Source organism: Corvus moneduloides, chromosome 20 (assembly GCF_009650955.1).
Source record: "Corvus moneduloides isolate bCorMon1 chromosome 20, bCorMon1.pri, whole genome shotgun sequence".
NCBI classification, from domain to species: domain Eukaryota; kingdom Metazoa; phylum Chordata; class Aves; order Passeriformes; family Corvidae; genus Corvus; species Corvus moneduloides.
This window is the reverse complement of record NC_045495.1, coordinates 10308986-10521122: the sequence shown is the minus strand read 5'-3', so window position 1 is coordinate 10521122 and position 212137 is coordinate 10308986. Positions and strand designations below refer to the sequence as shown.

Below are 212137 nucleotides of genomic sequence, written 5' to 3'. Positions count from 1 at the left end.
GCAGCCTGGGACAGTGGGAGGTGTCCCTGCCCATGGAGGGGGTGGGTTGAGGTGAGATTTAAGTTCCCCCCAATCCAAACCGTTCTGTAATTCTATGATTTGCTACCCGCAGATTTTTCCGTGTGACCCTTTTGCTTCTCATTCCTTATCAATTTCCTCTTTCCTCCCAGCCCACTTGGAGGCTTTGTTCAGTTTTAATGGCTCTCCCCCGGCCCGGGAATCTCTGGCAAGCAGGAATGAGCTGTGCTGGGGCTGGGCAGTGGCGATGGCTGCTGCGAAGTGCTTGAGGAGAGATGAGAAGCATCGCTCACGCTCGGGGGACTCAGGGCCTCCTTCCAGCTGCTTGGGCTTAGAGCAGGTTACAGTTCTGGGAAATGGGGCCCTTTCCCAGTGTCAGACACACGGTGCCTTGGCGTTCCCTGAGCACAGGAGATGTAAAGCTGCTCCCTGAGCACGGCACCACTCCTCTCACCACGTCACGGCCCTCAGCCCCCCGGGAGCCCTCCTCAGGATGGGCCTGCCTGCCCTGCATTCACAGCTCCACAGCGTTCCCAGGCACAGGATTTACCCTGATACACTGAAAGCCTCTCTTCTCTGTGTGGAAATAAGGATTTTATCTCCTGGCAGTTCTCAAGCTGCCAGTGACCTGTGGCCGTCTGGGGTAGCTTCAGGTGTCCCTGTCGTCTCCCTGATGGATGTACTCAGCTAATACCCAGTGGAGAGCAGGGTGGGAAGGGGTCACAGCCGGGTTTTTGGGTCACCAGGCTGCCAGCAGGCTCTGCAAGCCCCGGCAGGGTGCAGGAGTCCTGACCCTCCATGTAGGGGACACAGTGACCCTTGGGGACACCCTGGCACCTTGCTCCAGGCTGCTCAGGCATCATGACCTGGCTTCAAACCCCTCTGGCTCTGTGCAGCACGGTGGTTTGGCAGTGCCAGCAGCACTGGTGGGTGAGTGCCCTGTGCTGCAGCACCCCCTGCCCAAGCGTCCCCAGCACCCCCAGCTCCTCTGGGCTCCTGCACACCCAACAGGCCCCTGGACATCCCCAGCTCAGGACTTGTCCCAAGAGAAGTCCTTTCTCCTCCACATCCTGGGGTCTGTGGGGTGGCATCGACCCGGGGTGCTGCACATCCATCCCCTCGGGCCCTGGGCTGTGTCTGCTCGTGGCTGGGTCTGAGTCACTGCCGTGTTTTGTCTGTCTGAGGTAGCTCTGCTGGATCCAATTAGGGCCGTGCCTGTGCCTCACCTGCTTGGGAAAGCAACAATTGGTGTGGGCTGCTTCACCTCGGGGCTTTGCTGACGAGGGTTCTGCATGGGGGCCAGGCAAGGCAGCTTTGACCACCCTGGGACTAGGATGCTCTGGGAACACCGGCCAAGGTGGCTTCCACCACCCTGGGAGCTGTGGGAATACTGGCCATGGCACTGCCAGGGGACACTCCCAGCACTGGGGGCCAGTGCGCTCTGGGCAATGGCCACCTTGGGTGCTGGCAAGGGCACAATCCTGACCTTAACCCTCCTCTAACCCCAATTCCTGCCCCTGCCCCAGCAGCACTTCCCTCTCCTATAAAACTTCAGCCTCTCCTCTGGGCCCCCATCCCAGCCCATGCAACTGGACCAGCTTCTCCTGCTGCCCCAAACAGCAGCAGGACGCATGACGGGGGCATGAGGGGCAGCAGTGCTCGATGCTCATCCCTGTGTGTGCCTGAGGACAGTGCCACCCCTGCCATGGCTCTCCCTCAGGACAGGGCAGCTCCTGTCCCCACACACGTGACAGGCATGGGTGCCATGGGGTGCTGGCAGTGCCAGCACCTGAGCCTGCCTGGGGTGTCCATGGAACACCTCTCAGCTCGAGGAAGTCATCTGCTGCTTGATGCCAACCCCCCTTTGTTATGTGCTAAGATGCAAAATATTTTAATCCACGTTTCTCTTTCGCATTTCTTTTCTTTCCCATGCTGGATTCCTAGAAGACAGGGAATTTATGGTGTGAGTCTGCTCCAGCCGCAGAGAAAACCCAGCCAAGGTCAACACCACGAGACAGGCAGCTCCTGCCAAGGGGGGAAAGAGCGATTGCTTAGTGCTTGGCGGAGGAGGAAATCAAACCAAAACCCTTCCAAAAAAATCGAGATATAAAACACCCCCCACCCCAAAACCCTTTGGTGGAAAAAGACCAAAAGCCGTAAGGACGGTGCCTGCATTTCCCCTGCCCGGCCCCAGCCTGGCCCCGCTTTGCCTCGCCCCAGCCCTGTCCCCTGGCACTGTGCAGGGAGGCCAGCAAGCAGGGCTGCAGCCGGTGGCACAGGGACATCCTTGTGGTGGCACGGGGACATCCCTGGCCATGCCCGGCTCCAGCCCTCGCCTGGAACTCCGACACCTGGGCCAGCTCTTGACACCACGCTCCAGGAGAGGTGTGTTCAGGGCCACTCCTGGGTGGCTGCTGGGTTCAGCATCCCTGCCCAGCATCCTCCCCCACATCCGCTGGTGCCAGCTGCTGCTCCGCGCCTGCGGGGACTGGAGATTTCAGCCGCTCGCGGCACGTGCGCTCCCAGCCCGGCCGTGGCAGCCGAGGGGAATTCCGGCCCTTCCATCCGGTTAGTGATGGGTGCCTTGGGGTGCTCTCCAGCAGACGCCCTCTGTGCCCTCCCTGGCGTGTGTGTGGCATTCCAAGTACCCACGCCAGGCCCAGCTGGAGTGACCCACGCGTGTGTCAGTGAGGCTGCACCGTAGGATGGGTGCCAGGGCCCTGCCCTGCTGCCCCTGCTGCCTCTGCTCATGGCAGGGCAAGGAGAACAGGGAAAGGGGCATTGTCCGTGGCATGGACAACGGACAGTGCTCTGGGGATCGGGATGGTGCTCACAGAGCCTTGGCAAGGGCAGCCGGGCTGGTCCTTTCAAAGACATAAAACAGCTCCAGAGGGGAAGGAACAGACTGTTCTCCTCCGTGGCAGACAGGATATCAAATGGGCTTAAATTCTAGCGAGGGAAAGTCAGGTTAAACACAGAGAAAAGCAGTTGGAGCAAAGCAGCTGGAGCAGCTCTGCCAGTGTGGAAGTACCTGGGGCAGAGCACCCAGGAGCCTCCTGGACCCTGTGCCATTCCTCTTGGATCCTGTGGGCATCCCTGGGCAAAGGTGTGGGCACCAGCTCTGCCCCAGTCCCAGCCTGGTCCATCTGCTTCTTCGCCCTGATCTCCTTTGCCCTGCCCACATTTTTTTTCCATCAGCCCTTCCCCACCCCCTGGGAGCTGGGGCAGGGTTTCTGTCCTGGCCAGGGAGCTGCAGGAGGTGCTTTTGTCTGGAGGTGACGGGGTGTGGGATGAACTGGGATGGGGCAGTGGAGAGGTCCCACAGCCAGACCAGCACTGGCTGATCCCACACTCCAAGGGTCACTGTGCTGGCATCACGCACCATTTCCAGCTCCCCTGCCTGCCTCCCTTTACCCCCTGCTCCTGTCAAAGCCTGGATTTCCATCCCAGTGCCAGGTATGTCCTGCGCAGAGGCCCAAAGCCACTCTCCAGCTCACAGGGGCTTGTTGGGAAGGCTCAGCCTTGCCAAGGCCAGGCCAACCCCAGCTCAGCCCCGTGTGGTGTCTGGGACATTTCTGTGGCTGCCACATTTGCTCGCTCAGGACCCTCGTCACCAGCCAGGGACTCGGCCAGAGGGTGTCCGCAGCTTGTTGGCCCCTGTGTGGCCGCAGCCCTTGGTGCCTGTCCAGGACAGAGGGGCTGCAGAGCCCTGATGGGCAGCATGACCTGCTCTCCTTCCTCATCGGAGCTGCCTTGTGCTGTTCTCCAGGGCTTGTCTGGGGACATGCCTGGGGTGACCCGCTGGGCAGGATTTCCACAGCCTGCTCTGAAACACCAGCTCCATCATTTGATAGGAGGTGTTTTGGGGAAGTCAGAGGATGCTGTCCTTTCTGACTGCTGGGAAGGACAGAGGGAAGGGACTGGAGCTGCTGGAGAGAGTCCAGAGGAGGCTCCAGGACGATCAGAGGGATGGCGCAGCTCTGCTGGGAGGAAAGGCTGGGAGAGCTGGGATTGTTCAGCCTGGAAAAGAGAAGGATTCAGGGTGATCTGATTGTGGCCTTCCAGTTCCTGAAGGGAACGTACAGAAAAGATGGAGAGAGACTCTTTACAAGGGCCTGGAGTGATAAGACAAGGGGGAGTGAGTTCAAATTGACAGAGAGTAGGTTTAGATTGGATATTAGGAAAAAAATCCTCCCTGTGAGGGCTGTGAGGCCCTGGCACAGGGTGCCCAGAGCAGCTGTGGCTGCCCCTGGATCCCTGGCGGTGCCCAAGGCCAGATTGGATGGGGCTTGGAGCAGCCTGGGATAGGGGAAGGTGTCCCTGCCCATGGCAGGGGTGGAATGGGATGAGTTTTAAGTTCCCTTCCAACCTAAACCATTCCATGATTGTCCAGCTCAGCTGGGCCATCACCATCACCCTTCTGCCTGCCCAAACCAGGGCACACACGGGAAGAGCCCCGGCTGTCCCAGAGTCCTCATGTACGAGCTGCACAGCAGGGCTGAGGGGGTCCTCTGGCCGTGGGGCTGCTGGGGGCACGGGAGGCACTGCAGGGAACCCTCTGCCATGGGACAGAACACCAGGAGCTGAGTGAACAGCTGAGTGAAGCCTCTGCCAGCTTTCCTGTCCGGCTCTGCTGCTCGTACATGTGCCTTGCACCCAGCTGGGGACAACCTGTGCCCAGGGGCTGGTGCCAGCTTGTCCCTTGCACCTTATCCAGGGGAAAAGGCGTTTCCTGTGGGTATCCTGCCCATCAGCTGCAATGACTCACGCTGCTGGTTTCCTCTCCCAGCCCCTTTTGCACCTCCTGGCCTCTCCCTCCCACTTCCACCCTTCCTTGGCAGGGCAGGGTGTGAAATACCCAGCTTATCGCAGCCCTGCTCCCCAGGGATGGCAGTGCTCGTCCTGGGCAGGCGCCTGCCTGCCCCCCACCCCCACCCCACAGCGATGGGGGACAGGCAGGCCATGAGGCTCATCTGGCCACAGCCCTCCTGCTGCTCCCAGAGCTCCCTGAGCACCTTGGACGTGCTGGGCAGCCTAAGCACCTGGAACACCTTGAGCACCCTGGGCATCCTGGGCACCCTGAGCCCGGGAACCTGCTTTCAAAAGCTGGCCTTTTGGGAAATCCTCAAACCTAGAGTCTTCTTGGCCATCTCCTTAGGGAAGGCCATGTCCCTGTAGATGCCCCACAGCCGTGGGCTGGGGTGAAAACTGGGGTGAAAGCTGGTATTTTGGGCACAAAAGGGGCAGGTTTGGTGGCAAACACACACCACCCATCTGGCCAAGTGTGCTCACTTGTCCTGGGAGTTGCTTGTCCTGGGAGTTGTCTCACGGTGACTCCTCATTCCATGGCCATTCCCTGCCTCAAGGAGGGGAAGGCAGAAAATTCCAGCAGCGAGATTAGTGTGGTTTTGACACAACTCATTTAGGGAAAAAGAAGGAGGTTGTGGTTAAAGGTTTGGTGGCTGACACTTGGCTTCTGTCCGTGCCTCTGCCACACTTCAGTCCCAGGGAGTCACACGGAGCCCTCGGGAATGCCATGGAGCAAACTGCTCCCCAGAGCCTCGGGATGGTGACGCCAGCACCGTCCCTGCTGCTCGGCCTCTTGGGGTGGCAGTCCCTGGGTCTGTCCTGGGCCGAGCAAGGGCCTACTCCCTGTGTTTACTCCTTGGACTTCAGGAGCTGACTGATGTCTCCCTGCTCGAGGCCCCCTGTGCTCGGCTCCATTTAAGGGGCTTAGGAAGAATTGAACATTGCTGGAATTCTTCTCTTGCTAACTTTAAACATTCATTACTTTAAATGCTAATCCCCTGGGATTATCCCATTGGAGAGAGCGATGTAAAGCAACGGGGGAGAGAACAGAGTGTCTTCTTGCCCACTGCACACCACTCGATGGCTCTTTTGGGGAGGGAGGTGTGAAAATGCCAGTGTGAGCTTCTCCAAACCTGGCGTGATTTTTACACCTCGGTGTGGACTCTCAAACAAGCCAAGTCTGAAGCGTCTTGTTCCAGCTGGTTTTGAGTCGCACATGTCCAAAGTGTCTCCGTGGAGCACAAGGGGGAAATGTGTATTTTTCCATGTGTGTGACTCAGAAATTACTGAACCCAGTCGGTTCCAATTTCTTGAAAAATCCGCTTTTGGCTTGAACCCAAGAGTGGAAACTTTCAACCAAAGAAGAGTTGATTTGAGCTCTAAATAACATGAAAAAAGGCTTAGAAGGGAAACTGGATTTCAACCGTCATTATGGCAATCACTTCTCATGGCCCTCTGACAGCAACAGCAGAGCAAGTAGTGAAAGTAATTCCCAAGGAAAATTCACTTGGATTCCTTGGGCAGATCGGGATTGGGCTGCAGATGCTTTGTACAGGCTGTTCACGAGCAGGAGAGGGACCAGCCCTTGGAACGGCCAAGGAACAGGAGAGCTCAGCTCCAAAGGGATGGAGGTCAGCCCCAGGCCTTGGTACAGGGCAAGGCTTTGGGACAGAGGCACAGCCCTGCCCACGGAGACGTCCCTCGCTCCCCTCCAACTTGTGCCTTCCTTGCAAAAGGCCCTGTTCACTCAGGGAAGATTTATTTATTCCCTGAGAAGTGCCTGCATAATTTGAAGCCACAATTAATTAAAGACTGCTGCAGTCTGCTTGCAAACAGGAAGCGAGGCAGAGAAAAAGACACAATCTCTCAAAAACAGACATGTTGCGAATTAGCTCTAATCAGCCTAACAATGATGGATGCACTCCCCCAGTGGCTTTCATCTGTGAGCTGATTATGCTGATGGTTGTGAAGGCCCTATGCTGGATTAGGATGAGATGGACAAGCCGATAGCCCGGGTTTCTCCTGCCTTTCGAGGATGCTGGATCTCGGCACGGCGACGCTGTCCAACTTGGCCGTGGTCACACCAATAAATCAATGGCCGGGCTATAACCGGCGATGTGGCTCCCTGGCTCTGAAGAGAGGCCAGCAGATTTCCCTGAAAGGAGCAGACTGTTTATATTTGGGGAAAAAAGTTCCTTTAATTGGAACGAAAGCCAGGGCCGTGTGTTGCAGGACATTGTAGTATGGCACGGGGCTGCAGGCAGGGAGGGATCGCTGCCTCAGAGCAGAGCCAGCTCCAAGGAGAGACCAGGTGGCTTTGGGCTTTGTCCAGGCCAGTTGTGAACATCTCCAAAGAGGATTTTCACCCTTGCTGTGCAAATCTTTCTTTTTCTTCACCTCATGCTGGATTTTCCCTCATCACAACTTGTGCCAGCTGCCCCTGGATCCTTCTCACACCCCCGAGAAGAGTCTGGCTCTGTCTTTGTAACTCATTAGGCAGCTGAAAACAGCAATTAGAGAGTCCCTTACTGGTGAATCCCTCGTTGTCCCCTCAGGCACCATGTGCTCCAGTCCCTTCCCATCCTGGCGAGGACAGGGCTCACCCCAGCACGTCACTTTGTATGGCCATCCCGACCCAAAGTCCCGTCAAGAGTGGATCTGGGCATGGGACAAATTCGTGAGGGTAAAAATGGCTGTGACTGGAGTCACCCCCAGGTTCCTGCTCACAGCGTGGTCATCCAAGGACCCAGCTCAAGGGGACGAGGAGCTGGCAGTGCTGGGGTTAAGGGGAGGACAGGGCTCATCAGGAAACATGACTGAGGCCAAACCATGAAGAGAGGTGTGAGCTGTGGCAGAAGCCCGTGGAGCTCCCCACAGGACACCTGGTAATTTGAGAGGACACAAGGGATGAGCGAGGGGCATGGGATGACCCCGGGGATGGGGAGTGCCGTGCAGGAAGCCAATCCATCAGTGGGAATATTCCAGAGTCCTGCTCGGATGGAAGGGCTTTGAGCGTCGATGTGTTGAGGTTTGACTGACTTTGGCTGCAGGCTCTGCTTTGGGAGGAGAAGGGTCTCCAGGACTAGAGACACTGGGTGGGGAGAAACAGGCACCTCCGGAGCACTGTGGCTGCTTCCAGACTGGGATCTGCGGCTTGGAAAAAGGAGCCTGTGGACAGAAGGTGCTGGTGATGCTCAAGTCCGCTTGGAGGGTGCTGAAGACACCATGGAGGAAAAGTGGTGGGTGGGATGGGGTCTGTCCCCATCCCCTGGGGAGCTGGGACAGAGAGACCTGTGGAGGGATGTCCTGACTGAGCTGGGCTCAAGGGGCCGTGGAGCAGGAGCCCAGCACAGCTCCAGGGGGCTTTTCCCATCGGTTGTGCCCAAGTCCTTTTTAGGCCCCGGAGCGAGCAGTCTGCACATGTCCCTTGATCAGAACTGCTCATAAATCTTGCTGTCACAGAGGGAGCCTTTCACTTCCAGATATAGATTGGAGAGCAAATGCTACTGGCTATTCTGGGACGTGGCAGCTGATAGATGGCTCCAGAATTTACTATTTTAGACTTGGACTTTGCCATCGGGGGAACACGATGGAGAAGCCAGTTGTGGAATGTGCACGTTGGCCATGTAGGATTCATCTAAAACAGACTGAAGAATAACCCCTGCCAGATCAGCAGTGCAGGTGGAGGATTCCTCTCACCCGTATTGGGAGATTTTTAGGGATTCATGTGAACTGAGCTGAAGAGCCCAGAGGCTGAAGGTGCTGGAGGATGACAGGATTTTCAAGGCAAAGGTACAAAACTTTGTGGTACTTCTCACAGCAGTGGTTTGTCCATTAAAATCACAGTGAGAACGAGCAGAGCTTAAAGAGATCAGGCAAATCTTCAGGGAAAAGTGGGTCTGAGGGGCTGGAAGTGCCCTGTGGAAACAAGAACTTCCAGGAGTTGAGCTGAGCTGGACCTTGGGAAGGTGCAAATGGTGACAGACTCTGTGGCTGGGTCAGTAAAAGGAAGGGGTCGGTGTGAGGGGAGCAGAGTGGAGGTTAAAGGTGATCTCGGGATGGGCCCACCCTGAATACATCACATTTCTTGTGACACCAACTCAGTCATCACAGGGTAGCTCATGGCGATGTCCCAGGAAACCAAAGCCAGCGGTAGTCTCAGCCCACCCACCCCAATCCCACAGGAACTGGTTCCAGCTCAGCATGGCTCCCATGGGAATAAGTCAGTGTGGGCTGGGGAGGGCCAGCAGGGGTGGGGCTCCCCAGCCACCACCAGCACTGGGACAGGTCTCTTTGGAGCCCCAGGAGTCTCCTGTCCCTGACTCAGGGGACTGGAGGAGCTCTTTGCAGAGCTGGGGGATCCCACTCATGGGGCTCTGCTGGGGGACGCTGCTGGAAGAGGCACGGAAGGATTCGGGCTGGTGGAGAACACCTCTGGTGCCTCAGGACCAGGAGAAGGTAAGGGCTGGAACAAACTTTCCGGGCATGAGATGTGGGAATAGGCAGGACCATAATGTGGAGTGTGCTTGGCCTGTGGTACTGATGCTGCTGGGAGGCAGTGAGGCCTGGCCCATGACATCGTGTGGATATCGAGTCCATAGATTTTATTAGTGTGGATTTTCCCTCTGGGGCTCATGAAGGATGTGGAAACACTGACCTTGGAAAGGCCATGCTGAAGGAGCCAGCTGAGTAATGAATTTTAGCTGTTAAGGCAATAAATGGGAACACTTGGACATCCTCGGGAAACCCAGGCCCCACCAGAGCATTTTGTAGATGTTGGGAGGAGGAGATCTGTTCTCAGTGGGCAGAAGGGAGATGAATCCTTGCTCTGGTTGTAAATGAGGTGCAACCTTCTCCTCTCTTCTTGGACCAGCTGAGCTCTGTCCCTTGCCCTCAGTTCTGGCCCTTCCAGCATCCCAGAAGGGATTTCCAGCTCACCGACACTTTCACTGCTGTCCCACCACGGACTCGGCCCCGCAGCCTCCACCTCTCGTGACGCCCAGCTCGCCCCAGGGCCCAGGCCTGGTCCCGTGTGGCCCCCGTGCACACGCACATCGCCTCCAAGGAATGTGCTTTCTTGGGTGGAAACTGTGTCATCGGAGAAATATTTCATATTTTTGTTCGATCGCATTCCCCAAATGAAAAATGAATCGCAAAGTCTCATAAATAAGGGGCTGAGTTTCTCATTTACATATTTCTGCGGTTCTTGGAGCAGGGGTGCCCGTGGCCCTGCCAACCATGTCCTAAGCCTTCCCCTTGTGCACCTTGGCTCCTGCTGGCAGCTGCCTGCGCTCCCTGGAACGGCAGAGCTCGGACCAGCTCCGCGTCTCTGAGGTCACTCTGCATCCTGCCAACATCCCGTGCAGCTGCTGGCACGAGAGTGGCAGGCAAAGCTTGGAGCCTCAGAGAAATCCCATCCCCAGGCAGGTTTTTGGGATGCAAAGAGGGGTTTGTATAGAGCAGGAGGGGGAAAACCCCATGGCATGGTCCGAGCTTGGCTCTGGTGACAGGGCTGGGGTGATGGTACCTGGTGAGTGGGGAAGGGGTGGCTGGAGGGGACGAGGGATGGAGCAACTGGGGGAGCAGAGGGCAGGGACTGCAGGGGAGGAGGAGATCACAGGAGGGGAACAGGCAAGCCTGGCCTGGGGCAGGCAGGTGGATGAGCACAGGCTGGTGTGGCCCTGCCTTGTCACTGCTGACACGGAGTTCTCCCATGCTCCACCCTCAGGCACAGCCCAGTGCTCTGCCCTCGCTCGCCACGGCCCAGCTGCACCACAGCTCCATCTCCCCTCCTCTGCTCGGCCCTCTCCCCTTGCTCCGTGGCCACTTGGCAATTTGCCTTGTCCATCCTCTCACTGTCCCTGTGGGGACCCTGCAGCCCCGTGGTCGAATGTAGCCCCATGTCCAAACGCCTCCTCCGAGCTCCAGCACCTGGCACGGGCAGGCTGGAGAGGAGCAGAACCTCTGGGCATCCCCTGCGGATTCCCCCAAAGTGTTTGTAGCAAGGTGTGTTGGGGCTTCTATCTGGGGCAGGTTTTTTCCTCACAGTTCCTCCAAAGAGGCCTCCAAGGGGCTCCAGTGGGTGCAGGGCAGCAGGGACCCCTTCTGGGTGCACCAGGAGACCACCCCAGGGTGTGCTCCTGGACCAGGAGAGGCATCTCCCCTTTGGGATGCTGCTGACCTCCAGCTGCACACACCAGCAGCCTGACCTTCTCCTGGTGCACTCCTGGGTCTGGATATGGGGCTTGGCAGCTGGAGATGCACCACAGGCACCAGCTGTGGCCACAGCTGTCCATGCCCAAACTCCAGGCCAAGGCTGGGGGTTCAGGTGGGCACTGCAGGGGAAGTCCAGTTGGTGTCACCCAAGGGTTAATGGCAATAAATCGTGCTGCTAAAGGGATCTTCTGGTTTCAATTTGACTTTGCATTTGCATGTGGATTACACTCCAGGATGTTCATACTCCCTTAATAACCTCCCCACGCAGGCACCGCAGAGATGAGCGGTGCCAGAGCCCGGCGAGGAAGGGCAGCATTTAACACTTGTCTCCCTGAAAGGTTACCCCGCCTTCCCAGGCCCCAGGAGCAAGGAGAGCTGGACACCTGGCAGTGAAGCCACAGTGGTGTCCAAGGAGGAGACAAGAGCTCAGCAGAGCCCCTGTGCTCGGGAGAGATGTGTCCCTGAGCTCTCCATCAAGCTCTTCCAAGGGTGCATCAAGAGCAAGGGACATGGGGTGGCCCGGGTCCCCCTGTCCTCCTGCAGAACTCCATCCATGATAGGATGCCCCAAGCCCTGGCAATGCCATGTGTGAGACATGGATTATGCACCCAAACCCACTCGGAGAGGAGCAAGTGGACCCTGCTAAATCCAGGGAAGCCCAACACCAGCATGGCTTGTGCCCTCCACTTGGCCCAGGCACACGCAGAGCCCGTGGCCTTGCCTTGGCTTTCACCTGCTCCTCTCTCTTGTGGGGATTCAGTCATGCAGAAAAATGGCTTTGGAGCGGGAGCCTGTCCTACAAAGTTGTCTAAACATAGCCCAGGGAAAGAGGAACGCGGGGGCAAGGCCTGGGTGCAGCAAAAATAGCCCAGAGCCCGCTGCTCACAGCTCAGCATCCTTCAGGACAGCCAGGTCCCAGGCATCCGGGCAGGCACAGCAAGCCAGGGCTGTTCCGGAGCCAGGGACCGTGCCAGGTGCCAGGCTGGCAGGGATAGAGTGTACAGCTCTCCCCAAGGCTCCTCATGCTGGAGCTTGGGACACCAGTGGCCCCAGAGATCCTGAAATCCATGTCTGAAGGGGCTGTAAGAACGCCAGGAATGTGCTGGGACTCTGCTTGTTCCTGATTCCCTGCCCATCTTCCCTCCAGGGACCGGGGCTGTCCCTGACCCCGTTCCTGGAGGAGAGCAGGGCTGAGGTGCCCCTGCCCAGAGCCCTCCCCAGCAGACTGGGGAACGGACTGGAGACATTCTTCCAGATGCTGGTGGCAATCCTGGTGCTGCAGGAAAGGGAAGTCACGGTGCCAGGGGTGTGCAGGAGAGAGAACTGCTGGGAGCCCACACAAGACAATGAGGATTGGCTCCACCAGGGAATGGTGTCCTGGCCTTCCCAAAGTGTCCCAGGGTACAGCCCCTCCCCTCGATCCATCTTACAATGGGCCCTGGCCTGTTCCAAGCCACGGACACAGTCCAAAGGACACGATCTGTGGGTGACTGGCTCCAGGTGTCCCGGCTCGAGCAGGGGGCTGCAGATGATCTGCAGAGCCCTGGCCAACCTCAGCCAGTCTGTGATTCAGTGACTTTCCCTCTCCTCAGCCACTGACCATGCTCTTCTCAGAGCCATCTCCCTTTTCCAATCCCAGGTTCTTGGAGCATTGACCAGCAGGATGTTCCTATCTCCCCACCCTTCTGGGCTTGGTCAGAGGTCACAGAGGCCACGTGGCCAGTGGTGGACCCCGCCCAAGGTCTGCTCAGCTGGGCTGGCACACACCTTTCCTCGGGGAGCATCTGGAAGGATTTTCCCCTCAGTTTAGATCCCTGTGCAGATGGTCAGCAGGTCCCCACTCCCAGTGACCTCCTCAGGCCACATGGTCCACAACACTGGTGACTCTCCACAAGCCCTCTGGAAACAGCCCCGTGCGTTTGCAGGATGCTGCAGGCTCTGGTTCTGCAGCTCCACAGCTCTCTGCTCACCTGATTTGCTCCGTGGCTCCGTGCCCAGGGCTGCACTCCATCTCAATATTCAAATGTGGAGTTGATGGCAGCCTGGATGTGCCTCGTGCCAGAAGGGACCTGATCAGATTAGGTGGTCCTCAGCAGAGCAGACAGGGTCCTCACCTCCCCGTCTGAGACTCTTTAAAGAAAGCAGAAAGGAGGAAAGGGAGTTTTTAACATGAAACATCTGGTGAGTTGTTCTGCCCTGCACACCAGGAGGGAAACATGTCCTGCAGGCAGAGGCGAGGGAAGAGGAGCTCTCTGGATATTTACAGTGACGGCGCGAGCGCAGCTGGCCCAGCTGCCCCTGTGTGCTCACTGTGTCCCTGTGTCCCCCAGGAGGTGCCCAAAGCCATTCTCGTGTCCTGCACCCTGCGTGCCCCAGGGAGGGGACAGGTGCTGCACTGTCCACGGCCACCTGGAAAAGCCTGAAGCCATCTGAAGACCAAACCAGGGACAGACCTGCTGGCCACTACCACGAGCTGACGCCAGGCGAGGTCTCAAGTTTCCTTTGGGAGGCGGAAACTCGGCCCCCGGAGCGAGAGGGAGCCAGGAGAGTTAAGCAGGGACAGGCTGTAGGAGACTGCTAGAGAACAAAGCGTGCCTGAGAGAGAGCTGTGAAATACTTGGGAGTCTCTCAAGGAAACTGGCAGCGGAGCAAGGTCAGATGGACTCAAACATCGTTCCCACCTGGGCTGAGAGCGGGCCAGGGAGCGCGGCAGGCGGGGCCGTGCCGGGATCGGAGCCTGCAGTGACCCAGACTAATGCTCCCTTTTATCACCCGGCTTTAAACACGCTTTTACGATGTGCGAGAAGGGGGCAGATGGTTCTCTAATTAACTCGAGAGTGCTGAGTTGTGAAGTGCTGTGAGGAAAAGCAGCTCCAGCAGAGATGGCAGGGCGAGTGAGCAGAGCGGCCGGTGCCTCTGCCAGGCAGCCCCGGTGCTGCCCAGGGGCAGATGCCTCCTCCCACGGGCACTGCCCGCTCCCAGCACCCCGACTCCTGAGGGGCTTGGCCGGCCGTTCCCGGGGAACGTATTTACCCTCACGAATGCCACCTGAAAACCTCTGTGATGCTGATCCAGCGGATGCTCTCATGCAGCACCCCCAGGGGAGCTCATTGTGGCTGCTTCTTCCTCAGTCTCATCTCGCTCTTTGTTTGTGTGCTTGGCTGCTCTTCGCATCCCCCTGCATTAGGACACGACAGCGGTGGGGTGTCCCTGCTGTGGGTGTCTCATCCATCTGCACCTGTGGGGACCTTCCTGAAGCCCCCACACAACTCCTCGCTCTTTCACCTGGTCAGGCTGGAGCTCCCCAGATCCAACACCGGAGCACCTCTGGGACTGGGAAACACCTTCCCTAAGCAATTCCAATGGACCTAAAGGCCTGATGCTTATCAGTTTTACCTAAACCCAGTATCTCTGTGATTTCTATCCCTGAAACCAAAACCAAATTCCTAATAATTTGGGTTCAAAGTGAAAAAAAGCCAGTTTCAGCCTCAGCCCTGAAATACAATCCAGCTCCACGCTAGAACAAAAAAAAAAAAAAAAAAAAAAAAAAAAAAAAAAAAAAAATCCCTCAAATTTTCCTTTGAAAGGGTGAAATATTTCATCAATGCTCTTTTTGTCCGCAGCCTCTTCAGCGAGCAGCTCACCTGGCCCGAGGCAACATTCTGCAGTCAGAGATTCATTAACTAAATTGAAACGTTATCCATGTGCTAGTTACAAATGACGTCTTAACTGGCCGAGTTGAGCCAAAGCATCGCCGTGGGCAACGGGATCTGGGTGGCGGCGCAGAGGTGAACCTGAAAGCTTTCAAACCCTCCATCCCTGCCCATCCCTGAGGCGAGCAGTTCTGGCACACGGCTGATGCCAGGGCAAGGACGTCACCGGCAGCAGCAGCTTCAAGCACCGGCAGGCAGGAGCACGAGGCAGCAGGAATCGCCTCTGTCCAGCCCCGGCTCCTGGGAATAAAAGAGAGGAGGACAGGGAAGCCTCTGTTACCTCAGCGGGAATAAGGGACGTGAGGGACGGAGGTGACATCGCTCGAGGCAACAGGTGACGCTTGGAAGCTGGGAGGAAAATTTAGTGATGGTTGCGCAAGAGGGACGATTTGGAGGGAGCGGGTTGTTCGTGACTGGCAGTGCGGCAGTTCTGACGTTAGGGAAAAGCCCCAAATCCCAGGGGCTGCTGACGGACGCTGGCAAAGAACGGAACCAGAGACACCCCAAAACCTGGCGGAAGAGACGAGCGGCCCATCCGGCAGGCGGACCCACGGCAGCAACTCCCAAATTCCCACTGCCCTTCCATGAGGCTTCTCCCTGGCACTGCCCAGCCCCCACCCCAGCCCCGTCATCCCTTCCCCGCGCTGCCTGCGCTGCCGGCTCGGCTGCTGTCCTCAGCTGACTCCGCTTGGCCGGCGTGCCGGGAGGAAGCAGCGTGCGCTGGGGCAGGGCCAGCGCCGCGCTTGTGCCGGAGCCGCTGCCAGAGCGCTCCGCGAGCGGCTGAGCCCCGCGGCCGAGCCCCGCGGCTGCTCCCAGCCCAGACGCGCTGGGAACCGGCATGCCGAGACCTGCCAGCGCCGGGCAGCGGCTCCCAGGGCTGCTCAGGAGCGCAGCCAAGCCCCAGCAGACGGACACAGTCACGGCTTCCCCGGGGAAGCTGAGACCTGGAGTGGGGCTTGGTGGAGAAAGAATTCAGTGAAACAGCCCCCAAAAGGCTGCCCATCACCCCAAACCAAAGGGTGCTCTCCCCCAGCAGTGTTTCTCTCCTCAGACTCCAGGAGGATGTAGCAACAAGAGGCTCTGGATCATCCCTTACACACCCGTGGGAGAGAGATAGGGGCAGCTCCTCGGGGTCCCTGCCGGCTGTGCCAGGCATCTGTGGGGCTGGAGATGTGGGGGGTGCAGGCTCGTGGTGACCTGGCTCCCTCCTCCCACCCCGTCCCCCAGAGGGTAGCACAGGTTGGGATGTTTCCAGCACAGGCACTGCTGGAGAGCGGGACCGGGCTGGCCAGCGGCCCTACAGCGATGCGGAGAGGCAGCCAGGGCTGGGCAGAGCCTGTCTGAGGGAGGATCTGGTTCTGCTGCTGCTGCTCGGGGAGGAAGATTGAAGAACTCGACTCGAGAAGAACGGCCCAGAGGTGGCAGGAGTGCACGGGCAGAGTCCTGCAGGGATGCAGCTCTGGAGGAGCACCAGGAGGTGTGAGGGAATCCTGGCTGGTGCTGGGATGAAAGCAGGAACCTCCCTGCTTCCTCTGCTCTGTCACAGCTGCCATTCCTGATGTCAGCCCACGCAGGGGCTTTTGGGCCACCGTCACCTCTGCTTGGTGTCACCAGCCCTTGCTCAGCCCCTGACCTCTCTGGCACAAGCTCTTCTCGTTTCCCTCTGTTCCCAGCTCTGAGAGCCGGTCCCTTCCATCCCACGGGGTGTTTGGCCTCTCCTCCCCACTCTCCCATCTTGGAGCAGATCCATATCCTTTTCTTGGTAGCTGCTCTGTAACACTGGACCACCCATCCCTTTCTGGTCCCTCCTTTTCCATCTTTCCCTCAATTTTGACACCTGGTCGCCCCCTCCTTGGCCCCTAAATCTCTCCTGCAGGCTCCAAGTCTTGTTCCAGCTCTCCTTGCCTTGGTCCAGCCACCTTCTCACCCCCTCTCTTGTCTCCTCTGCCCTCTGCTCCTGTCCCCACGCCTGCCTTGCTGTGAGACCCCCCAGCCTGGCAGTCCCCCAGAGCCCTGACCTCCCGCACCACCTCCCCGGGTTCCTCTCCTGTTATTCCACTGAAGCCATTAAATCTCAGTCACATTTTGGGCTGCCAGGACAGAGCCAGGCCAGCTGCCGACAGTGACCCTCCCCAGCAGCAGGTGCTTTCCCAAGGGGAAAATAATGGGAAAACTGCAGGTCCCTGGGCAGCCCCGGGAGGGTGGCAGAGGAACCTGGCACCAGCCTGCACGCACGTACCCAGCTGCAGCCCTGGGCAAAGCACTTTTTTAGCTTTTTGCAGGATTTCTGCCATTTCCCAGCACAGAGACCACCACATTCCAGATCTCAGGATTGCAGGGCTTTTAATCACACACGTGGTGCCTCTTGGGGAGTCAGGCAAGGAGGGTGGAGGTGGCTGCTGAGCCAGATCCCCACCTTGCCGAGCGCTTTGGAACAGGGAACTCATCTCAAGGTCACCCCATGGCTGAGCTGGTCCCTTCCAGCCTCCAGGGCACCTCAGAGCAGGACAGGCCAGTGTCCTCCAACCTGTGTGGGGAGTCACAGTTCCCTGCAAGGGTCTTGTGGGGAAAGAACATCCGCTGTGGATCCACAGCCTTGTTGCCATCAGCAAATGTATCACTCGCCTCTCAGGTTCTCTAATCCCCATCTCCCAGAGTCCTGTGCCTGGGGGAGGCTCATATTTCACTTTGCTGAAAGGCAAGCTCTAAGCCCTTCTGGATGCACAGAGAAGCCGGAGGCAGAAACCTCATGGCTTAAAAAGCAGAACACAAAAAACCCGTACCCAGCATGTGCTTTTTTTTTTTTTTTTTTTTTTAATAATTCTTAATTTGAAGCTCTGCTCTTGATTCTTGGTCTCTGAGTCATGGTCCGAATTATCAGGGCTCTGGGAGCCATCGACTGGCATTTGCAGGGTGCACTGGGAGGGGAGGGAGCCCAGCCCTGCCTGCTCTATGTTTCCCCTCAGCACCACGAGTATCTGGCTGTGAGATAATAGAGCTCCACCGCCTTTTCCTCAGGGCCCCTCTGTGCTGCAGACACAAACTGGAGCACAGGCAGTGTCTAAAGTTCATGTTCTGGCTGAGTGTAACCAGTTACATCTCTGTGCTCGGTTGCCCACGATTTGCTTCAGTTTTCCCCTTCTGGGTTGAGATTTTCCAGCCCCGCTCTCTGCACAAAGGAGGTTTGAGAGCCCCTTTGAACACACTTTGGCCACTGCAGAGCACACAGGCAGTGGAAAGCAGTATCTCCATGATAAACGTATCCTGCTTTTTTTCCTTTCTTTCAAAAATACAAACCAATCTTCCAATTTTTAAGCGGATCTGCTGCCGAAACTGCTGGGGGTCAGAGCTGACATCTGGCAGGGAATCGCTGCTGACCGTTCCAGTAAACACTGAGTCTCCCTTGCTGAAAGCTGCAGCCACTCAGGCACAGCATGTTTTGCAGTGATGGTACCTTTTAATCAACACTTGGAAAGCTCCAGACAGTGGGAGAAGGATGAAAACAATCACTCGAAATCTCTGAGGGCAGGTCAGAGCTGGGGATGGAGGCAGGCAGAGGTTTCACACCCAGGCTGGGAGCGGCGGCCTGGAGTTACCTATGGGCAGCAGATGTTCAGCTGTCCTTGAGAAGGACAATGTGAATGAGATGGATGGAGCCAGGACCACTAAATCCCTCCTTGGCCAGCATCGGATCAGAGCCGTTCAACGATACATCACTGCAGGCTTCCCAGAACTGCAGAAATACCAGCGAGAATTCGATATAAATCATGGGAGGATTTAGGCTGGAAGGGATGCCTGGAGGTCCCCAGCCCAGCGCTGGAGCAAGTGAGCACTCCAAAGCTGGGTCAGGCTGCTCGGGGCCACGTCCAGGCATGTTCTGAACACGTCCAAGGATGGAGATCCCACCAGTGCTGTCCTACGGCTGCACCACTTCCAACACAATCCCAACCTCACGGGTCACATCCACAGGACTTCCCAGCACAGGGAGAGCTGGTTATCCATGAGGGCAGGGCAGAGGGTCAGAGAGGCAAAGCCTGCAGAGACGGCACCGTCACAAACATTGGAACAGGGCTCGCAGCCGAGTGTGAGCTGCAGTGAGGGCTCATGGACACAGGAGAGATCTAGGGGACCAAAGGGTGGGAGAAGCAGGCACCGAAACTGGTGGAAAGACGGAAAGGGAGAGCACTGTGGAGGGACAGAAGAGATATGGATCTGGTCCTGGTTGTTCCTGCCCGGCAGAAAACAGAAACCTGGGATAGGGGTCTCTAGCAGGGGCTGGGGAAGGTGTCTCCCCTTCTCCTCGTGACGAGACTCCAATGACAAACATTCCCAGGAGATCTCAGGTCGCTCTGAGGTGCTGGAAGGGCAATGCTGTTTCTCTCGGTCATGTCAAGGAAGAGCATCCCCCACTGCCCTCAGCTGCTGCTCCAGCTCTGCTCCCTCCAGCAGCATCCTTGTGTTGGCAAAGCCTCTTCCCATAACCACTGTGGGGGGAGACTGCCAGGGAAAGAGGAGCTCGTGGAAAGTTAAGGGTGGGCGAGGTACAGGTGGGGTCCCAAGAGCCTTCAAACCCAACAGACAATGGGACCTGGCAGAGAGGGGCTGCCTGAGCCCCTGGTCCCCAAACAGCCCCTGCAGAGCTTACAGTGCTCCTCTTGCCTTGACAAACACCCCAGCATCAAGTGTACAACGGGGAAAACTGGGACAGCTGAGATAATCTAATCCTGGAAGTGTCCAAAGCTGGGCTGGACAGAGCTTGGAGCAACCTGGGATAGTGGGGGCAGGGGGATTGGAACCAGGTGATATTTAAGGTCCCTTCCAATGCAGGCCATTCCATGATCCTATGATTCTATCCCAGGATCCTGCCCATGACACTGGAACATGCCCATGGTGGCTGTGTGGATTCTATCCCAGGATCCTCACACCGAGGACAGGATGGCTCCAGGGCTGCCCCAGGCATGTGCCACACAGGTGTCCTGTGGGGCTGTGGCATGGGCTGTACGTGTGGCCGAATGTTCCCCCCAGGGAAGGTGCTGGGGCATGCAACGGGATCCCATTCCCAGAGCACCCAGAGATCCCTGGTGTTTTAACATCAGCAGAGCCATGGGGACAATGGTGAAAACACCTCTGAGTGGGGCACTTGGCAAAATAAAAAGGTTTCGCTTGCTGAAAATAAGGCTGAGCAGAGACTTGCCCTGATTTCCAGGTACCACAGAGCCCTGTCCGTGCCTCACAATCCCCCTGCCCTGTGTCCTGGGAGGGATGTCTGACAGAGGTGTCCTTTTCACAGTGTCTCTAGTTTGGAGCTTCCTTTATGCAGCTTATCCAGGGGTGGCCAACAGTTAACAGCGGTGAACCGAGGCAGGAAAACCTAAGGATGCTCAGCACTGGAAGAGGCAGCTCCCTGTCCCTTCACCACCGTCCTGGCACGCACCCCAAACACGGAGCATTTGCTCAGCAGAGACACAGGAGGAATGAAAGCTTCAGGCCCTCACGGTCCCGGTGAGTTTGGCTGTTCCAAGGCTGCGTACCAGCCTCAGCTTCCCTGGGACGGTGACGAGGCCGCTCCGCGGGTGTGACCTGCCCCTCGCACATACCTTTCCTTTGAGCGCATCCGGCGCAGGCCCCGCAAAGCCCCGGCACACCCCGGCAGTGCCGTTTCCTATGACAACGCCGTCAACAGCGCTCGGAGCAGGGTTGGGGTCCGGGGGCCGGGCAGGTGCGGAGCTCCTCGTAGCTATGGCAAAGGGGTGTTTACTTCTGTGTTTTGCACGTCGGTGTTACCCCCGGGACAGCTCCCCGCGCGTGTCACAGCAGCGTAAGGCTCTTTGGCATCTCCCCCAGCAACTATGTCAGCGTTTGGGGGAGCCGTGTGTGACCTGCACCTGCCACCGACCGGCTGCAGGAAACTTCCATCCTTCCCGGAGCTGCCACGGCTCCCAGGAAAGCCCCCACGCTGGTACAGGACGTGGCCGCAGGTGCTCTTGCTGCAGCCCTCGCCGTGGGTTTCTCACCCCGATCTCGCAACCCCCCCTGTTCCGCGCGGGCCCCGCTGTGGGAAGCATCTCCTGCCTCGCCCCTTTCCCGTCAGACCGTGCCCGTCTCTGTGCCTTCCCCGCCGCTTCTCCTGACACTTTGCAAGCTTGGGGCAGCGCTCCCAGCCCATCCCCGCGGGCGGCTCGAGGAGCGCTCCGGCCAAATCACAAAGGGTTTGGATACCGTTCCCCGGCGCGAGTGCCAGGGGCGGGGAGGTCTTGCCTCACATCTATTCTTTCTAGGTACAAAACACGCATTCAAAAGTCAGAGCCGTTCCACTGGCAAGGGCTGGGAGCTGCTCGGAGCCGGCCAGCTGCCCCAGTTCTGATTCCCAGCGCTGTCCCAGCCCTGCTCTCTGCATGTTGTGCAGACACTCGCACCGAGGATGCATCACCCGGCCAGCCCCGCCCGGGGGCTGCATCCCGCGGGCCACATCACAGCCCCGAGGCTGCTGGAACCGCTGCAAAGCTGCCGGTCCCGCATCCATCTGCTCCCGCGTCGCTCCTCTGGAGCAGGGAGCTCGCGTTTAACGACCGCGTGTGTTTTCGCTCAAGCATTACATCACCTGGCAACGCCAGCGGGACGGACGGACGGACGGACGGGGCCAGCCCGGCTGCGCTGTCCCTGCCGATACTCGTCCCCTCTCTCGTGCCCCGTGTCCCCAGCCCGCAGCCCTTTGCCCTGTGCAGGTGAACAGAAAATCCGCCTCCATGCAGAGCCCACCGAGGGGCTCATGCGCAGCCCCCCTCCCCATCTCCCTGCCGTGTCCCAGCGCCGGGTGTGGAGGGCAAAGGGCTCCGTAATTTCCACCTCCCGGAATTCCTGCGGCCGTAGCAATCAGCGCTTTCCCTAAAATAAAGCGGGAGCTGAGATAAGCCAGCCAGGCGGGCTCCGGAGGGCCGGCCCCGAGCGTGGATTGAGCTCACACTTCTTTAAGCGGGCAGCCAGGTCGGGCCTTGCACCTCGCGCAGCCGGGCAGGAACTGGGTGGGTTTGCTGATAATTTGCTGCCAGTTTCCGCAGCGGTGGAAGGAGCTTGGGGAGTGGGGGGATGCTGACAGGGAGCCCTGCGGGCCGGGGATGCAGACAGGGCATTTCCGTGCTCGTGCTCCCGCTCCCAGCAGATTGGGGCTCACGAGGAGTCGGGTGCTGGGGCAAGCAGCGTCTCGAACCCTCGGCACGGGGGAAAGGGGCAGTGTTGCACCTGCAGTGGAGAGGGTGGTTTTGCATTCCTTGCCCTTCATCCACACAGCAGATTCTCATTCACATCCACACACATTCTCCCCTTCCACTCTGCTCCCACCTGAAATGTCTGTCCAGCTCTGGGGTCCCCAGCATAAGAAGGACGTGGAGCTGCTGGAGCAAGTCCAGAGGAGTCCACAGAGATCCTCTGAGGGCTGGAGCCCCTCTGCACTGGAGCCAAGCTGGGGGAGCTGGGGGTGCTCACCTGGAGAGGAGAAGGCTCCAGGGAGAGCTCAGAGCCCCTTGCAGGGCCTGAAGGGGCTCCAGGAGAGCTGGAGAGGGACTGGGCTCAAGGGCTGGAGGGACAGGACACAGGGAATGGCTTCCCATTGCCAGAGGGCAGGGCTGGATGGGAGATTGGGAAGGAATTGTTCCCTGGGAGGGTGGGCAGGCCCTGGCACAGCGTGCCCAGAGCAGCTGGGGCTGCCCCTGGATCCCTGGCAGTGCCCAAGGCCAGGCTGGACATTGGGGCTGGGAGCAGCCTGGGACAGTGGGAGGTGTCCCTGCCATGGCAGGGGGGGTGGAATAAGATGGTCTTGAAGGTCCCTTCCGACTCAAACTGTTCCATGATCCTGTGATTCATCCCCCCATTTAACCCAGCTGCCCCCCAAGACCTGTCCAGAGACACCCCCCGAAAAGGGGGATGAGGAGTTCAGTGGGGACACGCAGGGCCCGGGTTTGGGCTCGGAGCTGATGGAACCCCTGAAGGGGCTGGGGCTGGAAATGGCTCAGCTCAGCTGCCAGACCCCCACCCGATCTGGGCTCTGGGGGTCGCGGGGGCCGCGTGTCCATCACCAGCCCCGGCCAGGCCGGGCGCTGCGTGTCCCCAGGACACCCCTGGCCGGGAGGGACCCCCGGGGCCGGCAGCACATTTTCCTGCAAAATGCGCGGTTTTCCCGTCCTGCCGGCGGCTGCACACCCCGCGCCCGCCACCTCCCGGCCGACACCGGCACCGGCACCGGGACCCGGCACTGGCACCGGGCACGGTACCGGGCACCGGGCCGGTTCCTTCCCTCGCGCCCCGCGGCTGGAGCGGCACCCCTGAATTCCCGCCTGCGCCCCTGGACACCCCCATCCCCTCACCCCGCCGGTCCCCACCTTCCCCCCAATCCCCTTTCGGGCCGATGCCACCTGGGATGCGAAAGCCCCCCTGTGTCTCCCGCGATGCGAGACCACTCAGGTGCCAGCCGCGATGCGACACACATCCGTCACCCTAAATTCCCGTGGCCCCCAGGCCGGTGGGCGCAGCCCCCCTGTCCTCCCCCACCGCCTGCCTTGGCAGCTCCCCCCTCTTCCAGCTTTTTTGGCAGAGACGCGCCGGCTTGGAGAGAGCAGCGAGGAATCAAAAAAAAAAAAAAAAAAAAAAAGGAAAAAAAAAAGGGGGAAAGGAAAAAACCCTCCCCGAGCAGCCAGCCCAATCGGCGGGAGAGGCTCGTGTGTGTTTGGCCTTTCCTCATGACGTAGTGTCCTGTGCCTCTCTCCCCCCTCTCCCTCTCCTTTTCCCCTCCCTCCTCACCCCCCTCCCCTTCCCCTCGCATCCTTGGAAGCAACAATTAAGCAGCTCTGGGATAAAACACACAGCCCGCGGGAGCACGGGGGCATTGCTTCAAGAGATGGCAAGGCAGGCAGCTGCACCCCTCCTCCCCGGAGTCCTCCTCCTCCTCTCCATCCTCCCGGCTACTCAGCAAGGAGGTAAGGAACGAAAGGCTCCTTCCCGTGCCCGCGGCCGGCGCCTCGCTCCGGTCCTGCGGGGACCCTCCGCGGGCACCGGGGCTGCGACACCCCCCACCCTCCGGGCAGTCCCTCGCCTGCCCCGGCTGCGCAGCCCCGAGCAGGGACAGCCACCCACGCTGCCCTGCCTTGGGGACATCCCCGAGGGCGGCTGGGCAGCCCCCGGGTGCCACCTCCGCCCAGGGCTCTTTGCTCCCCACACCGACGCGTGGCTTTGTGCCATGGCCGGGTGGGACGGGATGTCACCGAGGGTGGTGACGCGGGGCAGTCGGTAACGGCACCGCTGCACCAAGCACTTGTCGGAGGGAGGCTGCCAGGGGTTGTGTCCTGGTGACAGGCTTGGGGACAGCAGAGACTTGGGAATGAGAGACTTGGAGGCACGAAAGGCTCAGGAACACGCAGGCAGGACACCAGGCGTGGCCACCAAACTCCCATGGGACTTAAAAGTGCGAGGGGCCGGGGGAGGTGGCAGCTGTCACCCCGCGGTGCGGTGGCAGCGGGAGCCCAGGGCGCCGGGTGGGTGGGAGCGTCCCGCAGCCGCCGTGTGCGAGCTGCTGCTCAGTGTGTGGCCGTGACAGCCCCGGGGCTGCTGCAGCTGCAGAGCGGCTCGACCCACCCGAACCGCAGGCTGGGGGTGCCGGGGGCCCTCACACCCCCCTCACTGTGCTTGTGCCACCAGCGTCGGGTCCCTGTCCCGGCGCGGTCCCACGGCTGTGTGACAACCCAGCCCACGCACACGCAGGTGCGGCACACGCGGCCGGGGCGGGGAGGTGACAGCCAGCGCAGGGTGCGTGTCCCAGCGGTGTGACACAGCCCGGCCAGCGCAGGGTCTGTGTCCCAGCCGTGTGACACAGCCCGGCCAGCGCAGGGTGCGTGTCCCAGCCGTGTGACACAGCCCGGCCAGCGCAGGGTGCGTGTCCCAGCCGTGTGGCACAGCCCGGCCAGCGCAGCCGGTGCCTGCCCGGTGCCCAGCCGCTGCCTCGGGTCAGACCGGGAGCTCCCACAGAGGCGGGGAGAGCAGCTGAACACAGATTCCGAGCCCACTGCAGTGGCCAGACTGGGCAGAGGGCTGTGAGGAGGCGACAGCACCACAAGGGAGGGGACAGTCACCTCCGGAGAGCTGAGTGGTTGTGCCACGGAGAGCGTGTGATGGGCAGAGCCACCATCGGCCACGGGGTCAGTGCCGGGGCTGTCGTGAGGGGCTTGTTGGACACGGAGGATTGAGGACCAGAGGAGGAGAGGGTGCAGGATTCTGTGGGCAGCGCCGGGGCTGGGTGGGCACCAGGGCAGCCCCAGGCTGGACCACCTGTCACCAAGGGCAGAGCCCTCAGCAGCTCCATCTGCCCGTGCCCTGCAGCTCCCGGGACCCCGAGCGCGGGCTGGCTGCGCAGGCAGCGGGACCTCAGAGCCGGGAGCTGCCTGAGAGCCGAGCTGCTGTCGGTGCCTGATCCTGCTCGGGGTGCTGGATGGGATGTGCCCCACTCCAGGCCCCGGCTCAGTCCCCAGGGGTGTTTGCTGCTTTGGGAGCCAGCTCACCGAGGAGGTGACCTGACCCTGGGGATGGTCCCGGTGCTGGGGCTCTCCCAGGGAGCACTGGGCAGTGTCTCAGCCCTGCCCTGGCACACCAGCCCTTGGGGACAGAGCTGGCACAGAGGCACGGTGGCATGGTGAGGGGGATCCCAGGGTGCTGGGGAGGCACCTGGAGAGGGGCAGGCCAGTGAACTCCAGCACTGACTGCCAGTGCAGCTCCAAATCAGCCTGGTGGGAGAAGGAACCCTGAGACATCCCAGGGTTGAAGGGTTCGTACCCAGACTGTCACCTCAGAGCAGTGCCAAGGGACTGAGCTGGCAGCACTCAGGAAACCCCGGCAGCAGGTCAGGATCAGCCCCTGGGGATCTGCCCCTGGGGAGCAGAGCCGTGCTGGCACTGTGGGGCCCTGCACAGCCGGACACAGGTCACTGCAGGGGGAAGGGGCCGTGATTCCCCAAAGGTGCCAGGTGCAGCCTGTCCCAGCATCGGGAGCAGGGCATCCATCCCTCAGTGCTTCCATCCATCCCTCAGTGCCTCCTGCGTGGAGCACAGGGGATCCCCTGGCAGTGACACCCCCAGGAGGGACAAGAGGGACCCCAGGGAGGTCCCAGCCCTGCAGGCTCTGGGCCCAGGGGGAGCAGCTTGGTGGGTGCAGAGCGGCAGGCACTGGGTGTGCTGGCACCCAGCCTGGGGCTGTGGGGACCCTCCGAGGACAACCAGAATGCCCAGGGTGAGGCTGGGATGGCATCTCCCCTTCCCAGCTGGACCCCGGCCTGCTGGGGCTGCTCCCTCCCCTCACTACTGGCAGGGTGCAGCTCGGCCGCCAGCACTCGGAGATGAAAGCTGGAGCTTCAGGGGGGCTGGAGAGGAGCCAGGCCCCGGCAGCAGCCCCCCCTCCCCCCGAGCTGCTACCAGCGAGCCCGGCCCGGGATGCAGCATGGCTTCAAAGTCGCTTGGAGACTGAATGTTTCCATAACTTTCTCCCAAGAAAAAGAAAACAGCGGAATGAGGGAAGAGGGGAGTGGTGGCGGTTTTGCGCTGAGGCTCCTCCGGGAGCGGGTGCCTGTGGGCGCAGGGAGGGGTGAGGTACGAGGGTGTCCTGTGGTGGATTCTCCAGCATGGTCTCAAAACCTATGGAACAGAGAAATGCTCTGCATTTCTGGCTCGTGGAGGGAGCTGCAAGCAGCGATGCAGATAGAAACAGTGAGGCCGATCCAAACGGGATCGGAAGCAGTGCTGGCAGCAGAACAGCACGGATATCCACACCTGTGGATGGAGCTGGGGGGGGAAAACATCCCATTCCCGTAAACAAGGAGGCTCCACACCAGATCCTGAGCACCTCCACGGCTCACACCCTGACACAGCTGGGGCTGCATGAGTGGGTGCGAATTCTCCTGCCCCTGGACTGAGAAGCCATCCCCGGGGTGGGATGCAGGCTCACAGCCAGCCCAGTGCAGGAGACAGGCTGGGAGCCCAGGAAAATCCCCTTCCCAGGGTCCTGGCAGGCTCAGAGCGGAGGCAGCACAGAGCTCCTTCCGTGCTGGGAAGCCGCTGACTCAGTCTCCCCTTCCCTGATGTGCTAAGGGAATGGGTGGAGAGGACAAATGGGAGCACGTGGACCCCAAACTGGGCTGGGGGCTGCTGCCCCTGAGGCTGGGCAAGGACAGAGATGGCCGGAGAGCGATGGCCAGAGCCCAGTGTGGTCACGGTGTCACCAGTGCGTGGGTTGTCACCAACAGCTGTGCTCGGTGGTGCTGCCAGGGGGAGGGACTGGAGACGCTGGGGGGATTTGGAGAGACCCCCCCCCCCCAGCAGTGCCTGCACCAGGGAACAGCCCCGAGCTGGGCTCTGGGGGAGCAGCTTGTGAAGGAGCTCCCAGGGCAGTGCAGATCCGGCCATGCCTGGCAGCAGAGCTGGTCAGGGAGAGCTCCTGAGGGAAAGGTTTGTGCCCCCAAGGCCGCTTGGCACCACCATCCAGTCACCCATCCCACTGCCTCCGGGCCGTCCCATCTCCTGCCAGGCCTTGCTGACTGCCCCACACCTCCTGATCTGGGCAGATGGACCAGCACATCCTCTGCAATCCTCCCAAAAAGTGTCCAGGCACAGGGCCCTCTCTGGGATGGTGCCTGGGGGATGCCTGGGGACGGGGCAGTGACAGTGTCACCACAGTGGGACCCTCCTGCCAGGACCCCCAGTGCCCCAGGAGGGTGATGATGATGAGGATGATGAAGGGCTGAGTTCAGCAGCTGTGGCTGTGGGCAGGTGACACCCGGACATTCCCAGGGTCCCCACAATGCAGGGGTGCTGTGAGAAATCCTTGTCCCAGCATCCTCAGGAGCCTCCATCAGGCAGCGCTGGTGACAGAGGGTAGGGGAGGTCAGCCTGTCCCCCACTGTCACCCCAGCACCAGGGACCTTGCCTGGTTTTGAGGGGCTGAGGCTGTGGAGCACGATGGGGGCTGAGTGTCCCGTCCTGGGTGGGGACAGTCCCTGGCCATGCCCGGCACTGGCTCCCAGCGGCAGCGGGGCCGGGAGGGAGAGCTGGCGGTGTGCGGACGCTCGGAGCTTGTTCGGAAACAAGGAGGGAGTTGTGTTCACCCAGGCTGGGGGGGCGGGGTGGGCGGGGAGTGTGCCGGGAAAAGGAGCCGTTCTGTCACCCCCGGCCGGGAAAAGGAGCTGCTCCGGAACCCCCGGGCCGGGCCGGGCCGGGCCGGGCCGGAGGCTGAGCACGCGTCCCCTCCTGGCCAAGGGACACCGCGGGACGGGATGCTGGGGGGCAGTGCCTGGGCCCCGCTCTCTGGGGCTGTGTGAGGGTCCTGGCACGGGTCCTCCCCATCCCCCCATCCCCGGGGATGTCCTGTCCTGCCACCGACTGTCCCAACATCTGCTGTGCCCGCGCAGCCCGACAGCCCTGCCGCACACGGTTGTGCCCTGGCACCCCAGTGCACCCCGCGGGGAGCCCGGGCATCTCTGCAGGTGCCCAGGGTGCAAGGGACACGTGAGCAGGGCCCAGGGGACACCCTCATCCCTGCCACTGGTGGGGCACAGCAGGGCTTTGGGGCACGGCAAGAGGGAATCCCCGGAGTTTGCCCCCCCCGTGATGGAGATGTGCGGCACAATGTGTCCTCGCCGTGGTGTGCCAGCCCTGCCACCTGCCAGCCGTGCCACCTGCCTGTCCCCCCGGGAGCTGGCACCCCCCTGCCCAGCCCCTGGGCACTGCCCGGCCCGTGGTGGTGCTGCCACGGCTGTGCCACTGCATGCACCCACCTCCCGGTGTGCTGGGGTGGCCACTGCAGGTGCTCAGGTCCCAGCCATGCCCCCACAGGGTCCGCCCGTGCCCGTCCCCCCCGAAGTCCCTCCCCGGTGGCGGTACAGGCAGCAGGGCTGGCTGCAGGTCCCACAGGGACTGTGGCCACGGCAGCCCCCCACGCCCTCCTGGCAGCTCCCCTGTCCGGCTCTGTCCTGCAAACCCCACCACAGTCCCTCTCCCGGTGCCAGGAGTGGAGTTTCCCTCTGCACTGCGGTCCCCTTGTGTCCCCAACCCACCTGCAAGCCCCCAGCGCACCCATGGCCCTGGTGGAGCTGGGGGCCAGCCGGGGGTGGCAGCCTGGTGGCCTGCAGCAGACACCCCCCTGCCAGCCACAAACCACCAGTCCAAACCAGCCACCAGTCCAAACCAGCCACAAAACCTTGCTGTGGCCTGTAAGCATGAGCTGAGATACCCTGGGAAGTGCTGGGACCGCAGTGTCACACGGACAGGCAGAGGGACCAGGGAGCTTCCATGGGTCTCAGCAGTGTCCCCCCAGTCTGTCACCCCAGTCCCACCGGCCTGAGCTGGCTCTTCACTGGCACCTCAGCGGGCAGGAGACATCCACAGATCCTTGGGGCAGCCCCAGAGGGGGCTCAGGCTTGGCTGGGACCAGCAGGGGCTGTGGGGATGGACTGGGACAGCCCCATGAGCGTGGCCGTGCCCGGACCCAGCCGCAGAGCCACGTGAAGCTGGAGGCGATGGAGGCAGCCCTGGCTGGGCTGTGGGACAGGAGCAGAGCTGGACAGCAGCCGGCCCCACGTCCCTCCTTCCCACGGAGGGCCAGGTCCTGCTGACACCTCCACCGAGGTGCCACCCCTAGGTCCGAGCTGGGGCACCTCCAAGCCCTGTCACCACTGTCACCCCCGGGAAACAGGGCTGCAAGGAAAGGCAGGGGCCTGCCCTCGAGCTCCGCATCCCAACCCATGCGCAGGGAGCAGCAGGGGAACCAGGAGGGGCCCCCCACCCCCTGCCTCGGACCACTGGGGGGATTTTAACAAGGGTCTCTCTCTTGCAGGGGTCCCTGGTGCTATCCCGGGAGGGGGAGTCCCAGGAGGAGGCTTTTTCCCAGGTAAGGGGGCCCAGGCACCACTGGGAGGGGGCATCACCCTGTTTGCAAGGACGGGCAGGTGCCTGGGGGGGTCCCTGAATGCCTTCGAGACACCATGGAAGGCTGGGGACCTGCCAGCCGGGATCAGGTGACATGGGGACACCCTGCCTGGCTGCTCAGCATGGACTCAGCATCAGCCCCGTGGCGTGGGGACAGGACTGGGTGGCAGTGCCAGGCTTACCCTGGGGGCCCCCAGCCCAGGGCTGGCACCTACACCCTGCCCAGCCCTGGCCACAGGAGGTGCTCAGAGGTCACAGCCTGTCCCCAGAGCTTCAGCCAAAACCCTGGGGACACCCAGGAGGGATGGCCGGTCCCCTTACACCGTGTGACTGTCTCCACCTCCCCAGGGAGCCCCGGGAGCCTGGGTGGGTGCTGGGTGCTCCCAGGGCGGTGCTCAGACTGTGCCGTTGCTCGCAGGTGCTGGACTTGGAGGTTTGGGAGCAGGTGAGTGCTGGGACCCCTGCCAGGCTGGGCTGGGCTGGGGAGAGGGGCAGGACGCCCAGCAGAGCTGCCTTGTGCTGGGCAGGGGCTCTGCCACGAGGCTGGCCCCGTCCCACACGTGTCCCCGTGCCCGGGGATGCTCGGAGGGAGGATGGCCCTGACCCCTCTCCGCTCGCTCTCCCCTAGGACTCGGGGCTGCAGGAAAACCTCCCAAACCAGGTAAGAAGCCTTTCCCTGGCTCTCACCAGCTCCAGGCACGCCAGCAGCCGGGATATTTCCCAACCACTGCTGCCCTCATGTTGCTCCCGCGCTGGGGGGACCCCGCTGGCCAAGGCACAGCCCGCCCTGCCCTGCCACACTAATCCTGGCACGGCCTCCAGGAGCCTCCCTGCCCACCCCGCTTCGGCGCTGCCCTCTGCCCCAGCCCCCAAACCAGCCTCTGGGGGTGCTTGCTGCCTGCAAACCGCGCCAGAGCTCCGGCAGGAGATGCGAAGCCGGGAGCCAGCGTCCCGGTGGGCAGCCGGCAGCGCCCGCGCCTGCCTGCCAGAGGGGCCAAGCAGCTTCTGCAGAGGCTCCTGCAGCTCACGCTGGGCTTTGCCCCGCCTAGGAACGCTGGGGACAGGGGACATCACCAGGAGAAAGGGGAGATGCTGGCAGGGGGATGTGCAGCAGGAGAAGGCAGAGCTGGAGGGCACCGAGCCTGGGGCAGCAGGGACCGAATGTGCAACATCTGGGCCAAGGGAGATCATGGAATTGTAGAATGGCCTGAGTTGGAAGGGACATTAAAGCTCGTCCAGTGCCACCCCTGCCATGACAGGGACACTTTCCACTGTCCCTGGGCGTTCCAAGCCCCGTCCAGCCTGGCCTTGGGCACTGCCAGGAATCCAGAGGCAGCCACAGCTGCTCTGGGCACCCTGTGCCAGGGCCTCACCACCCTCTGAGCAGAGAATTTCCTCCTAGCATTGAGCCTAAATCTCTCCTCTTTCGGTTCAAACCACTCCCCTTGTCCTGGCACTCTCTGGCCGGTGCCTGTTGATCCCCATGCAAAGATGCTGCTTCAGGCAGACCCTGGGGTCCCCTCTGTGCCCTCCCTGGGGTCCCCACTGTGCCCAGGGCAGGGGCACCCCACGCCCCCGGCCCCCGAGCAGGCCAGGCTGCGCAGTGGGAGCTGCAGCCCGAGGCGGGGGCCGGCAGCCTCCGTTTGCTCAGATTTCAGCTCGTGGAAAGAAAAACAAGGCCCTTTATTTCGGCGTAATTAAAACCAAACGCGGGGCGGCCGCGAGGGCCCAGCCAGAGCGGTGTCCGCGCCCGGAGCCAGCGGCACTGGAATTTGCGCCTGGAGGGAGCGAGGGCTGATGAGCCCCAGATGTTGGAAGGCAGTGCTGGCCGGAGACCCAGGGACTCATTCCTCAGCCATAAACATTTTGGTTCCGTCCCCCTGTGGCCCGGCAGGGCGGGGGGCGGCTGAGGCAGAAGGGACAGGATGGAGGACCCGAGTGCTGGCGAGGACATTTGTCACCCGTCCCTGTGCCCGTCCCGGGGCTGTTCTCCCGTCCCCACGGTGCCACAGGCACTCCTCTCTGCTCCTCCGGGCCTGGCCGCCCCCCACCTCACCCCGCTTCTCTTTCTAGGGGTCGGAGGACTTGGGGGACTCGGCCCCCTTGGCCTGCAGCCAGGTGAGCACTGACCACTGTCCACCCCCATTCCAGGCCATCCCCGGGGCGATATCCCCAGAGACCCACCTTGGGGACAGCACGTCCCTTGTCCCCATCTCCACAGCTCTCCAGAGCGTGCTGGGTGGGTCCCGTCTGGGCTGGGTGCCCTTCCCAGACCCGAGGGACTGCGGCCGCCCAGCAGGCAGCCCTGAGGTCCCCGACACGATGGCCTCAACCACAGTGGGGTGACCCCGCAGGAGAGGAGGCACCTGGGGTCCCCGCAGGGCCGGCAGCAGAGGGACAGTGCCTGCAGGTGGTCAGCCAGGGGCTCCAGGGCTGTCAGGTGTTGTGTGTGCCGGGTGGGGTGTGGATGGGAGCAGGGATTTGGGGGGATGCAGGACAGGGCAGTGCCTGCTAACGCCGCCTCGCCCAGCCTAACGCCAGCCCTGGCACCGCCACGCAGCCCCGCAGCTCACCAGCCCCTGTGCCCACCCGGAGGGCAGGACACCCTCTTGGCAGCTGTGTTTCAGGAATGCTGATGCTGGTTGTTGTCCCCACAGGTGCTGCGGGTCTGTTCCCCGGAGCTGCCTTCCCCGGGGGGGTGTTCCCGGGAGCCGCCTCGGCCGCGGCGCTCAAGGCTGCTGCCAAAGCTGGTGAGTGCTGGGGGGGCCCGGGCAGCCCCCAGGGACCCCTGGTGTCCCCTGGGGGTCTGGGGCAGGACAGGTTTCCCCCGGAGCCGGGGGCTGCAGGCAGGAGCCGATGCTCTCACTGGGCTGCCCAGTGACTCGGAGGGACCCGGGCACGGGGGAATTGGCCAGACCTGAGCCCCCAGGAGCAGAGACCGCAGAGCTGCCTGGTCCCTGTGCCCAGTATGGGAACCCACCCCTGGGACTGCCTCAGGGTGTCCCCTCCGCCCCCAAGGGCCATCCTGAGCTTGTCCCGTTCCGGCCTGCCCTAGCCCAGCGGCGGCGCCTCCCCTGGTACACCCCTCTTCCCAATGCCCCCAGGTGCTGGCATTGGAGGCGTGGGTGGAATTGGTCCTGGTGGCCTCGGGGTCTCCACAGGTAGGAAACACCCCTCGCTCCCGGCATAGCCGAGCCTGGGGCAGAGCTGTCCCCGGGGTGGGCAGGAGCCGGGCCCGGGCTCAGGGGTCTCTGCTGCCCGCAGGTGCCGTGGTACCGGGCGCGGTGCAGCCCGGCCTTGGCGCGGCAGGGAAACCCCCTAAGATACCAGGTAGGTGACGGCCCCGGAGCCGGGGCCGGGGCGGGGAGCGACTCCACCCGGCTCCTCATCCCTGAATTTCTTTTGCCTGCAGGTGCTGGGATTCCCGGAGCTTTCCCGGGCGGCGTGCTCCCCGGCGCAGGTGAGCTGGGGGTCCCCACCCCACCATCAGCACCCCAACCTCCAAGGGTATCCCCACCCTGCCAGCAGCACCCCAACTCCGAGGGGATCCCATCCAGTGCCGGCAACACCTCAACCTCCAAAGGGGTCCCCAACCCCGCCAGCAGCAGCCCAGCCTCCCAAGCGGTCCCCGCTCAGTGCCAGCACTCCCTGTGGGCCGAGCACCCTGCCCTGCCTCCCGCTGCTCCCCGCAGCTTCCAAACCCCTTGGCTGAGGTCACAGTGACATTTCCACCGTGCCAAAGGCATGGGGGGACCCCGGCACCTCTGTCCCATGCCAAGCTTGGCGGGAGCAGGCGGCACCAGCACTCGGAGAGGAGCTGGCACAGCCACCAGGGCTGGCGGCGTGGGAAGGAGGGGGAGGAGGTGGCAGGAGAGAGGAATTCCTCAGTGCAAAGTAATTTGGGGGAGGAAAACTTGTGAAAACAAGATGTTTCGACACTGTCCGAAGTGTGTTGCTGGTCAGGAATGTCTTTTCCATGTCTGAAAACGCTCGAGTTATAATGAAAGACATTTGTAAGAGGGGGAAAAAGAACCCCAAACCAAAAGGAAACTCGAAACCCAAAAATCCAACCCAAACGACTGCAAGGCCAAAGCACTGTCTGCTTCCCCTGGAGGGCTGGAGAGCCCCTGCTGGCCCCAGGCCACCGAGCATCACCAGGGCAGAGAGCACTGCCCAGGCCTGGCTGGGGCTTTGCTGTCACTGCTGGGACCCCTCTGGAGTGCCATGTTCCCTGCAGGCTCCCAGTCTGTTCCACAGGTGGCTCCAGGCTGGGAGCAAACCCCTCCCGGCAGCTGGAGGCGCAGCCAGGCTGGCACAGGGCGGTCCCAGCCAGCCCCCGAGGATGAGGGTGCCCTGGGTGACAAGAGAGGGGTGGCAGGGGTTTGGGATCTGGGTACCAGTAACGTCACGAGGCCCCAGCTCATCCCTCTGGTCTCTGCTCCAGGTGTTCGCTTCCCCGGCGTGGGAGTGCTGCCCGGAGTCCCCACTGGAGCTGGAGTCAAGCCAAAAGGCCCAGGTAGGTCCCCTCAACCCCCTTGGAACGCTGGGGTGGGTTCAGGGCTGGCTCCAGCTCGGCCCCCAGCCCATCCTTCAGGATCACAGCCCTACAGGGCACTTGGCAGTGAAGCCAACTTGCAGCTGAATCAACCTGTTAATTCAGTTCACCTGAATTAACTCAGGTTAATTTGGGCCTCCAGGAGCAGCCCAGGGCTCACACAGGTGTCTCTGTGTTTCTTTTTAGGAGCTGGAGCCTTTGGAGGAATCCCTGGTGAGTGTCCCGTCTCTCTTGCCTGTCCTTCTCTTCCTTCCCAAGCCTGTTCCTCACAGCTATGGTCTCCCCACACCAGAAGATGCCTCAGGGCTTCTCAAGCCCCCCACTCTCCTCTCCCGGGGTGCCCTGGGGCACTCCCCTCCCTCCAGGACTGGTGGCAGCCGTGGCGCGGGCTCCAGGTGAGAGTCTGCTGTTGGTTTGCAGGACTGGGAGGTTTTGGAGGTCAGCAGCCTGGTGTCCCTCTGGGGTATCCCATCAAAGCTCCTAAGCTCCCAGGTAAGCTCCACGGTGGCTTCACTGCGGGGGAAGGATCCCAGCAGTGCCAGGACAAGGACCCGCCGTTCCCCAGGGCTGAGGCACGGTGCCCACAGGTCCCCCGGACCTGGCAGTGCCCGTGCTGGCCCTGGGACAGCAGGACAGAGCCAGGGGCTCTGCTGTGCCCTGCCTGTGGCAGCCCCGAGGGCAGCTGCCACAGTGATGCCCGTGGTCTTGCCCCAGCTCATGTGGCCAGTGCTGTGCCTCTCCAGCTGTTGTAAGGTAGGAAGGGTCACGTTCTGGGGATGTGCTCTGGGCCAGACCACCCTGGGATGGCCCCGCCAGCTCCTGCTGGCACAAGGCACAGCCCTCGCAGGGACAGTCTGGTTTCTGTGGCTCCTAGGGTTGTGCTGGGCATTCACTGGGGCCAGGTGTCCTGGCTCAAGGAGCTGTAGCCGAGGCCACCTAGGGGCTCCAGGCAGGTCTCCCTCCCCACTGCCCACGTGGACAAGGCTCAGCCCCTGCCCAGGGCAGCCTGGGGGAGCTCAGACCCCCTTTCCCAGCCCAGGCTGCTCTGGACACCTTCCCCTCCCAGCCCTGTGCCAGGTGCCAGCTCTGCCTGTCGCCGGGTAGCCATGCCCATGGAGGGACAGTGGCAGGCTCTGTGCCCTCCAGGGGCTGTGCTGCCACCTTACTGCTCCCCAGCGCATCCCAAGGAGGAGGGCAGCCACATCCGGGCAGGCCCCCATGCCTGAGGTGCTGAGGAGTGCACTGGAGACCCACGGGCATTTCCCCTGCACCCAAACAGGCGCTGGAGGCAGGAGAGCCTTGGCGAGGGGAGCCCACCCCGAGCAGCACATCCCAGCCCGGCTCCAGCTGCAGCAGCTCTGCTGGCTTCCCCCCAGCTGGGCCCGTGGCCACAAACACCGGCAGGGATCCCTGGCCGCTCCTGTTTCCTCCACTGGAGCAGAGTTACGATCCTTAAGGAGACTCGGCCCCGCCACCGGCTGATCCCGTCTGGGTCCTGGCCCCAAGACAGGGACCAGGACAGGGGGGTGTCCCCAGCTGGGGTTCACCTGGCACCCAGACCTTCCTGGGGTGCTGGGGGATGCCAGTTTGTCACCTCTGAGGGCTTGGGGCTGGCAGTGCAGGGACAGGCCGTGCTGGCTGGGGAGGCTCTTGTCTCAATGCTGCAGGTGGATCTGGGGCCCCACACGTGGGGTGTCCCCTGCACTGTCCCCACTGCAGTAGGTCCAGGTTGAGAGGGGATGAGGGGACAGTGGCACAAATAACATTTTCAGTGGAAAGTCATCTCTTTAGATGATTTGGTGCTGTGCTCTCCCTGCTCAGGAGGTGGCCCTGGGGTCACCCACCGTGCTGGAGGCTCAGTCTGAAGCTGTGGCTGAGGTCAGGGTCCTGTTGATGCTGTAGGGATGGGGACCACTCCCCAGTGTCCAGCTGTGCTCGGGTGACATCCATCTGTGCAGAGCCCTCCCAGTGTGTGCATCGGTCCAAGCTCCCTGGCAGTGCTGGTGACATCCCCATGGGCACAGCCCCATGGGCACAGCCCCAGGGCAGGGACTGCCTTTCCACCCAGCTGGGGCTACTGGGGACCTGGACTTGGACCCAGTAAAACCCTGGGAGAACCAAGGCTTGGACTCCTGGCCCTTGGAGTCACCTCCATGTGTGCTACCCCTTTGCCAGCTTTGGAGTGAGCAGAGTGCTGATAAGGTGCCCCAGGTTGAGCAAGGGTGGCCCTTGGGGTGCGGGACACCTGGCACAGGTCACTGTGAGCCTCTCCCTGCCAGCACTGCCATGCTGGTGTGGGACACCACAGGATAGCCCGGCAGGATGGAGGGAAATCTGGTCCCCACATGCTGGCTGCTGGGAGGGGACGGTGTCCAGTGCTCGAGGAGATGCTGCTGCCATGAGTAATTCCATCCTGGCTGCAGGCAGCCACATCCCTGCCCACGCTGGAGACACCCCCACCCTGCGTGCAGCTCGAGGTGTCCCCAGCAGGAATGTGGCAGCCCGTGGCCTCGGGCTGCTGCCAGCAGTGATGGGAGCTGTGAGCTGCTGGCTGCCGAGCCCACGGTCCCCCCTGGGTCAGGGGCATCCCTGCGCCATTCTGAGTGCTGGGATCCGGCTCTTTCGCAGGGAGACATTTCCCTGGCCGAGCTGTTCCAGCTCATAATCCCTCCCCATCCCTTCGCACCAACCTCCTAACGAGGTCACGTTTCAGCCGAGGCTCCCAAGCCCTGATTCCAATTAAAACCTTTGCTTTGGAGCTGGCCGGGGCGCAGCCAGCTGGGTACAGCTCTCGCCGCGGGGCTCCCGCGGGACCACTCGCTGGAGCGGGGTCATGGGAGGCTCCTGCAGAACCAGCTTCAGGCGCCACAGCCCTCGGCCAGGGCTCAGAGCAGGCGGCTCTTTCAGTCCCTGCTTCCAAGGTGAGGGAGAACAGCATCTCCTGGCCCAGCTCCACTGCAGGGGTTTGTATCCCGGAGGATTCACCGTCACCATGGACGGAGCCCCCGGGGCTGGTGCCACGCAGCCCCAGCAGAGCGGGCCCACGCCGTGAGGCAGAGGGGACAGGGCCAGCAGCAGCCGGGTGCTAACCCCCCCTCTCTCCTCTCCTCTTGTCCCCAGGTGGCTATGGACTGCCCTACACCAATGGTAAGCTGCCCCGTGGTGAGTCCTTGTGTCCTCCTCACTCCTGTGGCTCCCCTGGCTGCCACCACGGCCGTGTGGCCACCGACCCTCCGGTGGTGTGAGGGACATCCTGCTCCCAGGGCGAGGTGGTCCCTTGGGGACCTCGTGCCTTGCCCATGGTGGCCGTGGACCAGCCTGGGAGCAACTCAACTCTCCCGGCATCCCTGGGAGCTGTTAATCCATAGGACACGTCCTGAGCCACTCCAGCTCCAGACAGGGATGTTTGAACTGGGATCTCAAGTGGGGAGGAGCTGGCTTTGGCATCCCCCGCAGCCTCTGGCGCCAGGGGGAGGAGATCCAAGGGAGCTGCTCCGTCTGTCTCGCTGTCCTTCCCCTGGCCGGTGCCTGACCCGGCTCTGCCGCTGTGTTGTGATTGCAGGCCTCAGGCCCGGCGGGATAGGAGCCGGCATCCTGGCAGGAAAGGCAGGATACCCCACCGGGACAGGTTCGTTCCGACCCCGCAGCCCCGGGGTGGGGCCTGGCACGGGCACGGCAGGGGACCGCGCACTGTCACCTCGCTGGCCCCTGGATGCGGGCTGGGCGCTGCCCGGCTGTCCGGGCACCGAAGGGACAGCCTGCAGGGGAGCGGCACCTCCCACAGGAGAGGGGGACAGATGCTGGCACGGGTGCCCGGTCCCCAGGGTCCCTGTGGGTGGGGGGGCTGAGGTGGGAAGGTCTCGGGACCTCGGTGGCCCAGTGCCCGTGTCCCTCCGCAGGGGTCGGAGCACAGGCGGCGGCAGCGAAGGCAGCAGCGAAACTCGGTGAGTCGCCCTTTATGGCACAAACACCGCCCATCTCCCCGGCAGGAGGGAGATCCCTCCCCTCCCTCCCTCCCTCCCTCCCTCCCTCCCTCCCTCCCTCCCTCCCTCCCTCCCTCCCTCCCTCCTTCCGTCCCTCCAGCCCCGGGAATGCCGGCTGTGTCCCCGTGGCCCCGCACCCTGGGCTGACCTGCTCTCCCCTGCGGCAGGAGCCGGTGTCGTGCCCGGCGTCGGCGGCATCCCGGGAGTCGCACCCGGTGTCGGCGTCGGCGGTGTCCCCGGAGTTGGAGGTGAGGCGATGAGAGGGCGATGCCCTGGGGCTCAGGGAGGCTCTCCTGCCCTTATTCCACGTCCCTGACTCTCTCCCGCTATCCCGGCAGTTGGAGTACCGGCAGCGGCGGCAGCAGCGGCGAAGGCAGCGGCAAAAGCAGGAGCTTTTGGTGAGTTCCTGCTGTCTCGGACAGAGCTCGGGACGGGGAGGAGCCGTGCATCGATGCCAGGGGCTGTGCCAGGGCCCTAGCAGCCCCTATCCCATCCTCTGGGGTGCTCTCCCAGCCCCTGTCCCGGCTCCAGCAGCTTTTCCAGCAGCGATGGAGGGCTGACGGGCCCCTCGGGATGCAGCAGCCTGGCATGGGGCACAGCATGCCCATCGCACCTGGTTTCTCCGTCAGATGTGGGGTTGCTGTGCCAGGTGCCAGCGGCGTGCCTGGGACGTGGCATCTGTGCTGAGCTGTCCTTCCCCAACGCAGGGATGCTCCGGGGGATGCACATCTCGCTGCTCCCCTCCTTGGCTGTTCTGTGGGAGAAGAGTGAGCAGGAAACCGCTCATTGGAGCAGTCAGGGGAAACGTGCCAGCCCTGGGGCAGCTGGGATGTACAGCCACAGCCTCGGGGACCTCGGGAGTCCCCAGGATCCAGGGCGGCCAAACCCCTGATGAGTGTAGGGAGATGGGAAGCAAAATCACGGGTGCATCCCGCGTTGACTGCGGAGCTGCTTTAAGACGTGGGAGGAGCCCACCACAAAGGCGGTGCCCAAGAGCCTCCTGTGGCCCTGGGACAGACCTTGTCCCCCCCGGTGGCAGAGTGGGCTGTTTGTAGGGGGTCTGATTGCTCTGCTTCCCTCCAGGTCCAGGGGCAGTGCCCGGAGTCGGAGGCGTCCCTGGCTTGGTACCCGGTGTTGGAGGCGTCCCCGGGGTGGTGCCCGGCGTCGCAGGTGTCCCCGGGGTGGCAGGTGACTGTTCCAGGAGCCCTGTCCCCATGGCCCGGCTCTGCGGGGCCGTGGTGGCTGAGGGTCCCTGTCTCCCTTGTCCCCAGGGGTGCCGTCGGCGGCAGCAGCAGCAAAGGCAGCTAAGTACGGTACGTGCTGCGCGGGGCCCCAGCCCCGGGACCCCCCGCCCGCCCTGCCCACGCTGACACACGGGGGTGCCCAGGCACGGGGTGTCCCCTGGGATCGGGGAACGGGGAATGCTCAGCCCAGCTCCCGGCTGCTCCCACCTGGGCCTGGCTCCATCCCCAGGGCAGGACCTTCTCCCTCTGCAGGCTTCCTCCAGGCTGCTCTGTGGAAGTGAACAACGAGCCCCAGCTCATGGCTTTGGATTTAACTGAATTCTTGGATTTTGTGCAAAATCCATTTTTCAGCAGCTGATCTGGTGCCTGAGGGCTCGGTGCTGCTGCCATTAGGGCAGAGATTCCTGGCAGTGGGGCCCCTACCCAGGGTCACCACCATCCAAACACTTGGTGGGGTTCAGAAACAAATCCAGCTGGGCCTAGCAATTCCTGCCCTGCCCTGCTGGGGTCTCTCGGGGATGAGGCCGTGGATGCTCCGCTCTCCAGGGCACAATGACGAGACAGAGCCACGGCAGCTGCCACCTTTGAGCTCTTGCTGCTGTCAGCTCTGACTTGTCCCCTCTTGTTCCCGGCAGGCGCCGGCGTTCCCGGTGTCGGTGTGGGCGGCGTTCCCGGCCTGGTGCCCGGTGTTGGAGGCGTCCCTGGCTTGGTACCCGGTGTTGGAGGCGTCCCCGGGGTGGTGCCCGGCGTCGCAGGTGTCCCCGGGGTGGCAGGTGACTGTTCCAGGAGCCCTGTCCCCATGGCCCGGCTCTGCGGGGCCGTGGTGGCTGAGGGTCCCTGTCTCCCTTGTCCCCAGGGGTGCCGTCGGCGGCAGCAGCAGCAAAGGCAGCTAAGTACGGTACGTGCTGCGCGGGGCCCCAGCCCCGGGACCCCCGCCCGCCCTGCCCACGCTGACACACGGGGGTGCCCAGGCACGGGGTGTCCCCTGGGATCGGGGAACGGGGAATGCTCAGCCCAGCTCCCGGCTGCTCCCACCTGGGCCTGGCTCCATCCCCAGGGCAGGACCTTCTCCCTCTGCAGGCTTCCTCCAGGCTGCTCTGTGGAAGTGAACAATGAGCCCCAGCTCATGGCTTTAGATTTAACTGAATTCTTGGATTTTGTGCAAAATCCATTTTCCAGCAGCTGATCTGGTGCCCGAGGGCTCGGTGCTGCTGCCATTAGGGCAGAGGTTCCTGGCAGTGGGGCCCCTGCCCAGGGCACTGCCCTCCAAGATATGTTGGGGATGGTGGGATGGTGGGATCCATCAGGTATAACCACCCCCAAGGAGCTCCAGTGGAGATGAGGGCCATGGCCAAGCAGCAGGGCAGTCTGGAGCTTGGGCACAGGGAGGAGGCAGAACTGGCCCTGAGGTTCCACACAGCATTAGGACTCCAGGTTCTTCTCCAATAGGCAGAGCCGGGAGTTCCCTGGCCAGGTCCCACGACTGTTTCCTTCCTTGATGCTGTGGAGGTCTGGGAATCTCCACAAGGAGCATCTCTATGAGGAGTCCCATGGTCAAAGGCAGCTCTCCTTTGAGGGTTAAAGCACTGATGCCCCTCTCTTCTGTACTTGGTACAAAGCATCCCTCCACAGGCCCATGGCAGGATGGCATCCAGGGATTCAGGAAGGACCCGGCAGTGGGTGCTCTGTGCTGTGGTGCCCCAGCTGAGCAGGGTCCCATGAGGCCAAAGCCCTGTGGCCCTGAGCCCTTGCAGGAGTGACCTGATGCTCGTCCCTGTAGCACTAAGGGGTGCCAGCAGGTCCAGGCTGTCACTGCCCTGGGCAGCTCTCCAGTCTGAGCAGTGCCCGGGCTCCCAGCCCTCCCAGCACCTACTGGGGAGACCCAGCCACTTCTGCTCCGTGGCCTGTCTGGCTGCAAGGCTTGATGTCCCTGTGACAAGGAGCATCTTGGGTCCCTGTGAGGATGAGGGTCCTTGTGGTGCCTGTGCTGGTGACTTCCTGGCAACCTCTGGCAGAGTCACGGGGCCCATCCCTGCCCTGCCCCGCTGGGGTCTCTCGGGGATGAGGCCGTGGATGCTCCGCTCTCCAGGGCACAATGACGAGACAGAGCCACGGCAGCTGCCACCTTTGAGCTCTTGCTGCTGTCAGCTCTGACTTGTCCCCTCTTGTTCCCGGCAGGCGCCGGCGTTCCCGGTGTCGGTGTGGGCGGCGTTCCCGGCCTGGTGCCCGGAGTCGGAGGCGTCCCTGGCTTGGTACCCGGTGTTGGAGGCGTCCCCGGGGTGGTGCCCGGTGTCGCAGGTGTCCCCGGGGTGGCAGGTGACTGTTCCAGGAGCCCTGTCCCCATGGCCCGGCTCTGCGGGGCCGTGGTGGCTGAGGGTCCCTGTCTCCCTTGTCCCCAGGGGTGCCGTCGGCGGCAGCAGCAGCAAAGGCAGCTAAGTACGGTACGTGCTGCGCAGGGCCCCAGCCCCGGGACCCCCGCCCGCCCTGCCCACGCTGACACACGGGGGTGCCCAGGCACGGGGTGTCCCCTGGGATCGGGGAACGGGGAATGCTCAGCCCAGCTCCCGGCTGCTCCCACCTGGGCCTGGCTCCATCCCCAGGGCAGGACCTTCTCCCTCTGCAGGCTTCCTCCAGGCTGCTCTGTGGAAGTGAACAACGAGCCCCAGCTCATGGCTTTGGATTTAACTGAATTCTTGGATTTTGTGCAAAATCCATTTTCCAGCAGCTGATCTGTTGCAGGATCTGGTGCCCGAGGGCTCGGTGCTGCTGCCATTAGGGCAGAGATTCCTGGCAGTGGGGCCCCTGCCCAGGGTACTGCCCTCTGAGATATGTTGGGGATGGTGGGATCCATCAGGTATAACCACCCCCAAGGAGCTCCAGTGGAGATGAGGGCCATGGCCAAGCAGCAGGGCAGTCTGGAGCTTGGGCACAGGGAGGAGGCAGAACTGGCCCTGACAGTCCATGAGGGACTCAGTTCCAGGTGCTGCTTCAATAGGCAGAGCCAGCAGCTGGCACCTGGCCAGGTCTCACGACCTTCTCCTCCATCACCACAGCTGAGCCCTGGGAGTCCCATGGTCAAAGGCAGCTCTCCTTTGAGGGTTAAAGCACTGATGCCCCTCTCTTCTGTACTTGGTACAAAGCATCCCTCCACAGGCCCATGGCAGGATGGCATCCAGGGATTCAGGAAGGACCCGGCAGTGGGTGCTCTGTGCTGTGGTGCCCCAGCTGAGCAGGGTCCCATGAGGCCAAAGCCCTGTGGCCCTGAGCCCTTGCAGGAGTGACCTGATGCTCGTCCCTGTAGCACTAAGGGGTGCCAGCAGGTCCAGGCTGTCACTGCCCTGGGCAGCTCTCCAGTCTGAGCAGTGCCCGGGCTCCCAGCCCTCCCAGCACCTACTGGGGAGACCCAGCCACTTCTGCTCCGTGGCCTGTCTGGCTGCAAGGCTTGATGTCCCTGTGACAAGGAGTGTTGAGCTTCTGACGGGGCACCCTTCCTTCTTGGACCAGGGTGAAAGAGCAGAGGAGGCTGCTGTTCTCCTGAGTTCTTTATTTCATAGTCTCACAGCTTTCTTGAAGGTAGAGTTCCAAGGGGGTTACATGATAAAGGCAAGCAGCAACAGCAAACAGTAGGCAGAAAACAGCTGCTTCTTCTTCTATATGCTCTGTATGCTCCATATATTTTTTCTTACAGAAGTGTGGATTATATTTGCTAACTGACCAATAAGATTAACACATGATTCTGGTTTTTCTTTCCTTAACCTATTCCGGTCTAATTCTAACAATCGTAAGCCTTACACAAGTGTTACATAGGTGTTACACAGATTTGCATGTACAGTTTCTATCAGCTCTTACTGTTTATGTGAACACTCCATCTAAAAAATGTGAACAGTATAATTCTATCTATATTTTGTCTGAAGTAAAGAATTCTGTGAAAAGGTTACACTGCTGCAGCAAGAACTGTGTTTAAGGTCTCTACTACAGCTTTTCAATGTTTAAGGCACTTAGCATATATTTCTACTAAAAGTTAAAAAAATCTGTATTTCTATTTCACTTTGGTGTGGCTTCATGTATCTCAGCTTGTCCAAAGGTTTTAATTCAACTCTTGTGCTTTGGCTTCCCTCTGGGCCTGAGTCCAGAGGAGCTTTCACTCCAATAAAGGAGCATCTTGGGCCCCTGTGAGGATGAGGGTCCTTGTGGTGCCTGTGCTGGTGACTTCCTGGCAACCTCTGGCAGAGTCACGGGGCCCATCCCTGCCCTGCCCCGCTGGGGTCTCTCGGGGATGAGGCCGTGGATGCTCCGCTCTCCAGGGCACAATGACGAGACAGAGCCACGGCAGCTGCCACCTTTGAGCTCTTGCTGCTGTCAGCTCTGACTTGTCCCCTCTTGTTCCCGGCAGGCGCCGGCGTTCCCGGTGTCGGTGTGGGCGGCGTTCCCGGCCTGGTGCCCGGAGTCGGAGGCGTCCCTGGCTTGGTACCCGGTGTTGGAGGCGTCCCCGGGGTGGTGCCCGGCGTCGCAGGTGTCCCCGGGGTGGCAGGTGACTGTTCCAGGAGCCCTGTCCCCATGGCCCGGCTCTGCGGGGCTGTGGTGGCTGAGGGTCCCTGTCTCCCTTGTCCCCAGGGGTGCCGTCGGCAGCAGCAGCAGCAAAGGCAGCTAAGTACGGTACGTGCTGCGCGGGGCCCGGGGTCACTGCCCTCCAATAGCTGGCACGATCCTGAAATGCATCCCACTAGCAAGACACGAAAGTGATCCCTCTCCTGCCCTGCTGGGGTCTCTCCTGGATGAGGCCATGGATGGTCCATACTCTGGGCCACGATGATGAGAGCAGAGCCAGGAGAGGCCCAGCCTTTGAGCTGTTGCTGCAGTGAGATCTGACTTCTCCTGTCTCATTCCCTGCAGGAGCTGGTGTCCCAGGCGTCCCTGGTGTCCCAGGCGTCCCTGGTGTCCCAGGCGTCCCTGGTGTCCCAGGCGTCCCTGGTGCTGTGCCCGGTGTTGGAGGTGAGCAAACAGGCTGTCACCAGGCAGCGGGGGGACACTGACCTCAGCAGTGCCCTGACCGTGTCCCTTGTGTCCCCACAGTGGGTGGCCCGGCAGCAGCGGCCGCAGCCAAGGCTGCAGCGAAAGCAGCGGCGATCGGTGAGTCTCCACTGTCTCCACTGTCAGCACCGGCTGTGCCAGGGAGGGAGGAGGGGTCTTGGCACACGGGAGAGGTGGGGACACCCTGGTGCTGTGGAGTCTGCCCCCTCGGACACATCCCTGAACCCCTCTGCAGGAGCAGGACGCGTGCCCGGCGTTGGCGTGCCCGGCGTTGGCGTGCCCGGTGTTCCTGGAGTGGGTGTGCCCGGCGTTGGCGTGCCTGGTGTTCCTGGAGTGGGTGTGCCCGGTCTGGTGCCTGGCGTTGGCGTTCCAGGTGAGATGGTTCCCAAGGGACGCTCGGGTGTCCCCAGCGGTGCTGGCCGAACGCATTCCTGACCCTGTCACTCCCTGTCCCCAGGAGGTCCGGCAGCCGCTGCCAAAGCAGCCGCCAAAGCAGCCAAGTTCGGTAAGCTGGGATCCCTCCCAGGTTATCCTGCGTGTCCTGTCCCCTCATCCCCACCCTGGGCTGCTCTCCTGTCGGGGCTGAGGCCCAGCAGTGCCTGGGGTCCCTGGGGGTTGGGGTGAGGGATGAGCCCCCCCAAAGGGCTGAATGTGGGATGAGGTTCTGGCTGTGTCAGGGCTGCTCTCCAAAGAGCTGAGCCCCATGGAGGGTCCGAGTTCACCATCCAAACACCTTCTTGAACATCGGTCCATCCACACCCCCTTCTGCCCACCCAGCCACACCACCAGCCACCTCAGTGTCCATCTGTCCCCTTCTCTGTCCATCCATCTGTACCTCCTCCATTCATCCAATCACTCCACATCCATCCACATATCCATCCCTCCATCTATCCATCCACATATCCATCCATCCATTCAACCATTTATGCATCTCGTCATCTGTCCATTCTTCCATCCCACCATCCATTCAACCACTCCCCATTCACACACATGCCCGTGTGTCCATCTCACCATCCCACCATCCATGTGTCCATCTCAGCAGCCGTCCATTCATCCATCTCACCATCCATTCATCCATCCTACCATCATTTCAACCACTCCTCATCCAGCCACACATTCATCTCATAATCCACCCACCTACCCCCATCCTGCCACGGCTTCTCATCCAACCCCTTCTACCCTGTTTCTTCCCGAGCTGAAGCCCCAGTCCTCCTCTTTGTCCTTGCAGGAGCGGGTGGCTTGGTTCCTGGAGTAGGTGGCTTGGTTCCTGGAGTAGGTGGCTTGGTTCCTGGAGTAGGTGGCTTGGTTCCTGGTGTTGGAGGTGTCCCAGGTGAGGAGCAGGAAGGTAGGGGTGGGGGTAGCTTGCCTGGTGTGGGGGCAGTTCTGGGGCAGGACAGGCTTGAGGAGAACCTCAGCGGTGTCCCCTGGGGCGATGCAGACAAGGCCTGGGGGATGGGCTCTGCCCAGGTTTGCTGTGAGGCCTCTGCAGGGTCACTGACCGCCCCCGCCCCCCTTTCTCTCTCTGCCCAGGTGTTGGAGGTCCAGCAGCAGCAGCCAAAGCAGCAGCCAAGGCAGCCAAATTTGGTGAGTTGGTCTGGGGAGCCCCTCAGTCACACCCAGGGGGCATCACCCCACCAGCCCTGGTGTGGCACAGACCGGTCCAGGGCATGCTGGGGATGGGCACTCCAGGCCTGGCACATCATCCCACATGAGCAGGGGATCAGCCCATGATGCCTCACCCCTCTCTCTGCAGGTGCCGGGGTTGGAGGGGTGCCAGGTGTGGTGCCCGGCATCGGCGGAGTGCCCGGTGTTGGTGGCGTGCCCGGCTTGGTGCCAGGAGTGGGAGTTCCTGGAACTGGCATCCTCCCCGGGGCAGGTACGTGCTTTGTCCCACCCTGCTTGGGGACCTGCTTGGGGACAGTGGTGGCTGGGAATGTTAAAAGCCACCGAGGCACGTGCAGGGGTGGCAGGGAGGGATGCGGGTGGGACAGAGGGCGGTGGCGTGTGAGAGTGGTGCGGGGGTGACCGTCCTAACCGTGGTGTCCTCACTCGCTTTGCAGGCATCCCCCAAGTAGGGGTGCAGCCTGGTGCTAAGCCTCCCAAATTCGGTACGTGCCCCTGCCCCAGGGCCACCTCGGACTGTCCCTGGGCACCCTCCTCCTGTGGCCATCGGGGTGCTGACCTCTCTTCATATCCCCTGCGTGCCCACTGTGCCCTGATGGCCCAGGCGTGGGAAGTGGTGTGCTGTCACCCATGGGTGCAAAGTGCCACCTGTACCCCCTGCCCTGGATTCGCTGGGGACAGTTTTCTCCTGCATGTGTTGTGCAGGGGCTGAAGCCCCTCTGGGTGCTGGGAGGTGGGTGCTGGGGACTCCCAGCGTGGGTGCCAGGGCCACCCCAGCAGGCTGAGCACTGGCTGGGGGTGCTCCAAGCTGGGGGTGCCAGGCTGTGGGGGGACAGGTGTTAATGGTGTCTCTCTGGCAGGTGTTCCCGGGGTTGGAGTCCCAGGGGTTGGTGGCCTCCCAGGTAAGTGCTGGCAGCAGCTGAGCCCAGGCAGTGGGGATGTGAAGGCAGAGGGATGCTTTCCCAGAGGGATGGAGCTGCAGGGATGACTCTCAGAGGGATGCTGGAGAGAGCGGGGCTGCCAAGGAAGGCTGGGCATGCTGGGGACTGGGTGAGGAGCAGGTCAGACACTGCCCCACTGCCGTCCCTGCTGGTGCTCACCCACGCTCCTCCTTGTAGGTGGCCTCGGAGTCGGTGGCCTCGGAGTTGGTGGGCTCGGTGAGTGATGCTGGTCCCACAGTGGGGCTCCCCAGGGCTGGGCTGCAGGGAGCAGCAGCAGAGTGCTGGCAGAGCACTGAAAAGGAAAGGGAGTCTGTGGGTCACTTCTGTGCCCTCCTGGTCTCACAGTACAATCCCACCCCAGGCTGGCACCGTGCCTTGTGCCCCATCCTGTTTGCCACCTGCCCTGTTCCCAGGGTGTGATCCCAAGGGAATGTGGTTGCTGAGCAGGGACTGAAGGCCATAGCGCCAGCCTTGCCCGTGCCATGGCAACAGGGGATGACGCTGTACCATGTCCCCAACGTGTGGTGGTGCAGGTCCCTCCTGGGACCCTCTGGGTCCCTTCTCAAGGGTCTGGCTGTGGCCCTGGGGCAGCAAGTCCGGGCAGGGGCTGCACCAGTGCCCCTCTCTGACAAAGGACTCTTGTATCCAGGAGCTGCTGGGAAACCTCCCAAGCCAGGTAAGGGACAGCCAGAGGGGCTGGAGGAGTGACTCCAGCCCCCGTCCCCATCCACATTCCCGTGGCTGTGCTCACGCTCCCCACCCTCACTGGGGCTCTCCCACCTGCCGGTTTTGGTGCAGGGGGGCTGCAGCCAGGTGAGTGCTGCAGTTTGGGGCTAGCGTGGGAGTGTGTCCCCTGCCCTGCCACACTCGTCCCCGCTTGCTGTCCCCACACTGCTGCCATTCCCTGCTGGGCACGCGGCTGCCTGGGAGAGCACTGAGAAGCCAGAGGGGTGCCAGGGTGGGGATGGCGGCTTTTGCATCAGCTCCTGTCCCTGGAGTACGCGAGGGATCCGAGCCAGACTGTCCCCAGTCCACGTTAGGGTGGCACTGCTGTCACCGGCTGTCACTGGCTGTCGCTTTTTCCCCAGGGGTTGGAGTTCCCGGCTTCGGCGTGTCACCGATATTTCCAGGTACCACCCCCACCTCGGCACACACCGGGGGCCTGTGTCGGTGCCTGGCCGGCGGCTCACGGGGACACGGCCACGGGCCGGGGAGGGACCCCGGGGGCTGGGGGCGCGGGGCAGGGAAATGGGGGTGCCCCGTGGGTGCTGAGGGCTTCGCTCTCCTTTCAGGTGGGGTCGGCGGCCTGGGATTTGGTGGTGAGTATCCATCCCGCCCGCGGGGCGTTTTGTGGCGGGGGGGTGCGGATCCCCACGGGGGTCCCGCTCACGCCGCTCTGCCTTCCCCCCTTAGGGAAGCCCCCCAAGCCCTACGGAGGTGCGCTGGGTGCGCTGGGCTTTAGAGGTGAGCACGGTCCCCCCGCTCCCAGGGGCCGGTCCTGCGCCCGGCCCTTCTCCCGGTCCTGCGCCCGGCCCTTCTCCCGGCCCTGGGCGGGGTGCGGGCGCAGGGAGGGCTCACCCCGCATCTCCCCGCATCCCCCCGCAGGCGCGGGCTGCGCGGCAGGGAAGTACTGCGGGAGGAAGCGGAAGTAACGCTCGCCACCGATGACCTCATGAACTTTGGTGCTACTGCATGGTCCAGAATGTAAATCCGAAGCAAAGCTGAGACACCCCCTCCCCAAGCCCCGGACTCCCCCCCCCCCCCCCCATCCGTCCCGGGGCCGTGCCCGGCCCCTCGGTCCCAGCAGGGAGCGCGGAATAAACTGCGGGGAGCAGCCGTCCCCCTTGGTGCTATCGCTCTCTGCGGGATTTGGGGGGGCCTGGGCTGTCGCGCCCCTCCCCAGCCCCAGAGCTGACCCCCGGGGGGGGGCAGGATGAGGGGCACCCCACATTGGAGGGAGGGAGGGAGGGAAGGGGATCCCGGCGGCGGGGGCTGTGCGGGGAGGGATGGCCCCGTCAGCCTGGCCCCCACCCCGGGCCCCGCGTTTCCCCCGGTTTGGGGGGGGCCGCGGGCAGGAGGGGTTCGGTCCCTTCACGTTGCTCACTTTGCTATTACTGGGTGGGACGCCCTACACAGAGGGACTCGCTTCTGACAGACTAATAAAGGACAAGTTTTTAAAGGATTCTGGCTCCGTCCCGTGTCCCTTGTCCCTGTCCCCCTCCCCGTGGCGGTGGCAATGATGCCGGGGTTCACTCCCACCGCGGCTCTGTGCAAGCCCGGAAAGCTGCTGGGTCCTTGGCCCAGGGATGTCACTTGTCCCACTGCATCGTCACAGTCCAGAGACACACGGGAGGGGTGGGGGGACAGCCTGGGGCCCCAGGGGTTGCCCATGCCTGTTCCTGCAGTGACAACCCAGCGTCCCAGGGAGAGGTCTGTGCACTGGCCTGAGGTCTCGGGGGGCCATCTCTGCCCTGTCCTGGTGTGACAGCGTGGGGAGCCAGGAAAAGGTCTGTGCTCTGACTCACAGCGGGGGCCTGGGGTGCAGGAAAATGTCCATGCCTTGTGCCCCGGCAACAGCCTGAGGACCAGCGGGGCTGTGCCTGTCCTTGGTGACAGCCCAGGGCCTGACAGACACATCCATGTGCTGTCCCATGGTAACGGTATGGGGAATGAAGGGGACGTCCATACCCTATCCCACAGTTACAAGCCAGGGACACAGGATGCAGTCCATGCCCCTTGCCATGGTGGTGGCCAGGGGCTGCAGGGAGATGTCCATGCTCTATTCCATGATGACAACGTGGGGAATGAGAGGGACAACCGTGTGTCTCACAGTGACATCCCAGGGCAGATGGGGATACCTGTGTCCTGACCACAGTGACGGCCTGGGCCACGTGGGGGACACCCGTGCCCTGCCCATGGGGCTGGCCTGGCGTAGCTGGGGACACCACGCTGTGTGGGGACACCCGTGATGGTCAGAGGAGGGTGGGGACGGCTCCATCGCCCCGTGAGCTCCGCGTCCCGCCGTGAGCTCCGCGTCCCGCCGTGAGCTCCGCGTTCCCCCGTGAGCTCCGCGTCCCGCCGTGAGCTCCGCGTCCCGCCGTGAGCTCCGCGTCCCGCCGTGAGCTCCGCGTTCCCCCGTGAGCTCCGCGTCCCGCCGTGAGCTCCGCGTTCCCCCGTGAGCTCCGCGTTCCCCCCGTGAGCTCCGCATCCCCCGCGAGCTCCGCGTTCCCCCCGTGAGCTCCGCGTCCCGCCGGGCCCGAGCGTGCAGCCGCGAGCCCCGCCCCCGCCCCGCCCCGCCCACGCCCATTGCATTGGCCACGCCCACCGCGGCCACGCCCATCAATGCCCACGCCCCTCCTCGCCCCGCCCCGCCCCGCCCCCCCGGCCGCGCAGGCGCGGTGCAGGCGCCGCGGTCCCGCCCGGAGCCGCAGCGGCAGCGGCAGGGCCGGGGGGGCCGGAGCGGGGCTGCGCCCGCGCGGGGACCGCCACCGCCTCCGCCTCAGGGCCCGGCCCGGCCCGGCCCGGCGCGGCGCCGGCCAGCGCGCCTGCATGAGGTTGATGCTGCTGTGCTGCACCTGGAGGGACGAGCCTATGGGAGAGGACGAAGGTGCGTGACCCCCCGAGCCCCCCCCCCCGCCTGACTCAGCGCTTCCGCCGCCGCTCGGGCCCCGAGACCCCCCCAGCCCGGCTCGTGCGGCCCCCCGCACCCTGCCCGCATCCTCCCCGCAGCCCCCAGCCAGCCTCGTCCTCCCCAGCGTCCCCGCGCCCCTGCATCCTCCTCGGCACCCCCATCCCGCACCCTTGCGTCCCCAACATGCCCCCTGCGCTCCCCACCCAGCCCGCATCACCCCTGCGTCCCCAAATGTCCCCCTGTGCCCGTAGTTCATTCTTCATCTCCCCCCTGCACCCCCTCACCCAGCCCGCATCCCCCCCTGCATCCCTCTCTGGTCTGGTTCCCCCTTGCACCACGACATCCCCTGCCGCCCCATCCAGCCTGCACCTTCCCCAGAGCCCCCCTGCATCACCCTGCACCCCTACATCCCCCTCTGGAACCCCTCTCCCACACCTTATATCCCCCGTGCCCCCCACATGTCCCCTGCACTCCCCAGCCACCCTGCATCCCTACTGCACCCTCAGATCACCCCCTGCACCTCTTGCTCATCTAGCCCACGTCACCCACTGCATCCTCCACTGCACCCCTAAATGTCCCCCTGCACCCCTTACCCAGCCCACCTCACCCCCTGCATCCCACCCTACATCGCTCTTCTGGCCTGCAGCCCCCTGCACCCCCACCCAGCCTGTGTCCTCCATACACCCCCAAATGCCCCCGTGCAGCCCCTGTTCACCCTGCATCCCCTCTGCACCCCCAAGCCTTCCCTGTACCCCCTGTTCAGCCTCCATCCCCCTATCTTTCCTTGTACTGCCACCCAGCCTGCATTCCCCCCTGCACCCCCAAATCTCCCCCTGTCCTCCTCGTCAAGCACTCTCCCCCTGTGCACCCTGCCTGCATCCCTGCCTGCACCCTCCCAGCACCCCACATCTCCCTCTGCACCGCCACACTCCCCCATCTCCCCTGCACACCCCACGTGCCCCTCCTGCACCCCCCGTCCCCTCCAGCCTGCATCCCTCCTGCACCCTCACATCCCTGCTGTGCCTTCCTTCCCCTCTGCACTCCCTGGAGCCCTGATTGCCCCCCACACACCCTGAGGACTCGCACCCCCAGGACCTCTGGAGACCTCCTCCACCCCTCTGTGTCCCTCCATGCACTGTGCAGCCCCCAACCCCCACTCTGCACCCCTCGCCCCCCTCCCTGCACCTCCACTCCACATCCCCCTGCAGCCCCTGTGCTCCCCTGCACCCCTTTCCAGCCTGCAGTCCCCCATCCTGCCCCCCTGTGTGCTCCTGCATCCCCCAGCACCCATCCTGCACCCCTCTCTGTCCCCCCCATTCATCACCCAACACCCATTCTGCATCCCTGTGTGTCCTGCTGCATCCCCCAGCACCCACCCTGGCCCCCTCTGTGTCCCTCAGGATCCCCCAGCACTCATCCTGCTGTCGCCCCATGCACCCAGCACCCCCAGCACCCATCCCACACCCCGCCATCCTCCCGGGATCCCTTGGTGCACCCATCCTGCCCCTCTCCACCCTCCCGACACTCTGTGCCCCCATCCTGCCCCCTGTGCCTCCCCTGCACCCACGGTGTGCCCCCATCCCACCCCTGCCCTGTCGCCAGCCCTGGGGACGTGGGTGCCACGACCTTGACCCGTTCCGGGATCAATGGGTGGGGGATGGAATTCGCCACCGCGGGCAGAGGGATTTCATGCCGGGTGCTGCTGTGGGTGGCCAGGCCGGCCGGGGGGGTGACAGCACTGTCCCCTCGTGTTCCCCTGGCCGCAGGGACCGACCTGCCGGTGTGTGCGAGCTGCGGGCAGGGCATCTACGATGGGCAGTACCTGCAGGCGCTGAAGGCTGACTGGCACGCCGACTGCTTCAGGTGGGACCCACCGGGGGACAGCGGGGACGCTGGGGTGGGTGGCACTGCGACCATCGGGATGGCGCTGGGGATACGGAGATGGCATCAGGGACATGGGGATGGATGGTGTCATGGCACCGGCATGGATGGCCTTGGGGACAGCGGGATGGCGTCGGGGACAGCGGGATGCTCTGCAGGGACAGGGGCAGTGCTCCCTCCCGCTCCGGCCGTGGCACGGACACGCGTGAGGCTGTCACGGTGTCACTCGCCGGAGCGTGGCTGTGGCTCCTGGCACCCGTGGGGGCCCCGGCTGAGGCCAGGCCTGCTGCCTGTCCCTCGCTGTCCCCTCCTGCCGGGTGACAGGGTGCGCGTGGTTGATGTCACCCGCCCCCCTCCCTCCCTGTTTCCTCTTTCACTCGAGCCCTCCCAGCAGCTCCAGCCGCTGGAGCCCCGAGAAGGAGCAGGAGAAAGGGCCCGGGCCGGGGAGCTGGGGCTGCCCGGGACCTGACGGGGTTCCCTGTGGGGCTGGGGGTGCCCAGGGTGTCCCCGGGGTGTGTCCCTGTCCGGTGGAGGAGGATGCTGGCGGCGGTGCTGAGGAAGAGCCGTGTCCTGAGCGCTGGAGCCAAGTGAGTGGGAGTGGGATTGAAGTGGGAGCGGGTCAGGATGGGCTCTGCACCCCAGGGACCCCCGGGGGGCTCAGCCTGTGCCCCCCATGCTCGGCTCCCCCTCCCTGGGCCATCAGCCCCAGTGAAGCTACCCCGGGGCCGCAGCTGGATCCGGTCCCCCCTCACGGGTGAGCGGCTTCCGGCAGCGCTGGGCTTGCTGAAAGCCTTCCTCCCCCTGCCCCTGCTCTTCCTCCTCCTCATCTTCCTCCTCTCCTCCCTCTCCCCTTCTTCTCCTCCTTCTCCCTCTCCCCTTCCCCTTGTCCTCCTTTTCCCCCTCCTTCTCCCCCTCCTGCTCTTCCTCCTCCTCCCTCCCCCCCTCCTCCTCCCGCCCCCGCCCCCAGCCCAGGGGAGGTTCGTGCTGCGCCATCGGGTGGGGGAGTCCTCGCGCGGTGACGTCATGGGGTGGGGAAACTCCACGCCGTGACGTCACCGCTGGTTGGTATTCCACCTGCGCGGCCGGGTGGGGGGGGGACTGCGACAGTCCCCGGGCACCCCCCGGCATCCCCCGCGGCGTGTCCTGCAGCAGCCCCGCACCCTACAGCAGCCCCGCACTGCAAATCCCCTGCAGGAAATCCCCTACAGCAGCCCCCGCACCCTACAGCAGCCCCCGCACCCTACAGCAGCCCCGCACTGCAAATCCCCTACAGCAAATCCCCTACAGCAGCCCCCGCACCCTACAGCAGCCCCGCACTGCAAATCCCCTACAGCAAATCCCCTACAGCAGGCCCCGCACCCTACAGCACCCCCCGTACCCTACAGCAGCCCCGCACTGCAAATCCCCTACAGCAAATCCCCTACAGCACCCCCCGTACCCTACAGCTCCCCCCATACCCTACAGCAGCCCCACACTGCAAATCCCCTACAGCAAATCCCCTACAGCACCCCCCACACCCTACAGCAGCCCCGCACTGCAAATCCCCTACAGCAAATCCCCTACAGCAGGCCCCGCACCCTACAGCAGCCCCCACACCCTACAGCAGCCCCGCACTGCAAATCCCCTGCAGGAAATCCCCTACAGCACCCCCCACACCCTACAGCAGCCCCCACACCCTACAGCAGCCCTGCACTGCAAATCCCCTACAGCACCCCCTGCACCCTACAGCACCCCCCACACCCTACAGCAGCCCCGCACTGCAAATCCCCTGCAGGAAATCCCCTACAGCACCCCCCGCACCCTACAGCAGCCCCCACACCCTACAGCAGCCCTGCACTGCAAATCCCCTACAGCAAATCCCCTACAGCACCCCCCGCACCCTACAGCAGCCCCCACACCCTACAGCAGCCCTGCACTGCAAATCCCCTACAGCACCCCCTGCACCCTACAGCAGCCCCCACACCCTACAGCAGCCCTGCACTGCAAATCCCCTTCAGCAAATCCCCTACAGCACCCCCCGCACCCTACAGCATCCCTTGCGTCCTACAGCAGCCCCACACTGCCAATCCCCTACAGGAAATCCCCTACAGCACCCCCTACACCCCCTCAACACCTTCCTCAAGAGGAACTCCCCCCTTGCAGCCCCTGCACCCCTCCTGCAGCGTCCCCTGCCCCCATTCAGCACTCTCCTATAGAAAATCCTCTATAGCCCCCCTTCTGCACCCCCAGCCACTCCCACAGCCCCACACAAACCCTCTCTGGTCCCCCCTGTCCCCTCCCCCACAGCCCGATGTGCTCCCCTGTAGCCCAAACCTGAGAGCCCCCTCTGCACCACCTGCTCTTGTCACCCCCTGCACCCCCCCGGCCCCGAGCAGCTCCCCCTCCCCCTGTGCCCCTTGCGGATCGTCCCAAGGCTGGCACATCCCTCTGGCTGGCTGTGCCAGGGTAGGGGGGCTGTGACCAAGGGGGCATGTCCATCTGTCCCTGACCAGGCTGGCACGTCTGTCACCAGGGTGGGACATTTCTGTGTGTGTGTGTGCCAGGCTGGCATGTCCCTGAGCAGGCTGGCACATCCCTGTGTGTGTCCCGAACCAGAGTGGGACATCCCTCTGTCCCTGATTAGGGTCACAGGTTCCTCTGTGTGCCCGTGACCAGGCTGTCACATCTGTGAGCAGGGTGACAGATCTGCGACCAGGGTGGGACGTCCCTCTGTATGTCTGTGATCAGACTGGCATGTCACCCTAGTCATGGATAGAGGGACATGCCCTTCTGTGTATCTGTCACCAGGCTGGGATGTCCCTCTGTCCGTGACCAGGCTGCCACGCTTGTGACCAGTCTGTCTCATCCCTCTGTAAGTCTGTGCCAGGCTGGCACGTCTGTCACCAGGGTGGCATGTCTGTCACCAGTCTGGTACACCCCTCTGTGTGTCTGTCCAGGCTGGCACATCCATGCAGGGCTGGCACTTCCCTCCTCATGCCTCTCCCTGCCCCACATCCCCTGCCCTGTCCACCCCGGTGTCCCCACGTGTCCCTGCAGCCCCAGCCTGCACTGTCACCCCCGGAGTCACCTGCTGTCACCCTGGGGATGGTGACACATTGATGCAGTGGCCCTGCAGCTGTGTAGGAGGTGGGGGAAGCGGCTTGCCCAGAGAGCTGTGGAGTGGGCGAGCGCTGGCTGTGCCCCAGGGTGACAGTGGGGACGAGGTGACAAGGGGGTCCCTGTCGCTGCCGCAGGTGCTGTGAATGCGGGGCCTCCCTGTCCCACCAGTACTACGAGAAGGATGGGCGCCTGTACTGCAAGAAGGATTACTGGGCACGCTTCGGGGAGCTGTGCCACGGCTGCTCTGAGCAGATCACCAAGGGGCTGGTCATGGTGAGCACCACGGGGTCTATGGGGTCTGTGGGTTGGTCATGGTGAGCACCACGGGGTCAATAAGGTCTGTGGGGAATTTTCATGGGGTCTGTGGGGTGGTCATGGTGAGCACCACGGGGTCTGTGGAGTCTATGGGCTGGTCATGGTGAGCACCACGGGGTCCCCAGGGGTGGGATGTGGAGCCTTGTCCCATGGCTGAGCTCTGGGGAAGCGGGGGAGGTGGGGAGGGGGTGCAGACCCGCAGCACTGCTGGGTGTGGCAGGGGCATCCTCTACGTTTTAGGGGGACCCTGGAGGGCCACGTTGGGGTTGGGGGATGCAGAGGAGAGGCTTAGGGTGGTGGGAGATGTTCCTGCAGCCACCCCCAGCCTGGTGGCACTTTTGTCTCCACCATCCTGTGGCTCAGCCTGCCCTTCCCACAGCACTGGTGCACCCGTGGGTGCTCCCAGCCCCCTCTGAGCCCCAGCCCCACCCTCGGTGCGGGGACGCGGGCTCCCGGGGCTGATGGCATTGCCCACAGGTGGCCGGGGAGCAGAAGTACCACCCCGAGTGCTTCAGCTGCCTCAACTGCCGCGCCTTCATCGGGGACGGGGACACCTACGCGCTGGTGGAGCGCTCCAAGCTCTACTGGTACGGCTGGGCTGGCCTGGGGGGCTGGGGGGACACGGCCCCCGGCACCCCCGCCCACCCTCCCGCTCCGCTCCCCGCAGCGGCCACTGCTACTACCAGATGGTGGTGACCCCGGTGATCGAGCAGATCCTGCCAGACTCCCCGGCCTCCCGCATCCCTCACACCGTCACCCTCGTGTCCATCCCCGCCTGCTCCGACGGCAAGCGCGGCTTCTCCGTCTCCATCGACCAGGGCTGCGGCACCGAGCACCCCCGCACCGTGCGCGTCCGAGAGTGCGTCCCTGAGCCCTCTGCCCCCGTCCCCTCCCCAGGGCTGGGGCATCCCGCACCCCTTCTGCCCCTGGGATCCATCCCAGGGACACCTTTTGGGGGTGGGAGGAGGAGAGATGGGCCTGGGGGTGTCCCCATTGTCCAGGTCTGGCCTGTAGGGTCTGTGGTGGCATGTCCCCAGATGCAGGGGGGTTTGTGGGGGCTGTGCTGGTGTGTTCCTGGCCATGCTGGCATTGCCCCGTGTGGCAGGGTGGGCTGAGGGTACCATGCATGTCCCCGTGTGGTTGGGGTGGCTCGTGGAGACATTGCCAGCATGTCCCTGTCCAGCAGGAGGGACCCATGAGCAACGTGCCTGTTGTCCCCATCTAGCAGGATGACTCTGGGGACCATGACTGCATGTCCCCATCCTAGAGGGCGACTCATGGGAGCCATGACAACGTGCCCCCATCAAGCAAGGGTGACCCGTGGGCAGTGTGCCTCCGTGTCCCCGTCCAACGAGGGCAGCTTGTCTGCATGTCCCCTGCCAGCAGTGGGTGTCTTGCCCACACATCCCCACCTTGCAGGGGGTAGCTTGTGGGAACAGTGACTGCATGTTCCCAGAGGTGACTCGCAGAGAACATGCCACCTCCTTGGGACAGTGACAGGGGGGTGACTCCGTGGGCACACTCACTGTGATGGTGACAGCCGGGTGACCCCATGGGCAGTGTCCCAGCACACCCCCCTGATGGTGACAGTGTCGGGGGTCTGACCCCCTGTCCCCACAGGGTGGACCCGGACTGCATCAGCCCTGACATGAAGAACTCCATCCACGTGGGCGACCGCATCCTGGAGATCAACGGGACCCCCATCGGCCACGTGCCCCTGGACGAGGTACACTCCACTCCCCCTGCCACACCCCCAGCCAGCCCCGCTGCCGCCCCGTCCCCAAACCCGCCCCACCACCACTTCCCTCCGCAGATCGACCTGCTGATCCAGGAGACGAGCCGCCTGCTGCAGCTGACCATCGAGCACGACCCCCACGAGCCCCTGGGCCGGGAGCCAGGGCTGGCGGGCAGCCCCCCGCCCGCCCCGTGCAGCCCCCTGCGCTCGCCGGCGCCCGCGCCCTGCGAGGACCCCGCTGCCATGCGCCAGCGCGCCGTCACGTAAGGCCGCCCCGGCCCCTGCCCCAGCCGGGTCCCCCCCGCCCTGGCACTGACCACTGCCTGTCCATCCCCCAGGAGGAGCTGCAGCACGGACAAGTCCCCGGGCTCGGGCTCCGTGGGCTCTCCCGCATCCCAGCGCAAGGACATCGGGCGCTCCGAGTCCCTGCGCGTCGTGTCCCGCGCCCACCGCATCTTCCGCCCCTCCGACCTCATCCACGGAGAGGTGCTGGGCAAGGGCTGCTTCGGCCAGGCCATCAAGGTGGGGCAAGGGGCACGAGCGGGGGGGGTCTCGGCTCCCTGGGATGCAGCGGGGGTGGCTGAGTCCCTGCGCTCCCGGCCAGGTGACGCATCGGGAGACGGGCGAGGTGATGGTCATGAAGGAGCTGATCCGCTTCGACGAGGAGACGCAGAGGACCTTCCTCAAAGAGGTGAGCGTCCCCTGTCCTTAATCCTCCAGGCTGGGGGGATGTGAGGGGGGGATCTGTCTGGTCCTGGCCCCCGCCTGGGCACAACCCCTGGAGAGGGGTGACTGGGCCCCGTGGGTGCAGCCCTGCCCGCTGAGTCTACAAGCAGCAGCTCTGTCAGGGGCTGTGGGAGCCTCGGGGTGTCACGGACACGGGGCTGGGGGTCTCCTGCAGGTGAAGGTGATGCGCTGCCTGGAGCACCCCAACGTGCTCAAGTTCATCGGGGTGCTCTACAAGGAGAAGAGGCTCAACTTCATCACAGAGTACATCAAAGGGGGCACCTTGAGGAGCCTCATCAAGAGCATGGTGAGCACTGGGGGGCAGGTCGGTCCCCCACCACCCCTCAGCCCCGGTGGGGCTGGGGACCCCTCTTCCTTTTCCATTCCCTGACAAATTCCCCCTTCTCCTGCCCCCCAGGACAGCCACTACCCCTGGAGCCAGCGGGTCAGCTTCGCCAAGGACATCGCCGCCGGCATGGTGGGTGCCACCGTGGGGTGGGTGGGTGGGTGGGATGGGTGCTGCTGGGTGGGGGGGCCACGGTGTGGGGGTGCCCCTGCTCTCAGCCCACCCTTCCCACAGGCCTACCTCCACTCCATGAACATCATCCACCGCGACCTCAACTCTCACAACTGCCTCGTGCGGGAGGTGAGTCCCACCCTGGTGCTGTCCTCCCCCGGCCTGGCTGGGGCTCTCAGTCCCCTCCCCCAGGCCTCACCCCTGCCTGTCCCCCCAGAACAAGAGCGTGGTGGTGGCTGACTTTGGGCTGGCGCGGCTGATGGTGGACGAGAAGAACCAGCCCGAACATCTCAAGAACCTGAAGAAACCGGATCGCAAGAAGCGCTACACGGTGGTGGGGAACCCCTACTGGATGGCCCCCGAAATGATCAACGGTGAGGGGAATGTGGCCATCCAGGGCTCTGTCCCCAGGCAGGGGACGCTTGGTGGGGCAGGGCCCTGACCCTGTCTGTCCCTGCAGGGAGGAGCTACGATGAGAAGGTGGACATCTTCTCCTTTGGCATCGTTCTGTGTGAGGCAAGTGCCCCTGGGGCTGGGCTCTGCCATGGATGCTGGGGTCCTCATGGTGTTTGGGGTCACTCCCCCAAGGTTGGGGTGTCCCCCTTGGCGTTGGGGCGTTTAGAGTCTCCACTTTAAGATTGGAGCCGCTTCCCTTGGGCTTGGGGTCCCCCTAGGGCTTGGAGTCCCCACTGTATTTGGGTTCTCCTCCAGGATAAGGTTCTCCCCCTTGGGATTGGGGTCTCCCTTTTGGAGTTGGGGTCCTCACTGTGCTTGAGTTGCCCCTCTTGGGCTTGGAATCCTGCCTTGGGGTTGGGGCCTCTCCCCTTTGGTTAAGGGTCGCCCTGTTGGGGCCTCTCCCTTGGGGTTGGGGTTTCTTCATTGTGTCTGGGCTCCCTCTTGGGCCTTAGACATCTCCCCCTTGGGGCTTAGGGGTCCCTGTTTGGGGTTGGGGTCCCCCCTTGGTGCTGAGCCCGCCCGTCCCTGCCGCTGCCTGCAGATCATCGGCCGGGTGAGCGCTGACCCCGATTACCTGCCCCGCACCACCGACTTCGGCCTCAACGTCCGGGGCTTCCTGGAGCGCTACTGCCCCCCCGCCTGCCCCCCCAGCTTCTTCCCCATCGCCGTCTGCTGCTGTGACCTGGACCCCGAGAAGAGGTGGGTGATGGATACCCCAGGGGATGCCTGGGGCCGGGGCCGGGCTGGGGGCAGAGCCGGCGGAGCTGCCACGTGTGCCCTTGTCCGCAGGCCGTCCTTCGCCAAGCTGGAGCAGTGGCTGGAGGCGCTGCGCATGCACCTGGAGATCCACCTGCCACTGAGCTCCCAGCTGGAGCAGCTGGACCGGGCCTTCGGGGAGACGCACCGGCGGGAGGGGGGGCTGCCCGCACCCCCCCGGTAGAGCCCTCGCCCGCACCCTCTGCAGCCACGGGAGAAGGAGCCACGCCCGCCGCCAGCCGCTCCTGGGGCTGCCCCACCCCGGGGCTGGACCCCCGGGCGCGCCCCCGCCCCGCCGCCCGCCCTGCCCCGCCCCGGGGAGCCGGTTCTCCCCGGGGCCGCATGGCCCTGGGCACCCCGTGGCCCTGGGCACCCCCACGCCGTAGCTCTGACCGCCAGGACCAGCCCGGCCGGCCGCACCGCGGGGACCGTCCCGTGTCCCCGTGTCCCCCACCCCGGCTCACCTCCCGTTTGCACACCGGGGCTGCCCCCGCCGAGCCCCGCGGGCTCCCCGGCCAGAGCCGCGGCCTCGCGGCGGTGCCTTGGCTTTCCGTGAACTTGCACTGCGACACCGGAGGGACCCCGCGGCCCCCGGGGCGCCCTCGTAGCAACGCCCTCGGCCGGCCCCTGACGCTGCTCCCGCCGGCACCCCGGGCTCGGGGGGCTGCCGGCACCCCCGGCCGAGCGAGGGGGCCGCGCGGACTCCCCCGTGGCGCGGGGACGGGCACGTAGCGGTCCCTGCCGCCCCCGCGCCTCTGCTGCCCGTGCTGAGCCCTGACTGCGCAGCCCTGGGGATGGAGGGATGTGGGGCCGCGGCTCATCTCGGTCCCCCTGCCCTGGGGGGCCCGGGGGGTTGCGCCACGCGGTGCTTTTCATGCTCTTTATTCAGGTTCATTTTTCTGTAAGATATTTAAAGAGAAGAGTTTGTATTATTTTTTCATACAACGTAGCGTCTGCCATTTGTCACTGCCTCGGTTCTGCTTTCCCGAAGGGATCAAACTGTGAAGCCTCTCCGCGCACTTTTGCCCGGGAAGTCCAAGGCGACCTCTGCGGAGGCAGGAAGGGAGCTCAAACTGTGATGTACCCCGAGCCGTGAGTCAATAAATCCTTCCCCGCTCGCTGCCCGGCCTGTTGGCAATCGCTCGCCTCCCCCGGGGGGGCTGGGAGCTCCTGGGGAAACTGAGGCAGGAGGGGACGGTCCCTCTGCCCAGGGTGGGGCTGTGGCACCGGCCGTGGTGGCATCCACCAACTCGCTCACCCGCAGTGCTGTCGTCCCCCTTTGTGCTGTCCCCACCCCTCTGTGGGTACCCCCAGCCCTGGGACTGGAGCCATCCCTGCCTGTGTCAGCAGGGCCCCCAAGCCCTGCGGCCCCTCGCTGGCCTGGTGGCCATGCCCGCTGTCACCCCAGCCCTGTGACCGTCGGTGCCGTGGAGCTGCTTTGCCTTCGGTGTAAAACCAGCCCCAGGGACAGTGAGGTGGCTCATGCTGGGGTAGCCCATAGCCCTCCCCTGCTGTCCCTCTGTCCTTGTCACCTTCCTGAACCAAACTGAGGTCCCCAAGGTGGGGAATCTCCGTCCTTGGGGGATGCTGAGCTTTGTGAGCTGGAGAAGACCTGGAACCCGAGGAGCTGAGGGGGGAGGGATGGGGAAGGGGTCCCCAAGGATGGCCCCAGTGATGCTGCAGCTGGGGAAGGAGCCTGAAGGGGTCCCAGGATCCATCAGGAAACCTCATGGCTTATTGCTCCGGGGGGGCCAGGGGGACGTAGTGACAGTGGCTCTGTCCCCCTCCCGGGGTGGCTCCTGAGTGCCTGCTCCCCAGTACCCCGGTGAGGGACAGGGGCCAACACCCTGCCTGGTGCCACGGGCTGTCACCACCCTTGGTGACACCGCACTGCCCTTGGTGCTGACTGTTTGCTCTGGGAGCAGGACACTGTCACTCTCTGGGAACGTTGGGGTGAGGGACCCACTGTGGCCATCACACCTGGGAAACACCACAGTCCCCAGTCCCCTGCTGCCACAGGAGAGCAGGTCTCCGGGAGACCCCCAGCCCTGCAGCAGGAACTCCTGAACCCCCAAACCCCTGGGACCTGCCCAGCCCCTCACCCAGCCGGGTGCAGCTGTGGGTGTGCTGTGCCCGGTGGTGTCAGGGACACCACACCCACTGCGACACTTGCTGGTGGCCCCTGGGGCAAGAGCCAGCAGCTGGCCACAACAAGTGGCCACTCAGTCACCCCTGTGACCAGCAACTCACCCCAGACCAAGCTGGGACCCCCCCTCACCAGGCAGGGAGGTGGCTCTTGCACAGCTGCACTGGCCTCTTGCTGTCACTGTCACCCCAAAGCCCCCCCGGAGGTGTGCAGTGCCCTGTGCCCAAATCCAGCCCCAGTCCAGCCTGACCCAGTGCCCGTGGGAGGGGCTCATCCCAGCACCAGCACCTGGCTGTCCCCTCCAGCCATTCCCTCCCAGGAGGGACAGGGCCACCCAGACCATGTCACAGGCCACCAAGAGCTGCCACCGCATCCACTGTCCCCTCCCAGGTCCTGCTCTGTGCCCACCCTGGGATGTCCTTGGTAGGGTCCTGCCCACGCCTGACCCCAGTTTGGAATGGTGGCACGTGGGGAGCCAGGGGTCCACACCAAGGGGGTGGCCGAAGGCACCGGTGGCTCTGGCAAGGATACCCTGAGAGCTCCGGCTCCAGCCATGACCCATCGGCCACGGGTTTGTCACCTTCCTCGGGGGAAAGTTTGGGGCTCCAGTGCAGGCGGAGAAGGGCAGGTTCTCCCAGAGTCTGGGCAAGGGGGGCACTGCTGCTGCAGGGACCCTCCTGGGGGACATCTTGTGACAGGGGTGACAGGCAGAGGGTCCTTGTGAGGCTTAAGATGTGCAAGGAGAGGAGGTGCTGGGGGCCAGTCTGGACACCCAGCTCCATAGGGAGGTGTGGAGATGGAAAAGGATTCCTGGGATCCCACCAAGGCACCTGACTCTGTAGGGAGGTGTGGGGCTGGAGGAGGTCACTGGGATCCCACGAGGGTGCCCAGCTCCGCAGGGATGTGTGGAGCTGCAGAGGGGTCATTGGGTCCAGCTGGGGTGTCCAGCTCCATGGGGACATGGGGTCTGGGCCCCATCCCTGGCCACAGCAAGACTCAGCCCCACATGAGGATTTCCCAGAGCAGCCAGTGGCTCTGGGATCCTCTGGAGCCCTTTCCACCTCAGCCCATCCTGGCTTTGAGCCAGAGGCTGGACTGGAGACATCCTGGGACCATTCCTGTCCTCCAGCCCTCTGATCCCCCTCCTGCATCTGGCACATGGCTCTGCGGGGTGTCTGTCGTGGTTGGCCCTGTCCCCAGCGCCACCTTTGTCCCCTGGGTACAGGATCCATCCCTCTGGCTCAGGACCAGGGGCTTTGTGTGGGTCTGGAGCAGCCTGAGCCCTGCCTCGGTGATTTGGTGTCACTGTCCCACCTCTGTGTCCCCCTCTGCGGCCTGGGCTGCGATAGGAGCCACCTCCTTGGGTCACACGTGTCACCAGGACCTGGTGGCTCCAGGGGAATGTCCAGATGCCCAAAACCCCGGTGGAGCTCCAAGGCCAATGGTGAAGGGTCGGTACCTGACTGCCTCAATTTCCCCTTCACTGGAGCGGGGTGTGGGACGTGAGGATGGGAAGAAGGGCTGTCACTGCAGCTCCTGTCCCCCCTCAGGTGTCCTCTGGTCCCTGACAGGTGAGACTGGCCAAATCCAGGCAAGAAAATCCCCTGGGACACACGTTCCCACCTCATTTGCCAGCAGTTTTTGTAAGGTCTGCATAAGCAACACTGGGAATGCAGCTCTGCCATCCTGCCCCTCTCTGCCAGCTGGGGGCACATGGGGCCCATCCCCAACCCCACTGCTGCTCTTGTGGGGACACAGCACCTGGGAGGGGACAGCTGGGGAGCCCTGGAAACCTCAGCTGCTTCTGCTGGGAAAAGTGGCTTCTCCTCAGTCCCGCTGCCATCCTCCCCCAGCTCCAGCACAGCCCCTTCCCACTGGGGCTCCGGAGTGGGAGGTGAGTGATGGGTGCTCCTGGTTTCCCAATGCCACCAGGTCCCCAGGCAGGACCAGGGATGGGCAGCATCGACTGGTGAATCCTTTGTGAGGGATTTGGGGGCTGGTGACACGTGATGAGTTGTGGGAAGGTTCAGTCCAAGGAGGGCAGGGGGCCTTGTGTGGGCAAGGCTTGGGGTGGGACCACCTGGGCTCGTGGGTTTGGATGGCTGTGCCACCGTCCCCACTGCTGTTGTCACCATCCCATAGAGCTCATCCCATGCCCAAACCCCTCTGAGGGGCTGGCACTGCCCGGACTCGGGGAATGTGGACCCTCAGAACCCCCAGGCTCTGAGCAGGGGCTCCCTGCAGAGACAACCCAAGGACAGGGACACTGGGATGTGGGCGTGGGGAGCTGTGGGACCCTGACAAGTGGGTTTAGGGGACCCTGGTGTGTGGGTTTGGGGAGCTGGAAGACCCTGGCATGTGGGTTTTGGGGACCCTGGTGTGTGGGTTTGGGGAGCTGGAAGACCCTGGCATGTGGGTTTTGGGTTTGGGGGCAACTGGCTGCTCTTTAAGACCCAAGCACAGGGAGCAACCCAGGCACAGGCAGCCCTTGTAGGCCCAGACCAAGGGGAAGAGGCCCAAGGGCAGGAGTTACACCCCAGGTTTTTGGGGTCCACCCTGAACACAGACCCCCAACCCACCTCATCCTTGTGCTGGAGCAGCTCTTGGGGAGCACTGTAGGGTACCTGATGTGGCTCATCTTTTCCACTGTGTGCAAAATGAGTTTGTTCCCGGCTTGGAGTCTGTTTGGCTGCTTTGGAGAGTGGAGAGCAGGGCTTCTGCCTGTCTGGTGGCTTTGGGGATGGACCCCTGGGGCTCTGTCCCCTGGGCTGTGTCACTGGGAGCAGCAGCGAGGTGCTCCTGTCCATGCACATGGCATTCCTCGGCCCAGCCACCGCGCTGGGAAGGCCCCAAAACGCGACCCGTTGCAAGAGAAAGAGCTAAAAATAGAGGTTCTCACGGATGCAGGGAAGCATCCGAACATGTGGCCTCCGGACCCGCCAGCAGCTGAGCACGGGGCTGACCCCAGCCCCATCCCATGCCTGGCTGACACCCTGTGGTTTCCATGACCCCAAATCTTCCCCTCGGACCCTCCTGTGAACCTCCCAGCGCCCCGGCCCCGTCTCGGTGCGGGTGATGCAGCGGGGGAGCCGGCAGCCCCGGCGCAGGCAGCGAGGAGGTTAAACTCCCCACGCCCGCCGGATGCAGCATCCTGGGCTGGGCTCTTTCCATCTTGTTTTGGTTTGGAGGAATAAAAGCTTTGGCAGCAGCAAAGCCGCTTCCCAAAATAACTCAGCCTCCCATGGTAATTATAGAGCTCTGGGCCCCGGTAGCGAGCGGAGACTTCCCAGCCGGGCCGGGACCTGGGATCGCTGCTGCCGCCGGGCCGAGGGACCCCGGCGTGCCTCGGGGACCTTGGGGACCTCTCCAGCAGTGCCAGCCTCCCTGGGCGTCACCATCGCTCCCCTTTGCGTCATCGCCCAGCCAGGAACGTGCAGCCCCCTGTGCCCTCCCGCTCCGCCCCTGATCCCTTCAGCTTTTAATGCTCTGTGTAAAGCCCGGGTTGCAGCTCCCCGGCCTCGATGGGCATTGGGCTACCGGAGCGAGGCCGTGGCAAGCGGGTGGCCGCTCCCGGCTGTGCCCGCTGGCCAGGCCGAGAACACCCAGCTCGGCCCAGCAGTGCCCGGCTGAGAACGCCCGGCTCATCCCGGCAGCGCCCGCTCGCCCCCGCGGGGCTCAGCGGTACTCCTTGAAGGGCAGGGAGAGCCCGGGCTGAGCTCCTGGAGCCCCCGAGCCCCTAATCCCCGGTAATCTCGGAGGAAAGCGCTGCCTGTGGGGATTAGGGATGTAAACAGTCACCCTCACCTGCCTGCCCCTACCTGACCCTGCCTGGACCCCCCAGCCGGCCGAGGTGGAGTGCTGGGAGAGCGGGATCCCTGCCTGGAGCCCCCAAATATACAGGGTCGAGGTGGCCACCGGTGCTCTCTGAGGCTGCGTCGAGCCTGTGATATTTATTTATGGGAATAAAGGGAATGTGGAGCCATCTGGACACAGCCTGGCTCTGTCATGTCCGAGGGGAAGAGACTCCAGGCGGTGACAAGGCTGGGGACAAGGCTGAGATGGTCCCTGTGGAGTCACACAGCTTCGGTCAGAGCCTGACCGGGGCTGGATCCGTCTTCTCCTCCTGGGGAATTGCCACTGGCTTTTCTTATGGGCAGGGAAACTGAGGCAGGGAGGGGAAGCCTGTGAGAGGGATGCTCTGGGAATGCATGTGGCCTTGCCACCCCCGTGGCTTGGAGTGAGTTTGAGGTGGGACAAGGACAGTCCTGAGGGACAGCTGGACTGGGAGACTGAAATTTGGGGAGGGCTGAGCTCTGCCAGCTGCTCGCCACGGGCAACGGCCACCGCGGCCAAGGCTCCCCCGGCCCCTTTCATGGCCGGAACACGAGCGCCCCAGGCAACCCCGCGCGGTGCCAGTGTCCTCCCTGCCCTCGGGGACACGGAGACACGGCCGCGTGCCACTGCCACTCACACGGGCTTGGGGCCGGGGGCACCCCGGGAAGCGGCTGCCATCCCTGATGCAGGATGGGAGTGGGAATGGGGGCAGGACACAGCCAGCCGGGTGTCTGGGTCCCTTTGCCAGCCCACCGGCCAGGGGCAGGGTGGCTCGGCATCGGCTTCGGGAGGGGCAGGCGAGCTGGGATTTTGCAGAGGGAGAACTGGGAGACTGGGATCCGGTGACCCGTGCCCAGCGCAGTCCCTGGTACCCAGCGCAGTCCCTGGTGCCCAGCGGGTGATGCGGGATGTGTGGTGCTGGGGCGTTTTCCCAGTACCTAACAGCCCCGAGCTGGTGCCCAGTGCTCCCAGCCGCCAGTGGCTGTGTGGAGCCCAGTGCCTCCTGCGCAGTACCTGGTACTGGTGGCACTGCCAGGAGGTCACTCCCCGGCACGGGGGCTGTTCCCTCTCACCTGCACCAGCAACTGGTGCTGGGGCCTTGTCCCCACTGCCTGCACCGGGCCCTGCCAATGCCCAGTAGCCAGTACTGGTGCCCTGCACGGGCCGCCTGTGCCCTGTCCCTGGTACCGGTGCCCTGTCCCTGGTGCAGTGTCTTGTTCCTGGCGCTGGTGCCCCAGCGCTGATGCTGGAGCCCTCTGCCCGGTGCTGCTGCCCTGTGCCACCACCCCGTGCCCACCGTGCAGTTCCCGGTGCCCGGTGAGTGCTGCCAGAGCTGGTGCCTGCTGCTTGGTGCCTGGCCCCGGTGCCAGCTGCCAAGGGGAGTGCCCGGGGCCGACGCCAGGTATTGATGCCAGAGCCGACTGCCAAGGTTGGGTGCTGATGCCCAGCGCCCGGTACCGGTACCCAGTGCGTGGTGCCAGTGCCGGGTGTGCGGTGCCTGGTCCCGGTGCCCGATGTCGGTGTCGGTGCCCGGTGTACATTGCTCGGCCCCGGTGCCGGTGCCGTGTGCCTGTGCCCGGTGCCCCTGTGCAGTGCGCGCTGCCGGGCGCTGTTGCCGCTGCCGGTGCCGCTGCCGGTGCCGGTGCCCGGTGCCGCTGTCGGTGATGCCGAGCGGCCGCCCCGCCCGCCCCCCCGCCCGCCCCGCCCCGGGGCCGCCCCCGCCCCCGCCGCTGCTATTTCTGCTAATCCGCGGCGGGGCCCGGCCGTGCCCATCGGCAGCCGCCGCTCCCGGACGGCGCCCGGCGCCGCAGCCATGGTAAGGCCGGCGGGACGTGGGACCGGCCTGGGCCGGGCTGCCCCGCACCGCCCCGCACGGTGGCACGGGCCCGCTCCCGCAGCCCGGGCCCGCTCCCGCAGCCCGCTGCCCTCCGTGAAGGTGACGGTGCGCGGGGGCGGAGCGGACCGGGGCCGCCGGTGCCGCAGCGGAGCGCGGGGGGGACACGGGCGGCGGGGCAGCACCTGCCCGGCCCCCGGGGGAGGCGGGGGGACCACGGGCCCCTTACTGGGGCATCCGGGAGGGCAGCGCTCGGGAGCGTCACCTGCGTGTCCCCCCGTCCTGCGCTCCCCCCACGGGTGTCCGTGCGTGGGCAGCGGGAGCGTGGCTCCTGCTCTGGCGTGGCTCCGTGCTGAGCATCGGTCCCCAGCTTTTGGCAGGTCCCCGTGCTGCGGCGCTGGCGGCACTGCCAGCCTGGCCGGGCCCTCGGCCGGGACCGTCACACGCACGGAGCCGGCTCTGTACTCACCGGCAAGGTCCGGAGCCGCCGCTGGCGTTGCCGGCCCGCGGGAGCTTGTTCTGCATCTCCCGTCCTGCCTCAGCCCTCCGCGGTGGTGGCAGGTCCCCAGGAGCCGCTCGGCCGGGCCACGTCTCCGCGGGGACCTCAGGCTGTGTCCAGGGTGAGGATGAGGACGGAGGTTTGTGGCCGTGGCTCGCGTGGCACCGGCTTGTGGCCGCTGGGACAAGTGGCCTCGGTGGGGAGCACTGCGGCCGCGCTGCCCCGGCAGCCGCCGTGGGAACCAGCCCGGCACATTCCTCCGGAGCTGGAGCAGCGAAAGCAGAGAGGAGGGCGGCTGGCGGAGCGTGTCGCAACGGAGCGCCTTCCCGACAGGCTCCAGACTGTGGCTTTTGGATGCACTCATCCAGCCCTGGAAACATCGGGGGGAGGACGGCAGTCACCGCTGGGGACCAGGAGCAGCCGGGCTCCCGCGTCCGTGAACACGGGATGAGCTGGGGCTGGAGGTGCTCCAGAAGGATCTGCAGAGGCAGAGCCGGTGTCCCTGCCACCGGTGCCACATCCGCCAGTCCCCAAAGCAGTTCCCGGCTGGCCCGGAGGGGCAGGATGAGCAGGGGTCTCCCCCGATCTCTGCTCTCGGCTCTGAGTGGGTCAGACCTTGCCCAGCCCCACGTGCTGACATGCCACCTGCTTTCCAGCCTGGAACAGGCCCTGCTGTCATGTCCCGGCTTACGAGGAGCCACCGCTCGTGGTCCCATCCTGGGTTCCCCACTCAGATGCTTCCAGGTCCTTCAGGCTGGAGGATTCCCTGCAGGAAAGGGACTGGAGCTGCTGCACCAAGGGATGGGGTTCTCATCCCCCCTGCTCACCTGCCTGGTGCTGACCCCCTGCCCAGAGCAGCGACCCACACCACCGCCTGCCCCCCACTCACAGGGTGCCCAGCGCCCTGCTCCTCTCGGAGCTGCTGGGAGACTCAGTTTCCCAGCTGGAATGCCACTCGTGGGTGGGGTGGCAGAGCTGGGGGTACGAAACCCTGATTCTCCTGTGGGAGCATCCCGTGCATCCAGAGGCGGGGTGGAGCGGGCACAGCCCGGGTCCTGTCACCCCGGGAAAGTGCTGGGCTAGTCCTGGCAGCGCTGGGCTTCGCTGGGGGCCACCAAGTGCTTGTCCTGCGTGGGGTTCGTGCCTTTGGGACAGCGCTTGTGCCTGGGATGCTCGGCCATAGCGACACAGTGGCTGTGCCGCGGGTGGCATTCTGGGTGTCACCTTTAGAGAGCTTGGGACCGCCCCCGTCAGCCTGGCGGTGGGGCAGCACCTCGCCGGGGTGTTCCCTTCCTTTCCCTGCAGAAGCAGGCTGGGAAAGCACCTCCCAAGGGAATGTGGTGCCCGGTGGAACGATGCTCGGGGGCAGCCGGTGGCTCTCCTAGCTCAGGCTGTGCCCGCTGCCCCCGTGTCCCCCCGTGCGACATCCCGCGGGCTGTCACCGCGCGGGGACGGTGCGATGCAGAGTGACAGGCGGGGACGAGGCGGCGCGTGTGGCCCCTGGCTGGGGCTGCGGGGCCGCTGACAGCCCGGGTGTGAGGCCGGCTTGCACTCAGCCGCGTGTGTAATCTGCTTACGGGGCCACCGGCACAGCCCCGGGCTCTCGCTGCCGTAAATCCCCGCTCCTGCCGGGAGCGCCGGCCGGGACGCTTGGAAAGCGGCCGAGCGACCCTGGATCGCGCCTGAGCTGCTCTGATGCAGCTCGACATGCATCAAGGTGAATCACCGTCCCTGGTGACCCCGAAGTGACAGCTGGGGAACCCTGACTGCCACCCACGGCTCCTCCTGGGGCACTGTTAACCCTTCGCCTCCCAGGGATGAGCCGGGAAAGCCGAGGCAGGAACGCTGGAGCTTCTGCCTGGGATCCCTGTGGTAGGCAGCATCCCTGCTTCTCCCAGTCCAGGCCTGGGTCCTTCCCAGGCAGGCCCAGCTCGAGCAGGAGCTTGGAGCCATGTGGGGAAGCTTTAATTGTCAGGTGCAAAAGTGTGCAGTTTTCAAAGAGTTTTTATGGAAAACTGGGTTTCTGACCTCAAGGATGCTGTTGGAGACCTGCTGGGGGGTGCTCCAGGTGGGCAGTGGGAGAGGACGTGGTGTGCACTGGGATGGAGGGGCATTTTGTCCTGGAATGGAGGGAGATTTTTGTCCCGGGATGGAGCGGGTTTTTGTCCCAGGACAGAGGTGTTTCCAAGGGCTGCGTGTCCTCCTGGGCTGCAGCCAATCTGTGTGTTCAGCCCAGGGGTGCTGCTGGTGCTGATGGTGGTGGTCCTGCAGCCCCTCAGGACCTCCTTTGGCTGGTCCTTGAACTCTCCGCAGCCGGGCAGGAGCTGGGCTTGGCTGTGCCCCGGGGGTCCCTCTCCCATCCCCTGCCCCTCGCCGGGGCCGTGCCTGGCTCCTGGGTGCCGCGGGGCGCGGAGCCTGCCCAGGGTGGAGTTATGCTAATGCTGCTCCCCAGCCCTCGACGCAGCCGGTGCCACTCGGCATCTTCTCCTGGCCACGGGCGACACCGGCTGGGCCATGGCCACCTGCCCCGAGCTGCAGCCTGGGCAAGAGGTACGGGGGCAGCACCCGTCCCCGGCGGGGCGAGAGAGGGGGCAGGGCGGGTGGGGGACACGGACCAGCCCGGTGCTGCGGGAAGGTGCCACAGCCGGTGCTCTGTCCCTGGGACAGCCCTGCCGGGGGCCGCACTTGCTGAAGGACCCCCAAGAACGCGGCGCAAACCTCGGTGCCGCGGCACTGCCGAGGTCATCGGCTTCTCTGGGGGACGAGGGCGAGCCCCAGAGGGCTGGAGCCCCGAGGGATGGAGCGAGCGGCAGCAGGGCTGGAAGCGCTCGCCGCTGGTGGTGGCATCATCTCCCATCCCCGAGTGTCCCCAGCCGGGCTGTGCTGTGCTGGGGGCTGCCGCTGAGCCCCCCCAGGTCACGGGCGGTGAGGAAGAGGATGCTGCGGTCACACAGACCCACCGAGCACTCGGGACCCACTGCGGGACAGGGGAGCGCGGGGGTCCCGCAGCCCCCGCCATGGGGCCACCTGCTGCCCCCCAGCCTGGCACCGCAGTCCCCGTGCGGTGGCCGTGGGGGCAGCGGGGCAGCGGGAGCGGGGGGCAGCGGGAGCGGGGCCAGGCGTGCGAGCGCTCAGCCCCGGCAGCGCCGTGACCTTGTTTCCAGCCCGCTAATTCCGCGCCATCTCGCCTTGCCGCCGGCACCGCTGCCCGCCCCGCCAGCGAGCGGGGACACGGCGTGGGGGAGGACACGTGTCCCCACGGAGGGCTCTCGCCTCGAGGCCCCGGTCTGGGGGGGCACTGACCCCCGGCTGGGAGCCTGCAGGGTCACGGGCTCCCCCGGCCCCTGCGTGCCTCTCGTTTGGGGTCTCACTGCCCGTGGGGCTGGGGTCGCCTGGCAGTTGCCGTGGGATCTTGGGGACATTGGTGCCTGCTGGCAGCAGGGCTTGGCCCCACGGGAGCCGCTGCCGGACGTGCCCTTGGGAACGCGTCTCCTCCCTCCAGCGCTTGTAAACAGGATGTGGAGCCATCCCAATCCCGGCGTCCCCGGCCCTCGTCCCAGCCCCGCCACCCCACGGGGCAGCAGCTCGGGGGCAGCTGTGCCTGTCTCCCCCAGTCCCCGCTCCGGGACGGGCAGAGCCAGGCGAAGGAGATGTCGGGGTCCTGGTCAGTCCCTGGGCCGGGTCCCCCGCCCTGGCGGCCTCCTGGCACTGCAGGGACGGGGGTCCCTTGTGCCATCGCCCGTGCTGGCCCCCTGTGAACGGGCAGCAGGCGGGGGGCACGGGCACCAGGGGACCCCTGCCCACCATCTGCCTCCCCCTGGCTGCGGCCCAGCTCAGGTCACCCTCCCCACTGCTCTTCACCTCTTCTTGGTGTCTCTGCCTCCTCTCGGCCCCCTCCCTGTCCTCCTGGCAGGCCATGGGGCGCGGGGGGGTCCTGGCTGCCCCAGAAGACCCCGAGGAGCGGCGGGGTGCCCAGGGGGAAGGCGCCCACCCCTGCCCCCCGGAGTGCCAGGAGCTGGCTGCCGTCCCCACGCCACAAGCCGTAAGCGCCCGGGGTGCACGGCTGTGCCCACTGCCATCCCCACGGCTGTCCCCGTGGCTGTCCCCAGGGTGGTGGCTGGTCCCCTGGGGTGGCCGTGCCCCCTCTCTCCTCCCATCCCTGCCACCTTGAGGCTGCATGTGTCTGGCTGCTGCGGCTTGGGGGCTTGTGAGGCTGAGGTGGGTGGTGCCATCTCGGGCTGGCACTGCCACCACCAGTGTCACCTCCTCCCTTGGTCCCCAGATAAAGCGTTTCCTGAAGGAGGACTCGGACGAAGCTGAGCTGACCCAGTTCCTGCGGGATTGCCCACCAGCTGACAGCTCCAGGAAGGTGGAGGCCCCAGAGATCCGGCGGGAGCCCGGCCACCCCCTGGGCAGCGTGGGCAGGGTCCCCCCTGACGAAGCCAGCGACGAGAGGGACGCCAGGCTCTTCTCCCGCTCTCGGCCCTCGGATTTCCAGCAGCACATCGCCGCGCCCCCGCCCCCCAGCCCCAACCGCCCGCGGAGCCCCTGGGGGCAGCTGGACCCCTACGACTCCTCCGAGGTGCAGGACGTGTCCGTGGGGAGGGGGACGCACGTGCGGCGAGGGGCTGCGGGATGGAGGATGTTCCCATCCCGTGAGCACAAAGGTTTTGGGCAGGCATGGCCTCACCCCCGGGAACTCCAACCCTGGGAATCCCTCTGTGGGTGGGGGGAAGGAGAGGCTTTCCAGGGTAGGAGGTGGGCTGGCGGTGTCCCGTGTCCCACGTCCTCTGTGCCCTCTGCAGGATGACAAGGAGTACGTGGGCTTTGCCACGCTGCCCAACCAGGTGCACCGCAAGTCTGTGAAGAAGGGCTTCGACTTCACCCTCATGGTGGCAGGTACCAGGGGGGCTGAGCCCGGCCCGGGGGTGCTGACCCCACTCTGGATCCCGAACACCCTGGACAGGGGTGGCGGACACTGGCTGCCCCCTTCATCTTTGTCCTGCTTTCCCAGGAGAATCCGGGCTGGGCAAGTCCACCCTGGTCAACAGCCTCTTCCTGACAGACATGTACCGGGACCGCAAGCTGCTCAACGCTGAAGGTCAGCGGGGACAGTCACAGCCCAGAGGGGTGTCCTGGGTGAGCTGGGCAGTGGCAGAGCCCAGGGGTGCTCCTGGGGCTGCAGCCCCTCTCCCGGCCCAGCCAGGCTCCTCTGAAGCCACGTGTGGTGCGTTGCCAGCTGCCCACTCGCACAGGGGGCTGCTCCGAGGCAGTGGGGTCCCCCCTGCACAGGATGGGGACCCCCCACGGGGACTTTATTCCCACTGGGAAAACAAGCCCTGGCTCTTTGGGCATCAGCTGGGGCCGCAGCATTTCTGGGAGGCTGGGGACAGTCAGGGCCTGGGGCACAGTGCCAGTTCAGCTGCAGCCAGTTTTTGAATTAAAATGGCCCAAACTTGCCCAAATCCCCAGGAGTTTGAGGGGTTTGTTTGATTTGTTTCCGTTGCTTGGAGTGAAAGCCAAAACACACAATGGAGCAGGAGCATCCCTGGGGATGCAGGGACACGGAGGGTCCTGGGGTGAAGGGGCATTGCAGTGTGGAGCTGTGGGGTCACATGTGGGGGTACCGGGAGCCTGAAATGCTCGTGCAGCAAGGTCAAAGCCCCGTGCTGCCCGAGCTGGGGTCCTGGGGTGGCAGTGGCACAGCCACCGAGGGATGGGTGCACATCCATGGGGACGTGGGGACCACGGCGGGGAGCATCCTCTCCTGGGCTGGAGCACGGTGCCTGTCAGGGCTGATCCAGCCGGGTGACCCCAGCCCCCAGGGTGAGGATGACACCCAGGGGTTGCAGCATGTCCCCACATCACCTCCACCCTCTCTGGTGTCCCCCCGGTGACGCGTGTGCCCCCCACAGAGCGCATCACGCAGACAGTGGAGATCACCAAGCACGTGGTGGACATTGAGGAGAAGGGGGTCAAGCTGCGCCTGACCATCGTGGACACGCCGGGCTTCGGGGACGCCGTCAACAACACCGAGTGGTGAGTGCCGCGGGGTGGGGACTGTCCCCAGGGTGGACACCCCGGGGTGGGTGTGATGGTGAGTGCCATGGGGTGGGGGTCTCCCCGGGGTGGGTGGGATGGTGAGTGCCATGGGGTGGGGGTCTCCCCGGGGTGGGTGTGATGGTGAGTGCCATGGGGTGGGGGTCTCCCCGGGGTGGGTGGGATGGTGAGTGCCATGGGGTGGGGGTCTCCCCGGGGTGGGTGGGATGGTGAGTGCCATGGGGTGGGGGTCTCCCTGGGGTGGGTGGGATGCCCACGGCTCACCGGGCTTAGGTGCTGAGCCACGGGAGGTGTTGAGCTGGGGGTCCACAGGCAGCGGGGGGTCCCACAGAGGACTCGGTGTCACCTTGCTGTCCCTGCAGCTGGAAGCCGGTGGCCGACTACATCGACCAGCAGTTCGAGCAGTATTTCCGTGACGAAAGTGGCCTCAACCGGAAAAACATCCAGGACAACCGAGTGCACTGCTGCATCTACTTCATCTCGCCCTTTGGCCACGGGTACGGGCAGCCCTGCCCGCGCTGCCGGGGGGTTGGCAGGGGCTCGGCGGGATGGGGCTCACCAAGCTCCCCCTGCAGGCTCCGGCCCCTGGATGTGGAGTTCATGAGAGCCCTGCACCAGCGCGTGAACATCGTGCCTGTGCTGGCCAAGGCTGACACCCTGACGCCCGCTGAGGTGGAGCGCATGAAGAACAAGGTGAGGGCAGCTGGGCCGGCTTGGAGTTGTCCCAGCTGGTCCCTGGGCACGGGCGTGCCCTGGGCTTTCCATCCATCTCCTGCCTGGAGTTTGGCCTGGAGCACTTTCCAGGCTTGCAGCCCTGTGGAGGACCATGTTGCCCCCATGGCCACTAAGGACACGTCTGCCCAGGGCTCGGCTGGGGCTTGGAAGGATTGGGGGGTGTCCATGACATCTGGTTTGGGGGGAACAGGCTTTGGGGGGGACATTGGCCCTGTGTGGTGCCTCCCACGCCCCTCCCAAGGCTGGGGCCCTGCCCTCAGGGGGCTTTTTGCCTCCAGATCCGGGAGGAGATTGACCACTACGGCATCCGCATCTACCAATTCCCTGAGTGTGACTCAGACGAGGATGAGGAGTTCAAGCTGCAGGACCAGGCACTGAAGGTGGGTCTGGCTCCTCCAGCCCCATCACGGGAGGGGCAGAGCCCCATGGCCGGGAGGACCGGTCACCCTGGGGTACCTGCAGGACTCTTCGGGGCCATGCAAGCTCTCCAGTGTGGAGTAGCTGTCACATACCTCACTACCCAGACACATCACCAAGATCCCACGGGTGCCACCTGCAGCTTGGTGGGGTGGGGCTCGGGTGGAGAAACCCCTGCCACGACCTCTGCTGTCCCACGGGGGCTCTCCACAGCCGGGGCTTTGGGGTATCCTGGCAAATGGGTGCTGGACACAGCCGAGGAGGGCATGTGGAGAGATGTGGGCCCTGCTGACCCTCCATGCCCTTGCAGGAGAGCATCCCCTTCGCCGTCATCGGCAGCAACACGGTGGTGGAGGCCAAGGGCCGGCGCGTCCGCGGGCGCCTCTACCCCTGGGGCATCGTGGAAGGTAACGCTGGGCAGTCCCCGCTGGCTCCCAGCCCTGGGGACACGCGGGGCGCCCCGTCCCACCCCGGCCTTGGGGACACACGGGGCGCTGGCCGTGGCCCCCTGACCCCCTGACCCCGCAGTGGAGAACCCGGCCCACTGCGATTTCGTGAAGCTGCGGACGATGCTGGTGAGGACGCACATGCAAGACCTCAAGGACGTGACGCGGGAGACGCACTACGAGAACTACCGCACGCAGTGCATCCAGAGCATGACCCGCATGGTGGTCAAGGAGCGCAACCGCAAGTACGGGCCGGGGCCGGGGCCGGGGCCGGGGCCGGGCTGGGGTGGGGGCTTCTCCCTCTGGGGTGACCCCACTCGCTGCAGTGGCGGTGTCGGCGGGTCGGGACTGTGTGTGGGTCCGTGCGGGGCAGCCCTGGTGCCGTGGAGGGGGGCCCCAGTGTGGTGGGGGGCCCTTCCTGTGCCCTTGGGCTGAGAATGCCGGGGGGGTGCCCCGGCAGTGAGGGGACCCTGCATCCCCCGAGGCTGGGTCTGTCTTAGCGGGGATGCTCCAGTGGTGAGGGGCACTCTGTGACCCCAGGGTGGCTGGGGGGATGCTCTGGTAGTGAGGGAGACCCTGCATCTCCCCAGAGCTGGGGCTGGTTTGAGGGGCGTGTTCCAGCACTGAGGGGGACCCCATGTGCCCGCAGGGCTGGGGCTGGGGGCCAGGGATATGCTCTGGCAGTAAGGGGGACCCTGTGTCCCCTCAGGGTTGGGTGTGTCTCAGGGGATGCTCCAACGGCCAAACAAAAGCCGGTGCTGGGGCTCTGCTCCCGGATCAGCCGAATTCCCGGCACCCCACACCCCCTTTTGCCACCCCGAGGTGCTGAGGGAACCCCCCCAAGCAGGGTCCCTGGTGGCACCCTCCAGCCGGGGGGTTGGAGCAGTGTGGGAGCGAGTGGAGGCTCTGCGGGTCCCGGGGGGCTGCAGCCGTGCTGTGGGGGGCTGGCAGTGGCTGTAGGCACCTCTATAGGCACCTCTATAGGCACCTGTAAGCGTCTCTCCCTGTGTGCCCCGGGGCAGGAGCCATCCCTCCGTGCTGAGGCTGTGCTGCGGGGACTGCTCCGCCGACTGAGCCGGGACCGCCCGGGGCCGCGCTGGGCGCCGCCCCCTCCCCGCCGCCCCCTCCCCGCCGCCCCCGGCCCCTCTATAAAGTGCTTGTTGGTACCCAACGCTGTCTTGGTCCTTCTGTGCCCGCGCAAGGGCCAGGCAGCTGCCCTCGGGGCGAGCCGGCCCTGCGGCCACCCACTCTGGGCCTGTGGCCACCCACTCGTGTCCCACACCAGCTGTCCCTGGGGTGCCAAAGGACGCTGCGTGCTGGCGGTGTCACCCCGGCTGCCCCAGGGCTGGGGGATGTGTCACTGTTCGGTGGCACGGAGCCCCCCAGGGCTGCCCAAGGGGCGTGTGCTGCCCTCCCGGGGGTGCGGTTTTGGGGTGCCGACAGCCTTTGCTGCTCACCCCACTGCTGGTGCCCCGCTCCAGCCTCGTGTGGCTGCCCGGGCTGGCAGCAGCTCCCCGTGCTCCCCACGGCGAGAACCGAGACAACGGCAGCGCCTTCCCAAGAGGCTCCCAAGGCGGCCAAACCCCGTCCCTGGCCCCGGCCCAGCCCCAGCCCAGCCCCGGCGCAGCGGGATCCCGCGGGGCAGGGCTGGCCCGTCCTGCCCGTGCCGCAGCCGTGTCCATCAGCCCCTTGCCCGGAGGGCCGCGCTGGCCGCGGCACGTGGCAGCACGCGTGACCCTGCCAGCCGCTGTTGGTGTCCCGGCCTTGCTGTCACCCGCTGGGGTGGCACGTGGCATCCACAGGGATGGGTGGCAGAGCTGGTCCCTCCCCGAGCCGTGGGTATGGGAGAAGCCATCGATTGGGCTGGCCCTGGTCCTGCGCGGTGGCGTGGCCTTGGGGGGATGCTCGCGGCTCTTTCCAGCCGGAATGGGCTGCTGGAATGGGCTTGAACGGGAGCTGAGGCTCAGGAATAGGGTATGGAGCATACCTGGGGCTGGCAGGGCAGTGGGGTGCCTGGAGAGCCCATCCTGAGGCCAGGAGAGAGGGGAGATGCCGAGGTTTTGGTGTTTTAAAGCAGCAGGGAAAATACCGGCCCAGGAGAGCCCGACCCCAGCGGGATTGTCCCTCCCCAGAATGGGAGGGTGCGGAGGAAGTCCCTGGGTCCCCCCTCGGTTGGGGGTGCTGAGGTTTGGGGGGTGCCTGGAGCTTGTCTGGAAAAGGCCGCTCCGGTGGTGGCCACGGGGCCCAGGGGCTGTGCAGGGGGTGCTGCTGGGCACCTGCGGGGGTGGGGCCATCCCTGGGGCAGTGTCCCGGGGGCTGGGGCAGCACCCTCACCTCCTCTCTCTGCCACAGCAAGCTGACCCGGGAGAGCGGGACAGACTTCCCCATCCCCGTGATCCCCCCGGTGCCGGATGTGGAGACGGAGAAGCTCATCCGGGAGAAGGATGAGGAGGTGAGTGTGGGGCTGGCTGAGCCCCCCAATGGCCCTTCCCCGCTCCCTCCACCCCGCCCATGGCACAGCCGTCGGGAGCCGTTCCTCCTGCAGCATCCCGGCGGCTGCTGCTCCACCGAGCAGGGGCTGGAGGTGCATCCAAGGGCTCCCCCCAGCACCTCCCCAGCTCCCGGTGATCCCAGTTTGTCTGGGATGCTCAGCCCGAGCCCCACTTGCGCGGGCGCTGCGTGGCTGGGGCTTGGCAGCACCCACGATCCCGGCTCTGCTCCCTTCCAGCTGCGGCGGATGCAGGAGATGCTGCAGAAGATCCAGAAGCAGATGAAGGACTCGCACTAGCCCGTCCCTCCTCCACCTCCTCCTCTTCCTCCTCCTCCTCCTCCTCCTGGCCCCGATCAGAAATGTTTACATCACGCTCCACCCGCCCGGCCCCGCTGCCAGACTCGGTACCGACACCCACCCACCACCTTAAGCTGCTGCGGCATCGCCTTATGCAACCGCCCAGGGCCCGCGGGGACACCGGGGGACACGAGGGGACAGCGGGGGACAGGGCACCCAGCCCGGGGTCCCCTGCCCCGTCCCCCCCACTCGCTGGGGACAGCTTGGTCCCCCAAGCTTTGGCTTCCCCTGTTTCCCCACAGCTCTGGGGAGGGCCCCGGCCAGCCTGGTCCCCACAGTGTGTCCCTTGTCCCCGTGTCACCTCGGGCTCCCTGCTTACAGCCTTTATGCTCAGCTTGGCCCTGGCCTAAGGGAAGAGGAAAGGCCCCAGCTGCCCCTCTGGGGGGGACAGGGCTGTTCCCCCTGGCCTTGGCTGGCACGGAGGGACGGCAGCTCCCGGGGACCACAGGGGACAGAGGGGATGGAGGGGCAGCCACTGTCCAGCCCTGTGTCCTCACCCTGTCCCCACCGAGTGGCAGCAGGGCTGTGGCACAGGGAGCACTGGGGAATCAGCGTCCCCAGGGAAAATCCCTTGGACCCCAAATCAGAGGCTGGGCACCCCCAGCCCCCCGTGATGTTGGCCCTGTAAAGCAATAACGAGTGTCCAGTGCCCATGGCACCTCTCACCCCATGGCAACAGCACCGACCCTGGCTGGAATTTTGGCCCCTGCTGTCACTTGCTTGTCTGTGGTGTCCCTGTGTGCCCAGGATGTCCCTGTCCCTGCTGCTTCCTGGCACAGCAGCCCTGTGTATTCTCCAAGGCTATCCCCATCTGTGTTGCTTCCCAGCGAAGCACTGCTGCGTGTCCCCGTGTTCCCCGCGATGTCCCCATGTTCCCCACCATGTCCCTCTTGGTGTTGCTGCCCTACAGAGCACTGCAGCTTGTCCCCCCGGACTGTCCCCATCTGTGTTGCTTTCCCACAGAGCTGTGTTGCATCCCTGTGTCCCCAAGGATGTCCCCAGCCATGTCACCCTGCTGCAGGGCTCTGTGTAATGTCCCTGTGTCCCCAAGGGTGTCCCCAGCCATGCCACCCTGCTGCAGGGCTCTGTGTAATGTCCCTGTGTCCCCAAGGGTGTCCCCAGCCATGCCACCCTGCTGCAGGGCTCTGTGTAATGTCCCTGTGTCCCCAAGGATGTCCCCAGCCATGCCACCCTGCTGCAGGGCTCTGTGTAATGTCCCTGTGTCCCCAAGGATGTCCCCAGCCATGCCACCCTGCTGCAGGGCTCTGTGTAATGTCCCTGTGTCCCCAAGGATGTCCCCAGCCATGCCACCCTGCTGCAGGGCTCTGTGTAATGTCCCTGTGTCCCCAAGGATGTCCCCAGCCATGCCACCCTGCTGCAGGGCTCTGTGTAATGTCCCTGTGTCCCCAAGGATGTCCCCAGCTGTGTTGCTTGCCGGCAAAGCCCCGCTGTGCGTCCCTGGGGTGAGCCCTGGCCACCGCTCGCAGCATCCCCGGGGAGATGGATCCAAACCCCTCCTGGGCACCACAGGGGTGGTGAGGATGCAGGCAGGACCGGGAGCAGTGGGATCACTGGGAGCAGTGGGATCACTGGGAGCAGTGGGATCGCTGGGAGCTCGCTGCCGTGGGGATGTGTCCTGTCCCCATCAGGGCACCCGAGCCGGGGTCCCCCGGGTGGGGCGTGGCTGGCAGGGGCTGTGCCCGGCCGCGGCTCGGGGGTGGGGGCTGCAGGGTGCCAGGGCAGCACCCGGGTGTGTCCCCCGTGTCCCCGTGCCAGCCGTGGGTCCCGTGGCCCCCGTGGGCAGGGCCCCCCCGGGCAGGGCCCCGCAGGGAATATTTAGCGCTTTCCTTTTTTTAATCTCGCTATTTTCTTACAGAAGCTCCTCCCCTGGCATGACGGTCCTAGAGGCGTTTATTAACGGATCAGAGAGTATAGGTTTATAATTCTTATAGAGTAGTGGAAATATTTTTATCCCTCCACAACCGTTCTCAATAAATACGGCTGACCCGGCTTGTCTGCAACCCTGCGTGGCTTCCACCAAATGGGGGCACCTGGGCATCCCCCATCCCTGGGTATTCCCCCATCCCTGGGCATCCCATGGTCCTGGGCATCCCCCATCCCTGGGCATCCCCATCCCTGGGCATCCCCCACCCCATGGCATCCCCCATCCCTGGGCATCCCCATCCCTGGGCATCCCCCACCCCATGGCATCCCCCATCCCTGGGCATCCCCATCCCTGGGCATCCCCCACCCCATGGCATCCCCCATCCCTGGGCATCCCATGGCCCTGGGCATCCCATGGCCCTGGGCATCCCCCACCCCTGGGCATCCCCCATCCCTGGGCATCCCATGGCCCTGGGCATCCCCCACTCCTGGGCATCCCCCATCCCTGGGCACCCTCGTTCTGAGGCTGGTGGTGGCCCTCCCTGTGGCCTCTTGATCCCAGTTCCTGTTCCCCTGGAAAAGGCTTGAAATGGATACTGGGGGGTTTGTGCTGCACGCATGGGGACACCCAGCTCGGGGTGTGGTGGGAGAGCCATGGGGACACCCCAGCTCTGGGGTGAGGGGGCACAAGGAGCGGGTGTACCCCTCTCACGTGCCTTGGGGTCGTGGGTGCTGCTGGTGTGGGACTGGGAGGGGAGTTGGGAGGACAGAGCCTGAGCCAGGGGATGGAATTGCCCTCCACAGGCTGCCCCCGGGCACCCCTGTGCCCCCCCTCAGTGGGGGAGCCCTGCCAGGAGACACCACCCGTCCCTGTGCCCCGTCACCCCAGTTTGGCTCCCCCAGGAGCTGCCGGGGTGGAGGAGCAGGAGGGGTGGGCAGAGCAGCACTGGGATGGATGGGAGGCATCTCCAGCTGCCTCCCAGCGGGCATCATCCACCTGCACCCCGTGGGCATCATCCACCTGCACCCCGTGGGCATCATCCACCTGCATCCCATTATCCCTCCCTGCATCCCGCTGTCCTGCACCCCAATATCCCATCCCTGCCCTGCCTCGGACCCCCTGTCCTCCCCACAGAGCCCTGGGGCTGATCCAGCCCGGCTGAGTGCAGGACCAGGGACCTGGGGCAGGGCCATCCCCAGGGCCAGCACTGACAGGAGAGGGAGGGAGGGAGGGAGGGAGGGAGGGAGGGAGGGATGGATGGATGGATGGATGGATGATGGATGGATGGATGGATGATGGATGGACGGATGGATGGATGATGGATGGATGGATGGATGGGTGGAAGGATGGGTGGATGGGTGGGTGAATGGGTGGATGGATGGACGGATGGGTGGATGGGTGGGTGGATGGGTGGATGGGTGGGTGAATGGGTGGATGGAGGGGTGGATGGGTGGATGGGTGGAGGGATGGATGGAGGGAGGGATGGGTGGATGGATGGACGGATGGGTGGATGGATGGACGGATGGGTGGAGGGATGGATGGATGGAGGGAGGGATGGATGGATGGAGGGAGGGATGGATGGATGGGTGGATGGATGGAGAGCACCCTGTGGAGGAGGACTGGGGGATTCTGGTGGGTGACAAATGGAACATGACCTGGCCATGGGCCAAGTGTCTCCTGGGCTCATCCCAGCAGGGTGGGCAGCAGGGGAGGGAGGGGATGTTCCCCCTCTGCTCCGCTCTCCTGAGACCCCTCTGGAGCTGCCTCCAGCTCATCCCAGCAGAGACATGGAGCTGGTAGAGCAGGTCCAGAGGAGGCCACCAGCAGGGTCTGAGGTGGTCCACGGCCTCTTCTGTGGAGAAAAGCTGCCTTGTGGGAGCTGCCAACTCCAGGCACTGCTCCCCTGCAGCCCCTTCTCCCCTTGCTGAGGATCAGAGCAGGCACCCCAGCTCCTCGGGGTCTGTCCATCCTTTACCAGCACTCCCTCAGCCCCACCTTGCATGGCCCAGGGTTCTGAGCCCCCCCTGTGGCTGTGATGCCAATTCCTGCTCTTCACCAGGCCCATCCCCCATGAACCCTCTCATCATTCACATGGGAATGGGAAATGTTTGTGCTTCCTTGGCTGGAAGCAGCTCTCACTCCAAAGGCTGGGATACACAAACCTCCCACCTCCCAGTGTTGCAGCTCCAAGAAGGATCCCCTGGCTGCCTCCCCTTCCCCAGAGCAGCCAGCAGAGCTCTGCTTTTGGCCCCACACTGGCTGATCTACCCGGTTCCCCTTTTCCCAGAGGATAAAACCCAGCACTGATGCTCCAGTGACAGCCCCAGCTGTGCCCACCCTTCCCTGCACTCCATTCCATGTGATTCTCATCACACCTTTAAAAATAAAAAGCTCCAAACCCACTCCAACCCAGCCTTCCCAAGGCAGAGATTGATATTTCCACATGGCAAATGCTTCCATGCAATTCCCCGATGTCCTATTTTTGGTTCCTCACCAGTGCTGGCGCTGGTTGCAGCAATCCGTGCTGGAGCTCCAGCCGAGCTCAGAGGAGGCGAATAAAGGTTTCTTAGGGCAGAAAAGGAAATCTCATCTCCTTCCCTGGGCTGTGCCACCCACAGCTGAAGCCTAATGAGACCTCAGGTGGCATCGGTCCTGTTGTTTCCCTTTCCCCTTCCTTTCCATTTCCCTTTTCCCTTTTCCCTTTTCCCTTTCCCTTTCCCTTCCCTTCCCTTCCCTTCCCTTCCCTTCCCTTCCCTTCCCTTCCCTTCCCTTCCCTTCCCTTCCCTTCCCTTCCCTTCCCTATTTGTCCATTTGTTCCTTATATAATTAATGGTATTTTTCCCTATGGGAGAGCCCCTGCAGCCCCACCTTTTCCCATCTTTTCAAATCCAGAAACCAAGGCACTGCCTCTGGTTCTTTCCCCCTCTCTCTTGTACCTCTTCTCCACTTGTCACATCCGTTCCCGTCACCATCTCTCTCAGATCCAGGGGAGCCAGGAGCAGTCATTCCGATTGCACCCATTCCCATCTCTCCCGGGTCCGGGGGAGCCAGGAGCAGTCACTCTGATTGCACCCATTCCCGTCTCTCCTGGATCCAGCGGAGCCAGGAGCAGTCATTCCGATTGCACCCGGTGCCGCCTGCGTGCCCAGGTGCTGCTGGCTGGGGCTGGCAGCCCTTCCCCTCTCCTGGCAGCTGTGACGAGGGTTTGGGCTGCGGTGTCTGAACACATCCAGTGGATGCTCCTGATGGAGCAGGTAGTCCTTGGATCCCCTGCTCGCAGCAGGAGGAGCTCAGGGAAGTGCAACCCTGTTGCTGCTGCTCTGCGTGTCCCGTAAAGGCAGCTAAAACATCCCTGAACTACCTTCAAGCCAGAAAATGGGCCACAGGCTGGAGCCTCCATCCCACTCTGGCTCTTCCACACCTTTTGTGGCTTCCCTGTTCCCCACAGCCAGTGTGGAAAGACCAGACCAAGAGCTCGACACATTTCTCAGGCTGGGAGAGCTGGGAGTGTTCACCTGGAGAGGAGAAGGCTCCAGGGAGAGCTCAGAGCCCCTTGCAGGGCCTGAAGGGGCTCCAGGAGAGCTGGAGAGGGACTGGGGACAAGGGCTGGAGGGACAGGACCCAGGGAATGGCTTCCCAGTGCCAGAGGGCAGGGCTGGATGGGATATTGGGAAGGAATTGCTCCCTGTGAGGGGGGTGAGGCTGTGGTGGGCACATGAGAACACAGCAGGAGCAGATGGAGATGCAGTTACAGCCTGGTCTTTACTTGCAGAAGAGCCCACCTGTGGCTGTGGATTCTGGGAAGCTCCATGAGATGCCTTCACTGACACGTGATGTTATTTCTGGAGCTTCCCTGAAAAACCTCAAGCTGTGCTGTGCCTTGTGAAGATGATGCCCATTCCATGATGCCCACCAGGAACAGTGCCGGGAGGCTTGGGAGCAGCAGCCGTTCCTCCCTCGGTGATGATGTCACTGATGATGCCAGCGCGAAGCGCAGGGAGCGAGCAGAGCGGGCAGGGAAGGGCCGCTCCGATGCGGACATCCCCTGTGGCAGGGCACGAGGCGCTCCTGCCCTGGGTGTCTGTCCAGGAACACGGGCGCGGCCCCTCGGTGCCGGCGGTTCCTGGAGAAACAGCACCATCTATTTGCAGCACGAGAGGAGAGAGGACAAGGTGGCCTCCAGGGCTGGGGGGCTGTGCCCCTCAGCAGCGCTGGGGATCCCCCCCTGGAGCAGCAGGCTCACACCGCAACACTCGGGACCTCCAGAGCCTCCTGCAGCCCACAGGTGACACCTGGGGCTGGCTCCAAGATCAGGGCAGGAGTCGCAGGAGCAGGGAGGGGGCTCAGCTCAGGTCTGGGTCTCTCCCTCCGAAGTGGGCTCTGCCTTTGCACTCCCATGCACGGACACGAGGACACCCACCCTGGGGTCCCCACAGGACTCGGCCCTTCCCCACATTTCCCCATCGCTGGCTCGGACAGGCTCCAGCCCCTGGGGCATCAGAGGTCCCGGGAAGGTGTTGGCCCCACAGCACCAAGGGGGAGAAAGCCAGCCTGGCCCCAGCTTTGCTGCAACTGGGAGCTGTCTCCAACCCAGCCCATCCCACCTCCAAACCCAGCTCAGAACCCCTCAGGATGGACCCCAACGTGTTCTGAGTGACAGAAGTGACCTAGGACCACCCATTCCAGCCTTGCCACAGAACTGGGAGGAATGAAGAAGATCTGCTTTATTAAACCTGCTGAGAAAAGGGTTCAAGGGGGGGCCTGGGGCCCTCAAAGTTCACGTGGAGAAGCCACTATTTCTTCTTGCGACGTCTGGTGTTCATTCTGATCAGCTGCAGCCCCTGCTTCTTGATGTCCTCATGGCTGGGGATGTAGTCATGGTCTTCATCCTCAAAATCCAAGGTGTCTGGAGGGGAGAGTGGACAGGAGGGACTGGGGAGGGGCTGGGGGCCACCTCTGCTGTGCCCACATCCCTGGGAGAGCTGGCACAGTTTGTGGGGCTTGTGGGATCCTCGAGAGTCCTCCTGGGCTTTTCCACCCCAGCATCCCAGGGCGACCTGCAGGACCTGGTGGTGCCATCACTGTGGCCCATCTCCAGTGCTGCTGGGGCTTCCTGTAAAGGTCTGGAGCTACAGTGTGGTGGGCACAGCTCCTGCTTTGCTAAAGAAAGCTGGTGAGCTGCCAACAGCTCTTTGCCTCCTCTAGGAGCGTCCACAGGCAGAGCCAAGCACTGATTATTCTTCACAACCAGGTGATTTTGAAGATGAGGGTCTCCCCTCTTGCCCCACAACATCTCTCCTTGTTCCTGCAGTGGCTTGGTGCCCACCACCCCACCACCTGCCTTCGTTCTCCCACATTCCTGCCTAAAGCCACCTCCCATGCTCAAAGCCTTGGAAACAGCCAAGGTCAGCCTCAAGACCCGGAGGCAGTTTGTGGGTTGGTGTATGCTGGGCCAGTAGGAGACAGACAAAGACTCCCAAAACTCCCAGGGGGCAGGGGCTGGAGCAGTCACTGTGGGACATGTCCCCACCATGCTCTCCTACCATCTTCCATGGTGTCTTCATCCTCAAAGGAAATCTTCAAGTTCTGTGTTTCACCTGCAGTTCTTTTCTCCAGGAGGTTCCTGACCTTGGCAAAAGTCTGTGAAAGGTGCCCTGGGTTAAGTGCTGGAGGGCAGGTGGGTGTTACAACCTTGGGTACCCCTTGGGTGCCCAGGGCCCTCTGGGGCTGAGCTGCTCCATGGCCCTTCCCTGCGGCCCTGCTGAGGACGGATGGCTTGGGTGGCCATCTGTGAGGACCCTGTGTGTGCCCCCAAGGGCACAGAGGGCCGGAGCCCCTGTACCTCGCTGCGTTCGTCAGTGCTGTCCTTGGACCGGGCTGCCACCCTCTCCTTCAGGAACTGCATCTTCTGCTCACAGTGCTGCAGCTTCTCCTCCAGCCCCACCACCGCAACAGACTCATCCTGGGGGAGAAAGAGCCACCGTGGTGGGGACAGCGAGCCCCTGGTGGTGGCTGTGCCGGGTGTCCCCACGCTGTCCCGCCTGCCTGGCCCTGTTCCTGTGGTACCTGGTCAGGGATGAAGATGCCCTGCAGGCGGAGGAACAGGTTGTCAATGATGTTCTCAAACTCGATCAGGCGCTTCTGGTTCCTCAACATCTGGGCTCGCATCTGCTCCAGCCGGGCCTCTTCCTGCTGCAGGTTCTCGCTGAGCTCCTCCTCCCGCAGCCTGGAGCCAGTGGCACTCACATCACACAGCTGCAGAGGGGCGCAGGGACACCCCAAAGCTGCTCCAAAGGCTGTTCAGGTTCCCCCCACCCCCAGCTGCAGCCCAGCTCCATGCTGCTGGCAGTACTTCCCGTGCCAGGCAAGGAGAAGGGGAGCTCTGGGACCCCAGGGGAAGCTTTGGGTTCTCTGCCAGCACCAGAGCCGGGAGCTCGAGACCCTCCCAGTGCGTGAGGGGAGGGTGGCTGCAGTGGGACAGAGGTCAGGGTGCCTCCTGGGACATGTCCCCCCAAGGGTGGTGGCCTGGTTGGCACAACTGTGCGAGGCCAGCAGCACCTGATGGTGCTGATGGGCTGGTTGAACTTCAGTTTAGCCTGCTTCAGCTCCAGCTCCTGCAGCGTCTTCTTCAGCACCTTCTTCCTCTCCCTGCACTCATCGATGTGCTGCTGCAGGCTCTCCAGGGACTTCTTCTGGGCCTGGATGCTGCTGGGGATGTCCTGGCCAGGGGAGACACAAGGACTGAGCCCGGGGTGCTCCTGCTGAGAGCAGGGCCTTGGGGAGGCCACAGCACCACGGAGCTCTGCAGCGTCCGGTCATGCAGAGGGGCAGCTCCGTGCCTGCCTGCAAAGAGGGGCTTTGAGGGGCTCCAGGGAGAGGAGAGCAGACAACCCCACAGTGAAACGGGGGGAGCAGAGGGGCCGCAGCTCCCCAGCGCCCCAGGTTCCACCAGGGCTGGTTTTGCCATTACCCAGAGGCAGGAGCACTGCAGGGCACTCTTCGCCTTCTCCATCTTGTCAGTCACAAAGGCCTCGCGCTCCCTCTTAGCCACGGCGGCCTCCGCCTCAGCACCTGGGGTGGCAGGGAAGGAGCGGGGCAGGATGCCCATGGCCGCGCCCACGTCCCCCCGCCCTGCCCCCTGCCAGGCACTCACCCACCGCCGTTTCTGAGGAGCTCAGCTCGTGCTCTGCGGAGAGCATGGACACGGCTTGCTGCAAGGACACTCACTGTCCCCCCGGGGCTCAGCGCTGCAGGCTGCCCCCTGCCCCGGCCTGCCTGTCCCACACCCCCATCCCTGCCTGCCCCACAGTCCATCCCTGCCTGTCCCACAGCCCCTGCCCTGCCTACCCCACACCCCCATCCCTGCCTGCCCCACATCCCCTGCCCTGCCTGCCCCACAGCCCATCCCTGCCTGCCCCACACCCCCATCCCTGCCTGCCCCACATCCCCTGCCCTGCCTGCCCCACATCCCCTGCCCTGCCTGCCCCACACCCCCATCCCTGCCTGCCCCACAGTCCATCCCTGCCTGCCCCACATCCCCTGCCCTGCCTGTCCCACAGCCCATCCCTGCCTGCCCCACAGCCCCTGCCCTGCCTACCCCACACCCCCATCCCTGCCTGCCCCACATCCCCTGCCCTGCCTGCCCCACAGCCCATCCCTGCCTGCCCCACATCCCCTGCCCTGCCTGCCCCACACCCCCATCTCTGCCTGCCCCACACCCCCATCTCTGCCTGCCCCGTATCCCCTGCCCTGCCTGCCCCACACCCCCATCTCTGCCTGCCCCACACCCCCATCTCTGCCTGCCCCACACCTCCATCCCTGCCTGCCCCACATCCCCATCCCTGCCTACCCCACACCCCCAGCTCACCCGCCTCTGCTGCCTCTCGCTCTCCTCCTGTTGCCGGAGGCTCTCGATTTGCATCCTCTGCTCAGCCAGGGACTGGTCCCTGAGATGCTTCTCCACACGGACCTGGGGTCCTGCCTCGGCCATGAGTTTCTGGAGCATAACAGAGAAGGGAGAAGTTGCTGCCAGAGCCAGCTGGAGCTTTTTACAGATTGGTTATTAGGTTTAAGTATTGGTTTAGATTGAGATATGGAAGGAATTGTTCCCTGGGAGGGTGGGCAGGCCCTGGCACATGGTGCCCAGAGCAGCTGGGGCTGCCCCTGGATCCCTGGCAGTGTCCAAGGCCAGGCTGGACATTGGGGCTTGGAGCAGCCTGGGACAGTGGGAGGTGTCCCTGCCCATGGCAGGGGGGTGGGATGGGATGGGCTTTGAGGTCCCTGCTAACCCAAACCATTCCATGAATCTATGATTTGAGCTATGGGATGGCCAGTGTTGGAAATGCCCCCACTCCATGCAAACAGGCTGTGAAGGAAGCTTGGCAAGGCCAGCTGGGTGTGGGACACGCTGCCTTTGCCATGGCTGGTGCTTCAGACGGGCTGTCGCCAGCCTCAGCGGACAAGAGGGAGACCTGGGAGGACCTACGGAGGCCTCTGGGTGCTCAGCTCTGTCTTTTGCTCCTTGCTGAAGGCTCTCAGGCCCAGGTACGTGGTGCTGTCTGTGGGTGCTGGAGGGTGGGAAGGGCCCCAGTTATCTCACCCTGAGGACATCGTTGGCTTTGAGGTTGCTCCGGGCCGTGAGCTCATCGTGGTACATCACAGTCATCCCACACAGGAGGTCCAGGTACTGAGGCAGGTACACCAGCTCCTGCACACAGGAGCCACCACAGGTCACCCTCCGAGCCCCGGGGTCCCCATGCTGTGACAGGGCATGGAGGGGACCAGCAGGGTGTCCCCCGGGACACAGCCCCTCGGGCACCTCGTGCCTTTGCAGGGGGAGCAGGCGAGACAATGGCACAGTGAGGAGGAGCTCACCCTCCTCAGGTTTTCCTGCAGCTTCAGGTACAGGTTGGTCACGATCTGTCCACTGTGAATTTTCATGACCATCTTCTCGATGTCATTGCCCAGCTGGCGAATGGTCTGGGGCAGACACAGGGGGAGAGACATGAAGTGACTCCGTGTGCCATGCCCAGTGCCCAGCTGGGGGTGCAGGGGCTGGATTAAAGCCCCCCGTGGGTGTTGGCACACCAGGAAGGGCTCCTGGGTACCTGCAGCTGTGGCTCTTGCCACTTGGGATCCGTCTCGGCATCCTGCAGCTCCTGCAGGTGCCTCTGGCGCTCGTCCCTGGCTTGGCTCCACTGCTTCAGCTGGTGCAGCAGCATGTCACACACCTTCACCTGGTCATGGATTTTGGCCTCGATCTTCTTTTGGACCGCCTGGATGGGCATGAGAGTATTTCCCAGGCTGGATGCTGCAGGAGAAGGGGGTGCTGCCCGGAAAACTCCCCCCAGGGTAGAGCTGGGGACACTGGGGCGCTGCTCCAGGATGTTGTCACTGGTTTGACAGGATGGGATCTGGGAGAGCTTTGCTCTGGGGGCTGGCTGGGGTGAGGCAGAGGTGGGCAACTGCTGATGGCAGGGCTGGGCATAACACAGACCAGGACTGGGGATCAATAAATCAATCAGGGCCCAGATGGGGATGTTGTCAGAGAGCAGCGGCACCGCTCTGTCCCTGCAAGAGGCCCCTGGGCAAAGGCAGCTCCATGGGGACAGCTCCTCAGTCTCCACGGGTTTATAAGCAGGGCACAACCTTGGGACAGGCAGTGAAGGGCAGGGACAGCCTCTCTCTGCCAGGGATGCAACTGGACCCTGCAGGAACCTGGGCAGTGCCAGGGACACACAGGGTGGCACAGCCAGGAGGTCTGCTGGGACAAAGGGTCTGCATGGATGGGTCCCATGGTGGAAAGGGACCCACGGGACCAGATGTGAACACCCTGTGTCTCTCCACAGCAGCCCCATGGGGCTGTCCTGGTGCTGGCACCATGTCCCTCTGCCATGCACTGTTCTTCCCAGTGTCTCCAGAGCCCCAGCCCCCTGCGAGCAGCCCCTGCCCCCAGCCCCTGCCATTACCTCCACACTCTGAGTGGCTGGAATGAGCTCCTGGCCCTCTCCAAAAGCATCCTTAATGGGGAGTTTGTTGTACTGTGGGCAGGGGAGGGACAAGGAAAGGGTCACTGTCAGCCTGGCAATGACACATCCTTTTGCTGGCCCGTGCTCCCAGCTCCTGGGGAAGCACCAGGCAGGGATGCAGCAGGAAGGATCTGCTGGTACCTTCAGGACAAAATCCAGGATACTGGAATCCTCCTGCAAGGCCGCCTGCAGGCTGGGGAGCAGCTCCCTGTTCTGCCGGAGCTTCTCCTCGCAGGACTGAGCGAAAATCTTGCCGCCTTGCTCTGGGGGACATCAGGGAGCCCATGGCACCGCGGGACGAGGGGGCCGTGCCCGCCCTGCCCCGAGCAGCCCGAGGCCGCACCTTGCAGGGCCACAAGGACACGCAGCTCCTGGCTGCGCTGGCTCAGGTCGGCCTTGGGGCCCTGCGTGCTGCCGGGGGCCTCCATCCCTTGGCCACTGTTGGCAGCCCCCTGCGGGACAGACACCGAGGCCCTGCTGCCCTGCAGAGGTGTTGGGACCAGAGGGTTCCAGGCGGAACTGTCACCGTGGCACTGCCAACCGCCACACGGCTCCTGCTCAGCCACCGCCCAGCCCCCTCCTCGACGCTTCTGCAGGGAACAGCTTCATTAATAACTGATTGACGAGCTCTTGGAGGGGGGCAGAGAAGCATTCCAGTTTTGTCTTCCATCGCCGTGGCAGTGGCAGCTGTCAGGGACCATTCTGAGCCCCACCAGGAACAGGAGGACAATCTCAGGGAAAACACATGTGCATGTGCACCCAAACACAGCAGCGGTGCTCTCCTGGAAGCTGCCAGCTTATTTGAATGCCCACCTATTTGGAAATTCCAGTTAATTAGCCAGGAAGTGGTTGTGCAGGGCGTTACACTCTCGTTGGAATGGGCAAACACAAGCCAGTTACCAATCCTGAGCTTTATTCTGATGCTCACCGTACATTCTTGCTGAACTACAAACATGACAAGAAATGCCAGCATGTACATTTATTTGTCCATAAATAAACCCAAGCTTCCTCTACCAGAGAAAATCCTTAATGTTTGGATTTGCAGAAAAGCCTTTACAAAGAAATTGCCTTCCTAGCACCAAGCTCATCAATCAGCTTAGCGTAAGGTTCTGTAACTCCAGATCTTTAACCTGCTGCCATCCCGTTGTGCTTAAGGTGTTAAACACAGCAAACCAAGAAATTAAAGAATTGTGAAATCAGGTATTAGTGACACAGCATCCTCTGGGGCTCTTGCTCAGTGTCTCATCTGCATATTGATGAATTGCATGTTAGCACTAATTGCCAGTGATGAGCTAAATATCTGCATGATCATCCTCAGTGCTTCCCAAGGCGTGCCTGGAGAGAGGAGCACATGGAGGCAGCAGCCCAGGGTGGTGCCTGTGCACACAGAGCTCTCCACGCTGAGCTGTGTCCGCATGGCAGCTTCACTCATTACACCCCTGCATTTCCTAGGCAGCATTTCAACCCTCGGGAACAAACAAAAGCATTTTTAAATGGCCAGTGGCTCAAGAATCTCAGTTTCACCTGCCCTCAGCAAAACTCAGGCTCTAGAGAGGCAGATCCTCCCAAAATACTGCTGAAGGAATTGATCCTGGCCTTGCACAAGTGCACACAAATTGGCTGCTGCAGAAATCCACTCCCAATGGGCAGCCTTGGACTGAGGATCCAGCCCTGCAGCCACCTCACATGCCAAACCTCCCCTCCTCCAGCTGATTGCTACACTCCCTGATGAAATTCCAGAAAATTCACAGTGAGTCAAAGGCACAGAGGAAAGGTCAGGACTACAAACCCAGCTCTGTTTAATTGTCACATGAGGGGGGAGTCTCTGGAAGGCAACAGCAACCAAAGAGCACTGCACTCACCTGGGACAGATCTCATCCCTGGCTGGCCCACAGCTCCTCACCTGCTGCCTGCTATCTGCATGGAAACAGGAATGTCATATTAAAGGCTCCTCAAACTCCTGCTGATTTAGTTTTTAGTCACTGAACCAGATCTGCTTTGCCTGGTGCTTTGTATTTTTAGTATCTCCTTCCCCCGTTGTTGTCCTCTCTTCCCCTTTTCTTTGAAACATCCCGGTTCAACTTCAAATCATTTGTTTAACACAGCTGCAGCAAGATTTAACAGAATTAGCAAGAACTGTATCCCATGCCTCAGGAGCTGGCTGGAAATTCTGTGCATGGATTAGAGAGCAGCAAAAAAAGGACAGAGGATAAAGGACAGCTGCCAGAATTGTTCTGGTGCACTAAAAAGCGAAGGGGCACACACAAACAATTCCTGCTGGGCATTACTGTCCAACAAAAGCCTGTCTGGCTCCATGGCCAGAGGCCACCACTGCCTGTTTGAGATTCATTTTATCACGTGAAAGCAGCAGCTCCCAAGTACAGGCTACTCCCTCAGCCTACAAAAGCACTGCCACAGTCAGGGATATCTCCCCTACTATTAACAAAAATAAGTTTCTTATTTCTTTCTGTATCTATAATATATAAATAGATGATCATTTGCTTTTATTAATGTAGCTAAATATATTCTACAAATAAGTTATTTGGAGAACATCATCTCTTAAGTCAGCAAGTGCTGTTATAGCCAGTGAAGGAATTCCTTATAAATGGTCCTTTGAAGTACTTTAATTATCAAGCAGCCAATTACGGAAGCCTAAGTCAGTTTTCACGCTGCCAAGAGACTGATTTTCAGACATGATCCACGCTTTGCATCTGTTCAGAAGTGAAAATGCAGCTCTCTTAAGGTCCCTCTCCTCACACACAAAGCCACTGCCCAGTGACCAGTGCAATCTCCCACTCAACACTGACAACCTGAAGGTACAAACAATTGGCACCAAATCACTCAAACACTCTTCAACAGCAACCCTGGAACTAAAGCAAAGCCAGAGTAACCTCCTACCACACCCTAACTCAGTCCTTATTAGTGCAACTCTGACACAAAATCTTCTTACAGGCAAAGACATCTGTAAACCAAGCAAGTGTAAAATGATAAAAAAACCCAACCCACACTGCACGGAAAAATCCCAAAGGATTAGTGTCAGAAAATATTTGGCAGCAAGAGATTGGAAAAAACCATGAAGGCCTAACAGAAGAGTGGCTACACCAGTCATTGTGGCGAGGTTGTCGAAGCAGATCTGCTGCAGGAAGGTTTTGTTATTCAAGCTTTTCATCCCCTTCCTCCACATCCTTCAGACTGAGCACTTCCAGGGATCCTTTCCCTTTTGTCTCACTGCGGATCAACTCGTCGATCTCCCTGAAGCAGCCTGGGTCAATAAGGCACACCTGGAACGTTCCACATTTCATCAGTCAGCCAAGAATGCTCGAATTTCACCAGCCCCTACCCAAGGCCTAACATCCACTGCTGTTAAAACAACCCTGGTTAGTTATGAGAAGGACTCTGCAGAGCTGACAGGCACTATCTGGCAGCAACCTTTCCACAGAAGCTCTACAGTTCCAGTTCCCCATGCTGGACATGGCTTTTGCCAGCTGGGATTGCTGGATTCTAATCTGTTCTCATGAAGATTTTAATACCAATTTTTGCTTTACCACACACAGATTTTTAAAGAAAAATAATTAACCACTCTCAAAATCCAGACCCAAGCCACCAAATCAATAACAGTAACATTTCACATATGAGAGAAACTTATCAGTGTTGCAGGATCATCACTGCTAAGAGGAATTGCACTGTGCACTCCACACCTTGGAGCAGCAGGCTCTGGATACCAACGGCTGCTTCCAGCTCACATTACCTGAACTGTGTGAAATTAAAAAATTCCAACTGCAGCTCTGATTCAGGATCTCTGGTAAACCTGCAGTTTATCTTAACAACTTCTATCTATGAATTCATCTCCTAGTAAAACACACAGGTGTAGCTCAAACCAAACCTGAAACCCAGGGACTGCTTTTTGCTTACAATTTCCAGCTGTTCCTGGAAGTCTTCGCTCTCAATAACTTTAATCAGTGGCTTGAGTTTCTCTTTCAGCTTCTTGCCCTCCTTTGCTGGCAGGATAAACCTCAGCCTCATGTGAGCACGTTCAATCCGCATGGTCTCCTTCAGCTGCCTGATCACTTCCAGGGCCTGTTGGACAAGAAAAAGAGCACTTACACACCTGCTCAAAAACCAGCACCCACATCCAAATCCCGAACCTTTTCCCCAGCTTCAGAGCCATCTCTCAGTGCTGGTCACTGCCACTCTGTTGCAGGGAGGCTGCTATCATGCTCTTTTGACAGATTAACAAGAAAAGACAGAGTTCTTGTTGTTTGTGATCACTTTGAACACTTAAAAACTGTCTGAAATAACGTTAAATAATTATACTGCAAAACATCACAAACCCACGTGGCTCAGATGCAAGCCTGATATACCACCTCAATTAGCATAAGTAATAAACCTTTTATTTCCGTCCTAGGTGTATCACTGTTGGATTTTTTTATTTCTTTCTCCCTTCCCTGAATTCCTAGCAAACAAATTGCCCGAGTTTCAGGAGCTGCATCTCTCAGGCACTCAGCTGCCAGATGGCTGAGTAATCCCTCTGCGGGCCTCAGATCCCGGGGCTTTGCTGATCCCTCTGTGACTGAGACCTGAGCAATTCCCCCGGGTGATACCACCTGGGAGCAGGAGCTGATCCTGCAGGAAACTCACCTGCTGCTTGGTGCTCTTGGTGGGTTTGACCGAGTAGTGGATGTCCTTCATGGCCCTTTCGATGAGGATCACTGTGTAGGGCCGCTTTGTCTCAGGGTTCACGCACTTGTCAGCCACGATGGTGGCGATGTCTCTGAACATCTGCTCCAGCTGCGTGTGCCGCTCCTTGTCCGACACCTGCAGCTCCCCTTTGGATAAAATCTGTAAAATAAAGAAATCACTTAATGAACATCATGGGTTTGAAGAGTGGAAAGTCCAGTAACTTTGTTAAATTTGATACCTGCTTGAAAGGTTTGGTTAGACATGAAGTGCAGCAAACAATAACCAAATTAATAATGTGAATCATTACAACAGACAGCACTGGAAAGACTTCAAACAAAAAAGCTCACCACAGAAACACTAAATTGCAGCAAGAGAAGCACAGATTTCACAGAATCACACAATGTCCTGAGCTGGAAAGGAACCCCAGGGATCATCCAGTGCAGCCCCTGGCCCTGCACAGACACCCCAACAACCCCACCCTGGGCATCCCTGGCAGCGCTGTCCCAACGCTCCTGGAGCTCTGGCAGCCTCGGGGCCGTGCCCATTCCCTGGGGAGCCTGGGCAGTGCCCAGCACCCTCTGGGGGAAGAACCTTTCCTGATCTCCAGCCTGAGCCTCCCTAACACAGCTCCAGTCCCCTGGGTCCTGTCCCTGTCACAGGGAGCAGAGATTGGAGCCACCTCTCGGGAGGAGCTGCAGCCCCTGATGAGGTCTGACCTCAGTCTCCTCAGGCTGAACCAAGTGCCCTCAGCTGCTCCTCGTGTGGCCCCTCCAGGCCCTTTGCCTTCTTCATAGCTTTCTTTGGACTCTGACAGCTTTAGGTCTTTCTTATATTGAGGCACCCAAAACTGCCCCAGCACTGGAGGTGAGGCTGCCCCAGCCCAGAGCAGAGCAGGACAATCCCCTCCCTGGCCCAGCTGGTGATGCTGGGCCTGGTGCCCCCAGGACAGGGATGTCCCTCCTGGCTGCCAGGACACTGCTGACTCAAGAGATTTACTGAAATCTCATCACCCACAACAAGTCCACAGTTCGTATCCCACCAATAAGGACTAAGAAATTAGATCTGTTATTAACACTTAAGTGAGCTCTCCAAAGTAATCAACTGTCCCCTTCCTTTCTCTGCATCCTTAAAAACTTACCTTACGTGAGGAACTCTTCAGTGCTGGCTGTGTCCAGAGACATCAGTACATGCAAGTTGTGTGTTAGGCAGAATTCTTTTCAGTCACATGCATACGCCATATTTAAAACTATAAAACAGAGCTACTGCTCCTTTTTACCCATTTCTTAACAAACAACTCTTTCACCTATAGCAGCATCCTACAAACATCCTTCACTACAAAGCAACCTAACTAAACCTTCTCACGTCTTTTACAAAGCCAAGTGTGTGAAACCTACCATCTTACAGATTTCTGTTTGGTCATCTGTCCCAAATGCTTGAACCAGATCTTCCTTCTTTGCCACCTGGCCTTTGGAGACATTGACAAACACTGTGTGTGTCTGCAGGACCTCGTCGAGATCTTTCTCCCTAGAGATTGAGACAAGCGTAGAAAACTTAGAATAATGGTTTGGGTGGGAAGGGCCCTGAAAGCCCCTTCAGTGCCACCCCTGCCATGGCAGGGACACCTCCCACTGTCCCAGGCTGCTCCAGCCCCAATGTCCAGCCTGGCCTTGGGCACTGCCAGGGATCCAGGGGCAGCCCCAGCTGCTCTGGGCACCCTGTGCCAGGGCCTGCCCACCCTCCCAGGGAACAATTCCTTCCCAATATCCCATCTATCCCCGTCCTCTGTCAGTTTGAAACCACCGCTCCTTGTCCTGTCCCTCAATCCCTTGTGCAAAGCCCCTCTCCAGCAAAGCAGCAATGCCAGGAGCACTGCTGTGTTCAGCGAGGACAAACAGCTCCCGCTGCCCGGGCTGAATCAGCACAGCTGGAACCTTCCACCGCCGAGGTGGCCCTGCGCAGGCACGGCCCGGGTGCTGCCGTTCTCGGCCCCGCGCCTCCTCCCGCGGCCAGATCCGGGCACCGCGCACCATCCCCGGCCCCACCGCCGAGTCCCGCACGGTCAGTGCCGACCCCGCACACCACACCGGCCCTTCCCTGTCCCCACACCGAGTCCCTGGGTACGGCCCCCTCACACGCGGATCTCCACACGGGCCCTTCCGCGGGCCCCACGCCGGGCCCGAGCCGCCTCCCCGCCGGCTCCCCGGGCACTCACGCTCCGCTGCGCCAGCCCATGACCTTGTTGCGGTAACAGGCGATCTCGAAGCGCTTCCCGGCGCGCCGTGCCCGCACCACGGCCACGTTGGTGAGGCGGATCTGGTTGGTGGGGGTGAAGATGGACATGGCGGCGGCCGCCCGCTCCGCCCCCGGCCCGGCAGTGAACGGCGGCCGCTCCGCGGCGGGCGGAAGGGGCGGGAGCGGCGCATGGCGGCGTGAGGGGAGCGCCGGGCGGCGGCGCGGTCAGTGCCGGGCGGGAGAGCCGGCCGGGGCCGGGGGCATGGCTGTGGGTGAGGGAGAGAACCGGGGTGGGGGGAACAGAATAACCGTGTCTGTGGGGTAAGAGCTGTAGTAACTGTGTGCGTGGGGGTAACAACCGTGAGGGGGGTACAATAACCGCGTTTGTGGCATAATAAGTGTGTGTATGGGCTAATAACCGTGAAGGGAGGGTATAATAACCGTGTGTGTGGGGGGTTTTAGCTGTGAGAGGGTGCTGTGGAGGGAGATGAGGGTAACGACCAGGGGAGTATTTATTAACCATGAGGGGTATTGGGGTGTAGTAACTCGGAGGGAGGAAAGGAGTGTTTAATAATTGTGAGGGGGGTGGGATAATAACCGTGAGAGGCGGGGGAAGGGGGGTAATAACCGTGAGGGGTCTTTGGGGGAGAGAGGGGCATTAACCGTGAGAGGAGGAAGAACCACGAGGGTGGGGGGGGGTGTGTGTTTGTGGGGGTGATAACCACAAGGGAGGGTGTGCAGTTGTATACGGGGATAATAGTGAGTGTGTGTGTGTGTTTTGGAGCTAAAATGCTCTTGAATATATATAGCATCTACCGCATTTGAGGAAATTGTGTAGAGGTGAAGGGAATCCCTATAACCGGTGTGGGCAAAACTGGGAACACTGGGCAAGTGCTCTTGGCTCTTCTCTTTTGTGAGTCTCAGTGTTGCTGCTGGAGGGGTGAAGGGCATCCCCTTAAGCCTTTGATCTGGTATCCTGAGTAACAGCCAGCACGAGTTTCCAGCCTCCTGGAAATACTTGGATTCTGTGCTCCCGACTGATATCTGCAAAAACAAGATCCAAGCTGCAGATGACAGTAGGAGGGTGTCAGCTGTATTCCCCAGTCAATAAGTATCACAAACCAGCCTTTTTGGAGTGCCTGAATATTCCATATGAAATAGATATTCCCAGACACCACGCAGGTGCACTCCTGGCTGTACCCTGGCATTCTGTGCCCTGAATGTTCTGAACCAACCTGAAATGTCTCAGTTGCTCCAAATCAAACTTCACTTGCATCATGGAATTCTGTGAAAGTGTTTCCAATTGAATCCATGTTTCAGTCTGCCCTTGAAACTCTGTTTGTAATCAGTGTGACATCTAAGCAGGGGTTGTGTTCAGCAGAAAGTTCTGTGCAGGTGATTTCCCCCTTGGACAGAGAGCTGCATTTGTTGGATTTGAGTAAAGCTAGAGGCCAGTACGATCCAGTGGATGTTTCACAAGGACTTTTTTCCTTTCAGGCACTTGGACAGCACAAGTATTTTCTGATTTCCCTTGTAACAGAGCTGCCCTATCAAGGAAAAACCCAGAGTTTCCCTCTGAGGGTATGGAATGTTAGCGTGGAGCTCAGCTGACACACCTGAACAGGTGAAGGCTTCTTGATTCAACTTTAATGTGTTGTCTTTAGCCAAAAGCTGTTTTCTGCAAAGCCTGGGCAATAGCTGATGACGTGAGGCTATGGGTACTGTGTGATTATTTTGTGTATTCACACTGTAGGAATCTGCGACATTCCAGATTTAGACGTCTCGATGGATACGTGGAGCTACTTCCATACTTGCCTGGTGTCCATATGGCTGCACAGATTTTACATCTATTCTGCTATTGCTTTTGGGATCAGCCTTTGGATTGTTGTTCAGTTCACCACCACCAGAACCAAAAGGAAGGTAACTGAGCCTGTCAGCGCTTTTCTCTGAGAAGACCCCAAAAACCTGGGTGGAAGTGAGTAGTTACTGGGTAAAGGCACCGAGGGTGCTGCAAATCCCAAGTGCAGTTTAGGTATCTGGTTATGCTCCTCAGCCTGGATTGTTTGTGTCTGTGGGTCACTAAATGCCCTCAATGCTCTGACGTTGGGGCAGAGCTCAGCAGGACACTCTTCTCACTGGGAGAATGTGTCCCCCTGGGTTGCTCTGTCACTCCAGATAAGCCCCTCTGCTTGTGCCCTATGTTTGCACCTTCCCGTTTTCATGATGCTACTGATAGGGTTGAGCTGGTTTTAGGATGGAGGGGATTAGGCCATTCAGGACTTGAAAACCTCCTTGTGCAGGTGGGTGAAGATCTGCTGCAGGAGTTGGGAGGTTCAGCTGCATCCTGGTATCTCCCAGACAAGTGTGTGTCTCCTGGGCTAGGTCAGGAAAACAGGTCCTGGTGTGCTTGGGTGTGAGAGGAACCAAAACGCTTTGACTGTTGCTGAGAGTGGCTCCAGGATTTGAATTTTAAATGCTCTTGGTTTGAAATCCCTTGGAAAAGGGACTGATGTGACACAGCTCTTGTTTCATAGGGTGAGAAATCCCACGGGAATCCCGCTTCCTCCGAGGGAACAGCAGACAAACTGGAGAATGGATGTGCCCTTCCTCAGCCACAGGAGGTCCATGTTGCTGGAGTGAAGATTTTCTATGGCTCTCAGACTGGCACAGCAAAGGTATCTGTACTTTTATTGCACATCTGTGGAATTGCTTTGAAATGCTGTTGGGATCCAAGAACGTTGCTTGCCTTAGAACACTGCCCTGGCTGCAGATCTGGGGGTTCATCAGCACATTCATTAGCTTGTTAAAATCATTGCCCAACGTGCAAGACAAGTGAAAATTAAATAAAAATAACAGTTTTTCTCCTCCCTTTAAGCAAGGCATGCAGTAGAGATTGATTATAAAGCTAAAAGTTCATTCTTGCACTATAATCTTCATTTTCTAGCAGGTCTTCATAGAGAGAAGTGCTGGCTTTGGTGCTTTCTCAAGGAGAAATGTAATTTGTGTGTGTAACGGTGAAGTGATCAGTCATTATAATGTTGTGACTCTCAGCCAGTGTACTCCATTTTTGTTTGAATGTGAGGAATTGCAGTGCCAGTGTCCAGGTCTCCTGTGTCATTATTCTTCCTGGGCTGGGAGAAGTCTTGTGGCTGAGCACAGCAGGGCTTGTGTGGGTTGAAGTAATTGATAACTTCCTATGTTTCTTTGTTCAGAGATTTGCCAAAGCTCTGGCTGAAGCTGTTACTTCCCTTAATTTGCCTGTGGAAGTCATTAACATGGGAGACTACGATCCAGAAGATGGTTTATCAGAGGAGGTGGGTATGGCATAACCATCAGTAAGAAGTACAAGTTTTTCCCGGGGTTGTTGAGGCTGTTTCCCTCTTGTATTTCTGTTCTGTAATCCCCCAAAGCTCTGTGTTGAAAATTGCTTCCCTGTTACATATGCATTTTCGGCCCTCAGCAGAAAATACCTAAATCTTTAAAATTTCCAAGCACCAGTAGGACATTTTGCTGTGACAGTGACTCTGTGTGAGCCAGTTCTGTAACTCAGGGGTGAGCTGGGTGAGAGTGGCTGCACCAGGTACACCTGGGCAGGGTTCAGAACTAGAACAGGAAGGTGGGGATGCTTCTGTAGCCTTCAGAGGCTTTTAAGTTAGAATCTCCTTGTGAGCTCTATTTATGTGGAGTAGTCCTTGATGGGTTTTCCTTCTATGAATATTGATAGTTGCTACTTGAGAGTTTTGATCAACCCTAACAAAAGGTTTTGGTGGGAACTGTGTGCTGGAAATTCCGTAGGGTTTCAGTATTAATTGTGTCCATGGGACACTTTCCTGCTGAAGGAGTCGGGTCAGGAAGCTGCTGGTTGGGCTGGATGTCCAGTTCTGCTCTGCCACTGCATCGCTGTTCAGCTTGACCTCTTTCTGTTAATTTAAGGTGCTGTTGTTCAGCACCCTTGGGATTGTCAGCTGCACTGTCCCACCCCAAGAGGAGACAGCCTTGTTTTTTGACTTCTCCCAGCTGCCTGGGTGTTGTAACTCTTTGCTTGAAAAGAAAGTTCTGGAAAATGCAGTGTTTTTTTTTTTCTCTGTCCTCTGTGTGTGACCAGACAAGCAGCAGGAACATCTGTGTGTTCCTGGTGGCCACCTACACCGAGGGGCAGCCCCCAGAGAGCGCAGCCTGGTTCTGCAAGTGGCTGGAAGAGGCAGCCAATGATTTCCGTGTTGGGAAGAGCTTCCTGCAGGGCCTGAGATACGCCGTGTTTGGGCTGGGAAACTCGGCCTACGTGGATCACTACAACACGGTGAGTGTCCCCCAGCTCCCTGTGTGCCTTCCGCTCCTCTGAGAGCCTCAGCTGCATGAAATGCTTCAAATCTGAGTGATGCTGGTGTTCTGTGTGGGAATTGCAGCTCTTGTGCTGACTGGGTGAGGGACTGGCTTTAGGGCATGGGCAGAATTCCAGAGCCACTGAGCTTGGGAAAAACCTCCAAGATCATTGAATCCACCCTGTGCCTGATGCCCACCTTGTCCCCAGCCCAGAGCACTGAGTGCCACCTCCAGCCCTTCCTTGGGTACCTCCAGGCATAGGGACTCCAAACCTCCCTGGGCAGCCCCTGCCAAGGCCTGAGCACCCTTTCCATGGAGAAATTCCTGCTGCTGCCCACCCTGAGCCTGCCCTGGCCCAGCCTGAGGCCGTTCCCTCTCCTCCTGGCCCTGTTCCCTGGCAGCAGAGCCCGACCCCCCCGGCTGCCCCCTCCTGTCAGGGACTTGTGCAGAGCCACAAGGTCCCCCCTGAGCCTCCTTTGCTCCAGCCTGAGCCCCTTTCCAGCTCCCTCAGCTGCTCCTGGGGCTCCAGCCCCTTCCCAGCTCCATTCCCTGCCCTGGACATGCTCCAGCCTCTCAATGTCTTTCTTGGAGTGAGAGGTGCAAAACTGTCCCCAGGACTGAGGTGCCTCAGCAGTGCCCAGTGCAGAGGGACAGTCCCTGCCCTGGTCCTGCTGCCACACCATTGCTGGTACAAGCCAGTGCCACTGGCCTTGGCCACACGGGCACTTCAGCTTTGAAGCAGTTGGGTTTTAGATGGGAATGAGTCCTACAGGCACTGGAAGGTGTGGTAACACATTTGGTAAATCCTTACTGAGTTCATTTCCCAGCTTTGAAAGCTTTCTGCAATCACCTGAGGGCACAGCACTGTCAGCTCTTGCTCTTGCTGCCTTTTAAACCTGACTCCTTTTTCTGATGTGGGTTTTAGCTTTATTCCCCGATGGGAGCTGTGACCGTGTCTCTGCCTGGCCATTGGCCTCATCTCACACAAAAATGCCGTCCCTTGTCAGCAGGCTGTGTTGGGGCTGGGGCTGTGTGTTGCACATGTGACCATTCTGACCAGCAGGCACCACCACCAGAGCCCATCCCTGCGCACAGGGATGGCAGAGGGATTTTCCAACCAAGTCTCAGGGGTGTGGTGGTGTTTAGGCTGCCCTGTGTCTGTGCTGAACCAGCACCTGCGAGGGACTCCCCAGCTCCCTGCCCTGCAGTGCCATGCAGCTCACTGGCTCTAATCCCAGGGCTGATCCTTGCTTTTCTGGTTTTCTGCTTGAACCTGGCCTTGGTTTAATTTCCTTTCCAACCCTTCCTGCTGCCCTAGGTTGGAAGGAGGATGGACAGGTGGCTGTGGATGCTCAGTGCCAGCAGGATCATGACTCGAGCCGAAGGGGACTGCAATGTGGCCCAGAGCAAGCACGGCAGCATCGAGGCTGACTTTGAGGCCTGGAAAGCCAAATTCCTCACTCGGCTCCAGGCGCTCTGCAAAGGGGAGAAAAAGCCCTGCAGTGGGAAGTGCAAGAAGGGGAAGTGCAAATCTTCAGGGAGGCAGAGCAAGGAAAGCTCGGATCATGAACATGGGACTTCGGAACATGAGAATACTGAGGTACAGCCAAAATCCATGAGGTCTTGTTTTATTTGGAGCACTGTTTGACTTCTCCCCTTCCTCCTGCAGTTCAGTGGGCTGCTGTGGGAGCCTGATACATGTTCTGGAGCAGGGGAGAAGAGGGGTGAGAGCCCATGGCAATAACAAGTAGAATGAGCCATCCAGAAGAAGGAACAAAGGATTAGTGATGGATCCAGGCCCCATGAGGGAGTCCTGCTCCTGGCTGGGGGGAGGTGACAGATGCTCCAGGGAGCCAGTCTGGGTTCTCAGCAGAGCCTTTGCCTTGTCCCAAGGCCAAGGGGGCCGTGTAGTTCCCTGAGAGTCATTAACCTGCTTCACTTCACCCTGGTGAAGCTCAGCTGCTCTGCCTGCATCCCAAGGTTTTCCAAAGGCAGCTGGGGAGTGTTAGCAGAGCAAGCCCTGGCTGTCCTTTGTGTGTGTCTGCCCGTAGTCATTTCTCTCTTCTGGAGTGTTTATTGACTGCAGATTTGGACTAAGAAATCCTCTCTATTGCTCTCCAGTGCAAGACCCAGAGCTGCAACGGCACTTTAATCCTCCCTCGAGCCATTTACTGTGGGTTGGAAGTTATTGCTGGGTTGAGTTTTGTAGGAAAGTAAGTGGTTCTTCTGGCTGGGTTTGGGAGTGCTGGCTGCTGCAGAGGCAGGAGGAATAAATCTTGCTGTCAGCAAGGCTCTTGGAGGGTTTAAAGGGGTTCAGGGTTCCATAGCCATCCTACAGGGTTTTGGTAGGCTATTCCTTGTTTTCAGTGGTCTTTACTGATGAGGAGAGCTGATTTCACTGGTTAGCTTAGATGAAGGTCGTATGCTTAAGAGCCAGATCAATTCTTAACTTTTTTCCTCTGCTCTGTCCCACAGGCAGAGGAATTGTTTGAAACCAGTAGTGAGGAGGAAGCTGGAGGCACAGATTCTGTCGTCGATGTTGAAGATCTTGGCAATATCATGGGTCACATGAAGAAAGCAAAGGTACTGCTGTTAGAGGGGGTGTGGAATGGTCAGGTCTTGGTCACTGAGCAGGTGGATTGATTAAAATGTTACTGGCTGGATTTGGATCTGTAGGGTTTGGTTAGAGAGAGAGTAAAATATGAACTATGGAAGAAGCTGTCCCAAAAAAGAACATCTTTGGAGGTGTGTTGGGTGTAGTCACAGACTGACTCTGACTTGCTCACCAAGCAAATGCTGCCGTGGTAATCTGTGATTTCCAGTCTGAGGGAAGATTTGTTTGCAGAGCTAACACTGGCTCTGGCTGTAAATCTCTGCCACGGAGATTCCCAGCCCAGTGCCTAAACACAGGTCCTGCTCCTGTACTGCCTGTGGGATGTCACTGAAGTGCAGGTGTGTCAGGACAGGGGACAAAGCTGCAGGTGCTGCAGGAGCACCCAGCTGCCAGAGCACCTTTGCCTTGCTCACTGCTGCCCTGGGGTGAGGTGCTGTGCTTCAGACACAGGGCCTGTCCCACAGCCCCAGTTCCTGCTCCGTCCCAGGCTGTTGCTGGCTCTGTTCTCAGTGGCGCTGGTAGTGTCCCTTTCCTGCAGCTGGGATGTGTCACACTCACCTCTGCTTTGCACACACAAAGGAGCAGGGACAGGGAGTAGCTGCAGGGCCTTGCTGCGCTCCCCGCTCTTTGCTGGCCGAGCAGTTGTTGGTCAGGGTGGGGAGGGGTGGTCTGTGATGTGCTCTCAGCCCATCTGCTGACCCTCTTCCCTCAGTGACCTTTGCAGGGTGCTGCCATTCTTTGTGCAGCCTTAAGCTGCTGTCCAAGCCCTTCTCACCAGACTGACTTCTCTCTAGTTACACCGCCCTTCCCGTGGGTGCCTCTGCACTGTGGGCTTCTCGCAGCTCTTTCCCAAAATGGGGCCCTATTAGTTGCCTCGGCCATGAGTTTCTGGAGCATAACAGAGAAGGGAGAAGTTGCTCCCAGAGTCAGCTGGAGCTTTTTACAGATTGGTTACTAGGTTTAAGTATTGGTTTAGATTGAGATATGGAAGGAATTGTTCCCTGGGAGGGTGGGCAGGCCCTGGCACAGGGTGCCCAGAGCAGCTGGGGCTGCCCCTGGATCCCTGGCAGTGGCCAAGGCCAGGCTGGACATTGGGGCTGGGAGCAGCCTGGGACAGTGGGAGGTGTCCTTGCCCCTGGCAGGGGTGTGGAATGAGGTGATCTCTGAGGTCCCTTCCGATGCCAGCTGCTCTATGACCCTATGGAAATGTAACAGTGTCCTCAGTGGGCTGAGCTGAGCTGGCACTGCTGGGCCACCTGAGGCCAGGCTCACAGGAGGATGTGTGCTCGGAGGGCAGGAGCTTACAAGGGGAGCCCGGGGATCTCTGTTCCCCACCTTGGGGAGGGGAAGGAGGTAAATCAAGCACTTGCTGCTGTTTGCAACCAGCTCTGTGAGGAGAGGAGCCCCGGCGATGGGGCAAGAGCGGCTGCCGTGGACAGAGGGCTCTGTCCCGGAGCCGGTAGGGGCCTGTGGCTGCAGCTCGTGAGGAAGGGCGGGGGAGCCTTGTGCCTTCCCTTCGGAGGGAGAAGGGACCGCAGTTCCTCACGGAACACGTCGTTCCTGTCTCCTCTCTCCTGCGCTCGCCACTAGAGGTCAGCGGCCAAAAGGGAACCGTGTGTGCTGCGGCCGCTGCTCCGGGGCGGTGCTCGGGCCCTGCCAAAGCTCTGTGAAGAACTGGGCTTCGGGCTTTCACTCACCGCCAGAATACAGCAACGCCATGATCGAGGAGCAGTGTAATCCAGGAAAACCACACACCATAGTCCACTTTACAAACACAAAGCGAGCACAGCAATAAAATACTTCCTGCCGTTCACTGGAAGAAGTCAGTGCTGAGGTCAGCGTGGTGTGGGTTACAGACAGACAGGGAAAGTTCTCTGCTGTCTGTGCCTTTGGCTGGGGCAAGATCCAAACTCCTTTCTCCTCAGCCTCCCTGTTGCTCTGCTGGAGCAGGGAGAGGCCTGGGTGTTGGATGTGCTTTGTTCTGCAGTGACTGTGTCTCTGTGCAGATCAGATTCCTGTGGCTGTGACCCAAGTGCCACCCCTGATCAGAGGGGCAGCTGCTGTCTGAGCACAGACCCTCACCTAGAGCTGGAACCTGCAGGTGTTGATCCTTTGAGCCTTTTCCTGCAGGAGCTGGCAGAGTTGTTCAGCTGTGAGAGCTGAATGCTGCCCTCCTGCAAAGGATTAAATCCTGAGAGGGCAGGTGTTGGTGTGGGCCTGAGAGCTCATTCTGAGTGTGCATAAGTGCACCCCTGTTGAAGTCCCATCCCCTTTCTAGGCTCCGAGTCTGTGCACTGAGAGGTTTCCTGTGCCAGGTGAATTGTTCTCCCTTTGGCCATTTTAGCCATTTTGCCTCTCATGAAATGCTGAACTGTGTAAAATGAGTGTGACACTGTTGTTTCACCCTGAGGTGACCTGTTGTCCTGCAGGGATCCTTGCCCACACAGCCAAGTGCTCTGGGCTTTGGGATCTGAACTGGTCACACACAGGTGAGCAAGTCTGAGAGAAACTTGTGTATCTTCAGGGTTATATCACAGGCAGTTCTTCCTGCTCAGAGTTCCTTGGGTTTGGAATGTGCCTGACACTTTCCAGCAGCAGTTCTGTGGGTGTCAGTGTTGGGTGTTCACCCCTCTGCCTATGGTGTGTAGAACAGCAAGTTCTGCCTTGTGCATTATAGTTAATTTGGAATGGATTTGGGTCCAGCTTTCATCTCTTCTGCATGAATTGCCTCTTGTGCAATTCACTAGCAGGTAAGACAGCTGTGCAGGCACAGAGAGTCAGAATTCCTTACTGTCCTGCCTTTTCTGGGATGGCAGAGTGAGGCTGTGGAGGTGAGGTGATCTAAGCAATGCTTGCTCACATCTCTGCAGGTGGTCTTAATTTAATTTTGCATCTGTCTTTTGTTGTTTGCGTTGATGGAAATCAAGGCTGAGCTTTGTTTTACAGCTTTCTCCCCCATGTTCTGCAGGTTCAGTGCACTTTGTAAAGTATTGTCAAAGGGCTTGAAGCAGGTACTGAATTCTTGCATCACTTGGACCAGGCAGATGGATTCAGGAGTTCCAAGGGAATGCCAGAACCTCTCTACCTGGTTGAGTTCCAGCTATTACAGACTCTGAGTTAGAGAAGAGATGGATTTTTAAAGGGCTGCTGGGTGTGAAGTTACACAATTCGTGGTGATGGTGCCTTCTGCACACTGAGCCCAAATTGACACAAGGTTGGGTATATAGTGGTAGTATATTCAAATTTATTACCTGGTGCCTGATACAGCAGCAATTTCCACGAGTTTACCAGATCCCATCGTATGTGCTGATGGTTTTTAGTGCATTTAAGCACTAGGTAGACTTTGGAGCTTTGCAGTTGTGGCACACTTTGCCTCTCCTCCAGAGTTCCTCCCCGATGTGGATTTATCAGGGAAAGTGGACTCTGATGGTGTTTGAGGCCTGCAAGGTGCCATTAATGACAGGGACAGTGGTTCTTGGTGTGGGTTATCTCTCCCAGCTGGGAGATCAGCTGAGAGGACAGATCCATCTACACCCATTCCCAGGGAACGGAATCACTTTATTAACCTTCATATTTATAAACTTCAGGCATGAGTAACAGCAATAATAATATCCTGATTCCCTATTTTGATGGATTTGCAAGCAATCAAATGAGCATATTTTGTTGACACAACTTTGAGATTAGTGCTCACGTTTCCTAAAACAAGCAGTGGGAGGATGCTGACAGGCTCATTTGCAATGTAAAGAGAGAGGGGCATGATTGGAACACACCAAGGAACCAAAGCCTACCCCAGGGTGTGTTCAGTGAGTTTGTGTCCCTCTGTATCCATCTGCTGCACGGGAGCTTTCCTGTCCCCTTTGCCACTGTAAATCCCTGGAAAGTCACCCTGTGTTAGCCATTTGTAAATCCCACCCCTTCCAACATTTCCTGGGAACCCTTGGAGTCTGGGGCTGCTGTGGAAGCCCAAACCTTGCAGCCCGGGCTGAAGAAACTCTTAAGGAAGCTGAGTTGGGTTGGAGTGGGGCAGTGGGCAATGAGGTATTTCAGGCCTAAGCAGTACAGACCAAGGGTCATGTGCAACTTTGTGCTACAAGTAGAAACTGTTGGAAGGAGGAGAGAATAGTCACTGATATTTTAACCAAATGGAATAAAATTTGTGTACGTAACTGTCAGTTAAAACTGATATGGACAGCCCCAAAAACTTCAGCTTTTAATGGGTGAAGGATTCCTTCATGAAAAACATGCCCTTACCTGCAGCAGCTGTTTCAGGGCTGGATTCCAACCTGTGCTACTCTGGCTCAGAATTCAATGTGTGCCTACGTTTTAAAATGAGCTTTAAGAAAAATAATTTAACTTCTTGGGGACTACTTCTGTCATTAAGAGCAGGATTTGCCACAGGGACACTTCACCCTTCTCCTTTCCTGGGTTCAAATCTTTTTTCTCCAAACCCTGGCTAATGGAAAGGATTACAATTGCTAAATAAAATTACGAGGGATCTTGAGGCTTTTTCTGAGTAAGGCTTGTGAGTGATAAAAGAGGAAAAAAAAGCCCCCAAAATAATTTTAATGTAACCTTTGGCTGGACATTCAGTCTCTGACATGTGGTGTGGCAGTGGCTTCCTTGGTAAAGGCATTTGAGAGCTCTGAGTGTTTATTTGCAGCGTTTTCCTGACCACATCCTTTGGTGGAGATGGTCAGGACTGACCCTGAAGCAGCCCAGCCCTCCTGCTCACCATTTCTCACCAGCTTTCTGTTCCATTTCTCAGGTGGTTTGTTTTTTATTTTCCTGTGCATTTTTTAAGTTTCCTGCCTGTCTAATGACAGAGTTGGGCAGAATTCCCCAAATTCTACAGATCAATGCAGCAGAGCCCCTCTGTTCTGGAGCCAGGCTGGGAGAGCTGGGGGTGCTCACCTGGAGAGGAGAAGGCTCCAGGGAGAGCTCAGAGCCCCTTGCAGAGCCTAAAGGGGCTCCAGGAGAGCTGGAGAGGGACTGGGGACAAGGGCTGGAGGGACAGGACACAGGGAATGGCTTCCCAGTGCCAGAGGGCAGGGCTGGATGGGATATTGGGAAGGAATTGTTCCCTGGGAGGGTGGGCAGGCCCTGGCACAGGGTGCCCAGAGCAGCTGGGGCTGCCCCTGGATCCCTGGCAGTGTCCAAGGCCAGGCTGGACATTGGGGCTTGGAGCAGCCTGGGACAGTGGGAGGTGTCCCTGCCCATGGCAAGGGTGGCACTGGATGGTCTTGAAGGTCCCTTCCCGCCCAAACCATTCTGGGATTCTGTGTTATTTTGAACACTTGAAAAATTGCTGTTGAAATGAAATGTTCTTTAGTCCTGAACTCCAAGGAAAACAAAGAAATGGAATGGAGAAGTCTTTACAGAGCCATTTAAAAAAGAATTTGCAAAGGATGGCAAGAGTGTGGAAGGATGTGTGCTGCCTGCTCTGTGTGAGAGAGTGGAAGAGACTGAATGGAAAATCTTACTGGTTTGAAGTGGGGCATTTGGGAAACTTGTTAAACTGTGTTAACTTGGCTTCAGTTGGGATTTTTGAAGCACGGAAGAAAGAAATGTGAAAATATGGCTCAGTTTTCAAGTATAAGCAGCCACTTCTGGGCGGACACAGACACAGTGTTAGTTTTGACTCCTTTGGCTCCTTTGAAAATCAATCTTCCTGCCTTGTCCAAGGAGGTCTCCCAAATCAGACAAACCCTGGCAGGGCCCCTCAGCAGTGTGTGAGTTGGAGCTGTGCTTCAGCAGCACCTTGTAAAAGCTGCCCTACAGCAGAGCAGCTGCTGCAGCTCAGCACAACACTCTGCACCCCCTCTGCAGCCCTGCAGATGGATTGGAAAGTTGTGACCTGGGAGGTTTTTGTCCTCGAGGACTTGGGCTGATGTTGAACCTCCCAGAAGATGACGTTGGTGGGATCATGTTTCCCTCTGCATCTCACAGAAGATGCACGGTGCCCTTTCAGGCTGATTCACTTGGATGGCAGCAGAAGCTCCTGTCACTGCTTGTCTGCAGGACTTTGGGATGTAAAATGCTGCTGTAAATGTCCAAAAATCTCAGCACTGGCTTTTCAGACAAAAGGAAATGGAAAATTCCCCCTGTGAGGGTGGAGCTGCAGGTGTGTTTTCCTTCGTTTAGGTGGGAGCTGGGAGCTGCTGCCTCAGGGTAACAGCAGGGACCTTCTGTTATCCTACAGCATAGGGAGGGAGATGGGCTTCCACCTCCTTATTTAAAGCTCACAGGGGTTTCTCCTTCAGGAGAGAAAAGTCCTGCTTCTGAAGTTGGGGGTTCTTTGGTTTTTTTTGGTATCAGTCACAACTTCTCAGGGACTTTCCCCATTTTGAAGGGAGTCTACAAGGAAGATGGAGAGGGCTGGAGGGACAGGACACAGGGAATGGCTTCCCAGTGCCAGAGGGCAGGGCTGGATGGGAGATTGGGAAGGAATTGTTCCCTGGGAGGGTGGGCAGGCCCTGGCACAGGGTGCCCAGAGCAGCTGGGGCTGCCCCTGGATCCCTGGCAGTGTTCAAGGTCAGGCTGGACATTGGGGCTGGGAGCAGCCTGGGACAGTGGGAGGTGTCCCTGCCCATGGCTGGGGTGGCACTGGGTGGGCTTTGAGGCCTCTCCCAATTCAATCCATTCCATGATTCTGTGACTTTGGGGCCACTTTTTGAGAGCACCTACCCCAATTTTTCCTTCTGCCCCAGCCAGCTGATGTTTCAGTCATGGCCAGGTACTGCATTGCCCGTTCCCATCTCAGCTGTGCTGCTCTCAGCTCGTTGTGCTTCACTGGGCGCTGCTGGGGTGGGTGTGTAGCCTGTGATTATGTAGACTCTGGCAGCTGTTTCTAATAAGATTCTCTGTCTGTTGGGCTGTTTGCAGGTTCACAGCTCGCTCACTCTGAGCTCCCAGTTCTCCTCTCTGCTGCAGGAGCTCCAAGCTGTCTCTGCTGTTGACTGACAGCAGCGAGGGCCAGGGTGCTGTGGGATTGACAGGGTGTTCATCCATGGGCTGAGCAAATTGCAGCTCTGTCTCTGTGTGCCACAGCTGAATTGTGACAGCCACAGCTCTGTTGCTGCAGCAGGACAGTCCCCACATGCACCCTCTGCTCCTCTGCTTGTGTTCAGGGGTGTCATTGTGGACTGGGCTCCCTGTCCCCTTCTTCTCCGTGTGTTTTAGCCTGACAGGAAGGTTGTTTTGTCAGGAAAGGAGTGCCATTCCTGTGGGCAGCCTGGTGTCCCGTCAACTTCCCAAATCCCCACGGGTTCCTGCCAGTGGTGCCCCTGCCAGATGAGCTGATCGAGGGGAGGAGCTGTCAGCACTGCTGGCTGTCCTGCTGCCCCTGGAGCATTGCTTCCAGAGCTCTGCTCCGTGACCTTTAACTCTCCATTCATGTAATTCATGAACTTCAACAGTTCATTCCCCAGCCCCTGGGGAAGTGTTGCTAATTCTTCTTGCTGCCAGGCAGCTTTTCCTGACAGCCTGGCCAGTGTTGCCCTCAGGGCTGTTCTGTTAGTGCTGGCTCCAGCCCTGGTGTGTTCTTGTTTGCTTAGTGCTTGTGCCTTTTATTTGGGAAAAGATCCTGGAGCCTGTAGATGGATGAGGCTGTAAATCTTGGCAAGGCCAGGGGTTCCCTTTCTCTGACCACTGGGAGGTTAACCACGGAAGAAGTTGAGTCATAATTGGGTGTAAATTTTTTTCTGACAGTAAAAGCTTTTGGGGGAGCTTTTTTCCCCTGCCATGGCACATTGGTAAATAGAGCCATGAGGCTAAAAGTGCTAAATTAAGTTAATTTAGGGAATCATAGAATGATTTGTGTTCGAAGGGACCTTAAAGCTCATCTTGTTCGTGGGCAAGGACACCTTCCCCTGTCCCAGGCTGCTCCAAGCCCCCTCCAGCCTGGCCTTGGGCACTTCCAGGGATGCAGCCACAGCTTCTCTGGGCACCCTGTGCCAGGGCCTCCCCACCCTCACAGGGAAGGATTTCTCCTTAATATCCAACCTTAATTTCCCCTCTGTCAGTTTGAACCTGTTATTCCTTGTCCTGTCCCTCCAGTTCCTGAGGCAGGGTCCCTCTCTGCCTTCCCTGGTCCCTCCAGACCCTGGAAGGTGCTGTGAGGTCTCCACACAACCTCCTCTTTCCCAGGCTGCACAGCCCCAGCTCTCCCAGCCTTTGTGTGGAGTTCTGGTGCCTTTTTTATTTTTCTCCCCCTGCATGATCAGTTTGAAGAGTGTTTGATGGATCAGGTGGGAAACACAGGGAGGTATTGGGCACCTGGACATCCTGGAGAGAGCACTTTGGAGAGGAGGACAAGTGGCAGTGGCACATCCTGGTGGTGACCTTTGGGGTGGCTGTGGCTGAGTTTGGAAGGCAGGTTTGGAGGAAGCCCTTTGAAACACTGGCACTGGGATTTGTCCTGGGGCAGGGAATGCTGAGGCCCTCACTTGTGTCAGGGGCTCTTGGTCCATGGAAGTTGTGTTTTCCTTGCCTTGGGAATGTGCTGCCTCTGCTTGTTGTTTTGCCTGTGTGAGAGAGAAAGGGAAGGGATTCCTTTTCCCTTCAGCTGCAGAGCAGGGGATCAAACCTGAGGTTCAGCTGCCTTTTTTCAGAACCAAACCCCTCCGGCCTGCAGTGGAGCTGTGCTGAGCCTTCCAAGGAATTGGGGTGTATCCAGAGGTTTTCCTCATCTCTGGGCTCACTCTTTTGTGAGCTGCAGGTCCGGTTTTTGGCAGTGAAGTATTTCAAGGCCCTGAAAAGCTGGCTCTTGTCACTGCTTGCTTGATTTGCTATGGAAAGACAGTGATTTGCCTTGGATTTACTGCAGGGCTTTCTGCTAAATCACCACAACTGGAGACGTTTGCTCTGTGTAAAGTTAACTTTGTTCTCTCCTCACCAACCCTAAATAACAGATTTGAAAGGTTTGTTAAGCAAATAAGTAAAAATCCCTGTGCAGTGAATGCCATTTCTCACCAGGAGTGCGTGAAGCCAATCCCCTGCCGAAGTGAACAGGTCGGGGATTGCAGGGCAGGGAGAAACAAAGCATTGTTTTGTTTAAGGTTCTCACATCAGGATGTGGGCAGGGAAAATTATGATCCTCTCAGTGAAGGGAAAGTGATCATCGAACTGTATTTGTGCCCTGCCAGGATGGAATTGGGATGTTGTTCCATTCAGGTGCTGCAGTGGCGGTGAGGTAGAAAGGCAAATACTCTCCATGCAGAAGGACTTGTCTGTGTTTGAAGGCTCTCTTGGATGGGGTGTCTCATTTAGAATTAGATCAAAGGCTGCATTTTTAATATTAGGATGTCCTCCATAATGGAGATTTAGTTCTTCTGGGAGGATTGACCTGGCCTGAGCTGGTAGAGCACAGGCCAGGAGGTGTCCACGCTGAAATCCTGCTTAGGACTTTGAGGGGCTCCAAGTCACAGGATCAGGGAGTGATTTGGGTGGGAAGGGACCCTAAAGCTCCTCCAGTTCCACTCCCCTGCCATGGGCAGGGCCACCATCCTCTGGCCCAGGTCTCAGTCTGTGCTAAGGCCTGGTTCTGGGTTAAGTGATGGCTTGTGGCAGAGCAAACTCTTTATTTAACACTTGGAAGATGAAGACTTCATCTGTTATCTCCTTCCTTCCTTATGCATGAAGCTTTCCCAGCAATATTAATATTTTACTGTTGAAGAGTCTTGCTGATAAATTAAGATCAAGGCTCAAGAAATGAGCTTTAAAACCCACTAAATGGCAATTAATTATTAGATGTAGGCTTCCAGGGGAGTTTTGATGTGTTACAGAAATCAATGAAGTCCTGCCTAGAAGCTCAGGAAGCTGAGTGGAAGGAAGTGCAGGATGGATACAGCTTTCTCCTTCAGAAAGGACCATGTTGTGGTACTGCTTGTTGAAAAATACATTTCTGAACAACATCCCTGAGACTGTGAGCACAATTTGATCCAAAATGAGTAGGGACAGTAATAATGTGTCCCTAAATGTTTCACTCTCCTATTTCCTTCTCAGATGTTTATTAGGAGCTCTGTTTTGCCCTTGAACCTCTGTGTGTGTGGGTTTTAATATTGAAATTCATTTTTCTTTGGAGGCACCTTTCATTCTCTGAAGTGTTGCTCAGGTGCAGAAGCAGTCTGTTTGCATGCAGGAGCAGCCAGATTCCTCTCCCTGTTTGTGATGAGCAGTTTGGCAAGTCAGGAGCACTGGTTTCCTTAGTGATGCTGACAGTTGGTGGGGAGACTCAAACTGGAGGCATTTCCATTATCTTTTCCATGGCTTTGGCACAAAAGAGGCTTGGATGTGAAATAGACTGTCAAGACAAAATGTCCTCTGCTGGTTTTTGTTTGTTGTTTATCCATAACTCCTTCAATAAAAGCCATAAAGGACTGACAGATTACAAGTTGCATGAAATACCCAAGTAATTATTTCCACTTTGATGCTTCTTTGTGCAGACATGAAACAATAAACACCCATAAAGTCTCAGCAGTGACACTTGCACAGCAGGGGAGTCACTGCTTGTTACGTGCCAGGGTTTGCTGCTCGTGCTTATGACTTTATCCCGGTATCTGACACTCCTGCCCAGGGCTTAGCTGTGTGTGGAAAGCAGCTGGAAGCCAGACTTGCATGGGCTGCTGCTGGAGCTGGCTGTGGGGAGGGGCTGCAGCCTTTTCCTGCAGGCCTGTGGTGTGGCTGAATTTTGGTGGTGCAGGTGGCTGCTGCCTCAGGGGCCTCGTGCAGAGCTCTGCAGGCTCCTGGGGGCTCTCCCCTGAGCTCTCCCAAGCAGTGCCACCCCAGGCACACGCTGGTTTGGTCATTGTGAGGTTATTGTGCACTCGTGAAACACTTGGCCTGAAAACCTGGAGTCACTCTTGGATGAGTTTTCACACCCTGCTCGTTAAAATATCCTTGGGCATTTTATTGCTGTGTCAGTGGGACAAATCTCGTGTGCTGTAGGGCTTTTCTTTTCCAGTTTACTGTCCTAAGTTGCTGATGGGAAGAGGGATGAAATGCAGGCTTACCCAGAGGCAGGAATTGCAGTGTGGGCACTCACCCCAGTGCAGTCCAGCAGGTGTGGCTGTGCCTGTGTTTGGAGTGATGCCTGCTGCTAACTGGCTGTAATTCCCTGTCTTCAAACAGAGAGAGCGGGAGCTGGAGGAAGGAGCTGCTGGAACGGGGAGGAAGGAGGAGGCTGAGAGGAGAGAGATGATCACCCCGGCCCTGAGGGAGGCACTCACAAAGCAAGGTGAGGCTCTGCCCGGAGCAGCTGGGCACAGCTCAGAGCCTTGGTGCTGGATTTGAGCAGAGCAGTGGCAGGAGCTCTGTGTGTGTGAGGGGCTGCCCTGGGCCCTCCTGGCAGGCCTGAAGCACAGACAGGACACACGGAGTGGCTGGGGCTGGATGGGCCCTTAGGAGATCACCCAGTCCAACAGCGCCAAGGCAGGTGGCACAGGGGTGTGTCCAGGTGGGTTTGGGATGTGGCCGTGGAGGGAGACTCCGGGCCTGCTCTGGGCAGCTGTTCCAGAGCTCTGCCACTCTGTGGGAAGAGGTTCTTCCTCTGTGGAGGTGGAATTTGTTGTGGTTCAGTTCATGGCCATTGCTCCTCATCCTGTCCCTGGGCACCACTGACCAGAGCCGGGCACCGTCCTCTGACACCCCCAGGGATAGTTTATGGATTGATGGGATCCCTCTCAGCCTTCCCTTATCCAGACTGACCAGGCCCAGCTCCCACAGTCTCTCCCCACCAGGGAGATTCTCCAGACCCCAAATCATCCTTGTGGCTTCCATTGGACCCTCTCCAGTAGCTCCTGGTCATTCTTGAGCTGTAGAGCCCAGAGCTGGACACAGCACTGCAGAGGTGCCTCACTGGGCTCAGCAGTGGGGCAGGATCACTCCCTGACCTGCTGGGAATGCTCTTCCTGATGCCCCCAGGATCCCAGTGGCCCTCCTGGTCCCCAGGACACTCTGCTGGCTCCTGGGCAGCTCCTCATGCAGTGCCTGGAGCTCCCAGGGTTTGATGTATCTGCTGGGGCAGCTCGAGATAGATGCCAATGGTCCCACAGTCCCGAGCTCCCTCAGTGTAGGTTTTTCAGAGAATATTTAAAGATCAGCTTTGCATTTGTTTTGCATCTCAGTCCCTTGCTTTTATCTCAGTTTCAAACTCTGATTTGTTGCTGAAACTCTTGTTTCCAGAAGAGGAAGTAATTCAAACTAATTTTAACCATCCACTGGATGTTGAGATCAGCAGCTCTCCAATGAGAGCAATTGGAGTGGATTTAATGTCTTCTTTTAAAGCCAAGGACCAGCATGAGGAGAGCCAGACTGAGCCTCAGTCTGGGAGTGGCAGAGCCAGGAGAAGGCTGATGGGAGCTTCCTTTTGCTGCTCACATGGAGACTAAAGGGAGTTTAGTCTGATTTCTTTTCTCTCTAAGGATGGAGTGTGCTTGGTTTGCTTGCTAAATCAGGGTTATAGTGGAATTGCTAAGGTTGGAAAGGTCTTTAAGGTCATCAAGCTCAGCCATCAACCCAACACCACCCCCATGTTCAACACTAAACCGTGACCTCAGGTGCCACATCCTCACATTTATTCAGCACTTCCAGGGATGGGCACTCCCCCACTGCCCTGGGCATCTCTCCTGAAGCTGCTGAGAATGTCCCTGTGTCACTGAGAGCTGAGCTCTGGAGCCCTGGCCTGTCCTGGGCGAGTCCAGCCCCCCAGCACTGCTGCTCCCGGGGGCTCAGCTGCTCTGTGGCCTGAGCTCTGCTGGTGCCTGCAGTGTTCTGCCCACCAGTGGCTGACAGCTTTGGTCACTGGCTCTCCATCAGCCTTGGCACTGCTGGGAAGCAAAGAGCCATTCTTGAACGTTGTGGTTGGAAGGAATGACCCAAAAAAGGCTCAGCCAGGAGTGGCCGAGACTTCGCCTTCTCCTCGTGTCCCTCAGGGAGCTGCTGCTGGCTGGGAGCAGGGCAGGCCTGGGATCAATCTACCTGTTCAGCCTCAGTCCTGCAGGCTGTGGTATGGTGGCAGCTACTTTGGTTTTGTTTGTCATGTATCTGAGTGTATTTTATTTCTATTTTACTTAGTTTTGGGTTTAAGGTGGCAGCCTTTTGTTTTTAGTTACTAAAATGAATGAATTCTGAGCTACTGAATGAAGCAGGGGAGTGGGGCAGGGCTCTGTGCTGGCCCTGTGCCCGGTGTGGTGGCTGGAGCATTTCCCCAGCTCAGTCTCACCACTCCCTGCTGGTTTGGGTTTGGGGTGGCAATGGAACTGTGCTTTTGTACAAAGTGGCCATTTGAAAATGAAAGCAGTGCTGGAGGGAAGGTCACCTTCCTACCATAATTTTTTTGACACAAAGAAGGCTCCCCAGGAGCTCTGATTGCCTCGTGGTACTCTAGGGACAGGAGTTCATTACCCAGGTAAGTGGGTCTGCGTTTCTCCCTTCCTGCAGTGCTCAGGGTAGCGCTGGTGCTGCAGCCACTGGTAGGATCTGCTCACATAACTCTGCACTTTGGCAGACTCTAAACTGTTGTGTCCTTACAGCCCAGCTGCCTCTCCCAGCTCTCCCTCCTCTGCTGCTCACCAAGATCTTCAGTGGTCACTCAGCTGTGAAAAAGAGATGCTGCATTATTTTTTTTTATGTCATATAACATTTTTTCCTGTAAATAACACTCCAGGACGGCTTTTATTTTTGTAGCCACAAAACAATTCCCTTCTTCCCTCAGCATCACTCTCCCTAAAATAACGAGTGCAGTATAGTCAAAAGATTGTCTCATTTATTTTGCACCAACTGGTTGCTCTGGGTGGAAGCTCAGTGTCTTTTCAAGAGTATCCCTGAGGGCATAATTAGCCCAAGAGAAAGAAAATGAGTATTAGTGGTTCACGAGAGAGCTGTTCTTTGATGCTGCAGTTGCATAACAGAGGTTTTCCTTGGAGCAGCATCTCCTCAGACCATTGTGGTGCTCACTGTGGATTCACCTTCAAAGCAGTTTACCTTCCTGGAGATAAAGGGAATAGTGCTTAAGCAAAGGTTTCTATTTTAGCCCTGGCATTGAATTTTGGCTAAATTTAGCCTCCCCCTTGGATTGCAGAGGTGTGAGCCCTTGGAGCTGCCTGCTTGCAGCTACCTTGATAACAGGTACTCAGCAATAGCTGCCTTTGAAGTCGAAGCCAGAGACAACACGATTCCAATTCCATCAGTGCCCAGCCCTGCCTAAACCACCAACCCAGCCCTGAGGCTTTGGTGAGTACCCAGTGCCTGGGGGAGAGGCTGGAGTGTTGTGTGGTGGCTTTGCAGCGCTCCTGTTGGTGCTTCAGTCGTTTGTGTGTTCAGGCAGCCTGAAATGAATGAAATAAACCGAAAATAGGAACGAACTTTCCATGTTCACATTTCCTGTGGTGCTCAGTGAACACAGCCCAATTTCACGTTGCTTTTCAGGGTTGCTCATAGATTGTTGGCACAAATCCTTTCTGGGCTGAAAGTTGCTTTTGCTTGGCCTGGGTGCCAGGAGGATTTGGTACAGCGTGAAGGACTCGTGAGCCTTTCCAGTGTTCCTGATTTCTCAGGAAGTGCATTTAAATCCTTGGTGAGCTTTAGAGGGAGTCCCAAGCTGCTGTATCAATAGGAAAGGTGGAAGTAGAAGAACACACTGGAGTTTTCTTTTTCTGTAAAACAAACAAAGAAACCAAAACACCCTTCTGTGTGTCAGGGAGGGTCAGGTTGGGTATTAGGGAAAGGTTCTTCCCCCACAGGGTGCTGGGCACTGCCCAGGCTCCCCAGGGAATGGGCACGGCCCCGAGGCTGCCAGAGCTCCAGGAGCTCCCAGGGGTGCCCAGGGTGGGGTTGTTGGGGTGTCTGTGCAGGGCCAGGGGCTGCACTGGATGATCCCTGGGGGTCCCTTCCAGTCAGGCTGTTCCATGACTCAGTGGCTGACCATGACTTTGTGCTCTGCTGGGGTTGGTGCCATTGTTAGTCATGGCTGCTCCTGGGTTTGCCAAATGTTTTATTGATGCTGATGGTCAGACTGAAGCCAAACATCCTGCTGGATGCTGGCAGCTGGGAGAGGGATTGATCACTGCCCTGCCTGCCTGAGCTGTTCAGAGCTCAGACGTGATGTGTCTGTTCCAGCCACCTCCATCAGCCCTGCCTCTCCACAGGGGTTGTTCAGCAGCCCCAGGTGGGCTCTGATGCGCTTCCCTCCACGGGGCAGGGGTGGAACAGGAGCAGTGAACCCAAAGCCCTGAGAGCTGAGTGTTGGCTGAGGAGGCTCCAAGGGGGAATGGCTTCCCAGTGCCAGAGGGCAGGGCTGGATGGGATCTTGGGAAGGAATTGTTCCCTGGGAGGGTGGGCAGGCCCTGGCACAGGGTGCCCAGAGCAGCTGGGGCTGCCCCTGGATCCCTGGCAGTGTCCAAGGCCAGGCTGGACATTGGGGCTGGGAGCAGCCTGGGACAGTGGGAGGTGTCCCTGCCCATGGCAAGGGTGGCACTGGGTGGGCTTTAGGTCCCTTCAGACCAGACCATCCATGATTCTGTGATTTCTGAAGCTGCTTACACTGTGTTTCTGCCATGCTCTCTGCTCTCTCATGCTGCAACAGGACCAAACAAATCCCTGCTCTCCCTGCCTGGCAGCACAGTGGCAATGGGTTAATGATGACCCCACTGACATTGGATAAATCATTCTGTCCCACAAGGCCAGTTTTGCTGCAGTCCAGTTGGTTCTGTCCTTCCTGGTTAAGGAAAGCTACAATTTAGCCCCAGGGTGGCCAGGACACCTCTATTTTATGTGTCTCCAAAGACAAGTGGTGCATTAAGAGACAGCTCTTATCTGCAATAGTCTGGGCTGCTGCAGCAGCCGCTTAAACTGTTGTGCTCTGACTTACTGCTGCAGCTAAAGCTGTGCTTTGGCCTGTGGTTTTCAGCGGGGAAGGGCAGGCAAGAGGCTGATTGCAGAAAATACTGGAGGCTGGGCTTTTCAGGTGCTCACCAACCTGGAGCTGAGGTTTCTAAAAGCATTTGGTGGCTGTTGCTGGCCCTTCTTGGGCTGAGGTTCCCAGTGCCTGCAGCTCTTGTGCCCAGCTCAGCCTGGCTCTCTGTGCTGAGCCTTGGCAGTGTCCAGCATGTGGAAATGGGATCCCAAGCCGTTGCACAGACCTGGTGCTGGGTGCTTTGCGGGCCCTGTGCTCCAGGGTTTGGGATCTGGCAGGCTTTGGGAGGAGCTGTTCAACTCCAGGTGGCACTAGCGGCCCACAGCTGGCTCAGGGGCTGGTGACGCTGGTGCAGTCCCCGGAATGTGCCACAGAAATCAAACACCGGCCGTGGGGAGATTAAAAATTACTTTGCTAACTAACAAATTACTCTGGGTGAGCAGAATAAATCCAGTGACCCAACCCAGGCACAGAGAAGGCTCCTAGACTTGATCAATTCCTTAGGAAATGCCTGTAAATAAAGGGCAAAGAGCCAGGTGAAAGGAAGGAGTCCAGGCAGCAGAAGATGCTCAAGTCCCTTTGTGTGAGAGCTGCCAGGAGCTGGTGGAGAGCTGACTGCAATTCTGATGTGCTGGCACAGCTGAAGCACCTGATCAGGAGCAGAGATGGGGAGAATCAGGTTTGGGGGGCTGATTCGTCTCTCACCTGTTACCAGAGCTGGTAGAATTACCCCATGTGAAATGGAGGAAAATAAACACATCTATATTTGAAGTGCACCTTTTTTTTTGGTTTGTTTTAGATTTTGGCAGGGCTTGGGAGAGTGTTGGGCTTTGAAATTAAGTCTAAGCTGGAACAAAGTACAGGATATGTTCAGGCAAGGATAAAATTTGCTTTCCTTTCTTTGTAACGTGACACTCGCCCCACACAAGGGGACAGTTGGGACAAATGGAAATGTGGAGAAGGGAATGTGCCCTGAATGACTGAAAAGTGTCTCAGGAAAACAAAACAGAAAAGAGATGCAGCTCCTAGCAGTCTGTAGTTCTGTCTGGTACCTTTTGGGTTTGTTCTGGGTGCTTGAGGAGGAGCCTTGTGCAGGTGGTACCTTCCCTTCCAGCCTTCAGCCAGAGCTGACCCTGAGTACAGCTCTTAGAAAGGCCAAGTTCTCACAGATTTCTTGAATTTTCCTGTGAATAAAGAATCCTAGAATCCCAGACTGGTTTGGATTGGGAGAGACCTTAAAGCCCATCCAGTGCCACCCCAGCCATGGCAGGGACACCTCCCACTGTCCCAGGCTGCTCCCAGCCCCAATGTCCAGCCTGGCCTTGGGCACTGCCAGGGATCCAGGGGCAGCCCCAGCTGCTCTGGGCACCCTGTGCCAGGGCCTGCCCACCCTCCCAGGGAACAATTCCTTCCCAAGATCCCATCCAGCCCTGCCCTCTGGCAGTGGTCACCAGTGGGACAGGTTGACCTTTGAGGTCCCTTCCAACCCAAACCATTCTATGGTCCCTTTTTGGGAGAGGGGGAGGGGCTGTTTTCCCCTTGGGATGGTAAAGCTGGTGTAGGAGTTGGTGAAGGAGCTGGGGCTGAGGGATGAACACCCTTCCTCCAGCTCTCCTTGGGTCAGAGGAGGTGTCAGGAACCTGCAGGCATTTGGGGGATGGATGTTTTGGGGTGAGCTGCCATGCTGGCAACACCCACGGCCCCCCTTCCCTAAGCCACGCTTGGCTGATGCTGCTGGAGGTCACCAGTGGGACACACTCGTGGCAAGCAAGGGAATGCTGTGGCCTGGGGGTGCTTTTGGACAAAGGGGACAGATACAGGAGGCTCTGCTGCTGCTGCTTTTTGTCTGGGGTTGATGCAGGTGAGAGTATCAGGGGTCTCCGAGGCTGTTCTGTCAAAGGCATCATAGCCTTTGGATATGGGAGGTTTTATATTCCTGTGCTTCTGAGGGAAGGGTGCTCTTGGACTAAAAGAGACATCTGGAAAAGCCAGGTTTTGAGAATCCTTTAGGTCTCTTATGATCAGCTGTTGAGGCTGGAATTTGTTGTAGCTCCTGGCATTCCCACCCCTGAAGTTTGCCAGTCGCATTTTCCTGGATCTAGGCTGGCTCTGGGTTGCCTGTGCAGCAGCTGGATCCCTTTCACTGCCCCCAGGAGGCTTTTACTGTGTCTTAAAAGTGTTCAAGATACTAATTTTGTGTCCAGTGAGATGGATCTGAGGCAGCTGAGAGGCCAAACTTCCCATCCCTTTGGGAGGGACAGGGTTTGTGCTAACAAGGGACAGTCTGCAATCCCTGCTCCTGTCCCCACTCCTGCTTTGGGCTCATGGGAGAAATCCTTCTCCAGTCACGAGCCCTTTGTACTTTTTAAAAGTCTTTCTTCAAACAAGGAGAGAATGTAAAATAGGTCTTGGTGGACTTGGCAGGAATTTCTTCAAGGTTGAGCAGTTTTAGGAATGAACCTGGAGGTTTCTCTTGTTGTGCTTTGGCAATCTGAAAAATTCCACTTCCCAGAGTCCCATTCTTTCTAGATTTGTATAAAACGCTGATATAATCTGAACACCAATGGCATTTCTTGGTGTATTATTATTGTTATTATTATTATTATTACTGATTTTCAAGTACTCTTTCGGGTGGTGGCTCAAGCACAGCAGTTGTGTTCCAATGTGGAAAATGGTCCCTTAAAGGTGGTGGGGATGGGTCCTGCTGTGTCACCACCTCCAGCTCTGGCCCTGTTAAACTGCAGTCCTTCAGAACCACAGGAAACGGGGAATTTCTTCCCTGTAAACCTTCTGCTGGTGTGAGACTGCCCTGAGCTGCAGCTCTAGCAGATAATCACAGAGGCTTCTGTTCCAGGAGAGTGCTGGATAGCCCGGCACAGCGGTGCCAGCTGTGCTGTGCTCCCCTCAGAGCAGCCCTGCAGAGGCCAGCAGAGTTCCTGAGGCACAGTGTGGCCTCGGAGAGGCCTTCCCAAGCTCCCGGCGCCTGCACTCCTGGACAAGGATGGCTGGGTCTGCTCCTTGTGAGTTTTGGAGCTTTGTCAACCACTGATCTCCTCCATTCTTCCAGAACTGAATCTTTTGCTTTGGGATTTCAAAGTCTTGGGTCAAAGCAAACTTTTGGTGGTGCAGAGATCTGAACTGGGAGGTGTCATCCAGGCAGTGCCTGTCCCCTGTGCTGCCACTGCTGGGGCACCTTCAGGCCCAGGACAACACAGACCCTGAGGGGCTGGAGCGTGTCCAGGGCAGGGAACGGAGCTGGGAAGGGGCTGGAGCCCCAGGAGCGGCTGAGGGAGCTGGAAAGGGGCTCAGGCTGGAGCAAAGGAGGCTCAGGGGGGACCTTGTGGCTCTGCACAAGTCCCTGACAGGAGGGGGCAGCCGGGGGGGTCGGGCTCTGCTGCCAGGGAACAGGGCCAGGAGGAGAGGGAACGGCCTCAGGCTGGGCCAGGGGAGGCTCAGGGTGGGCAGCAGCAGCAGGAATTTCCCCATGGAAAGGGTGCTCAGGCCTTGGGAGGTTTGGAGTGCCCACCCCTGGAGGTGGCACTGAGTACCCTGGGCTGGGGACAAGGTGGGCATTGGGCACAGGGTGGACTCAATGGCCTTGGAGGGATTTTCCAGCCTCAGGGATTCAGTGTTTGTGGGATTTGTTCTGGACATTTTGCCACCTGGGGATAGTCAGCAGTCCTTGAAGGCTGCTCAGCACGGCTCTGAGAGGAGCTGTTCAGAGTGTGCAGGTAGCGTGACACAGCTCCTGATAGGGACAGTTGTGCTTGTAGAAATTCAGCTGATCTGCTCTGCTCTCAGAAATAACAGAATTGCTCAGTTGTGGACATAATTCATCCCCGTCCAGGAGCCTGGAAAGACTGGATGTGGCACTGGTAAATTGGCAAACCACGCCCAGAGCACCTGGATGTCCTGGAATGTGCCCTGGGAATACAGACAGCGTTACAGTCTCCTGGCTCAGTGCTGAGAGCTCAGCTGGGTCCCTCCGTGAATTCTCGGAGTTTCAGAGAAAGGACTTTTAAACTCTTATTTCCAGGCTGGAGTGGAAATGCTGCAATGTGGTTCCAAAGAGCTGAGCACAGTCTTGCCCCAGCCTCTGGAGCAATCAGGAGCTGTGACTTTGGCCGTCTCTCCAGTTCCAATCCCTCTGTGCTCTATTAAACTCCAGTTGGCCTGTCAGGGTGAGCAATCACCACATGTTTCCCAGCCTGGTGTTGCTGCCTGATAACACTCCTTTCACCCCAAAGGTTGTTTAAAAGCTTAATTCACGTCCATAAAAGTGACACTTAATTTCAGTGAAGTTTGGCAAGCTTCTAGGTCATCTAAAATTTATCATCTAGAGCAGGATCAACTCATACCCAGCCTTCAGATGAGATGTTCTTGTCCTTTCGTCAGGAGCTGAGCTGATTACTGTGAGCCTGCTTATAATTGAAGGAATCCTTTGCATATTAGACTGTGGAAATAACAAATAGATTGGTTTGTTCAGCTTCAGTGTCTGAAGGTACACAGGGATGGGAAGCAGCAGGTCCATCCAAACACTGGATCCAAATACCCACTTAGAGTTATTGCTCACGGGTCCCAGCCCTTCAGAGCAAAGGAGGGAATGTGGAGTCCTGGCTCCACAGCTCCAGACTTGGGGCCATCAGGAGGATTGGATTCAAGCACCATTGGCCTTGGCAGAGCCACAGGGACGTTGTGGCAAAGCTGATGGAAGAGTGGAGCTGGCCTGAGCTTCCAGAAGGGAGGCTCAGCAGGAGCTGCAGTGTGGGAACAGGGCTGGAGACCCCCAGGCTGGCTTTGATCACAGTTTTTCACGTTTAGTTTGGAACTTTGCAGTAAGGACGTGCCTGTCCTCCTGTGCTGGCACTGCTGAGGTCACACCCCAATCCTGGGGTCGCATTTGGGCCCTCACTACAGAGGGACCCTGAGGGGCTGGAGCGTGTCCAGGGCAGGGAACGGAGCTGCGAAGGGGCTGGAGCCCCAGGAGCGGCTGAGGGAGCTGGGAAAGGGGCTCAGGCTGGAGCAAAGGAGGCTCAGGGGGGACCTTGTGGCTCTGCACAAGTCCCTGACAGGAGGGGGCAGCCGGGGGGGTCGGGCTCTGCTGCCAGGGAACAGGGCCAGGAGGAGAGGGAACGGCCTCAGGCTGGGCCAGGGGAGGCTCAGGGTGGGCAGCAGCAGCAGGAATTTCTTCACTGAAAGGGTGCCCAGCCCTGGCACAGCTGCCCAGGGCAGGGGTGGAGTCGCCGTCCCTGGAGGGGCTTAGCAGCCCTGTGGATGTGGCACCTGGGGAGAAGGGTCAGTGCTGGGGAGTGGTTGGGCTCGATGATCTCAGAGGGATTTTCCAGCCAGAACAGTTCTGTGATTCTGGGACACTCCCAGTTTGTTGCTTAGCCTTTTGTGCTTTCTTTTAGCCCAAACTGCTCTGCTGCCTCGTTCCCAGCAGTGCAGCCAGTGCTGAAGGAAGGCTGTGCAGTGCTGTAGAGTCTCTGCTCACCTGCAGCTGGGGTGGAAAACGTGTCCAGCCTTGGTCTCTGGCATTTTCTCTCATTCCCAAGTGTCAAAAGCATGGCATGGCCAGCACGCAGTGCTGGGTGACCACACCTTCTCCCAGGTCCCCACACGGTGAAGGACCCCAGTTCTGTGGCTTCAGGAGTTCTGCTGGTCCCTCCTGTCACCACAGCAGGGACTGCTGGCAGCCACAGGGATGAGTAACCCCCTTCCCATCCCCGGAGCTGGCTGGAGTTTGTAAGACTGTTCTGATGTTGAACATGGGCGGTTTTCTTGGCCTTTGAAGGAAGCTGTGGGTGCTCCACATGGTGGAAGTTGATTTAAGGAACTTAAGAGAAAATGCTGGAGCTCTGGAGCCTGGCACCTTGCTCAGTTTAGCTGCTTGCTCTCTTCCCTCAGACAGCTCAGTAGCAGATCTGGGTGGGCATGTCCTCTTTCCTATGTAATTTTTCTCCAAAACCCATTTGAAAGCAGCTGTGGTACTGCTGCTGACAAGTGATCTGGGAGAGAATAATCTTATATGAATGCTGCTGCTGGATTTGGAGAAATGGGAAGAATAAGGCTTGGGCTGTACTGTGTGGCAGCAGCAGAGTGTGCCTTGGACATCTGTTAGAGGAGGAAGAATGCAGCACCTTTTCAGCTCTCAGCCACAAATCCTCTAAGGACACACATTTAGCAGGGCAGGGAGGTCTCAGCTGAGATTAGACCTTGCTGGACAAGCTGTTTGCAACGGAGAGCTGCAGGAAGGCAGGACAGAGCCACGGCAGGGAGATGTTGGGTTCCAGCCATGTCCAGCTGTGTGTGTGTGGCTGTGCCCCTGGGGCTGCCCCAGGATCTGCTGGGTCTCAGCCAGTCGGAGGTACAGGTGTCCCCAAGACTGCATGTGGCTCTGGGGACTGTCTTGGAAGGGCTGTCACAGAATCCCAGAATGGTTTGGGCTGCAAGGGACCTTAAAGGGACAGGGCAGAGACACCTTCCACTGTCCCAGGCTGCTCCCAGCCCCAATGTCCAGCCTGGCCTTGGGCACTGCCAGGGATCCAGAGGCAGCCCCAGCTGCTCTGGGCACCCTGTGCCACGGCCTGCCCACCCTCCCAGGGAACAATTCCTTCCCAATATCCCATCCAGCCCCGCCCTCTGGCAGTGGGAAGCCATTCCCTGGGTCCTGTCCCTCCAGCCCTTGTCCAAAGTCCCCCTCCAGCCTCCCTGCAGCAGAGGTCACTCTGCCTGTACATTCCAGCGTGAGGAGGTGGATCAAACACATCAGGTGGAGTGGGCAGAGAGCCTGAGCAGGTCCCTGCTGGGTGTGAGTGGCAGGAGCAGGGCACTGTCTGATTCCCTGTTAGCCCTGTCTGTGTGCACACAGTTGAATTTCTGCGTCTGCAGCTGGTGTGGCATCTGCTGCTGCTGTAGTTCCTGGCTGGCTCGCTCGGTGTCCTTGCAGCTGTGGGGACTTCGGGATGCAGTTGCTCTCGCTGGGACCGTGCTGTGCCAGAGCTGCTCAGGGACAAATGAGCAGGGCAGGGCAGGGCAGTGCTGCTGCTGCTGCTGCTCTGTGGAGGAGCTGAAGGCCAGTTTGCTGAGCTGAAGGCTTTTCTCCTGTTAAGTTTGTGCTGGTTGGCAGGAAGAAGACTTGATAGCTGAAATGTGATATTTTTCCTTCCCTTGAAAGCGTTAATAAGAGCAGCAGCCTGCAGTTGGCAGCTGAGATGTGCTGAGTGTGGGGACAGCCAGGCCAGTGACATACGAACCCCACTGTGAGGGACACGGTGAGGCGTCTCAAATCCCTCTTATTTTTATGCTGATTTGGAGGGACTTTTAATCCTTCAGACATATTGGCCTCTAAGCACTTTTCTCAAGGAGGAATGAATATAACCCCACTCGAGCAGGTTGGGTAATAGTAGCACTTAGTGCTTAAAGAACGTTGTGCAATTAATCCTCCTGGACCCATTGGAATGGAATTGTGTTGATCTTGGCTGGAACAGGGAGGTGATCTGAGCTCAGCCTTCATCTGGGCGTGGAGGAGCAGCTCCCTCACCGTGGCTGCCCCAGAAGCAGTGGGGTGGAGCTGGTGAGGCCCAGGTGGGGTTCAGGCTGAGCACTGCTTGTGTTCCCCTCCTGTGCCCTCCCAGCTGCACTGGGAATCAGCTCCTGTCCTCCAGGCTGGACAGGGATCTTGGGTTCTAGGGTAGGAGGCTGTTCTGGGGTCATGGCTTGGGGCCAGGGAGATGCTTCCAGTTCCCTGTCCTGCTCCTTGGGGTCTGGGAGCTGTCCCACAGCCTGGGTTGGACAGGCTCTGCCATCCTCTCCATGCAGGAGTGTCCTGGGCACCCTGATTCAAACCAGACTCAGCAGCATCGATAAATGTCCCACGAGAAGAAAGCATTTCCAGCTGGCTGAAGTCCCTGTGGTGGCACCTTGGGGCCAGTGGGGAAGAGCAGCATTGGGCCCATGGTGTTAATCATTGTAGGTACCAACTGGTATGTTTAGTGGATCACTTCTTGCAGGCTAAACTCAATTGTTTGATGATTTTTGCTTTGTTTTCAGGTTATAAACTCATTGGGAGCCATTCTGGGGTGAAGCTCTGCCGATGGACAAAGGTATGCTCTGTTTCCTTTTCTCATTTCATAAATAAAACCAAAGCTAGAGACTTACTCAGGTATTCCAATTTCTTGGTGAAATGTCATTTAAAAATGTGCTATTATTTGCACAAACCCAGATTCCATCTTCCAAGCTGTAATCTTGCATTTCCAGCTGTTAAAATCCCTCTGCAAAGAGTGAGAATGCAATTGTGGCAAAGAGCTGGGAACATCCTTTTCTGGTTTTTCCTGTTACTCTGCTAAACTCTCTCCTGCTTACTGAAATCCAGGCAGGGAAAAGTGGGAAGGTTGTATCCTGTGTGAGGCTGTGGAGCAGGGATAACACAGCCTCTGTCACACCTGAGCAGGCACACGAGGCTGCCTGAACCCCCTGTCCTGGGGCTGGCTTGGAACAGTGACAGTCAGGGCTCCCCTGCTTCTCAGCATTTACCAGATCAGATCTCCAGGGTGAGGTGTTGTTGATGATGTAACTGTTGATGATGTAACTGTTGATGATGTAGCTGCTGTTAATGATGTAACTGCTGTTAATGATGTGGCTGCTCTGTGAGAGTGTGCAGTACCTGTGTGTGTGAGCACACCCGTGTGACACGGCCTCCTCCCAGCCCTCTGCTTGTCTCCTGGAGGCTCTGGAACTCAGCAGCTTTTCGAGCAGTTTCCAGACTTAAAAACATTCCCAGCAGAGGCACAGAACCCTGGAGAACAAAGTGCAGCCTCTCCAGGGTGGGTGTGGTTTCAGCTGCCCTGGGCAGGTCCCTTGGAGCTCACAAGCTGAGAGTTGGTCTCTAATGTTGTACATTTGGGGAGCAATGATCAGAGAATCATTAAGGATGGAAAAGCCCTCTGAGATCACCGAGTTCAACCGTTCCCCAGCACTGCCAGGGCCACCACCACTGCCCCACGTCCCCAGCTGCCACATCCACAGAGCTGTTAAACCCCTCCAGGGACGGGGACTCCACCCCTGCCCTGGGCAGCTGTGCCAGGGCTGGGCAGCCCTTTCAGTGAAGAAATTCCTGCTGCTGCTGCCCACCCTGAGCCTCCCCTGGCCCAGCCTGAGGCCGTTCCCTCTCCTCCTGGCCCTGTTCCCTGGCAGCAGAGCCCGACCCCCCCGGCTGCCCCCTCCTGTCAGGGACTTGTGCAGAGCCACAAGGTCCCCCCTGAGCCTCCTTTGCTCCAGCCTGAGCCCCTTTCCAGCTCCCTCAGCCGCTCCTGGGGCTCCAGCCCCTTCACCCACCATGATGCAGCATCGTGCACCCCTGAGCATCCCTGGATGAGAACCTCTGGAATAAGCACCTCATTAACATGCCAGCAGCACATCTCTAACTCCTGTGCTGTGGCAGTGATCAGTCCTTGCTCTCTGAGCTCTCCTTTGGTGCATGATTAACTTTGTTTATTTTTGAAAGAGCCCTTAGGATGCCGTCCCCAGGGTGGGCTGCAGAGGGTTTTCATTGCAGTGCCTGGTGACAATGAACTGTTCCATCAAGAGCCTTTTTCTTCTGAGCAGCATCAAGAGCCCACCCTGGGCTGTCAGGAGTGCTTGTGCCACTCTGCTGCTCTGCTGGTCACTCTTACAACCATTTCTCTCTGCTAGCATTTTTAGTGTCAGACATGATCACGAAATGTTTAAAGGAAAACTTGCCAAACTTCAATGTTGTGACTGAGAAAGCCAGAGAACCTGTTTTTATGAAAGAGCCAGACTTTAATGCAGCTCTGTAAGGCCATTTCACAAAGTAAATAGCAGCTCTGTGTGCTTAGATGGGCACACACTATTTTTAGCTTAAGCAGGAATTGAATGTAAAGTCTTCCAATAAATTGAGCTGAGATTGGTTCCAGGCAGTGGCTTTGCCTCAGGTTCACGCCAGTGTGTGAGAGTCTTCAGGAGCCTTTGTGGAGATTTGTGTCTGTGGAAAGCAGGAGCAGGGCTGGCAGCATCAGTATTAAGTAGAGTTTCACAGGGATATCTCAGATGGAAAAGATTGGGTTCTGTCAAATTCCAGAAAAAAGCAGAAATATTTTAGGAAGAGTCTGTTTATTTGCCTTAGGAAAGGCCAAATATAACTTGCTCTCCTGAATTTGTGAATCTCCTGGAGTCTCTGTCATTTGAAGAATGAGTAGAATAAACAGCATTTTCCATGTCGTTTCATCTTCCACCTGTACAACCAGTTAAGGATTACCTGTAGATTTGTCCCTGCTTCTCCTTTCTGTTGGATCACCAGGACTCTCCAGGAAGAGGAAGGCAGATTAAAAGCTGCCATGTTATATTTCAGATTTTCTCTTGAGAGTAGTAAAGTTTCTTTCTCATTTATTATTATTTAACTGAGCTAATGAAAGACAGCCTTTCCTGCAAGCAGCCTGCATGATAAATAGGAGTTGAATCCTGTTGGGAAAGCTGCTGTGGCTGTGCTGGGAGGGGAAGTGCAGCATCCTGCTGGAGCCACTGCCGGCTGTGAATGAGGGTTTATAAGGTCAGGGCATTTATTTAATTTAGTGCTGCAAGAAATACTCTGCCAGATAAATGAAAAGAATGGAATGTGCAGTAGGACAGCCTGGAAATGGATCCTTGTTACTCCTGAGTGAGCTTTTCCAGGAATGCCTCCTGCAGCTCAAGAGGCTTCACCTGCTTTGCATGGGCTGGGTCCGAAAAGCTCCAGGAGAGCACATCCTTGTGCTGGGGTCTGCCAGGAAGGGATTGAGTAGCTTCAAGTTCTTGCTCCTCTAACACAGCGCTGAGTCTGACCTCCTGAATGCACTTTGGCTGCCAGGATCATGTAAAGAGCCACATTTTATAGTGAGCTGGGCATTCCTCGGGGCAGGTGGCACTGGTGTCCCTCAGCCCTGCTCGGGGCTTTGCTGAGCTTGGAACTGAAGTCATGGGTGGCTGCAGGGAGCAGGTCAACAGCTGTGCCCTCAGTTGGGCTCCTGTTGGGGAGTTTAAAACTCTCCTGGTGTGTGTGTGTGTGTGTTTCCCTGCCCTCAGTCTGGTCCCCAATGGGTTTCTAACTCTCCTGGTGTGTGTGTGTGGGTGTGTGTGTGTGTGTGTTTCCCTGCCCTCAGTCTGGTCCCAGATATGGTTTCTAACTCTCCTGGTGTGTGTGTGTGTGTGTGTTTCCCTGCCCTCAGTCTGGTCCCCAATGGGTTTCTAACTCTCCTGGTGTGTGTGTGTGGGTGTGTGTGTGTGTGTGTTTCCCTGCCCTCAGTCTGGTCCCTGATGGGTTTCTAACTCTCCTGGTGTGTGTTTCCCTGCCTCAGTCGATGCTGCGGGGCCGCGGGGGCTGCTACAAGCACACCTTCTATGGCATCGAGAGCCACCGCTGCATGGAGGCCACCCCCAGCCTGGCCTGTGCCAACAAGTGTGTCTTCTGCTGGAGGTAAGGCACCCGTGGGCTGTGGCTCCGGGGTGGGGGCTCTGTGGGACACGGCAGCTGTCCCTGAGCCAGCTCCAGCTGTGCTCTGGAGAGCGTGGGCTGGGCGGTGTTGTGTGAACCCCCCGAGGTGCTGAGCAGTGGCAGCGTCTCTGGAAATGGGACCATTTTCCATATTTAAAGTACCTTCACCCCCACCAATTCCATTGCTCTGAACAAGTGAAAAGTGGTGACTCAGTAACTGTTGCCTTCCTAAACCAGCAGCTGATAAATCCCAGCATCACTGAGATAGGGAAAGTCCTCCAGGATCACTGAGTCCACCCTGTGCCTGATCCCCACCTTGTCCCCAGCCCAGAGCTCTGAGTGCCACCTCCAGCCCTTCCTTGGGCACCTCCAGGGATGGGCACTCCCAACCTCCCTGGGCAGCCCCTGCCAAGGCCTGAGCACCCTTTCCATGGAGAAATTCCTGCTGCTGCCCACCCTGAGCCTCCCCTGGCCCAGGCTGAGGCCGTTCCCTCTCCTCCTGTCCCTGTTCCCTGGCAGCAGAGCCCGACCCCCCCGGCTGCCCCCTCCTGTCAGGGACTTGTGCAGAGCCACAAGGTCCCCCCTGAGCCTCCTTTGCTCCAGGCTGGACAACCTGTCCTCAACTCAATGGCTCCCCATTTTGGTCAGGAGAGTATCCCCTTTTCTCAGAGGACTGACTTTGGGGTTAATCCCTGAAGGAAAGGAGCTGTACTGGTTTGAGCAGCTCCAGCACTCCTCACTCCCTCCTGCCTGGGCTTCCAAGGGAGGTGTGTGCCAGGCTGGGGGAGTGCAGGGTGGGATTGGGAAGAGAGGCTGAGGCTCAGCAGAAATGCCAGCAGTGACGTGAGAGCGCCTGGAGTGGGAGGACATGGAGGTTGTGCTTTGAGCTCTTTTGTTTTCCACCCTGCTAAATCGTCCCATGCGAGCTGTACTTCCTCTGGGACTTGTGCCTTACCCCAGGCTGCCAACAACACCCATTCCATCCCCCAGCCTGCGTGTCCAGCATCCCAGTGAGTAATCCCTGAGCAGCCTGGGACAGTGGAAAGTGTCCCTGCCATGGCAGGGGGGTGGAGTGTGATGGGCTTGAAAGTCCCTTCCCACCCAAACCATTCTGGGATTCTGTGATAACATTTCCATGCAAAACCAGCCAGATTCCTCTGAGTGCCTCTTTCTGTCTTTCACAGTCCTCAGATTTTAATAATGCAGGTATTTCATGGGAGCATTTAAAGGGCTGCCCAAACTTTGAGGGTCCTTGAAAGCTGTGTCCCACGTTAAATGTGAGCACTGGACACTGGGCATCCTGTGGGGTTTGCATTTGGGAGTCTTTTCCAAAGTGACCACTGGTGCTCTGGGTGGGCTTTCCTCAGATCCTGGCTGGGAAGGAGGCAGCAAATGGCACATTTCATGTGCAGCTTCTGCTTTGCTTCCGAGCAGGCAGTGCCTGGGAAGGAAAACCTTCTGTTCGTCTCTGTTTCTGTGTGGGGGTGCGTTGAGTCCTGCAGTGGGACTGTGCTGGGAGGGATGTGGCCCTCTGTCCCCACACACAGGGCACATCCTAAACAGCAAACAGGAGCATGGTCAGGATGAGGGGCTGTGTTCCCAGCTCTGCTCCACAGAGCATTTCCCAGTTTCTCTTCCAGATGCCCTCACTCAGGGTTTTCTGGCAGCCTGGATGTGGAATAGGCTGAATCACAGAAGTCCAGCAAGTGTGAACTGGAGAGTGCAGAAACTGATAAATGAGATAGTACAGATTTATCAATAATTGATAAATCAGTCCATTAGTGCAGAGACCCAGAGAAGCTGGCACCATTCCGTGTGTCTCTAACTCGTCATGCTGTCGCTGTCACCTGTCACTTCAGAGGGCTCTGCCTGATGAGAACGAGTGCTACAATGCTGATTTTCCTGATGGCTGCAACCTGAGTGCGAGGAAGCAGCTTCCCAGGGCACTGTGCTCAGAGTTTCAGTATTGAGTCATTCATTTCCCTCCTGTGGGAAGGGGGGTGGCAGGTGTTGGACTCTCCCATGTGGAATGCAGCTGGCTGTCTTCAGGCCTCCCCTGGAAGCTGGAAAGTTTAAGTTGGAAGATGTAAGGCCTAATTTGAGGTTCATCCCAGGACCTTAAGCTTGACTTGAAAAGGTTTCTTTTTGGTGACTTTTCCAGCTCCTGTGCCTGGGCTGCTGCAGCTTTTGTGTGGCTGTGAGGGGGATCTTCCCTCCCTCCTTCCCACACCCAATCCCTGCTGATCCTGTGCCAGCCCAGCTCCCAAACCCTGCAGTCAGGCCTCTGTTTTAAGCCCCCCACACCTTGCAGGTTGTTCAGCATGTGAGACTGAAGAGGAGCTGCAGGCCCTGGTGGCTGGGCAGGATAAACAAGGCAGCTCTGGAGCAGCAGGTGCCATCTGTGCGCTGCAGACACGTGAAGCACTGATCTGCTGGCAGAATGTTTTTCACACAGGTTTTGTGCTGGGCTCCTCGTGCAGCTCTGCACGCTGCCTTGCAGATAAGGTTGCTGGGATTCTTTCTTCTTGATCTCTTCTTTCAGGATTTTGACATTTGTAGACTCCGCCAGTGTTTCCAAGTGCACAAGCACCGAGCTCCCCCCGGATCCCCGAAGGAAAGGCCAAGGAGCCTGTTTATTTTCTCTTGCTCACTTTGGCAAGAAATGCTGCAGTTCAGCTGCTTTCCCTGGGAATTGGATGTCATTGGAGTTGGCTGGTCCTGGCTCACACATTTTGGCCCCAAACCAGTAATGATGGAATCACAGAGGGGTTTGGGTTGGGGCCTTAAAGGGCATCAGTTCCAGCCCCTGCTGTGGGCAGGACACCTTCCACTGAGCTCATGGATGGAGTCAGTATCCAAACACCCTCAGAAAATTAGGTGTTGTTGTCAGAGATGTGCCTTCACTCTGCACTGGATGCTTTCCTTCGCCCCCTTGTCCCTGGGACCTGTCTCAGCTGCCAGGGCCTCCTCACTGGCTCCCTGCCTGTCCCCTTCAGAGAGGTTGGGGATGCAGGATTGCATGGCAGCTTTTTGTGGGGACAGAAAAAGCCACCTGGGAGATGGGAATGGCTGGAGCTGTGTCAGGTTGGATCTCAGGGAAAGGCACTGCCCAGGCTCCCCAGGGAATGGACACGGCCCCGAGGCTGCCAGAGCTCCAGGAGCGTTTGGACAGCGCTGCCAGGGATGCCCAGGGTGGGGTTGTTGGGGTGTCTGTGCAGGGCCAGGGGCTGGGCTGGGTGATCCCTGTGGTCCCTTCCAGCTCAGGATATTCCAGGATTCTCCAAGGTGGATTGTTTGGTGTCCCCCCCCAGGCAGCACTGAGGCTGTTCCATCAAAAGCATTGAGGGGGACACCCCACACCTCAATTCCTGCAGCATCCCCAGTCATAATCCTGCCCTCCAAGGGAGTCTCACTCTCTATCCCTGCTCCCAGCTGCTCTCACTGGGGCTGTGTCTCTTTAGCTTAATTGCCTAAATGGAAATGTGCAAGTGACCAAATCTTTTAATCAATTAGAGCAAGTGTGGGTTCGGAGCTCTGTGACACCTCCCTGCAGCACAGGCACCAGGCAGGCCTGATTTGATGAGGGCTTTTGGCTCAGTGTCCAAAGCCCAATCAATTATTGTGGAGAGATGGAACAGCTAAATAAGATTTAAATTAATAGGGTTTATTACTTTTGTATCTGAGGAGGAGGCAAACCAGACAGAGTGAAATATCCTGTGAAGAAATTGGCTCGTATTTCTTCTGCTGTAACTTTAATGTTTATACCTGTGCTTGGAGGTTTCAGGTTTTGCTCGTAGACAGCAGCTGGAGTTGTGTTCAGACACTAAATCTGTGGGTGGCCAAAAGCCAGGCATCACAGTAAACCCTGAGATTAATACAGAGATTAAAAATTAATAATCTCTCGCAGGAGAAATGCTTAAAGTCTTTAAAAAATTAAGAAGAAACTGAAAACAGATGAAAACAAAAGCTTCTCCTCAGTAACTAACTTGATTCCAGGGGGTAAATTCTTGAGGGAAATGGGGGTTATTGATATCAAAGGAGTGGCCAGTGCAGGTTTGTAACACCTGGAAGCTGAGCCTGGAAGCTCAGAGAGTCTCTGTGCATGTCCAGCCACCAGTCCTGGTTCTGCTCAGCTGCTGCTCTCCCCTCCCAGGGTTTCAGTTTGGTGATGTGTTTGTTCCCTGAAGAGATCTGTTGTGACCAAGGTTCATCCCTCATTGGGTTCTTCACTGGTTTGTTGAGTTTTGGGCCTGTCTGTCTGCCAGGTCCTCTTGAAATAACCAAACAAATGGAGTGAGGGACAACAGAGAATGTGCCCATGACTGGTAAAAAAAGCCTTGGTGCCTTTATGTGCTACTCTGTCAGCTCTGTCATCTGAGGCATTTCTAGCAGAAAATGTTCATGTGTGGGATTGAAATCTCTAATTTTCATTTTATAGCACTTTGCGTTGTCCTGGACTTGGACTTCTTGAAGGTTCTGGTACTTGTTACAGTTAGCTCCCAAATTTATGGCAATTTATGGTGAATATAAACAGATTATGGGCTGTGAAATGTCCTCGCTGGGCCTTGGTTGTCCCTGCAGGGTTGGTGCCAGGTCCAGCAGTCACTGATGTGGGGCAGTGACTGGGGGCTTAGAAAGTGAACTTGCACATTTTGGCATCCAGGTGAGTTTTGGAATAGTCTGGGAAGCTGTGCTGAGCAGGGGTGGGATGGGTGGACACAAGCACAGGACATTGAGCATCACCTGCCATTCAGGAGACTCTGCTCTTAAAAAAGGGAGCATCTCAGAGCTGGGATGGAGTTTTTCAGCATGGGGCATCTTCCATCTTTAAGGTTTCAATGGGAAGAAAATCACAGAATTCTTCTGGTTGGAAAAGCCCTCTAAGATCCTTGAGTGCAGTTGTTCCCCCAGCAGTGCCAAGGCCACCAGACCGTGTCCTCAAGTGCCACATCCACGGGGCTTCTAAACCTCTCCACCCCTGCCCTGTGACCACCCTTTCCATGAAGAAACTCCACTTAATGTCCAGTCTGAGCCACCCCTGGCACCCTCTGATCCTGTCAGCCCATTTATCCAGCCTGCTCTAGGGAGACTTTACCCATCCTAGGGAAAACATTTTGTTCAAATTCAGCATCTCAGTCCTGGTCTCTTCCCAGGCCAGTGTGGGCTCCTCCTGTGGCTCTCAGGAGGTGCAGAAGAGAAGGTACAGCCAGCTTCAGACTGTACCAGCAGGAACATCAAACATGCTTGGCTTGTGCGTTGGCCAAGCCTTTTTTGTGGTCTCCCTCCTCCCCTCATTCCAGGGAAGGTCCTTGGGATCTCTTCCGTGTGTCCTTTCCTGGTCATGTCTGATGTTTTGCCTTCCCCTTTCTGCTGATGGCCCTGAGTTTCTGTGCTCCTCCCTTTGTTTGCAGCTGGAGGCTCACAAGGCTGCAGAGGAGCAGATTGATTTTGTTGTTCTGTCTCTGCTTTTTATTGCTGCAGTTTGGACTTCTGCCTTAATAGGGCTTCCAAAACTGCCAGTTCTCCTGAACTTCTTTTCCCTTCAGCTCTTCTCCTCTGGCATCTCCCCTGCTGGCTCTCAGGGTTCACTGAGCCTGCTTCTTGAATTCTTCTGATTTTTATTCTGCTCCTGCCCTCCCTGGGAATGATGTGCTCTGTCCTCTCATGTCACTGTCACCAGCACTTCCTCACCTTCCTGTTCCCCACCAGGCATCACCCTGGGGCAGTCGATCACTGCAGTAAATGATATTTTATCCCTGAGCTGCATCTGCCCTCAGAGCTCCTTAATAACCATCTGCAGAATGGATGAAGCAAAAGCTGATTTATTAAAATAGTCCCCAAGCAACTGGGGAGGCACAACACAGCCCCTGGGGAGCTGCACCTTCACAGGGCTCCCAGGGGCTGCCAGGGACTCAGGGAATGCTGTCCCATAGTCCTGGTGGATCGGAGGTGTGCCGAGACTGCAGGGGAAGCGGGATGGGAGGCAGGCTGGGGAGGTTCCAGGGGAGCCAGCAGGAGCTTCCCATTGTGTTCTGTGCAGTCCGTGGGGCTGTGGCACTGAGGTGTCTCTGAAGGAGCAAACCAAACCTGTTTCACACCTGGAATCTCTGCTAGGACCAAGGTTTTCTGCCCTGAGGGGGTTTGGGCGAGGTTTCATTTTACTTGGGTTATTTTGGCAAGGAAGGAAGGAATGAATCCCCAACACAAATTCCTGCTCAAGACTGGTGTAGCCGGTGAGGTGGGTGATGGGAGGGGATGGGAAGGTGACACTGGAATTCTGTCTGTGCTGGGGGCTGGGGACCAATCTCCTGAACCCAAGACATTGCTCCTTTGTCCTCCTCTTAGCAGAGAACCTCCTTTTTGCCAGATAAGCAGCTCTGTAGACTTGACCTGGTGTGTTTATTAAAGAGTTGGATGTGTTAAGAATGCAGGGCCTGTTGGACACTAATCGCCGTCCAGGGTGCACCCAGAGCCTATTGATTTCCTGCCAGCTGGCCCTATTAAATATACAAGGTACAAGTTTTGCAGTTAAACATGTAAGAGTTTTATAAATGCCTTTTATAGCTGACATTCAGAAAACTTTCTGTGTTGCCAGATGCAGAAATAAAGGGGAAATTCAAAAAGCTGCTTTGGCTTAAAGGATCCTTGAGGTGGTAAAGTTTGAGAGCAGTGTTTGAACCTTTGCTCTTGAAGTGGATGAAGAAATGTTTGGGTGAAAAGGCTGATTTTACTGAGCCTGGGTTTGGAGTTTGTGTTTTAGCACTGTCAGAGGGTGCAGCTGCAGGTGTTTCTCACTTGGAGAATCCCAGAATCCCAGACTGGTTTGGGTTGGAAGGTACCTTAGAGGTCATCAAGGTCAACCCCCTGACATGGGCAGGGACCCCTTCCCCTATCCCAGGCTGCTCCAGCCTGGCCTTGGGCACTGCCAGGGATCCAGGGGCAGCCACAGCTGCTCTGGGCACCCTCTGCCAGGGCCTGCCCACCCTCACAGGGAGGAATTTTTTTCCTGATATCCATCCCAAACCTCCTCTCTTTTGGTTTGAATCCATTCCCCCTTGTCCAGAGGTCAATGGGAGCCTTTTGCTTGTCCCTGGTAAGGACTGGACCAGCCCCTTCATTCTGGGAAGGTGCTTCCCTGTCCTTTCTCCCTCAGTTACATGCTGGGAGTCTTGTCCTGATCCCCTGTAGCTGGAAGGCTGAGTGCAGCTGTAACCTCCCAGTTGTCCCCAGGGCTGGCTCAGGGGTGATGGAGAGGGCTGCAGGAAGCAGAGCTCACCTGGCTGGAAAGCTGAGTGTCAGGAGTGTATTTGCTTGGTGGTGTTCTCCTGTCCAGAGCTGAGTTAAAAGCTGAGAGCTTTTGTGAAAGACCCCGCCCAGTGTGCTGCTCGTAATGAACTGTGCTGTGGGAGTGGTAGGGAGAAAGTGGAGGGACTTCTGGAGCATATTTTGGGATGAAGCAGGAAAAGGTGGAGAGAGAACGAGGAGGTGAAAACACAGAATTTCATTGACTTCCCTAGGATGATATTGAAGGGCTGGATGATCCTCTCATGCTAATAAAGTAAGAAATGGGGAGGAACTCCGTGGATCTTCCAGGTGCCTGGGTGGATTTACCTGGACTGGCTTTTGCTGGTTTCCAAGAAAACAGAGATGGGGACAGTGATCCTTTCCAGGCAAGGTTGGCTTCCCAACCCAGTGTGACCCAGCTGTTCCTCAATTCTGTGATTTTCCCCTGCAATCTGCGTGGCTCAGGGGGATTAAAATCTGGGAGATGACCCAGATCCATTGGGAATGCATCCCTGGTATAGCACAGGCTTCCTGCTCTCTTCTGGGAGTTTGGAGGAGCCTGCCCTCCTCTGTCCTGGTACCAGAGCACCACACAAAGGTCGGGGTGGAAACAAATCCTGTCCTCAGGTGGTGCTTGGTACCTTTGAAACTGAACTAAAAATGGCCTGGGATCTTCCTTCTGCAGAGCTGTGGGCAGAGAGGAGGCAGAACCAGTTTCCCTTTCTTCGTAGAGGTTTTTGCAGACATTATTATGGAATTATATATATTCCAAATATATATATATATATTTTGGAATATATAATATATAGTGGAAACCTTTCACCCCTGCTTCAAAATAGGCATATAAAGTTTAATATTATCCACAAGGTCTATTCTTCCTTCTGGGAGAGCAGAGCCTGGAGGGAGAGGGGTGTGAGAGTGGTGTTCAAAGGTGACAGCCAGAGGTTGGGGCAGCAGCAGGAGGTTGCTGGGAATTTCTTGTTGCTTTGAATATTGTTGATGCCAAGTCTGCAGGTGGCAGGTGACTTCTCCAGGTGGGTTACAAGTGACAGTGAGTGACTGCCCCCTCTTCCCTCAGGCACCACACAAACCCCGTGGGCACCGAGTGGCGCTGGAAGATGGACCAGCCTGAGGTGATCCTGCAGGAGGCCATTGAGAACCACCAGAACATGATCAAGCAGTTCAAAGGTAACTTCTGCTCTGTCCCCACCCCTGGTGCTTTTAGAGCATAACCAGCAGTGGCATCTTCCAAACACAGGTGAGAATGTTCTGGTCCTTTGGGAAGGAGGCCTGAGATTCGGGGTATCAGAAAGGTGGGGGAGAAGAAGCTTCTGTGGCACATTTAATGTCTGATGAAATGACTCTGAGCCCCTGAGTGTGTGCTGCTGCCTGGAGGGAGTGGAGTGGAGTTGCCTCTGGTGCATCCTGGTAGTTGTGAAATCCTTTCCCTTGGTGTGCAGAGCCTTCCACAGTGGTTAAAGCCAGCCTGGGTGATGGGGGAGCCTGGCTCCTCCGGAAAAGGGAGGGCAGGTAGGAAGCAAAAGCAATCAGCCTCTTACCTGACAGGAAATAAACTGCCAGCCTTAATACCCAGCTTTGTGTGAGCCCTGGAACTTCTGGGCTGTGTTTGTCTCATCAACAATGAAACAGCAGCAACCAGCAGGTTTTGATTTTCAGGAATTATTCGGTACCTGTGGTTGTGACTGAAGCTGCAGTTCCACAGCACCTTTGCAAAGCACTGCCCTTTGCTTCCCACAGAAATTCCTGCAGTTTGACATTCTGTGTCTGTACTGTGGGGAAGGCTGGGGGGTTTTACTGCCCAAGTGTGATGATCTGGCTGCTCTGCCAAGGTCAGCTCTGCGTGCTGGCGGGGCTGGCCAGCTTGGCAGGACAGCTCCAGGGTTCTGCTCTTCCCAGCTGCCTGTGAGCAGCAGGAATGCAATGGAACAGCCATAAAAACGTGTGAGATGAGCCCTGGCCTTGGCTGTCATTTTGGGAACCCAATTGTTCAGGCTGGCTGTGCTCAAGGAGAATCTGATGGACCCAGGATGTGTCAGGCACAAAACCCTTCTGTCAGCAGAGTAGAGCTGCTCTGTCTCAGTGTCTGCAGTTGGATCATGGGTGGAAAAACAGCTCAGGGTAGGGCCCCATGGGCTTCATTGTCCTCACGTGCCTGGTTTGGAGCAGCAGCTCCAGGGAAGCCTCACTGCTGGGGTTTCTTTGGCACCGTGTCAAACATCAGCTGCCCCAGGGGTGCTGGGGCTGAAACACCCTCAGCAGCTTGGCAGGGGAGTTTGGGGAGGGGACAGGTGCACTCAGGGCAGGGCTTTGCCTCAGGAGGAACTGGAGAAACATCAGTGTTGAGCCAATGGATGCATGGAAGGGGCTGGAGCCCCAGGAGCGGCTGAGGGAGCTGGAAAGGGGCTCAGCCTGGGGCAAAGGAGGCTCAGGGGGGACCTTGTGGCTCTGCACAAGTCCCTGACAGGAGGGGGCAGCCGGGGGGGTCGGGCTCTGCTGCCAGGGAACAGGGCCAGGAGGAGAGGGAACGGCCTCAGGCTGGGCCAGGGCAGGCTCAGGGTGGATATTGCGGAAATTTCTTCCTGGAAAAGGCTGCCCAGCCCTGGCACAGCTGCCCAGGGCAGGGCTGAGTCCCCATCCCTGGAAATGTTCAGAATTCGTGTGGATGTGGCACCTGGGGACAGGGGTCACTGGTGGCCTTGGCAGTGCTGGGGAGTGTTTGGACTGGATGATCGTGGATGTTTTTCCCAGCGTTAATGATTCTGTGGTTCTGAGCACTGGGAGGTTCTGCAGGAGATCCACAACCCCAGCTCGGTCCGTGCTGGGATTATCCCTGTCCTCAGAACAAGGGACACAGACTTGGTTTCTGTTTGGGAGGGACACGTTACACATCAAAGTGAGCTTGTTCAGCCAGGGTGGGGCCTGGAGACGGGGGACCCTCCAGCCCTGGAGGCTTTCAAGTCTCCCAAGTAAAGCCATTATCACCCTGGACCAAGGAAGAGCCTTCTCCTTCCCTTACCCTCCTGTCTTCCCCAAAGGGGTTGAGGAGAGGGAACGATTATGGATAGACTTTTCAGCATCTGAAATACTGCTGAAGTGTCAGGGGGCCTGTCAGGACATCCCAGTTCTCTCTTTTTGGAGCTTGTTTTCCAAATTCATAAATAATGCTCAAAACGTGCCTCTGCATCCTGAGCACAGTTACCCTTGACCTGGAACTGTGAAAGGAGGAAAAAGAAAAGCTCTGGACCAGAACTGGCAGCAGATTGGGAAAAGAAAAGCTGGTTTGCTTCTGCAGAGTGATAGATGGCAACATTCCTGTCCTGAGTGCTGTGAGTCAAAGGTTTATTAAGGAGAAGAAAAATCGGTAAGAAAAGCCCAGGAGCTCCTGTTCATTTAGTGAGTTTTATGTCGTTCTACCCTGAGGTGTGTGGGGAAATACTGTTAGGGTGGAAGCAGTGAAAGCCAAATTGAGCAGGAGCTGTGTGAGCGAGCCAGGGACAGGGAAAGGTTCAGCTCTGGCACGAGCAGAGTCCCCAGTGGGCAGTGCCAGGGCTGGAGCTGCCTTGGGCAGGAACAGGACTGGCTCCTCCAGCAGCTCTGCACAGAGAGCAGGGGGGTTTATTGGCATTGAGTTTTAAAGAAAAAAGACAGCAAAATCCCAGGAACCACCTGGTTGAGCAGTGAGGGCACCCAGGTCGCTGTGAGGAATGAAGGACAGGTTGTGGCTGGGCTCTGTCCCTTGAGCTGGCACTGCTGGGGCACCGCCAGTCCTGGGCACTGCAAGAAAGACCCTGAGGGGCTGGAGCGTGTCCAGGGCAGGGAACGGAGCTGGGAAGGGGCTGGAGCCCCAGGAGCGGCTGAAGGAGCTGGAAAGGGGCTCAGGCTGGAGCAAAGGAGGCTCAGGGGGGACCTTGTGGCTCTGCACAAGTCCCTGACAGGAGGGGGCAGCCGGGGGGGTCGGGCTCTGCTGCCAGGGAACAGGGCCAGGAGGAGAGGGAACGGCCTCAGGCTGGGCCAGGGGAGGCTCAGGGTGGGCAGCAGCAGCAGGAATTTCTTCACTGAAAGGGCTGCCCAGCCCTGGCATAGCTGCCCAGGGCAGGGCTGAGTCCCCGTCCCTGGAGGGGTTTAACAGCCCTGTGGATGTGGCAGCTGGGGATGTGGGGCAGTGGTGGTGGCCCTGGCAGTGCTGGGGAATGGTTGGACTCCATCCCAGGGTCTTTCCCAACGTTAACGTGTCTGTGATGCTGCAGCACTGGCTGGGCACCCACAGGGACTCCAGAGGGGTCCCAGCAGGGCTGAGGTGTTTGGACCTGTGGTAGAACAGACTGTTTGGGCTTCTGGGGAATGAAAACATGGGAAGTGTCTTAGCCAGGGAGCCCTCAGGGCTGGAGTGTCTGGGGGTGGTGCTCAGGTGCCCCCCTGAGCCATTTGAACAAATTGGTGCTGCTCTTTGCAGTGCCAGTCCCAGAGCTTTGCAGGCAGGTTCATCCCCACACCCACTGCATGGGCCAGAGACACTGCTGAGCTCAGCCAGTGCTTTATTCATTGCAGTGCAAAGGAGATCTCCTTCGAAGGAACAGAATTCTTGTGTCCCTTTATCCTTTAGGATACTCTGCAGGACAACCCTCTACACTCTGGGTGCCTCTGGGTGGTGATGAATCATCTGCTGCTGCAGTGTTGCCACAGTTTGTGCTGGATGTGGAGAGCACAGCCATTAAAGCCCCATAATTCTCTCTTGGAGTAAATGATGGAGAGACTCCTCACTGATAGGGAGCGAGGGTGGGAAGTTCATTTGATGGATACGTTTTTCTGGGGAGCGACTTGTAAATCTCTGTGCCCTTGCAAAGGGCACACCCAGGATGGAAACGTAACTCAGGAGTGGGAGAGTGGGAGTCTGATAGTACAGGGAAGAAACCAAATGGAAATGCGTGACCTGTCCCAGGAAATCCTCGGAGTGCCCATGGATAACCACGGACAGAGCAGGGCCCTCATCCCCCAGTGCCCCAGGCTCTTGTGGTGCTGCTCAGCTCCTTGGAAGGGGTACCAGAGTCAGCCCCCAGCCTCTCCAGGGTGCTGTGCCAGGTGGTGCTGTTCTTTCCCACGTTAACCGAGCAGTGGGAGAGCAGCTGGAATCAGCTTTTCCAGGCAGCTGACCACAGGGGCTTGGCTGTGTGCTCTGCTGGGAGCTGATTTCAGTAGCAGAGCCGTAGGGATTCAGGAGAGTCCATGCCCTCCTGGAACACGCTCATCCTGGGCAGTTTATCCCTGCCTGGCTGGTGATTCATGTGCTCAAATGGTGGGGCACAAAACCACTCCCTCGTCTGGGTGGAGGTGCCAGGTTTGGTGTAAACTGTTGGGAAAGTTCCGCTCAAACTTTAGGGAATGTTGGGATTTTGTTCTGTCTGCTTATAGAGCTGGCAGGGTAATTATGAGAGTCCAGATGCAAGATGCTGAGAGAGAGAAATTAATTAATTCCAAAACTGACTTGCAGTAGTTTTAGGAATATGAAAGTTAGTCCTTTAATCTCAGCGTGTGCTTGAGATGCCGCTTTCTTCTCCAATAAAGCTCTCATTTCGTGCTGTCAGGTTTCTATGGAATAACCATTAGTCCTGTCACTTCCTCAGGACTGAGCCTGGCTGCCTCAAAATGCACGGAGCCCTGCTCTGATTCCAAACCAGCTTTGCTATGTGAGGCTGGAGCAATATCCACAAACACCTCTTTTATCTGGGCTTTGCAGCAGAGCTGTAATTTTCTGTACTGCAGCGTCAAAGCAACGAGAGGGGAGCTGAGGACCTGGATTCCCACTCCAGGCTTTGTTTTTTATCTTTAAAACAGACCAACCCCCAATCTAAAGCCGCAGGTAAGATTCAAGTACATCAAGGCACATCAGGGAAATGTGAAGTGACAGATTTGGAACAAAAGCTTGTTTGGAGGCAGCTGATTTCATCCGGGGTCCTGAGCACCTGGTCAGGTGTGGCTGGGCTGGAGGAGCATCCAGCTCCCCCGTGGGCATCAGGAATGGGACTCATGTGCTGTTTGCACATGGACGCTGCGTTTGAGCTCCTCGCGTTCTCCTTCTGGAAGGTCTCTGGCTGCTCAGGACCGTGCCGTGTGCTGGGTTTTCTGTGTAACACATCCTCTGTGGAGCTGCATGCTCCGTGTTTGCAGTCTGGGTGTGGTCCCTTGCTGTGCCTGGGGAGTTGTGCTGGCTCCTCTGGGGGCTGCTCCTCCTGGAGGCCCACAGGGACCAGCAGCAGCAATGACCTGGGCTTCTTCTCTAACACCTGCTTGAAGTGGCGTTGAGCTGCCCTGCGTGTTTGCGTCTCAGCATTCACCAGCATCCCCCAGGTCTCAGCAGTGGAAAGCTTGGCTCAGGTGTTTATTAAGCTTGGCTCAGGTGTTACCAGCAAATTGCTCTCAGCAGTGCCCAGGGCACTCCCGGCCCCAGGCTCTGGGTGCTGCTGCTCTCTGGGTGCTGTGGAGCTGCTCCTGGGCCCTGCCTGTGGCCTGGTGTCCCCTGTGCTTCGGGAGGGCTCCAGCTGCTCTTCTTGGCCCTCCCTGTGCCAGGTGTGTTTTGGATACAGATATTTGGGATGGGGATTTGTTACAGAGCCACAGAAGGGTTTGGGTTGGAAGGGACCTTAAAACTTCTCTTGTGCCAACCCCTGCCTCGGGCAGGGCCACCTTCCCCCAGAGTAGGTTGCTCAGGGCCCATCCGCTGTTGATTTAAGGCTGTTCTCCCCTTGCAGGCGTGTCAGGAGTGAAGGCAGCTCGCCTGGAGGAGGCCCTGACGGTGAAGCACTGTGCCCTGTCCCTGGTGGGGGAGCCCATCATGTACCCACAGATCAACCGCTTCGTGAGGCTGCTGCACCAGCACGGCATCTCCACCTTCCTGGTCACCAACGCTCAGTTCCCCGAGGAGATCAGGTAAGAGCTGCAGGAAATCCCTGCTAAACTTCCTGCTGAAACACTGGAGTGCTGCCCTGTGCCCTTATCCCCTTTAGTGGCCCCTCGGACTCAGCTCTGCAAAAGCACCAGTGATGAAGAAGCCCCCTCAGGGTCTGTTTGATTTTAACCTCAGTCTCCCCATGCTCTTTCTCATCCCTTTCTGCCCCTCAGTTTGATTTTCTTTTCTGTACCCACTAACCAAACCGTGATGACTTCTGAAAGTGGAGAGGATGGAACGTGGCACCTGTGAAGGTGTGGCAGGAGGGGAGCAGTGGGTGAGCTGTGCTTTGTGCCCGGGGCAGGGATAACTGGAGTCCCTCTGTCAGCCAGAGCAGGGCACTGAGCTCAGGCATTGCCTTGTGGGGCTGATCTTTGTTCTGACTCCGGAGCAGCAGCTGTGAAGGCTCAGCCCAAAGCTCTGTCTGGCCCAGCACCTCCAGCAGGATGAGGAGAGGTGACAAGCACATGTTCATCAGCAAAGCGGGCTCCGTTCAACCTCCCTCAGAGGGACTTGAGTGAAATCTTCCAAACAGTATAATGAACTCTTTCAGAGTCTTTACAAAGGTAAAGAATCCCTTTTTCTGATGTTTTGGAGCATCCAGGCTGCTGTTATCAAAGTGTAGCAAGGAAGGGCAGCGTGTGGGGAAATGCAGCTCCAGGGAGGCTGGAGGCTCCTCAGAGTCCCAGCAGCTCAGAACAGCAGCAAGTCCAGCCCTGGAGCTGTGGGAGCTGTGTGCAGGGTGGCCTTGCTGTGTCACCCAGCCCATTCCAGCTCCCTCCTGTGCCAATGCTCCCGGGAGAGCTTCCTTTGCACTCCTTCTCGTGGTCTGAATCCGGCACTGAGGGGGGAGCGCAGGCAATTTGGGAGTGAGTAATTACACACCACAAAGGCATTCCAAATGATTGAATAATTGTGTAATCAAGTTACTTTAAGTCATGTATTATGTGCCTGATAGATAGAAATTGCTCTTTCCTAAATATAGCAGTTTAAAAAGAGAGCACACACTCTATTTTGAAGCTGCACTTTTCGGATCTGCTGAATCTTTTTAAAAAGAAACAAAAAAGAAGGGGATAAAATGCTAGTCTTGCTGTCTTAAAAATTGCAACTGATCTTTGGCTCATCAAAGCAGATGATCTGCTTAATATGGGAACTGAAGTAGGCACCCAGCTCACTTCTGTGCTGTCAGCAGAGGAGCTGTAGTCCAAAAGTTTGGCCTGAAATAGGCAGGGTGACCTCTGGTGCAAGAGAGCTGAGAGGGACATGGGACAAGGGCTGGAGGGACAGGACACAGGGAATGGCTCCCCACTGCCAGAGGGCAGGGCTGGATGGGATCTTGGGAAGGAATTGTTCCCTGGCAGGGTGGGCAGGCCCTGGCACAGGGTGCCCAGAGCAGCTGGGGCTGCCCCTGGATCCCTGGCAGTGCCCAAGGCCAGGCTGGACATTGGGGCTGGGAGCAGCCTGGGACAGTGGGAGGTGTCCCTGCCATGGCAGGATGGGCTTTAAGGTCCCTCCCAACCCAACCCAACCCAGCCCATTCAGGGAGAGGGCAGCGTGGCCTGGGGTGGTGCTGGATTCAGGACAGGGGCTCCAGCGGGTGCCCCCTGTGCCTTCCTCTCTTCCTCTCTTTGGGCTGCAGCTTCACCTGCCCCAGGCTCACAAGGAACTGAGGGAGGTTTTACACCAGGGGAGCTCCTATTGAACCCTTACCTGGCTCCTGTCTCTGACCCATGGCTGTGACCAACCCTCGTATGTGGGTTTGCACTATGATCAATAATAATAACGATAATGAGCAGATTATTATGCCCACAAGCAAATGCTCATTTCTGATATTGCTGTTCCTGTCCCTTGTGGGCTCTGTCCTGCCTGGTGAAGCCACCTCAGGGCTGGTGGCCTGAAATCAATTTATTCATTGAGTGGCACGGCTCAGCTGAAGATTTCAGCTCAGGATTTCTGCCCAAGTCCATGTGTAAATGCCATGGATTTGGTGTCCTGCATTTCACCTGAGGTGTCTGAGCTAGCTCGGAAATTCACACCCCAAATCCATCCTGGTACCATCCAGCTGGATTTGCTGTTAGTTCTGCACTGGAGCTGTGTCCCAGGAGCACCAGTCTGTGTCCTTGTTCTCACTGCACCCGTGGCTGCCCCTTCTTTTTGTTCCCCCTTGGCAGAATGTGCCCAGCTCCTCCTGGCTCGATTCCCAGCCGTGCAGAGCCCTGTGGACCATCCCCGTTTGGAGCAATGTGGGGCTGAAATTGCCTGGGACCAATTCTAATTCCTTCATTTCCCCCATGCTGACAGTGAGTCTGGCTCCTGCCTGTCCTTAGGCTTGAGAAGAGATGATTTTTCTCAGCCCTTCTTTTGAAAAGCACCTGCTCCATCTTCACTGGGGCCCCTTTTAATTAAGCAAAGACAGCACTGAGTAGAGAAAGAGTTTGGCTCAGTATTCCTTGAAACTGAGCACTTCAATCCACTTAGGCCCATAACATTTGGTCATTTTGGAGTCTGTGGCTTTGGGCTGCCAGTCCAGACAAACTTGTTTACAAAACTGAGATTTTAACCTGAAATGTTCCGTTTGTTCTGGGTTATTTCATTTTGCTGTCTAAATACACACAGAGAGAACGTGCTCAGATGGTTGGCTGAGCGTCCACTTTAAGTGGATTTTTCTGGACACAAAGCTCTGCTCAGTCTCATTCTGGCCAGTTCTCATCCCTCTGTCACCTTTGGGGTGGGCAGGGGTCAGTGTATTTTTAGGTGGCACTGTTTGGCAGCTGAACAATAGCTTCTGATTTCTTCTCATCTTCTCTAGAGAACCAAATGAAGCTGGGACTGGTGCCTGCTCATTACAGCCTTCCCACAAAACACTCCCAAAATGCTGTCCCCAAATGTTGAGGGCTCTGTGGTAAATTGGGATGTGGTTGTTCATGCTGCAGCCCCCACGAGGGGTGGCTGTGTGACCCTCACTGGCTCTGTCACTTCCGGCAGGGGAAAGGGTTTGTCTCCATCCTGGAAGTCTGTCCCCACCCCTGGAGGTGCCCAGGGAAGGCCTGGACGTGGCACTCAGTGCCCTGGGCTGGTGACAAGGTGGGGATTGGGCACAGGCTGGGCTTGGTGACCTCAAAGGGCTTTTCCAGCCTCAATGATCCTGGGATTCTAAGGGAGCTCCTTTCTAGGTTGTTCCTAATCCCTTTGATCCTTCTGCTGATGGACTGTGGTGTTGCTGCTTCTCCTTCCTTCCCCTGGCATTTATGGAAGGGATCGGACTCCACCTGGGCTCTTCCCACAGCACAGGAGGTTCAATCCCTTCAGAAGTTCCCAGTGTTGGGCTCCAGGTGCTGTGAGCAGCACGTGTGACCAGAAAGGCTCTGCTCCAGGATTTCTGGGGAATAAGAGCCTTGGCAGTGGAAGGAGAACATGGTGCTGGTTTGTGTGTGGGTTTATTTTCTAAACAGCTTTGAGATCCCTTCAAAAATGTCATTGATGATCCAGCTGCAGGCCAGGGGAGTTCAGCATGTCCAGCAGTAGGAACCGGTTGAATTAGGGCTGAATTTAGAGTCACAGAATCCCTGAGGTAGGAAAAGCCCTCCAGGATCATCCAGTCCACCCTGTGCCTGATGCCCACCTTGTCCCCAGCCCAGAGCTCTGAGTGCCACCTCCAGCCCTTCCTTGGGCACCTCCAGGGATGGGCACTCCAAACCTCCCTGGGCAGCCCCTGCCAAGGCCTGAGCACCCTTTCCATGAAGAAATTCCTCCCACTGTCCATTTCTGTTGAACGTTTTCCCATGGGCCAAATAGAAGGTGGAGAAAGGGCAGAGCTCTGTGGATTGCAGAACCTCTCTGTGCCTCACCTGAACCCCTTCCTTTGGGAAGCCTTTCCCGATGTGTGACAGCTCCAGTGGAGTGAAATGTGTCCTGGTGCAATGAGGAATGACCATGGCATTGTCAGCCAAGGGCTGTGTGTGAGTTCTCAGCCCTGGGGGGTGTTTGTTGAGGCTGTAACACCTTGCTGTTGATGGTGGTCACTTGGCAGACATGAACCTCTGGGCTCTGGTGGTTTTCCCTGGGAATCCTGTCCAGCTCCTGGTGCTGCTGTTGTGGGAGAACACAAGGTCAAGCAGCAGATTCCTGAAAGCAGCAATTCCCTTTTCCCTTTGCAGGAGGCTGGAGCCTGTCACCCAGCTCTATGTCAGCGTGGATGCCAGCACCCAGGAGAGCCTGAGGAGGATTGACAGACCCCTCTTCAAGGACTTCTGGCAGAGGTTTCTGGACAGCTTAAAGGCCTTGGCTGAAAAGGTATACACTGAAGAATGGACTTTTAAATGGCTTTTTTCTTCCTTCTGCACTTTGCTGACTCACCACACCTTTCCTCTTCCTTCTCACCTTACCTGCTCCTACTTTCTGCAGAAGCAGAAGACTTGAGAGGCTTTTAGATGAACCACGGAGTGGGTTCTGGGCGTGTTGGGAGTGTGTTCCCATGGTTTGGGCCTTCAGGTGTGGGAAGTGCAGCAGGTTTGAGCGGTTTTCCAGAGCAGGATGTGTCAGATGGGACAGCAAATGCTGTGAACATAAAGTGCTGTGAGAGATGAAGCGATGATCAAATAAGAGAAGATTTCCTAACAAAGGGGTTACACTGCAAACAGGCTGCTGAAGGAAAGCTGGAAGTCCAGGGAAGAGTTGTAAATCCCCTGTGTCCCTTTGCTCTGGCTCTCTGAGGCTCCCTTGAAAGGGCCATAAAGGACATTAAAGCTGGAGTTTGGTAGCCCTGTCACCCTCCTGCTCCAGAGAAATCTGCTTTTTTCTGGAAGATTGACCCATCCCAGGGGATCTGAGCTCACAGCATGAGGGGCCTTTGCACTGTGTTGGACTCAGCTGAGTCCTGGGGGCCCTGGGGCGGTGGCAGCTCAGGCTCTGTGTGACAGGGGAGCTGTGCAGTAATTAATGAAGCACTCCTGGGCCCAGCAGCACGTGAGTGAGTAAGAACAGTGCCTCACAAGCATGTCTGCCTCTCTTGTTCCTGCTCTGATGGAAGCCAGGGCTGTGTTTACTGATCTGGCAGATGCTGACACGTTACCTGCTGGGATGAACAGCCAAGAGACGCTGTTGCCTTTGAATAATGAGGTTTTGTTGGAATAATGAGTTTTTCTGCCTTCTCGGATGACAGTGTTGGACCATTCCCTGCCAAGTGAACTTAGATGAGTAGATCTGTGAGACTCAGAGGCACTGAGTGGCACTTGCTGCTGCAAAGGCAGCGGGCAGCGTGATCAGGTGCTTTGTGTGTGGAGGTACAGCTGCTCTTTTGCAGAACCTCAGGCCAAACTCTGAGGGTACTGAAATCGAGTGCAAACTAAATTCTCTGTGAGCAGGGGAATCTGTGGGAAGAAGGGGAGCTAAAATACTGAAGGCACAAAATTCTGAAAAAGCCTTTTGGGAAGTTGCTTTTGCCCATCATTCCTTTCCTGCTGCCTCTCTTGACCCGGGGTGTTCATTACTGGGCGTTGTCAGAAGTCGCCTTGCAAACAGTTGAAGGTGAAAGTATTGGCAAGTCTGTCCATACAGCTAAAAATACCCTGGTCAAGGTGAAGAGGAGAGGAGAAAGCAGCTCCACTAGCAGGTGCATTTTCTCCTCCAAGCAACTCCACTTTGAAGGGTCCTTGAAACACTGATAACACAAGAGCCAATTAATGGTTGTTCCAGTTGGTGAAACCCTGCTCTGCCAGCCCTGCTCGGCTGCACGAGGCAGCATCACACAGGGGACATCAGGAACTCTTGGGGAAGCTGCTGTTTGTTGGTTTTTCCTCTTAATCCCAAAATCATTGAGATTGGAAAAGTCCTCCCAGCCCATGGAGTCCACCCTGTGCCCAATGCCCACCTTGTCCCCAGCCCAGGGTACTCAGTGCCACGTCCAGGCCTTCCTTGGGCACCTCCAAGGGATGGGGACTCCAAAGCTCCCTGGGCAGCCCCTGCCAAGGCCTGAGCACCCTTTCCATGGGGAAATTCCTGCTGCTGCTGCCCACCCTGAGCCTGCCCTGGCCCAGCCTGAGGCCGTTCCCTCTCCTCCTGTCCCTGTTCCCTGGCAGCAGAGCCCGACCCCCCCGGCTGCCCCCTCCTGTCAGGGACTTGTGCAGAGCCACAAGGTCCTCCCTGAGCCTCCTTTGCTCCAGCCTGAGCCCCTTTCCAGCTCCCTCAGCTACTCCTGGGGCTCCAGCCCCTCAGGGTCTGTGTTGTCCCGAGGGGCCCAGGACTGACGCCAGATTGGAGGTGTGACCTCAGCGGTGCCAGCAGAGGGGACACTCCCTGCACTGATCAAACACAATGTTCTGGTAGCCAAAACCTCAGAGTGCTCCTGGGCAGCAGCACCTCTCCCTTTCCCCTCCCAGCCGCCTGGCCCGGAGCTCCCAGGAGCTGTTCTGTGAGACTGTGGAACACGGGAGGTGGTGGCAGCTAAAGCAGCTGTGAGCTCCTGGGAGATACCGGCCCTCTTCCAGGCTGGGTGGGAATGCTGCTGCGTTGTCTTGGGAAGGTGATGTTAATTTATCAGGAAACAAACACAAGTCCCAGATTTTCGCAGTGCCTTACAAACCTTCCAGACTGATTCAGTCCTTCCAGGCCGAGAGGAGCTGGCTCTGCAGCTCATCTGAGTCACTGCTGAGCAGCCATGGGCAGCTTTGGGCTGGGCGCAGTGGAAAATGAAAGTGGGCAAAGGGAGTTTATAGGAACACGAGTTGTACCTGCTGTGCCCACCCTCGTGGGGTTTGGGAGCTGCTCGTCCTGCTCTCTCCCTGCTCCCTGACTGGGGCTGCAAGGGTGGGTGGTGGCAAAGTAATCCTCTGGTTTGGTAATCCAGATTGAGAAGTGGGAGAGAGGAAGAGGAAAGGACATGGATTTAAGTGAGAAAGGAGAGTGGATGTTTGTCTTGGCTGTTTCCTTTCCTCCAGCCAAAGCCCAGGCCTTGTTAAATACGGGAGGGCCCAGGCAAAGATGGGCTTCAGACCTCTTGCCTCAGTGAGGTGGTTATAGAACCTCAGAGTCCTGGAATGGTTTGGGTGGGAAGGGCCCTTAAACTCACCCCATTCCAACCTCCAGGAGCCCCTTCCACCCACCCAGGTTGCTCCTGGCCCCATCCAGCCCGGCCTTGGCCCAGTCATGCTGATAATGGATTTCATGCTTTTAACTGAACTTCTGCACAAAGTTCTTGAGCCTCAGTAAAGGGGTGAATTTAAAACAAATTTTTCCCAGGATGATCTGACAGCCTCATCCAGCATGTCGGGGATTAGTTGCTACATCCATTTTCAAAGGAAGCCCAGGAATAAAAGATAAAAAGCTTTTGTGCTATTTCTCTCTGCAGCAAACAACATGAACCCCCCCCCTTTGTCCACTGCTACTTGGAGCAAGTTCGATCCTTCCTAGAGCTGCTCTCATTGAAATCATCTTCATGTTAAATTTTCTGTGCTGAGAAGCACTTCTTGAGAGAGGAGCTTATGTTAAACAGCAGGTGGACTCCAAAGGCTCCCTTTGTTCTTGTCCTGAGTCCTCTACCCCTGAAATTAAATGGAGAAGGAAAAGAAAAATATCAACATGTGAAATTCAGACTGTTCCCTTCCCAAACACCACGTTTGAGTTTTGGAGCCTCATCCTCTGACAGCCTTGAGTTTGTGAGAGTGATTGAGAGGTGACTTGGCTTGATAGACAAGTGCTTGGAGCAGGCACTGAGGGTGTGAATCCTTATCTCATCATCAGGATGAGAAATCTCTGCTGAAAGATGTTTCTTCCAGCCATTGCTGCTTCCTAATCCATATCCGAATGAGGAATGGGTTCCAAACTGGTGATGAGGGTCCAGCTCAGGAGGGAAGGGGGGGATTTTCCATCCCTGGAGGTTTTAGAATCAAGTTGATGCTTTTTTTTCCAAAATACCTTTAACCAGGTGTGCTGAGCAGGAAAACAACCCATGGTCTGTGAGCTGTCATCCCCCCCAGTCAGATTTGGGATCCTCTGGTGTTTGGTTTGGGCTCTGTTCCTTCAGGGTGACTGGACCATGTTCTGCAGGCTGAGGAACTCTGGAAACTTGTCCTGGTCATTGTCCATAAACCACCAAGTGTTTTCCCAAGCAATAGGAATATTGGCTGGGGCAAATGGGAATCCCCTGCTGAGCTGCTGAGAAATGGATGGGGATGCAGTGACCCAGTGTGACAAAGTGCTTGTGGATTTCTACCCAAACTCTGGGAACAGCTGGAGAAAAGACGGTGATGGGACGGAGCAGCTCGTGTCCAATTCATGGTTCACATCCCTTGGCTGCAGCTCTGAGGGGGCTTTTTGCCTTCACAGAATCCCAGGCTGGACCAGGCTGGAGGGGACCCCAGAGGGTCCCTGGTGCCACCTCCCTGCTCAGGCAGGGCCATCCCAGAGCACAGGGCACAGGATTGTGCCCAGAGGGCTCTGCAATATCCCCGCTGAGGGAGACTCCAGCCCCTCCCTGGGCAGCCTGTTCAGGGCTGGGCCCTGCCCAGGGCAGCAGTTCTGCCTCCTGTGCAGGGCAATTGCTGGGCTCAGGCCCTGCCCGGTGCTCTGGTGCCGCTGCCGGGCCCCGGAGCAGAGCCTGGGCCCTGCCCTGAGCCCTCCCTGCAGCCAGGGACACCCAGGGCTGAGGGCCCCTCTCAGCTGGGGCTCCTCTCGAGGCTGAGCAGCCCCGGCTCCCTCAGCCTGTCCTGGGCACGGAGATGCTCCAGGCCCTTCTCATCCTCACAGCCGGCGCCAGCCCCGCTCCAGGAGCTCCCTGGCCCTGCTGTGCTGAGGAGCCAGAGCTGGACACAGCTCCAGAGGTGCCCCTGGGGCTGGGCAGAGGGGCAGGATCCCTCCCTGACCTGCTGGGAATGCTCTTACCTGGGGAGAGTAAAACAGCTCTTGAGCAAGCGGCTGCTGGTCCATGGGTGTCCATGGGCTCGGTGAGCTCTGGGCTGAAGGTCCCTGCTGTCACTGGGGCTCTGAGGAACATCTTCCAGCCCTGGCGTGGTGTCACCTCCTCTGTCTGTACCTCCTTGACTCCCTCATGATGACTCCTGTCCCATCACGGGCTGGCCTGGCAGGATTTGCTGTGCTGCCACAGCCAGGCTGGCGGTGCTGAGCTGCTGGGACCTGCAGGGGCCAGGTGCCAACGTTCCCTCCAACAGACTGGAGCCGTGCACAGAGCAGGAATGAGCCCTGCAGGCTGGTGGGATGGTGTGGCACTGCGGGAGCTGGTGATGGAGCAGAACCTTGTCCTTGCTGTCCTTGCAGCAGGGTCACAAAGCAAAGGAAGCAGCTCACTGGCACTGCCAGGAGCTCAGACTGTGCCTTTGGGTACCACACACCACACGTGCTGCGGATCTGGGATCTAACCTAGCCCTCACTCTTTTTCTGCCTCAAGGGGATTAGGAATTCCTGGAGAACCGGGGTCAGGGCTCGCTGGGAGAGGTGGAGCAGACGCCTGGGGTTTTTTCCTTTATTAAAAAAAGATCAGAAGGGGAATAGTTCCCTCTGCCTGTGCTAGGATATCATACCCTGGCAGTGCCTGGGTTCCATGGCTGGATATTCCTTGCTGGCAGCTGCTAGGAATGGTTTATCCAGGGGAAGGCACAGGGTAGAGCAACATCTCCCATCGCTGTCTCCAGCTCTGCGTTTTCACACTGCTCACAGGTAGTTCCTGTTACATTCCTGGGTGATGAAGAGACTGGTTTGATATTTAAACATTCCCAGCCTTGCATCTGCTGCTATTTACCTGAGTCTCTTTGTTTTCCCCAACGTTACCCTGTCTTCCAAGGTACCCTTGTCTTTGTGTGATTACAAACAGCATAAATACATTGAATTACATCCTCAGCAGGTTTTAGTGCTGATTATTATGTAATATATGACAGGAACAATTGTTTTTATGAAGAGACACATTTGATTTGCAGGGAGATGATTTATGTGGCTCCTGGGGGAGGGGAGCCATGCCTGAGGTTTCTGAGCTGAGGGATTTTTTAAGGAGAATTTAAATGTAAGATCTGTAACAGATGTTAGAATCAGTAATCAATTTTGCCACTATAAATTTAGAAGAATTTGACTCTTCTGCACAGTAAATGCTCTCACTGGCTGTGTGCTTGTTTTAATGGGATTGCTAATGAGACTCGTGGTGGAAGCCTTTGGCAATGCAGCCTGAGGAGTGTGACACAGGTATGATGTTAATATGGAGTTATTGTCTCTGAAATCCATCCTGTCCTTTCAGTGTCCTCACAGCAATCCAAACCAGGCTCCAGCAAGACGCTTGGCTGCTGAGGGAGTGAAACCTCATTTCTCTGTCTGTGCCAGTCCCTCCTGCTTTGCTTGCAGGCAAGGAAAGGGGGAAATGTTCATAGCACAGCTCCAAGCAGAGGGATGTGTAATCCCAGCTGGTGCTGTCCCGTGTGTCTTGGGAAGGCAGGGAGTGAGGCTGCGGGAAGGGAGGGGAAGGGTCTGAGGGCACCCAGCGAGCCCGAGGCGCAGGGAGAGGGTGCAATCCCTGTTCTCTCAGCCCATGGTCCCAGCTGCAGCCCCTGCTCTCACTCCTGCCTTGGGCTGTTTGCTGCTGGCTGTGGCTGCAGAGGGTGCCCAGTGCCACCTCGGGGTTGGGACAGGGCACCCCTGCCCCTTCCCATGGCTTGGGACATGGGAGTAACAGGGTCCTCCTCTTCCTGCCCTCCCAGCTGCACCCATCCCTTCCCTCCTCAGCCAGCAGACATTGTCCAGCATGCCCGGCTTTGCTGCTGCTGAACGTTCAGGGAGCATTTGCAGTTCTTAGCTTCTGTTAAACAGGGTCTCTCCTTTGCCTTGAGCTCTTCTAGAAGCTGCCTGAGAGATGCCAGCTCTGGCTTTTAGGGAGCTTGGTTCAAACCAGTCTCTGTTCCCTCTGCCAGGTTATTTGTTACCCGACCACCAGCCAAGGGCTGTTCCCTTCCCTGGGCCTGGCTCTGCGAGCCAGAACTCCCAGCTGCCCCAGCAGCCTCCGTGGCCTTGGGGACATTTGTTCACATTGTCAGTCTCTGGTTGTGAACTGGAGCCATTTTCATGTACAGGCACCCTGAGGAGGCAGAGCCTGTGTGTGCTTTTATGGGAATTCTCCAGAAGGAAAAAACAGCCTTAAAATTCTGCTTGTGGCAACAAAGGAAACCTGGGGCTGCACTTTGCTTTAAACCAAGGTTTTATTTCAGCCCGTAAAGCTGAGCTGACAGGGCTGAGTGGCACAGAGGGGGCTGTGCAGGGCAGTGCACAATATTCCAGTTGCTGAGTGCATTAACTCCAGGTTTCTCTCCTCACTGACCCATTACCGGAGTCGGGTGAGGAGCATTCGCAGGGTCCGTCGGATCCGTTCATCTGGATCCTTGTGTTTGACATTTCAGGAAAGACGAGCTGAGAGAGCACCTGCAGGAGGGATGTGTTTGCTCGTGTGGGATGGGGACACAGGCAGTGCCAGCAGGGAAAGGGACATTCTGGGACCTGGGGATGGTGGGAACGTACTCCTGCCTTTGGGAAAGGCAAATCAGGAAGACGTTGCTTTGGAGCGGGGAGAAATCCTTTCCTGAAGGGTGGTTATGGTGGGCAGGGGGGCAAGGCTGGAATGCTGGGTCCTGGCATGCACTGGCACAGGGACACAGGGACACCTGGACACCTGGACATATGGACACAGGGACACAGGGACACCTGGACACTTGGACATATGGACACAGGGACACCTGGACACTTGGACACATGGATGGGGTGCCCAGGGCTGTTCAGTGTCACATCTCTGGTGGGGTGGGGTGGGCTTGGGGAGGTTCTCCTGCCCCAGGGTGAGACCCATGTGCTGGGCTCCAAGGGGACTGGCCCTGACTTAGCTGGGTTGGGCCCTTAGGGCAGGATCCTGCAGCAGGAGTGTGCAGCAGAGCTCAGGGACCGGCTGTGCCCTCAGTGCTCCTCCCTGATCTTCTCCCTCAGCTCCCAGTTCAGCTACTTTGGGTCAGAGAGGCCCCAAACTTCCTCTGTCAGGGTGACTTTGGGCAATAAACAGGCTCTTGCCAAGGAGTGCTGCTTCCCTTGTTCCATGGGGCTGTGGGTGCCTTGGCCCTGTTCCTTCCCACCCTCACCAGTCCATGGGGAGCTGGGGCTGGGAGCTGGGTGTTGGTGGCTCTGGCCACGTGCTGCTGGCTGGAAGTGCTGGCTGTGACCTCCCAGACCACGTGGCCTATCCCTGGTTTCCATGGCTGCTCCAGTGACCCCTCTGGAGGTTGTTGACTTGCAGGTTGTGCATTTGGCAGCCAAGCCCTGTGTGTTCTCCTTGGATGAAGCTGCTGTTGGATTTGCAGTGGGAGAAATGCAGGAACTCCAGCACAGGAATTCAGAGTCACCTCTGAAGCTGCAAAGCTGCTGGGGCACCTTTCATTGAATTCCCAGAAATTCATATAATTCTGATTATAATGTGCTAATTCATAGAATTCACCAGGGAAGATGGGGACCTGTTGGAGCAGCTCCAGGGGAGGCCATGGAGATGCTCCAAGGGCTGGAGCCAGGCTGGGAGAGCTGGGGGTGCTCACCTGGAGAGGAGAAGGCTCCAGGGAGAGTTCAGAGCCCCTTGCAGAGCCTAAAGGGGGCTTTTAAAAGGAGGGAGAGGGACAGGACAGGAGGGACAAAATCTGTTTGGTGCAAGAACCAAATGGGAGGCCGTGCAAACGATCTCTGTAAGTGCTTAGTGCTAAACCCAGCTTAGTGTAAACCCAGCAGGTCTGGAGCATTTGGAGGTGATGAGCCCTGGAACAGAGAGCTGATGATCCATAGTAAATACAAATACTAGAAAACAACTGTTTACAGAGCTGTACAAGTGTGTGTGTGTGTGTGCATCATTGCTTTTATGTCCTTCTGGCTCAGGGCTGGGATTTGCTTAGCAGTCCTGGGGACTCTGGGTCTGCCTGGGCTCTCTGGCTCCAGCTGGCTGTGGAAGCAGCAGCATCTGGAGGCATTTCATGGACACATTCTCCAAAGGAGGGCTTTAATCGGAGGTGTTGGGATTTCAGGTGTCCCCTGGGCAGGTTCCTCAGGTGGAGTACACCTTGCACTGGGAGTCCACACACACTCAGGACTTGAGTAAATCCTTGGTTGGGATTTTTTTTCATTCCCCTGCTCTGCTCCAGCACCTGCAGGAGTTCTCACAGCCGCAGCCCAAGCTCACGTATTTAACTGAATGGGCACTTTCAAGCCCGTAATGTTTGTTCTTTTAGAGCCCAACTCTTGAATTAAGGCTTTACAAGAGCACTGGGCTTGCAAAGATTGCTTAATCAATAAGAGAAATTTATGTCAGACTCCTTGTTTACATTGCTCTTTGTGAAGTGAACTGGGCAGGATTTTCAGCAGTCCTGGTGGTGGGGCTTTCAGATCTATTTTTAGATGATTTGGACAAAACCCAGAAGAAAAATATAAATCATTTGCTTCGCAGCCTGTAAGAGTGTTTTCTAATGAGGTAATTATGTTTTTATGGCAGCTTAATCTCTGCTTTCATCACTGGAAGTTGCATTGCTGGTTTGTTATTTCCCAGGATAACGAGTGTCACTTCATTCCCATTAATACAGTCACCCCTTCCCAGGCTGTGGCTGGGCTCCTGTCTGTGCCACCCTCACAGGAAGAGTTCCTTCCCAGTATCCCATCCTCTGGCAGTGGGAAGCCTTTCCCCCTGTCCTGGCACTCCAGGTCCTTGTCCAAAGTCCCTCTCCATCCTTCCTGTGGAATCCTTCAGGTGATGGGAGGTCACTCCAAAACTTTCCCTCCTCCAGGCTCATCCTGCAGTTACTCTCTCAATCCTTCAGTATTACAGGGTTGTTTAAAATGCAGTTTATTCTCCTCTCCTGTGTCCCCCATTGCTGAGCAAAGCAGGGATTTTGAGGAACAGTCTTTCAGAGCCCCGGGGGATCTCAGTGGGAAGTTGTTTTCCTGGCTGAGATTTCCAGCTACAGAGACCTGTGAGGAAGCATCCAAGCCTTTGGCTGGGTGTGTGAATAACTGGGATGGCTGAAAACTCCAGAGCAGCTGGCGGTGCCGTGGGGCAGGCTGGGCTCTGGCCCGGGGTCCGGAGGGACTCTGGGGATGTTCAGCCTTCGGCTGAGCTGGGGCTGGGTTTGAGCTGCTCTTTTTGAGCTGCTTTTCTCCCTCATTTCCTTTCAGCCCGTGCAAATGCCACTCTCTGGCTTTTTCTTGACATTCCCCAGTCTGTGTGTTCACATACTGATGTGTTGGTGTCCGAGGCCAGCTTCTTCTTGCCACAGAATCACTGAGGCTGGAAAAGCCTCCCAAGGTCGAGTCCAGCCCTTCCCTCAGCGGTCCAAGGCCACCACTGCCCGTGTCCCCAGGTGCCACATCCTCACATCTGTTCCTGCTCGTGTCTGGTCGGGTGTGGGAAGGAAGAGGCTTCAGAGGGGGAAGAGCTGAAGGCAAAATCTGGGACTTCCCACAGCCTCCTCTCCTCTCACATTCTCCAAAATGTCCCAGACACAGCTCCACAGTCACATCCTGGTGCTCCAGGACCTGATGGCTCAGGCATGGCTGCTTGGCCACAATGGGGGAGGCCTTGGTGGTCTTGGAGGGGCACCATGGCAAAGCTGTCACCTCACAGTGACAAACCTGTCACCTCAAGGTACAGTCAGACCCTGGCAGTGCAGGGAAGGCAGGAGCAGGAAAATACTGAAGAATAAACTACAGACAGGGAGGGGAGTTCCAAAGAAGGGGCTGGAGCGTGTCCAGGGAAGGGAACGGAGCTGGGTAAGGGGCTGGAGCCCTCGGCCTTGGGGGCCTTTTCCCCTAACCCCTGCTCTGTGTCCCCATCCCTTGCAGGCGGGGCCTGTCCAGGGGCAGCAGAGGAGGAACCATTCCCGTGGTCAGAGGGAAGGAGCCGGGATGCTGCGGAGCCGGCAGCTCCGAGGGAAGGGAGGATGGGCTGGAGCCACGGCCAGGGCTGGCTGAGCTCCTGGCAGGAGGCAGAGCAGCAGCAGGAGCAGGACAGGGCCCTGTCCCTCGGGATGTGCCCGGCGGGTCCCTGCTGCCGCAGCCGCTGCTGCTCCCACCCAGGGACAGCGGCCGAGCCGAGCAGGTGCCGATGCCTCCGATGTCCCGGGAGCCTCTCAGCAGCGTTCCCTGCCAGCTGCTGCTCTCAGGCGTCTGGAGGTCACGGGCACTTGGGCAGGAGCTCGCTGGAGCTTTGCTGCTGCTGGGAGGGGTTTGTGTTCCGCTCCCCGGCCCGGCTGCAGCCTGGCCGAGCCGTCCCTGGGGCGCAGGGCTGCGGGGCAGCACCCCCAGGCTCCTGCTGGTGCTTCTCCTGCCTGTTTGGGGTTAAACATCCCCTCTCACCCGCGAAAAGAACCGTCAGCAGCCTGGCTAACGGCGAGCTCGAAGTGCGTTTTGCTGCTGATTTGATAGGATCTGTTTTCGTGCTGTTCTATTTTAAGTCCCTGTGCATTGGGCTTCTTTTTCCCTGGGTATAAGTTTTACATGATTCCTTGAAACTGCACTGGAAATGTAGAAAAGAAAGAAATAATCATGGGAATGTTGTCGGTGCTGATTTCCATGGGTGTGTTAAAACCGAGTCCATGGAAAATGGATAAGGAGCAGCCACGGTTCTGGATTTACTTAAGAAAAACATTTTCAGCTCTCAAAACAAAGCTGTTGCTGTACTTTGTTTTATTTCTAGAGATTTTTCAATAATCTGGTTAATTTCTGCTGAAGTGTGAAGCAATAAAGCAGATTACAAGCAAGTAGAGGAAGAGTGAGTGTGGAGGGGAGAGAAATTTGGTGTTTTGTTCTCCTTAGTTTCCAGTCCTGATCCCTCATTCCTGTGCTTCACACATCAGCAGGGCTGTGCAGAGGCTGAGGGGCTTTTCTGGTGTGAAATTCCAGCTTGAGAATTAGTGCTGATGTGTTCATCTCACTGCAGGATTTTCTTGTTCTCTCCAGGCAGGATTTCAGAGCTGGGCACTCCAGAGGGTTTGGTGGGACAGCAGGGCACTGGTGTTGAGTGATAAAAAACCTGATGCAGACCAGAAGTCCAACTTTGCTGTTTTCCTAATTATTATTCAGGACAGTTTTCATCTTATCTTCAAGGCCTTGGAAGAACAAGGAATTTCATATGGAGATCAGGCTTGGCTCCTCACAATAATTATACTTCAGAGAGACAATTTTGGTTCTTACACATTTATATAAAAGCTGAAAGAATTAGAAACTGCTTTAAAGGGACTGCCTTGGGCTCGAGGTTCAAGACAAGATGCAGGACCAGCCCCTCATCGTGTGGACATCACCTTGTAACTGTATTTTCCTCGATTCCCTAATTAGTTTTTTGCCTGATTCCCTCACAAGGAGCCGGAATGGCTTTTGCATGGAAAAGTAGTGCCAGGTTTGTGTTTTGGTGTGGGGTTTATGTTTGTTTTTTAATAAGTTTGGGGTTATTTTTTAGGAACATCCCAATTTTTTTGGCATTGGCACTCAAATCATGGAATCATGGAATGGGTTGGGTTGGAAGGACCTTAAAGACCATTTCTTTCCACCTCCCAGCCACGGGCAGAGGTGCCACCCACTCCATCAGCTTTGAGGGAACTTTTTAAATCTCAGCTGAGAAAAACTGAGCACTTCAGGAGATATTTTGTGCTTAGGCATAGCTGAAAACACAAATCTTGGGTCATTTCTGAGCCCTGCTTTAGATACTCATATTTGTCATTTTTGTTATACCCACCTAACAGTTACAAATTATTTTCTGATGGTCTTACACAGTAATAAACTTGGCTTATCCAAATCCAAAGAAATCCTCACTTTTGGATGTGTAGTGTGACTGAAAACTCCAGGCTGACTCTCAGAAATTCCTCAATTCCAGTTAAGCTCAGAGTTCACAGTAACTTTTGGGTCACTGCAGGCAGGAAAACACAGGGCCCAGGGATCCATCTCCGGGTTTTGAACCTTGAGAAACTCCAGCCTCGTGGAAAATCCACATCCCCAAGTACTTGAGAATTTGGTTTTGCTTTTCCCCACACCCAGACAGGAGGCAAAGAAGGTCCTTGATATGGGGCTAAATGTTGGGCGGGGTCCAACGGGAGGCTGATGGTGGCTTTGTCCCCATCCTGGGGATGATGTGGCGACAGCTGGGAGATGCTGGGTGAAGCCCAGGGCTCTGGAGCTGAGCCTCAGGTGCAGCCTGGGGTTGAGCACTCGCTCCTCCAGCACTGAAACCCCTGCTCCGAGCTTTGCTGGGCTTTCACAGCAGAGTTAATGCGTTAATTAGCCTATGCTAATGAGCACCTTTTTAGCACTGGAGACAAAGGCTGCACTCGCTCTCACCCGGGTATTAATAGCAGCTGCTGGAACAACGTTCCGTGTTTCCAGTGGGTTCCTACGCAGCAGAGCCTATTCAGGGCTTGTTTAAGGATCATGAGCCTCAAGAAGGGAGGCTGAAAACTTCTGTGCTCTGCGCTGAGTTCAGCTGGGAGGGGAAAAATCCCTCCTGTGCTGTGCCAGTGTGCTCAGCTGAGCCCTCCCCGGGCCTGCAGTGACTGTCACAGGAGGGTGGCACCTCTGGTGATGGATGGACCCGGTGCAGAGAGGAGCTCGCGTGGGGAGGGGAGGCTCCTGAAGAAGAATGGATCCATCTGCATCCTTCCAAGGACACTGAGCCTTCCCTGATGATGCTCTAGAGTGTGATGGGTCCTACAGACAGTCCAGAGGAGGCCACGGAGCTGCTCCAAGGGCTGGCGCTCCTCTGCTCTGGAGCCAGGCTGGGAGAGCTGGGGGTGCTCACCTGGAGAGGAGAAGGCTCCAGGGAGAGCTCAGAGCCCCTTGCAGGGCCTGAAGGGGCTCCAGGAGAGCTGGAGAGGGACTGGGGACAAGGCATGGAGGGACAGGACCCAGGGAATGGCTTCCCAGTGCCAGAGGGCAGGGCTGGATGGGATTTTGGGAAAGAATTGTTCCCTTTGAGGGTGGGCAGGCCCTGGCACAGGGTGCCCAGAGCAGCTGGGGCTGCCCCTGGATCCCTGGCAGTGCCCAAGGCCAGGCTGGACACGGGGGCTTGGAGAAGCCTGGGACAGTGGGAGGTGTCCCTGCCCGTGGCAGGGAGTGGAATGAGATGCACTTTAACATCCCCCCAGCCCAAACCATTCTGGGATTCTGTGATCTGGGAGCCTGGGGGCTCAGCAGAGCTGGATTTGGGAGAGGCAGGAGTGGTCTCCAACCCTCCTTCCTCCCTGGGCTGAACTGGAAGGCTTTGGAAAGCTGTGGGATCTGGGGGTTGTTGGGATCTGAGATTTCCTTAGGCTGTGTTTTGGATCTTTCCTCCCTGGTGAGGTTTCTGCATTAAGCAGCTCCTTATCGACTGCGGGGAAGAGATTTTGGCTGCAGGGGCTTTTTTTCCCCGATGCGCATCCCTGTGACAAGTCATTTCCAAGTGTGAAAACTGCTTTGATATCTTTATTCGGCGCTGGCTCGCTCAGGAAGCCGCTGCATAAGCGGGGCAGGGGAGTGGGCTCAGCCCGGGCAGCTCCGGGGCTGCTCCCGCCGGGCTCGGGCTGCTCTCAGCGCCCGTTTTTGGGTGGTTCGGAGCACGATCAGAGCGGTCCCTGGCAGCTCAGAAGCTCTGAGAACGTGTCATGAAGGGAGTTTGCAAGTGGAGCCTTTCCTTGAAGAGAGGAAGAAAGTCCTGATGAAAGGAGGTGCCTTTGAAGTGGTTCCTGCTCCTCATCCGGCGCTGGCAGAGGGGTGTGAAGTTGTGTGAAACAAAGGGCAGGTTCTCTTTGGAGTTTGCACCATCATTTCCTCCCCCGAGAGCGCTGCTTGCATCCAGCTGTTGAGAACGTTGAGATTCATTAGCTGCAAAAGTCGGGATTTCTGTGGAGGAGTCTGTGGATGAAATGGCAATAAAATAATTTCAGCTGTGCCTAGGAAATGCCTGTAAGTGTTCGGGGTATCTGAGCCTGAGCCAGCAGCTGAAACAAAAACCCACGTGTAATTCTAGTTACTTCCAAACAGGGGACATTGTCACTCTGCCTGAACAGAAGAGCGAGTTCAAGTGACAGGATCCAAGGTGAGGGTCTTGGAGAGGCTCCCCTGCCCCTCCTGGAGAAGGGAGCTGCTCCCCTGCCCCAGCCAAGGCCATGTCCCTCCAGCATCCTGCTCTTTGCAGGTGATGTGTTCCCCCTTCCCTCTTCCTCCTGGGATTAGACCTGGGCTGTTTCATGAAGAATAATTACATTTGATCTGGGAAAAGATGAATGTCAAGGAGGAGGGAATTAAAAAGAAATGATAAAAAGAAGCAGCCCCAATCCCTCGTGGTTACTGGAGTGGGAAGGGAGCACTTTGTCAAAGTGACACCGAGTCCTCTGTTAGGGTGTCCTGGGCTGGGGCTGGGCCAGAGCTGTGCCTTTGAGGCTGGGCCAGCAGCAAAGCCAGCACAGGTCCCTTGGGACGTGTGACAGGCCTAGGAGGATGTGAGCGTGGTTTCCAGGGGCAGTGTCCCTGCCGTGGGCACAGGCTCTGGGCTCAGGGGGAGGCTGGCCCATTGCTCTCCAGGCTGGCCCAGGGAGCTTCCCAGTGCCTGGAGCTGCTGGAGGGGGCAGGGCTGCAGCAGCCTGGGCACTCCTTCGGAGGGAAGGAGCTGTGTCTGTGTCTGGGTGACCCCAATCCTGACTCTGAGCTGTGGGCGCTGCTGATGTGGGACTGGGGCATGAGACACCCTGAGACAGGTTTGGTCTTTTTCATGGAATCACAGAATGTCCTGAGCTGGAAGGGACCCCCAGGGATCACCCAGCCCAGCCCCTGGCCCTGCCCAGACACCCCAACAACCCCACCCTGGGCATCCCTGGCAGCGCTGTCCCAACGCTCCTGGAGCTCTGGCAGCCTCGAGGCTGGGACCATTCCCGGGTGTGCTGAGACCAGGATCTCAGAGCTGCCCAGGAAAGGATTCTTTGTCCTCAGCATCCTCCCCCAAGCCTGATCAGTCTGTGTTTCCCTGATGCCCTGTCCTGACACTGAAGGGCTGCAGTGCTTCCTGGGGTAGCTGGGAAGGATTTTAGCAGGAATTGCCCAAAGGGAAAAGACTGGGGTTCCCCAGGCTTGTTCTGCCCTCCTTTGCCCTCAGGAGTTTCGGGAACAGGAGGCTGAGCTGGACCTGCGTTTTTGGGACCCCCGGGGCTGCCGCTCCCTGCCAGGTCAGGTCTGTGCACAAGGAGATAAACCAGACCCACACCCTTCACTGCCACCCATCTGGAGGGTTGTTCTCACACCAGCTCCTCTTCCTCCATGTTCCCCTGGTGACTGGAGTGGAGTAACAGCTGCTTTTCCTGGAAACACGGAGTGTGGAGCATCCCAGGCTGCTTTTATATCCTGATGCTTTAGATCGTTAAATTCTCACGGCTTAAGCTCTTTATTTCTTGTTTTGCTGTGCTTGTGAGAGGATCTCCTGGGGCCCTATTGTACAACAAATACAAATAATCCATGAATAAAACAGGCTGGCTGTTTGTACTGCCGGCAGTCTGCAAGGATTGCTCCCAGATAACGTTTTGGGCCATTACTCATTTTGATCTGTGCCTTCTAGCCGCGTTTCTCTGCTCAACAACACTGCCGAGATGTTGCCCTCTGGAAAGAGGCTTCTCCAGATTAATTTCTCACTTTTCTACCTGTTTGCTGTCTGCCTTTGGCAGAGTTTCAGTTCCTCCCCTGCTTTCCCTGCCCAGCCGTGGTGAGTTCATGCAGCTTTTGGGATGGTTCGGGTGTGATGGACACACAGAGGCCGCAGTTACTCCTTGTCAGTGCTGCCCCAGGGGGAGAGGCCCTTTAAATTCACTCATAGCACATTTAGTTTTATGAAGTCCTTGACCTTAAACTTCTAAATGAGCTGGGATGTGAATTGGAGAGTACTAAAAATGAGATTTAAATGGGAGAAAGCCCCACTTCCCTGCCTGCGAGGATGCGCTGCCCTTGCTGGGGCTGCTGTGGAGCAGGACCAGTTATGTTAAACACAAACTGGTATTTACTGGTGCCTTGAGGCTGCTGCACTTGTTCCCCACTGGGAGCTGCCCTTTGGGAGCCAGCTGTCATTAACTGGTGTCTGATCATTCCACAGGACTGACAGGGTGTGTGCACTGCAGATTTTCCTCCTTAGATCTTTCCCCTCCGCTTGCTTCTTCCCCTGTTATGTGCAAACGCTGCTTCTTTTTCTGTATTAGCTCCTCTCTTGTTCTCTCTTCAGTAATTAACAGTTGATTTCCTGCTTGTCTCTTGACCTTTCTTTTGCCAATCCATTCAAATCACAAGAATTTCTTGTTCTTTAAGTATCTGCTTAAATGCCACGGGTAGAGGTCAGCCGGTTTAGTGCTGTCACTTGTGGGAGAAGATGCTCCTGGTGTTTGTTTCTTTGTCCTCTGGTTATTTCTTAGTAAATAACCTGGAATGTTTCCATAACAAATTGGTGTAAGAATGGCTTTGCCCCCTGTGGAACGCACAGAGATGTGTGGTAGGTGAGTTTGATTTTTCTGCTGAGGGCAGAATTCACTGACGTGGCAGTCAGAGGCTCTGAAGGACTAAAATGTTCCTTCTCTGGGCACCCTGTGCCAGGGCCTCCCCTCCCTCACAGCGAGGAGTTTCTTCCTCCTGGTCCTGTCCCTCCATCCCTTTCCAAAATCTCTCTCCATCTCCTTTTTGGCTCCTTCAGGTCCTGGAAGGCCACAATGAGGTCACCCCAGAGCTTCTCCTCTCCAGGTGAACAATCCCAGCTCTCCCAGCTTCTCCTCTCAGCAGAGCTGCTCCATCCCTCGGATCATCCTGGAGCTTCCTCTGGGCTCCTCCAGCAGCTCCAGCTCCTCCCTGTGCTGGGCCAGGGCTGGGGCAGCTCTGCAGGTGGGGTCTCACCTGAGCACAGGGGCACAGGGACACAATCCCAGTCCCTTTCCTGCTGCTCCACTGCGATCAGCATTTACATTTCACAGTCCACAGTGTGCAGGGACAGCAAAGGAGTTAATCCAAACTGCAGATTCGCTGGAAAATTGCTCTATAAATAAAAATAAATTATAAGTGAATTTTAATTATAAAAATAAAAATAAGTGAAATAAAGCATCAGTATAAGATGAAGGGGAGGGGAAGGATGGAAACAAGCGGATGTGAGGAGTGAGGAGTGGATTTGTTCCATGGCCAAGTGCTTGTGTTGAGAGGCCTTTTGTCACCAGTGACTCCTTTGGAGAGCAGCCTTAGAGGGCAAATCAGAGTAACTCCAAGCAGAGAAGTTCTGGGAGTGCTGTCTGCCACCTTCCCAGCAGGAAGTTGGACCTGGGAATATTCTCCCCAGCTCCCTGACAGGAGGAGGCAGCTGGGGGGGTCGGGCTCTGCTGCCAGGGAACAGGGCCAGGAGGAGAGGGAACGGCCTCAGGCTGGGCCAGGGCAGGCTCAGGGTGGATTTTGGGGAAATTTCTCATGGAAAGGTTGTCAAACACAGGAACAGACTCCAGGGTGGGGGTAGAGCAGTTTAACAGCCCTGTGGATGTGGCACTTGGGGACGTGGGGCAGTGGTGGCCCTGGCAGTGCTGGGTCAGAGTTGGACTTGATGCCTTCAGAGCTTTTCCAGCACAAATAATTCCATGTTCCTGCGGAAGTCCCCAGTGCCGGCTGGTCCAGCTGGAGGCACTGAAACACCTGTAACTAACGGGGACATTTTGTGCCTGGGGAAGCAAATCCAAGAGAGAGACATCTCCTGCTTGTTCTGCCACTGGTTTAAACTCCCGTGGAAACAAAGAGCCTGGGACAGGAGGTGTGGCAGGGGGAGGAGTTGGGTGGCACGAGGTGGCTCAGCCCAGGGGCTGCGGAGCAGATTTCCTGAAGGAACAGGTTTGGGTCTGGTCTGCTTCAGTGGACCTTTTATTCTTTGGAATAAAAGAATTATTTCATTTCTTTTTCCTGTTTGAAGCTGTGTGCAAGGCTGGAAGAACCCCTTTCCTGGGTCACAATGGGGTGTCAGTGGGATTTTCCCTTTGTTCCTGGGTCACAATGGGATGTCAAGGGGATTTTCCCTTTGTTCCTGGGTCACAATGGGATGTCAGTGGGATTTTCCCTTTGTTCCTGGGTCACAATGGGATGTCAGTGGGATTTTCCCTTTGTTCCTGGGTCACAATGGGATGTCAATGGGATTTTCCCTTTGTTCCTGGGTCACAATGGGATGTCAGTGGGATTTTCCCTTTGTTCCTGGGTCACAATGGGATGTCAATGGGATTTTCCCTTTCTTCCAGCAACAACGCACCGTTTACAGGCTGACCCTGGTGAAAGCTTGGAATGTGGATGAACTCAAAGCTTATGCTGACCTGATAACCCTCGGGAAACCAGACTTCATTGAGGTCAAGGTGAGCTGCATGGAGCCGTTTTCCTTTTTCCTTCAGTATTCTCCACTGCTTTGTCCCCATTTCCCCCCTTCCTTTAGTCTAAACTTTCCGAGTAAGTAAAATCCTTCTAAAGTGATGCACGAGAAACTTCTCTCTTGCTTTTAATGTTAGTGAATGATAATTAATTCACATTCAGGAAGTGTTTTCCAGTGTCTTATGTGTGCCTTTGGGGCAGGTTTCCCTGTGCCACCAGCCAAGCTTTGTGCCAGCCAGCCTCCGTTTCTGCCCAACAGAGTTGTCACTCTCTGGCCTTTTGGTGAAAACAAGGATGAGCAGACATTGCTTCTTCATATCAACCAACAGTTGAAACAAAATATTCCAGGTCAAGCTGGTGCTTTGGGGTAGGATTCTTCCCATCCTGGTCTCGAATTTTGCCAGGAGAAAGTGAAAGGTTCAGTGATGGGCTTGTATTTGGCTGGATTTGAAGGGCTGCCAGCAGGAGATGGGAGGTACAGCAGGGCAGGAGGGGCTTTATCATGGCCTTAATCAATTGAGTAAATAGAGAATGTAAAAAAAGGTACAAACTGGTAAAAAGGGCACCTTCCAAAGTGCTCTGAGCATTTTCACCCAGCAGCTCCTGCAGAGCAGCACAGCTCCCTCAGCTCTGTGTTTGTGCAGCTCTGTTACTCCTGGACTTTCCTTTTTCTTTTCCCTTTTCCTTCTCTCTTTTGTTTTTTTTTAAACTTTCTTTTATTTTTTTAACCTTTCCCCCCCCCCCCCAACCTTTTTTTAACTGCTGCTATGGAGAAAAAGCCTGGATTTTGCTGCGAAGGTTTGATACATCAGCACGGAGAGTTTTTCTCTCTAGGTGTGCTGCTGGAGTTGGGAGCTTCATCCCAGCTCGGGTTTGGAGTTTGGTTTGGGGAAAACCCCTCGGTTTTCCACCTCCCTGCATGTCCCACTGGCTGTGCAGGATCCTGCCAGGGAGGGCAGGGCAGGGCAGGGATGGAGCAGAGGGGCTGAGGCTGCTCTGCCCAGGGCATTAATGTTAATTAGTGAGATGAGGAGGATGTTTCAGCACGGATTCCCCTGGGAACTCTCCGGGCAAACATCTGCCTCCTGCAAGGCACGGCTGCTCTTCCCTCTGCCTCACAGAGCTTTCCCAGAGCTCTGCCCTGCAAAAATCCTGCCTTGCTCTGCCAAGGAAATGGGTGAGTGGTCCCAGATGTACTCCTGGTACTCTTCCAGCTGGGACAGGGCTTTACATGGATCTCTGAGCCCTGTTTGTGTGAGCTGGGACAGGGATTTCTGTGGATCTCTGAGCCCAGTTTGTGTGAGCTGGGACAGGGATTTCTGTGGATCTCTGAGCCCAGTTTGTGTGAGCTGGGACAGGGAGGGGCTGGGTGACATTCCCAGAATCCAGCAGTGGGATGGTGGCACTGGGGTCCAGCCTCACACTGTGGTGATCACACAGCACTGGGGACCTGGCAGTTTTCCCCCAAAGACTTGGTATTTTTGATTAAAAGTAAGTTTTTTGTGTTCCTTTGAGAACGAAGCGTGTTTGGGGTGTGGATAGGGCTCAGCATTCTCTCTGCAGACCCTCAGTGTGCTGGGTGAGCAGCCAAGGCCCAGGTGGTGCTCAAAGCCAACCAACAGAGAGTGATAACGAGATGCTGCAGAAGCTCTGCCTGACAGTGGGGCTGAGCTCGGGGATTTGCTGCTTGAAGACTTGGGATAAATGATGGCCATTTCAGCTGAAGGGAGCTAATCCAGTGCTGCTCCAGAGAGGCTCACGGGGTGGATGGAGAGAGATTTAGATTCTCGCAAGGGCTTAATCCTTGTTCTCATTTCCATGAGTGCCTCACACTCTGTGGGACCCCATTCTTCCACTTAAGCCAATAGTAAAGGGAGACTCCGTCATTAAAAATGCATCAAATTGATTTATTGCCTTAATCTGTTCTAATGCTGGCGTGTCACTGTCACACTTGTACAGAGCTGATGGTGGTACTTAAGGTCTGGAACGTGCCAGAACTCGTTTTCCTGTCATGGTGCCCTCTTTGGGTTCTGAAAGCCACAGGTTTATGTGATGTGCACCATTTTTGTGTCCAGGGAAGGGAACGGAGCTGGGAAGGGGCTGGAGCCCCAGGAGCGGCTGAGGGAGCTGGGAAGGGGGCTCAGGCTGGAGCAAAGGAGGCTCAGGGGGGACCTTGTGGCTCTGCACAAGTCCCTGACAGGAGGGGGCAGCCAGGGGGGTCGGGCTCTGCTGCCAGGGAACAGGGCCAGGAGGAGAGGGAACGGCCTCAGCCTGGGCCAGGGGAGGCTCAGGGTGGATTTTGGGGAAAATTTCTTCACTGAAAGGGCTGCCCAGCCCTGGCACAGGTGCTCGGGGCAGGGGTGGAGCCCCCATCCCAGGGGCAGTGTGAAAGATGACTGGACATGGCACCTGGGGACATGGCTTACGGTGGCCTCAGCACTGCTGGGGCAGTGATTGGACTCCATCTTAGAGGTCTGTCCTTGCTGGATTCTAGAATCCCAGGATGGGTTGGGTTGGGAGGGACCTCAAAACCCATCCAGTGCCACCCCTGCCATGGGCAGGGACACCTCCCACTGTCCCAGGCTGCTCCCAGCCCCAGTGTCCAGCCTGGCCTTGGGCACTGCCAGGGATCCAGGGGCAGCCACAGCTGCTCTGGGCAGAGCCAGGCTTCGTCACTCAGCTCACAGCAGCAGTGTGAGCTCCTGCCTGAGCAGAGCCTTCCTGCTTCCCCCTATCCCTCAGAATTTAAGGAAGAAATCCAAACGTGCCAGGCTGGCCCTTTGTCCCAGGGCTGTCCGTGCCACGGTGTCTGAGGGCAGGACTTGGGCACAGCAGGGACCTGGCACAGAATCTTCCCCAGCCTTTGTGGAAGTTTTCAGCCACTTGGAAGCTCTCTTCCTGCTGATTTTCCTGCTGATTTTGTTTGTGTGGATGGATAATCTGGGTGTCCATCTGAGCTCAGGGTGCTGCCCTGGGGCTGCAGCTCCTGCTCTGGTGCCTGAGGTTTGGCTGCAGAATGGAAATGCCCAAGTAAATGTGTGCAGGGATGTGCCAGAGGGAAGCGTCTGTCCCAATCTGCTCACTCCTGTCATGTTAAACAGTAAAGATCATTTAATTGCTTAAAATAATGAGGAAAATGAGCTGTGCCTTAATGAGTTTTTAATTGCATGCAGCAAGAGGCGATTGCCCCACCTGTCAAAATCCCCTTCAGGATCCTGCTGCCATCCCAGCTGGGGTTTAGATGAAGAGGTGAAGCTGAATCTCCTGTTCTGGTGCCTGCTATGACTAAACCCCAACAATGTTTGATCTCCACACCTGAAGAGAGACCAGCATTACTCACTTGCTGTTGGAGAGTCACAGAATCGTTTGGGTGCCAGACTGAATCCAACCACCCCCCAGCACTGCCAGTGTCCCCACGTGCCACATGTTAAACCCCTCCAGGGGTGGGCACTCCAAACCTCCCTGGGCAGCCCCTGCCAAGGCCTGAGCACCCTTTCCATGGGGAAATTCCTGCTGCTGCCCACCCTGAGCCTCCCCTGGCCCAGCCTGAGGCCGTTCCCTCTCCTCCTGGCCCTGTTCCCTGCGAGCAGAGCCCGACCCCCCCGGCTGCCCCCTCCTGTCAGGGACTTGTGCAGAGCCACAAGGTCCCCCCTGAGCCTCCTTTGCTCCAGGCTGACCTGTCACAGGTTGGACCTGGTGGTCCAGGAGGACTTTTCCAGCCAGGATAATTCCAAGCTTGTGACTCTGGGAGCAGAGGGGGTGATCCAGCAGTGGCTGCTCCTCCCTGGATCCCCACACGGCTCCTTGGGAGAGCTGGGGTGAAGGGCTGTGTCCTGTGTTGGAGCTGAGCTCTCCCAGGAGGAGTCACTGCAGCTTTCCAGGCAGTGCAGCACCGCCGGGCCCTCAGCCATGGCTGTGGGCTGTCTGGAGAGCTGCTGGGAAATACTGGGGCTGTGCTGCACAACCAACCACCTCCAGCCCTCCCTTCAGCTTGGAGTGACACAAAGGACTGATGGCCTCTGTTAAATCAGCTTGGAAGTGATTATTAAAAGCAGCCAAGGAATGGAATGCTGCCTGGATCCACTGCAGCAGGAGCAGACATGCGTGAGGCCTTGTGGTTGTAACTTGGGGGGTGCTGCTGCTCAGCTCAGGAGCGTTTGCACTGCAGAGCTGCAATCCATCAACGTGGCACTGAGGCTTTCTCTGTTTGTCTGGGGTCACGGCTGTCCCAGATTTTAAACAGTGTCTCTGTCACTCAGCAGCTTGGCCCACACTTTGTTCTCTGTTAATTTGCACGAGCCTCAATTAAATTTATAATTTGTGGGCTCGGAGTGAAGAGAATTGCTTTGTTCAGTAATTAAATTGGGAAGTCTGGAGTGTGAGTGGAGAAACAAAGCGTTGTCAGCTGCAGTTGTTCCCTTCAGAACCCTGGGGACTGGAAGCTTTGCTGGCTGGCTGGATCCCCGGGCAGGAGCCAGGTCCTGGGGGCAGGAATGTGCTTCCCATGCTTCCCACAGCACCAGCAACCACCCTGGCACAAGGCTCTGCTCAGTCCAGTTGTGCTCACCCAGCTCCATCACAGCTGAAAATCAGCCCTGGCCCAGCCCAGGGAGGAGCTGGAGCTGCTGGAGGAGCCCAGAGGAGGCTCCAGGGTGATCCGAGGGATGGAGCAGCTCTGCTGGGAGGAAAGGCTGGGAGAGCTGGGATTGTTCAGCCTGGAGAGGAGAAGCTCCAGGGTGACCTCACTGTGGCCTTGCAGGAGCCAAAAAAGGAGATGGAGAGAGACTTTGGAAAGGGATGGAGGGACAGGACCCAGGGAATGGCTTCCCAGTGCCAGAGGGCAGGGCTGGATGGGATATTGGGAAGGAATTGTTCCCTGGGAGGCTGGGCAGGCCCTGGCACAGGGTGCCCAGAGCAGCTGGGGCTGCCCCTGGATCCCTGGCAGTGCCCAAGGCCAGGCTGGACATTGGGGCTGGCAGCAGCCTGGGACAGTGGGAGGTGTCCCTGCCCATGGCAGGGGTGGCACTGGATGGGCTTTGAGGTCCTTGCCAACCCAACCCATTCCACGATTCTGTGAAATCCAGAGTGTGCCCAGCACAGCTGCTCTGGATCCATCCTGGCAGAGCCAGGAAGAGCTGGGATGCTGTTCAAAGGCTTCCATTTCAAGGTACTTGGCCAGAGCTCTGTGGATTAGGCTGCTCCAAGCACCCTTATTAAGCAGGTAATTAAGAGGCAGCATCGTTGCTGTTCCTGCTGCAGGGAGGTTGGGGAGAGAGCTCTGGGTGAACAATGGGATCTTTCCCTTTTTAATTCCTGATGTCTTAATAACTGTCTTCATGTATTACTGCAAAGCAGAACGTGACCGCCCTCATCAGCTCCGCATGGGTTTTAAGTGCTATCAGCTGTTAATTAACTCCAGTTTGAAGAAGTTGGGGAAGTTGAAAGCTGCTTTCCTTCGGTGTGCTGGAAGCTGATTCCCATTGATTTGTGCTGGGAATTAATCAGCCAGCCAAGCATTCACTTATTCCATTTGCCTCTGCACTTTCTTTGCTTGTAAACGATATCTTTGTAGTGTACTGAGAGCATGAATCACGCTGGAGCTTCTGAAGAATTTTCCCCCTCTGTACTCATACATTTTTCATGCTGCTCCAATCATAATCTGGATAATGAGTGTGGGGAGAATATTGCTGTGTGTCTCCAGCTGCACTTTGGGGATCCAAACCCCTGATTTGCGTGGCTGGCTGCTCTGATACAGCACTGACTAGCACAGAACGAGCCTGTTTCAACTCTGGGTTCAGACTTACAGAGCTGGGTTAAATAAAACTGAGTGTACATCCCTGGCGAGCACTCCCTGCCTGGGGCCCTGGCAGTCTTTCTCCAGGCTGGCTCTGAGTTACGGTGCCTGGGCAGCTTCATGGGGGAAGTCCCTCATAAATCTGTGGGTGAGAAAGCAGCTGCTTCCCAAACTTGTACAATTCCCAGTTCACAGCAGCTCCTGCGGCCCTGCTCAGCACTGTGTGCACCTTGCTGGGGTTGAAAGCGCTGGCAGAGGTGTGTCTGCACATGCCATGTCCAGGGAAATGCAGGTGCACCAGGGATTGGGAGCGTGGGGCAGCTGGGAGCAGGGCCCTGGGAGCAGGCGTCAACCTGGAGGCAAATTCCATTTACAGGAGGTAAAAGGGTTCTTCACAGGGGGAAACTCACGGGCAGGCCAGACACAACCATCCATAAAACTGTGCTGTAAAGGCTGGTGCTTGATGGGATTTTGTGACTGGAATAAAAGAGCTCAGCCCAAGGGCAGAGAGGCTGGAACCAGGCAGAGAGAGAGGCTGGAGCCAGGCAGAGAGGGGGCAGAGAGGCTGGAGCCAGCCAGAGAGGGGGGCAGAGGGGCTGGAGCCAGGCAGAGAGGGGGGCAGAGAGGCTGGAACTGGGCAGAGAGGGGCAGAGGGGCTGGAACTGGGCAGAGAGGGGCAGAGAGGATTGGCCAGGGCAGAAATCCCAGCCTGGGCTCGGAAGGAAGAGGCCCAGAGCTTGTTCCCCTGTGGCACAGGGCCAGGATCTCTGGGAGTGTCACAGTGACATGGCGTTGGTTGTCCATGAGACTCTCCCAGGCTCGTCACGTTTCCCACCCCACTGACCCTCTCCGAGGTCCCTTGGTCACTCAGGAGCATCCCCCCTTGGACTCGTGGTAAAGCAGAGCTCCAGGGTCAAGCCCAGCCTGCGTGTCACTGCTGGGGACACCTGGCACGGTGCTTTGGGGATGTGTCACTGCGGGAGGGACCCACTTCTGATGCCATCTCCAAACCTGTGACCTCGCCAAGGCGTCCGGGGCGAGGGGGCGCGGAGCTGGCAGCCGCGGGGCTCGCTGTGGCTGGCACTGCCTGGGCCCGGGAGGGCTGAGCTGACCGCCCTGGTCTCTGTGTGTCCCCAGGGCGTGACCTACTGCGGGGAGAGCTCTGCCAGCAGCCTCACCATGGCCAACGTGCCGTGGCACGGGGAGGTCGTGAGCTTCGTGCAGGAGCTGGCGCGGCTGCTCCCAGACTACGGCATCGCCTGCGAGCACGAGCACTCCAACTGCGTCCTGATGGCCCACAGCAAGGTGAGGTTGCCCAGGGGCACTCCCGGCACGCACGGGGCTGCGGGGCTGCTTCGGGGAGGTGTTGCACAATTGCCTTGTGTGGTTCTAACAGACCTGGTCTCCAGAGTTACCGCGGAATCGCTCAGGTTGGAAAAGTCCTCTGGGGTCTTCGTGCCCAGCCCAGCACTGCCAGGGCCACCACCACTGCCCCACGTCCCCAGGTGCCACATCCATGGGGCTGTTAAACCCCTCCAGGGATGGGGACTCAGCCCTGCCCTGGGCAGCTGTGCCAGGACTGGGCACCCTTTCAGTGAAGAAATTCCTGCTGCTGCTGCCCACCCTGAGCCTCCCCTGGCCCAGCCTGAGGCCGTTCCCTCTCCTCCTGGCCCTGTTCCCTGGCAGCAGAGCCCGACCCCCCCGGCTGCCCCCTCCTGTCAGGGACTTGTGCAGAGCCACAAGGTCCCCCCTGAGCCTCCTTTGCTCCAGCCTGAGCCCCTTTCCAGCTCCCTCAGCTGCTCCTGGGGCTCCAGCCCCTTCCCAGCTCCGTTCCCTGCCCTGGACACGCTCCAGCCCCTCAGGGTCTGTGTTGTTGTGGCAGCTTCTCTGGGCAACCTCTGCCAGGGCCTCACCACCCTCATAGTAAAAGATATTATCTTATATCCAATGTGAATTGACCCTGCTGCTGTTGAAATCCATCACCCCTTGCAACAGGTCCTGCTGGAAAGGTTTGTCACCATCTCCCCTTCAGTACTGGAAGGGAAATTAAATGAAATACAAGTGAAATGCCAGAAAAATAATTCATTTTAAAGGATGCAGGAAATGAAAAGTAACGAGAACGTAGTTGCTTTCTGAGCTTCAGAAAAGATTAATGGAAAGACAGCAGAAATAGATAATGTGCCAGCTGATGGAATTGTAGAACCCTGGAATGGTTTGGGTGGGAAGGGACCTCAAAGCCCATCCCATTCCACCGTCAGGGACACCTCCCACTGTCCCAGGCTGCTCCAAGCCCCAATGTCCAGCCTGGCCTTGGGCACTGCCAGGGATCCAGGGGCAGCCCCAGCTGCTCTGGGCACCCTGTGCCAGGGCCTGCCCACCCTCCCAGGGAAGGATTTCTCCCAAATAGCCCATCTAAACCGACTTCAGAATCTGCAAAGGGAGCAGCTGGGAAGGAGCAGAGAAAACCAGGACACCTGGCACTGGTTGTGTTTGATCTCACCTTAAATTGGCTTTATTTACAGTCTCACTCCTGGCTGTTGCCACTGGCAACTGTTCCTGAGAAAGCAAAATCTCCCTTTGCATTGTGAGGGCCAGGAAGGCAAACAAACACATTGCAGAGACCTTCCTGAGGCAGGATTTAAGTAGCACCATTAGCAAGAAGAATAAATTGGTACCTGCCCAGGAGGAATTCAACAGCTGCTTCTCCTTCCACAGCCATTAGCAGAGGGTGTCTGTGGGAAACAATCTGGCCTCAGTGCTAAAATAGCCAATAAAAAATAAATTTATTTCCATTATGGTTTAATTTTTGAGTTTCAGGCTCTAGTGGAGAATAAAATCTGTCAGTGCCTATTATTTGCAGAGCTGTGCTCTGGGACTGATCAAACTGCAGCGAGTAATTGCAAAACCAAAGGGGTCTTCAAAAAATTAAGGAGTTGCAGGAAGAGTGAAACAAAAATCATTAAGAAATGTGATTTACTTCACTGTGTTTTCCTAGGTCCGAGTTTGGAGGTGTTCAATGCTCCTGATAAATTCAATGCTGCCATTGAATGCCAGCCTGTAGGAAAGAGTCTGGGAATGTCAGGAATAGCTGATCCTGCAGCTGCTGCCTGGGATGGGTGGCAGTCATTGACTGGCACCCACTTGTGCTGAGTGACAGCTCAGGACTTGAGTTCCGAAGTCTCTTAAGGGCAGGGATTTAGGGAGAAAAGAGATTTTAAGGGGAGCAAACTGCAGGTTTTGTGTCTGGTGTTACTTTCTCTCTCTGGAGGTCACGGGGTGGCGCTGAGATGGGAACTGGGGCACTTGGGGCCTTCAGCGCCTTACAGATCCCCCCTTCAGCCTCCAAAGCTCCCCCCACACACACTCACATCCCTTTCCCTGCTGGCCAGCAGCGGGTGCTGCTCTCTGGGAGTGCCTGCAGTACAGGCGAGGTGCTCGTGGGAGCCCTCAGCACCCAGGGAGTGATGGATTCACTCCAGCCCCTGAGAGCTTTGGATCCCAAGGGAGCTCAGACAGCCCGAGAAACTGGAGCCTCACAGTGAAATGTTTGATGTCCAGTTCCCTTCAGAGAGCCCTGAAGATCACCCCAGAGAGGAACCCCTGTGCCCTGCTCCCCATGCCCTGAGGATCCATTTGTTCCTGGGATTTCCACAGCTTTGGGGCAATGGGTGTCACTCCTCAGAACCCCAGAAGGGTCTGGGTGGCGAGGGCCCTTAAATCCCACCCAGTGCCACCCCTACCATGGGCAGGGACACCTCCCACTGTCCCAGGCTGCTCCAAGCCCCAATGTCCAGCCTGGCCTTGGACACTGCCAGGGATGGGTGGGGACAGCCAGGGCCGAGTGCAGCCTTCCCTGAGCTCAGCTGGGCTCCCAAGGGCGGGAGAGCTCCTCTTCCCTGCCCTTCCAGCATCCTGCTTCCAGCTTTCCCATGGTTTCCATCTCTCTTTGGGAGTTGCCTGGTGTGTTTGGGCTCCATCCTCTTCGATTCTTTAGCAGCAGTGCTGAATTCTTGAGTAATTCTCTTTGCTTTCGAGTGAATCCCATAAACCACGGTCACAAAAATGGGACTTGTGGCCCCACTTTGAACTAATGGGCTGAGATACCAACACAGCAGCAGCTGTCTCATGTACCAGTTAGTCCAAGGGACCTTTTCCTGCCTGGGACAGTCACTGCACCCTCGGGAGGACCAAGCAAGCTCCTGGGAACGGGGAGGAGCTGCAGCTGCCGTGCAGAGGGGATTCCTCCGCAGGAAATTCAGGATCTTGGTCATTTCTGGACTAAACTCCTCGGCCCCACAGGGCTGCATTTGCTTCCCATGTGTGTTCCACCCTGTCCTTGTCCCGAAGCACTTCCCGGCACTTCCAGCCCATTTTGTTCATTAACCCTTTCCCCCCGGGAGCAGGTGGTTGTTTTCCAGCTCCCTGGGGCTCTCCAGCACCGATTTGTGGCCAGTTCAGTCTGTGCCGTGTGCTGCTGCTGCTGCCCTCAGCCGGCCTGAGGCACCGGCACCCCGCAGCTCTGGGGCAGAACAGAGGATTCCGTGTCTCAGCATCCCTGACTCCTCCCTGTGACCCGGGGCTGATTTCCGTGGCACCTCGGGATGCACAGCTCAGGGAATGCTCGGGAATTCCATCCCTGTGACCCGGGGCTGATTTCCGTGGCACCTCGGGATGCACAGCTCAGGGAATGCTCGGGAATTCCATCCCTGTGACCCGGGGCTGATTTCCGTGGCACCTCGGGATGCACAGCTCAGGGAATGCTCGGGAATTCCAGTGCCTGCTCTCTCTGGAGGTCTCTGCTCACAGGGTGACATGAGCAGGGTGGGCTCAGCACGGTGCTGCCATCTGCCCTTTCCGCCTTAATTCATCTGTTAGGCCTGACTTAGAATCCTGGGATTGGTTAGAAGAGCTCTCCAAGGTCATTAAGTCCAACGTAAGTCAGCCCAGCAGCACCACCGTGCCCCCAAGTGCCACATCCACACATCTTTGGGACAATTCCAGGTGTGGGGACTCCCCCTGCCCTGGGCAGCTGTGCCAGGCCCTGACCTCCCTTTCAGTGAGGAAATTTTCCCTAATATCCAACCTGACCCTCCCCTGGCACAACCTGGGACTGTTTCCTCTTGTCTGTCACCTGTTCCCGGGGAGAGGGGACCAACACCTGCCTCCCTCCAGCCTAAAGCAGGCTTGCACAAGCAGAGTGCCCACCCCTGGATCCAGGCGTTCCCTCGTGGTGCAGCTGTGTGCTCCAGCCCTCCCTTGCCTCACCAGCTGCATTCTTTCCCTGCTGGTGTGGCCTGGGACAGCGCTGTGTTCTCCAGCAGGGCAGGGTGACCCACAAAGGGAGAGGCTTTTGGGGACATCCCTTCCATAAGTTCATTTCCCATACCCAAACTCCCCTGGCAGGGTGGGCAGGCCCTGGCACAGGGTGCCCAGAGCAGCTGGGGCTGCCCCTGGATCCCTGGCAGTGCCCAAGGCCAGGCTGGACACTGGGGCTGGGAGCAGCCTGGGACAGTGGGAGGTGTCCCTGCCCATGGCAGGGGGTGGCACTGGGTGGGTTTTGAGGTCCCTTCCCACCCAAACCACTCTGGGGTTCTGTGTGGCTGCAGTGCTGGGGGTGCCACGGCACCTCCCAGAGGGGCTCAGCCCCCTCCATCAGCCACGAAACCATCCCAGCCAGGAGGGACTTGGCCTTTCCCTGCCCAGTGCCGGCACCGCGGGGCTGGCATGGGGCTGGCATGGGATGGCATGGGGCTGGCATGGAATGGCATGGGGCTGGCATGGGCCCGGGAGGCTCTGGGGCTGTCCTTTGGGGAAAGGCACTGGATGGTTCTGTGCTGAGCATTCCATGCTGAGCATCCCGGCTATATTTAGGGAGGAAGAGGAAGCACTTCAGTCCCAGCTGCACATCCCCTGACAAGGGTTAGATCAGGAACAAAGAGTCCATCACGTTTAGCTCCTTCCTGCCTCAGTCCTTCGGAGAGTGGGAGCTGTCCTTGTGATCCAGCATCCGGATCCAGGGACAGCATCACAGGGAGCGCCAAACTTGCGGCAGAAGGTCACGAAGAGGTGGAATATCCTGGGATCTGCAGCAGAGCAGGGATGGGGTGGATCCCAGGTGTGGCCAAGGTGTCCCCAGGTGTGGGCGAGGTGTCTGAGCAGCCGAGCAGCCTCCTTCGAGCAGGTGTGAGCACGGAATGGTGGAATTCCCGAGGGTTTTCCCCCTTCCCCTTGTCCCGTGCCAGCAGGAAGGTGGCTCTGCAGGGCTGCCTGTGTCAGTGATTAAAAGCTGCTCTCCGTTGTGCTGAATAACCCGGCGCTGTTCATCCCTGGGAATGGGAGCTGCCGGGATGGAGCCCTGGCTCCGCTGGCAGCGGGGCTGGATTAAAAACCCCAAATCTGCCATCATGAACTTCCCTTGGAATAACTGCCCGGGGTCAGCGGGGCCAGCACGGGGGCCGTGGGCTGTGGCACTGCTCGGCTCAGCTCGGGGCAGTTTGGGTTGTGCCCCTCTTGGGGAGTGCAGAGCAGTGAATCCCATCCCCAGGCATTCCACGCTGGCTCTGGAGCTGCTCCCTCTGCCCTGACACCTCTGCCTGCCCCCGAGCAGGGGCTGCAGGGCTGCTGCTGGTTCCCATCTGAAGCTCACGGGGATTTTGGTGCTGGCAGCTGTTCCCAGATCCCGTCTGCGGAGCTGCTGAGGGATTTAAGGCTCGGTTATTCCCAGGGCTGTGTCCCTGGGCTGGTTTTCCTTCAGCCCCATGGATTGGGATGTGGAGAGGCTCAGCTGTGTGTGCCTGGTGTCCCACTGTTTGTGGGACCAGAGTCAGGGAGTGGTTTGGGTTGGCAAGGACCTCAAAGCCCATCCAGTGCCACCCCTGCCATGGGCAGGGACACCTCCCACTGTCCCAGGCTGCTCCTAGCCCCAATGTCCAGCCTGGCCTTGGGCACTGCCAGGGATCCAGGGGCAGCCCCAGCTGCTCTGGGCACCCTGTGCCAGGGCCTGCCCACCCTCCCAGGGAACAATTCCTTCTCAATATCCCATCCAGCCCTGCCCTCCTTCCTCTTAAGGCCATTATTCCCATCTCTTGCCTCACCTGCAACTTAAAACCAGCTCAATTCCTTCCTAAAGCCTGAGCTTGGGATAACAATTGTAAAGGAGAAGTTTGTAGGGTTTTGCCAAGCCGTGTGACCCTGTTCAGAGCCATTTCTCCACAGTATTTCTCCTTGTTTTGCTGAGTGGCTCCAGTTCAGTCACTTCCCTGTCAAACAAAGGGAGCCTTAAATAATTGTGAGCTTTAATGAGGTGAGAAACCGGGGGTGATAATTCTGGGAATGATTTGTTTGTCTTGGAGAGCTGGTGCTGGCAGGCTGTGAAGTGTGCTGGGTTTTATGGCAGCCTGTGGGAAGGTGGAAAAGCTGCTGCTCTGTCCCGGGGATGGGCTGTCCTCAGAGGGCGACGGAGGAGTTCGGGATGGAGCCACCCGGGTCGTTTTTCCAGGAGCCTTTCTGATGCCCTTTGGGATCGGGATTTTTCCTTTACGGGGGCACGGTGTCTCCCCTGCCACTGCTTTCCTGGTGCCCACCCTGGCACAGGACAAACGAGCCCCGGGCACCTCGATTATGGCAGGGCTGGCTCCCGGTGCTGCCACTCTGCAGTGTCCCCTCCTGGCCCGGCTCCGGCAGGGATGGAGGAGCCTCAGCCACGGCTCACTGCAGAATTTCAGGGGTGTCAGCAGATTTTCCACCCAAAAAAGCTTTTAGCTCTTGGGCACAAAGTCAAGTGCCATTTGAAATGCACAGCCATCAAGTTTGGGGGGAGAAAAAATCCACAATAACCAAGGAGCCGGTCTGTTTTCCCTCTTTTTTTTTGGATGAAACGGACAATAAGCTCTTAGCTGAGATAAATCCTAAATGAGGCTTCAGCCAAGGCTGGGGCTGAGTGAGCAGAGCAGGTCTGGGAGACAAATGCAGCTCCAGCTCGTCAAAGGGAGCCATTCTTCACGTGGAAAGAGGATTTGTGTCATTACACCTCTTCATCTTCCCCGTTCCCAAGCACAGCCCTCCTGCTCCTTTCCAGAGTCTCCCAAATCCATCCCAGTCCTTGGCACGTGGCTCTGGTGCTGCTCCTGGGCCGCTGCCCAGGCTGTGCTGCCCTGGAGTCGCAGTCCCATGGGGTTGGGGTGACCTTGGCAAGGTCCCTCCTCGAGGGGCACCTGGGCATGGCCCCAAATCCACACCTTCCCGCCGGGCTCTCCCAGCTCCCCACAGCCAGGGATTCCCATGGAAGTGGCAAGGGCAGAAGGCCTGGATACGTTTTAGGAGCCTCCCCCCTGGACAGCGGGGCTGAAGTGGAGGAGGATCCGGCACTTTGAAGGCTCCAGCAAAGCAGTGCAGCCCTCATGGAGATCATCCCAGGATCCTGGCGTGGGTTTGGGTTGGAAGGACCTTAAATCCCATCCCATCCCGCCCCTGCCAGAGGCAGGGACACCTCCCACTGTCCCAGGCTTCTCCAAGCCCCAATGTCCAGCCTTGCCTTGGGCACTGCCAGGGATCCAGGGGCAGCCACAGCTGCTCTGGGATTTCCATCCCAGCCCCTCCCCACCCTCCCAGGGAGCAATTCCTTCCCAATATCCCATCCAGCCCTGCCCTCTGGCACTGGGAAGCCATTCCCTGGGTCCTGTCCCTCCATGCCTTGTCCCCAGTCCCTCTCCAGCTCTCCTGGAGCCCCTTTAGGCCCTGCAAGGGGCTCTGAGCTCTCCCTGGAGCCTTCTCCTCTCCAGCTGAGCACCCCCAGCCCTCCCAGCCTGGCTCCAGAGGGGCTCCAGCCCTGGGAGCAGCCCCGTGGCCTCCTCTGGGCTCGCTCCAACAGGATGAGGTTGTTCCAGTGCTGAGAATTGCAGAGCTGGAAGCAGCTCGGGGGGGCGGGGGGGTCTCACAAGGCCAGAGCAGAGGTGGAGAATCAGTTCCCTGCTGCCTCTGGGTGTTTATCCACCTGGGTTCCTTTTGTTTCCCTGTTAAAGCTGTGTGGTACAGGAGCCCTGGATGGCTCCACCCTGCACCTCCCCGTGGTGCACAGTTAACACAGCCCCAGCTGGGATCCCCCTTCATCCCCACCCGGCTGCTCCCACCATAACCTGGCTTTGGTGCTCCCTGGCCCCTTCACCGTTTCCTCTGCTCCAGTTCCAGGTGGATGGCGAGTGGAGGACCTGGATTGACTACGGCCGTTTCCAGGAGCTGGTCAGGGAGCACGAGCAGAGCGGCGGCTCCAGGACCTTCTCAGCGGCCGAGTACACGGCCAGGACTCCTCCCTGGGCCCTCTTTGGGGCCAGGGAACAGGGATTCGACCCCCTGGATGTGAGATTCCAGCGGAAGAACAAGGCACGGGACATCTCGGGGTGCTGAGGGCTGGGGCTTGCGGCACCCTGCGCTTCCCAGGACTCCACTTCGGGCTGCCACCAATTCTGGATCCATCCCCTGGATCATCCTGATCTTTGAGAAGGGGGTCAAGCCTGGATTTAACCCTTCCCTCCTGTTTTTAGGGCTTCCTGGATGAAAATACTGATAACGTTCTTACCTCGAGATAAATCAGAACTGGTTCAGCAGCAGCATCGGGGGCGCGGTGCTGGGGTCTCCTCAGTGGGGAATGTTTGGGGTGGGATGTGGGGCCAGGGGCTTCCTTGGGCTCCTGTGCAAGGAGAGCCTGGCAGCAAAACATTCCACATCCCTAAGGAAAAATGCCAGGGGATTGCAGCCCCACAGGGTTGGATCAGGGCAGGTGGGGGGACCTGGATCCAAAACCTGATCCCTGCTGGGAGCGTCGCCTTAGGGCCTCTGCTCAGGCTTAGGTATTTTAAACACCGTTGCCATTTCCTGTAAAACCCCATCCCCAAGAAGCCAAGGCTTGGGAGCGGTGTAACAGCGCCCTGTGGACACCAGCTGCAGCTCCTGGTACCGCTCCAAGGATCTTCCAGCAGGAGCAAGGGCTAGGAGCAGTTCTATCCCATCCCAGCAGCCATAACAACAGGTCCAGTGCTTCAGACCCTGTCAGGCTGCGCCTGGCTGTGCCCAGTGTCCAGCAGGGTGTGCCCAGTGTCCGGCTGGACGTGCCCAGTGTCCGGCGGGGTGGTCCCGATGCTGTGGATGGAGCATTCCTGGGATGGGGATCCCATTTCTTTTTAAAAGCAGCCTCTTTTCTTAGGCTGTACAGAGTTTCTAAAGCAGAAGGGAAATAAAGGAGCTTTGCCTCGAGCGCCTGGGCTGCATGGCTGCCGTGCAGGGCTGCAGGGAGGGTGGAGATTGACTGGAAGGAGATGAGAACACAAATGTTGTGTAAGAGCTCTGCTAACAGGTGTGGAGTGGCAGGGAGAGCATTGGTGTGTCCGGGGCTGATGGATGGTGGGGGCCTTTCCTGAGCCTATTCTCAGACAATCACAGAATCCTGGGATGGGTTGGGTTGGAGGGACCTCAAAGCCCATCCAGTGCCACCCCTGCCATGGCAGGGACACCTCCCACTGTCCCAGGCTGCTCCCAGCCCCAATGTCCAGCCTGGCCTTGGGCACTGCCAGGGATGGAGACTCCAAACCTCCCTGGGCAGCCCCTGCCAAGGCCTGAGCACCCTTTCCATGGAGAAATTCCTGCTGATGCCCACCCTGAGCCTCCCCTGGCCCAGCCTGAGGCCGTTCCCTCTCCTCCTGGCCCTGTTCCCTGGCAGCAGAGCCCGACCCCCCCGGCTGCCCCCTCCTGTCAGGGACTTGTGCAGAGCCACAAGGTCCCCCCTGAGCCTCCTTTGCTCCAGCCTGAGCCCCTTTCCAGCTCCCTCAGCCGCTCCTGGGGCTCCAGCCCCTTCCCAGCTCCGTTCCCTGCTCTGGACATGAGACTCCAGTTAACCCTGGACCATCAGCTGGAATTTTGGGGTCTGGCGTGTTCGGTGTCCACCCGGACCCACCACATTCCCCTCGATGGATCCCGGCCCTTTGGCACCTCTTCCTCTTTCCTAAATCCCCTCTATGCTGCACCCACCCCCCTGACAGAGCCCCCCAGTCCATCCCAGTTCCCTGCTGGCCCCAGTGAGCCCTGGCAGCTGCAGGAGCTGCTTTGGGAGACGGGCCCCAATGCTGGGGGATCCCGGGGCTGCCGCCCTCACGGCTGCCCTGGGAATCAGCTCTGGGTGCAAAGTGCTCCATAAGCCCCTTACAGCGCTTCCCTTGGGAATCCAGGGGGGCTCTAAAGAAAAATGGGTTTGCTTGGCATTGGTGCCATTTGTCCTCCTGCCCCCCGAGACACCCAGTCCCTGCTGCCCCTGTCACACAGCCCCAGCCCCCGGGGCTCGGCTGGAAGGACTCCCTGGGGCTGTGAGAGGCCAACCCTGACCCTCCCTGTGCCCCCACACTCCCTCCTTCTTCTGATCCTCCCCGTGTTCCCTCCCTCCTTCTCCTGATCCTCCCCACGCTCCCTCCATCCTTCTCCTGATCCTCCCCGTGTTCCCTCCATCCTTCTCCCTGGTCCTCCCTGTGCTCCCTCTATTCCTCTCCCTGGTGTTCCCCGTGTCCCCTCCATCCTTCTTGATCTTCCCTGTGCTCCCTCTATCCTTCTCCTGATCCTCCCTGTGCCCCCACACTCCCTCCATCCTTCTCCCTGCTCCTCCCCGCTGCTCTCAGCTGGCGCTGGGCAGGGAGGGCAGTGCGGGGACAGGGTGGGGACAGTGCGGGTGACACGGGGTCAGTGCCACGGCGTTCCCATGGGAACTGGCACCTGCCCTGTCCTAAAACGGGGCTTTCGCCTGCCCTGGGGGAAAGCACAGCCCCGAGTGCCAGGCAGGGTGGAACCAGGGCATCCACCTGCAGCAGTTCCCACCTGGAACTGCTCTGAGAGCAACCAGGGCAGGATTTGCTCCTGCAATTCCACTGGAATTGCCTCGGGCTCAGAGTGAATTTTCCAGTGCACAAATGCACCCGGGATCTGCTCACAGCCAGAGCTTCCAGTGGGACAAGGGAACGCAGGTCCCCAGAGCACACCCCTCTGGCTGGCTGGGGACTCCCTGGGCTGGGGACCTGGCTGGCACAGCCAGAGCTCCGGGACTGTGCTCCGGGAGCAGGGATTTGCTGCTCTCCAACAGCAGCACCTCCTGCCTCACCTGGAACTGCTCCTGGTGCAGCTAAACACGGAGGCTCCCGTGGGCTGAGGTGTGGGATTGCCCGGGGGAGCTTTCAGGGAATGGGATGCACTCCGGGAAAAGTGACCCCAGTTCGGTGAGGGGTTCCTGTCCTGCAAAGGGCGGTGAAAGATCCCAGCGGGGAAAAAACCTCTCCGGGGCACCATTCAGGGTCAGCCCAGGCTCTTGTGGTGCTGTGTTTGACTCAATAACTGTAATTCCAGCCCCTTTTCCATAGGGTTGATCTGATCACAGCCCATGCGGGGCTGCAGGGGGTTCCCCACCCCCCTCCTGCCCCAGTGCTGCCCAGGACCCCAAAGAGCCCCCGCTCCAGTTTGGGGGTTTGCCCAAAGCATGTCCTGGCTGCCCCTTCCAGCAGAGGGGACCTGGTGCTTCCACATCCAGCCTGGAGACTCGGGAAGGGGCAAAATGGGCAGCATTCAGTTTAACCCCATAAAGCCAGGGAGAATTTGAGGAGCCCTGAGGACTCCTGTGCCCGGTCCCGTTCCCCTTTCGCTGGCACAGCCTGGATCCCTCCTGGCTGCTCCACAGGCTCTTCCCAGCTGTGCTCCCGCTGGATCCTGACTCAGGGGCTGACTCACCCGGGATGGGGGCTGTGTTTCAATTTTGACAGAGGATAAATATATTTGTTTCCAAAAAACTCCAGCAGGAAAACATTCCCCCAAGCAGAGCATTGTCATCCATCAGCCTTGGCTTCATCTGACTCTGCTCCTAAATCATTTATGGTCTTGGAGCTGCTGCTGTGCCCTGAGAGGGAAGGAAGAAGAGATGGGAATTAATTGAAGGAAGGGCACCGTCCCCATTTTGTCACTTGCAAACTGAGACAGGAGCTGGCAGAGGGAGGGACCCGGCTCAGCCAGGACATTCCTGCTCCTTCCCTGTGGGGAAGGGGAGGCAATAAATCCCAGGGAAACCTTTCTAAGGAAGCCCTGGCCCTTCTGAAGCCGAGCTTTCCCGCAGGTGGGGGCTCAGCAGGGGCCCTTCTCCTGGGTCTCCTCCCTGCCCTGGCCAAGCGGTCGGAGCAGGGACTGGAGGTGGCCGGAGTTGCTGGTCCCGTGTCCAGCAGTGACACTGGGGAGGAGGGGACCCACACCAGGCACTGGCCCAGCTCCTGCCAGGCCACACCTTCACCCCTGAAACCCCGGGAGCAGCAGCACCACGGAGCCAGTGGGAGCGGGGGTGATTCCAGCCCATGCAGTGCAGGGGATTTTATGGCTCCCAGAGCCCCATCCCTGGTGCCCATGGCCAGAGGGGGCCCCAGAGCTGCTGCCAGGGCTGGAGCCAGGCTGGGAGAGCTGGGGGTGCTCACCTGGAAAGGAGAAGGCTCCAGGGAGAGCTCAGAGCCCCTTGCAGGGCCTAAAGGGGCTCCAGGAGAGCTGGAGAGGGACTGGGGACAAGGGCTGGAGGGACAGGACCCAGGGAATGGCTTCCCAGTGCCAGAGGGCAGGGCTGGATGGGAGATTGGGAAGGAATTGTTCCCCGGGAGGGTGGGCAGGCCCTGGCACAGGGTGCCCAGAGCAGCTGGGGCTGCCCCTGGATCCCTGGAGTGTCCAAGGCCAGGCTGGACACTGGGGCTGGGAGCAGCCTGGGACAGTGGGAGGTGTCCCTGCCCATGACAGGGGTGGCACTGGAGGGGCTTTGAGGTCCTTTCCAATCCAAACCATTCTGGGATTCCTTGTGGATGGGTTCTACCTCCAGGATGTGTTTCCACCTTCTCCCATCCCACTTCAGGATAGGCTCAAGCCCCTCAGGAGCTGCTGGGATGAGTGGATGCCTCACCCAGGCATGGAGTGCCAGACCCCCAGTGCTCAGTGACTGGGGACATCTTCCAAATTCAAATTTTTAAACCAAAACCATCCCCATCTCTTCAGGACAGACCCAAGTCATTGAGAAAGTTTGTGAGCAATTACTCCAGCCAAAAAAATCCCCAAACAAACTCTTGAAAAAATTCAGAAGGCAGCAATTACCCGTAAAAAAGGCGGTGAAATCCTGATGGGAGAAATCCTCCGTCCCCTCCCTGTCCCTGCGTGCTGTTCCCAGCACCGGGATTTTTAGGGATGCTGATAACAACATAATCCTCACCTCTGGGGCACCATCTGGGAGCTCGAGCACTGCTAAACTCCCTCTCTGTGCCAGGGGCCGGGCTCAGCTCAGCTGTGAAATCACCTCAGTGCTGAACACGTGTTGGCTGGGGAACAGGAGAGCATCAAGCCAGCGATAATCAGCTGCTGCACGAGCAGCATGCGGTGCCTTTCCCGGCAAAGCTGCGCCTCCTGTCAAGTTACCCCCATCTCCTGAGCCTCAGCCTGGCTGCTCCTGCCCGGGCTGGGACTGGGGGAGGTGGCACTGAAGCCCCTCCGGAAGGTCGGTCCCACAGAATTACCAAAATGGGGCCTGGCTGGGAAGTGCTGCAGTGAAATGGGTTTGGTGCAGCCTGGCCATGGGGACCCTGAACCCTGGAATGTCCCTGAGGGGCTGGAGCGTGTCCAGAGCAGGGAACGAAGCTGGGAAGGGGCTGGAGCCCCAGGAGCGGCTGAGGGAGCTGGAAAGGGGCTCAGGCTGGAGCAAAGGAGGCTCAGGGGGGACCTTGTGGCTCTGCACAAGTCCCTGACAGGAGGGGGCAGCCGGGGGGCTTTGGCCTCAGATGGATTCAGGTCCCCTTCCCTCGAGGGCACATCTGGGTGCCTGCTGGGTTTCAGGGAGCTGGGGGCTCCCATCCTCTCTCAGCCCCTCTGAGCTGGGGCAGCTCCTCCCATCACAGCTCCAGCCATTCTGGGGCTGCAAGGCAGAGCACTGGCGATGGACTTTTTTGAGCCTGGAGGTTTCGCTTGGGCTTCTGTTTTATTTCCTTCTTTCCCAGGCTCAGGCTGGGCAGGTAAAACCTCAACTCCTCTTTTGTCTTTCTGACTGACCCCCACCCACCCTGTGAGCCAAGGGCTGCTTCTCCCCTGCTCAGCCACCAGCACGGGCTGCTGGCAGCGTTGGGGAGATGAGTTTAGCACAGAGTTGCCTTCCCCAGGGAATGGGCACGGCCCTGAGGCTGCCAGAGCTCCAGGAGCATTTGGACAGCGCTGCCAGGGATGCCCAGGGTGGGGTTTTTGGGGTGTCTGGGCAGGGCCGGGGCTGGATCAATGATCCTGGTGAGTCCCTCCAGCTCAGGAGATTCTGTGATTCTCTGACTCTGTGATTCCGTGATTCTGTGACTCTGTGCCTCTGTGATTCTGTGACTCTGTGATTCTGTGCCTCTGTGCTGCTGCCAACACCTGCAGCTCCTTCCCCAGGTGTGGGCTGGCCCAAGGTGCTCGTTTAGCACCCCAGGCACGCCTGCAGGCAGAGCTGTTTCCAGCTCTTGGTGTCCCTGAGTGACACAAGCAGCTCCCGGTGGCAGCAGTGGTTTTCCCTCTGTCTGAACAGCCCTGCAGACTGAGATCCCAAACTTGAAGCCGGGGAGGGGCGTTTCTGTGGGAATGCTCCACACCCAGAGCAGGTTTCCAGCTCACACCGGCTGCTCCCTTTGCGTGTTTGTGCTGAAATCGCTTTAACTACGACTCGTGCTGAATACACTCAGACAGATTCGCAGAAAAATCACTGTGAGACTAAAAATGAGCGTTCACATTGTTTAGAGATCCGATACTATTTTTCATTAAAGCATTCAGTATTTTCTAGGCTCTTTGCAGGCTGGCCTCGCTCCTGCTTTGGTAACACTGTGAGCTTCTGATGTTTCTTCTCTCCCATCTAAAGCCTTCAAAGCCCATTGGGGAGGCCCCCGGGCTGGGCTGGCTTTGCGCTCCTTGGTCTCCAGTTCTCCCTGTACCTGGAGGCCCTGGAGATCCCAAAACTCCTGCACAGAGCAGGGGCAGCTCCTCCCTCCCTGCCCACAGCATTCCCTGGGAAAGGTGGGAGGTGGGAGCAGCTCCGGTGCTGCCTCAGTCCCCGCAGGGTTTTATGACCCAGAGTGACCAGGTGTGACCCCACTGCTGACCAGGAGGGAGGAGGTTGGGCTGGAGGCCTCCAGAGGTGCCTTCCATCCCAAAATATCCGGGGATTGCTCCATGTAAGAGCTGAGCTTTGCCCTGGGCCATGCCAAATGTCCAGCTCCTGGTTCCCACCACGGCCAGCCATGGATTGGGAGGTTTTGCTCCCTGTCCCACAGTGGGAATCACCGAGTCCCTCCTGCAGCGAAGGCAAACTCGCTCTGCTCTCTGCACCTCGAGGCCACCAGAACAGGACCCTGTTCCCCCCTCTCCCATTGGCTCTTCCTGTGGTTTTAGGGTGGTTTTGGGGGTATCTGTTTTTTTCTTAAAGATCTTCAAGTTGTTACCCCAAATCCAACTTCCGCCAAGGCTTTCTGTGTCTGATCAGCAAATATCACCCGATTATGTGGGGATGAAGTCATTACGCCTCCTCAGCAAAAACCTCCTTCTCCTGCCCCTGCAGGGGGAGGAGAGGCCTTCCCTCAGGATTATGGGATTAAGGAGAGGTTTAAAAGAGAAATCTTGCTTTGTTGCTTAAAGAGCTTAATCTGAAATCCCCTCCGAAGTGAGTGGGGCTTTGCGAACGCTGAGTAAGGGATTGGAGCTGATCCCTGCCCGGGCCCACCCAGCCTGGGAGCTCCAGGTGGGATCAGCCCCCGGGCAGAGCCTTGGAGCACTCCTGGTGTCCTTCTTGCTGGCTGATCCCCCTGCTTTTCTCCTGGGATGTGCTTTGGCACAGCTGGATGGGCCCCCCCTGCTCCAGGGATTCCGGCCTTGGGTGGAACTCACAGAGCAGTCTCGGGATGAGCCCAAACATCCTTGATCCATGGGATTTGCCACTGGATATGGCTGAGCTGCCTCTCAAGGCATCTCCCCCGTGCCTCACCCCGCCCTGGAGAAGTTCCAGCAGGCCCAGGAGGTCTCTAGGCGTGGTTTGGATGGAGCTGCCCATGCCCAGATCCCACTCCACCAGTGGCTTTCCCTGCTCCAGCCCTTCCCCAGACGCTGCTCTGGGGGGACAACGGCCAAACACCCACCAGCCAAAGGCAGGTGGGAAATCGTGGGACAGCTGTGTGTACCTGCTGCATCTATTTCTATTTCTATTATTTCTATTTCTATTTCTCCACTCACCAAGGCACGAGAGCTACGGATGTGCTTGCAAAAAGCTCTCTGAGCTCCCAGCCAGCAGAGGAGCTGCTGCTGGGATGAATCCATCCAGTTCAGGCCAAAACACCCCAAAAGCGGCTCTGTCTCCTCAGCAATAGTTTGCCGTGTGCTGCCTCTAAACCTCTGTGTGCGTTTCTGGCCCAGAGGAGGAGCTCTGGCCGTGGGCCTGTCCCACACTGTGGGGAATCGCACCCAGAGCATCTCCCGATGGAAGGAGCTGGGGACGGCTCTGCCTCCTTCTTCCTCCCAGCCAGAGCCCCAGTCCCAGCTGGAGCTCTCCCGGCAGCCCCGGGCACAGGTGGGAATTCCTCAGCAGCTTTCACCTCTTTCGGAGGGTCGGGAACAGAGCTGGGACACTGACAGGCCTCTGTCACCGACGGAAATCCAGGAGGCTCCACTGAGGGGCTGCAAAGCCCTTCCCGAGCTTTTCCTGATGTTTGTGTTTGCCTTTCAGTTTGTGCTCCCCAGGACTGCCCTTTGTATCCCAAAGAAAGCACTTTGGGGGGATTTGGGGGAGTTCTCGGTGTGTCGAGCTGTCACAGGTGAGCGTAGAGCCACAGAGTATTTGGGGTTGGAAGGGACCCTAAAGCTCAACTGTCCCAGCCCCTGCCATGGGCAGGGACACCTTCCAGCATCCCAGAGCCCCATCCAGCCTGGCCTGAGGTGTTTCCAGGGATCCCGGGGCAGCCACCAAACAACAGAGCAATGCAATAGGAACATCCAGGCTGGGAAGATTGTCCCCCCCAGTGCTGGGCACCGCTGTAGGCGCAGCTCCAGGGACACCTCAGCGGCCTGTGGGTGCTTGAGCCCCAGTTAAATTCCAGCTGGCAGGTGCAGGGATGGGATCTGCGGCAGCTGTTCCCAAAGATGCTGCTGGGAGTGGGACCAGCACTGCTGGGAAGCCACCACAGCTCCTCCCTGAGCATTCCCAAAGCCTGGGAAACATTCCTGGCAGCTCCCATGCAATTCCACCTTGTGTTTCACCACACTGGACACCGCAGTGTCACCCTGTCCCCTCCTACTGGCCGTGTGCTAGTGCCAGAGGCGGCTGCCAGCCCAGCCTAGCCCAGCACCAGGCTCTGGACATTAAAATTGCGTGGAGCTCTCCCAAGGTGTGGTGAAAGGTGTGTGGAGGCTCTCTCCTTCTTCCTGCTCTTCCATGGATGCAACGTTGCCAGAAGAACTCCGGGGAAAGTGTGTGTGAGTGCAAACCAGGGCAAGGCAGGGCGAGAAGAGGAATTCAAGGAGATCTGCAGCTCCCAGGAGGCTGCCCTAAAAGAAGGCGCCAGGCCGGGATGAATGATGCATGAGATCCAAGCCTGGGCACGGCAGGGAGGGGGAAGGAAGGGTGGAGGAAATGGGGAAGCGGATGGGAGGGACGAGTGGAAGAGCCAGACAAGCAGGGACGGCGTTTAGCAGGAGCAGCTTCGTGTTTGCAAGGGGGAAACAAAATAAATCCGTGCAACCGAACCAAAAACCTTGTGGCAGAAATTCCAGTGAGCCTTGGGGAGCATCGTGGAGGGCGGGAGGTGACGTGAACGGTGTCACTGGGAGCTGTTTTCCGTGTTCCAGAGGGAGAAACAGCTGCAGGAGCCCAGCAGGGCCAGGTGCCCCCAGCCAGGCCAGCAAGGGGTGGATGTGCTTTAAATGGGCTCCTCTGGGCTGTAGGAGTGGGAAGGGAGAGGGAAAACAAAGGGAATGAGAGCCCTCGGGCACTTGGAAATCGTTAAATTGAAAATGTCCAATCTCATGGCTGTTAACGATCTGAATTTCTGGGAGTGTGGGAACGCATTTGTGTGCGGGAGCAGGGGCCGGGCCGGGCTCCTCAGGGGCCGGAGCCAGGAGGGTGGGGATGGACAGAGCACGGGGGCGCTGGGAGGCAGAGCCGGCAGGAGCTGCCGCGGGGCCGGGAACCGGGCGGGGAGGGCGACCTCGGGGGCCAGGAACCGGGCAGGGGAGGGCGACCTCGGGGGCCGGGAACCGGGCAGGGGAGGGCGACCTCGGGGGCCGGGAACCGGGCAGGGGAGGGCGACCTCGGGGGCCGGGGTGAGCCTGGGCAGGTCCCTCAGAGCCAGCGGTGCCGCTGGGGGGGGGTCTGGAACCGGGGGGGTCTGGAGCTGGGGACCTCTAGAGTTGGGGGACTCTGGGGCTGGAGGGGGGGGGCCTCTGGAGCTTGGGGGTCTGGAACTTGGGGGGCTCTGGAGCTGGGTTAGGGTTAGGGTTAGGGAACTGGGGGGGTCTGGAGTTGCGGGGCTCTGGAACTTGGGGGGGCTCTGGAACTGGGTTAGGGTTAGGAAACTTGGGGGGGTTCTGGAGCTGGGGGGGCTCTGGAACTGGGGGGTCTGGAGTTGGGGGGGTTCTGGAGTTGGGGGGGGTTCTGGAACTGGGGGGGTCTGGAGTTGGGGGGGTTCTGGAACTGGGGGGTCTGGAGTTGGGGGTGTTCTGGAACTGCGGGGTTCTGGAACTGGGGGGGTCTGGAACTGAGGGGTTCTGGAACTTGAGGGGCTCTGGAACTGGGGGGGTCTGGAGTTGGGGGGGTTCTGGAACTGGTGGGGCTCTGGAACTGAGGGGGTCTGGCATTGGGGGGGTTCTGGAACTGGGGGGGCTCTGCAGAGAGGCCTGGGGGAGCTGGGCTAACAAAAGCTGAGCCTGGGGGGAGATAAGGGAAGAGCCGGGGCTGGGGCTTGGTTAAAGGGCCTCAGAGCCAGCGAAGGAGCTGCTGGCCCAGGAGGAGGGGAGAGGCAGGGCCTGTCCTTCCCGAGCACACGGAGCTGTGTCCTTGCAGGGCTGCGAGATCGGGCTGTAAATCTGCTGTGCGCTGCAAGGAGAGGCAGCTCCAGGACGTTCATCAGCTCCCTTTGCACGGGGCAGGAGCCCATAAACATCCCCATAAACCCCGGTGTTGCTGTGGTTCCAGGTTATCCGGGGTCTCATGCACTTCCCATGCGGATCCAGCCCGGCTCCAGAGGTTCCAGGTGCCCCTGGAGGATGGTCCAAGTTCCCTGAGCTCTGCCTGCTGGACCCCACTGCCCTCTTGTGCTCTGGTCCTGTCCTGGGGTGCTTCAGCCGAGGAATGGATCCAAACAAAGCCTTGCTACGAGACTTTAAACCCTCGGCCTGGATTCATTCCTGTGCCCTCAGCACTCCTGGGAGTTCTGCTGGCCATGGATTTGTTCCGCTGCTGTTAAACCTTGTCCAGCAAACCCAGGCTTTGGGAGAAGGGCCCGTGCTTCCACAGTGAGTGAGGAACCAGCTGCAGGAGCTGGGGCTGCCTCTCCCGTCTCCTGACCACCCTGCCAGGCTTTTCCAAGCCCTTCCCGAGGGCACCTCTCCCGCGGGTGGTGCAGGGCAGCTGCTGCCAGGGTCCCTGCAGGACCCCCACCCACTGCCCGGGCTGCTGGTCACCACTTCATTCCCGTTCTGTGTCCAGGTTTGTGGCACCAGGGGAGGATCCCCAGCTCTCCCTGGGCTCTCCACGGCCCCGAGCCCCGCCCTGTAAATATCAGCGAGAGGGGTTCAGTGGGGTTAAGTGGCCGCATTAATTATTCTTCGGTTCCTCAGGCAGGGGGGCCGCCGGCTCAGCGCTGCTGTGCCTTTGTGCGGGGAGCACTCTGGGCAGCCGGGGGCTCTCTGAGTTCGGTGCTTGGCTTAACTGGAGCCTCAGCCCCCCCGTGCAGAGCAGCAGGCACAGATAAACCATGGAAAACCCACGTTGGGCGCCAAATGAGGAGGTATCTTTTCAGCTTTTTACCGGCTGGCTCTTGTAGTTCAACGCCTTAGAAAGCCTTGAGCAACCCAGAGAGGTAGCACGGGCGATCCAGCACTTTAGTAGCTCTAAAATCGGTACCTGTATCAGCTGCAAAGCAAATACCACCAGCAGAAGCAAAGAGGGAGAAATACAGCTCTCTGCTCGCTCAATTTCCCGCAGTTAGAAGCTTTCAAAAGAAACAGTCGACAAGACATCTTTGCAGAAAGGGTAGCAGAGCCAAGAGAGCTGTATTTCTCCCTCTTTGCAGCTGATACAGGTACCGATTTTAGAGCTACTAAAGTGCTGGATCGCCCATGCTACCTCTCTGGGTTGCTCAAGGCTTTCTAAGGCGTTGAACTACAAGCGCCAGCCGGTAAAAAGCTGAAAAGATACCTCCTCAGAAAACTGAGCCCCCCTCCCTACCCAGCTCCAGAGGCAGCTCGAGCTCGGCCCGAGCCTCCCTTCAGCGAGAGCTCTGCTCCTCGACTGAAAATGTGAAGCCTTTAGTGCTCCCCCTCCTCACCCCGACAGGGGCTTGGAGAGCTGCGGGATGGAGCTCTCGGTGAAGGCGCGGGGAGCAGCCAGCGAGCCCCGCAGCTGCTCAGAGCACGGGGCGGTCCCTGCGGGAGCGGGTCGCGCTCAGTCCCTGCCCTTCACCCTCCCCACCGCAGTCCAGTGGTGCCAGCAGCTCCGGGCAGTTCCCCTCTTTCCGTGTCTTTGCTTGAACCGTTTTCTGGCTTTGTCCTCGGCTCCATTTCTGTGTGAGAACCCCCTCGGACCCAGGAAGGTCAGGTTTCCCAAGCTCCTGGTGCCTGTTCTGCACATGGAACACCCGTCTGGGAGCCTCCTTCCCGAGGCTGCTGCTGTGGGTGGAGATGCTGAGGCTGATTTCAGTGCCTGGCCGGGGATCGAGACCTCCCCGGCCCAGCTGTGCCCACTCTCGTCCCCCCTGAACTGAGGGGCAAACGCCCCCAGCCCTTCCCAGCACAGCCTCTTCTTTTCCTGGGCGATTCAGCTGCTCCAGGAGTGACCTGATCCCCGGGAACCCAATGGAGCCGAGCCCTTCATCCAGCCCAGCCTGGCTGTGCTGTGCTCGCCACAGCGCCAACTGATCCCCAGCGAAGCCCTGCCCAAGGCCCCGGGGCCAGGAGCCAGCCTTGAGGAGCTCTCTGCCTCCCGCTGGATCAGGCAGCGAGGAAGGGCTGCAGTCATAACCCCACCCTGACCTGGCCCTCAGCACCATATCCATGAGCTGAGGAAAGCTTTGCTGATAACCTCGCACTGGCACAGTCCTGAAATCCAACAAAACCCAGGAAAAGAGGACAAACACTGGTGGAGACTTGGATTAAAAAATAGAAAGAGTCCTGCTGGCAGATGCAGAGAAGGAAGGAACCCCCAGCCAGCACAGGAGCTGCTGTGACCACCTTGCCCTGGGCAGCTGGGGCTCCAGGGCAGGCGCATTTTGGAGCATGGATTTAGGGAATTGTCAATGTCAGCTTTGTGTCCTCCCAAGCACACCCTCCTGTGCACAGCACAGGGAACATTTCTGTAATACCAAACATCTTCCCTGCTTTGGAAGAGGTGCTTCATGTCGAGCCTGAGCTCAGCCGGGAGGATGAGGGGTTTTGCTGTGAGCTCAGCAGGTTTGGGCCTGCACTGGAAAAGCTGTGACTGAAACCCAGGGAGACCCAAGTGGGATAACCAGGAGAGGAGAGCCAAGACAGGGTTAGGGCTATTCAGGATAACCAAGTGTCCTGCTCTTCCTGAGGTCCAGGGCAGCCGCCTGAACCCACCACCTCCTTCCCCAGTCCCACGGTGTCCAGCTGATCCTCAGGGAGGTGACATTTGGAGGGCTCTGTGAGAAATACGGCTTGAAACAGGACCAGACCCTCCCAGTCCCCCTTGGAGAGGTGCAAGGAGCTGGGAAGGACAACACCGGACCATGAAGAGCCTCCCGCCTCCTCACAGGGGCTCTGTGGTGGCAGCTCATTGTCCCCGTGATGTCACCAGTGACAGCAGGGGCACAGGGGTGCCAGCCACGTCCTGGTGCCCTTGGGAACAGGTGCCCAGCACCTGCAGCTGGTGGCAGCTGTAAAACCAGGGAGTGCAGCCCTGACTCACTGCCCCTGATTGCTGCTGCCTGGGAACGGGAGGAGAGGATCAAACCCCTCGGGAGAACAGGAAAGGGCTCTGCAGGATCCTTGAAATGCACGAGGAGCTCTTGTCCCATCTCTGAAGTGCACATCCTCAGCAGTGCAGGGATTCTGGGAATGGCAGGAATTCTTCAGGGAAACCTTCACTGAAGGAAAATTGGGGCTTTCTCCAGCTGGGGCTCCCGGAGGTCTTGGCCAGTCCTTCCTTTCCTGTCCTTTTCAGCCCCTTGCTCTACAGGCTCAGGGCTGGAGCCACCCCCGCCTCTGCTGCAGGAACGATGTCCTTTGGTTTTCCATCTCCTCTCCTCTCCTGATCCCTGGCCCTGAGCAGCTCAGGGCCCTGCAGAGGCCACGGGCTCCAGGAGAGGTGAAAAGCTGGACGAGGTGACCTGTGGTGGCCTTTGCTCTGTGTGGGTGTCACCCCTGCCCAGGCTGGCACTGCGAGCCTTCATCTGCTCAGGCCACGGAGAGGGGTTTGATGGGTTTGGTGAGATTAATGAGATTAATGAGATTAATGAGATTAATGAGTTCAGGGACCCGGGCTGAGCTGCTGCTCCAGAGGACTCGATGGGAGAGGATCCCAGATGGAGAACCAGGCAAATCTGGGAGTGTGGGAGGATCCTCACGGCCCCTGGAGAGAGCCAAGCCCAGCCTGGAGAGCACCGAGTGCAGGGAATGCAGGTGAGACAGGAGGTTCTCACCGCTGCCCCTGACCCGGGGACCCCCCGGCATCTCCCCTTCCAAAGGGACCCCTGTGGGAGCCCTGGGCTGGGGAGGCTGCAGGGGCAGCTGAGGGTCACCGCTGGCTGGGCCCTGGGGCTGAGCCCACGCTGGCTCTGTCCATCCAGGCTCCATCTCCAGCAGAGCCCCAGGGGCGATCAAAGGTGACCTCTTCTCCCTGTGATCCCCCAGTCTCGGCATCCCCCCGAACCCAGAGCTGCTTGTGCTGCCTGCTTTAAACTCCTCGGTTCCAAACAGCTGCTCCTTGGTTTTCCTAAGGAAGGCTCCCATTTTGCCAGCCCTGGAGATCCTGGATCACAGTGTTTCCCTGTGCACGGTGTGTTTGCACACCTCACTCCTGTTCTATTCCTTCTCCGCACGCTGCTTCTGTGTTTTATTCCGACGGTCCTGCTGTGCCTCGGGAGCTTCTGAGCTCTGATAATAATTGTAGGGGTCATCAAATAAATCATCCTGAGCTACCTGCATGGGCCTGGCTACTTTCCTTGCATTTCTAGTAAGAGCTGGACTGGATCTGATGGGGAGTTTGGACATTTTCCTTTGAGCTCTCCATGTCTGTCACTCCCAAACCCATCACAGCCCAAACAACTCAGCAGGGCCCTACAGCCACCAGGTGCCATCAGCCTGAGGGTCCTCACTGAGGCTTTTTTAGAGGTGAAATGCCAAGGGATTGAGGGCTGGCTGTTCAGGGACCCCAGAGTGTGACAGTCACTGACTGAAGGTGCTGAGTCAGCACTAATGAGCTTTGGATTGCCATGGTGGAAGCAAACGAGAGCTGGGAAGGGGCTGGAGAACTCCTGAGGGAGCTGGGAAGGGGCTCAGGCTGGAGCAAAGGAGGCTCAGGGGGGACCTTGTGGCTCTGCACAAGTCCCTGACAGGAGGGGGCAGCCGGGGGGTCGGGCTCTGCTGCCAGGGAACAGGGCCAGGAGGAGAGGGAACGGCCTCAGGCTGGGCCAGGGGAGGCTCAGGGTGGGCAGCAGCAGCAGGAATTTCTTCACTGAAAGGGTGCCCAGTCCTGGCACAGCTGCCCAGGTGTAGTGGTTTGGTCCAAAATACTCATTACTGTTTATCTGCTGTGAGATAAGAATTAGGAGAAATGCAAAACAGGCACCAAACTTGAAAGAATATAAAGAAGTTTATTAACAGACCTAAAAGAAGAAAAAAAAAATTATACCACCTTCAGAACTCTCCTCCTCCCCCCACCTTCCTCCCTTCTCCCACTGACAATGTGAAAAGACAACCCTTAAGATGTTCAGTCTGTTTACCACTTCCATAATAACCTTGTTCAGTCCATTTAGAAAGAGAAGTCTCTTCTTGCTCATGCTATGAAAACATTATCACAACGAGGCAGCCGCCCACTTCCAAATATTGTTCAGTCCATTTAGGAAGAGGAGTCTCTCTGCCTGCGTGTGAGTCCTTTCCCCCGACTTGCAGCTTTTCCCGCAACTGCTTTCGAGGGTCCACTCTTGAAGTTTTTTGGGGTACAATTTTAAGGTTGAGCCGTTCAGAAACAAAAACAGAGGCCCTTCTCCTTCCCTGGGAGCAAAGGGTCTTCATCATCTTCATCTTTAGGACTATCTCTGGGAGCATCTCTAGGAACTGAGGTTTTCTCCTTTCCCATTTGGAGCAAAAGTCCTCATCTGGTTCATCTCTACGGACTGAGGTTTTCTCCTTTCCCGTTTGGAGCAAAAGTCCTCATCTGGTTCATCTCTCCCTGTCCAAACTTCTCATGAAATTACAGCTGCGTCAGCATCTGCCTATCTCAGCGCAGGTGCTTTTGCTTACGAGTTGAACACTCCACCCCCCATATCTTCATGAAATTACAACAGGATACTCTGATATATCACAGCTTCACAACAGACTTTCAGCTTTAAGCATCTCCTCTCTCTCTTCCCTAGGGTTTTCAGCTCTTCACAGCAATAAAAGGGTTAATCTCACCTCGGCCTTGCAGCTTTGCAGCTGGAATGTTGACTTTTTCTTATCGAAGTGGAGAGGGGGGAGAGCCGAGCCGCTCCGGCTGCCCACGGCAAGGCAGTGGGGGGGGTTCCACGGCTGGAACAGGTCCATGGCTTCAGGATGGCCGTGGCCCGGCCCGGCCTGGCCCAAGCAGGGCCTGGCCGGGCCCGCTGGCCCCCACTCGGGGCCTGCAGCCACCTGCCCCAGCGCCGGAAACGAGAGAGAGCTTGGAGGGGGAGTTTGCCTATTCTTAAATGTGGATCACAGAGGTGATCACAACTTTAAGTGGCTTAGAGAATTGTCCATATTCAAACTGGCCAGCTGATAGGTTCTATCAGTTCCCAGAGGAAACTGTAAGCACCCCTTAGCAAGGACGTCCCTTCCGGGACTATGCTTGCTAACCCATGACACCAGGGCAGGGCTGAGTCCCCGTCCCTGGAGGGGTTTAACAGCCCTGTGGATGTGGCACCTGGGGACGTGGGGCAGTGGTGGTGGCCCTGGCAGTGGTTGGCCTGGAAGATCTCAGAGGATTTTTTAACCACAGTGACTCTGGGATTCTGGGATTTGTGCTCAGAAGAGCCTTCAGGCTGTGGGATTTTTTCAACCATCTCTGGCCATGGCAGTTTCCAATTTTAAAACAGGAGAGCAGCAAAAATTTGGGAATAAAATGAATCCTTCAGTGAGCTGCCCTTGCAGGTGGCAGAGGGGCATGGGAGGGGTTGGTTCTTGTCCAGTTCCACACCAGAAGCGCTGGCTGAGTCACCGACACCATTCCCAGAGCAACAGTTTGGGACTGCAGCCGCGTCCTCCTTGCTCTGCTGGAAATGATGGATTGGAGATGTTCTATCCTCACCTGGAGGCACAAAAAGAGGAAGTTTTGGGAGGCTGACGTGCTGGCTGGTGAGATCAGAGTGGAGCTCTATCCATCCCAGCCCTGGAACTCCTGGCTCTGTCCCCAAGGGGCAGAGGAAGGAGGGTCCTGTGTCTGTGGAGAGCCTGGCACAGCCAGCCCTCCCCCACACCCCGGCTGCAGCAGGAATTCCCTGACCAAGCTCCACCTGTACAGAGTTGAGGGGATTTGCTCCATGTCCAGCTGAGGAAATGGCAGGAGAAGGAATATTCTGGTTGTTCCCCTTTGGTGTCCCAAAGACAGGACGAAGGAGGCATCAAAGCCTGTGGCTGCCGGGAAAGTGTTTTTGAATGGAAAAAGCCATCCATCACTCCCTTCCTGCAGCTTCCAAGCCCTCAGCCACCCCAGGATTTATGAAGCAGCACATTTGTGGTGTGTTCAAGTGCTTGAGTCCTCCAGGGCGTCCCTGTTCATTCTGGATTTTTGGGATGAGGGAATGAAGCCTTGTCAGGAACCGGGGCCAGGGGAGAACTGCACAGAGCCAGCTCCGAGCCAGAGCCAGCCAAAGTCCTGGAGACCCTGAACTGAGGCACATGTGGTTCTTCTGTGCTTGGTTTTGCCCTCTGTGCCCCTCCTGGTGCCACACAGCTGCTGCTCCTGGGGCGCAGAGCCTCCTGAGGAAATCCAGGACCATGGATGGGCTGAGGGCTGTGTTCCCTCTGGGCAGCACACCCAGAGCAACGCTGGAGGGTCTCCAGGGGATTTTTGGAGGGGTTTAATAACCCCCTTAGGGTGTCCCATTGGAGGGGGAATGGTTGGAAACACAGCTGAGGGAGCCAGGAGATTCCCATTAGGAATTTGGTGTGCAGCTCCCAGGGTGCTGGCGCTGGGCTGAGCTGGCTTTGGAGGAGAAGAGTGATGGGGACTGTCCCTGCTGGACAGCACTGGACAGAGCATCCCTGGGTGCCCTGGGCCTTTGCCAGGGATGGGCCAGAGGGTCCCTGGGAGGAGAAAATTCCTGCATGAATGGGCATGGAAGCTGGAGTGGAATGTAGAGGCTGCGCTGCCCGTGTCCTGGGCTGGGGCATAAGAGGAGATCAAATGGATCAGGAGAAGCTTCCTTGGCTGCAGGAATGGAATGAAAAAGCAAAAGCCCCGTCACTGGAGGGGTTCAGCTGTTCCTCCTTGCAGGGAATCAGGCAGCATCCCAGGGAGCCTCTCCTGGGAGCTGATTTACCGAGGGATAGAAACCAGCTGGGCCCTGGAGCCAAGTGCTCTGCCTGGATCCCCCCCCGCACACCCATCCTGAGGAGCAGGGCCCCAGAGTGGCCTTCCCCAGCCCTGCCCCCTCCTGTGCTCCCCAAACCCTTCCCTGCTGTCACTGTGTGCTGGGCAGCCCGGCTTCTGCATCCTCCCTTTGTGCTTCCGTGTCCCTGATGCACAGGGCAGGGCCTGCCTGGGGCTCCCTGCCCCTGCTTTTGCTCCTTTTCTGTGTTCCAGGAGCCCGTGGCCGCAGCCTGCTCCCCGTGAGTCCCCTCTGCATCCCAGCTGGCTGCTCCTGCCCTCCCTTCCAGCCTCCCAGGGCAGCCCTGCCCGCTGCTGGGCTGTGCTCAGGGGCTTGCAGCCCCTGGCTCCTGGTCCGGCTGCCTCTGCAGCCCAACCCAGCCGTGTCCACTTGCAGAAATGGCATTTTGGGCAAAGCTTGGCAGTCTGCCTCCAGTCCCACTCCTGCAGTGGCTCAGGTTCCTGGGATGGATCTGCAGGAGCCTGGCCAGAGGCTTTGGGACATGCTGGTCATGCTGAGGGACTTCAGAGAGCAAACCTCCCATCCTCAGAGCCCGAACTGTGTTTGAGGTATTTAAATATCCTGAGGTCAGCTTCTGTGTAGCTCAGAGCTCGCTGGCAGCCCATGGAAATTAAAGTCCTGCGTAAAAGGGAATTGAAGCTTCCTAAACCCCTCCTGGAAATGTCTTTGCTTGCACCTTTATTGCTGTTTCCCTGGACCCTCCATGGCACATTTTCTTTCCAGGCTCTGGTCCCCTCTCACCTGAGGTGTTCATTATTTCCCTCCCAGCATCAAGTGCTGCAGTCCCTGAGCAGCCTGGTCCCTCCCTCTCCTTCCCACCTCCATCCCATCAAATATTCCTGCTCCCTTTGGCTCATTGCACTTTATATCCCGACTCCAGCTGCAGCCTGGGCCAGGCCCCAGCACCCCGGGAGCTCCGTGCTGGGACTCCAGGAATCAGGGAATGCTTCTGGAGCCAAGGCAAAAAATGCTGTGGGTTTTTCCCTGCTCCCCTGAGGCTTTTCCAGGACAGGTTTTTCAGCCAGGTGTGGGTGCTGAGGAGGTTTGGGGGTACTGGGGCAGAGCCTGGGGAGGAGCAGGACACAAATCCTCCCAATTCCTCTGCTCCTGGAGGGATCGAGAGCCCCGGCTGACAAACCCTGGCTGTCTCTGGCAGCGCTCCATCATTTCCATCTGGATTTTGACACCGTGTCTCTCTCTCCAGTCCTAACAGAATGGGGAAGGAAATTACGAGTGTTTGAACAAATCACAACACTCTGACAGGAGTCAGGAGCAGTTCTAATGAAGCGGATTCGCTCCTGTCTCATCCCCCTGACTGGCAAATTTCACTTGACTTTGTCCCTTTAAATAACAGAAATCTGGGATGTCACATCTAATGCTCCATCAGTGCCTGGAATGCCATCAGTCACAGGAGCAGTAATCTGACACAGATACTCTTTTAATGATAAATGGCTTCCATCATTCTGGAAAAGATCCCGCCTTAAATGGATTGAGGTCGTGCAAAAAGATTCCTTTGGATTAGTTTGGGGTTTTTTTCAATTTAACTGAAGTGAGGGTTGAATTGGCTTGGAAATGGTGTTTGCGGGGGGAGATTGGGAGGGAGGAGCCCCTGCCCGGCCGGAGCGTGCAGCAGAGGGCACTGCACGATGGCACATGCCAGGGGCAGTGGCAGGACACAATGGCACATCGCAGGGGCAGTGGCAGGGCTCCATCCCCGGCCAGCCATGCTCGGGGTGTGAGCCCAGGCCTCGTCCCACAGCCAGGACATTGCCTGGGCCCGGCCTGGTGCCAGTGCCCAGCTCATGGAGGGCCGGCACTCAGTGCCAGCAGCTCCTCGCTGCCATCTCCCACCCCGGCTCCCAAGGCTGTGCCGCCCTGGGCTGGGGTAGCCAGACCCCTCCAGGCCTGCGAGGTTCTTCCCCCCCCTCTGCCCTTCTGTCCCATCTCTCACCCACTGAAGCTGTTGCCTCCAGCAAAAGGAGGCATTTTTTGGGCAGAAGCATTCCTGCTCCAACTGTGGCACCACATCCCCTGAGGCTGCGGGGACGGTGCTGGGCTGGGGCTGCTGTGGGCCCCGAGTGCCACCTGGCCAGTGCTGAGCTCCGCTCTGTGACAGGGACCGAGGGGAGGGCTGGGGCTGGGCCAGGGAGGGTCAGGCTGGAGATCAGGAAAGGCTCTTCCCCCAGAGGGTGCTGGGCACTGCCCAGGCTCCCCAGGGAATGGGCACGGCCCCGAGGCTGCCAGAGCTCCAGGAGCGTTGGGACAGAGCTGCCAGGGATGCCCAGGGTGGGGTTGTTGGGGTGTCTGTGCAGGGCCAGGGGCTGGGCTGGGTGATCCCTGGGGTTCCTTTCTGACCCACGCTGTTCTGTGAGTCCATGGCTGGGACTGTCCCTCTCTGCACTCGTTGCCCTCAATCCATTCTCTTTCAGTGCCTGCTCTTTTCTCAGGTGCCCCTCACAGGAACAGCCCCAGCTTCGGGATTTGTTTCCCTTTCATTTCTTCCAAAGTTTTCTTCTTTAGGTTTGTTTTTTCCATTCTTCTTTTCTTTAACAGCTGAGCTCACGTGTGATGCTGCCACCAGTTCATTTCTTTCCCCCTAAACTGGAGAAACTGGTGCCCTCCACCTTTCTGGGCATGACTCCCAGGGGAGGTGGGGCAGAGCAGAGGGGTGATCACAACTGGAGCAAGAACAGATGGAAACTGGAACAGGACAAGTGCCCAGGAATTCCCACTCTCAGCTCCAGCTGGGAGATGTGTTTTCTGTGGGTGAAGGGGGTCCTGGCAGGTTGGTGCCAGATGGGATTGCGCTGCTGGGATGGCCCAGGGCAGGCTGCAGGTGCTGCCTCTTTCACCTTAAACTTGAGGATTCCTTCAGTCCAAATAAGCCCTGCAGGAGCAGCTTTGTGTTCCCAGCAGCCCCAGTCCTGCTCTGCGCAATTCCAGGCTGCCTCTGGAACTGCCAGGAATTGCAAAGGAGTGATGGAGCCGGAACCTGCTCCTGCTCCTGGTTTTTATCATTTGTGGCAAAATCCTGCGGCCTTTTGACACTCACTGAACAACCACAGGAGGGAAAGCACTCCTGGGGAGGAGGTGTTTGTGAGGGTTGCCCTGCTGATGTCTCCCTGGATAATCCTTTGGAAGGGGAGCGGAGCAGGAATTCCCCTCTCTGCTGCTGGAGCCGGCCAGGGGATTATTCCCGAGCACTCCCTCGGCTGGGGGATTTCCTGCAGGGACAGACACGCTCATGCCTTGGGGATGCTCCTGCAGGGGCCTCTGAATCCTTCTGCAAAAGCGTCCCAAGCTCCTGCACGGCCCCAGGGCTGCGGCTCAGGAGAGCCCGGCTGGGGCTTTGGGCTCAGGCTGAGCTTTGGGAAGGGGCTGGGAAGGAGCAGCTGGGGTGGCCATGGGAACAAGCCCATCCCAGGGATTTCCCAGCTCCTGCTGATCCTGAGCCCTCTCACCCTGCTCCCCTCCAGAACCCCTTTTGCCCTGGGACTCCTTCCAGGTCTTTCAGGGTCGCACTCCCAGCTAAGGATGATCCCTCTGGAAGTCCGGGACCAGGCTGGAGGGACTTCATGGGGAGGGTCCCTCCTCGGCGCTTCTCTGCCCCGCTCACCCTCCTGGCTCACAGGGACTCCCTCTCTTCTTGTTTTCCGTCAGCTCCTTCAGGTCCTGGAAGGCCACAATGAGGTCACCCCAAAGCTTCTCCTCTCCAGGTGAACAATCCCAGCTCTCCCAGCCTCTCCTCCCAGCAGAGCTGCTCCATCCCTCGGATCACCCTGGAGCCTCCTCTGGGCTCCTCCAGCAGCTTGAGCAGGAGTTCCCAGGGAGCTCTGCAGGTGGACCTGGCGTGGAGGATCCCCTCAGACCAGCAGCTCCCCAAACCATGAGTCCAGGTGTGCCCAAAGGCATTTCCCAGGATTCCAGGTGTGCCCAAAGGCACTTCCCAGGATTCCAGGTGTGCCCAAAGGCATTTCTCCTCCAGGGTCTTGCCCCTCCACCCCGAGGAGATCCTGCCTAGCCGCAGGGTGACCAACCAGCAGCTCGGTGGCCGAGCCAAGGGTGGCACTGGGACACTGTCACCTGCCTGTCCCATTTTATTCCCATCTCTCTCTCCCATTTATCCCAGTCCTGCTGCCTCCCCTGCTCCCCTCAGGACCTGCCAGGACTGTGCTGTTCCCTCCTCATCCCAGCGGGATGGTCCATGGGCTGCTCTCCCCCTGCTGCCCCTCCAGCGAGGGGCACGGCCAGCGAGGGGCAGCAGCAGAGAGGATTCCCAGGATGTGCTGAGGGCCACAGGAAGGGTTAATCCACGTTCTCCGGCACGGAATTGAATGGATGTAATCCCACACAGGCTAATGGGAAGCTCTCCATGATGACATTCGTTGCTCTCATGTCCTTGCCCTTCAATTATTTGATTCATTCTCAATTAGGATAAATACAGGATTAACCTAAAATGACGTTTTAGGAGGGACAAGTTCTTATTCTTTAATTTTAATCTAAAATTCCTTCAAACAATTCCCTCTGGTGATTGAGGGGAGGTGATTTAGGGAGGGATAAAGGCACGGAGCAGCCTGGGGCAGCCACAGTGGGCACAATGTCAGCTTTGAATAAACCCAACACATCTCTCTTCTTTCCCCTCTCCCTTCCAAGACCCCTTGATAAGCTCTTCCTCCCAAATTTGGGGGTTTATCAGATTTTTTAATATTTTTTTTTCCTGGGCAGACCCTCAGGACATTTCCTCTCCCCTGGGGGCTGCGTTAAGGCTGATGGGTGTGGACACCACCTCTGCCTGCGGGCCAGGGGCAAGGTGAGGAACCATCATCCCATCCCATTCCATGCGTAGAGGCTCCTCTGCTCCTCCTGGGAGGTGCTGGAGCAGGAGGAACCCAGCCCTGCCCTGGGCAGAGCCGTGGGGAAGGGGCAGCACAAACACCCCGAGGGATTTGGGGCACAGCCCAACCTCTGGGCACTCCTCAGGGTTCCAGGTGGGCACGAGGGGGGGGTTGCCTTTGATTTGAGGGTTTCCTTGCATGTAGAAGAGCAAACCCCAGTTGCAGCTGGTACTTCTGGTGAGCTGTGCCCATGGGATGCCTGTGCAGGGGACAGGGGTGACAAAATCTCTCCTCGGCATGGCTCACCCTGTGCCGGGGTGGGGAGCAGGGAGGGGATGCTGGAGGTGACTTTGCAGCCCCTCCACAGGGCTCTGCAGGGCACCTGGAGCAGTGGGGTCTGCCCATCTCCCCAGCCTTTCCCCGAGGGAGGGTTGGACACAGATAGGCAGCTCAGCTCCATTCCCGGCCATCCCATTGCATCCCATTGCATCCCATTGCATCCCATCCCATCCCATCCCATCCCATCCCATCCCATCCCATCCCATCGCATCCCATCCCATCCCATCGCATCCCATCCCACCCCATCCCACCCCACCGAATCCCATCCCCTCTCACCCCACCCCACCCGATCCCCTCCCATCCCACCCCATCCACCCCATCCCATCCCATCCCATCCCATCCCAGATCATCCCATCCCACCCCACCCCACCCCATCCCACCCCCTCCCATCCCATTCCCTCCCCCAGCACAGAGCCGGGAGAGCTCCTGGCCCTGCCCCGCTGCCCGGGTAGCCCGAAGCGGGCCCGCTTTGGCCCGGGCTGCCGGCGCTGCGCTCGCAGGATGACGCAGAGCATCGCCATGGAGACGGGAAGCCGAGGGAAGGAGCCAGGGCTGCTCCTGGCACGTTCCGGGAGCAGGAACCCGATCCCGCAGCGTCTGCTGGGGACAGGGGGACAGAGGGACAGGGGGACAGAGGGACGGGGGGACAGAGGGACGGGGGGACAGGGGGACAGAGGGACGGGGGGACAGAGGGATGGAGGGCATAGAGGGACAGAGGGGACAGAGGGGACAGAGGGGACAGATGGACATGGGGACAGGGGGCCTGAGGGGACAGAGGGGACAGAGAGACAGAGGGACGGAGGGTACAGAGCGACAGGGGGACGGAGGGACAGATGGACAGGGGGACAGAGGGGACAGAGGGGACAGAGGGGAGAGAGGCACAAAGGGACAGGGGGACGGAGGGACAGGGGCACGGAAGGACAGACATTCCCAGCTGCCAACACCGAGGCCATTCAGGTGTTCTCATTTCAAGCGCCGCCTCGCAGCTGCGCTCGGAGGAGGGGCGGGCAGGGCCCGTGGGTGCCCCCGGGCAGGGACACAAGCGGGCAGCTCGGAACGGAGCTTTGCGCTGCGGGGAGCGAGGGAGCCGCGCTTCAAAGAGCGCTTCAGTGCCTGCGCCGAGCCCTCGGGGCCGCGGGCACCGCAGCGGAGCGGGAGCTGCTCCCAAGCCACGCCGGGCTGCGGCTCTGGAAACGCCACCAGCGAGGGTTTGTGGGACAGGAAGGAGCCCGAGGGCACAGCCCCCTCTGCCACGGCCCCAGCGCTCCAAAATCCACCCAAAATCAGAGCAGAGGGAAGCACGGAGGGGCTGGAATGTGATTGAAACCCACCCTGGTTGTCAGGATGTTACGGAATCACAGAATCCCAGAATGGTTTGGGTTGGAAGCCCATCCAGTGCCACCCCTGCCATGGGCAGGGACACCTCCCACTGTCCCAGGCTGCTCCCAGCCCCAATGTCCAGCCTGGCCTTGGCCACTGCCAGGGATCCAGGGGCAGCCCCAGCTGCTCTGGGCACCCTGTGCCAGGGCCTGCCCACCCTCCCAGGGAACAATTCCTTCCCAATATCCCATCCAGCCCTGCCCTCTGGCACTGGGAAGTCATTGCCCCCTGTCCTGTCCCTCCATCCCTTTCCAAAATCTCTCTCCATCTCCTTTTTGGCTCCTTCAGGTCCTGCAAGGCCACAGTGAGGTCACCCTGGAGCTTCTCCTCTCCAGGTGAACAATCCCAGCTCTCCCAGCCTCTCCTCCCAGCAGAGCTGCTCCATCCCTCGGATCACCCTGGAGCCTCCTCTGGGCTCCTCCAGCAGCTCCAGCTCCTCCCTGTGCTGGGCCAGGGCTGGGGCAGCTCTGCAGGTGGGGTCTCACCTGAGCACAGGGGCACAGGGACACAATCCCAGTCCCTTTCCTGCTGCCCACGCTGGGATCAGCCCAGGATTTGGGGTTTCTGGGCTGTTTCCGGTGCCCACGGATCGCTGTTTTCCTTCCCTTATGATCTGGGAGCCAAACTCTCTCCTCCCCTCTGGGGACACTCGCCCAGCCAGGGCAGGGCGCTGGGGCCGGGTCCCTGTGCTGGGGGAGGATCCCATTCCCGGACAAGCACCTGAGCCCGGCACCAGCCCCTTTCCTTGGCTCTTGGTGGGCTGCAAAGCCTGGACATGCCAAGAAAATAAGGCAACTTCTTCCCAAGTCCCTTTGGGGTGTGATTTATCTCAGATGGAGAGGGCAGTGCCTGGCTCAGGGACTGAGCTTCCATCGTGCTGAGGGTTCCCATGATCCAGCTCAGAGCTGGGTCTGTCCTGCGCTGCCAGGGCCACCCAGCAGGACTGGTGGCCCCAGGACAGGGCTCCTGGAGCTGGGCGTGGACTGGTCTGGCCACACTGCATGGAGAACTGGTGGTGGCACACATTAAAACCACACCTGGGGGGATGTGGCTGCTGAGCCTTGTAATAAAGTCTGGCTCGCTCCATCCTAAATGTGGGCTCTGTGTCCTCCTGAAAGGGCAAAACAGAACAAAGTGACCCCAGGAGCCTGAAAAATGCATCAGGAATCCCTCAGGAACAGGGAACAGGGCAGGGTGGGCTCTTTGCTGAGGCTCTCCTTGGTTCCCCTCCTGCCTGGTTTGAGGGATGAAGGGTCGGGGCTGGCAGGTGGGAATTGCTGGGATGGAGGAGCCCTGCAATGCAGCCAGGCCTGCAGGTGTGGGGCGGGGAGGGCACGTCAGGGGCACAGCAGACTGCAGGGACAAAACCTTGGGGAGTTTTAGTTGGATGTTCCCGGATTTGAGGCACTTTGGAATTTTCCAGCTGTGTCTGACTCAGTTGAAGGCAAGAAAAAAACACTCGAAGAGCTCCGTGAGCAGCAGAGCCTACAGCTCATGGAGCTGCTTTCCATGGAGTTATGGCCTTCAGATCCTCACCCAGCACTCCCAGCTCCTTCCCTCACCCCCCACCAGCCTGGCAGGAAAACTTTCCTTGGGGAAAGGGCTGTCCAGCCCTGGCACAGCTGCCCAGGGCAGTGGCGAGTCCCCGTGCCCAGAAAGGGTTTGAAATCCATGTGGCTGTGGCACCTGGGGACGTGGTCAGTGGTGGCCTTGGCAGTGCTGGGGGTGGCTGGACTCGATGGTCTCAGAGGGCTCTTCCAGCCCCCCTGAACCTGTGGCTTTCGGGATTGAAGCCCCGAGTCTGGGCTGGGCTGGGCAGTGACGTTGGCTCTGCAGTGACAGAGCTGACTTTGTCTCTCCCTCTCACAGAGTTTATTTTGGGCTGGAGGAGCAGATCCTCGGGACCTCTGCTCCAGGAT

At 58.6% G+C, this 212137-nt stretch overlaps 6 protein-coding genes and 1 long non-coding RNA gene across 31 annotated transcripts; 5 read left to right on the top strand and 2 right to left on the bottom strand.

Annotated features, from left to right (window-relative positions):
• Positions 1-23541: 23541 nt before the first annotated feature.
• On the top strand, positions 23542-49269 carry ELN (elastin). Of its 14 annotated transcripts, none has more exons than XM_032130142.1 (40): positions 23542-23725; positions 29619-29672; positions 30129-30155; positions 30339-30371; positions 31784-31828; positions 32368-32460; positions 32815-32871; positions 32975-33040; positions 33123-33170; positions 34155-34226; positions 34452-34478; positions 34686-34757; positions 37386-37412; positions 37828-37893; positions 38165-38209; positions 38416-38496; positions 38587-38646; positions 39332-39436; positions 39520-39561; positions 40128-40265; positions 40349-40390; positions 41671-41808; positions 41892-41933; positions 43886-44023; positions 44107-44148; positions 44386-44484; positions 44566-44622; positions 44759-44896; positions 44981-45028; positions 45752-45853; positions 46054-46107; positions 46277-46399; positions 46584-46631; positions 47007-47048; positions 47265-47288; positions 47737-47763; positions 48176-48217; positions 48380-48406; positions 48501-48551; positions 48693-49269. In XM_032130142.1, the coding sequence occupies exons 1-40, from the start codon at positions 23647-23649 to the stop codon at positions 48737-48739; spliced, it is 2568 nt and encodes an 855-aa protein (XP_031986033.1). In that variant the 5' UTR covers positions 23542-23646; the 3' UTR covers positions 48740-49269. The 14 variants fall into 14 exon arrangements, with proteins under 14 accessions (XP_031986033.1, XP_031986045.1, XP_031986035.1 ...); XM_032130141.1 differs by having other exon boundaries at positions 23543-23725; positions 47265-47303; XM_032130154.1 differs by lacking the exon at positions 39520-39561 and having other exon boundaries at positions 39332-39358; positions 40188-40265; positions 47265-47303.
• A 1308-nt stretch (positions 49270-50577) lies between these two features.
• LIMK1 (LIM domain kinase 1) lies at positions 50578-61325 on the top strand. 4 transcript variants are annotated; one of them, XM_032129947.1, is made up of 17 exons: positions 50578-50694; positions 52485-52581; positions 53100-53186; positions 55833-55971; positions 56491-56600; positions 56681-56872; positions 57634-57739; positions 57827-58011; positions 58087-58270; positions 58353-58439; positions 58650-58781; positions 58893-58952; positions 59055-59120; positions 59209-59365; positions 59452-59507; positions 59989-60146; positions 60237-61325. In XM_032129947.1, the coding sequence occupies exons 1-17, from the start codon at positions 50637-50639 to the stop codon at positions 60385-60387; spliced, it is 2025 nt and encodes a 674-aa protein (XP_031985838.1). In that variant the 5' UTR covers positions 50578-50636; the 3' UTR covers positions 60388-61325. The 4 variants fall into 4 exon arrangements, with proteins under 4 accessions (XP_031985838.1, XP_031985839.1, XP_031985841.1 ...); XM_032129948.1 differs by lacking the exon at positions 53100-53186 and having other exon boundaries at positions 50579-50694; XM_032129950.1 differs by lacking the exons at positions 50578-50694; positions 53100-53186 and adding an exon at positions 55387-55450 and having other exon boundaries at positions 52551-52581.
• A 6574-nt stretch (positions 61326-67899) lies between these two features.
• SEPTIN4 (septin 4) lies at positions 67900-81043 on the top strand. Of its 6 annotated transcripts, XR_004243973.1 has the most exons (14): positions 68675-71066; positions 72430-72558; positions 72799-73098; positions 73322-73415; positions 73531-73617; positions 74432-74555; positions 74939-75073; positions 75152-75269; positions 75590-75691; positions 76039-76135; positions 76257-76419; positions 78527-78626; positions 78903-79069; positions 80899-81043. XR_004243973.1 is itself a non-coding variant. In XM_032129953.1 (13 exons), the coding sequence occupies exons 1-13, from the start codon at positions 67997-67999 to the stop codon at positions 78960-78962; spliced, it is 1512 nt and encodes a 503-aa protein (XP_031985844.1). In that variant the 5' UTR covers positions 67900-67996; the 3' UTR covers positions 78963-79918. The 6 variants fall into 6 exon arrangements, 5 of the variants coding, with proteins under 5 accessions (XP_031985844.1, XP_031985847.1, XP_031985845.1 ...); XM_032129953.1 differs by lacking the exons at positions 68675-71066; positions 80899-81043 and adding an exon at positions 67900-67999 and having other exon boundaries at positions 78903-79918; XM_032129951.1 differs by lacking the exon at positions 80899-81043 and having other exon boundaries at positions 78903-79918.
• A 4604-nt stretch (positions 81044-85647) lies between these two features.
• Positions 85648-91761, bottom strand: CCDC183 (coiled-coil domain containing 183). The gene is made up of 14 exons (XM_032129786.1): positions 91279-91761; positions 91077-91198; positions 90876-90947; positions 90015-90182; positions 89782-89886; positions 89507-89614; positions 88775-88903; positions 88061-88118; positions 87878-87978; positions 87466-87626; positions 86974-87133; positions 86750-86869; positions 86451-86547; positions 85648-85813 (listed from the first exon to the last, which is right to left on the bottom strand). The coding sequence occupies exons 1-14, from the start codon at positions 91361-91363 to the stop codon at positions 85701-85703; spliced, it is 1599 nt and encodes a 532-aa protein (XP_031985677.1). The 5' UTR covers positions 91364-91761; the 3' UTR covers positions 85648-85700.
• A 70-nt stretch (positions 91762-91831) lies between these two features.
• Positions 91832-98003, bottom strand: SBDS (SBDS ribosome maturation factor). The gene is made up of 5 exons (XM_032129785.1): positions 97828-98003; positions 97010-97139; positions 95574-95774; positions 94848-95012; positions 91832-94216 (listed from the first exon to the last, which is right to left on the bottom strand). The coding sequence occupies exons 1-5, from the start codon at positions 97953-97955 to the stop codon at positions 94088-94090; spliced, it is 753 nt and encodes a 250-aa protein (XP_031985676.1). The 5' UTR covers positions 97956-98003; the 3' UTR covers positions 91832-94087.
• A 20-nt stretch (positions 98004-98023) lies between these two features.
• Positions 98024-185849, top strand: LOC116453857 (S-adenosyl-L-methionine-dependent tRNA 4-demethylwyosine synthase TYW1-like). 4 transcript variants are annotated; one of them, XM_032129783.1, is made up of 17 exons: positions 98024-98071; positions 99345-99471; positions 99619-99767; positions 100382-100522; positions 101060-101161; positions 101953-102147; positions 103489-103770; positions 104646-104753; positions 115912-116017; positions 128747-128799; positions 132046-132164; positions 140545-140654; positions 146234-146411; positions 150588-150723; positions 169683-169793; positions 176738-176905; positions 184781-185849. In XM_032129783.1, the coding sequence occupies exons 3-17, from the start codon at positions 99633-99635 to the stop codon at positions 185000-185002; spliced, it is 2166 nt and encodes a 721-aa protein (XP_031985674.1). In that variant the 5' UTR covers positions 98024-98071; positions 99345-99471; positions 99619-99632; the 3' UTR covers positions 185003-185849. The 4 variants fall into 4 exon arrangements, with proteins under 4 accessions (XP_031985674.1, XP_031985672.1, XP_031985675.1 ...); XM_032129781.1 differs by having other exon boundaries at positions 99601-99767; XM_032129782.1 differs by lacking the exon at positions 98024-98071 and adding an exon at positions 98129-98168 and having other exon boundaries at positions 99601-99767.
• Positions 185850-196790: 10941 nt separating this feature from the next.
• LOC116454100 lies at positions 196791-200019 on the top strand. Its single transcript, XR_004244007.1, has 2 exons — positions 196791-199495; positions 199663-200019. It is a non-coding gene; the product is annotated as an uncharacterized LOC116454100 (long non-coding RNA).
• Positions 200020-212137: the final 12118 nt, after the last annotated feature.

Excerpts from the sequence above, each read along its gene's own strand:
- ELN (XM_032130141.1), top strand. The coding sequence starts at position 23,647 with ATGGCAAGGCAGGCAGCTGCACCCCTCCTCCCCGGAGTCCTCCTCCTC. Across the intron at positions 33,041-33,122 it reads GAAACCCCCTAAGATACCAG|GTGCTGGGATTCCCGGAGCT; the intron begins GTAGGTGACGGC and ends TTTTGCCTGCAG. Across the intron at positions 44,897-44,980 it reads GCCTGGCGTTGGCGTTCCAG|GAGGTCCGGCAGCCGCTGCC; the intron begins GTGAGATGGTTC and ends CCCTGTCCCCAG.
- LIMK1 (XM_032129947.1), top strand. The coding sequence starts at position 50,637 with ATGAGGTTGATGCTGCTGTGCTGCACCTGGAGGGACGAGCCTATGGGA. Across the intron at positions 53,187-55,832 it reads GTCCTGAGCGCTGGAGCCAA|GTGCTGTGAATGCGGGGCCT; the intron begins GTGAGTGGGAGT and ends TCGCTGCCGCAG. Across the intron at positions 56,601-56,680 it reads GAGCGCTCCAAGCTCTACTG|CGGCCACTGCTACTACCAGA; the intron begins GTACGGCTGGGC and ends CGCTCCCCGCAG.
- SEPTIN4 (XM_032129951.1), top strand. The coding sequence starts at position 71,031 with ATGGCCACCTGCCCCGAGCTGCAGCCTGGGCAAGAG. Across the intron at positions 73,618-74,431 it reads CAAGCTGCTCAACGCTGAAG|AGCGCATCACGCAGACAGTG; the intron begins GTCAGCGGGGAC and ends TGCCCCCCACAG. Across the intron at positions 74,556-74,938 it reads GCCGTCAACAACACCGAGTG|CTGGAAGCCGGTGGCCGACT; the intron begins GTGAGTGCCGCG and ends CTGTCCCTGCAG.
- CCDC183 (XM_032129786.1), bottom strand. The coding sequence starts at position 91,363 with ATGGAGGCCCCCGGCAGCACGCAGGGCCCCAAGGCCGACCTGAGCCAG. Across the intron at positions 91,199-91,278 it reads TGTCCTTGTGGCCCTGCAAG|AGCAAGGCGGCAAGATTTTC; the intron begins GTGCGGCCTCGG and ends GATGTCCCCCAG. Across the intron at positions 87,134-87,465 it reads CAGCCCATCAGCACCATCAG|GCTGCGGGAGGAGGAGCTCA; the intron begins GTGCTGCTGGCC and ends CACTGGCTCCAG.
- SBDS (XM_032129785.1), bottom strand. The coding sequence starts at position 97,955 with ATGTCCATCTTCACCCCCACCAACCAGATCCGCCTCACCAACGTGGCC. Across the intron at positions 95,775-97,009 it reads AAACAGAAATCTGTAAGATG|ATTTTATCCAAAGGGGAGCT; the intron begins GTAGGTTTCACA and ends TTTATTTTACAG. Across the intron at positions 95,013-95,573 it reads CCAAGAGCACCAAGCAGCAG|GCCCTGGAAGTGATCAGGCA; the intron begins GTGAGTTTCCTG and ends CTTGTCCAACAG.
- LOC116453857 (XM_032129783.1), top strand. The coding sequence starts at position 99,633 with ATGGATACGTGGAGCTACTTCCATACTTGCCTGGTGTCCATATGGCTG. Across the intron at positions 150,724-169,682 it reads TAAAGGCCTTGGCTGAAAAG|CAACAACGCACCGTTTACAG; the intron begins GTATACACTGAA and ends CCTTTCTTCCAG. Across the intron at positions 169,794-176,737 it reads CAGACTTCATTGAGGTCAAG|GGCGTGACCTACTGCGGGGA; the intron begins GTGAGCTGCATG and ends GTGTGTCCCCAG.